General features: G+C 36.0%; 9 protein-coding genes across 16 annotated transcripts; 4 read left to right on the forward strand and 5 right to left on the reverse strand.

Moving 5' to 3' along the window:
- Positions 1-1,128: 1,128 nt before the first annotated feature.
- LOC120631977 (neutral and basic amino acid transport protein rBAT) lies at positions 1,129-23,288 on the reverse strand. 2 transcript variants are annotated; one of them, XM_039901697.1, is made up of 12 exons: positions 23,025-23,288; positions 13,984-14,174; positions 13,155-13,330; positions 12,441-12,647; positions 11,741-11,900; positions 10,781-10,950; positions 9,041-9,237; positions 8,261-8,430; positions 6,950-7,063; positions 5,637-5,755; positions 4,460-4,591; positions 1,129-1,338 (listed from the first exon to the last, which is right to left on the reverse strand). In XM_039901697.1, exons 1-12 carry the CDS (start codon positions 23,122-23,124, stop codon positions 1,239-1,241), a joined length of 1,836 nt encoding a protein of 611 aa, XP_039757631.1. In that variant the 5' UTR covers positions 23,125-23,288; the 3' UTR covers positions 1,129-1,238. The 2 variants fall into 2 exon arrangements, with proteins under 2 accessions (XP_039757631.1, XP_039757633.1); XM_039901699.1 differs by lacking the exon at positions 23,025-23,288 and adding an exon at positions 16,929-16,970.
- Positions 23,289-25,051: 1,763 nt separating this feature from the next.
- On the forward strand, positions 25,052-27,841 carry LOC120632004 (UPF0692 protein CG33108). Its single transcript, XM_039901741.1, has 2 exons — positions 25,052-25,696; positions 26,434-27,841. The coding sequence occupies exons 1-2, from the start codon at positions 25,200-25,202 to the stop codon at positions 26,753-26,755; spliced, it is 819 nt and encodes a 272-aa protein (XP_039757675.1). The 5' UTR covers positions 25,052-25,199; the 3' UTR covers positions 26,756-27,841.
- Positions 27,842-29,777: 1,936 nt separating this feature from the next.
- Positions 29,778-184,921, reverse strand: LOC120632002 (phosphofurin acidic cluster sorting protein 1). 6 transcript variants are annotated; one of them, XM_039901736.1, is made up of 19 exons: positions 184,562-184,921; positions 74,094-74,321; positions 70,549-70,642; positions 66,399-66,558; positions 64,700-64,839; positions 63,372-63,512; positions 54,231-54,356; positions 52,517-52,670; positions 48,772-48,843; positions 46,353-46,480; positions 45,520-45,672; positions 44,054-44,250; positions 42,918-43,054; positions 41,049-41,193; positions 40,313-40,427; positions 38,921-39,100; positions 38,347-38,494; positions 37,534-37,656; positions 29,778-36,291 (listed from the first exon to the last, which is right to left on the reverse strand). In XM_039901736.1, exons 1-19 carry the CDS (start codon positions 184,669-184,671, stop codon positions 36,167-36,169), a joined length of 2,676 nt encoding a protein of 891 aa, XP_039757670.1. In that variant the 5' UTR covers positions 184,672-184,921; the 3' UTR covers positions 29,778-36,166. The 6 variants fall into 6 exon arrangements, with proteins under 6 accessions (XP_039757670.1, XP_039757669.1, XP_039757674.1 ...); XM_039901735.1 differs by having other exon boundaries at positions 46,341-46,480; XM_039901740.1 differs by lacking the exon at positions 63,372-63,512.
- LOC120632005 (NADH-quinone oxidoreductase subunit B 2-like) lies at positions 79,719-90,195 on the forward strand. Its single transcript, XM_039901742.1, has 5 exons — positions 79,719-79,869; positions 80,097-80,328; positions 88,418-88,545; positions 89,205-89,430; positions 90,033-90,195. Exons 1-5 carry the CDS (start codon positions 79,826-79,828, stop codon positions 90,147-90,149), a joined length of 747 nt encoding a protein of 248 aa, XP_039757676.1. The 5' UTR covers positions 79,719-79,825; the 3' UTR covers positions 90,150-90,195.
- Positions 184,922-187,008: 2,087 nt separating the features above from the next.
- Positions 187,009-192,863, reverse strand: LOC120632056 (probable maleylacetoacetate isomerase 2). The gene is made up of 5 exons (XM_039901822.1): positions 192,617-192,863; positions 191,525-191,702; positions 190,860-190,978; positions 189,948-190,159; positions 187,009-188,000 (listed from the first exon to the last, which is right to left on the reverse strand). The coding sequence occupies exons 1-5, from the start codon at positions 192,623-192,625 to the stop codon at positions 187,874-187,876; spliced, it is 645 nt and encodes a 214-aa protein (XP_039757756.1). The 5' UTR covers positions 192,626-192,863; the 3' UTR covers positions 187,009-187,873.
- A 196-nt stretch (positions 192,864-193,059) lies between these two features.
- LOC120632057 lies at positions 193,060-194,370 on the forward strand. The gene is made up of 2 exons (XM_039901823.1): positions 193,060-193,341; positions 193,428-194,370. Exons 1-2 carry the CDS (start codon positions 193,234-193,236, stop codon positions 193,602-193,604), a joined length of 285 nt encoding a protein of 94 aa, XP_039757757.1. The 5' UTR covers positions 193,060-193,233; the 3' UTR covers positions 193,605-194,370.
- Positions 194,371-194,695: 325 nt separating this feature from the next.
- LOC120632055 (uncharacterized protein CG45076-like) lies at positions 194,696-212,093 on the reverse strand. 2 transcript variants are annotated; one of them, XM_039901820.1, is made up of 11 exons: positions 211,932-212,089; positions 207,358-207,441; positions 201,863-202,057; positions 200,169-200,281; positions 198,631-198,767; positions 198,244-198,414; positions 196,617-196,818; positions 196,090-196,135; positions 195,543-196,004; positions 195,348-195,460; positions 194,696-195,033 (listed from the first exon to the last, which is right to left on the reverse strand). In XM_039901820.1, exons 1-11 carry the CDS (start codon positions 211,995-211,997, stop codon positions 194,895-194,897), a joined length of 1,728 nt encoding a protein of 575 aa, XP_039757754.1. In that variant the 5' UTR covers positions 211,998-212,089; the 3' UTR covers positions 194,696-194,894. The 2 variants fall into 2 exon arrangements, with proteins under 2 accessions (XP_039757754.1, XP_039757755.1); XM_039901821.1 differs by lacking the exon at positions 207,358-207,441 and having other exon boundaries at positions 211,932-212,093.
- A 5,438-nt stretch (positions 212,094-217,531) lies between these two features.
- Positions 217,532-230,849, reverse strand: LOC120631900 (nucleolysin TIAR). Its single transcript, XM_039901576.1, has 4 exons — positions 229,793-230,849; positions 228,222-228,320; positions 222,730-222,817; positions 217,532-219,261 (listed from the first exon to the last, which is right to left on the reverse strand). Exons 1-4 carry the CDS (start codon positions 230,654-230,656, stop codon positions 219,143-219,145), a joined length of 1,170 nt encoding a protein of 389 aa, XP_039757510.1. The 5' UTR covers positions 230,657-230,849; the 3' UTR covers positions 217,532-219,142.
- Positions 230,850-233,231: 2,382 nt separating this feature from the next.
- LOC120631925 (zinc transporter 7) lies at positions 233,232-237,500 on the forward strand. The gene is made up of 3 exons (XM_039901625.1): positions 233,232-233,738; positions 235,086-235,303; positions 236,451-237,500. Exons 1-3 carry the CDS (start codon positions 233,549-233,551, stop codon positions 237,087-237,089), a joined length of 1,047 nt encoding a protein of 348 aa, XP_039757559.1. The 5' UTR covers positions 233,232-233,548; the 3' UTR covers positions 237,090-237,500.
- Positions 237,501-241,235: the final 3,735 nt, after the last annotated feature.

The following is a 241,235-nucleotide window of genomic DNA, read 5'->3' on the forward strand; positions in this document are numbered from 1 at the left end:
ACCAGCGGTCACCACGTACAACTGACGGTTTATACCAACTAACTACGGAGATAGGTTCAGGAACAAAAGAAGAAAGTTGTTTGGATGGAGGTCACTTATAAAATAATACACCTAGTATAAAAATATTGAAAACTCTTTGTTTGGCCTTCAATATAACAGCGAGTATTGCGTTAACGAAACCGAATTATACTATACAAATTATGTAATACTCGTATACATCGTAATTATTTAAATGGGATTCGTACCCAACCTCTTCATTATCTTTGTTTAACCCATTGCCGGCCCACTACAGGGCATTGTTCCTTCTCTTAGAATTTAAGCCTTAGGTCACCATGCCGGCCAAGTGCGAATTCACGGGCTTCACACGCCTTCGAAAACATTATGTAGAACTCTCAGGCGTGGAGGTTTTATAACGGTGTTTTTTTTTATTTAGTTTTCTCACATAATGTTTTTTATATGATCATCATTATTGATTCCGATAGATACAATTTTTTTTGTGAAGCAAGAACAGCCCTGCTTCTGCGATTTGATACATCGACCGGGCTGTTCTTCCTATACACATAGATAAACTAAAACTATTAAATTTACACAGTTAATAATCTACATTTAAATCGCTTGAGGCAACTCAGGATGGAGCCTGCCATGTCGATGTAAGATTGCAAGGTAGTTTTTCGCATCAAGGTGTTAGCAGAGGAACTCATGGTCCATCCGAAGCGGGAACAGTCCCGGAATAGTTCCAAAAGGGTCTGGCTGGTGGAGTCGTCGCACGGTGTCACTTGTCACTTGTGACACTTGTCGGTGCTGACGTGGAAGCGGTATAGGTAGTGTTGGTTGTATGTTTGTCCAGTGAGAGTCTGCGTGAGCGTGAGGAGATATCCGTGACCTTGAATAGCTCGCGGATGTCCATGATAGCAGGCAGCTGTCGCTTTTGTGCTGTTTCAACCTTAAAGCTAGTGATATTCAATTTCATAAAATAAAAATAAAACGCACATAGCTCTGTTACATGCGTGCCGGGGTTCGAACACGGTTCCCACGAGGGAGCCCCAAGCCATAGCCACTATTTAGCGAGTTGGCTATTACCATTCCGACAAACCTCTTTTATAATAAGGAAACAAAGAAAACCAAAAGTATCCTGCGATGCTATATATTCGATTACTCATTGAAATTTTATAAAATTAAATGCAAAAGAAACATTAAATTACCGCGTTATGGCGGTCAATGCACACACTAGTTCCGCACTACTGCTCTGCCTCGGTTTTGGGCACGTAGGATAGCAGCACCGAAGCCTTCGGCGGCACTATCACGTCGTTGGTGTCTACAGGCGAGTTGATTGTATAACTAGAACAAGTGTCAAGTAGAAAAATATTTAACAAAAGAAATAAATGTGTTATTACCACACGAAAGAAGTGAAAATTCTGAAAAGTATCAGATGCATTACATTAATGTTAGGTATATTATTTTCAAGCTTAAAAATTATTTAAGACTAGCTGTTGCCCGCGACTACGTCCGCGTTTGTTTTTGTTTTTTAAATCATCCCGTAGGAACAGTTCATTTGAGAGATATCTGGCTGTAGCAGCGTCATAAAATTGTAGGATGTTCCGGGTAAGCTATTATAACTGGGGTCAGTAAACAGATAGTACACACTTTGAAGCAGGGCTTGGAAACCTCAAACCGGTTTCTTTAACCGGTTAAACAGAGAAAAAGGTTCTTATTTAATTTCACTCAATTGATTGAAATTCTCGTTTTACGAACTATAATTTAATTTCTGTTTGTGGTTTGCTGCACGCGCAGCTATAAGTACGAGTAATCTCAAATGACAGGATGTTTAAATGGTCATAAGTAATTCCATGCACAACATTTTTTTAATTAAATGGTCGTCGTGTCATAAGTGTCGTCATATTATGGGTACCTAAATAATTTTTATTGTCTTTTGCTTTTCTATTAAAAAAATCTTGATTTACAAGAATCGACACAAATCTATTTAAAAAGATGTATAATTAAAAAAAAAACATGCAGAACGCTCATTCTCAGAACGCACACTCAGTCCAAAAACCGTGAAAAGCTCCGCGCACGTCTGACTTAACACTCTCGGAATGTGGCTAGCTTAAACTTTGTCTCATTTTCACATTTTATGGTATACGTTTAGAACATTATAGGTAAAATTATTACTGTCACGTGCTTTTCAATGGAATGAAGTATTTAACCGCAAATTCTTAAATATTTTCAAATGACAATGTGAGATGGTGATAACAAAAGAACACCCTAAGTTTGTTGTGCACCCGCTAAGTTTGTTGTGGGCTTCTTCTTAGACCAGGGCGCGTTTGGAACCCTCGTAGCTTTAGTTTTAAGTTTGCGAATGTAGTTATCGCCATCACGACTCACTGCTACGTACACATTTTTTATATAATTAACGTGACATCGAAAGTGCTATCTATGTGCCTTTTTGAATAAAGAAATATTTGACTTAGACTTTGACTTTGTATGTTCTAAAACGGTTTTTTTTAATATATAAGGTTTTTGCTGCTTTATAACTACCCTTTATTATAAAACTTTTAATTGGAATAAAAAATAATATTGCGATACAAATGTAAATCCACGAGGATTTATTTCCTCTACCAATAGATCTTCACGAAATGATGGCAAAATTAAACTAAGAATATAGCCTTTCCTGTGAAAATCGGTTAAGGTATGTAGGGGTTACGAATTAAAATCCTAATAAACCTATCATTTTTCGAGATCAAAAGTATTTTTTATTTTAATCCTAAGTATCAGCTATAAATATACCAAATTGCATTCAAATCCGTTCGGTAGTATCTGCGTGATGCGCGCACGAACAAACAGATAAACAGACAAACCGACAAAAATTGTAAAAATTGAATTTTGAAGTTCTATTGCTTATTTCTAACGTCTCCCAGTTACTTATTTGCTAAAATCTTCGTATATATAGACACGGCTAGTCTACGATTATATTATATGTAATTAATTAATTATATTAATTCTAATTTAAAACCATGGAAACTAAAATATTCTATCTCATTCTATCCTATAAATCTATGTATTTATTTCTTTATAGTTACGCATTCGTTTCATTATACGGACTAAAAATAGTTAAAGTTTTGTATAATACAAGCTTGAATACTATGTGTTACAAAAATATGCAACTACTTCTAACTTTGACAGACAATGTAAATAAATGTACATGATATACTGAATACATCTGCGTAACTCTATCGAGTGTACATGCGTGATTTTATGTTGTTTGATTGCATAAACAATGCATCTTTATGCGTACACTGAGGGTTCGGTTCTTGGAATGTATAAATAGTTTTTTTATCCACTACAAGTTAGCCCTCAACTGGTATCGCATCCCGATAGGTGACGATGCAGTCTACTGTGGTAGCGGGTGTTGTTTTTTGTACGATTTGTATATAATCCAAACAACGCCAGCTATTGACAGAATGATTTTGTTGGACGACAGGACACTCGCTATTTCTATTCTTTGTATCTTAAACTAAATGTGATGGGAACTACCTATGCATTGAAATACGACACTCTCAACACGCTAAGTAACAATGCTGTTTCGTTTTAGAGGATATTTTTTTAGAGAGTCAGGACACTAACTATTTCCATTCTTTGTAACTTAAACTAAATGTGATGGAAACTGACTATGCATTGAAAGATGACACTCTGAACACGCTCAGTGACACTACAGTTTCATTTTAGGGAATAATTTTGTTGGACAGTCAGGACACTAAACTATTTACATTCTTTGTAACTTAAACTAAATGTGAACTGACTATGCATTGAAAGACGACACTGTGAACACGCTCAGTGACACTACAGTTTCATTTTAGGGAATAATTTTGTTGGACAGTCAGGACACTAAACTATTTCCATTCTTTGTAACTTAAACTAAATGTTAACTGACTATGCCTTGAAAGACGACACTCTGAACACGCTCAGTGACACTACAGTTTCATTTTAGGGAATAATTTTGTTGGACAGTCAGGACACTAAACTATTTACATTCTTTGTAACTTAAACTAAATGTGATGGGAACTAACTATTCATTGAAAGACGACACTCTGTACACGCTCAGTGACACTACAGTTTCATTTTAGGGGATAATTTTGTTGGACAGTCAGTACACTAACTATTTCCATTCTTTGTAACTTCAACTAAATGTGATGGGAACTGACTATGCATTGAAAGACGACACTCTGAACACGCTCAGTGACACTACAGTTTCATTTTATGGGATAATTTTGTTGGACAGTCAGGACACTAACTATTTCCATTCTTTGTAACTTAAACTAAATGTGATAGGAACTAACTATGCATTGAAAGACGACACTCTGAACACGCTCAGCGACACTACAGTTTCATTTTAGGGGATAATTTTGTTGGACAGTCAGGGCACTATTTCCATTCTTTGTAACTAAATGTGATGGGAACTAACTATGCATTGAAAGACGACACTCTGAACACGCTGAGTTCCGCAGGCAGCGATGTGAGCCCCGAAAGTTCCGCGTGCACCTCTTCTGTGCCGGGGTTGTACACCGCCACGTAACCGGATTGACCCGCCTTCCACCTGTAATACGAACGAATGGTAAATAGTTGTATTATTACATTATCAACAATAGCATTTTATTTCACTTTGATCTCATCTCAGGAAGCGGTGATAGCCGGGCCGAGTTTAATTAATTCAAATATCACTAGCTTGAAATGTGAAGGAAAACGTCGTGAGGAAACCTGCATGCCTGAGAGTTCTGCACAATGTTCTCGAAGGTGTGAACTCCACCAAACCGCACTGGGCCAGCGTGGTGGGCTAAGGCCTTAACCCCTTCTCATTGTGGGAGGAGACCCGTGCGCTGTAGTGTGCCGGTAATGAGATGATATGATGAATCTCATCTGGGTCTTAAGTGATGATTCAGTGAAGACTCTCTAAGATAGTAACGGGCTAATCTGTAAATGGGGTATGTATGGCAGTTATATAAAATAATACCCCTAATTGGTTTCTACGCGACATCATCCCGGAACGCTAAATCGTTTGCAACAAGTCTTCGTTGATAGGGTGGTAACTAGTCATGGCCGAACTATTTTTAACTACAAGCTAGCCCTTGACTGCAATCTCACCTGGTGGTAAGTGATGATGCAGTCTAAGATGGTAGCGGGCTAACCTGTTAGGGAGCCTTCCATCAAACTAGATCAGAGAAAATTCAGAAATTAGAAATTCCCCGAACCTGGGATCTCCTCCTTAAATTTACAGCGCTCACTGTTGAGCCAGGGAGGTCGTCGAAAAGCCTCCCAGAGCCCAAAGAAAATTCAGAAATTATAAATTCTAAAATTGCCCACTAACATCCACTTACAAATACACAATTGGACTCCTCTCCCAAGAACGCTAATTCTCTCGGAATTAGCGTTCTTGAAATAAATGAATCTGAATTTGGATGTTGAAAAAGAGCAAGTTTCAGTGAGTTTCTTGCCGTCTCTTCACCGTAGAATTCGCCTTTCGAGCGTTGGTGGAGTCACTACAAACAGACTGACTTAACGTTGACAAAGTGCTTATAAACTAGGCCTTCTTGAAATAAATACATTTTTAACTTTTTATTTTTTTGAACTTTGATTGTACTCACCTAGCGCAGGCGATCACTGTTTCCGTAGAGTTTCGTACACGAACTGCTTTTATCGCGTGCCGCCCGTGCTGTACGCTGGAGTCTTCACGCAGTGACACCACTTCAGTCAGTAGCTCGCTCTAGAACAAAAGATATTTTAAAATAAACAATATCGACATTTAGTACATATATCATCTAAATCACATCTTAAGCAAATTCAAAATTTCTTTATTCAATCAATCAATCAATCAAATCTTTATTCAATTTAGGCTATAGTTAAGACAGCAATTATGAACGTCATACATTTTTTGTTTTATAAATATTAATGTAAAAAAAAAACATACATGTATGTTTACATAATTGTAAGATGGTGATAATTTCGTTCGCCAAATTAAACCTAAAGCTACGAGGGTTCCAAACGCGCCCTGGTCTAAGAAGAGCCCACAACAAACTTAGCCGGGTAAATTTTTTTTTGTTATCACCATCTCACAGTGAATTTATATTACGTTATAAAGTTAGAGCAATTCACACATAAGCTTTTTTATCGTTGAAGTAATCCTTAACGTTATAATAGGATTTTTCTGTAAGCTTTTTTGTTATCACCATCTCAAAGCGTCAGTAGCTCTCGCACTTTATTCTATTAGTTAATTTAATCGCACCGATAATAGTACATTATGCAATTTTTTTTTCAAATACGTTCTCGCAAAGTATCTGACCATTTTTGCTCTTAATTCACCGTTCATTAGATTTTTGTGACAAAAGGCTATTCACTCGCGACTCAGTTATTATTTTCGGCGAAGGCTAATCTCTACTCTGCTTTCCAGGCTGAAAATTCCAGCTTAAACTGGACATTTTATATATATTAAAAATACAATAAAGGAAATATTTAATTTGTATGGATTGTCAATTTTGTAGTGGATTTCTCAGAATATATCAGTTTGTGTATAAATTATTATAAAAATAAACTGTAGTTTTCCGAAACACTAATTAATATTCTTAATTATGACAAATGAACTTTTAGTTAAAAAAAACATTTACAATTCATAACTAGTTATATTTTAAATAAGAAAATATTTCCTTTATTGTAAAGTCAATATCTCCTGAGGATGCTCCAGTTACGGAGCCAAACGTGCGTAACGTAACCTGCATTGTCGAAGATCTGTTTGGTGTGAAGGTTATCATTTCTTCAATCCTTATGATTGAAGAAATGATAAATTACACCATACAGATTCTCCTGCTTTTCGCGGAGTATAGCAAATTAAGCTTAATTTTCGTAATATATCAGTGTATATTAATACAAGTTTAATTTATAAATATATAATTTTAGGACTTACGACTTTGGTTTGGTTGCCTTTACTCTTAATTTGCTGAGGCTGCAACAACGGAGTCGCCGGCAAAAGCATGGCAAACGCGGCCAGCTCTTCGTCTGTACCATTTTCAACGGTCAGCTGCAATAGTCATGATAACAGTTTAGGAGATGTGTTGATATGGTTTTTGACTTTTTATGTGCGCCATGACAGGTAAAACGCCGAATTCAAAATTATGACGTCACTTCTATATAAAAATAATTTTGTACCTTTGAACTCTGTGTATATCAAGCATTTTGTCATTTCAAACTATCAGCTGCTATGTTTTCTGTTATCAATAATCTTTGGTTATGGAACAAGGACTTACTAAAGGTCTAATTTGCCTATGACGTCACGAGCACGGTCATGACACCCGGTGAACGTTTTAACGGGGTATATTTTTTTTCATATAATTTGCAATGTATATTAATAATATCTTTACTATCTGCAAAAATAAGATATTATTTGGATACTTCCGAATTACATAGGGCAGTTTTTCTAAATTAGTGATCATGCCTATTCATATGAGTTTAAGCAGTGGAAACTATAATGATGACTCAAGTTGGTTTGCTATTTTTTTTTTCTCTGCTTGGGCAGAACTTTGAAGGACATGTTCCTTGCATGCCCTGTGAAGTGTTACTCTGTTAGAGGCGATGATTTTCCTTTTATCAAGTGGGCCATGTGCTTGTTCCATCAATAACGATTACTATAAAAAAATACAATGTATGAATGAAAACCGATATAAATCTTAAGTATTATTTTACCCTGACCCTTTTTCTTAACTTCATGTTCTTAGGGTAGGTTGCCTATTAGAGATCGCTTTTAAGCGATAAGGCCGCCTATTGTACCTTTTCTTTCATTATTTCAATTGTGTTTTTTTTTAAGTGTACAATAAAGTGTATTTGATTTGAATTGAATCTTCACAGACTTTAGAGGTACATTAAGTAATGTGTCTGAGATTTATCTGTAAAAACTGAAACGCTTATAGTTTTTGATTAAACTACTGCCATAGTTTTTACTGAGAGATATCAGATACAGCCCTAACATGACATGCAAAATTAAAATCAAGTGACTCCTGTCACTTCATTAGGTTCGCGTCGCTTAGTGTTGGTACTATGCACGTGCCGGTCTTTTATCTTCAATAGGGTTGTCATAAGTAAACACTTTAAATGTTTTGAATTAGTTTGTATGAAAAAATTATTATGATTTGATTTAATATTTTTACCGGGTGATTCCTTATGAAATATGTACCCACCCTGTTAAAGGGTATTTCGTAATTCGGTTACACGTTGTATATACCTGAATCGCGGGCCAGCGTTTATCCACTCGTTTGTCTATGGCCGCAGCAGAGTACGTGAGGTTCTGCAGTACAACCTCCGCAGCGGACGGAGGTCGCAACGAAGTGGTATTGCGATCCAGAACGAATAACTCTGGGCGACGCTCCTCCGCTATCGTGAACACTGTTCCTTCTGCGAACAAAATTATATCCTTTTTTAAATTTTTATTTGTGTTTTTACCTACACTTTGAGAATTATCATTTTTTTTAATTAAAAATGCATATAAAATTTTCGGAACCGATAGTATTTGACTCTCTGGCAATCGCGGTCTGAGCGCTTTAACTAAAGCTAGTTCGAGCTAGTTCGAGCGAGTGAAGTTTATTATTTACACCCATGTACACCCAACAATAGAATATCAACATAGTAAATAAAAGCTGTATTTGACAGTTTGACAGTTCAAAAATAGGAGTGCTCCGATCGTAACCAAACTTTACAGGATTACTCGCCAGGTCAATCCAGAGATTCCCTGAAAGTTTCATTGAAATCGGTCCAGCCGTTTCGGAGCCTATACGGAACATACCCACACACTTTCTCTTTTATATATATAGAAATACATAAATACTTATAATATACATATAAACACCCAAACAACAGATAAATATAAGATGATAAAATTGTATCATTTCCCCGGGGATATAATTGTCACCGGCCCATGATGTTGAATCACAGCTTAAAGGAAGCAAGCAACTGTAACTAGGGGACTATTATACTTTAATTTGGAATCTTAATGGGATCGACTCACCGGTGCCAGTAGCGTGCGTGGCCACAAGAGCAGTCCACCTCGCCAGTAGTCCATCAAGCGCGGCCTGGTCGCGAGTGCCACGGTGTAGCCAGTGCTCGTACTGGAAGTGTCCTGCATCGGGAACGCTGCCTTTGCCCGAGCGCGGAATGTCCTCCGGGAACGAACTGTTCACTAACAACTCGCGGGCGTGATGTAGCCTAAGTGAAAAGTTTTTTCAAAATTCAAAAAAGTCTAAATTCATAAAATTTTAAATTCTAAAATTCAAAATTCTAAAATTTAAAATTCTAAAATTCTAAATTTCAAAATTCATTTATTTCAAGTAGGCCTAATATAAGCACTTTTGAAACGTCAAGTATGTCTGTTTGTAGTGACTCTACCACCGGTCCGGAAGGCAGATTCTACCGAGAAGAAGCCGGCAAGAAACTCAGCAGTTGCTCTTTTCATTCATCAATAGTCAGTAAAGACGACTATTATTATTTATTTATCTACTCAAACTCATATTTAAGTATTTATGGTATGTTAAAATATGTATTAGTACATTTGTTTTTTATATTTATCAATAGTATTTGTGTGGTCTGGTTTATCTATTAGTATGTAGACATTCGTATGTATGTACTAAATAGTGTACCCCACCTATTCGTTTTTTTTTTAGTTTTCCTCATCCTAAGGTTGCCTGGCAGGGATCGCTATTTAGCGGTAAGGCCGCCTTTTGTATCCTGCTTCATTGCTGTTTCATTTTTCATGTGTTTGTTCTTTTTTTTGTCGTTTTTCTGAGTTGTGTACAAATCTAGAGAGTATAAATAAATAGGATAGAAGCAGGCGTTACTAGAAAGCAGGAGAATCTGTATGGTGTAATTTATAATTTCTTTAATCCTTATACTCCATACCAAACAGATCTTCGGCAATGTACCCTCTACGCAGGTTTCGCTTCGAAACCGGAGCATCCTCAGGAGAGGTTGACTTTACTATGACTAATTGACTTAACTTTTGACTTGCTATTCGCGGACAATAGCAAATTAAGCTTAATTTTAATAATTCATCAATATGCCTATACGTGTTATTGAAAACCGAAATAAATCTTTGCAGGCTTTAGAGGTACATTATTTACTGTGTCTGAGTTTTATCTGTGAAACCGAAACGCTAATTAATTGTTTGTGTAAAATACTGCCATAGTTTTTAGAGAGAGAAATCATATACAGCCCTAACATATGCAAAATTAAAATCAAGTGACTCCTGCCACTTAATTAGGTACGCGTCGCGTAGTGTTGGTACTATGCACGTGTCGATCTTTTATCTTCAATAGGGTTGAGATAAGTAAACACTTTGAATGTTTCGAATTGCTGCTTTTGATTTAATATTTTTACAAGAGTTTTGATTCACAGAACACAACAATATGTATGTATTACTTCCCCGGACTTGCTCTGTCACAAAAAGCTCTACTAAGTACTACTGTATCAACTGATGACCCGGGATAGTTCACTGCTCCCTTCTTCTCTTTTATTCATTTTTTATTATTTTTATTTGAGGATAATTATTTATTTTATATATATTGTTTCATTAAATATGAAACAATATTTGTCTTAAGCTTAAGTGAAATCGCCTGGAAGAAATCGCTAAGGCCGCCAAATTGTATACGTTGTTTTGTTATACTTTTCTTTTTGTGCTACGTACTTTTGGTGGTATGTTTTAAAAGTATATTCATTCATTCATTCATTCATTCGAAGTAAATAAATCCATTACCTAATCCCTGCTGCGCCGGCTTCCATCCACTTCTTTATAACTGCATCGAACTGCATCACCACTTGAGGGTTGTTGAAGTTCAGATCGGGCTGGTCTTCTTCGAACTGATGCAGGTAGAACTCTTGGCGTTTCTCACTCCACGTCCACGCGGGAGCATTCTTAGTTGACACCTGTGGAGATTAAACAGCTTGTGAAATGTTTCTTCACTAACTCATAGGCGAAATTAAAACTCCACAGCCTCGTACCATGATACCTATAATTACAACAACGCGTGTATATAAAAAAATACAGTAGAAGACTTAATAATAACATAAGTAAAAGGTGACCTTGACAATAAGAGTAAAATTACACTAAAGAACACACAAAATTCGCTGAGAAATGGGAAATTTTATTTTGTGTATTTATTAATTTTGTTTTAACTACCTATATTTGTTCGTGGCATTAAAATCCTAATATACCGGTATATATAGGTGGTTCAAATATTTTAAGCAAAAATAAAGGTAAAGTAAAATACCATACCAGAAAATATTTTATTGTTAATATACACAATCATTACCGTAAATGTTATTACCTAATTAGTCTTTGAGATGCTAGGTATTGCTAGGTACAAAAATGGGGTTTAAACAAATGATATAAAGAAAGAAATATAAACCTATTACTGGCCCACTACAGGTCAAGTGTTTAGGTCGTAGTCCACTACGCTGGACCATTGCGGTTTAGTGGACTTCACACGCCTTTGAGAACGTTGTGGAGAACTCTCAGGCAAGCCGGTTTTCTTAAGAAGTTTTCCTGTAATATTCTAATTGCTAAACAAAAAACGCACGTAGCTTAGAAAAGTACTTCGCACTTCTAGTGCGTGCTGGGATTCAAACTCGGCCCGCCAAAAGTGACCCCGACCTCCTAACCACTGGGCTATCACCGCTCACCTTAAGATTAGGAAAACTAAAAAAAAACTCTTACCCAGTTATTAGGTAGCTTGCGCTGGCCAGGCTCATCCGGGTTGAACTCATTACTGGATGCCCAGATGAAGTAGTCGCTAAAGTTACTGGTCTTGTTTTCGCTTTGCTGGAACCACGTGTGAGTCTTCGAAACGAAGTTAGCTGTCAGATCAACGATTACTCTGAAATAATGAATGAATGAATGAATACACTTATATTGCACATCACATAACAATACAGACATAATTTTTTTTTTAATAAAAATAATCAGTTTAAAATAAATTAGGGGGAAATATTTATTCTTATGAGGTGTACAATAAAAGGGTATTTTTTTTTCATTATTTTAAGATTCCTCTAAAATAATGAATGGATACCCTTTTATTGTACACCACATAAGAATACAGAAAAATTTAAATAATAAAAATTATTGAGGAAATAATATTATCGCTATGTTACTTGTAGTGGAATTAAGTAACGATAATCAACTGGGATTCCAACCTTTACGGGCCCTACCCCTTGTTTATAAAATGTGCATTTACAGTAATTTTGTAAAGTGTGCAAATAATTAATCCTTTGTTAACTATAACTTGTTATGTGCCAGATGTTTTGTTGAATTCACAAAATCAGAGGAGTTACTTATTATTCAACGATATAGTTGTCCAAGAGATATACTTAAATATGTCTGTGGAAAATTAATGCTTTAATAAGTTACAAATACTCACTGAACTCCGAAAGACTTCGCTTTGAGTGCAAACTCCTTGAATTGCTTCAAGCATGCAGGCGGGGATTCATTTAAGACCTCGTATGTGTCTTTGCAGGCGGAGGCGAAGATACCAGAAACCTTCGCCTTCTCCATCAATGGTAGATCATTCTCCACTTCTTGGTAATCTTCTACGTAGGAAAAGTCCACCAACGGGCCTTTTTCGTACCTGATTGAAAAAAAAAACATTTCAAAAGTGGAATCCCTGTCGACTGCTGATTATAACAATTTGTTTTCTCTTGAATATACGCTTTTAAAACATTTAATTATTTGATTTTGTAAGAATGTCTTAAGTGTTAAATAAAGTTCACATAATCGCACCTACATTTAAATAAGATCTTATTTTACATAAGATGTTATATTTGACATTTGAACGAGCTGAGCTGAAACCGAAACAAACGCGGGCGCGTTTGTTTCGGTTTTTTGAAATTCCGACGGGACAGTTTGTTGTCCGGAATAATAATAAAAATAATAATCTTTATTTCCAAACATAACGACCATTTATAAAACAAAATATAAAATTAAAATAACAGGTTAGCCCGCCACCATCTTAGACTGCATTATCAAATACCACAAGGTGAGATTACAGTCAAGGGAGTAGAGGAATAAAAAAAAAATCGCCTAAGCCATCCATCTTTTCAACACAATAATACCAGGTATGTATAATATAGCATACCAGGTGCGCGGTGTAGGCGGAGAGCACTTGGGCGCGCGTACAATGATGATGATGGCGCCTCCCAGCATGCAAAGCCACATCGCCCAAAACAGTGCGAACATCACCCAGCGCAGCCGCACCCAGAACGGATCTTCCGCGTACTTCAGGAGCTCCTCCTTCGATAGCCCGGAGAATTGCTGTTGAAGAGAATTCCTTTACTGCCTTAATGACGTCCGATTTGCGCAGTGGGCAGTAGCTTTCTGTCAAGGCTGTTGTTTCAAGGCCGTTCCCATCTTAGACTGCATCTTCACTTACGACCAGGTAAGATAACTTTTAGTGGAAAAAAACTGCATAAGTAACCATCATGCGAGATCGCGATCACAGTCAAGTGCTAACGCGTGATCTATCATTATTTCTAACCGATGATCGGAGATTGGTAGAACTGGATCATTGGTACGTTCTTGAGGCTCGTTTAATGCCTTATGTCCACATTTTGTCTTTACCAACGTTTGCGCATTTGTTGTGAGTTTTTCCCCCTTTTGGTACCCCTATGTCTATCGGTCCTCCTAAGCTATTGCCTCCCCCATTGCCGTCAGTTTGGCGACTCGCTCAGGTATGATATCAGTAACCGTAGTTATTTGATGGATCTCCTCATGTCACGTAGAGATAAAAATATTACTTGTAATCTAATTAAATAAATCATCATCAACGTCCCACTGCAGGGCACAGGTCGTGTTGCACGTTCCACAGTTATAGAGCAAAGACCTACGAGGCTTCGACGTTGATCTAATGCGGGTTGGTGGTCTAATAAAAACTAAAAAAATTGGATTTGGATGAAATCAGAACTTACCCTTTTATTAGCATCAAGCTCGATCTTAGCGTCTCCATTCCTGTGGTCGCCGACAGCGTACTTGGCGTCCACCATATCGACACGGGTGACGATCCTGGCCTCTTCTTCCTTGTCGAGGAGTTTCTCCTCCGCGCCGTCAAACGATAGCTTGTCCTTCGACTTGTGCAGGCTTATCTTGGACGTCCGGAAATCTAAACGAAATATGTAGAGGAAATTTTAATTTTTCTTTTATTGTTCGAATAAATATAAAATTAATGGACAACTGCCATGTTTTTTTAGTGCTGACAGATCAGAATACAGTTGCACCGGCCCTTCTCTTTTCACGGATTTTTTACGAGGACAATCCGACTAAGGATGTATAACGGAGAACGGTCAGCAGCGTCCTTTACGCTCCTGCTACGGTACTACTACAATCACCAACCCGACTGCACAGAGTCGTGATTTTAGGCCAACTCTCCAATTGGGAGAAGCCTTTATTCCAGCAAAGGACTATTATAGACTATTGATGATGCAGGCGATATCATGTTTGGTACTTATTGACATACTCAGTACCCCAGGTACAAGGAACTTGGCAGTGTCCAATGTCCACCCCTGTGCGTCAGAGAGTACGTTAAGCATTTAGTCTCGATTATTATTGTCTAACGTGTGACAAAAATACCATAATAATCATAAATCTCGCCCGACCACATTTATATAGAAGCGCGGGGGCTAAGCTTCTTATTTCTTGCCTTTTTAAACCTTAATATATCGCACAGTTCCGGAATAACATTATAATGTATCATCATCATCATCAATTCAACCAATTGACGTCCACTGCTGGACATAGGTCTTTTGTAGGGAGTTCCACAATCTACGGTCCTGGACCGCTTGCCTCCAGCGGCTTCCAGCGACTCGCTTGATAAATATTGTAAATATAGTTCTCGCAAAACGATAAATCCAATCTGAAGATGCAACATGGCGATTTGTCCAATTGCATAAATCGCCCACGGCCCTTCTCAGATCAGTTATTGTACACTGCGCAGCCATATGCCCCATGTTCAGATCGCACTACTTATTTTGCGTACAGTTTACGGAACCCAAAAAAAAACTCATTTCAATTACTCAGCTTTAAGATAAGCAATTTGCTTAACATTAACATAAATACCATTCGATTAATCATACATAAACGTTTTATAAAGCATAAGTAAACTTATTGTGTTACAAACATTACAAATAACAGAATAAAAACGATATCAACCCAAACACATTTAAACTATAATTAGCTAGGATCTCTATTAACTAATGGCTACGACTTCCTCCACTCATTAGCTAACTAGCCTGAGTTTGAGAGGGTTCACTGTAAACTCTCCGTTTTAAATGTGACCAGGGATCTAGGGTTTTATAAAAAATATAGGAATTAAGTGGGGCAAAAAACTATAAATGGATATATTGTTTATAAATACACTAAAAAATCAAAAGTTAACCGAAAAGGATCCTGGATCTAATCAACTTTAAGACATACCTATTATTAATAAACGTAACATAACGTCAAAATAGTAACCACAGATTAATAATACGTTACTTAAGTGTTCCTCTCACTTACACTGGAAGCACCTTCCAAATGTCAGAACGTGACAAAACACTGCGCGAGTATTCAAACTAGACTCCAACCGACGCTACACCAATTTTTAATAAGGCGGTGAAATTGCAAGTAAAATTAAAAGATACCGAACGCACGCGTTGGGCTAAACGTCGAAAATACTTTTTCTGTGTGTATTGTCACACTTCAACTTATAGCACTTTTCAAAAGTCGGAATGTGACAAAACATTGCGCGAGTTCCAACCAACGCTACACCACGTTTATTAAAAAAAGGGTTGCCGGTGCAAACAAAATTAACCCTAAACTCTATACCGAACGCATGCGTACGTTTAGTGTCTGGTGAGGCGCTCCAGGCAACATTTCGCGAACTATTAGAACGGGTGTTTCTTAGTCAGAAGGGAATAAAGGGTCCAACATAAATCGAGGTCAAGACATTTAGGGACACAAAATTGAGCTTAACGTCGAAATAGTGTTTTGTCACACTTCTACTGATAGCACGTTTTTTTTCTACTACAATCTAGCCCTTGACTGCAATGTCACCTGGTGGAAAGTAATGATTTAGACATTTAGTCTAATATGGGTATTCCAGTTATATTTGAACCATGCGCCTAATCGGTTTCTACGCTACATGGTCGACTTAATCGATTAGCGGCACGTCTTTGACGGTAGGGTGACTCTTTGACTATCTACGACCGGAACCTCCCACCAGACGTCGTCTTAAAACTTATTTTCGTCCAATTTACCAATTTCGTAGTCAAATCGTAAAAATCCATTGAAAAGCAAAAGTAAGGTGTATCAAAACGCACCAATCTTAAACTTCTAGACGCGCGCATCACTACAAGTAATAGACACTCGACTAAATTAGCACAGACGTCGTCGTTGATACCTACTTGTGTACAACGGAAGGGGGACAGTTCAGGCTGAATTATAGATAGAATTCCCCGCGAATAAGTTGGATGTTTTAAATATACCGTGGAAGCTTTTTCTGTTTTGGGCTTTCGTCAAAATCTTTCATCAGAACAATTTCGTCAGATCGATTTGGCTGGCACGTCGTACCCTTTGTTAATGTTCCCTTTTAAATCTCAGGATAAAAAATCCTATTGTTTTATGAAACTCTAAGCCAAATTTCATTAAGACTGACGTAGAGGTTATGCTAAAAAAATAGAAACGCTTTCACATTTATAATATTAGTATGGATATAATAAATATGGCTAAGAAGGAATACGTGGCGCTAAATGGCAACACTTTTCTAGGAGAGGCTAAAAGGTGCTATAAATTGTGTCAAGGCCGTCCCTATATAGACTATGTACACAGAACCCTTACACAAACTAAGAACTTTTACATATAGCTTAATTAAATTACTCACGGAGGCTGGGGTAAAACGTCTACACACGGCAAGCTTCCTGAGAACACTGAGTTATTGGCCGGTTAAGTTCACTTGAACAAAAAGATGCATTATTGCATTCAGTAAAATGTGTTCCGACGAAGATAATTTAGGTTCCGTGGTTTTATTTTTTTACTTTTACGTTTACTTAAATAAAATAATCGAGTGAAGTAGGTAATTATTGCCAGCAAAACCAGCATTGGAACATCGTTGTGGGTCAATGCTCTAATTCTCTCTCTGCAATGGGACACCAATAATAGACTTATAAAATGTACCTACTATTTATATATTTCGTATCAAAAACTATTAGTTGTGGTCCTCTTATTCTTCTCATTGCCCTTATCCTAAGGAGGCCGTAACGTGCCCTTATCCGGGAGTTGTCTGTCTTCTAATACCACTCACTTCTATTCATCATCATCATCATCATCATCATCAACAGCATATTACAGTCCACTGCTGGACTAGTAGCCTCTCCCAACTGGAGGATTTGCCCATAATCACCACAGTAGATGTAGATGGTAGTAGTACCACAGAGGACGCTGCTTCCCGCTCTCCGTTATACTCCCTTAGTCGCCTCGTACGACACCCGCGGGAAGGAGAGGGATGGTGATCTGCCGTCACCACACGGCAATGCCGTTTTCACTTCTATTAGCCGTCATCAATCCATCAATTCATTTTACTCTCATTTCCCGAATAAACTGGACAGTTCAATAAATATTGATATGTTCGACAACTGAACCCTAAAAGCGAGCTCTCTAACGGACACAAAAACACATTTCCAGGAAGCTCGGCCAAATGCTGTATTAGTATATTAGTATTTATGCTTGGGTAGTCATGACTACTATAAATGTTATTATAACTATAAATGTTATTGGAATGCAGTCCATGGACTGCATTCCAATAACATTTTTTTTCCAATAGCATTTTTTTTAATTATAATATTGACGGAGCAAGCCGGTGTCCCACCTGGTGGAAAACCATCACCTTCAAACAGAGCATGAGCATGAGTTCGCAAGGCATGCACGTTCACATTTCAGACACATTCTAAAAATGGCTGCCGTCAAGTTGTTACGTGTTTGACTGCATTTACACCGGCATTATTTTCGCGAACTGAACCCTAAAAACAGGCCCTGCTGACGGATACAAAAAATTATTTCCAGGAAGCTCGGCAAAATGCTGCATTGACTCTTGTGTGTGTGACTGCATTCCAATAACCTTTTACAGAGGGTTCTACTGTGTAAATAGTGTCTAACTTACAGAATATCTTGAGGCTATTTTCGCAAACCGAACCCTAAAAACAAGCTCTTAACGGGCACAAAAATGCATCATTTCCACATCGTGTAATCAGGGACTGCATTGCAATTACTTTTTATATAAGGTCTTTGTAAATAAGAACTAACTTACATAATATAGGATCGTTTGTCTCAGTAAAACGAATGATTCCTTCTGGACTTTAAGTAACCAGTCAATTAGTTTGTATTTACTAAAAAGAGATTTTTGTACGTTTCTTAGGATCTACTAGTGCGATTTGAAAATGAATACTGGAGGCCACAGCTATTCATAGATACGACCCATAAACATTCACGTAAACTATAAACCTTGCTTATTTAAGATGTTAATGTTAAAGTATAATAAGTGTGACATCGGGCCAAATAAAGCGTCATTACTCCCAAGAGCAGTAAGTAGCCTTAATACTTGATTTGCTCGCTAGAAATTTATTGTTTTCGCATAATCAAACTCTGTATTGTCAAAGTAAAATGGAATGTGTAATGTAAACCGTTTAGAGCCGGAAATCCTGTAATTCTGATTTTTGTTTTACAAATATTCTGTCAAAAGCCCGAGCTAAAGAATTGTAGGCTTTAATTTAATGGACATAAGATTCATTTTACTCCGATGTTCAAGTATTTCCATACTCGAATACGACTCTTCGATGGCGAGTTAGCAAATCTTTTGCTAAGGCTACTAAGCACCGCAGGCGTGGCGAACAGGGATTTAACTTTGTATGAAACGTATAAATCTCGTACGCAAACACGCAACGTCATCAGTTAGTATTAAACGCAGTTGATGCGTCTTTGGTATTGTTTTAGCGTTGGTGCTAATTTAGTCAACTGTTAATTATTTAGAGAAGCACGTGTCTCGAAGTTTTATATTCATTTGTTTGAGTATTCCTTTCTCAGTTTTTGTTTTCTCTTCGACTTCCGAGTAACGGCCAATTCGGCTCGTTGAATAGTGCTATACTGTAATTTTATCAATACTAATAAGAAAGCTTAAGAGTTCGTTTGATAGCCCAATTTCGGAAGATTATGATAGCCTATGTAACTTCTTAAGATTCTTCTTTAGATTTTTACCCCTAGGTATTTAACGCAATAAGGGAATTAAAGGTTATATATAAAAAAATGTTAATTCCGCTATTTTTTACACTAGTAATTTCGATGAAAATATGGTTTGTAGATTGACAAATTAGATACCTAATAATAGTCACGTGCTTAAGGATTCACAATAAATTCTAACCCCAAAAATAATAAATAAGTAGCAGATGATAGATAAAACACTGCCTAAACTCAAGAAAAATCAGCCTTATGTTAATGATAGTTTTTCCATTTTAGTCGAGTCAATGCGGTAGGTCAGTGTTTTTATGTAGAATAGCGGAAGACAGTTTATATGGGAAACGTACCAGAAGTCGTATAATTCGCGGGGGACTAGTGTAACAAATATACCTATTTATAAAAGTCTCATTTCATATGTTCCGACTTAACAGCCATTCGGTATAGTACCGCTAGTAGTAGGTATATAGCTTGCACTTTCATAGAATAGAAATAAAATATAATAGAAAAGCACACAGAAAAATTAAACGTTAACAGAGATATGTAATAGAAACTTATTGCTAGTTTACAAAGGCGGCCTCATCAGTAAAAGTACACATGCGAAGCTGATCTCAAGTAATCATACCTAGTTAGGTAATTTATGTATCTATGACATGACGCAGTACGGCTGCGAATAAACTTAAACTTATCGCCGCGCTGATAGAGTAGGGAGGTAGGTATCTTATTACCAGGGTTGACAGAAAAAATCTTATAAATACTATTAAGTACTATACAGTGGCATCGATTTAATTACCGCTAACGTTAAGAAATATGGGATACATGATTTTTAACGCTACTTGTTACTGTATTATATATACACATATACATAGGTAACTTTTAGCTACAGTTGGTTTAGCTGTGGCCGGCATGGCAGTGTTGCTATACGTTACGTTACGCACAATTCGTGCATGAAATTTATTAGAAACGCTATAACATAAAGCACCTTTTTTAAAACTAAGACCTACGCTTGTTTGACTTTGGCAATTATAAGTCCAATATCAATTGAAGTTAGTTTAAAGCCAATCTGTTCATATTTCTGCTGAAGTTGCTGATCAAAAGACTTTCTGTTACTTAGAAGATAATGGAAAAATGCCATTAATGTACACAAACTGAGGAAGAAAGATCTATGAAAAGAATTTCTTAACATTTAGGTATATCCATTTTACAGAAAACCATGTGTAAAACAAATACAAGTGTTCGTTTAATAATGGTTTACTTTAATAATAAAATTAATAAAACACTAAACTTTGAAACAGATCCTAGTTACTTTAGCATTCCTCTAAAAAGCGTAAAAACATTCTTGCTAGTAAATACCTACAGGACAAAGGATTGTGTTGAAAGTAGAAATAGACTGAAATTGTAGTCTATTTTAATAAAAATAGAATACCTAACCTAATTTATCGTTATTGTAACCAACTTTTGAGACAAAGTACCTAATAATAAGTGGGGAAAAGAAAAAGAGAGATAAGATTTCGCAAGGTACATTTCGACCTCTCCATATGATTGATTTTCATGGTGTTATAATATTAAATTACTAGAAAAATATCCATAGTCATTTAATTTGTTCTCAAGATATTGGTTAACTTAGGTTTGGTGCCTGTTAGTAGCTAAGTTTTCCTATTGAGGTTATAAGAAAAATAAATGGCTCATCATCAATAAATTTTATTCATTTACTTATTTGTACATACAAAAATAGGTACTTTACGTCAATATCAAACATAATTGTACACAATTTAAAACTGATATGCTCATTGTGCAAGTTAGGAACTATATAGGACACTTACATTTTTTTATATAAATGTTATAAAAATAAAACCATACCAGTAAGATGACATATTTTGATTCTATACATAATACATAATACAATTTTTTATTAATATAAAAGTTAGGAAAATATAACTACCAGTTTGATTACATAACATGAGAAGTTCAATAAATTTCTGTTTGTTGTTATGAAAAACTAACAGAACAGATTTTGCAAACACAAAAAATATTTTCTTTCATTTATTTTAAATACAAACTTAGACTATAAATTATATTATTTATGGTAATTATAAATAATAGTACAGTACATGGTACAGTTATGAAACAGATATTTTCCTAGAAAGTTGTTAAAATGCACACAAGTACCCCTTAAAAGTAATTATCGGCAAATGAATTTAAGTATTAAAGCTATTCCCAAGCCTTAAGACTAATAACAGAATCAACCACTCAATGGTTTGGTCTTAAATTGTCAAGAAACTGTTGAAACAATCTATTCCTTTCTCTTTGGATGTTATTTGATTCCTCCACTGTATTTATCAGTCTATCTAATTTCTCCTCTACCACTCTCTGACGATCCCTCATTTCTAAAGTAACCTTCCTAAATTCTGCATTCCTTTTTCTTAGCAATCTTCTTCTCACTTCATCTGTCTGTCCATTTGACGTACCTCCATTTTCTTGACTGTCTTCTAATTTGCTTGTACTCATATCTATGTATGCTTTAATTCTGTCACTAGTTTCTTCCCTAATTTTCTGCTGAATTTCAGCTTGATACTTGCCATCAACACTGTAAATTTCCTCAAATATATCAAAGAACGGCCACTTGAATGTTGTCACCCCACTCTTGTTCTTTTTCCTTAACAATCTGATATAGGTTTGCTTAAGATTTCGGAACTTCTTGTCACAGCTATCAGGCCCTTTGCCAACCGCATTGCCTATGTCTACCCATACATTCTTTTTCCTAATTTTTGGATTTCTAAACTTATCTATATGTTCTAAATATAAAGAGAGCATGTTAGCTGTACTCTCATGATCCCAATGATCATCTGAATCATCGGGTGGCTCCATTATTTCTGTTTGATTCATCTGCATATACTCCAAATTGGCATCAATATATTCTATTTCATGAGCTGTAAACAAAACCTCCAGTCATGATTATCTCTTAGTTTCTCCTTATTGGTTGCAATCCTAATTTGAAATCTCGATTGAAAAATAACAATAACCATGTTCTGATCACAATTGCCAACTTCCTGTGCACTCACTTGTGCTTCATTCATAAGATCACAAACACTGTTAAAAAAAACTGGCCAACAATACTTCAAACTGATTGACCTTACATATATTTAACTTCTTCACAAATTGCTAACAATAAACCTAATTAGGCAAAACAAAATGCAAACAACTCTCATATTGCATCAGTCAGCAATCTAAGAACAAAATGGCGCTGTAATGCTAAACGATTTATCCAATGAAAGCGCTTTATAGCCCGACCATTTAAAATTGTCACTCCAAGAGAATATTTTTCCGTTATAAAATTATTAAAATTTTATCTAACGTCTAATAAAATTAAATTTCATGAGACCCCATATTCGTGTTTTAAGACGATAGTGACTATACGATAAATTGCTACCTAAGTCTAATAAAAAACCGACTATAGCAACTCATCCTAAATTGTTCGGATAATACGTGTAGAATTACGTTACGTTTCAAGCTCCTTTTACTACCAAATGTCAAGGATCAGCTGATAATGAAGATTATAAATTAAAACAAAGAATTAGGTCACAATTTTAAAATAACAAGCGATTTTTCAAAAGTTACTTACTCAAAGGGAACTTAGAATTGAGTATATCGCTATGATTTGGTTAAATAATTCGTATATTTTAATAGGAATTAGAGATCATAATTAGTTAATAAGTTTTAATATAATCCAAATAATGTACCATCAATTAATTACCTGTATCTGCTTCTGGTATGGGTTTATAGGAGGCGACGTGCTCGTCTTCCTTAACTTGCCCTCCATCTATGGTGAGATGGTTTTTCCGCGTCTCCGACATGATGAATTACTTTTCCCAAACCGGTTTTACAAGTAGAAAGGTCTCTCACAGCTTTATATCAGTGTACCACATAAATCACTTCTACTTTCACTATATAACGTACAACACCATTGAGAATATAATCACTACGTGTACGACACGCTGAAAAATGAATTGTGAAGTGAATGAATGAAATATAGAATGAAATAGTTGTCAAAAAAAGTTAGAATGAATAATTTTAAACCACGCCCAGGAAATCAATGAAACTAAGGCTGCGTTCATTATAAGAATAATTGAATGAAATTACTTCTTCATCAATTGTATAAACAACTTCGAAGACTAGACTATAAGAAGATATTTTAATTTGGAGGATTAGGAAAAATTATTAAATAATTTACTTTTATTCATACTAAAGACATGGCAAAACTATTATGGAATTGGCCTTACGATGAGATCGAACGCAAAAATAAACACTAAAGAATTTATGCCTTTTAATAAATTATACAATCCATACTAATATTATAAATTAAAAAGTAACTCTGTCTTTCTAAACCTTTTCACTAAACTAAACGGCTGCACGGATCATAATGAAACCTGGCAAGGTAATTTATTATCCTGGAGATGGACATAAGCTATCTTTTGTCACAAAACACATTCTTGTAGGGGGTGAAATAGGGGATGAACGTTTGTATGAAAGTTCTATGTTTTTGAAGTTAGATACGTCGAAATCAGCATTTAGGTTATCAGCATCGCATATCTGTATATTAAACAACAACATCTATAAAATTTGGTTAAGGTTGGTAAAATAGGAAATGAAAGTTTAAGCTGTTTTTTTTATTAAAAAGTCTACAAACCTGAAATTTAGAAAATAGTTTTATTTTTAAAGTATAATCATCAGATAAGAAGATATTTCATTAAAATGGATAAAACTGGGGTTAGAAGTTAGAGACATAAAAATTTGCATTTACAATATATTGAAATATCTAGAAACGCTAGTGTGTATTTCTGTCTGTTTGTAGCCGTATAAACTCTTGAACTGATCTTAGGGAAATTTCAAGCGGCGGTAGTCTTTGTGAAAATAGCATATGCACAACATGGAATCTTCTCAAGCCCACAGGAAATAAGGAATTCTACGCCGACGAAGTCGCAGACATCCACTTTAATCACCCTGACCTCAAGGACCTGCACATCAGATGTAAAATTGTAAACTTGAAACTCCAGTCTGATTTTCAGGTATTGCTACATGGTCCCGGTATTTTTATTATTTTAAGGACAAATGGCATGCGAAGTCGCAGGCAATAGCTATTACGAATATAAACAACTGAAGACATGGCTGTACGGTGATATACCTTTGAATTTTTTCCTACGGAAAAAAATAAAGAAAAAAAAGCAACGAGAATATTAAGTCGGACAGCTGCTAAAAATATTTTTAATATTTTTACAGACTGAGACATTTTTATTTATCAAGTGACAGATTGCTCCGGGTAGATATTGTTGTTTAAATTAATCAAAACCAAATGGTCAAATTTTTATAAAATTCTTACCAGTATTATAAATGTGAAAGTTGGTTTGCCCTCCTGCAAGCCCTATTTAAGCAACCATTTGACTTTATTTTGGAGAGTAACGTAGATTGCTTTTAGTCCTGGAAAATCATAAAATTCCCAAGGTGGTTTTCAGGAACATTCGTAATTTACTTTAAATATAGCTCTTTTTTAGGTAACCTGGAAGAGACCACTTTGAGTGATAAGCACGCCTTTTGCCTATAATATTTTTGAGTATTCCTAGTTTTGCGTGTACCACGCAATAGAGATGTTTAAATAAAATGAAGCCAAATAAAGCCACCAAATAACTTATTCACCGCGAGTAACACAGTGGGGTGCTGCTAGTGTATAACCATGGTCTGTCATATAAAATCAATAAACAGCTGTCACTGTCAACTGTCACCCTGCACAGCTGATCTGCTGATTGCTAGGTGCCGCGACAGGAGTCTGTGACGGGAAGAGTGAATGATTTGTTTTCAATTTTTCAAGTCCAAAAGAAAACAGAAATAATGGGAGTTAAAAATAGACGTGTTAAATAAGTTTTCACTAGCTAAGATGTGTACCATTCCACCATCACCGCCGCCACCTCCACCGCCACCACCACCATCTAATCTGCCCAACAAACATTCACCAACCAAATCTTGTGATAGTTCACCAACTTTCAGTTATTCAGACGTATGCGATTGGGCTTCCAACGTGCCGAACTTATGGGAAGCATGTGCAGAAAATCGTTTATGTCTACACGAAGCCCCGTTTCAGTATAAATACAAACACTTTGAATCGATTATGCAAATAGGACCAACCTGTGGATTGGTTGCTCTATCAATGCTCCTCAATGGCAAAGTCAGCCCAGATGAACTGCTCAATATCACTAAAGTAGTGGGTTACAGTAACAACGGGGAGATGTTCAGCTGTAAGAATATGGGTCTGTTGGCTGAAAAGGCGATAAGTTTGGCTGAACTAGAAAACATAAATTTCTGTGTGAAGACTGGTGGTTTGTTCAGTGAAGAAATTATTCTAGAGCTTTTAAATGGTGCTGTTCTACTAGTTCCGTATCCTTTTTTTTTATATTATCAATACCCATGGAAAGAGGAGTTGATGTATGAAATTACATCTATCTTCTATTAATTCATTTATTTATTTCACCAAGTGGAACTTGAGTATGTTTGCACTTATTGACTGTCCATCCTTTTTGTACACTTCTGAAGATGAACATCTTCTACTGAGCTGCATTAGCTAGCATGAGCAGTAGACATTTGTGTCCACAGGGAAAGAACAAAATGTTCATCTTCTCCCAAAGATTTTCTCATATTCTGAGCACGGGTAGAAATAATGTATGTGTAATGTTAAAAGGTTATCCTTTTCCCTTTTGCCTCGTCACGCAAATTTTATCATTTGTCATTGGATGTAATTTTTTTATCTCCTGCTCATGATTGCTGGGCTAGAGTGTTAACAAGTGCACAATCAAAGGGAAGGTACTATTTAGGATTTGTCTATTCAGTTGAATTTGACATTTGTGTTGTGTTTTTTATAATATTAATTTATAAACAGAGCATTACTTTGCAGAGACTGCCAGGAACATGTACTGTCTGTGTCCATCAACCTGAGGCATTGGTGTTAAGCCCCAAGTGCCTATAATTACACATAGCATTGCAATTGCCTCGGTCAAACTCTGCCACAAACACTACAAAAATTAAAAGACAGACTTGTATGGAACACTATGGGTATCATTATATTAAAAAATAACATAAAATCCTAAATAATTGTAATTTTCTTAACATAAGTACAGCTATGATGCAGATTTCAATCATTCACCATGCCTGAAACACGGACACACTGCACACTGGGCACTCGTTTGCGGCATAGTAGTAGTTACAGACCCAGGAGATAATTACATGTCCGATCCAAACAATGTCTTTGTGCTGTCTAGACATGGAAAATCGAGATTCGTAGCGGCATGGACTCTAGCTGAATTAGATAAGAGTAATAAAAATTTATGGGAGTTTTCCCCAAAGAAACAGGAAGATGGATTAATGTATGTGCTTCCAGAAGGGGGGATGGGTGGTAAAAATGGTTTGAAAGATCAATTTTTGATATTTAATGGTCTGTGAATTATACAATACAGTTCTAATATGTTAAAGTAACTTTAAAATAATAAGTAAAATTGTTTGAGAGATCAATTCTTGTTATTTAATGGTTTAATGTAGTGTTACAGTTTGTATATAAGAGTAACTTATTGAATTATAATATAGTTTTTGATATAAAGTGTTAACAATTTTATTAGAAAAAGAAATCTAGCCTAGTGTTTAGCACTTAGGCCTCACTTACGTGGGGGACAGAATTTAAACGCCGAAGTAAAAAATCGTGCAAGCCTGACCATGGGCGTACCCAGCTTCTGGTCTAGGGGGCAATGGGCAAGGACAATCAGCACTTGGCCAGCCAAACCCTTCTCATTTTGAGGGGAGCCCCATGGCTTTTAGTGGGCCAGTCACCATAGTCAACCCATTACAATGTATGTTGCCACTTAAACATGTGTGGAGACTCAGATAATAATTTAAGTTTACGAGGTCTTTACATATTATTAAATAAAACCAATTGATTTAATGCAAAATTTTATTTGTACAATAAATACAAATCATATTTGCAAATTGTGATAAAATAATAAATCTCATGACTTAACTTAAAGATATAGAAGTGAAATAATTGTAGTTACATTAAGTCAATTCACTGTAAAAAAATGATACATTAACACATTTCATTTATTGCACCTTCACTACTTCTTTGAAATGATGAACAAAATTTTACAAAATAAAGTAAGATGTTTATAGTAACGTAAATATATATTTTGTACTAAATAATTCAACTTAAAAGAACTTTCTAACACTAAAGGATATCTACGCGCCGTTTTGCGGCTAAAAATTATTTGTGATGAATAATTATTTTTATAGAATAAATGATTACAAGTTGCATTAAATACCTTCTTATAAACCATATCAATTCATCCAGCCAAATAATTAGAAAATTTAAATTGTCAAGTCAGTCAGGAGTTATGAGATCAAATTACACTAAACAACATAATAATATATGATAGTATATTAAAAACATACTCTATGAAACTGAAGATAACATAACACTGTTGTTATATCATGCATGTTTGGCTACGCCTCTAAAATTAATATTAAAAACGGAAAGTTAAATTCTTTTTTGTTTTACTACCTATTTCTTGTAACATCTATTAAATACAGTTTATTTATAATGAAATAGAAATGATGGGTTTTATTTATTTGTGCGTCTATTTTATTGCCGAAATATTCATACTGAAAAGAAAATGAAAAATGTGTCTGTTACTGTTAATACCCGTAAACAGCGTAATACGCGTATTGAAAGGTTTAATCACGAAATATTTTGTTTTGTAAAAATTAGCCAGATAGACTGTCCGCACATAAGCCAAATCTTCAGAACTACGGTTTCGCTCTTGTAAAAATCATCGCGATTAAAGATACGTAGAACTTTACGACAGTAGTCAAGTATAGAGCCAGCGACGATTTATGGAAGTAAAAGTATTTCTGTAAAATCATCTTGCAATAAAATACCGTATGTTTGCATGAATTTAGCCTATTGTTACTACGAAATCTAATATCCCCATCTCCGATGAATTGTATGTCCATATTGTAACAAGCAATTAGAAGATTGATCCTAAATAAAAGACAAATAAGGTTTCCGATACTGATATAAAGAAGTGTCATCCTTATGTCTCCAATTTCATAACAATATTGCATAGATGGTTGAAACAGTACGATATTAGATACAAAGACCAGAAATAACCAGTTAAAGTGCGAATAGCGCTGTTTACCTGTATTAAACGTACACAAAACGCATGTAAAACAAAAAAGGACCTAAGTTTTCCCAACAATATATTTTGCACGCGATGAACGAGACTAGACCAACTTTATTAATGTTTAACAATAATAATTAAAAACTCATGCTGATGGGGAAATGCTACGAGTATAAAACGTCTTAACGTAAGTTTTCAAGTTAAGTAAAAATGTGTCGTTAGAGTTTGCGTAATGTCGTCATTTCGAAACTGTCCCATTGTTTAGCATGTTCAAATACAGATTACGAGGTGTCCGGTACGATGCCTTGGGTCCGAGTGCCTAGTATAACATTTTACGCCACTCACTTTTATTAACTTTTACGCCACTCACTTTTTATTAACTACGCCATATTGTGGCGATATATATATAGACAATAATGGTTCCCAGAAAAGGCATGATGACAGGAACAAAGAATCGGCTAAAATATTGTAATTATCTAAGTTACCTATATGTATGAGTAAAAACCGTATTTTTATTTATATTCCAAGCGAGATTGGTATTTATTTTCAATGTATAAAACTGCAAAATCTAACGATCGCCCATGACAGGTGGAACGCCGAATTCGAAATTATGACGTCAATTCTATATGAACATAATTTTGCACCGCTTGAACTTCGAAAATCTCTCCAAATATGAAGTATTTTGTGATTTCAAACTAGCAGTTGCTAAGTTTTTTGTTAAACATATCATAATCTTTAGCAATGGAACAAGGAATAAAGCTCAAATTGGCCTATGACACGTCCAGTACGGCCATGACACCCGGTTAGCGTTTTCGCGAGAAATAATTTTCTTAAATTATAATTTGCAATTTAATAAGCAAAATCTTTCATTTCTGAAAAAATAAGACATGTTTTGGATATAGTAGATAGTTAATTTAAAACATACTTTCACACGAGCGAATAGATAGAAATAATAACACAAGTCACTCTAGCCATAAAATTGTTAGGTAATGGGTATTTTTGTAAATAAATTCAGCCCAACCATCCCAGCCCAACCAACCAAATATGAATTGAGAAAGTGGCGCTGTTGGTTGTTGCGAAAGCAAATTATTATCATGTTGCATCCAATTCCAAACAGTGGGGGCTTGTGTTATCATTTTCCACAAAGAACACAATGTTGGGTATGCCCTTACTTTTAGATTTGTGAATTCAGTCTAGAGATTTCTGTACAGCATAATTTGCACCATTGTTCATCAATTTAAAATGTTTCCATGGTCAATGGTATATAAAATGTTCACTAGATTCAAAGTTTCTTGACCCTACCAAAAAAATGTCTTGTTATGATATGAGTGGTGTCTTTTAAGATTCGTAACTTGAAAACTTACAATAAAGGCTTGGAATTTATACGCATACAGTTCACGATATAAGCACATAGAACATAATATATTTCGTAAAGTTAATATAGTAATCTAAAGCGTCCAAATAATTATTGTGCAATACTTTTTATATGGCACTAAGCACATTTGAATAGCGCCCAAAAAGCGTTCTTTATCGTTCTTGTTTCTTATTTAGGTCTAGGACCTAACCCGAATAAAAGAAAACTCTGGTCACATGTGTAATAAGTATATATATTGTGAGTCAAGTCAGCAATTGGCAGTGCAAAGGGACCTCCCTCTGCTCGCACGTCCAATTCGACTTTGCTTGCGCACCGGTATTTTCAATGAGTATACAAAGAAGTTGACTCACAATATAAACGTACATTACGCAATTACTCTGGTGCCAATACAGGCAGAAAATTGTCATAGAAGGTCATGTGATCATCGCAATGCTTTCTTATTGACTAGAGCTGTTCCACTATTGGTCAATTTGAGTTATTAAGCCAGTAACAAATGCTGTAATAGCAATGTGATAATCACCGTTTCGGAGTTGATCTGCAGTTGTTGTTAAATAATGCCACCTATCATCAGCTTATTAATGTCCCATTGCATAAGCCTCTCCTATGAGTGAGGCATCTAATCTAATATTGGCCCACAATACTGCTCCAATTCTTAAAACACTGTCGATGGGCCATGAAACTTCTACTAGTAGTAGGAAGAAAATTTGATATCTTATAATTTATTCGCTTGACCCGGGCATACCCAGGATTATGTGCCCGATTTTACCAAGCACTATGCAATTTCTTTCGGCATAAAATGCCAACAACTGCGTATCAATGGACCTTTATTTTTAATTCAGATTTATGTAAAATCGTGCAACGCTCATTCCAACGGAATGGCACTTTATCTGGGGCTGACAATTTGATTGAGTTTTGCGTACTATATGCACCAATAAAGTTATAAAGTTCTGGAAACTTCGATGATATACATTATAGCGCCAAACCGCAAGAATCAAAACATCTAAATCTAATGCCTGTTTTACTTTGAGCAATACAACGAAGCAGAAGTTAATCGCAAAACAAAGTTAAACAGGTATTAGAAATTTAAAACTTGGCTCAACGGAATATTACTGGATCTTATAATAGAATAATCGCTTTTAAAGACCACGAAATATGATCATTTTGTTATTATTGTTGATACAAAGAATATGTTTATGATATTACTTAATGAGTGAATTTCATTGCTTTTGATGTTTTAATTAGTAACGTCTAAAAGCAGCCTTGGTTTAAATGACGTTACCAATAAAATAGCTACCGTTATAAAAGTTGAAGCATAGGCGTGATTTGAATTTTAGAGGGACGAAGCTATGCTTTTAATTTATCTTGGAGCAGACTTTTTGAATATTGAAAATAATCCGTTAAAAAAGACAATTTGCATCCAATCAGAATCCTTGATACAATCAGCGCATCTTGATTGGTCGTAAATTAGCAAACCACCGCAAGGTTTAGCCTCAGATTTATAAACCTTTATATAACGTGTTGTGTTAAACAACAGCAACAACACAAATAATATTTCGAGGTCTTTGAAATTGTATACAATTTAACACATATGTATGAAACAATATAATAACACCCCTCGATGTAAGTCGGGGGTTAACAGGCCATGAATAGATGTAAATGTATTGCAGAATAAGCTTACAACGTCCAATGTGTACTTAATATATATTTTGTACGCACCTAAACATGACCCTTTCGTACACAGATAACTATTTGATACACATCTTAATCTAACATTGACTTTAATATCGTACACATCTAAGATACACCGACTATTGTCCAAGTAGTTTGTGTTATTGTATTTTACTTTTTATCTATAGGTAGAATTTTACAAGGTAGTGGTGCCCAATTCTGTTGTCCAAATATCTAAACTATACGAATTCAACAGGTCTAAAACTAATGCTGTCCATTTCACACTGGGCCATCACCTGGGAATGCCCGAATTCTTTTAGACGTGTTAATTTAAGTCGCTTTGGAGCTTTTAATTTAACAGAATTGGCACCTTTATAGAGTAGTGGCGGGAAAAGATTTTATAAGTAAATAAAGGTAGATTTTATTTAATAATAACCTAATTATACTCTAATAATAATGCCTACTGTGGCTTTTGATTTGTCAATTTTTAATAGCCAAGTGAACAATGGATCAACATGGGTTTCCCGCATAGAAAAGAGTGGATTATTGACTTTGGATTATTTTATTCGTCGGGGGGGAGTGGGAAGGCGTTCCTGCGGCGTTGGAACACCATGGGGTTTCACATAATAGCCGTGCCTTCCCATAGCGCGGTGTTATCCATGAGGATTTCCCCAAGAAAAGGGTAATTTTATTCCGGAGAAAAAAAACCCAGCAGTCGAAGTCGCGGGCAAAATAATACATGTCTCACACGTCACACAATTGGTTATTTGTATAGCGCGTGAAAAGTTACATATTAATTTATCTCTTTCTGTCATCAATAATTTGATTATCGAATGTAGAAGACAAATGTCTAACTAAGACAAAATTAAATTGTAATGACAAGTTAATTTTGAATACCCTACAAAGCCAAGGAGTCGGCTCCCGACTTACGACTGAGCACAGGTTTTATGTACCACTTTTAAGACGCATATAACTTATCTACCTCTTTTTACTTATATCATCATTGAGTAGCAGGAATATAAAAGGGCAGCGTCTTCTAAGCATTATATTAACACAAGTTCACAAGACGAGAAAAAACCATTTATATTTCAAATCTTTTCCGAACAAGAAGACTTGACTGGAAGATTTATTTTGTTTGAATCATCATGTTCTAAATCTTTATTTACGGTATAAGCCGCCTCACGTTCGGAAATACCATGGAAAGTCCAAACTGAGTAAGTTTGGCACGAATTTTTATAGTATGTGTAAAGTTTGCTATCCCGTTAGGGTGTTCTGTGTTCAATGTTCAGATTTACGATGTTTGAGTGAACATGTTTATTAATATGGCAAATCAACTTCCCAAAAATTTGGCACACACAAAACTTGCAGCAAAAGCTATTCGCACATTACAAGACGACCTGGGTAAACAGCATTCGTTGGAAATGGAAAATCACGATTCGAATGCAGCTAAAAGTCAGCTAAGTATAGCTCTGCTTGTAGCTTACGGTCAGTCTGAATAATCTGAATGGGAAAGGAGTACTGGGTCTAATTTTGTGTGGTATGAATATCGTCGGTCGCGTAAAAATGCGAACGGATAGAAAACCAAATAGACACAAAGTTCGTGTTTAATGTTTGAAAGGGTACTTGCAAGGTGATCAACACAAAGAGAGATCTGGTGAGAGGATTTCATAAAGATCGAGGGAAATCCTCAAATTTTATTAACATATACAGTGTGTTTATTGAACTTTGAAGAGTTATTTTGTGATTGTAAGCAACGTCCGTAAATGAGGTCGCCATTGCACATTATTTTTCGATTTCCATTTCCGTTTGCGATTTGTTGCAAGGTATGCGTAAACGTATTAAGCGGTACTGAGAAAGTGGCGAGCTATGTGTTATATATTATTTGGTATAGTTCACTTAAACATTTTAAAGTCACCACTATATTTTCAAATACACCGTTTCATTTTTACATTTGGCAATAAATTAGCTCATTAGCAATCGTGTATTAAGTAATTTTAATAAAAATTACGGTTCGCCAATTCTACTACGAGTCAAACTCCGTTCGGAACAAAACCCCTAAAATTTTTCGTTGACGTATATTATAACACTAAAATCCACCGATTATAAACACTTATTACATCCTAAACATTTATTAATATGATTAAATTTGAGAATATTAATAATAATCAATATATTAATATGAAAACGTGAAACAGTCGTAGGCTTTTTAACGACATTTATTTAAACGCTTACCAAAAATGCTGTAAATACAATCCAAGGCATGCCAAAAAGGATAAATGTTCACCAGATTATGTTAATAAAGTATCTTAAAATGTTATATAAATAATTCAATTTTTTTATTGTTATTTTCTTTAATTAATATAAATGTTTTTTCTGTTTCGTAAAATAGCTTTATTCCGCTACCTTAATTTAGCTGCAAATGAAGTAGAAAAGTTATTGAGTGAGCATTTATTCATTCACATATTATTTTTGGCATTGCCCTTTCATATTTTAAACTTGATTTAGTCTCAGTTCGGGTTAGCGTTTAAATCATTGCCTCAATTAATCCATGGCCTAACTACAGTAGTACCGCAGCAATAGAAAATTTGCTTCTTAAGCTGGCTCAAGGACGTACAAAATTGTAAACGATTAGTGTAGTTTCAAAACGTTGCTAAAATAATACTGCTCGCTCTTTATTTGCGACTTATTGGCAAATAATGCGGTACTAGGTATCTTCGTAAATTGCGTACATACTAATTATATAAGGAAGATTATATCTTATAGAATCTAATATATATCCAAAAAACACTACATGACTGTACCAAAGCTATTGCTTGCTACACGTACGGATCGCCGTTTGCACTTATAAAAAATACAAAATAATTAGTCACCGATGGACTATCACTTAAAAAAACAACTGCATTCCCAAAATCACAGATAAAATTAAAATCGCGCCGAACCGCCCAGCACGTAACTATCTGATATGTGCCGAAAATACGCTCACGAAATTCGGTTTCATTCATATTTCGTTACACCTAATCTAAGTTATATGGAAATGTCACGAACCATAAATTCCTCGATATACATAAATTGAGTACATTGAATATCTATAACGTTAAATACTTTACTAACAACTATGAAATGACTATAATGCATAGTTAACGTGGTTATTGAGCCTTCATTATGCAACTCGAACGTATAAACACAAAACTGAATACGAACTAATCTACGACGGAATATGGACTCTAAGTTGAACCAAATAGGATTCAAAGATACATAACAAAAGCCTACGCTAAAACCATGGCAGCTTAATATATTAAGTAACTTATTTAGCGTTACTTATTAAAAATACATTCCATTAATGGGATAATGTTGAGAAATACGATTTAAGACTTTATGGAGTTACAATTAAAGCCTCATTTTGTAGCTTTGTCGGCGTAATTCTTATTTCGACACTCAGTATTAACGTATAAGGGTGTCCACTTGATAAAATCCCAAACATTTAGAGAAAAGAGTCACAAAACCAAAAATGATTTAGTTTTTATTAATGTAAAGAAAACTTAGTAATACCAAAAACTTATAATAGTGAATTATCCGCGCAAACAAAATAACCTAGGTATAAAATGTCACGCGACATTTTATCCGAGATTACACATGAAACACGTGTTTCGTTATCGTATCAGTTTCGTCCAGTTAACCGACTTTCGAGAAAGCGGACACCCTGCTATATATAATACTACATGTATTTTAGATTGTTAAAGCCGACACGAAGAGCTGCGTACCGAACCGACCAAGAAAATTAGACATCCAGATAAAAACGTCAAATTCTATATCTAACTTGGCTGGAGGCTGCTATGAAATTATCCTATCGATTGGACGCAATTTACGGTATTTTTCTGGGAATCCTTTATAAGCATCATCTCATCAGTATTCTCTCATTTATAATAAATTACAAGAAATTAATTGCAAAAAAATCCAATGTTTCAAAACGTTGTCTATCTTTAATTTCGTTTCGATCAATAAAATACAAAATCTAACAAGAGAAAGAGTCCGGTCGTCGTTTCTACTTATGCTATAAATACGCTATGTTTAAAAACACTGAATCTAATATTTTAATATAAACATACGTTAAGCACACCTTTTACAGCAGCAAACTGTTAGCAGATGGAGACCCTTCGAGATTGGAAACTTATTTTCACTGTCTAATTCATTCATATGTAGAATATTATTTATAAAAGATATCCCGCGATCAATCGATTTGCAAATAATACAACAACATTTGAAACTTTAACGGGAAAAACAATGAATGTCACTTCTTTTGCGACACTTTCTTCTAAACCGTTATCCAATGTTTTTTAGTACATTATTGTATTTATTTATATTAAACCCAGAGGCAGATTTTAAATAGACAAAAAGTTAATACGTTATTCTTTTTTTAATTTGAAACATACATTCAAAACTTACAAAAAAAATTTACATTTATTGTTTTTCCCAAATAGTCTCCATTTATAACACTGACACTAAGCCTCAACATTCTCAGCCTTATATCTAATTATTCTGAGTTTGGAGAAATGTATGTCTATTTTTCCTGGAGCGGTTGTGGGTCCAGAGGCTTTTACGAAGCCAAAGCAATGGATACCACAATTCGAAGGGTCTTGTGGTGTTCTAAGTCTCGGGGGGAGCTAGTGGAGCTCCGCATGTGGCGACAGGGAAAGTCTTTATGTGCGTCTGCCATTGCGTGGACAGCTGGAAGAACTTCACTCCATTCCATTCGGTGCCGTCGATGTACACTGAAATAAATGAGTCCACTGTTAGTGTGTAAATGCGCTGGATAATCCAATACATATTATTTTTTACTCCGTGAAATGCTACTATTTAATATTATTTTGTATAGTTTTATTTTCTCCTTTCCCTTCCTTTCACTTTAATTTATATAGGTGCTAATGCTGTTACACAAAATCAATGTCTATGTCTGAATTTTTATAGTATTCATTGACGGATCCATCAGATGGCCGCAATGACATTGACAGAGCAGGAGTTCGTAAGGCATGCCAGAAACATGTCCTGCAACATGCCGTCAGTATCCATCAACCTGAGGTGAAGGAAGGGTATGCCTCATGCGCCTGTTTTGAATTTTTTTGAATTTTGAATTTCCCGGACAAGCTGTCATAAAAAGCTCTGCTACCACTGAAATCGTCTTCAAAAAAGTATTTTATCACAAGTAAAATTGTGATTAAAACATAATTAGTACTACTATAAGAAAAGTCAAGGTCAAGGTCAGATCGGGTTTACTCAGTTCCCGTCCGCTTTGGCATATCTGCGAACTCGTTTAGTATTTATTTTTTCGTAATGAACAGTTTTGTTAAGATTGGCTTAATTAAGCGGTGTGATACCGATGTACGTATAAGCCGTTAAGGGGTTTATGGGTTTATGAATACGCCATAACCCCGTATTTATCTTCCAGGTGACAACAAACCATTTATTGACAACTAAATGTGCCGTTGAGAAAGCAGTCCAGCAATGCCTTATCCTGCTAATATTATAAACGTAAAAGTTTGTATGTTAGCTTCTTAATCACGCAAAAACGGCTGAACGGATTTGGATGAAATTTGGCATACATGTAGCCTTTAACATGGAAAAAACATAGGATACCTTTTCTTTCGATTCCTCAAGTAGTTCCCGAGGGAAAATTAAACATACCAGCTAAGCCGTGGGCAGACAGCTTTGAAAATTGGTATGCATGTCACCTATGCCATGTAAAAGGCCATGTACTTTCTATAGCGATCTTTGAAATAGTTCCCGTGGTAAGATTAAAAATAACAGTTAATAGAGCGCGCGGGATCGCGGGATTAAAAACCTTAATCCACGCGAACGATCTCGCGGGTTCAGCTAGTGCAATTATAAAATATTCTCTCCTATGACAAAAGGATTCTGCCCTTCATTCGAAAATAAATATGCTGTCAAATAAATATGTATGTTTAAATAAAGAATCCAAAAAACGGATATTGAGAGAAAAATATTGAACCACTAACCTTTGAGCGGCGCATTGTGCGATCCTTTGACCGAGCATATGAGACGAGCAACTCCCTCGACGGTTTGCGCGCGACCTGATTCAGTCTCACCGCTCTTTTCTTTCTTCTTACCCAACCTCATTACTAGAGATAAAGAAACATGCTTTTTACACGCATTTTATTAGCTTCACCTATATGTTTGTTTGTATCTTTGTAATCAACTCCTTTGGACTTGATTTTGACCCTCTCCAAACGGTCTGATTTCGTTCAAACTTTGTAGATATATCGAGGACCGATTAAAGTACACTAATTTGATAGTATTATTCCATTTTTCAATTTGAAAAATATGATTTATGGTAATTCATATAATTTTAATCTATAGTCGATAAAGCAGGATTTTAATTTCTAACCATTATCTTTAGCCACTTTCTCTAGTATTAATAAATTTGACGGCGAATGGGCTACCGATTAATTTTGCTGTAATAAAAATAATAGTTCAAGAAGAACTAAAAAACACGCTTTTAGAAATAAACTAAACTGGAAATTAGTTAAGTTTTTTTTGAAGTTTTCATTTATTATTTGTATCATGCCAAGTAACAGCCTGATAGCATAACATGTTAATATCATATTTAGGACGTTGTTTATAAATTAGAATGGTAAAGCCTCGAAAGAGTTTTGTATATGTAACTGTCAATAAGAGCGTTCGTAGGGGATCTCAGATCCAAGACAACTGACATAGAACCCGTTTGACTGTCCATTGGCCAGGAATATCTCTCGTTTCGTGATTTATAATGAAGGAAACATAAGACGCTGGAGACGACGATGATTACGTACTTTTCTGCTTCTTCTCCTTAGTGAGGTAGGTGATGCAAAGATGATGATTGTGTCGAGTGACCAGCAAGGCTCGGAAGGAACCTTTCAGCGTCACCTTACCGCCACCTTCCGCCCCGCCACCACCACCGTCCGCACATCGAGCTCCAACCTAAGGAGACATACGTTTTTAATTACCATATTTTGTGTCTTTTTTATTTGGCAGTATCACAGTATTAAAGAAGAGATTCTGTCGTCCGATACCTTTGACCTCGTCGTATATACCGACATCCTCCAAACAGCGGCGCGAAATCGAATCGCGATAAGGAAAGGACCCTTACTGGCATCGATAGTACGGGCCGTTTCCTCTCTCCGCACCATTACTGTATGTCCAACTGTTCACATGGGTTACAATAACATCAAGAGTAGAAATCCCTAAAAAAGACAATATACAACCTATAGGATTTCCACTCATTAAGGTCGTTCGTAGATGTCTACTCGCTACAAGTGGACTTCCAGTTGTTGAAATGATGAAAATCCCATCTGCGTTTTGATCTAGCACCTGATTGGGTTATAAAATACCTATGGACTAACTCACCAGCCAATAATCAAGCTGAAGTTCCAGCGGTTCAGTCCGTGACAACGCAAGTGGCGGCGCAAGGTCCGGCGTGGGCACGGGGGCCGGGGTTGCAGGGGGCGAAGGCCTCGCTGGAGGGGACCCGCCATCCTCCAACTCTAGTGAGGAGGGCCCACCCTCTCCACAACCGACTCGAACCTCCTGTATAAATGCACTGATATGACCACGTTTCCACGTTATACCAGGCGTTAACATGAATGAACGAACTTTGACACCAAAGAAAAAATATAATAAAGTATTACTAATATAATGCTCAATGGGACGCGTGACGCGTGGACAGCATTGTTACGTGAATTTTTGAGATACTCTGAGAACATTCAATGACCTTTACTTTATTATTTCGTGTATTGTTGTAGTATAATTATTTATTTATTTAAATATTCTCAGAGTATCACTACAGTAAACTATATTAATATCATGTATTTTGTAACGTTTAATGTCATCTTTCATTCATTTGTCTTATAGTTATCCATAAGTTATGTAGTTCTATATAGTTAGTGTAAGTGGCTCTGCCGTACTAACAAGATGTAAAATAAATAAATACTAATCATCAGTTTAAATAACGTCACAGCCTAGTGGTTCGGAATTCGGTTTCCCTTAAAGAAACAGGTATACTTATAGCAGCTTCGCAATCTATTTATTATTTGTAATATTAAAATCTTTGTAAAACAAAACATTAGTCTTAACAAAAAGTAAATATGTTTATATTTACTTTTCGACTTACGAAACGAACATAAATTGGTCTTAGAAAAGTGCAGAAATCCTTGGTGAGGCTGAGTATATACCTTCATAAAATGATACCAAATGTAATATTAGATTTACCTTCTCATAAGTTTAAAGAATATATCAAAACACAGTCAATACTATTACTATTAGGTTAACTATTCTACTGATGAATTTCTTAATGTCAAGGTTGCTTGGAAGCAGTCCCGATTTCATCTATCACAAGATAGAACATAATTATTGGATGGAAGCAGGCATTCCTTTTCGGAAATCCATGATATGCCATGAAAATAAAGCTTAATTTGCGGAGCTAAACGTGCGTAGAGGGTACATTGCCGATTGTAAAATTATGTTGGAAAAGAGCAACTGCTGAGTTTCTTGCCGGCTTCTTCTAGTTAGAATCTGTCTTCCGAACCGGAGGCAAATATATATACTTGATGTTTTAGATGTGCTTATATTAGGCCTACTTAGCAAATTAACTTTGAGTTTTTTTTCTTCGTTTTGTGAATGTACAATAACATGAAAAAACGTGAACTTTTAAAACAAAACTTTTTCTACCAGGCTGACCTTTGGTAAAGTGGGTTTGGATAGACAGGGTCTTTTGTAATAAAAAAATATTATTTCACTCACAGCAATAAATGGTACGAAAGTCTGACTGGAATCTTCGTCTCCCGATTTCTCTCGGTAAGCAACCATCGCCTCGCCAATCGGTATGTTGTTTACTGGGCCAATACTGTTCAGGTATCTGGATACAAAACATTCATTTTGTTACAAATCCACATACGCCATAGGGGTTTTTTTTACTCTACTGTCCCTGGACTGCAATCTCAACTAAGTGATGAGGCAGCCTAGGATGGTAGCGGGCTAACCTGTTAGTACATAAAGTATCTTCTCCTTCTCTTAAAATAGTTATGTATTATTTTAGGGCAGGCAGTGCTTTTGTTCATGTGTGAAAGGCACGCCATCGATTGATTACAACTAAACCTACACTCTTCTGCAGAACAGCGCTGCGTATGCGATATCTGAAGTGCCTAAAAATTGGGATACCAAATTTCTTTAATTTTTATTCCTTTACAAGTTAGGCTTGAATGCAATCTCATCGGGTGCTAAGTGATTATACAGTCTAAGAATCATTATTAACCCATACCTCCCCTAATCAGTTTCTACGCGAAATCGTGCTGGAACGCTAAATCGCTTAGCGGCGAGTCTTTGTCAGCAGGGAGGTAACTAGCCAAGATTAAGACCCTACCAGACGAGAACAGAGAAAAATCAGAAAATATAAATTCCCAAATTGGCGGGAATTAAACCCCGTAACTTCAAAAAAAGAGAGGAGGTGTTATGGCATGGAAGACGCAAACATTCATACCTGGCCACCCTCGAGGACATTTCCGCGATGTCTGGCATGCCGGGGTCGGCCGCTCGCTCGCATAACGACGCCCACGTCTCTCCACAGAACAGCGCTGCGTACGCGTTGTCTGACGCACCCAACCATCGAGAAACCGTGTTTGGTCCTAAAATTTAATATTCATCTTTATTTGCAATTCATAACATTATGTTAGTAACTTAGTACAAAATTTTCTCGCACGCAATCGAGAAGTCATTTTCACATATCAAACTTAGTTCAACGTGTCGCAAAGCTGAAGTGGCAATAGCCGGAGCAGAGAGTTCGGAGAATCGATGGAGGATTCAGAAAATGTAATTAAGTAAAATGGCCATAATAAAACTTGATTTAGAGTCGCAAATCTTACAGTACATCCTAACTAATACTATAAATGCAAAAGTGTGTTATAGTCGTAAAAATGTAATAGGCCCGTTTTGACATTTGTGCAAGACCATAGAATGTAACTTGGAACGAAACTGAAAGAAACAAAAAAATAAAAATCAATTACATACAGTGTTTTAAAAAATACGTAAATTTTTTTGGGACGTTAAATAATACGAAAGAATATATCGCGAGTATTCTTTTTGCGCTTACTTCATAGTAGCATGCAATTTATAATTGTTGCGAAACGTTCCGAAAACAGTTACGTTCTCAGTCTTTTTTTTTTATACTAGAGCTGTAACCATTTTTTTTCTGAATATCGAAATTATATATTGTGTAGTTATTTTTACTGCAACGAATGAGCTTGGTTCTCAAAATGGGTTCTAAATAATGAGTCTGAGTTGATGTATCTGACCAAGCGGCACATGACTGAAGCGTCCCCGCGCGCACTGCGCAGTTTTTCGTTCCTCATCTTGTAAAGTTGACTGTGCGCTCGTTTAAGTTTGATATATATTGTTTACTTTTACGTTAACTATGGCTCTTCTATTTTGGACATTAATTTAAACATAGTGATTTGACTCGATTTTTGTGTTTGTTTTTATATAGTACTAACTCTGTTTCAACATGTTGAAAAGTGGACGTATAATCAACAGCCAGTTACGCGTATTGGTTGTGAAGTTAAAGGAATACTTTGAACGAACGAACACTTTACAATACATAATAATATCAATCCAGTACTGATACAAACTTGAATTGATTTATCGTGAGTATCGAGTACAGAGTCTTATGGTTCCATAACTAGTTACGTCGCGATGACAAATGTCAAAACGGGCCTATTATATTTTTACGACTATAGTCCGTTTGTTAGTGTGACTGCTTTGTCTTCCTTTACGCCCTAACTTAGCAACCAATCAACTTTATTTCTGGCAGAGTTATTTGAAAGAATGGCGAGTAACATAGGCTAATTTTCATTTATTTTTAGAAAAACCGCAATGTACGCGAGCAACAGTACTATATACCTATACTAGCTGTTACCCGCGACTACGTCTGCGTTTGATTTTGTTTTTATCGTATTTAGTATCGCTAAGCCTTAAATGAGTACATGTGACTGTCAATTAATTATAGACAAATAATTTGCAATAAAATAAAATTGCGACTATAATGAAATATCTAAGCTATCCTATCTCTTAAGTTGGACCAGACTGCTCACGGTGTGCCAATTTAATTTAAAATCGGTTAAGTAGTTTAGGAGTCCATCGCGGACAAACATCGTGACAGGAGATTTATATATATTAAGATATATACATATTAATAATGACTCATGGTTCCGAAAGAGGAGATTCGTCGAAGAATTAGTTTCTGACATAGTTCAACTAGTCGCGAAGCTGAACTGGTAATAGCCGGGGCAGTTAGTTCGCAGAACCGATGGACGATTCAGAAAATTTAGAGGAATATTTTAAATACTGTGTTTACCGATGGGTACGATGTAGAATCGTAAAGAAGGCGCGTCGTGCCGCCTCGCAGACAATTCCGCGTGCGCGCGCAATGCCGCCGCGGCTGCGGCCTCTCCACCGCAAACGCACACCCGGACGAACGAACGACGAAGACCCCTAGGAAGCAAACATTTTTTTTATAGTCATAATTGTCAGACCAAGTAGATGGCCCACTTTATGGAATGGAAACCAATCGCCTCCAAACAGAGCAATTCTTAAAATGCCGCGCTATGTCAATTTTTCCGAGGCGAAGGTGTTAAGCCTGAATGTGCTACAGGACTCAGCCAGGCTCTTCAGACCGAAACAAAGCTATGCTGCTTCGCGACAGCAATGCTACTTTGCGGCAGAAATAAGTATGGCGGTAGTACTTCCCCGGTCGAGGTTTGTCATAAAAAGCTCTAATTATGGTAGTAAGTAATAGCAAAGAGGACGCTGCTGCCCGTTCTTCGTTATATTCCCTTACGCTTCTCCACTCATCTCCAACATCTCCTGAGGATGCTCCAGTTTCGAAACGAAACGTGCATTGCCGAAGATTTGTTTGGTGTGGAGTACAAGGATTGAAGAAATTATAAATAACACCATACAGGTTCTCCTTCTTTTCGCGGAGTATAGCGAATTAATTTTCATAATATATAATGGATTTGCGCAAGGTAACGCCTGCTTCTATCCGATATGTTCCCTTAGTCACCTCGTACGAAACCTGCAGGAAGAGGACGGGTAGTGACAACTGTGTTATGTGAAGCGGCCTAGTGGATAAGGCTTCGGCATCCCTTTTAGGGAAACTGAGTTCGATCCCCGGTACGCGTTTCTAGCTCTTCGGAGTTACGTGCGCTTTTAATTGAAGCAATTAAATATTACTTGCTTAAACTGGGAAGGACAAACATTGTGGGAAAACCTGCATGCCTGAGAATTCTCCGGAAAGGTCTCAAGGGCGTGTGAAGTCTTCTAATCCGTACTTGGCCAGCATGGTGGACTAAGGCCTAAAACCCCTCTCATACTGAGAGGAGATTTGGCCCCTGTAGTTACCCGTTGCTGGCTTAATGATGATGGTGACTAGTCAAACACCCCAGCGTCAGACTGGGCAGGGGAGGTCATCAAAAAACTCAAGACACTCACTGCTTAGCGGCCCGAGCCAACAGCGCGTGCAAGAACGGGCGAACGTCGGGCATAACACCCGGCGGTGCCAAAACTGCGGGCACTGCGAGCGCTTGGAACACCCGCGCCATACTGCTAGGCGCCACCGCTACGCATTCAGGTACCGGACCCTCCTCGCCCAGGAAGCGGGTGACTTGCTCTATCATTGTGCGACGAGGCTGTTAAGAAAAGCTTGTAGTAATGCCAAAAAAAAAATGGTTAGGTGGAAATACTGCAGTGCCGTTCGAAAGTGTCCAAAAAATATCTTATTTTTGCAGAAATCAAAGGTTTTTTTAATATAAATTGCAAATTATATTTGATAATATTTCCCGCGAAAACGCTCGCCCTGTCATGGCCGCACTCGTGACGAGTTCTATTTCTAAAGATTACTGATTTTTTTTAATCACAAAATACTTGATATACACAGCGATTTTCACAATTCAAGCGGTTTAAAATTATGTTTATAAAGGCGTGACATCATTCGGCGTTTAACTTGTCATATCAGATCGTGAGATTTTGCAGTTTTATTTCTTGAAAATATACATCAATCATATATCACTACATTAATATAATATCTTAGCGATTCTTTGTTACTATCATCATTTCTGTTCTGTTGTATGCAATTCTCTAAGATAAACTAAATAGCAGTGAAGCGATGATGTGTGGGTAAGAGCTTCGGCTTTCAATGTTATGTGCGTTTTAAACAATTAAATATCACTTGCTTTAACGGTGAAGGAAAACATCGTGAGGAAACCTGCATGCCTGAAAGTTCGCAATAATGTTCTCGAAGGCTTGTGAAGTCCACCAATATGCAATTGGCCAGCGCGGTGGACTACGGCCTACACCCTTCTCATTGCGCACCCGTGGCCTGTAGTGGGCCGGTAATGGGTTAATTGGAATACGACGATGTATTTGTGGCGACACGACGTTGAGAAAACCATAGATATAAGATTTTTAAAAAAATTAGTATAAAGCTGGACCTGGTTGAAGCTAAAACTGGCTGTCCTTATAGAAATATAATTTAAGAAAAGTTTTTATAAAGCATCATTTGACGGCCGATTGGCGCAGTGGGCAGCGACCCTGCTTTCTGAGCCCAGGGCCGTGTGTTCGATTCCCACAACTTGAAAATGTTTGTGTGATGAGCATGAATGTTTGTCAGTGTATGGGTGTTTATATGTATATTCTAAGTACTTATATATATTATAAATAAAAATATTCATCAGTCGTCTTAATATCCATAACACAAGCTACGCTTACTTTGAGGCTAGATGGCGGTGTGTGTATAGTCGTAGAATATTCATTTATATGTGACGACGCGACGTTGAGAAAACCATAACATAAACACGATGGCATGTTGATCCAATGACCTCTCTGAACACAAAACTGGCTGTCCTTATAGAAATATGATAAATAAAAAAGTTAGTATAAAGCATCATCTGTTACGTTACCTCAAGAGTAGTAGGACTCTGCGCTGGTAAATCGTGAGCAGAAAGCGGTCTTTCAGTGCCAATGACAAGCGAATTCTTCTTCCGGGCCGCAGCCGCTGGAGTTAGGTTACCACCACTAGTGGCACTGCGGAACAGCCTTGACCTCTTATCCTCCTAAAAGCAAACAACTCGCGTAATTATTTACCGCAATATTAGTTTAATAAGAAAGGATTCAATTCGACCCAGACCCCATTTAAAAAAGGTGCCTATCTCCATTTATCCCACAGCAACAGAACAACGGATTGATGTGATTTTTTGCGTATATATAGTTCATGGAAAGGAGAGTGACTTTTGGTCCTTGAATACCATTTAATTCCCATAAGTAGTGTTCCCGTAAATAGTGGTTTAAAGGAACATTAAAAAAAATATGTAAAATCGTCCTTCATTCACATCCTACAAAGTAACCAAACGACTTTATTTTTGGCATAGAAATAGTTGAAAGGACGCAGAATAAAGTAGACACAAGCGTCCTGAAATAAAGCACTGTTCTGTATTTATGATCCGTGTCCTATTCCTCCTGGCAAGGATCTTAAAATTACCACGCGAGCGAAGCCGCGGGTTAAAACTAGTTGGGTATAATAAACCAACACAATGTAAAGTGTATCAGAATTATGTAATTTTATTATTCAATAACAGTAGCTAACCAATAAAATAATATGGTTGTATTTTTGTTCATTTCTTTAAATAAAATGTCTCAGAACTCATTTCCGTTTAACTACGACCACTTAATAGTATCAACACTTAAGTCATTTAACAATAATAATTTAATGTGGGTATAATACCTTAGAGTATACCTTAGTTTCATTTGGAGGTGAACTAGATACAGAGGCTCCGGAGACGGCAGCGTCGAGGGTGGCATCCCCGTCGCTATTACCTTCGCTACCGCGCTCGTCGCCTGCCGAGCTGCGTATGACTTCTGATTCTGATAATTCATATTATAACGTTTAATAAATTATTCTAAATTCAGAAAAAAATCTGTAATGTTATTATTTTTATGTATTCGATTAAGTGGGAGTTCAGATACAACTCAAAGGGTTATTTCTTTTAAAATAGGTAGTTCTATCTGAAGTTTTCACATGACAGTTCACACCTCACGTTCAGATTGGACTTCTTGTTTCGTGATCTGCTCGATGGCGCGCGCAAAATATCGAATGCATTTTACTAATAAAGCTAGTATATTCGAATGTGTGTTTATTGGTGTGTCCTTCGATAGCGAAACGATGTATCCAGATAATGATGTGATCCAGAGATAATTAAAGAGCCGGAGAGTGAAAAAAGCTTATTTTTTTTCCCAAGAAAAATCAATCTGACCTAATGGTGCAATGTTTCGAGTTCCGATTTTGAATTGTTGCGTCCCCCGCGAGTTGTACGTGAAGTTTCACTTATTCGACAGTGAATTGTCTTAAGAAACTTAAATTTGTATCATTTAAAGTACGCTTTTGCTTTGGTCTGAAATTTATTCCTGGTATATGATGAACATAACTCGCTTAAGTTATACTTTGCATAAATGCGGTTTCTTAACACGGATTGCTTTCTGTTTCTCTTAGAAACAATGTTTTCCTAGACAATTATAAGAAGTAGAACAATAAAATATAGAAGTAAGAAGTAGGTAAAGAATATTTAGTTATAGTCAAATTAAAATAGTTCATAGTTTTTGCGAAGCTGAAAAAACCAAAAGCTAAGAGAAAATAAATGAAAAAATAAAAATGAAAACAGACATAAGCTCTCTATGTTTATGCGGTTAGTTACAGAAGGACTTAGGACAAACGTAGTCACGCTTTTAAACGACTCGGGATATCAACACCGGAAATCATGATATTTCAGTGTTTAGCCACGGCTATAATCCAAGTGTACGCTTGCACATAACAACATTTGATATGGACAATCAATTCATGATTTAAGAATTCTATATCAAATTTGTATATACCGAGTCGCTACAACTTACCATCGCAAACTGCATTTGGACGACATCTAAAGGGGAACGAGTCAGACCAGCTGGATCCGTTTCAAAGGAATTTTTAATAAAGAACAATTTATTTCTTCGAAACAATTAGTACGATTATGGATTTATTCCTTAAATGCATATTTTCTCTACGAAATAGTTTCGTTTTGTTTAACATCGGCCTAGCGACCTTCAAAACCTATTATTTCATAAAAAAAAACTGAAGTTATGTAGTGTTCAACCGTGTTTCCACTTGTTTACACGTTTATAGACGAATGAAACTATTAGTGTATGACGATTTGTCGATGAACCTTGTGCCAGGTATTAGCTTGTTATCTATGGATTGACCATAATGGCCGCCTACGTCTGCGTATGAATTTAAAGATAAAAAAATAATTTGTTACTACTACCGTCTGAATATGTCCCTTGTCAATTGCAAAGTGTCCACGTTTGTCCTGCGCCTTATTACATAAATCAATTTTAATATACGATGTTTTGCATACTCTTCTTATTTTTATTCATCATATCATTTCATCCAAATGCATCTGTAATTAAGTATGAAAATACCAAAGCCATTGAATCCATCAAGCTCAAAACAGTTATTAGATTATCTATTTTGTACTTGATTGCTGGTTCTGATATGTTTTACTTATGTGCTAAATTATTATTGATTATAGTTTCAAACTGTTAGTTAAATGAAATGCGATTTCTGTTCATAATTAATTTTACAAGTGCATAAGAATCGTAGATCGAGAAATTGTCGACTGACTTTTTGCGACCAAAAATTTAGTAAATGAGACTATTTATCTGTTTTGATTTATAGAAAAAATAGATCAGAACTACTTTCAAAGCATGATTAGATCTGAATTATAATCGACATCGAAAAATCCTATAATCTCTCTCATCAATAATAGGAAGCTGTAACTTGAGATAACGGAAGAAATATAAATATTCTTCACCTGTTAAACCCGACCGAATTTAGTAGGTAATAGGTTTTCTTAAATTCTATATTCAAGTATCAAAACACGACAAAGTTTTAGTTAAATGGATCTAATTCTACATGTTTTAGGGCCGCAAATTCTACCGCCGAAAAGTTATTTAAATCTGTACGGACAGTCTTAAATAAGCCTTAAAACAAGATGGATAAGTTTCATATCCCACTGATGTTACGTTGTTTTCATACTCGAAAAAACCTGGATATCTAATGAAGCATTTGAATAAAGTCAGCCGACAACATTTGGGCAGGTATTATCAATGAACGCATGTAATACCTGTGAGCGACGCAGCCGGACGGTCGCGTGGGCGCAGCTCTGCGGTCGACGCGAGGCTGGCGTGCCGAGTCACTGCGCATGCGGGGCCGTTACTGAGCGGGCCGGGGGGAGGGGAGAGGGCGTATATGGCGTCACGCAACAAACTACACCGTGTCAATTCCAATGACTATTCGTAAAGCGATAGAATATATTTCTTTTAAAAACTTTTCGCGGCGAGGCGTGCGTTTAAATGTGCGTTAAATTTTACTACACCTTTATATATATATATATATATATATATATATATATGCTATATATTATATGTTTATCTAGACAAAAATCTTAGAATTAAGGAAATTTTTTTGGTGTAGTTTATTAAGCGACGGTGACGTTTTATGTGGATTACATTTTATGGATGTACGGTTTGTTATGTTCGTGATTGTGTATGAACGTTAAATGTATTCAAACTTTTTCTGGCATAGTATTTTTATGATGCGTGCTATATGCTCATACGATATGCATGAAAAATGTGCAATCGACATTCAGGTAAAGTACAAAAGTTACTTAAGATTATGACAAATAATTAATATTGGAGGAATTGGTAATTATTTTCTGCTAGTGAAAAAGCCAATATGTGTGTGCGTAACGTCTAAAATAAGATAAAAGTGACGGAATATCGTATTTTTAATAATTAAGTACTTACATATTACAAGTTTATATTCAATATTTTTAAACGCGTAAATTCTGTTATATTTTATATTTTGTATATCTAGTAGTTACATATATTAATTTAATTTGTTATAACTTATAAGTGTGTGTGTCTGTCTTCAAATGTGTGTCTTCATTCTGCAGTAAAACTCCGCCCGGCCCGAACATGCACTAAACTATTCACACAGGCAGCGGTACAAACAAAACATAAACACACAATTAAGTTGTTGCAACAATATTTTAAGCTAGAACCCCAAAAGAGATTTTTTGGCACGTGACAATAGTTTGTTTACATAAAATGAAATGAAAAAGACATATTGTCTCCAATGCAAAATAGAAACATTCATTTTGCAGTACAATCAACCAATTTCTACTGCTTTTTTGTCACCATGACCCATTTCGCAGGTGAGTTTCTAGGCTAAAGTTACGTTGAGAACCGGATTGCCCATCTCGCGGTTATGGATGTTTTTCGTGTATCGAGGAACTATCGTCAGTTTTCTTAATTTAATCTATCTGTCGATCGGTTGCTTAGCGACGTTGTTATACAAGTAATACAATAAAAACGTCGCTAAGTAATAAATTATGATATAGAATAAATATAGAAAATTGGGCTAAAAAATCAGAGCAAAATGGACCTTAGAGTTTGTACATTTTGAAGACGTACATTCTAGTCAGATTATTATTTCACAAAATACCCGCTAGGAGCGCAGTTCTTCTGCATACATACGGTATGAAAAGAACTCGAACTTTGAAAAACAAAGGAATTAGGTCAATTTTACATTGATGTTATGTTTCGATACTCTGAAACAACCGAGCTTAGAAGATGCGCAATCTCGTACTGTGATAACGGTTGACTCAAAACTTTACATGTGTGTGAGTAGTTGGAATAATAAGGACTTTTTGTAATGACGTTAAGAACCAGTGTATATATATTAATTATATTTTATTCTGCGGTCTACACTCACACAGATGCAAAAATCATGACATAATGTTTAAACTCTATAAAATATTATGTACTAGGCAAATGAAAACAAGCCACACAATTGTTTGTCTGTGCATCGACGATCGATAAATTATTCACCTTAAAAAAAAAGTTTTGATTCCGCCAAATTTTTAATCGAACATAATGAGTAGTGTGAAAAAATTGTTAAATTATTTTTGCACTTTCTCATGGTTAAAAAATACATAATTAGCTATGAAGTTATAGCAATTTATTTATGTTCATCCGATCTCTTAGAATTTCTCTAAACCCGGACGGATTGGTATCAAGTCGGCAGAATTCTAGCAAGTCAAATGTTAAGACCATCTTAAATATTAAATGGGTATATATTTTTTTCTAGGTGAATTACCAAGAACACGTGAATTAATAAGCATGGTCCACGTTTCTTTTGATAAGCATTTACTAATATATATATTTTTTATCTAGTAACTACCCGGTACTCGTAGTGATACGGTAGTTAAAACTTTATAACTCAATTAATAATAAAAATAATTACTAATTATTATCAGCCTAAATAGCGTCCCACTTCTGGACATAGGCCTCCACGGTCATAGGAGATAGTGGTTATTTAATTATCCATATAAATTTTCTCTTCAATTAAAAGCAAGAAATGAAAAGTTACATTGTATTTAAATATACATTAATTACAGGCGTTTAAAAATTACTCTAATTGTTATATTTAAATCAGATATAAACGCATTGTTTTACATTCCTATTAGAATAGTAATTCTAGATTATGTTACATACGATCAATGAATTAATTTAAAATTCAAAGCGACGTGAATATAATTAATAATTTTAATTTCAAATAGCAAACAAAAACGGTTGTTTCGATCATTGGATTCTTACTTTTATAGTATTTTTTTACTTGTTGTTGTTGCTTTTGTTTATTTGTTGCCAATACACAGTGTAACCGCTGTACCAATTTTGATGAAATTTAGCAGGGAGAGTCTTATCCTGTAACTCAAAGTATTATACCACATTTAAATCTCAATACATAGTTTAATTTTAACTAATTATTGCCTATTTAAAACGACAGAGAACTTTCAAAATAACGTTTTGATTAAAAAATATCTAAGTATATAGACAACAGAAAAAACCGCTGGCAAAACTAGTATAAAATCTAACTAGCATGACATCGACATAAATGTTTAAAACTTTGTTTACACGAGTATGTTTAATTTGCTTTTAAAATACTTGAACTTGGATGAGGCATTGGTACTCGGCCCTGAACTGTTCCTTAACCAATACTTAACCCTTTGTACGTGTTCGCTGATTAACAACAATCATAGTTCGCGAGTGTCTGAAATCTTTAACTTAAAGAGTTAAATCAACCTATTACATCTTGTTACAAAGACATATGTTGAGTACTACCCTATTCTTTACACAAGTAACACATCATTGAAAGGAACACTGAAATACAGGGTCAATTTATGAATAACAAAGATCTTATCGCCCAGATTACTCTTTGTAGTTTCCATACTCAAAATGCCATTGATTCTTGCAAGGTAATACTCTCAACCATAACTTTCTCATACAGTTACGTGCGTAGAGGGTATGCACAGTGTATGCAGATGATATACAATGAGGAAATCTCCAGTACGAGTTATAAATACAAAAAGGTAGGCTTTTTATGACTCTTACAATGCCTATCCTTAAGTTTTTTATAACTCGTACTGGAGATTTTCTTCATTTTATATCATTATTCATGTTTTAAGTAATATCAAACTTTACACCTCAATTTTATTGTGCGTCATTACGCTTTAAATGTCATAAAAAACAAACTCAGTCAACTTAAGTTTTAGGAACCGTTTAAAATTGTAAACCTGTCATTAAGGATGAGTAGGAAAGCGATTACACAGTTCAAAATGAATAGTATCCCCAAGTGTCTCCAAAGAGGATACAAACAGTTTCATTTGTCAACTTGATAACTTCAATAAAATAATTAGGCAAAGTTTGTACCCTATTTGAATACGTGTGTACGATTATTTAATGGTCTTTGAGATTAAGTTATATTTTCCCATTAAATTTTCCATGTTCATATAGAGTTTAACACACCGTTGGAATGTCGATGGTGTTCCTGGTTGGCCAGGCTTCGTGAGCTGCTGAAGAAGGGTCGCAGCGAGGGTTTTGGCGTGGAGCCTATGCTGATCGTATCCATCTGATCCGGCCCAGAGTCCTCGCCTTCACCGCATGACAGCGATTCTAATTCCTAAATTAAAAATAATAAAGATAAGCTTCTTTTCATATAGAAACCAGTATCATATAATATATATTACTAGCTGTTGCCCGCGACTTCGTCTGTGTTTGATTTTGTTTTTTGATGTGGCATTAAATTTAATTGTTGATTTAAAAAAAATTAAAGTATTCAGTATCGCTAAGCCTTAAATAAGGGGTTTGCTGCTGTCCACTGAGGAGTTCTGTCGTCTATCTCCAACCACAGTTTGGGCAATATTAAACACATATTATAACCTCTATAGTACAAACATAATTATTTAAATCAGTTATAATTTGTCGGAGTTATGTATGTCGGAGTTAACACTCATCCCCTCTCCCAAAGGAACCGAGCTTAATGTCGGGATTAAAAGTATCCTATATTACTTCTAACACTTCCAAGAATATGTGTACAAAGTTTCATGAAGGTCGGTTAAGTAGTTTTTGCGTGAAAGCGTAACAAACAAACTTACTTTGACATTTATAATATTAGTAGGGAAGTAGGGAAGTAGGGATAGGGATAGGGATAGGGAAGGGATAATAACCAGCCTAAAACGGGGCGCGGTTGCCTAGCAGAAACCTAATACCTAATACCTAAAAGATAATTAAAGGCCGTGTGGTTACGGCAGATCAGAATACTGTTGTCACCACCCCTCCACTACCGGGGGGTGTCGTGCGGGGCGCTACCTTACTTACCTTATACTAAAGGTAATGTAGTATATCTGACTTGTTTGTCTGGGTAACTGGTACTGGGTATCAGTGGCGTGCATAGACGGTATGCACAGGGTATGCTGATGATATAAAATGAAGAAAATCTCCAGTACGAGTTATAAAAAACTTAAGGATAGGCATTGTACAGGTTAAAAAACCCCTACTTTTAAGTATTTATAGCTCGTACTAGAGATTTTCCTTATTTTCTCGCCACTGCTGAGTATGATCACGAGATGAAAGGTTCGATTTCCGAATTTAGTATTTTTAGGAGTTAGGAAATTGGCATTGTTGATTCCCGTGCTTTAGAGATCACGTTGAGACCACCTGTCTGGAATACCATCACACATCAATCAGTCAAGATTGTTGGTCTCGTGGCCAGCACGTTAGTGAAGATGCAGCCCAAAGTGAAGTCCGCTTGATTAGTATAAACTCATAAGCATTGTGCATCATCATCAGCTTATTAACGCCCCATAGCTCTCATAGGAAAGATGGTTTAGAGCAAAGAGCCACCCACCCTGCTACTCGAATGAAGATTGGTGGGTGATTGCCTTTAACGATCATAACGATCATCATCACAAGTAAGGGGGTGTTCATAAAATACGTGAGATGTTTAAGGGGGGAGGGGCAATCTTTTTTTTGTTTTTACAATAACAATCCAACGCGTTTTCGAAAGAAACCCACATTTTGAAAAATCTCACGTGAGATTGGGGGATGGGGGAGGGGGTTGAATAAAATCTTAAGACATCTCACCAGGCGGGAGAAACAGAGAATTTAAAAAAAACCTCACGTAATTTATGGACGTAATTTAAGTTGGAATAACCAAACATAAAAAAGTATGTATATGTACATGAAATAGCTCGTCAATGTCCCTTTGAGCATGGTGGGTGTCCCTTGCGGCGTCACGCTCCCCCATCTCCTCGGGAACGCGGAACCGCCTCAGCAGCGCCGCGAACTTTTGCTTCAGGTTGCGTTGCTGTAAACACAAACACACACTCATTAGGATCAACGCAAACTGCGTTATAGATTATCATAAATTTGTTGCACTATAATAAAGTGCTTGAGTATGATGTATTTGCCATTAGGCTCAGCGCAGACTGATTGAATAGGCGCAAATAAAGAAAAATACTCGTTTTTTTCTAGTCTGGTAAGTGAAGTCTAATATCTTAGATGTAGGATAGCGTAGCGTAACTGAGAACGGGTTAACCACAGTTTACGGAAAAGTTTATCACACTTATATAACATATTTAACCCAAAAGAATAACTAATTATTTGATTAGTTAAATTATTGGAAATTGTAGGAATATTATTATTATTGATATCGGTAAAATATAATGTATTATTACTGCACCCAATTTTGTCAGTTCAGATCAAACAGTTTAAAGGGACTAAGTAAGATAGTTTCAAGTAAGACGTTAAAAACACCACCGCATATACAGTCGTGTTAACATACAGTCAGACGTCAGTCTGCGCTGAACCTTACAAATACAAAGGGGAAACAAAACCAGAATTTTTTTTTATATACAAAGACTTATAAATATGAACCCTTCCCTTTTCGCTATATTGCAGGTATTCATATTAGGAAAAGATACAAAAAATATACTGCGTTAGTTAGTCTGCGGTGACCCTTACAAAATAATCCGTAATAACCGCCCGGAAAATAGTTTAATATTGTTGTAAAACAAAGATGAAGCCACTTCCCTTTTCGCTCTCTGCGTCTGTCTGTTTATCCGCTAACTCCTTCTAAATAGATTGTGATGCGGTTTCCATCATCGTTTAGATAATATTTCACAGATGGTTAATATATTTCATAATTACCGTCCCACTTCAGGGCAGGTCTCAGAATGAGATGGGTTAAGGTCGTAGTCTACCACTTATATATTTAGTAAACACTATTAAAAAAAATCTGTATGTAACTATAAAAAAAATTTTTTACAGAAAGATTAATTTTATTAAACACAAAGTTATTATAAATGTAAATAAAAAGGAATTCTGTCCTTTACTTATAAATATGTATTATATATATAATTAGTTATTCATAAGTATATATTATATTTACGGTTACATAAGCAACACATAATAAAATATACGACACTTACAGTTTACATATTACATGTATGTTACTTGTATGATTGATATGCTATTTCTTATTGTTTTATCTGCTTCAAAACAAATAGTACGTAATTATATTTGCTGAAGTATGAATCGACTTCTATCACTTTAAGAGGTTTCTCTCACAAATCATTCAATATTAGTATAAAGAAACAAATAAAACCATTAATAATTATTATTCAATAACTTACACAATCCATGCGTACACAATACTAACTTGGTCTAATCACAATAATTAAGAGATAGAGGCGACCGATAAAACAATATGAAGGAATTTAGTACGAAATATCGCATTTACCTCCATCTGAACACAGCACTGATGTAATCACGTTACGTTCAATGTATGCAAGGGTAATCTAATCTTAACCGTGAAACCAATTTGGGAAGAATGATAGCGTTTTGTATCGCAATGTTCTACCAATATTTGACTCTTAATACAAGGGTATACAGAAGAAATTATCTCGTACTCTTGTATGTTATGACACAAAATACGTATCTACAGAAGGTCGACTTCAGTTTAACTTGGTTATAGTAACCTAAGCACGACCATAGTGCTAGGTCTGTCCCATATAAAACAATTAGCTTTCCACTACTCGTATAAAATCTACAATTCAATCTTATGATTAGTAACATTTAAATAATTACTTATTTACATTTGCCCTACTCGAACCCACAGACGATATGGCTCAGTCTGATATAAATTCCCTATGAACCGTGAGAGCTTAGAAATAAAGTATCTAATCTACACTTATTTCGATAAAACCAATTAATCGAAATTTTCAAAACAATTAATCGACAACTTTACGAGCGTAACTTAAATTTTTATAAAATTATACTACAACAATTCAATGCACAGTAAATGTAATATAATAGCTTATTCGTTGTATACGTCATTTGCGTACTCAACGCAGTCACAACAAATTCCAAAAATTACGTAAAGCGTACAACGCGGCACTCTCTATTATCTGTGTTTTAGATTGCTATATGAATGCCTTTACATGTGCTCAAACTTCTGTACTTATATATTTTGTGGTCAGTATTTCTCTAAATTTCCATTCCATTTTGCAGTTTGTTATTATTGTATTAGTTGGTAGAACACTAAAATCGTATTTCTTCATCATACTTTATGCTCTGTATTTAATAAAGGACATTAACACCACAATTAATCATCATCACCATGCGATGCATGCAAATTGTTTGGTTTTCTCTATTTTTTATTAAAGTTATCCGAAGTTAAATTTTTAACCCTAAGTCACGTTGCAACGTCGTGATGTGTAAATGCAATGCAGAAAATAGTAAAACGACGTAGTATCGTGATATGATGCACAGCAAGACTTTTTCAATACGATGTTGTTTATTGCATCATATAAGGCTTCTTCTGTTATACCATATGTTATGCTCCTCCAGTAATTAAATAAATAAATAAATAAATAAATAAATATACTAAGACAATACACACATCGCCACCTAGCCCCAAAGTAAGCGTAGCTTGTGTTATGGGTACTAAGATGACTGATGAATATTTTTAGGAATTATATATAAATAAATACTTAGAAAATACATATAAACACCCAGACACTGAAAAACACTTATGCTCATCACACAAACATTTTCCAGTTGTGGGAATCGAACCCACGGCCTTGGACTCAGAAAGCAGGGTCGCTGCCCACTGCGCCAGTCGGCCGTCATTATATGAATAGTACATCTATCCTTTAGATAAAATTAAACATACACAACAAATAAAGCACTGGCGCAGGATTGCACATCAGTTTTAACGACAAGACGTCGTGCGATGCATCGTACCTATATTTGAAATAGTATCGTGATTGTTTACCATGCACGATGTAGATTCCCTAAACATTACATCGCATAGCGTAATAATATACGATACGACATCGTATCGTTTGTAATGTTTTGGCCTTTAGCTACTTTTATACGGTTAATAAAGATCGCATATTAAAATTAGTAACTTTGCGTTCTCCAAATACTCTAGTATCCCTTACCACTAAGATTGCAACTTGCATCTCACTCCCACAAAAGCAAATACAATGGCGCTTCGTTTTAACCATAGCAAAGTTACTTTAAAGTACAAATACCCCGACCAACAATCTGTAGGTAATCTAACTACTGAACAACAAATCACACCAAACTTACAATTGCACAAAACAAACAACTAAAGAAGATTAAACTACAACAAGCTAACATTGAAAGGCAAAGTACCAGAAGTCTTTGAGAATAGAGACGTGTAATGCTAAATTCGGGACATTGAGAGATGGCAAACTACGATTGTTTGTATATTGCACTTGTTGAAACTCCATGATCTAGAGCTCGTTCTTTGCATGATGTATGTATATCATCAAGAAAAAGAAAACAGACAGACGGACTGACACACCCCAAACCCAAACCACGCAGACTGACGAGCAGACGATGGAACCCGGTAGGAACACGCACGCGGAAGTCCATCACCAGACTAGAGGCTTGTACGGACAAAGTGGGGAAGGGAGACAGCCACATCAAGGCCGTCAACCACCCGCGGCGACTGTCGTCTCTGGACAGGGCACGGACGCATCTGCGGGCGTGTCCCGACCGGAATCCAATCGTGACTTGCCCCAAAAACCAACATCGACCAACACTCCTGCTCAACGCCGGACACACCCTGTCGCCCACCGGTCGAATGCGTACTGGAGAGGGCGGAGCAGTGGTGAGACCGGTGACATGAGTGGGAACCCCGGAACGTCAACAAGCCAGTCCCTGAAAAGGGATAGGCTTGACGACACCATCTCGCCCCGGGGAGAATACAAAAGACCACGGACAGACAGACAAACGCGCACAAGGGACTCTTACGCGAGAGTGACCCAACCACACCTAAGTGTGGCCGTCACCCTAGTGCCCAGAAGCGACATGACCCAACCAGAGGCAAATAGCGTCCAGGGTCAAATCCAAAAAGAGATCCTCGCTATCTGCCTCAGAAAACCAGCGCCAGGAACGACACCATATGCCCCATCCTTTGTAGGGAAAGCTTTTCTCAACGAAGGAGTGCTGAAACTGTGGTGTTACGACGACAAAGCCCTCTCCTGGCTCCAAGAAATCGTACCTCGATTGAAGTCGCCAAGGGAGGGCACGGGGCTCACGCTCATAAGGCAGGCCGACATACCAGTGCGGATTAGGTCAGCACTATACGTGCCTGACTTCACGGAGGAGATAGCAATACTCCAACAAATGCTGTCCCTCCAAAACCCCTGGTACAAGGTCTCGTCGTGGACCCTGTACACATATAAAAGAACAAACAGCAACCCTCCGGGAGTGTTTCTAGTCCTAGGAATACCCACGGAGCAGGTCGAAGACATCCTGGCCAAGGGAAGGAGAGTCTCTTACTCCACCGGATCTATCTATATCCGGTTCTTCGACGGCGAAGGACTCAGCGACGTACCGCCTAAGAAGACCCCGGAGCCAGAAACGAAAAATGACACAGCGACAACAAACCTCAAAGCCACTGCGCCCGGACCCTCCGTTGAAAACGCCTCCGAGGATATCGACGCGATAGAAATGGAGACCGGGACAAACCACCCATCAAACATGACACCATGGGAGGGGGTGGCCGAGACTGAGACTGACGATGACGAGAACGCAAACGAGGCGAGGATACAAGAGTTGCTAAAAGGATGGGCCCCTGAGGCCGACCTTTAAACAACAACTCCAATCCATTATAATACACCACGTACGACAACATAAAGATAATACAAACCAACCTCCAGCACAAACAACTAGCAACGGCCACACTACGAGGACAGCTGGAGGTTGAGACCGATACCATCGCCCTAATCCAAGAGCCGTGGGTAAGGGCCCAAAACATATGCGGTTTCGGCAGCTGTAATGGTAAGTTGTACTACAACAGCCCGCAGGAACAACCTAGAACATGTATATACATACCTCGCTGTTTAACAGCGACACTACTAACACATTACTGTTACAGAGATCTAACGGCAGTAAGAATACAGAACGGAACAAAACAAGGGACAGTTGCAGCGGCCAGACCACTTGTCCTGGCTTCGCTGTACCTACCCATAGAAGGCGAAATACCTACAAAAGAGGTGATGGACCTTATAAAACAATGTGAAGAAGACGACACCGATCTGATTATCTCGGTCGACAGCAACGCACACCACATCCTATGGGGAAGTAAAACAAACAACAAAAGAGGTGAGCAACTAGTTTCATACTTGCTAACCACTAACCTAAACATTCTTAACAAAGGTTCAGAACCGACTTTTGTTTCAAGTAGATACCAGACGATTATTGATCTTACTCTAGCGTCAAACAACATATCAGACCAAATAAAAAACTGGCACGTGTGCGAAGAGCTCACACTCTCCGACCATAGGCGAATAAGTTTTGAACTGGATCTGATTAAACCGCAAGAAACTCCTGGAAGAAATCCCAGAAAAACAAACAGAGAGAAATACAAAACTCTTATAAAGGGAGACACAATGTACAACAACAAACCCAAAATAAAGGGAACGATGCAAATAGACCAAAATGTAGAACAAATAACAAAACACATAACAACATGCTACGAAAAAGCATGCCCACTAAGAATACAAAAAACAAAACATGCACCAAAACACAGTTGGTGGGGCCCCGACCTGGAGAGAAAAAGACAAAGGTTAAGGCACCTTTTCAACAGAGCAAAGAACACCAGGAAAGACGCAGATTGGGACAAGTTCAAAGAGGCTCAATCTCAATACAAAAAACTTGTGCAACAGAAAACTGTCAAATCCTGGCAACATTTCTGCACGAGCATAGAAAACTACGATAATGCAAACCGCATAAGGAAAATCCTGTCAAGGGACAATATCCGCACCATCGGATCTTTAAAGAAACAAGACGGGAACTACACTAAAAACGACAAAGAAGTGAGTGAGACACTTATCGAAACCCACTTCCCAGGCTGTAAGATTGTCGACAAACCAGTGTGGGAAGAAAACAACACGACACCAACAAAAGCAGACTGGGAAATAGCAAACAACATTGTGACATATGAAAGGGTCCGTTGGGCTATCGAATCCTTTCACCCTTTCAAATCTGCAGGTACAGATCACATTTTCCCCGCCCTCCTACAATGGGGCAAAGAACAACTCATACCATGGCTAGCAGAAATCTTTAGAGCATGCTTAGCACATAGATACATACCGCTAACATGGAGGGAGGTAAAAGTAGTATTCTTACCCAAACCAGGTAAAAGCGACTACACACAACCCAAATCATTCAGACCTATTAGCCTAACATCTTTTCTACTAAAAACCCTAGAAAGACTCGGAGATAGATACCTCCGGGACGGAACCCTGAAGCACATACCTATAAACCAAAATCAACACGCTTACTGCACGGGTAAATCAACAGAAACAGCTCTGCACTCTGTTGTAAGCAAAATAGAACACGACCTGGAAAACAAACTCTCGACTCTCGGGGCTTTTATAGACATAGAAGGAGCTTTCGACAAAACAACATTCAAGAGCATAGACTTAGCTCTTGCGAGACATAAAGTACCGGACACACTAAGAGCTTGGATTAGAGCCCTACTAGAATTTAGGGTCATCCAACTGGACTTTAATGGAACAACCAAGGGTATTGTAGCTAAAGGGTGCCCACAAGGAGGGGTCCTTTCCCCCATCCTATGGAACCTGGTAGTTGACGACCTAATAACAAAAATGAACAAAAACGGTTTCCTCACCATAGGATATGCCGATGACATCACCATCCTCATAAGTGGAAAGCAAGAAAACACCCTGAATTCAATAATGCAAAACGCACTGAAACTGCTAGAACAGTGGTGCAGGGAAAATGAACTTACGGTTAACCCGAAAAAGACAGAACTCGTATTATTTACCAACAAAAGGAAACCACAATTTCCAAAAACACCAACACTGTTTAAAACAAGCCTAAAACTATCAACCGAGGTAAAGTACCTCGGAGTAACGATGGACTCCAAACTAAGCTGGAAGACACATATAGATACAAAAATCCAAAAATCAACGATCATCCTCAGCCAATGCAAACGCATGGCAGGAAAAACCTGGGGGCTTAAACCATACATCATGAAATGGTTGTACTTAGCAGTCGTCAGGAGCTCACTAAACTACGCCTCACTGATATGGTGGCCGAGAACACTCCTTGCGACAACCCAACTAGAACTACAAAAATTCCAACGTCAAGCGTGCCTAGCTATCACAGGCTGCATGAGCACAACACCAACCACTGCGCTGGAAGCTATATTATGCATACCACCACTACACCTACACATCAAAGAGGAAGCCACACTTGCAGCCCTTAGACTGAGGGCTTACGGGCTGTGGAAGGATACAAACATAGGACATACAAGGATACTATCAAAAGAAATTAATAAATGCCCACAACTAGACTGGATATGTGACAAGACGCGGAAACACTATGTGCTAGACAGGCACTATAAAGTAGCCGCTGAAGGAGGAAAAACAGACAAAGCTGACACCGTCGTAATAGAGGTCTACACCGACGGATCAAAGACAAACTCAGGCACTGGAGCGGGGATATACTGCCCGGAGCTTAACATAAACATTGCCCAGCCGCTTGGTAAGAACAACTCCGTCTTCCAAGCGGAGTGCGTGGGCATAACAACAGCAGTCATAGCCATGCTAAACAGAAAGGTAAAAGGCTTCAGCATCAACATAAACAGTGACAGTCAAGCTGTACTAAAAGCCTTAACCAAACACACAACAACATCAAAACTCATACTTGACTGTCACAAGAACCTACAAGCCCTATCAAAATCCAACAGAGTAACCCTAAAATGGATACGAGGTCACAACGGAAACAGAGGAAACGACGCAGCCGACGAATTAGCGCGTCAGGCAGCATCACTAAGGGTAGCTGGACCGGAACCCATCATACCCATACCCTTCACTGAATACAAAACATGGCTCCACAACCAGACGCAAGCATCACACTCGGTACTATGGTCTAAAACAAAAGAGTGCAAACACACGAAGGAGGCCGTACCAGTTCTCAACCCACGACTAACAACAAAATTACTGCAACTGAATCGACCTAAACTAAGGACAGTTGTAGGTATGATAACAGGGCACTGCCCACTAAACAAACACCTTTCCATTTTAGGTATAACTGACAGCCCTCTCTGCAGAGCATGCATGGAGGCGGAGGAAACACCGATACACGTAATACTCCAATGCAACGGAGTAGCAGAACAACGCGCAGCACACATTGGCTCCTCAGCAACACTCCATGAAGCACTCGGCGACCTGGGCGGCCTGCTAAGCTTTTGGAGCGAGCTCGGCTGGCTGGAGTGATCCAGCGGGGAGCCGCATCAGTGGCCATACGTACAACGGACGGTCCCAGACCAACCAAGTGCGGAAAAGGCCCAGGAACAGAAGAAGAAGAAGAAGATGTATATCATCTGATTTAGATATTCAGTATTAATTAATTTAGCTAGATAACTTATTAGTTTTAAGTGAGTGTGAGGCGGCGATAACGAAGAAAAACCCAGTTAAGTTTGTTTGTGGCCAGACCAGGCCCTATTTAGAGACCTTATAGCTTCAGTTTTAATTTAACGAATGCAACACTGGTAAAATTTGTACACATTCATCAAAAGTGCCTTTTATAGATTTATTACAATAAAGACATTATAGATTACGAGTAATTTTTTACTGCAATACCACATGGTGGTTTCTCACTATGGTTCTTGTATAACTAACCTCTATTTTATAGTTAAGATTTGCATTGAGTACCAATCATCTTCTCATATTATCAGAAGGATATAGAATTATAATTTAGTTCAAACAAAACTAATCTCTTTTCTCATAGACTGAAAGCCGTGCCGGCTCACCGCCAGCTTGCCGCGGCTGCCCTTGCGCTTTGCTGTGTGCTCCAGTTCGCTATCGCTGTCCCTGTCGTGCGCCTTGGACCGTATATAGCTCTGTATCTTTCTCTCTCGCTCCATGAAGCTTAGCTCTCGCGAGCGTGACAGCTGTATGCAAGCAATGGTTTAAGCAAAGCACCTTAGCTCTATGGATAACGTTTCTTTGTTCATTCACTCTTTCAGTCATCGTGCTATTTAAATATCATTTAGGAGTTAGTTATTATTATAAAAATTACTCAGCTGTATCATCAAAACAAAAAACTTTATATTGATAGACTGAATGAGCTCAGAACTAGCTTTTCATATTATATGAAATAAATAAACATTATAAACAATGTAAATTAATAAATAATCTATAGTGGCAATTTTAGTCGATCTTATGTGTGCGTTTTAATTTTTAAAACTTTAAATTGAAGCTCTGTATAGCATTTATCTTAAATTTACATCAAGCATCTATTGCGAAATCTTAAATTGCCACCTGTTTTACTAGCATATTAATAAATATAAATAATAAATTTAAATAATATATTGCGAGATCTATTTTATAAAACTACTTAAAAAAAGACATCAATTTTTAATTTATGTATTATTATTTCTCACAATGTATTAAAATATATTATATTTATATATAATTTGATGCTAAAATGCTATTTTATAATAGCAAGTTTCAAAAAATTCAAACTAAAAATAAAGGATAGCATCAACAAGCGATTTAATCAAGTAACCAACTATGATTTCCTCTTTTTATCCTTTCGATATCCTTATACCTACTTTCTAAATAATTAAAATCTAGCATCGAAAAATGTTCAAAACTACAGTACCTTTTGAATTGTTATAACTCTATGGTTAAAGGTGATCTGATAATTAATCCAAAAAACTATCTACTAAATAAAGATCAACGAAAACTGTTATTTGTGTGCGAGGGAAAAAGTAGATATTAATGCCCGTTTTGGCTAAACCTATCTCGAATGTCCAATGATTCAGGCGATGTCTATAGAAAACGTTTTACCGAATCTTAGGTGGTAAAACGTTTACCACCTAAGAGTTTGTAAAACGTTGGTAAAACGTAAACTGTTGGTTAACGGTCGATGTATGCCTAGGAATCTTCTTAGATTAGGCTTTAGGGAAAACGGGCATTAGTGTCGCTTTGACGCAAATAACGTCAAAGTTTGGCAAACATTTATCATCTATTTTCCTTAGCTACATATTGAGAAAACCTGACTGGTGAAATCTGTATTTAACACTTCAAATCAGTTACAAGTAAAATAATACATAGAGATATGTAAAGTTCTTACCTTAGTATAGGATAAGTCTCCTTTGTTGAAGGCAAGTTGCCGATGTGCCCGCCGCCTCGCTGCAGCCCCATAAGTCATCTCATCTGCTTCTTCCACGGAGCTGAATTCCCCTTCTTCTTCCTCGTCTGAGTAACCACGCTCTGGAACAATTTGTGCATTTATCAGTTTATTGTTATACTAGCTGATGTCCGCGTTCTTCGGCGTTTATTACGGTTTTTTATGAATCCGTTGGAACCGTGTGTTTTCTTGTGATAAAATTCCTATGTATATTTACTCTCTGTATGTCTTTACAACTAACTCTGTGCCAAGAATCAAGTGGATTAGTTGCTTAGTTAGGGCGCAAAGGATGGACAAACAAACACACTTTGTTATAGTAAGGATTAACATTAATAACATTATCCAGCCTATTATAATCCACTGCTGAACCAAAGGCCTCTCCCAATCGGAGGGTTAGCCCATAATCTCCACGCTGGGTAGAGGGGTTTCTGATCCCAGTAAATGGTAGAACTAGCAAAGAGGACACTGCTGCCAGTTCTCAGTTATATTCCCTTGGTCGCCTCGCACGACACCCTGCCACAGGGCAAATTAAATAAATAACTTTTCTATTCGTAGGCAGTTTAATAGATCTCTCGCGTCATGATTGAGCAAAAGCCTATCTATATAGGTGTATCTCTTCGGGTCATTTAATTGCAAATATAGACCTGCATTTTTTTACCTTATAAGGTTTATTGTAGTCGCAGGTAACCCTATAGACAAAAGTGAACACCTGGAAAACATTGTAGATTGTGAAAACGCTTACAAGATCCTTGTAGTTTTCGATTATATTGACTTAAACGAACGTGACATCAACGAACATAATATATGTATTACATGACACTTGTTGCAACATTCTCTTAGTGATAAATAAATAAATATACTACGAATATTATATACTACACGGCCTTAGACTCAGAAAGCGGGGTCGATGCCCACTGCGCCAAGCGGCCGTCAGTATTATTATACAACGTGTAAATGAAAGCCGTAATAATACGTCACAGGCGTTAGAATTACATTATGTACTATCTCTGAGAGTTAGCTGTGAAATCGAAAACCTATTAGTTTTTGAGTAAACCACTGCCATAATTTTTCCTGAAAGAAATCTGATACAGCCTATAATCGTAGCGTAAGTACTATGCGCGTGTCGGTATTTCATCTTTAATAGGATTGTCATAAGTAAACACTTAGAATGTCTTGAATTCGTTTGTATGGAAAAATGAATATGATTTTTTCGATTTAATATTTTTACATGGTGATTCCTTATTAAATATACATATGCATCCTTCAATATTATTTCATAATTCTGTTACACGTTGTGTATAATGATATTTGGTTCCAGAACCAAATATTACTGTATCAGTATAGCTCGGCGCACGTGAAGAAGCGCACGTTAATGACCCGCGCAAATCGCGTAAAAAGGGTCCTGTATTATCGATACTGAAGTACTTTTTTTTATTTATTACTGTACGTCTGTCCGTCTCTCCCCTGCCCCACGTACGGGTACACCCATGAATCAATCATTACCTTATCTCCTTAATCATCGTTTATTTTATCAACTAGTTTTGTTTTGTGTTGTTTTCTTCTTGAAATCCTTTCTCCGTTTTACTTGAACTCTGGAACTCATTTATCAGTCAGAAAAATCGAGTTAGGTCAAATAGGTTACCAGTGATAAGCAAGGTATTGTTGTTTTTCGTGTCGTGGTCTACAGGCGTGGAGGCGAGACCGGTGATGGTGAGCCTGGCTACCGGTTGTCCCGCACCGGCGCCCACCTTCCCTCCCACACTGGTGAGCTCCAACTCCATATCCATCGAGCGCTGGAGCACCTAAGGTAAAAGCAAACGCTTACGTTATTAATACCTATAATTAATTACCTTTGTTAGAGTTATGGCTCCCCGATGACAAGAAAATATGTCTCAAATAATTTCAACACCAAAACCGCGTTTGTTTCAGGTTTTTAACAATTACGCGTCGTACCGAATGTATCGAGATAAGTTCAGCTGACGAGCCTATTTTCTTAAATTCTGCAGAACAGTAATTAATGGGTGTTTCTTAAGAACAATTATATACAGACAGGGTTCTAGCTTCATAAAATTTGGCACACTCCTAATAAACCTTCTTAACTACTCATTCACGCTTCAATTCTACTGTAAAGTAACATACCATCAAGTGAGACAGTAGCAGTCACAGTGAGCAGTAAGCCGCTTCCTCATATCAACCCATTACCGAACCGCTACAGGTCTCGGGTCTTCTGAGAAGGGTCTCATTGTGGGAGAAGACTTGTTAGGGCGTATGGGATTGGTGTACTCCACACACGTTTTGAGCACATTAAGAAGAACTCTCAGTAATGCAGGTTTCCTCACGATGATTTCCTTCACTATTAAAGCAAGTAATATTTTAATCGCTTAAAACGCACAACGTACTTAGAGAAGTTAGAAGTGCTGGGATTCGAACTAGGCCCCCGAAAGTAAAGGCGAAGTCCTTGCCACTAGGCTACCACCGCTTTACCAAAGATCTCGTTACCTCAAAATAAACATGACCCAAATGTGGAATTCATATTAAAAGTTTTAATTTGTCAAATATATAAGCCGCGGGGATCCGCAAAAACATTTCACCGCGATGCCACTCCAATTAGAGGAAACATAAATTACGCCCTAACGACGCTCCTTCAATTGCGTGATTCACAGCAGCACACATTAATTACTTCAAACTTTGATGTTTACATGAGAATAATTACGCCAACATCGGGAAGATTAAACGTTCAGTTCGTTAAATATATAATGCCGAACAATTTTGATGGCTCATTCAAAATATAATGTGAATACCACCTTCGGGCGACGTTAACCGGGTGGGTTTGAAGCGTATAATTGGCTCAGTATAGATTATGTTGAACGCGCTTTTTGATCATAGAGAATAATTAAAGTTAACGCCCCGCAATGATAAAACAATTAAGCTTAATAGTTGCCTGTGATATGCCTATTTGAATATTTTTTTGACGTGACAACGTCTTATAAATTGGTTTGCCGGGTGACACTTCAAGAAACTGCGTTACGCTCCGCTCACGTTATGCGCTCACAATGAGAGCGAGTGAGAGGCACGCGTCCCTTCCACTCGGGCATGGTTAGCCCGCCTAAGAGCGAGAGAGACAGACATAAAAAGTGAAAGGCACGCGTCCCTTTGTAGTAAACGCTGTTTCATTGTACGCAAATGTATTGCAAGTTATTGTATGTATATTTGTATATAAATACGTATGTATGTGTAAAGGTAAAAATAAAATTTTGTTAATATGAAATTCAGTGCGAGATTCTTTGTATAAATTAATGTTTTAAATATAATTCTTTGTATAAATAAATGTTTTAAATTGTTACTATTATTTCATCCTTCTTCCTACTATACGAATGAATATTCACATTAAAATTATTTTACCACTCAAAGTCGTTGTCACGTAAAACTTTCGCCCGTATACCGACTTTACAGGCGATTTTCGTTTAAAAATTCATCACAGTTTTATTTCTTATGGCGGCTGTACACACTCGTCGAGAGCCTCTCGTCGAGAGTTTCGGCCGGTGATAGTCTCGGCGAGAGCGTACTTGTACACACTCGCGTTTTCATTTGTACGGAAGATTTCTGTGACAATGGACGTGGAAATTGCAGCTGCTGTTTGCCTTTGTGCTGTAATATTGGTTCCATTTGATAGTACTCCAGAAATTGTAATTCACGTTCATTAGACCACATGGCGAAGCCCGTCTTAACGCGAACACAGACGGCGATAAACTAACTGAACAAGTGTGTACATGCTCGCTCTCGTTTTCCTCGCGAGACTCAACGAGACCCTTTGACTCGGGCGCAAAAAACCGACCAGTGACCGAGAACAACCGAGGCGAGACACGAGAGAGCGAGACAAGACGAATGCACCGTGTACATACTCGTTCTCGGCCTGTCTTGGTGTGTCTCGGCGAGTGTGTACAGCCGGCATTACACAAAGAACTCAGTTATTACCCCACAATGACATAACAATTATTTACAAACGCTTTATACTTAGTTGCCTGTGATATAGCTATTTGATTGTATTTTTTATATTTCATTCCATTTTGATTTGAGGTTCACAATTTTAATTGTTACACAAATTGTGGGAAAATAAAATATCTGGTTTCGAATATTGGAAATTAGGCGTTACTTAGCGAAATTCAATGATATAAATTATAAAAAATATCTTGGTATGGTGAAAGAATTATTTATATCGGATCAATAAGTTCAGAGTTTATTAATTACAAGTAAACAAAGGAACAAATATTTCCTTTTATATTAGTATACTTAGTTAACGGAAATACCAGGCATTATAATGGTGAGGATGATATTCATTTCTGCCATACTTTTATTGCGCACCACAAAAAGTACATAAAAAAAAGGGTAACTAAACAACGTATACAACGATCTCGACGAACGAACTGAAAATAAAAATATAAAGAGTAAAACTAGAGAGAAACGTTTTTATCCAGCTAATGTATACCAACTTGCATTGCCAAATTAATATAATAATTGCGCCATTTAATTGCTGAAGCCATTCATCTTTGTTATCAGCTCTCATTTAATTGTGTTAAAATAATTCAGTATTCTGGTTCAACTATTTGATACATTAATTGCGACTCAGATAATTAATGATTTATCCTGTCGTTTTATTCTTTACTAGTTGGAACTAAATTTGACTAGCTGTTTCCCTCGACTTTGCCTGCGTTTGTTTCGGTATTTTAAATTATATGCGGGCCCGGTGTTTTCCCGGGCTAAAAAGTATTCATTGACCAAGGTGCAATTTATTATATTAAATACGCCAAATCGCTTTCTGCGTTACATCGTAACGCTTAATCGCTTAGGGGTAAGTCTTTGTCGGTAGGGTGGTAACTAGCTACGGCCGAAGCTTTCCACCATACCAGAAAGAAAATTCAGAAAACTCTTTTGTAACATAAGTTTTTTATTATGAATCCAAAAATAAAGGAAAGTAATAAAAGATTTCAAACATTTAACAAAAAATCCTTCCTTAATGGTTTATGCTTTAGCGGCTTAAAACTCGGCACCAGCTGCTATGAAACACGAAATTACCCATCAACTTGCTAGGCGTGTGGGATGTTAAAAGTATTTTATTGGGGTCATTTTCCACTTGAGCACAAGTTAGAATTTATATTACTTTATTGAGTCTGAAAGATTGATGTGATGCTATTAACTTCAGTTGTTCACGCTCTTGAGTTTTTCATCTCAGAATGAGAAGGGTTTAGGCCTTAGTCCGAGGTGCGTGCCGGGTATCGAACTCAGTCCTCCCCGATAGACACGCCGAAGCCCTAACGACTAGGCTATCACCCTTGTGGTTTGGGTTTGACAGCTTCTGATTTACAATAAAACAAACAGAAGGATGTTTTTTATGTTATGGCAACTTTACAGTGAAACCCCATTTAAGTAAAGTTTCTCGTGAAGTGACAGTGAGAGTTTTTTAATTTCACCTTTAACATCCTTATGATAAAAGGGTTAAGGAAACTTTATTTACAGTCTTCATAGTGTACAAATGAAGTTAGATACAAAAGGATCCAATATTATGGTTATGGTAGAAAAATATTAAGAAAAAGATTGAACGCGATAGACCATTTTGTTTTCAATAAAACCTTCGTTTGACTAGAATGGCGAATTACAGAGCACTTTTTGCAGTTCTTTATCGATCGACGTCGCAAAGATGGGAGAGAGAGGGAGAGTCCAGAACGAGACACAATGTACCAGAGATTATAGTGAATACCAAAGAGGAGGTCAAATATCTGTTAATGAGTGCATACCTGATCCATTCTGATGACGCCTTCAGCTAGCGTCTTGTACCCGAGTATCGTGCGATTTTTGTATTTCTTGCGTCTTTGCAACATGATCTGCAACCTGCAACCATTAACATTTGATCAAACTACCATAGAAAGGAAGAAAACTCTTTAATTGTGAAAGTTTTTAAAAATCTCGCAGGAAACGTATTTTCCTGGGACTGGATGTAACTATTTAGTTTTAGTCTCCAGGATACAAAGTTCCATGCAAAATTTTACAAAGATAAGCGGTCAAGCCATCCATACTGTAAAAATGATATTTTGTAAATCGGACGGGTAGCTTTTACAAACAGCTATGTCCAGTACGCAACGCTACATATGTTCCAACTTTCATCAGGATCGTTTCAACGGTTAAGCTGAACATAGGTAACAAACAAGCAAAAAAGTATGGATTATGTTTATACCCTTTTGTTATATTGGTGCCAAATATGTTGGACACAAATCTCTAAAGTAAACTAAATCGACAAGTATAAAAATATGGCTGTCCTTTTCACAATGCTCCCCGTATAACCTGTTTTAAATAGTCAATTTGCTTTGATTAGTTGTGTATACACCATATGTAAACTAGTATAGATAAAACATTACGCGAATAATAAAACCTGGAAAGATCTTACATAATAACAATGTTATCTTGCTATTTCTAGATCTCTAACTATTTTATTGTGCAGCTATTACATTGTTAGAATTTTTCAATTTATGCAATTGTAGTACTTTCATGGAGAAGAATCGTTGCATCATACATCCTTATTAATAATCCGTACTTCCATACTATTCTTAATTCGGAAGAACCTCTTGTTATTAAACGCGTTAACCTCAGAACAGATTAAGATTAAATATGTCAAGGAATTGATTACACCCTTATATATAGGATACTTTTTAATAGGTATAGTTTCCGGTGGTTTTAAAAAAAAACCGACCAGGAAGCCGCTGCATAGCAGCTATTTTCCCAAATGTAAGTAGAAAACTGCAAATAATTTTCCAATTTCGCCAGTGCAGCCATCTTTGGAAAAATCACAAGGCATCTCAATGTCGATAACAATAGCCTATTATTTTTCTCCATCTAGACCCCGAAATAACAAAAGCCTTATGTTAGCTTCTCTCTTTGATAAATAATGTCAGCATATTACTTTTTATTAACTATCCATTAAGACGTCGTCTACGATACGGATTAGAAAATCCAATTCCGTGACTGGGCTGGAACCTGATAGAACTTGGCATATTGGTATTCTAAGCCGCTGGCATCTAAACTTCTGGGTTTTTGTGAAAGTTAACCATATAGAGATAACCTCTTACTTTTCTTCTCATTCAGCAGCGCTAGCATGGACATTTTTCTCCCCGGTGAAAGGACAAAATTTCACCGTCTCCCACAGCTTTATTAACACTCCGAGAATATGAAAATGCACGTGTGCAAATCATATCAAAATAATATACTTACTTGTAAGTGTTATACTAAACTTCGTAAATTTTATCCCTTGGTATATTAGAGGGGATATAAATTTTATCACTATAGTTTACATGAAAGACCATGAAAGACGACTTGTAATAGTATTTACTGTTATTTATGTGTTGTAATATTTTTCATATTATGTGTTATTTTATTTGTGTAATCTAGTTAAAGTATTTTGGTATTTATTTTTTTTAAACTATTCACTACCTGCAGTCTGTTATCCTCATGTTTTCTTTATCCTAAGGTTTTGTCTGGCAGAGATCGCTATTAATCGATGAAGCCGCCTTATGTACACGGCTTCTCTCTTTGTTGTTTTTATTCTTTTTTTAACTTGTGGTGTGCAAATAAACAGTATAAATAAATATGATAGCAGTGCAGAGTCGCTTAATTCTTTCTAAGCTTCTCTCTTCGTTAAAAGATAACTGTATAATATTAGGTACGTTTTAAAGCTCTAAAAGGCTTAAATGTCCATTCCCGTCCAAAAATATGGAAAAATATAATTTTGGATGCAGCCTGCTAAATCCTGTCATATTGGAATTGTAAGCCGCCTGGGAATTAACCGTATACCCCGGGTTTTATACATCAAAATGGGACACTAAATCATAAAAATACTTTTTCAATGTTCCCAACCTCATGGAACCCCTTCAGGATTACATAGTTTATCTATCTCTCAGTTTGTCACTTCAAATCAGTTTATTTCTTTAAATAAATACTTTTGAGTTTTGTTATAAATTCGGTTGCGATCGTTAAAATATCCATCAGCCTTTTATCTTTTGTAAAAATTTGAAGCAGACGTGCGTGACGTGAATTTCATAACATGCTTTATTTTTTTTTAACAACAGTGCAAATATTTATCATAATAGCGTTTCTTGAGTCACAATATTGACAAGGCTCTGCTGTTATATAACACTGGAACTCACAAGTTTTTTATCACGTGTATAACCTTGTATTTTGTTATACTGCCGTGCGTCAGTTATTGCTATTTATCTTTGTTTTATATGTTTGTTTGTGTATTCAATCAATTTTAACAAGTAAGCGCTAAATCAAGTGGTTCTATTGGTATATAGTCTAGTGGTTACAGCTTCGGTCTCGCACCTCTAAACGGGGGTGAACTTCTCCTTTTATCCTATGCCGTGCTTTGGCAGTTGACATTTTGTCCCTTGTATGATCGGGATATACATTTTTTGTCTCCCTCTTTATCTTTTTGTCTCTGACAATGATAGCCGCCGGCTAGCGGCGGCTATCATTGTCAGCTACAGTCCCTCGGAAGCAACAACACAAACGCAAATGTAGCAGCTTTCCACCATCAAAGCCGAGGAATAACCTATTCACCAAAGAAGTGCTATAAAATTTTACAATCGTCCGCACTTTTATGGCCTAAAACTCCATTAGTTACGACCTCGACCTTAAAAATATCATTGCGCCGTTAACATTTGAACCAGACCGTTATATCCGTTTGCTCGTAAAACTGAGCAAATTGACGCAATGAATAAATGAACGGTCAAGTTAATGTCGGAACATACGTAGGTTAGGGTTCTGTAGTGATATCCGCATATCTATGCCTTTGTTCAATACAAATAAAGACATTGAAGATGGCCGATTGGTGCAGTGGGCAGCTAGTCTAAGGCCGTGGATTCGATTCCCACAACTGGAAAATGGTTGTGTGATGAATATGAATGTTTTTCAGTGTCTGGGTGTTTATCTGTATATTATAAGTATTCATGTATATTATTCATACAAATATTCATCAGTCAACCCATAACACAAGCTACGCTTACTTTGGGACTAGATGGCGATGTGTGTATTGTCGTAGTTTATTTATCATACCTTCGCTGCAGAGTTTTAACTATAGTACCTACCTAGGCTTAAAACAGGATGATGGCAGGAAAATGCCTACACGAGTTATAAAAACATTTTAGGGTAGCCAGTGCTGTTGTGCATAAAGTGCACGCCACTGTCTAGTGGGGTAAGTGACGGCATTGTCTAATAAGTTGCATTCGACTACGCATAACGAGATCCAGGGTTAAGATTCCCGAAATTGGCTTAGCCTTAAAGTTGGACTCACCTATTGCCATCGCGTTTGACGAAGTGCGGGTACTGCAGCGAGAAGCAAAGATCCAGCTCAACATCCATGGGCGGCACGGTGATGTCGTTGGAGCGTAATGTCCGCTTACTGCTGTGCATCCGGGCTGCGAGGGTGACCGCCCCGGCACCCGCGCCCCCCGCTGCACCCCCGCCAGCCTCGCCCAGAGCGCCGCATACCCGGAGCCTTGTGACGCGTAGGGTGCAAAGCCTGCAACAGAAAAGTTAAGATAGATAAAAAAAAAAACTTTATTGCAACAAAGCTTTTGCCATAGATGATGTACTACGAAGATTCCAACGATGCCTCATATCTGTATAGGTTTCCATTAGAAATAATGGAAGGATAACACATCATACGTAATATAAAATACACAAACCCTGAAAACATTAAACACCTTTTTTGGACGGCCGAGTAAAGCAATTTATTTCTATTTGTCACGAAATTCAACTTCCAACGAAGCGATGTTATTACATATTACGCTGCGAGTTCGATAAAAATTTAACGAATTCACAAACCGCAAATCAGAATTCACCAATAATACCTAATGCACTTATTTTTTTATAAATTTGATCATAAATTGGCTTTTTTGTCAACATTGTGAGAATTGAAAAATAGTCAATTATATCGGTATTGTAGTTTTATGTGCTAACTATAAAATATGTATTTTTAGTATCCACAGCGTATTAGCGTCCCACTCCTTTAGCAGGCGTTCAACGAAATAATATAGACAATTGGTAAACATCATTTTCTCGTGGTGCGCTTGCTAGACCGATCACAGGTCTCGTCTCTAACAGATACTGTTTTAGAGCATATACCCAACACGCTGCTCCAAAATTTTTTACACAGGTTGCTCTTCGAGGCAAGGGGGTTGACACCGCCAATTTCCTAACCACTAAGACCAAAGAAGCAGATAGACATAATAGGTAAATTTAATGTGGTTCAAACGTTGCATATAAAATACGAAATCTCTTAAACGAGTACGATCAAAGCATTCAAATAACAGAGGTGTCAGACGTAGTAATACATACAAATGGTAACCCTATTTCGGTGCGGGAGACGTTACGAGAATCCCATCTCATCTTGTATTCACACTCGTATACGGTAAATAAAACGTACAAAGGGAACTGGATTAAACAGTTCTGACATTAATTTCATCAGAGCAAGAAAGAAATGCGATGGCAGGTGGGCTTTATAAAGATTTATCTTATTTTTACTTAGCGCCGCTGGCTTCCCTATTTTCGTGTTTCCGAAATGTTACGACGAACTTCCAGAGTTCAGGGCAGCAATTTATTACATTGAAAGTATAATATATTTCTTTGATAAAATATATTGGTTTAGTAAACATTTTATGCCAATATTGACCGATCACAGAAAATGATGAACTGTTTCTTTTCTCTTTCTTTGTAACAGCTTTTGGCCATAATCCCATTATACTGAAAATATAAATGGTTTTTATGAACGAGAAAGTTCCTAGGACTGTCAAACTTTTGGGAATCATTGGGCAGATTATGTTTGTTACAGGATCGATGGCCATTGGGGCATGGACATGTTATAACTGCTGTATTATTTTAATTTTCTCTTGACTGCTGCATACCGGTCAAACAAATGCTGCGTACGAAAGCTACAATTTATTTTTCTTGTAGATAGTTTTGTATCTACAATATTGAAATATGAAAAATGAAAAATGAATAAAAGTGTTTTTTTTTGTCGTATGCACGCAGAGTAAAATTGAAACGGGAAAATCCAATATTCCCGTTTCAAATATTGAGTCGAGCTCGTGTAATAACGACTAGCGATAGGATTTTGAACTGACGGTCATTAAACTTTTGCGACTCATACTTTATTCGTGACAGCAAGCGACGTTGGACCGAAGTTTTCGAAATAAGTTCAAGAAACTAATAAACCGCAGCGTGTGCCAACTTAAATAAACTTGGGGGAACTTCTGATCTATGCAAAACGCTACTCTTTTATGATGACTTAATGAGTAAACTCGAGCAACGGTCTGTATAGCCGTAGGATACCACAAGATGTATCAAATTGCTACAACTTTACCTCATTTTCAGGCAACATAATTGTAGCAGGTCAGCTTTAAAGACTACCGCGCATCAGATCGAGCCGCGCCGCACGATAGATAAACACACAGTTGCCTTGACCGATTTCGGCTACATTATAGCACAACTACGCGGGAGATATTATAGCACAAGTGTGTGCGGAAACATAGATGCACGCTCTTTTCTCTCATTATCATAGTCCGATGCGATGGCAGATCCGAAATAGATCAGACCGACAGCAGTCTTTAAGATGCACGGGTGTAATCACCACCAATTTCCGAATTTCGAGCAGGTACTTTGAATTTCTTGATAGAAAAACCACCTCGAATTCGGTGTTCCATTTAAGGTGCAAAAATGGAGAATATCTCTGAAGAGCATTGCGTCGACTGAAGACTAAAGGAAGATTTAACCATTTTCAGGTCATTAATCTGTAGATTTTGTGCCGCCGGACCGCTCTACTGTGCGCGAACCCTAATGGACACTTCAGTTTTAATGAGTTTGGCATCAAAGGAAAAGTTGGTTACGGTCTAGTAGGGGCTCGAGTGACGAAATGCATTTTGCACTCTTTACACGGAACTTTAGAAACCAGGAAAAAGTGCCAAAACAAATATTTTGACATATTTTTGGCTTGCTCAATTAGACTCATTGGTCTGGTCTCTAGCATTTTTGCTTTTTGTTTGTCACATAAAATAATAAAAGATTTAATCATCATTTACGTTTAGATGATAGACTTTTATTCACACATGTCACAATCGTTAAATGATAAATCCCGCAAGCCTGATTTGAAGTAGTGCTATCCATAAAGTAACTTCTTAAGACGAATAAGCCTCCTACGATTTATGCCTGAACGGTAACAGTATGTGTGTGAAAAGGTATTGCTGCACAGACTTTTAAAAGAACTTCGTGAGAGATCAATTATCCCAGATCACAAATTTGGCTTTCGACAATATCATAACACGGGCGAACCGGTTCATAGAGTATGCAAAGCCATTAGGGAGCCACTGGAACAAAAAGAATATTGCTCTTCTGCTTTTCTTCTGCATGCATTTGATTTTGTGTGGCATAAAGACTTAATGTTTAAAATTAAATTGCTTATACCCGCATACTCTCTTTCGACAAATACTCAAAACAGCTACGTTGAAAGCCTCTAAAACAGTCAATTATCTTCTCTCCAAATAGTTGGACTTCGATCTAAATCCTTCTGATCAATGGGAAATATGGTATATATAGGCAATGTTTGGAATTTTTTTGGCGTCGCTAATTATCTTCATCTTGTGACGCGGACTACCAGACATAATAATGTTAATTCAGTAAAATGTATATACACACACTGTTCTGAGAATTTCAGAGCCAATCATACAAATTTTAATCGAAAGAAGTGTGTCATACACACTTCTTTCGATTAAAATTTGTACGTAAAAATTTGTTTTTAAGTTAAGTAATCTAAAGTTAAGAATGCGAATTTTTTGGTTTATTTGTCGCAGCAGTTTCTTTTAGGCAGCAACGGATTCGCATGACTTTTTGCAGAGGGACAGTTTAAAAATCAAAGAGTGATTATATTTTGCTACTTTTTATCTCAGCAAAACGTTCACTTATTTTAACATTTATTCACATTTTTTTTTAATTTCATCTCTTACCGATCTAATTAGTCATAGTTAAAGATTATAAACTTACACTAACTAATTAGATCTGGGTAGCTTTAAAGCCTCATAGATACATACCATTATTATAATATGCTTTCAGACTACGAAGATGATGCGATTATTTTGCGATAACCACCAACTCGATTGGAAGCCTCCGGGGAAAATGAGCTTTTAACCTGAGAAAAGCTCACGACCAACTTCATTATAACTTATAATGAGAATAATTTTATATGTGTATCGATTTTAATCAATGTGTTAAGTTTGAGTTATTACTGAACGCTTCTATACTAACTTTACTTTTTGTTGCTGCCATAATAATCCGTGTCACCATTTGACATTCAAGTTGATATTATGGTTGTCACTGCGTACTCTTTACGTAAATATACAGTTTTTTTCTGGAATAATACTATATATCTCAGGAGAACTGTAACCTACCCATACCAAGCTTAATGCCATTAAAGCATCTAGCCTTGTAAATAGGTCTAATGTAATATAATATATAGTCTAAGAAATTCTTAGTACCCGGCTGGAGTTTTGTAATTGGCGGTGATTGCCCGTGCCCCGGAGTGCTCTCCTTGCGTTTAGCAGTCGGTGCTGTGCTTGATCTGTTTCTGGTCTTGTCGGAACTGCCGTCCCATAGGACTATGATAGTGAGGAAATAGACATTGCACTTGTGTTTTCGCATTCACTTGTGCACTATAATCATAAACTCCCGCGTAGTTAGAAAATCTTTCTCGAGATTTATCACCGTGGCCGAAATCGATGGAAACTGTGAGTATAGATCTAATAGAAATAAACTCTAGTAACATTGTTATAGCAGCTATACACAAAAGGAATTTTATCATAAAAAGTTTCGTTGATAAAAACTGTGAACTTAGCGCCTGTAGCGCAGAATAATAAGCGTTTCTCGACGTGAGCTGAGTTAGAATACTGTTTACAACTTTCCAGGGGTTATCGAAGTCATCTCCGTCTACTGAATCTTTAAATAGGAAGACAGTTGCTACCCAAATCTTTTAAGGCTTTTTTAGTACAGTGGGTATTATTTAAAGAATCATGACTATAACTATGAGTACGATCCCATGATTTCGAACTAACTGGGCGAATGAAAGAAAAAATATGTCAATGGATCGAAACCGACGTTAATTTGTGGAATTCCATAATATTAAATTTACCCTAAAGCTTAAATTAACAGGACAAAACTGGGTTTAATATTTATTGGTGAAGTTTACTAGTAGGTACGCCCATGTATGCGGTAAACGCCATACCGCCAGTGAATTTATTCGCCGATAAATACTACACCGAAGTCAGCCTAGTCGAGCCAGAATTTTCCGAATTTATGTTTCATATGCTGCATTCATAACAGTATTTTAAGAAGTAGACTATTTTTAACACTTTTCCTATTAATCCGGCGAAGTATTATGCACTTCATCATTTCACTGCAAGGCAAGGGTTTCCTTTCAGAACGTAAAGGTTTCGGGGCTGTTGTCCACCACGCTGACCAAGAGTGGATGAATAAGGATATTATGGAGAACTCTTACACATGCAGCTTTCCTCACAATGTCCCCCTTCACCGTTAGAACATGTCCTATTTAATTGCCTTAAATGCACGTAATTCAGGACAAGTTAGAGCTGTGTGTTGGGGATCGAACTCAGTCCCCAGATTGGAGGCCCAAAACCTAACCACTACGCTTTTAGTGCATAACGCGTTGCAAATAGTCATACAATTTACGGAGCTAGTGTTCCTAGGCAGACCATTATCTTATATATATTGGGAGCGCGGCAGATTCTTAAAACATTTTAATATAGTTTAAATTCAAACAATTAAAAACTCCTTGATTTTAAATTAAATATTTTCCTAACGTCAACTTCAATCTAAAATTTGTCAGCAAGCCAATGTCTGTGCCAATGTTTTACAACATCACAGTGTTTATTGGTTTATCTTCTATTTGTTTTAAGAAAATAAATTGATTATTTTGTGTTGTCTCCTTCGCCACAAATTACAAATATAAACCGATTAAACATGATACGCATGACAGTCAATTGTACGCATAACATTAAACACAGGTAATATCAGCGATATATGCTTTTATCTAATAGGATTTTATTTATCTATTTACTTGCATCTATCGCTTGCATCGCTCGCATTTTAAATTACTTGTTGCCTCTTTATATATATTACAATGGTCTGAATCTTTAGACGTAATATTATAACGTCTCGCAGATAATTTAAGACGAAAGACACGATAAGTCGTTGGCCTTAGGAACTAAATACTTATGTTTTTTTTTTGCAGTAACCAGTTGCAGTCATGTAGGATAATAGGTGATGCTAAAAGATTTACTAATAAATGTGATACAACGAAGAGCGCAGGTGTTCCTGGAGAAACTAACAAGGGGGCTAAAAAATTCGGTGTCTTTCCACCGAAAAGGCCGATGCCTAAACATCCCCCAGTCGACCTGCATGGATGGAAGACGTATAAAGTTGGCGAAACTCGGCGATATTCGCCATTTCATTTTCGTGGCCAGGTAAACAGAATACGTCATATCTTAGCTTGTTAACAACTCTCAAGCATGATCTGAAGCTTTTATCCAACCCTTGATGTCATGTGTTCGAAAATGTGCACCAACGATATTTCATATTATTAAATAGAAAATAGTATATATAGAAGGAGATATTTCAAAAATATTTATCGAAACATAGATTGAAGCCTAAAAGCACGAATCTAATATTTATTTTCGGCTAAACTTAAGGAAACGCGCTCTGATCAATAAAACAATAAAATCATAAATCATTTCAAACAATACACTTGAGAAAAAGCGAATATTGCAAAAGGAACTGTGGCGATTCTATAAGATTTGTGCGAACATTTTATTCCGACCATCTGAATAATCTCTGCAGCGAATGGCTGAGTTAGTCTATAAGTTTAAAAGGGAAATGGAATCGCGAGCGAGTTGTAGTGCTCCTTGCCTAGACGACCGTTAGGGTTGGCATTTTATTATTTTATTTTCGTAGAGTAAAGGGTAAATAATTGAACTTTTGATGCCTACTAGCTGGGTAGGTACTTTGCTTAAATACAAGTGCATTAGCGATCATCATCATTATTATCAACTTATTAGCCCACTACGGAGCACGGGCCTCCTCTCAAAATGAAAAGTGTAGGCCGTAGTCCACTACGCTGACAAAATGCGGATTAGTAGACTTCACACACATGCCTAAGAATTCCCGATAACGTTAACAAATTAACGTTATCGGGAATTCTTAGGCATGCAGGTTACCCCAGTTAAGCCAGTGACTTTTTGAATTCTGTAAATTAAAACGCACATAACTTTTCTTAACCCTACTCTGTCTACCTAACAAAATATAATAATGTTTCAAGTTTTAGGTAAAAATTCGAACATAAACTTTCTAGCTTTTTCACCGAAAAAATTTGTAATTGTAAAATTAATAAATTCCCAATTTCATTCAGCAGTTCACTATCTAATTAATTTACCACAAAGTGAGTGTTTGTTAAGCGATTGTTCCACAAGAGAATACATTCTTCAAAACCTACTTCTTCTCAATAACCTTAGCTATGAGTTTGATCATGGAAAAGTTTTATAGAATTCGAAATATATTTTTCGAAATAGTGTTATTAAATATTTTATATGGATTAAGTTTAACTATTTGTATAATCCCTGCTCCGAATGGCTGAGTTTGTTTGGAGGATAAAAAGCTAAATGGAGCCTTAAGTGTACTTGAGTCCCGGCTCCTAAGCTAGTACCTACTTACTAGGGGTGCTACACCAGTGATTTTAGTTACGTTATTTACTTAGACTTATATAGTAACTGTCTTACCTATTATGGAAATCCCGTGCCCAGAAGTGTATAATCTAACAATTACGATGTTCGTATAATCGTATCGTATGGCAGCCCGCGACTGTGTCCGCGTGTGTTCTGATTTTTTTTAAATACCTGCAGGATTATAACAATATTGTATATAATGCAGTCTCCAGGGTGCTAACTTTATGAGTTCCCAATACAGGGCACGGGTCACGGGTTTAGGTCGTAGTCCACCATGTTGGCCAAATGCGGTTTGGTGGAGTTAACACGCCTTTGAGAAAATTATGGAGATTGCTCAAGCATGCAGGTTCCTCACGACCATTTCCTTCACCGTTAAAGCAAGTAATTTTTTAATTCCTAATATGCACATGACTTACAAAAGTTAGAGGTGTGTGCCGGGGTTCGAATTCAGCTACCCCGAAAGTAAAGCCGATGTAACTTTTGCTTCTTCGTTACTTATTCGCACCGCAAATATCTGGAATGCACTTCCACAATTTAATTTCATGTATATCAAGTAGGCCTAGCTTTTAAGCAGTTTTGAAACGTCAAGTCAGTCTGTCTGTAGTGACTGGTACGAAAGGCAGATTCTTCCGAGAAAAGCCGGAAAGAAACTCAGAAGATTGCCCTTTTTCAACATCATTTTACAGTTTACAATCTTTAGAATTTTCTATCTTGTGAGAGAGCAGAGTGGATTTAAGAAATTCATCAATAGTACAGTAACCACAAATTAAATGTGTTTAAACACGTTTTTGTTTAAACTACCAAAATTACTTTAGGAATATAATAAAAGCATATACTAAATCTCACAAATGACTTTTGTACTTTTCGCATACCATATGCACCTTCAATATGAGCTCCTTTACTCCTTTAAATCAGGAGTGAATGAGCGGGCATCTTCTAAGCAAGCGCGCTCTATCTAAGGCGCATGCATCATTTCATTTCAACATTGATAGTAGTAGAGCTTTTGGTAACAGCTCGTCCGGAGAAGTAGGTATTCTGCAGCATAGGGGGCGTCCATAAATTACGTGAGGTGTTTTTTTTTAATTTTCTGGCCCTCCCTTACCCCCTGGTGAGATGTCGTGAGATTTTATTCAACCCTCTCTCCCATCCCCCAATCTCACGTGAGATTTTTCAAAATGTGGGTTTCTTACGTAAACGCGTTGTATTGTTATTGTAAAAAGAAAAAAACATGGATCAGTAGATGTGTAACGTCGAAGTATGAATGAAATTATTTTCTCATGAACAAATTAGTGAATGATCTTAATCGTATTAGGATTGCATTTAAAATTAACTCTTAAGCACGTACAATCTAGATTAAATGGACCAAAATAGTATAATTTTTTATTTGTTTAAATCAGAAAATAATTGCGTGATATTTGCCGAGACCCCCCCTCTCTCCAACGTAAGATTAGATGAGATTTGACTCGACCACCTCCCCCCCTTAAAAATCTCACGTATTTTATGAACACCCCCATATATATGCTGTGCTCCGGTCTGAAACGTATGGCCTCAGGTTGATGAACACAAGGCGACATTTTGTAATACTCGTACGTGTTCCTTGCATGCGACGTGGTTTTCCGCTTACTTTTATGGTGGGCCATCTGCTTGATCTGTGAATTTTGTTACCTTAATTATATAATTACTTGTAATTAGATGTTATTGCAGTAAAGCTCTAGTCTATAAAAATAGGGTATTTTTCAAACATCTCAAGAGCCACCCATTCACATCAAAGCGCCCCAGGCATCTCGTCGTGTTTGTTTGCTTTAGAATATTCGAATTAAAAATAAAATAGCCTGCAAATAGTAAGAAATGTACAAAGCTTATTTTGTTCTTTCCGATAAAAGGTTTTACCTTGATCTTTTTTTTCTTTTATATTGAAACTTCAAAATACATACTTCATAGTATGAAAGCGAAAGTGTGATCAATTTGATTTTTCGCATTGAGTTAGATAAATAGACGGAGAGTAGCATTGGCTACTTTTTATCCCAGGAAATTAATCGGTACCCACGATAATTCGGGACGAAGAACGCAGGCAAAAGCTAGTTCACAAATAAATGTGCCGATTATGACTTGGCCGGCTAGTCGACTAGTCGGTTTTAAAGCAGCAAACTATTCGACCAGCCCGATCTGGATTTCAGGCAGTTTTTAATTTATAATCAGACATACCGGGCAGTATGTATTTCAGAACATCAGTCCTCAACTTTGCTTGAGTAAGTACAGCTAGTTCTAGCACTATTCAACTAATGTTCCATTATATATTCAAATATTATTATAAAACAATAGCTTGGCAACAAAAAAGTGATTGTACTCGGTGTACTTATATAAAAACCAGTACAATAGTAATGTTACGTAGGAAACAATGCTACGATTCATAAGAGCAACTAGCAAGTAACTATTCATGTCCTAGGAGCCGTATGATCACGAGCGACGGGAAGCAATTCCCACTGCGAAAGACGGATACTCGACTAATAGCTTTATGTAATACCTACTGGTAAATGGATAGACTGTTGTCGACCTTCTTGGCGCAATGGTGAGCGTGGTGGTCTTATAAATAGGAGGCACCGGGCTCGATCTCCGGCAGGGGCAATTTGGAAACTATTTCTGAACTTTCTCTGTGCTGGTAGGAGGTTTTGGCTTGTTACAACCCTACCGACTACGGTATGGATTAGATTTAGATAACGTGAAGGAAATACTTTTTCCTAGAAGTACATCTAGGAGGAAGATACCTGGAACATTTGAACTGATTTTAACGGAACCTAGTATCTGGGACATCTGCAGGCTGATTCAGTGTCTCAGTTGACCATAAAACTAAGCTACCCGATAAGTTGGCCACCAAATTACCTGATAAATCCATATGTTACATTCTGAAACAAAAGTTTCCAACTCGGTTGGCACTTACAAATGTATAATAATGGTTCGGGCGTTGTGTGATGGCGACTTTTGACAGTGGCTAATGGTGTCAATTGAGATACAGAATAGCCCTGCTGGTTTAAGCGAAACTTTGAAAGACAAGTCGGTTGTTATAAAGAAAGTAATACAGAGTATTTTATTCTGCAAATATTTCTCAATTTAGGTGAAAAGGTTTGGGAGATGGCATAAAAGTCCTATATACCTATCGCCTTACTGATAGAGGCATTCAAAATAAACAAGGTCTCAAATGCCGCGCAACTGCGAGACGACCAAGGCCCTCACTTCATGAATTTGTATGAATACACAACAACCCCACGCTAACGTCGAAATGTGTCGCCTTTCTATAGGGTTGCTTATACCTATGTAATTTGTTTCTAGGTGAGCCTCAACCGATGCTCCTATCTTGACTCAATTTAGAACAGATATATCTGGACCTCCTTTTAAAAAATAATCCTATACCTGTCAGCAAATAGGATACTTTTGAATTCGGGAAGCAATGTCACGGCGCGGAGCCGGAATGTTTAAAAGACCACTGGCGTACTATTTATGGAATACAGAAAAAGCATAAATTAAAGAAATACCTAATTAAGTAATGTTTTTCCACAGCTAATGATTATTTTCGATAATCCCAAATAAAATCGGTTTCGAAATGACATATTCATATTTACACCTAAACTGGTCTACATTCATATGCTTGTCCATACAAAATAACAATACTTACAATTTTCAAACAATATTAACATTGTTTAATAAATAAAAGTTAAGGGAATGATTTTAAAACAAAAACATTCCATAGAAAATAGTTAGATAAGAGATTCAAAAATAACTGTAAAGTACTATTTTTCAAAAGAGAGCTTTGATAGGGAATGTAGCAGTAAGCATAAAGAGAAAAAAAATGAATGAATAGAAACAGACAGTAATAAAAGGCCAACAACAAATAACAGGAATCATTCGCGTTCGTCGAGCTTTATAGTAGCAGACAGCGGAAAACAATTCAGACTGCGATGAATGGAACAGAGACAATTAAGGCACTCGCACTCTACGCGACATTACGACGTGTTAAGTATTATTTTTTTATCCCACTACAACTTAACACTAGACTTCAATCTCATCTAATGTTAAGGATATGCAGTCTAAGATGGTAGCGTAGGTAAGTGCTGTATTTAATGCTACAGGATATACTTGAGATTTATTAAAAGTTGAAAACGTCTTCTCGAATGAAAGCCATGGAGAAAAAAGAGCCCTCAAGGACAGCCACAAATGCGCTGGAAGGACGACGTGAGAAAGTAGCCGATACGAATTGGAGCGGGTAGGATTTGGCTCATTGTCGCGAGAAGTGGAAGATGTTGAAGGAGGCCTACACCGATATGGTCGTAAATGGCTGAAGAAAAAGAAAAATATTATTTATTCACGAGACACGCCAGAAATTCCATATAACAATTTATTCCTGAAAAATTAAACAGTGTAAGAATTACAAATTATGTCTAGTGCAATGACAACAAGCAATTATGATTAGCGTAGGCAGTATGTCGCCGTCAAATTGATAAATATGATTAATTCGACATACGATAGGTTAGCTTGTATATTGATTGGTGTGTGCAAGTGCATTATAAGGTACCCGTCGGCAGTTCCAAAACTTGTGTGAAGTACATCAAGAGATCTGTGTACAGTGATCAGTTCTAGATCAGTTCATTTAATCCAACGAACCCCATTTGCAAAATCGATTGCGACATGGCGTACCGTTGAGAGTATTTATTGTCTACACAGAGGACATGTTGGTTCAGTTTAAATGAACAGCAAAAAACAAGAAGAATATTATTAAAGCCTTTGAAGTCTTTTATACGTAGATCATATTATATGGTAATTTAGGATCTTTAAGACTTCACACGATTTTCGGCTTCAAAAGATCTTCGGATTCAAACGATTTAAAAGATCTGTTCGAATCAACGATATCATTTCACTTGACATATTTTATTGACTCTCCTTTTTTCTTTGTCCCAGTGTGACACAAAGTATGCTAGGTCTTTGAGTTTATCTCCGAGTCAATAATAATTACTGTGTGCGGGGATCCTAAAGATGTAATGCTTAGTAACTTTTAATTTCAATTTCATTAAGATAAAGACAAGATGCAATAACCTAATACAAGCCAATTTAATAGCCATTTTTTTTTAATTTTCTCTGGTCTGGTCTGGAGCAGTGGCGTTGCATATAGGGTATGTACAGGGTATGCAGATGATATAAATTGAAGAAAATCTACAATTTATCAAAACTTTAGGGTACGCTTTTAATAACACACCCAGTGGCGTACAAACAGCGCATACCCTGTTTGTACGCCACTGGGTGTGAGCCGTAGCCGACAAAGAAGTGCCAAGGGCTAATTTTAAGTGGAATAACAAAAAAGATACGCGATATGTACTGTTTTCAATATCGTTTTATATAGATACAATTTATCACAATGCTAAATAGTTATTTTTACTGCACGTTTCTGAGTATAATACCTCATGACTCACAGCAAAGTTGTCTAAAACTGCTACAAATCGTTTAACACTCCCAAACTTATGTCACCTTGAACCGTCCTCCACCCGGTTTCAATTCAATTAGCACGTAAGAAATTGGATTCTACCCGGCAATATAGCTAATGGAAGTCGAGACAAAACTAGGATAGAGAATAGCTTTCAGTGTAAATCAACTATTAAATCAATTATTAAAGTCTATGAGAAAAACAGCAAAAGAAGAACAATCAATTAATTGCTTACAAAAAACAAAGAATACAATAACACATGAGGACTGATAGGCATGTAAAGGGGGCTTTATGGCTTAACTTATTAACATGGCTTAGATACAAATAAGAACAAATTCTAAGACATACTATTTAGATTATAAAATTTACAAGTTCAGTTCGGAGAATAAACAATTACTATTTCATCTATTTGGTCACTTGATGCGACTAAACGTCGCTTGTTATTGTGAAGGGTAAATTCCTAGTTTTCGCCACTTGTAATTAAATATTTTTCAATTTTTTTTTTGGTAAGGAATACGACAATAAGTGCAAATACGACACATGTGCTGTAAGTTATCGAAGAGTTGGGTAGTAGAACGTTACTTATTATTGAATTGTCATAAGAATCGAATGTATTTTGATTAGACAAGTGAAAATTTAAAATAAGCAGAATAATTGAACAGGTGTATCAAACACCTTTAAAAAGTCAATATCTTCATATGATATGATTGATCGTAAAACTCAAACATTTCCTGCCGTTAATTACTTTGATAGTAAATAAGACACAGATCGTTACGTAAAGGAATATAGAAACCAACTTTAGTGGTTGGCCTTACCGCAATTTCTCTTAACTAATTGCTATATCTCTTTCCGTACAAAAAGCAAGAGACATTTTATTCGCAACTGCTTGTATAATGACGTATATTTTTATATATATTTTTTAATTTCCTTGCAGTCTTTTAATTATTGTACCATTCCCTGTCTCACTACCTAGACGTCTCATGATTATTATGACCGTCTGTCTGTTTATGACTTCAGCTTTCTTTTGGGGGAGCGTGTTTTACAATTTCAACTGATCACTTACTTTAACGGCGAAGGAAAACAACGTGAGAGAACCTGCATGCCTGCGAATTCTTCATATTGTTCTCAAAGGCGTTCGAAGTCTATGTGGTCCAGAACGGCCTAGACCCTTATCATGCTTAGAGGAGCAGGTCTAGACCTGTGCCTTGTTGTAGTTGATAATGATGAAAAAATATGACCGGAAAAATGATGAAAAAAATTAATGACCGGCAACGATTCGTCCAATTAATTTGAGCACTTTTATCACTTCTGCTTACCGTCAAGCGTACTGAGTAAGAGAATGCTAAGATGTGACATTCTTTTCAGTCTACTGTGGAGTGGGTGGTAGCCAGAGCTGACGATATCCTTAATTGGGGAAGAAAATGCTCTCTCTGGCCTCTGACCTTCGGTCTCGCTTGCTGTGCTTTGGAAATGATGCACTTTGCCGGATCAAGGTTACTATTCTGAAAATACGCTTTTATGACATTCATGTGTGAATACCGCCATAAAATTAAATGGTTTCGATGTGATAAATTGTAGGAATCGTATGGCAATCTAGGGCACTACATTTATTAATTAATATAAGTTCGCATTTGACCAAATTGTAGCCTCAGAGGAGACGCTTTCGCCTGCAATTCACTCCTGTTTTAAAAGGTTGTTATAATCTGGAACAACAAAGCTTGGCAGAGCGTTTCCTACGCTAGGGAAATAGACCCAAATTGTAAATATAGTCCGGATACTTCATGTGAGGTGTTGATATTGTAGCATATTAAAACGCTTATTCGGAACGAGCTAAAAAGCGATAATAATATTAGATGGTCTATACTGCATTCTAATTAACATTTGAATAGAGTCTCAGTCTTGAGCTGGGGTCAAGTATTTCCGCTACATTAGCCTTAGCATGACCTAGATGTTCTCACAATTCGATTAGGTTAATTTTAAATATTTTATTTCAAGATAAATATCTATATTTTAAGATAGGTATCTTTATAAAAACGGCAGAGATGTACCTGGAGATAGGAGATCTTCATGCTTCTACTGTGTTTCCCACCGTTTGGTCTGTTTTATTGGAGACGGCTTAAATTTTGGAAAAGGAACTTTTTTATTTCCTTAGATACGACATGGATCGTTACGGTATGGTGTTTCGAGGAACTCCGCGCCAAACTGACGTGATCATCGTCGCGGGCACGGTGACCAACAAGATGGCGCCCATACTGCGTAAGACCTACGACTTGATGCCAGACCCTAAATGGGTGGTCTCGATGGGAAGCTGCGCCAACGGTGGCGGCTACTACCATTACACCTATTCAACGGTGCGAGGTGCAGACCGGATTATACCGGTAAAAACTTGTATTTATTTGCGTGTGAGACTTTAATCAGCTCTTTCGTAAAGAATCCAGAATGTTATCCGAGGTCTCTAGGTATCACACTTAATCAAGTCTTTTATACCCCTTATTTAAAGTAAAAATCTTATTATTTACATACTTATTATGTAAATATTGAAGTTCCAAAATATTTTTCATTGCTTTCATAAGTAATTTACTAGGTGACTGTTTCGAATATGCATTTTTTGAACAATTCTGTTTAAGAACATGCACAATCCGTGTACACGAATAATACTGAAGCTCCAAAACCACTACACTTTAGTAGTGTTTCTCGTACAGGATTTTAGTCACTTCATTCAAATTTAAATTCAAAATAACAACTGTCAACTGTTAAAGTTGACAGTTGTTATTTTACCGCTTAAGTTCTAAACGTTGAACGTGAGGAAATGAGGAAAATGGGAAAATTTTGTCATCTAGCAACATTCCGCCGTTATGAAGAGAGTTCGTTCCCCGGATGTCTTCACTGTTTTTGGTCACAATGCACTGCATGCAATAATGGCTTAGTGAGAATTCTTTATATTGCGGAAATAGAAGATTGATTGATGGGTTTCCTCTAGGTTGACATCTACGTGCCCGGGTGTCCGCCTACAGCCGAGGCTCTGTTGTATGCAATGCTGCAGCTTCAGAAGAAGGTCAAGCGTATGCGGACGTGTCAAACTTGGTACCGCCACTGATTAGAACAATAATAAATAAATAAATAAATTATCGTACTATCTAGTAGCCTAGGTACATTATTGTAATATTCCTTTTATACAGTAACAAGGTGTGACCCCTTTATCTAATCCGTCGTTTGATTACCTCTGTTCTGGTCATCATTAGGTGTTCTAGCAGCTTCCTTCAACTCGCTAAATATTTAGGAAGATATTTCATAACGAAAAAAAGAATACCTTGAAATAATAAACATAATTTGTATTAACTTATGCTGAAATATAAAGCTTACGATGAAATAAGAACGCAATTGGCAATAGAAGAAGTGATGGGCGTTGGGGTCCCCAAGGAGCTGAATTGGTGAAGCGGCACTGGTTTGTGAACCACACCAGGTCATAGGTAAATAGACGTCAAGTAAAGCGTCAGAGTTGGTGGACACAAGATTTACAAAACCATGGAGTGTGAATTCTTAAAAAAGAACTATGTCCAACGGTGACCGTCCATTCCGTTGAAATGATGATGATAAATAATTTTTAAAATAGCGCTTTAGGTTGTTTTTAGAAACATTGACGCTCGTTTTTCTTCCGGGCCAATTTCTTGGTAGGGATTTTCCATTTCCTCCCAGTTAATTACAGCGTCGAGATTTGTAGAGCGACGCAGTACGATATTGCGATAAAAAAATATTGCGAGAGCCTTCTTGGGACTTATGCTTTTATGTAAATTAATCTTTTATTATGAGAACATTGGTAATAGATGATAATAGGCTGCGGTTTATTGGATTATAATATAATCTGTACCAATATTCGTAAATTTGGATGGTTGTTTGAAACTCGATCACACGAAAACAGCGTTACAGGAGGAAATTAAGCACAGAGATGTACAATAGTCTGCAATAGCACACAGGCTAAAATTATACGGTTCCCGTGGGATAATTCGTTTTTGTTTATCACAGAGCAAGAGATCAACATGTTTTTTTGCATAGTGGTAGTTCAGGGGTCAGAGAATAACATAGGAATAAATTATCCGGGCGAACTAACTACTAACCTAGTTAAGGTTAGCCCGTAAGCATCTTAGACTGGAACATAACTTACAATCAGGTGGAATTGCAGTCAAAGGCTAAATGGCACAGGAATAAACGAAAAAACAAATATATTTTGTATGCGCATTGTTCAAGATTCTTTATACAATGTGCTAGTAGACTTTGTAGGCGGGTTTCATTACGCAGCGGCACGTACGAGCTGTGCTTTTAAATTGATCTACTTTCTATCTACGGAGAGAAGATTAAACCTTAGATTTATTCCTAGATTGCATTTCAACGTCTAACATACTGTTTTTTTTTTTTTTATACAAGTTAGCCCTTGACTGCAATCTCACCAGCTGGTGGGTGATGATGCAGTCTATAATGGAAAAGAGCTAACCTGTTAGGGGTAAGATAGTTATATAAAACCCATTACCCATAATCGGTGGCTAGACGACATCATAGCGTTAAATTAAAACGCTGGGCGTCACGTCTTTGCGGTAGGGTAGGGTTACTAGCTGAAGCCTCCTACCAGATGGTCTTCATCATCAGTTTGAGGTGACTAAATGGTACTTCTTGAAAGAAAATTCTCAAGTATAATTACATCTATACTAAAATCGCTATAGGTGTTCCTATAATATTTGAAGATTTCCCTCGATTTCCAGGAGATTCCAATCGATCTTCAACAAATTAAAATGGGACCATATCTGAGGTATGACATAGTCGTACCAAAAAAAAAAGAATCATCAAAATCGGTGAATAGTTGGCGGAGTAATCGCGTGACAAAGATAGAAAAAAAACATACAGTCGAATTGAGAACCTCGGTCGTTTGAAAAAATTAAGAGTATCCGCGGGCAACAGCTAGTGAATTTATTAAGGCGTCGTTGTACGGATTACCTTCAGGCTGCACGTATTTAATTACGCGACGGCACGTATGGATTAAAGTTGTTATACTTTCAAAGACAGGAGACCACAGCGTAGTAGTTTACTTTACAAAACCTTCACATTTTATCTCCGCTGTATTCTTTGCACTAATGGCTTTCAGGTGTACTTTATCTAAATGTGTAAACAAAAGCTATAACGATACGCTTTTACGTAGCCTTTATAAATACGTATATTCCTATCGCAGAATGAAACATGAGCCGCAAGTAGTGTTGCCCAAATTCAGTCTTGGTCTTGCAGTCTTGGTCTTGTTCTTGCGTTTTTGCAAGACCAAGACCAAGAACAAGACCGCGTATTTTTAGCAAGACCAAGACCAAGACTGACCGTGCAAGACTTGAGCAAGAACAAGACATAGCCTGCAAGACTCTTGCGTCTTGCAGCTAGGACTTAGCGCTATTTCACGGAGTAGTTAGGTGTAACAGTTCGGTGTATAGGTAGGTAGGTACGCTTAGGAATTCTATGAGACGCAAAAAACTATATCAAAGAATATGAAAAACTGGACCTATGCGCATTACGACTAATACCATAAACATAGCGAATAAAAAAATATCTATTAAAATCAAACTGAGTGCATGCATAGTTATGTTTTAACCATCGGCACTTTGATAATGCGGCATCAAAGGTTTTGTACTTACTTCTCAAAGAAATTTGCCGCTTTTCGGAAGTACATGGTTATGATACACGCGCCGGCGGCTTCTTTTGAAATCTAAAACAATCGTTGCCGCCGCGCCGAAATCATAACATTTGACACTATTCATGCAAAATAATTTCGAATTTTAAGAGTACCTACAGGTGTTCCAAAGAAGAAATAAGTTTCAGAGTGCTTAGAATGAAAATGAATACATTATACTGATCACGCAAGTAGTATTATGATTAGGATAAAATGGTGAGGATAGGTAGTAGATGTCATAATAATTCATTCTAGTAAGTAATTATAATATTGATTACTTATATGGTTTTAAACTAATTACTTAGGTACTATTATTGTACATTTAGTCATTATATTTCTTAAGTTTTTACAAGTTGTTTTAGCAAATGTAAGCTTATAAATCATAAATGTTTATTAAGAAACAGTTACTTCCATGGAAAACGACATATAGGTCAGTTGATTTTTCGAATTTCTTATCAAATCTTCAGTTATTTATTAATCTGCTTGATCTTTACTATGGCTATGTTAATTCAAGCTCACAATGTTCCAATTCTAATACGTTTTTCTAAGATTTAAAGTAAACTTTAATAAATAGTAATAGACTAATAGGTAATTGCAAGACTTGCAAGACTCTTGCTGCAAGACCAAGACCAAGACCAAGACTGGGAGCGCAAGACCAAGACCAAGACCAAGACCAGGTGTATTGGCGCAAGACCAAGACCAAGACTGGCTAAGTCTCGTCTTGTTCTTGCATTTGGGCAACACTAGCCGCAAGCAACGCGTTAGCACTAAGTATTGGAAATACCTGCTGATGACGTATCCGCATTTTATTGTATCAAATTCTGTGTAGAAAAATTGTCGCTTGCTATGTTACGCTGGAGATACAATATTTGGATAGAAGAAGGCGTTCATCGTGATAAACCCACTGCCGGCCCACTTCAGGGCACGGGTCTTCTCTCATCCCAGAAGGGTTTAGGACGGTGCGGATTGGTGGACTTCACACGCTTTTAAGAACATTGACGAATTCCTGCACCGTTAGAGCGCTGTGATATTTAACTGAGAAAGAACCGGCGTTCGAACTCTGCCTCCGCAAAAGTAGACAGGAAGTTCTAACCACAAGCCAAAATTATGACATTTATAGAGGTTTAGTGCTAATAATTATATTATTAAAATAATGCATGTTTAATAGAAGTTGAAGTTTGAACGTTGAAATGGGTACGTTGACACTGAATAAATATAGAGTACTGTATGTTATTAACTGTCACGGAAGGATAATTATTCAAATAGCTATTGAAAGTTTAAGCCAAACATGAATATACATAGTCGTTTTCGTGCCTAAGTCTGAGTTACACAATTTAAACTAATATATGAGATTCTAAATTGTCTTTGAACCTCGAAGGATTTATGGGCGTATTTATAACTTAATTCATTATCAAAGCGGGGCGCTTTGATGAATTAAGTTACAAACATATTCGGAGTTGCCCAATATAATATGCAAGGGTACTCTCAATTATCTAAATAAGAATAAATTTAACAATATATTAATTTAATAATATTTATAACTTACTATCTAAATAAGAATAAATTTAACAATATATTAATTTAATAATATTTATAACTTACTAAGACTTAACTGCAGTTAAGAGGTGTTGAAAGGTGTTCACGGATAATCATCCGATTTCCGTCAGAGGGATTTTTATTGCCGGGATGAAAAGTATCCTTCCTCCTTCAGGATGCAAGCTGAATCGTATTTAATTTCATCAAGATCGATGCAGCAGTTGCATCCAACACAAGGTAGCAGTACAACAAGCGTTTTCGCATTCATAATTTTTCTTATGCATAAGCACGCAATCTTTGATCAGTTTAAACAAACAAACTGTATACCTACATTTCATTAAAGATTCTCTTAGTTCATACACTCCGTAAAGTTTAGAAGTTTCGCCCTAGTTTAGGAACTGGGACAAAAGGAATGGATATTAAAGCCGCTCATTCTAGAACCACGACTTGCGATTGTGCTGTATCATTCATAACTCCCCCGCTCCCTCGTTCGCAGCGGCTAGGCCTTGTAATATGTCGAGACAAGTTTTGTTTTCATTTTAATCTTCAACCGTGAATATATCTTAACTCAATAATATATATGCCTCACTTTGAGGCTTAGCTTTACGATTACGGGAACAAAAATTAATGAAGACAATAGATACGTCTGCGTTTTTTTATAAAGAGAAAATTTGTGACGTGACCAACGCAGTGTTGAAATTAGCGGGTTGGTTGATAGAAGTATTAATTACACAAAATAAATATAAGAGGTAAACTAAAAGAAACACATAAACTAGTAGTAAATTAGTAACCGAGTGATTAGGTGGGGCTCGGGGGCAACCACTTTAAACTCTTTAACATTTATAAAGCACTTGCGTTTACACCGCGCTTTTGTCGGGTCTAACCCACCGTTCTTGAATGGCCGGTCCCATCGTTTTCGGTTGAATCTTTTAGAACACACGCGCATGAACTTAAGTTTATATGTTAATTAAGAGTGTAAGCTATATACATTGCAAATTTTAACCAAATCAGTTCAGTCATTATGGCGTAATAAACAAACAAAAAGTCTTAAATGAAACCATTTGAGAGAGACGGTTCGAAGAAGTAAAAAATACGTAAAAGTCTTAAATCAAATAAACTTAAGTCTTTAAAAGCTACTCTTGAAAAGAGTGACAGTTTTGCACATAGAGGAAGGCGATATGTAGAACAGCTATTACAATCAGTGGCGCGCACTGGGTTTCTTACCACGGTATGCATACAGTATGAAAATTGCACAAAATGGAAAAAATCCTCCTCCTATACGAGCTATATTTCAATTTTAGGGTATGCAGTGCTTTTGTGCATGTATGAAGTGCACGCCATTATTTACAATGATTGCAGACTAAAGCTCTGTAAACTGCTTCCGGCATATATAACTGACGCTGATTATGCTATTACAACTTATATTATATCAAGGTTTGTAAGTGTAAAAAATCTGAAATGTTTCCGGCGTTACAAAATGCAGCTTTTAGAAACATTTTCAACGTAATCTGTTTATACCGAGTATAATTTACTATTAAATAGCTTTTTCAAGACTTTTTAAAAAACTTATTAGACGCAGTGGGCAGCGACCCTGCTTTCTGGGTCAGAGGCTATGGGTTCGATTCCCACAAATGGAAAATGTTTGTGTGATGAACAGGAATATTTTTCAGTGTCTGGGTGTTTATATGAATTTTATAAGTATTATAATATATTATTATATTCGCAACCATAACACAAGTTAAGCTTACTTTGGGGCTAGATGGCGGTGTTTGTATTGTCGTAGTATATTTATTTATTTAGTTTATTTATATTTCGAACAGCGTTATGAAGTTGTATTTATTTTCGAACCCGATAATCAAAATGTTAGGGTAAAAGTAGCTTAGATTAACTAAAACATAAAAGCTATAAAAACCTATATATAACCTATATATAACCGCAATTAAAGAAATTTGATTTAAATTGTACACAAGTATGTAGTTAAAGACGAATTGGAATTTAAATAGTGTATTAATGTCGTTTAATATCAAATGACGGACAAGAGGGCAATTAAATACAAAACAATTTGGATAATAACATAGTTGCTCGTAATAGATTAATCTTGGTTGGATTATTTTAATGGTAATAATTTTGTAATTAGCGCTTATCACGAACGTTAGATAGGACAGAACGGAACGGAATGCACTGCGTTTGCTTACCGGGGATAAAAAGTAGCCGGCCTGTCTAGAAGTGGTGATAGCCCAGTGGTTAGAACTTCGGCTTCACTTTCCGGGGGCCGAGTTCGAAAACCAGCACGCACATATGACTTTTCTAAGTTATGTGCGTTTTAAGCAACTAAAATATCACTTATAACTTCAACGGTGAAGGAAAACATCGCGAGGTAACCTGCATGCATGAGTGTGGTCCACAATGTTCTCAAAGGCGTGTGGAGTCCACCAATCTGCATTGACCCAACGTGGTGGACTCAGGCCTAATCCCTTCTCATTGTTGGAAGAGCCCCGTGCCCCGTAGTGGGCCGGTAATGGGGTTTTATGATTATATTGATGCCCCTAACATGATATCCCGCTACCATCTTTGCTTTCCACAAAATGTGGTTAAAGTGAAGGCCTAACTTGTAGTAGAATAAAATAACCCTTGGGAACCCGTCCATCATTACTTAGCCCTTATTATGTGCCCGTACCTCGTCCATTGACACTAATTAACAAGAGGTAAAATATGGTAATATACCGTGCATAAAATATATAAATAGATTGTTGTTTTGTGTCTATACTCTAGAGTTATGACCTACTTTAAATCACTGATTGAGCACAAAATCTCATGAGAATAAAATAAAATGTACGGTGAAAATGCCCAGTTCCGCAAATATATATTTCTAAACGAGTTTTGTCTGTTATAATATCCATTATTACATACACTGGTATATTAATACGACGCCTCCTTATGATTAAAACGACATAATATTTTATTTGGTTATAAACATGATGACAAAAATTCATTTATTCCGAACGAAGTTTCGTCCACGAAGGCAAGTTTCTTCATTGAAAATGGTAGATAGGGTAAACTGTCTGTTGGTTTATATTTGGTTGAATTTTTGTAATGCACAAGGCATAACAAAAATTTGAAATTTTATTCACGAGGCGGTGTATTTTCTGTATCAGTATTGCGGTCATGAATACATGTACGTCTTTAGTGAGAAAATTTCACTATATCTTACACAGTCCTATGTGTATCGAAGCAATATAACTTGCCGAGGGCGGTACATTTTATCACAGCGCCCTGCCAGTAATCCAAACAGGGATTTTTAAAAAGTTACGAGCTCATTGTTCCTTACATGGCATTTCAACCTGTCTTGGTTAGGGATTTAGCAGTAAAATTTAATAGTAATTCTAATCTGATTTCGTTCAAGTACAGGCTAAACCTATAAGCGCTTTTGAAACGTGATGTCCCCTTCCCCGGGTGCCTATCCAAGATAACAAGGTTCCCCATTTCCGTCTCCTTCATGCCATCTCTATGCCTAATTTCTTCACGATCGGTGCAGTGTTTAAGCCGAACATTTATACTTAGTATACTTTGCATGGATTGTTTTTATATTACGCGCCTATTTTTATATTTTAGAAATATTTACACTGTTATGTTGGTCAAAGAATATATTTGTCACTCTATCACTATCTTAACGATTATAAATGTATCTGAACCGTAAAGTAGGTACTTTCGTGAAGCATATATATACGTGTTACTGTTTAATTAACATTCTACGTCGTTATAAACCTTAACGTACGTTTTACGAGTATGTAGGTACGTTGTTTTTATTAATTGGTGAAACAGCGTACTGATAAAGTTTACTCTAACTATATAATCTATATGTATACCTAATAATAACATGTGTTTAACTCGATGATTAGATATTTCAGTTTTAAAGTAATTTTAATTATAAATAATTATTTAACTACAAAATATATCTAATAGGAACATTAATTACTACGTTTTATTTACAAAAACAGATTAGCAATTATCCTAGATCAGGATTTTAACACAATGTATCTACTGGTCATCATGGCCAAGTAGTGTTTGTATTGTTTATAATTATTACAAAATATAAATAATCGTTACGAAAGTCAGCCAGTCAGCATTTAACTTCATGGTGGGTCTAAGCTCTACATCGCTCTCTAAGATAGGTGGCATGTGCCTAGCAGATGCATTAATTATATTATGACGATGTGTTTTATTGTACCTCGCATTTCCGCAATGGTTAAGCGAGAAGAGTTCAATTCCCTTACTTCTATGAGGGTGAGGATGACAATGTATAAGATATAACCAATTGACAGTTATGCACAGGGTATACAGATGATTTAAAATGAAGAAAATCTCCAGTACGAGTTGTAAATACTTAAGGGTAGGCTTTTTATAACTCTTACAGTGCCTAGCCATAATTTTTATAACTCGTACCAGAGATTTTCTTAATTTTATATCATCTGCATACCCTGTCAATACCCTCTATGCACGCCACCGCTACTCAGACAGTGGCGTGCATATAGAGTATGCACAGGGTATGCAGATGATATAATATGGAGGAAATCAGCAGCACAGATTTATTAAAAACTTAAGAGAAGGTATTGCACTAGATATAAATGGCCTACCCTTATGTTTTTATAACTCGTCCTGTGGACTTTCTCCACTTAATATCATCTGCATACCCTGTGCATACCCTGTATGCACGCCACTGCCTACCCATCATCACATCTTTAGGTACCATGTAACAGGTATTAAAAACGAGTAAAACCCAATTATTAAGAGCCTTACAAATTTCCTAGAACGGCTTTGACATGGTTTTAATTTAAAACACGCGAGCTCTCACTAATCGTATATGGCAACGAGTAAATAATAACGTTTAGTATAAAAATATGAAAAAAATCTTTATTTCATAGACTAGCAGCAACAGAGATCAGGTTCGTTCGTTCGATATTTTGGATAAGAGTCATGTAATTACAATGCTCATTCCCAAATATTAGGAGTTAAATATAATCTAAATATCATATAACTACAAAAGAGAAAGTCTGTCTTTCTGTCTGTTTGTAGCTATCTACCGTATAAAGTTTTGAACTGATCTTTATGACATTTCAAATTTCAGGAATTCCACGACGACAAAGTCATCAGGTTCGTTCGTTCGATATTTTGGATAAGAGTCATGTAATTACAATGCTCATTCCCAAATATTAGGAGTTAAATATAATCTAAATATCATATAACTACAAAAGAGAAAGTGTGTCTTTCTGTCTGTTTGTAGCTATCTACCGTATAAAGTTTTGAACTGATCTTTATGACATTTCAAATTTCGGGAATTCCACGACGACAAAGTCGCGGGCATTCGCCTAAATCACCCTGTGATGATACATCAGATGTAATATTATAAAGAAAAGAATATGTATTCCTGTCTGACTGTGTCTGATAACGTTTATACATAATGGAACAGATTTTTAGATACTGCTGGTGATATGCGGTCACAGGATATTTTTTCCGGGAAATTTTATAGCGGACGAAGTCGCGGACAACACTATTATTAAAATGACATAAATTTGCTTCTTTCTGAAAAATATATATTTCACTATTTTCTATACAGGCATTGAAATCCAACTCACATAAAAAGTTGTTTGGGAAGTGTAGGACGTACCTGAAAAGAATAAACAAATATGAAATACATAGTATATTAGGAAAAAACACATAACAAAACACTAGCAGTGGTTTAGAACTATGAATCTATAGAGCACAGCAAATCATATTTCCTTATACTATGTCCCCCATTTCTAATAAATGTGGCATAACGTCGAAAGTTATGCAGTGTATTATCACAATTCTATTGGCGAAATGACTATTCCGACGTTATGACACGTTTATTAACGGCTAGCAGCGACATTATCTCCACGGGGAAAAGACGGAATGTTCTTCCACAGTTTAATCCACTCTCAAAGCATGCGCACAAATAATATCCCAATAAATGTATTGTATTGCATTTATTTCAGACTACAAAGGTGAATGAGTTAGTAATTCACAATAACCTTAATATCTATGTTAGTTAATATAAGTGTTATAAAAACGGGTTGAACTCCTCATTTTCCCTGTTTCTGTACTTTGGTAGGTCGACTAGTATGATCGGGCGGGGGACAAAATGTTGTCTCCTGCCTATGCTGGCCCTGCTGTAGTTATGGATGAGTAATATAATATGAGTAATTGCTCAACAAGGGGTTAAAGCAAAATCTTACGTTACGGGCTCCGGGATAAATCCAAAATATTTATAAGTGAGCGAGCGTAGCGAGGGTGTTGCGTCTAGAATCCTCATTGTAGTGAGGGTTTAGGGGCGCCCAAAATCAAGGCAGATTTAACCCTGAATTGAATACTCTACTTTTCACACCTCGCGAGCTAATCAAATCAAGTTTTGGAGTCAAGACTCCCTCCAAAAAGACGCAATCATACGTTTGAGCGAGATTTTATTTAGATACAACGTGTGCAGTGGCGTGCATAGAGGGCATGCACAGAGTATGCAGATGATAAAAAATTAAGAAAATCTCGAGTACGAGTTATAAATACTTAAGGGTTTTAATAACTCTTACAATGCTAATCCTTAAGTTTTTTATAAATGGGACTGGAGATTTTCTTCATTTTATATCATCTACATACCCTGTGCATACCCTCTATGCACGCCACTGACCGTGTGCGAAGTTCCTTATTCAAATCATAAAGCCCCTAGGAACTCCAGTACAACATTACTTACCAGCTAAACCTATAGGATGTATCGACGTACTTGATCTTTCAATACTAGGCTAATAAGGCTTTGTCGAGCGAGTGGTGTGAAACTTAGTAACTCTATCACGCTTAAACGGTTGGCTAAAAATAGAACATTCCCTCTTATGAAGAAATAAGATACGTTGATCTAGAATTTAAAAAAAAAAACAGTCGCGAGCGGAAGCTTACGTTACATGTTTACAGTATAGACTGTTATATCTATTGTAGCTTATACATCATGTTCACACCTTCCATTAGTTACTGTGAACGAAAAAAAAAACAGAACAACGAGGTAGGGATGTAATAATTAAGTTTTCGCAATCTAATAATTTAGCAAACGCATTAATATTAGCTTGCGAAAACTTATTTAGCATTTAACAAATGAAATAAAGTTGTAATTTATGCTATTATTAATATTCCCTTCGTATTTTAACGCATTCTGCGTCATGTCAAAGCGTACTTACGCGCGATATTTAAACTACTTCATTAGATTTGGTAAACTGTGTTAAAAATGGAAGGATTATAAATAAATACACGTACGTAGACGTTAATAATTATCCATTCTAACTCAACGTCAATGGAACCCGCTGACACCCGCTCTGTGCTCTCATTAGCCACGAAAAGTTTCGAGGTCCACCCAAAAATTTCATGACAAGGAAGTTATGTTACTGCTTTTAACAAAATACCATAGACAAAAAAAATAGCATGCTAATGAAATTAAGGAAAACTCGTTCGCATGCTATTTTTCTCTCTTGGTATATTAATTACGATCTGACTCAATGTAATCACCGATTGTTAAGGTGGCTATGAAGTCTACAGCTACTTATTATGTAACTGTTTCATGATATAACTAGGTACATAATTACAGTATCTATTGTCTGCAATAATGTGCTTTGAAAGCCGGAATCATTCTAATTATATTCTATGGAAAGAGTTTAATGGCACGCCATTAGTGTTTCGATACTCCAAAACGGCTGAAAGCGGTTAAATCGTATAGTATGGTTGCTATATCAATTTCATTTGGCCTTTCGAGGTATAGGTTGCGTGTTGATAATTTATCTCTGGTTAGACGATTTTAGATTTGATTTGACTAAACATGGTGTCACGTGTGATAGTGTGGAGTCTTTCAAATGTTGAAGCTCATAATTTTATTTTTATCAAATTATTTAGACTAGAGCTGGCGCTTATTTAGCCCAACGGCTAAATCTAGCAATTCATAGGGGTAATAAATAGCGCCTGCATTTTGGGTACCATACCCATAAGTGAACAGTTAGACGGCTTATATTTGTTGTAAATATTAATTTTAGTTTGTAAATATTATTTCTTACAACTTAAAGTCTGATCTGTGACTAAATTTTTTATTAATTAAATAATGCTCGTATTTAGACTATCTATGGAACTAAATCGCGTGCATATAAATCGAAACCAAACATACTAACGAACCTGTTGGAATAAGGCTCGGTCTGTAGGTAAACCGATTATCCACAAATCCCAAACAGCAAAATGTTTAATCCGCTTTGATCGGGGAGTATTTCCCGCAACGGAAATATTCCTAACTAGCAAAGCAAACTTCCCAACTTTAATAAACACGTGCGAGTTCGACCTCTTAGTTGATACTCTAGAGAGGTTGAAAGCCACGCAAGTAAATAATGATCGAGCAAACCGGAACCTTATGAACAGACATTATTGTGTAGGTACAATGTAATATGCACTAATAATTGAAACAAAATTTAAACAAAAACAGATGTAATTAAATCCTATTTATTGCATTATTTAATTTTAGTAAATTGTGAAAAATTATGTGTCAAAAATTTCATGCCCGTCTTCTTTGAAATGTTTGTCGTCTACCGACAAATACGTGCCGCTTACCGATTTTGTATTCCGGTACGATGTCGCGTTACCATCTTAGACTGCACCATCACATAGCAGCAGGTGAGATTGCAGTTAACGGTTAAGTTGTGATGGAGAAAGAAAAAGAGAGAGAAAAAAAGAAACTTTAAAAATCGTAACCCACGCCGATGATGTGCAACAGATAGCACTGAAATAAATAATTGGTTATTGACGCAATCTCATTTATCAGTGGAGGCCAATACGTCATGGTCTGAGACAGACGGCCTGTTAGACGGTCCGGCGGCACGCGGTGACTCATACCGATCGTCACCTAATAAACACTTTATGTTGGATATTTAATTAAACTAAGATTATTATCTCAACATAAGTATATTGATATATAAGATCATTTTACAATTGTTGTAAGATGTAAAATAAACTATAAAAGAAGACGCGAGAATTCATAAAGACGTTACGTCGCATACGTTACGTACGTCTATTGGTTGTTACTTGTCACTGCCCTAATAACAATGAAACCACTCTTAAACATAGGACACTGTGTTGCAGGGCCCGCAGGGTGATAACGTTACTCGCGACAGGTATAACTAATAACGTGATCGCGAGAGTTACGCCTATCGCAAGCCTGTTGTAGGGCACGTAATCACCCTGCCGAACTCTGATATTATAGCTCTGTCTTAGTGCTCGATCAATGTTATTTTAGGACAACTGATTAAAAAAATATAAAATGATAAAGGTTTATTAACATTAAACTAGGCATCCTGTATTGTGGGTGTATATTAAAGATGTTTACTTCTCATCATTATCAGTAGTATTATCACCCCTTTAACGTTCACTACAGGTCACGGATCTCCTCTCATCCCAGAATGAGAAGGGCTTAGGTCGTAGCGTAGTCCACCAGGCACCACGCTGGCTCAGTATGAAATGAATTGTGACCAAGCACAATTAATTAATTAAAAATGAATTATATAGGAAAACAGCATGCACTGTAAAGTCTTAAGGCAGTTTTATTACATCTTTACTACCCTGGCGAAACCTGGACCTACAACTTATAAGACCACAGCGATTACTGCGCTAGGTAGGTCGACAAAAGCGGTATATTACTTTAACAAAGGTCAGGCTAAAAATACACGGCTTTTATAATCATGATACTGAATAAGCTTTTTCGTGCGATATAATTCATCGGCAAAGGTCAAGATTAGGTGAGATGAAAGACAACTTTCCAGTTTTCCATTAAAGAGCAACCTTCAGTGAAAAACTGGAAAGTCGTAGAAATAACTGATTTTTCATACTTCAGCCAGCCCGGAAATTTTAATTTGACGGTGCTTCACCCACGTGCCTCGGAGCACGTTAAGCGTTCCTGCACGTGATCTCTTGCCGGTCGTATCGGTTCTGCCATCCTATCGGACTATGAGAGTGAAGGGATAGAGGGAGAGGGCACCTGTGTTTTTACACACACACTTATGCACTTTAATACTATCTCACGCGTAGTTGGAAAAGCGCGCTGAGCCGGAACTTCTCATGTCTAGCTAGCTCGGTAGAGTGGCTCGGTGGCAGCTCAGACCGATTCTAGTTATAAAAAATTCGAGATCTACGCCTCGAATTCACCTGTTTTTTACCGAATACTAAGCTTGATTTGGATCAAAATTTATACTTATTAGAACTATAGCTAAGCATGTTCTGAAAATAAAAGCACTAAATAAAATAAGAAATTAAGATTGCGAATAAGTTTTTAGAGAGATTCAGTAGAACCTTATTATAAGTTGTTACTTGAACAAGATTGGTACGAAGTAAGTTGAAACGAGAAAATTAATAAAACGCTTCTTCTTTATAATAAATTTTCTTACACAGTTATTTCGCAGACGTATTGAGCTTTTAATATTTTGTTTTTTCTAATCTTGATTTTTTTTTTAATTGAATATTTTATGTTTGGGAACACATAAGTAACTCAAACATCATCGTTATATTAGCCAATCGCGGAATTTGGAAATCCCTACATTTCCAAATTCCGCGATTCTGTGCCGCTTGTGTCCAGCGATTTCCTGTCGTATGTCCACTTCTTTGAAAGTCTGTGTTGATCGGGGACGCCATGCCAGCACCTTCGGACCATTAGCAATTAGCGTTCATACAGGATATCTCATTCTCGGGTAAATATCCGTAGTGCATACAATGTATGCACGCCACTGCCCAACGTCTATCGGTTCTCTGACCATATCCCATACAGCCCATTGCAACTTCAGCTTCGCGACTCGTTATGCAGCTCGTAACTCTGATTCGTCTACAGATCTCTTCATTTATATTTTATTATGTATAGGTCTCCAATGCGCTCGTAATAAGTCAAATAAAATTGTAGTATTTTTTATGCCTGTCCGGAAAACTAGCTCCTAACCTTTTTCTTTTTTTCTCGCTGGGAAATTCTTCTACGCATCCCTCTCGTAAATGGAGCTGGCAGCGTATCCCAGCCTTTTTTCCGAGCGGGTATTCGGGACTCATTGGCCATGTGGCCAGAATACCCACCTAAACCCAGCGTACCCTCTACGTTGAATAAGAAGCGCCAAACGGATCACAAATTGCAGTTGACATTTACACTTCAACGTCTCATTTAAGGATTGTACGGAGGTAAGAGGCCAGCAAACCTCCGCCTTCTACAACCCGTTCTTCTCCTGTAAAGTGGCAGAGCGTCCGCTGCCAACTCCCGTTCACGCTCTGCTGCTTCCTTCAGCCTCTCACTCCTAACCTAACCTAACAGGAGATTGCAGTCAAAGCTAGTAGAGTAATAAACCTACTTTGCCAATCAAGCCCAGTTCATTTAGCCCTCTTTTGCGGTTTCAATATGTATTTTTTCAGCTATTGATATTCTGTCTATTTGCTGTGATAATTTACTACGAAGTTTTATAAACATATTCATGAACTGTTGAAAAATAGCGCACTTACCATTAATACTAAGGCGGATACATAGAAACGCTGTTTACATGTTCTATTCTCGTTTAGCTGTTATGGTTTGTTGGCGCAACTACCGAGTCCAGCCATATAAACAAATGGCCTATAACATCTAACATAGTACTATGTTATATGTTATATGTTATATGTCTATAAAGCGTATCTTTCTGGGGTTCAAGGTTTATTTAGAAGTTTAAAGCGTTACAGACTTTCTAAATATATTTTAAAAAGTTCTGAGCTTCTCTGTCTCTTGTGCCATAGTTATTTTATCCGTCCTTGCCAAATTTATGACAATATGTATGTAGTTCAGTCCTTTTCAATGTTTTCGATCGTGGTAGCGATTTATAATATTATAAGGATTGATACCACCGGACTAGACACCCTTTCGGATAAATTTCGGCTTTAAAGGTGTAACCTCGACCCTGTCAGGCTTAAATAGAAAGATCCAGGTAGCAAGGTGCTAATTGTTAGGAAATGATCGGAGGCCAAGTCCCCGTGTGACCTAGCTCACTTGAAAAGACCTTTCGTCGTCTCGTCGATCCAGTACCGAGCATATAATTTTTGACCAGGTTAGGCATAAAGCGAGAATATTGCATAAAATTAAAAAATTCTCCTCCTATACAAGTTTTATCAACAAATTTGGCAGTGCTCTACACATCGGTTTTCGCATACGTTGCATTATGGACTCTGTAAAGAGCATTTTATAATTTTATATGAAGAAATGTGGTCATCTTATCTCGGACGCACTTCGCCCCAAAAAAATAAATCAGATACGGCGGAAGTCGATTGTTTGTAAACGTTCTATTCTCGTAAGTAATACTGGTATGGTTTAATAGTGTGCGATGTACAAAGAATGTTTGGCCGTCTATAAACTAACATCCAACCAGCAAAGCGGTTTCATCATATTAACAGATACCGGGCTCTAGCAATCCAAACAAAACATCATACAGTTTTAAAAATAACGAGTGCTTTTATTTAACCGATATAAAAGAATGAAAAATTCTCAATTCTATTCCCATTTCTCAAAATTATTATACTCTATTTTTTATGTAAATCTCTTTTTAAATAAATTTATTTGCCAAAAAAGTTGAAAAAAATGCATCAATAAACACTTAGAATTCGAAACGTGTTTTCCCAAATCCCCATGAGATACGAAATTAATCATGGTTCTCCTTTACTCATTTACACACCGTTTCTTGTAGAAACTTTAAAGAAGTAGGATACAAAAGGCTGCCTTATCCCTTAGTAGCGATCTCTATCAGGCTACCTTAGGAAATCGAAAAGAACACCGCAAGGTGGACATATTATTTTTAAAAACTTCATACGAATAACAATACACTGATTAATTCATAAACCAGATCACTTGAGTCTAAACAGCATTTTAAAATATATCTAACTACTTTGTCGTAAGTTAGTTAGGAGTGCATTCTCGGTTCACCTCAAAGTGTCCAGTGTGTTATTCTTTATCTAAACGTATATATATAATATGGTGTCGACGAAAGAGCGCCATCTATTGTTATTACTGGGAAACAGTAATGCCGCTAAATAGCGCTATTTCGATACCATATAAATCGTAGTTAACTTTCACGCGATCGAATAAGTAAACGAAGGTAAAAAATCTCACATTTGGCACCCTGTTTATATAAAATAAAGTTTTACGTAAAATATCAAAAACAGTTTCTGGCGACACCCAAAAAATTAACCTGTAAACTATTCAGAGTTTAATCATGAAATCCGGTCCCCAATTTTTTGCACGTTCAAATCCATCCGGCTCCCGGGAAGCCGTCCATGTAACACCAGTCAAAATAGACATTTTAATTCAATAAAAATTCAAATCGTATAAAAGCGGGAGCATTCGTAGGTCTTCGCTGATACAGTATTATCCCACGCTTTTATACACTGGGATTTAGTTAAAGTTGATACTTGCTTAACGGGCCAATATACATAATACTTGACCTTGGTTTTAATAAAATTACGGCAACGAAGAAATGAAGTCTTAAGAGCGTGACATGACCGGATTCTATTTTAGAACGATTCAAACCAACACGCCACGCAATGCTACTCGTACATGGTCGCTTTAGGCACTTTTACACTCGCATTTTTTTTGCAACTTTTAGTTGCTTCATCATCCTCAGTATTTCAGCCTGCAGATGTAAACTACTGAACACAGACCTTTCCCACTTTTAATAAATACACAAAAAGCACTACCACATCCGGCCCTTACCCTTCCGTATCGTACCCACTCCACGTCACTATCTTCATGTCGTCGGTCTACAGTGCTGGGCGTTCTGGCTACACTACGCTTGCTTGTTCGCAGCTCCCCTTAAGGTATTTCGTGGTCCTACGACCATCACACCTACGCCAGCATACAGCATTTCCATTTCATCTGGGTTATGGTTTGTTACAGTGACTTTGGTTCTCCGGTGGATGTCTTCGTTTCTATCATAATCAGTAATCACTACATACATAGTATTTTGTTTTATATAAATAATAAATTTGTATATTTAAAAAAATATGGTCAAGAATAACATATCTATGTTTCGCTGTGAAGACCTTTATTGATTTAAACATGTTGTTTGAACCTTATTTTGGTAACAATACGGCTGTGAAAATTTCTTCAAAACGCGCTAAAAATTATGATACAAATAATTTTTATAATTTTGATTTATGTAAATTATTTAGCATCAAAGAGAGAAAAACGAGATAAAGAGAACTTTTTGACGTTGTCACAGACGTCAAACTTAATTTGATTTCAATGTATTTATAATGTAGAATATTATTGTATTTTTTTTTAAGTATAAAAAGTCGGGGACCAAATTTGAAGAACAAGAGACCTTAAAAACCGGATTAGCCTTGTTTGCTAACATTTTACTTTTCTAAAACTGTTTGATGAAACGAGCAAAACGATGAAAATAATTAATAAACCATATTATCATAGAAAATCTCGGTATGCGCGCTTGTCTTTATAAAATATTCTCTGTATTTCTAACCTCTGCTTTGACGCTATTAATAAAAACCCTCTCTCGGAATTCATATACCCCTGAGGTTCGGGTGCCCGTCTAATCAATTTATCAAGTAAATTAATGCTTCTTACTTGTGGATATATTAAAAAATAACTAAATTCGCAAGCAATTTTAATCCCTCACTTAAATCTAAAGCCTACGGGCGACCAGTGCTGGACAAAGACCGATGCCGAGAAATACACTACTACTAGTGGGTACTATACATTCAATCCACTGCCTGCCCCATTCAAACACTTGCCGATACTTTGTTAAGGTCAAAAGGTCATCATAGGTCGTCCTAGGCTGACCTCACGCGAGATTCACTGTACTACGAGCTTATCTGCTACTAGTTCCACTACGGGTTCTACCAAACTTATGCCACTAAGACCTGCGGCGCGTTTAATATATTTTTACGTTTCGAAGTAAACATATAGGTAACCTTTATATCAGGAACCCGTTTCAATTAACAACTAGTAAACATTAACTAGAAAACACATAAATAAGTACTCCATAAATAAAACTGGGTTAGTAATAAATTAAATCGAATCTTATAAATATAATAAATTTATTTAAGTTATGTTATTATTTTCCGGCCTATCTTTAAAATTTTGGTCTAGATACTGTCACACACTGTGTTACATACATACTTCTGCGGATTCTTATCACGCCATTGCTACACAGTAATAATTAATGATCATACTTGCAAAGTTAAATAATATATGGCAACCGCAACAGTACGAAGTACGAGTAAGTAACTCCATTCGTCGCAAAACAATGTTCCCAACGCGAAATTTAATTACGCTCACCGACTGCCGGATATTATTCCTTTTATGTCTGGAACGTATGTACGGGCGAAATAGCCTAGCACGCAATTCCTGTGAGTTAGTGTAATTTCTCCTTTGAAAACACGGAACCGTGAACGCAAGGTGGAACAGTGGCCTTAGTACAAGATTTCCTCCTAGCATATGAGGAATCGTTTTCGAGTAACAAATCATTTGAAAAGCGGAGTGAAATAAATGTTATTTGCAATGCATTATAGCCCGAAATTGCCTAAATTTTTTTAATACGGGCTTTTGACAGAACGTTTGTAAAACAAAGATCAGAAGTACAGACTTTGCGACTCTAAGTGTTTAAACACACTATACCGAAAATACGCGACCGAAGCTCAGCGTGACTACGCCTGCAATGTATTTTATTAACTGATGACACACCAAACCGAAATCACGTCGCGTTATAACGTACAGTCGAACTTCGGTCGGGCGTAAGTTTGGCACCGATTCGGCGGCAATGTTTTGTATAACAACACATTATACGCGACCAAAGTTCGGTACGATTGTCGACAAAGATCTGGGCTCATAGAATTCAATGGGTGCACCATTCTTCATTTCTTTTCTGTATTTATCCTCTTGTAAGGCCTCAGCAATTGCTATTACTGTAAAATAGTCAATTTTTCGGGTTTCGCACCTCAAAAGGAAAAACGGAACCTTAACAAGATCACTTTGTTTTACATGCTATGTAGATAACACGCTCTAGACCCTGTTTTCCCATTCACCTAGTTACACAACTGAATTTCTGCCGCGTAAATTCGGCTCTTATCGTGTGTCATATCAGCCGAATGCGTCGGAACGTAAAATCAGCCACGGAACTTCGAACGCGTATTTTCGGCATGGTGTGTTTAAACACTAATTATTTTACTTTGACGATACAAAGTTTAATACTCTAAATAGAAACCCCCATTGCGAGCGAGCACATCTTGTACTAAGGCTTTAGTAATTGCTCGCGATCCTGTGATGCGTAAGCGAATGCGAAACGCTCGTGTATGTTTTCAACATCGGCATCGGCATCGGCATCGGCATTAGATGGCAGCACTAAAGCATTGTTTTTGATACGGTTATCCGTTTTTACCGTTTCAATTCTAGTTGGTTAAAAAGCTGCAATAAACTTTGTTTAAAAATTGTGCTAGTTCATAACAGTTAAGTTCAAAAAAAAAACAAAAAACTGGGCTCCATAAAGCAGGTAACTATAAAAAGTTTTAAACTCTTATTTATTAGCTTATATCTTTTATTTCACAAAAAGGCGTAGTCGGTGGCCACTGTAGTGGCTTTTCAATTTGTAACCGTGTATACCCACGAACCTAGTTTTGTTTAGTTGAATGTGTGGTGTTATTATGGGTAACATAATACAAAGACTATACCTAGATAATTTATTATATTAGTTATTAGTAGTATGTACTTAAGAGTGTAAATTTATGTATTGTTTATTGTAATTGCGATTTCCCGTCTCTCATGTATTATTGTGTACTACCGTTAAGGTTACCTGGCAGAGATTACTTTTAGTGATAAGGTCGCCTTTTGCTTTTCATTTATTTTTAAAGTATATTTGTAATTTCTCCTTTACTACGCAAATAAACACGTTTAAATAAATAAAAAGACACATTCATAATTCATTTGGTATAGTACTCAAAAGTAAATTTAATAAAGCTTGAATAATTAACGGACCAAATTTTTCAGTAGTAGTACAGCTTTTGTGATAGAGCTCGTCCGGGGAAGTACAACCATCGTGCTTACTTCTGCCACCAAGCAAAGCAAGCACCAAGCATTGCTGTGTTCCGGTCTAAAGGACGCGGTTGCCGGTGTAATTACGGGCACATGAAGCTTAACACCTACGCCTCAAATTGATGGATACAGGGCTGCAGTTTGCAGGACGTGTCCCTTGCATACCCTGCGGAGTGTTACTAAATTTAAAGGCGATGGGTGTCCACTTACCAACAGGTGGGCCATCAATTATTACTAGAAAAAACACACACCTAAGTTACTACACCTACTTTAATGGAAGTACTTATGTTTTTTATACTACTTTCTATACGCATAAATAACACAGGCAAGGAAGAGTATTGGAAACTAAGGTGCATGAAGCCGCGGTCGGATCCAATATTCTTCTTCTTTCTCTGGGCTTGTCTCCGTACTAGGTCCGCCGGAACCTTCCGTTGTACGTAGTGCCACTGGTACGGATCCAATATTATTCAATCCAAAGTTTAATGGTAAAAGATATTGAAGTATGTGCTTGATAAAAAAATACGCCCACAGTGTACTCCGGCTATCACTATTAATCATCCGATACCGAAGTGTTTTTCGATTTCCATCAATCAAACTGTAGCTTTAGGTACTTTTGGCAACATTTTCCTAAATCCTCGAAGAAAACAATTCATTGTATTGAATAAATAATAGATTACGCTGTCTACTAAATCTTTTTGGGTTTTCTTTTACGATCCTTTTTATTTGTTTAAGAAAATGCACGATTTGTTTTCCGAATTTCTTGTATTAGTTCGATACATCAATGTTTAGTTGCAAATTTTACAGCTCAGTGTATTTGAATGGTAAAGAAAATTAAGAATTGTGTGCGCGTTTTTTAATACAACAGATGACGCTGTTTTTAAAATATTATATAACTGTAAAACTCAGCCTACCTGTCTTATTTTAGAGGTAACTTTCGTAGATTTAAGATTTAGCAGACGATTTTTTTTTTTTTTCCAAAGTCATGTAGATTTATGCAAAGTACCAACGTTACAACGTTAGTTACTACCAACTGTCAAAGTTCTTTTGTAACCTGCTCATGGTAAATAGTAGCATGTACCTAACTAACTTGCAAAGTGATATATCCGACGGCAGCAAACATAAATTATAAGTGCTTGTGCGTTGATCTGACTTTTTGGGACTTTTACGGTAACTCCAATTACCAGCTGCAAGTATTTAGTTTAAGTTCATATTAATCTCACAGGCCGGTCGAATCACTTTGTGAGTTTTGATGCTAAGTTCCAAGCAACACAGAATTAAGTAATAGTAAGAGTCGTCACAGTAAATTAAGCTCAATGTTTCTCGGAAATCATCGACTTCCACAAAGTAACGCATGTAACAAATAATGAATATCTGCTTATGAGTATCAACCAGACACAGGGACAACTTAAAAAATATAAAAGCAAAAAATAACAAAGCAAGCAATCAATACTCCGAATAGCTGGTAATAAACATAATGTGCCCGGCCATAAACAGAAATTTCGATCAGTATTACAATCACGATTGTAAACACGCGATTAGCATCGGTATTCGGTGAAAAAATGGCGACAACAAGCGATCTTTGGACCAGGTCCAGCCGACTATTGCTATGCACGCTTCGACAAAATTTGGCAACGCTCAAACCCATCTAACATTAGGGTGTCTTTCCATTAGGGTTGTGCACTGAAACTTAACGTTGTGTTATATACGTTACGATCGTGACATGACCGAAGTCGATTTCAATTTCCAACTTTGCAATTTGCAAACATGTTTTCTGGTTTCTTTCCATCAAAACCTGATGACTCTGTCTTCAGGATTGATTGCATTATTTTAATCTGTTCTCATCGGATTAAAACCTCATTGAAAAATCTAAACAAACGGACGAAGTATTTGATTAGCATCACTTTCTGATTTGAATAAATAATAGTAATACCCAACCATTATTTATCAAATGATTTGTGACACAACTTTAATCTCCGGTTCCAGCCACGGGTTCCCAACAAAGCCAACAAGAGGTACATGCCGTGGTGGTTTTTAGTTTTGGTATACCCCTTTAGAGGGTCCCCCCTCCAACATAACCTCCGTCCTGTCCAAGGGTCGCATTAAAGCTTTCCACCACGCCAAAAAAAACAAAGGTATACCAGAGATTAATTTAGTTTAATTAGATTTAATAAAACAAGTTTGTAATACAACACTTGCAAGTTACTTTCTTAGTATCAAATAAATTCTTTTTCTTTCATTCTGAGTAGCCACTTAGCCTCACCTTATTGATGGATAGAGCAAGTGATGAAACTCTACCAAGAGACGATGGGGTTAAAGAAATCAAGGAGCACGTTATCCTAAGTAAGTATAACGTCTATAAAACCGTAAGCCGTAATCCGTAATCCGATATATTGATTAAGGGTGACGTTAGGTTTAATTGGATGTTTGGACTGCAATCCGTACCGATGATAGGAAACACGTCCGGGTGAAATACGAAATCAAAAATCTATACAAAATAACGCAACAGTGAAATAGACCTTATGCCATGTTGTTTTATAATTACTTTTTCGCTATCGCAGACATTACTCTTCAGGTTCAAATTAGAGTAGGTAGTAATTAGTGCCAAGATTTCCGGGCTCGTTGCAGCTGTTTTTTATGTTAGCTAAGTACTATATCGCGTAGGTACTACGTTTTGATTATAATGTTTATTTACATACGAAGTATTGCCAAAATGTTTAATCATTACGCTTACTATTATTAGATATGAAAGCGCACACTTTCGCGTAATGTGGAATTACTATTTAATTTATTTCGAGTGATGTGCTACGCTGTGGAGCTAAGGATGCGTATGACATCTACCAATTTGAACTAATACATATTTCTTATGCTTTAGCATAGCAGCAACATAGCTACAACAGTCCGGTGATGCTTGAATCCAGCGACTCCCTGTGACTCGTTAGTGTTGCGGAGTCATCATTTGAGCACCCTGGGCCCCAACGTCTGTCGGTTTTGCTAGCTATGTGCACCGCCCATTGCCATTTTAACTACCTACGCGACTCGGCTCGTAGTGGAAACGCGTTCAAGGAAACTTAATGTTTCTGTATAAAGAGATACGTCCTTAGGATGGGAGCTGAGGTCGCGGTAGGTATCACAACTTTGCACAACTCTGGCAGAAAGGCACCCCCCTGCTAATTTGTAAAATGTATCGTTTTCATGCAAATAACATTTGAATAAAGAGCAGAAACCATTCATTTAAAATAACTAAATAGAAATAGTGTTAAAACTATATAATCTCTGGAATGCAAGGTATAGATACCTTTATTTTTCTGTACATATATGTAGATTCTCATGCAGCTAAATCTTGAACAACAGTAAGATACGAATTGGCTAACCCCTTTCAAGTGAAACAAAAATCATAAAAAGTTCAATTTTACTACTTTGTTTGGAAGTCCGTTAAAAGCAGCAGCAGCAGCACGTATTGAAATATATTTAAAAATAATAGACAACTTGACAAATTTTGAATTTTTTATGCAAATTGTGACAGGAGTCGCAAAGTTAGAAAAGCAATAAACAACTTTTAGGGAAACCTGGCAATTGTGTAAATTCAATACAAACGAACTAAACGTCCTGAAATACCTCGTTATTCCTGAAATAAACAGAAAGTCGCGCAATAAAGATTATTCGTTTAAACAATCTCTACATAATGAGTGTTATCGCCGCCGGTGCGGGCATAATAACAAACATCGAGGTGCAAATAGGTAATTGTATAATTTGTTATAACAGTGAGTCAGATGCGGAGCAGAATCTGCAATGACGTCAGTACTCTCGATTCGATATAACAGATGCTAAATACGATCACTAGGCATAATAAATACTATGAAATGTGGTATGGTAATTTAATGATTCCCACTGCTTGTATCAATGTGAGTTCAATACAGTAACGGTTTAAAAGATACTAACGCGTCAAGTTACAAATCCTCAGCGTCCTCAGATATCCGCGACTTTATATCCCATATTTGGGCAAAGGCCATAGGAAAGAGGAAACAATTTCCACACTGCTTCAACGAGGGGAGACGCAAATGGTTGGAGTAAAAAAAGGGCTAGTGATATAGCAGGGCCCAGTTTTTTAACTCTTAGCGAAAATCTTCTATAAGTAATGCTAAGCAACGTTGCAAGAGCAAATACAGAAAAAAAACGAAAGCAGACATACGTACCGTTTGTGACCAGGTGTTAGCCTATAACTTTTATCGGTAATCAGATTATCTAGCGCAAAAATAACCACCACAACCACATAACTACTCAGAGATTAAGTTTAATATGTGTTAAACGAGCAAACACCAATTAATGGACGAAAATATTGACTGCCACGGAATAGGAAAAGAAAGTCTGGGCAAATGTTTGAAAAATAACTATTCTATGGCACCCAAGAAACTGCACTAGACGGAAATCCGCCAGGCTCTGTATCGACTATCGATATATACAAATTCTACATGCGTGCCGCACGCCAATAAATCATATACTTATTGAATGGAATCAATTCGATGTACATATCTAATCTACCGGTACATGCGCGAACCAGCACAATACTATTGCACATTGGTGAAAGTGAATTGAACGGTGCGTCACGAAATAACACAACACGTCTTCGCTTTCGTAAGTTCAACAGTTCATAGTCGCTGAAGTCTCTACGACTACCCTGACCAGATGATTATGGTTTTATAAGTGGGCGGTTCCAGGAATCGATCCCGATGCAGGGGCAATATGTGTGGTCTGATCTGGTTTCAGCCCCCTACCGATAAGGGCGTATCAGCGAATGATTTAGATTTCCAGCAAGATACGGTTACGGCTAAGAGTTGAATCGTTTCGAAACCTAGATAATATAGTTTTAACAATCACTTCACAAAACATCATATTTTATGAACGGTCTGAAAGTGGATTTAAATTAGATCTTATTCATAGAAGTTAAGAATGGGCTTAGTACAAGGCTATTTCGAATAACAAGCGGACTGGCATTTTTTGCGCAGTGCATCAGCAGTCACAGAATCAGTGCCAGAATTCTGGGTATCCATTCCACGCTGACATAACTTAAAAAGATAGTAAGATTTTTTTTTCTTTGCAGCGTTAAAACTTTTTATGCGTCACATGCACAAATCACTTTTTAAAACACTGGATCGCAAGCACTTTAATGTTTAGGACGTTTCAATATTATGTGTTCAATGTTCAAATATTGTTCTTTTTACAATTATACTATCCTTACGCAATCGGTACAATGTTAGGTAACCAAAATTTTTTGCAAAATTTTTTTTGTTGATATTGAGTTGAGCTCCTTAATTTCATTTTCAGTCGATGATAGATGAAAAAGAAAATTATTTATTTGTGATCTCAATTTCATTACAAACAATAGGCTAAGACCTCCATTTAAGTTTGGAAAAAACCTGTATTTGGAGGTCTCGCTATTTCCGATACAAAGTATACACATATACTGATAACGTGACTTAACCAATTTATTACATTTATAATTTTATACTTTTTTTTTGTTTAACGTTTAGAATTTTCAAAATCAATCATGCTTGCATGATTGATTTTGAAAATTCTATAATAATAAGTGAAATATAATAAATAATAAGAAGTAATCTATGAAAATAAGTGTTTGTGTGTGTTTGCATTTGCGAGTGTGTGTTGTTGTGTTTATGTGTGTGCTTTTATTTTATAATCAGGAAGAGAGATTCTGTCTCGTCGTACGTTAATGATTTTAACCAATTTGTTACTGTTTTTTTACAGTCATGCAGTTTCATTGGATAAATATTCAATACTCTATTTATTCTATTATACAGCAGACAAGATTGTTTCTTTAGTTGCCTAGAGGCAAAGGCTGTTTTTGTGTTAACTGTAGAGACAATGCGACTATTTGTTCTTTTATTTAAAGTTTTTTGATCAAAGCGTAGTGTTTTATGAATTTTTAAGATTAGTAGGAGTAGGTGGATAATTGTGTTAGGACATTGCGAGATATTAACAGGTTCTTTGACAACGTTATGCTTGCTTTACAACATCTGTACAAAATCTGTACCTCCCAAAAGTTTAGGTAAAGATGTACTGGAAATTATCAGACCACTGAGCTCTATTTCCATCAAATGCCACTTGCTAACTGTTGTTGACTTAACATGCAATCACCACTGCGAATGAAAAATGCTGGGATGGATATGCCATATCTAAAAACTTAAGAAAAAGCTGTTCAGTAAGAAAAGTAAAACGGGGCGACTTGACAGTTCAACACACTCAATATCTGCGACAAATGTATTTGTGACTGCAAATCATGAATTTTTGAATGATGTGTCACGGTCATATCTCGGTTGACGACTATTAAAAAAGATGCAAAATACAGTTATAAATCTATTTCGCTAATAGATTTTGTAAACCATTAAGAATGAACCACATTGTTCCAGACACCAGAGAACGCTGTACAACGATTACGTAGAGTAACATTCTGAAAGCATATGAGGTCGCTATGTTGAAAAACAAAACTATTGTACGTTGGAAAGAATAGATTAATTTTCCGCCGCCATTGTTTGCGCTGTTTCGGCGGAAAAACAAACAATAACACATGCATATACGCATCGGGCTGGAACACGATGGAAACGTGTGTCATTAAACTGTATGGTGAAAGTAAATCATTTTCGTATATTAATATCTAACTGTTTACTGTGCGATGTTTACATCTTCGCTTGTTTTTTTTTCGTTACCTGACTTATCAAATTCAAAATGCATTTATTTCAAGTAGGCCTAATATAAGCACTTTTGAAACGTCAAGTCTGTCTGTGTGTAGTGACTCTACCGACGGTTCGGAAGGCAGATTCTACCGAGAAGAAGCCGGCAAGAAACTCAGCAGTTGCTCTTTTTCAATATCAACAATTTACATTTTAAAATTCATTTCCTGATGAGATACCTAAATTCCTGAGGGCAAAGTTCCGGGGTTACGTGGGATTCTTAACCCCTAAAACCCCTTTGTGCATTCAGCTCTTGTTGGAAAGCTTCGGGATGTTTTAAGAATACTATGGTGCCTGCCTTGTACGACGCCCAGTAAGCTTGTTCCGGGAAAAGCGGTTCCCCGGCGGCGTCTGTCTGGTAGGCACGGCAACATGTTCCACAACAATATCCCGGGGTCGATGAAGAACTTCGCTTTCTTGGTACACTACAACATGGTTAATACACCTTTTACAATAATTAATGGTTGAACATATTTTGATCGCATGAGTTTTTTTATTTGGGAGAAAAAGAACTCTATTTCCGGGATAAAAGCTGTAAGTTTCAGCGATTTTTAAATTGTCCTTTTTCGTGGTGATTTCTCTATTCCGTTAACTTTTGCGGTTCGGATTTCTTTTCTTTACATTCCATTTTACGTCTAGTTCGTAGCAATAAATCTTTATTAAAATTAATATCAACGGCAATTGCAAGTCGATAGTAATCTGTTCAATCGTTAATTAAACAGTCAACATTAATCTTTAGTTACAATAGTGTAGTTTTGTTGACGCTTCATTCTATATTTTTTAAATTTATTATATTGAACCTAATAAAAAATACGACTCATGAAATATTGATACGTGATAATGTGTCACCTAAAACAGTTTTGCTATTGTGCGGTTGAAAATGCCAACTGCCAAATTATAAATAGCTAAAGTCCTGCAGTAGCACGAAATTTAATGCGATCTGCGGACACCCAGAAGTTTACATACAAATAGCGTTTGCCCTTCGCCTGCGTAAAATTCCAAAATTCATGAAGTTACAGTTAGGTTCCTACCTAGCATAATATGTCTCTCCCACGGCAAGCAGGCAAACGTAAAATTTCCTTAAGATCGGTTCAGTGACTTATTCTTTAGAGAGCCGAAAGCACAAGGAAGATTTGTTAAAACGTAAAGAATTTTGTTAAAAAAATGAAATAAATAAAGAAAGTTATTCCATACAAAATTAAACACGTCTTTCTCTCTTATCGGGGTGGATTTCTGGGATAAATGTCCTAATTTTAGTCTCAAAGACAATTTAAGCCAAGGTATCATACTAGCCCCTAGCTTCTTCTAATCTGGTTTACAATACCCGACAAAACAGTTACTAATAAAACCAGGTTAACTAAGTGGCTTTTGTCGTTCGATTAAGTGTCTAGGCTTTGATTTGAAGATGAAGAGTTCATAGCTGATAGATACCAGTTGCTGATAGACAGTAAAGGTCAATACAGAGTTGAAATGTTAACATAGTCATCTAAGGGCTGTGTCTATCCACATAATAAACATACTTTGGCACTGTGTCAACACAATTTTGATTATTTTGCTTACAATCTGCGAAAACTGAACAAATCTGTGTGTACAACACACACTATACCACATAGATCTTTCTCATATTATCACATTCTCTACGCACGTTTCGTTCAGATATTAGTGCAATTACAGGGATGTTAAAACAACACAATTTGAAAGCATTATTTATTATGCCAACACTCACAACACATCATTCTACTTTTGTAAAACAATTAAAAAACTCGCTAGACTACTAGACCTCAACAAGATAATGAAAAAGTTACCTAGAAACTTTAGCACCGCCGGGTATACCTATTTATACTTTTTATAATGTTATAATTAGTACTTTTATATAATATATGATATGGTTGAAGTAATACCCATATTTGTTTTTTTGGAGATATACATGGGTACATAGGTACCCAAGCGTTCTTACCTACATATCATTGCAATAAAAATAAAAATACCACAACAGCTGTCAGTTATCGGAGCTGAAAATTAATACTTATTCATTCAACTGGTACATATTGATTTTCAACTTCTAAGATTACAGCGGAGCGTGCGTGCGGAGATATCCTTGATCAAATACATACGGTCAGGATACCTTATACAGCCTTGATTGTTCCGTGGTTGAGCAGAGTGGGCGATTCTTTTGTCTAATCAAAACAATTTATTCATCAAAGAGTTTAAATTGGAAGCATCTAAAATAATCTTCTGTTTGTGTGGTTACCGACACAGCTTAACTACGTGAGGCCTGATAGACGCTGGATGTCGCGAGGAGTTCGAATGGCGATTTCGCGTACATAAAACGAGTAGTAGGGAGTCAGTAGACCCCCCAGTGGATTGATACGCGTCGTCCGGAATAGAATAGAAAAGAAAAACTTTATTGCAACACAACAAAAAAAAAAGGAAAATACAAGGAAAACAGTAATAGTACTTAGTGCTAGGGTGCAAAGGCGGCCTTAAAGGCGGAGTAAGTAGACCTCCAATACGCATCAAGCGTCACGTTGACACGCGTCCTCAAAGGAATCTCAGGAAGCTTCTGAACTATCTACCAGTGAAAAGCCCTACAACAGACCAGATGTCACATCGAACAAGCTTTAATAAGGCCTTATTTATAAGAATGGTAAAAAACCTACTAAGCCGTCGTTTAATTGAAATAGCTACTTGTGACTTTCTTCAACGCAATATTTAAATCTACGATTCGAAGAGAAAGCCTAAAGTAATCCCCCAATTATAACCGCTATCAACAACGATGAACGTGCTCCGTGAGTAGTTATTCGGAACAGTCGATCGTAAAAGCCGAAGCAATCTTATAAAAAGCCTGGACGCAAACGTTAATAAACAAAATTGATTGTTTTTCAACGCGCAATATTTTCATTTAAATTAGGGTATGGATATTTTTGGGTAATTCCCTATAGGCACGAAATCAATTTACTTGAAGTATACACAACTTCTTGCTTTGAAGAATTTCACATTACATGCGACCAAAATGCGAATGCTAAGGGGGATGTATGGTGTGACAAGAATTTATAATATAAGGATGAAAGATGAGAATTGGAAAAAAAAAATTATCGGGCATCAATTCCCATATTGTATTGAATAATATAGGAACAAAATAATATTATTGGAACATTCTTCCAGACAAATATTTGGCGTAGACGAAATCCAAGAGTTGTATATATTGGGTTAAAGGGGATGCGTCTAAAAGAATTTGAAAGTGAGTTCATAGCTGATAGAAGTAGGTATGAAAAGAAGACTTCATGTTCTGCCGATCCCACAGAGCGCGAGATAGGGAGAAAAAATTATACCTAAAATGTCGTTATTTCTCATCTATTCAGAAATTCATAAAAATTAATATCCCAAAAAATAGAAGAGAATCAACGTATGGGACGATTTTCTCGAATTTTCAGAATAAAATGTTTTCGTACAATTTCAACTCTTTGTTCTGTATTATATATGTAGTGTCCATCATTCTCAAAACAAATTAAGTTTTCATAAGAAAAGGTCGCTTCGTCCATGAAAAACCACGATTACGTTACTGTTACATGATCGACCAAATGACGATTCTCAATATTTATTACATCGGTCAAGAGCGAGTTGGAATACTGCCAAAACGACAGCCGTCCGGAAAACGTTTGCAGTTTACTGATAACTTGGCATTGATGGACACTGATCTTGATTGTTTATTAGAAAATCTTTCTTTTAATCTAAAGATGTTAGAAATAAATTCTACTCGGATTTGCTCTTTACATAAAATTTAATGAGAAATTTGTGAGACGCCGCTTGGATACTGCGCATAAACCAAAATGTACATAAAATAACAAAATACAAAAAGGGTTATAAGTAATAACTATGACAAGTAGAATAAAATGTAGATAGGTCTAACTCACAAAACTTAAGTAGATTCTAACGTATAGCCGAATCTCGAATGATGATCATTCTTTAATCGCCAATGTGAGTAGATTGTCAAAAAAAACCATTATCAACTTACCTTAATGTTCTATCGTAAATTGAACTATGTTGAAATAAAATGTACATATAAGCCTGCTCACGTAAACAGTTAACGTTCATAACGACCTAAATATAAAAACTTGTCAATCATTAAACGCAATTAGATAAAAAGCTAGTAACAAAAATTCAATAAATACCGCTTCCGGCAACTCTTTCACATATTCGTCGTCACGTTGCCGATTGTAGATGTAACCTGTCAGATTTTAATTACTCTAATAATTACCATACGTTGATGGAAAATAATTAAAATGTCGTCGCCTCTTGAGAGGTACATAATATGAATTATAAAATAAATTAATGTACCGTTAAGTACGTGAGACCGATGGACAACATACACAGTCCTTAGACAAGTAATACAATTCCAAATCTCGTTGATTGGCCGAACTGATTTTGAAACTTTCCAAGCTGTCCCTGGTGGCTGATCTTAGAAAATATCTGAGAAACGGTTCAGTATGATCCTTTTGTTATCCTACTAATATTATAAATACGAAAGTTTGTAAGGATGGATGGGTGGATGTTTGTTACTCTATCACGCAAAAACTACTAAACCAATTTGACTGAATATAAGAATAGAGATAGATTATACCCTGAATTAAAATATAGGCTGCTTTTATCCCGGGAAAATGTACGATTCCCGCAGAATTCATGAAAAACCGCGGGAAACTGCTGGTGTAAAATACAAACATAATCGTCAATAATTTTACTGGTCAAAGAACACATATAAGTAACATTGCAGACTGTTTTAAGCATGTTGCCATGAAACTTAATATTTTTAAAACGTTGGGTACAGTCCGATTCAAACTTTTTGCAGTCGCGGAAGAAAGCAGCGAGTGTAGCTTTACACAGGCAGTCTGTACTGTACTGTCCCGCTGACCGGCTGATACCCAATATAATAAATTCTACGAATCGAAACGCAAGAAGTTCGAGGACTCATGTTTAAAGCGGACTGTACGTACATGTAATGCAATCTACATATTACAAATAGGTATACTCTTTAATCGTTTGTTGTTTAAGTTGTTAGTGTGAGCTGGGATGACTGGAGTGTTTACAACATAATGCGTCACAGCCTTCACGCGCAATGGATGGACGATTGATTTAGTTTACAAGAAAGAAACTACTATCAAGTCCCAAAGAAAGAAGTAAATATGTATATTAGCCAGCTACATAGTTGAAAGGCATTGACTCTTTGCACATGTTTATTGATTTAATGAATGAACGTACTGTAACTAGTTCAAACGTAATGGTTCGTTATATCGGTAACGGCGCGGATCGATAACCTGGTTGAGAAATTTAGCAACCTGATAAGAGGTCAACTTAAACACAACTGAGGGGTGTGACTATAAATTACGATACAAAAGCTTTATAATCTCCCATTGCCAGTATGAACTCTGAACCATACAATACAAGTAAGTGCTTCAATAAATTTTGTTCCTTCGTTGAAGACGTATAAAAGGTGTAGTTAAAGCCCGAGAGCATTGCTGGGTTCACATTCCGAATGGACTGTTCCAGTTATCGTCAATGCTTAAATAGCAGAGCGTTGTTACCGATGAATGAGCACATTATTTAAAGGAGTCATTCATCTTCGAGATAGCGAGCGAAAACTAAACGGTTCAATTTTATTCGATGACGTGTTAAGAATTCGTCCAATATTTGATTCTTAAAAAGAAAAAAAAATGGTTGTCTGTAAAGTCGGCTTACTGACGATAGTTGAACGTGACAACGTCGTAAGAAAATACTGATGGAATGGTTGCATTTTTCAAAAGAAAATTTTAATTTTATTTGTTTGATAGATATTATCGTTGCTATAAACAATTGACACCACATTCACTTTTCACTGCACTTCATCCTTGCCGAAAACATGTAAATGTATTATTGTATAGAAGCTGTCCACGCGGACGCATCGCTCACTCAAGTAGGAGCTCTCGCTTGCACTTAAAGCCTTGAATGGAACGCCTCAGAGCGAGATAACGCCGCATACGTCATACGTTTTTTCGTGCGTGCAGCCGGCTCCATCGAATTATAAGACGTTGTCACGTCAAAAACATGTTTGATTGAAAGCGACCTGTTGAACAATGTGCCGCTCAAAACCACTTATGTGTGTTATAAATCTAAATATAAATAACACAACTACCGTAATCGCTCAAATACAAGCTTTAGTTAAAACTAACTTTCTAAACTCTTGTATAATTCTCACGTGTAGCTGAATCTCATATAGGTGAGAAAACTTTAACCGCTGGCAATTTGACTTTAAGATCCATCGTGTCATTTGCAAAACAAAGGTACAGACTTTTATTAAAAACAGTAATGTCTGAAAGATATGCAATCTATGAAAAAATCACAAGACCATGTAAGATATTCCGATGTCGATACACACTACACGTAATATTTTCAACCAATATAGGCATAAATAAATAAAATAGGCTGATAATATTATAAAATAGTTGGAAGATCCAAAAGTGCACGCCTCATAATCTCATTCATTACAATAAAATTGACATTATTTGTAAGTAATAATCTATTCCTCAAATTACTGAATAAAAAAAACCTATAAACCTATAAAAAAAACCAACTCGATAAGTGAAGTATTTCGCTCGTAATCTTGACCACAAGATACGGGATCCGCACATACAGACACACGGACGTCCAAGACAGAACTTAATTAAACAATTTTTTAATTAGTTTAAATAATAAAAAGAAATTTTAAAAATAGTCAACATTTGTCTATTTATATTCACTTCTAAAAGCAATAAAGAATAAAAAAGTGATATTTTAAGTTGGAGAATCACTCGGTGTGCGTAAACTGACAGTAATACCCACCTCAACGCTTCGCTTATGAGGCGTGCAATAGAAAAAAAATTCCAATAAGACTTAGTATACAGCTTAAGGCAATTTCTACCCTGCTACTGCTGATAAACTATAATTATTTATTGAACCAAATTTTAGTTAATTTAAAACGAAAATTATTGACTGAGGGACCAAGCACATGGATGGCCATGCTGATGGTAAGCAAAAACCCATTGTATATTAACAGAGCAACACTTCGTAGGGTATCAGAAGGGTGCCGTCCTGTGTCCATCAATCTGAGATGGGTATTAAGCTTCATGTGCGAGTAATTACATCTGAAGCGTATATGACAGTTCTAGTTGTTGCCCGCAACTTCGTCTGCGATTGATTTTGTTTTTTGATGTGGCATTAAATTTATTTGTAGTTCTAAAAAAATTAAAGTATTCAGTATAGCTAAGCCGTAAATGAGGGGTTTGCTGCTGTCCGCTGAGGAGTTCTGTCCTTTGGCTCCAACTACAATTTGGGCAAAATGAAACACATATTATAACCTCCATAGTACGAAAATAATTATTTAAATCGGTTTTAATTTGCGGAGTTATGGTGTAAATTCGACAAACACTTTATCCCCTCTTCCAAAGGAACCGAGCTTAATGTCGGGATAAAAAGTATCCTATATTACTTCTAACACTTCCATGAATATGTGTACAAATTTTCATGAATCCTCAGTAATTAACGACAAACTTACATTGACTTTATAATATTAGTAAGGAAGTAGGGATAGGGATAGGGATAGGGATGTTTTGAGTAACAATACCGACATGCGATTCAAGTTCACGATAACAATTATCATGAACGAACGCTTAGGATGTTATTTTAATGCTAGCAAAATAAAATGGAATTCAATCATTTGTTGTCCGTAAACAAAGGCAAGCTGTATTTTTTAAAAGGGCGAGCGTGTTATTGGTATGTAATATGCATGAGATACCCTTTCGAAGGTCTCAACCGTGCGTGACTAAATTCAGAAGTATCTTTGGATGTAATATATCAAATGATGCTCCGATATTATATTTTGATGTATTCTCTTTGTTCGACCGGCGAAAAGTTGGTTTCACACGATAAATGTTCCAGGGTCGTATTTCTATATCGTACATTACGTACGTTTTATATTTGTATGATGAATATCTAGCAGAATCTTGTGAGAATGAGTTTATAAAGATAATCAAGGACCTAAGGACAATAAGTTTAACTAAAGGCAAGTAGGATATTTTCCATTTTAAAACTGGTTTTTAAAAATAGTAAATCGCAATTTGATTTGCATTCTTTTTGCCACCGATTCCACTGTGGTTTTTTTTTTATATTTTGTAGGAGATTCCTGCAAATAGTTCCAGTTAAATTGTCTTTCTCATCAAAATCATGTTTTGTTAGTTCCGGCAAAAGCGAGTTCTTAATGGCACAATAATAAGCAGAAATAATACTAAAATAATTCCAAATACTTATAGGTTTCTGGCAGATTATAAAAAACAAATACATTTTATTTTTCTTGTACAAATTTTTACTCTCCAAATTTTTTAAGCCAACTGGACCGGTAGTTTTTTTTTTGTTTCTCACGCAGTACCATTAGATTTCTTTTTAAAATAAATAACTATTTTTCCTTTAAAACTAGGAGCAATAACAACAAACTTAACATTTTGGAAGCACGATTAAACTATGGCAAAATGATGCGTACTAAAATCTCACAGACGTTCTTTTAGGATTAGTCGGCAATTTAATATATGCAATAGCCTATCCACTGCGGGACTTCCGGCCTGTAGTCCGGCTCTAGACGGATTGGTGGTCACAGTAGATGGTAGTAGAGGCACAAAGGACGCTGCTGCCCGCCCTTGTTTGTTTGTTTGAAATCTTTATTGCACACACAAATTTTATACAGAGTAAACACATATACAGAAGAAACTCACTAAGGCGATCTCTTCCAGACAACCTTTGACGTTAGGAAAAAACGAAGGAACCCTTCATTATGTTCCCTTAAAGGACCGGAAGAGGACGAGATGACAAATATATTCTGACCTGCCATCATCACACGGCATATTTTTTGATTTAATATACGACGAGCTAATAATGTTTCTAAGCACTTAATATATAGTTAAGCCAAACAAATCCTAGTGCTGAAATTTAATATCACGTTTACTCTAAGCGCTAAATTAGATCAGTTGCGACCATTTTGACACCTAGCCTACCTAAATGACGCGCCTTCTGACCTTCAACTGTTGGCTTGGTTCGGTCTAAAATTACGGAGAAAATTAGTTTTCCGTCATTGGCACCTTTATGAAATTTGTTCACATGTCGTAAACAAGCGCGTTGCAACTAGTGTTGCCCAAATTCAGTCTTGGTCTTGCAGTCTTGGTCTTGTTCTTGCGTTTTTGCAAGACCAAGACCAAGAACAAGACCGCGTATTTTTAGCAAGACCAAGACCAAGACTGACCGTGCAAGACTTGAGCAAGAACAAGACATAGCCTGCAAGACTCTTGCGTCTTGCAGCTAGGACTTAGCGCTATTTCACGGAGTAGTTAGGTGTAACAGTTCGGTGTATAGGTAGGTAGGTACGCTTAGGAATTCTATGAGACGCAAAAAACTATATCAAAGAATATGAAAAACTGGACCTATGCGCATTACGACTAATACCATAAACATAGCGAATAAAAAAATATCTATTAAAATCAAACTGAGTGCATGCATAGTTATGTTTTAACCATCGGCACTTTGATAATGCGGCATCAAAGGTTTTGTACTTACTTCTCAAAGAAATTTGCCGCTTTTCGGAAGTACATGGTTATGATACACGCGCCGGCGGCTTCTTTTGAAATCTAAAACAATCGTTGCCGCCGCGCCGAAATCATAACATTTGACACTATTCATGCAAAATAATTTCGAATTTTAAGAGTACCTACAGGTGTTCCAAAGAATAAATAAGTTTCAGAGTGCTTAGAATGAAAATGAATACATTATACTGATCACGCAAGTAGTATTATGATTAGGATAAAATGGTGAGGATAGGTAGTAGATGTCATAATAATTCATTCTAGTAAGTAATTATAATATTGATTACTTATATGGTTTTAAACTAATTACTTAGGTACTATTATTGTACATTTAGTCATTATATTTCTTAAGTTTTTACAAGAAAAAATAGCAAAAAAGTGTTCGAATATCTCTGAGAGAGATGATGAGAGTAAGTATTTACTAGCTGTGCCCGCGACTTCGTCCACGAGGAATAGTAACTTTGGAGGTATAGTGACGTTCAGGATTTATTTATTTATTTTAAAACTTCTGTCATCAAACATACAAACGAACTCTTCAGCTTTATTCAAATAAATGATAAATCGTAAAACTCTTTTATTAAATTTCTTATAAGTTGAGGGTTCAATCTCTTTCTAGACAGATAAGTATTGTTCTTTAAAATACAGTCAAGTTATTGTAATTAATTTGTTTTTTTACATGTTTTAGCAAATGTAAGCTTATAAATCATAAATGTTTATTAAGAAACAGTTACTTCCATGGAAAACGACATATAGGTCAGTTGATTTTTCGAATTTCTTATCAAATCTTCAGTTATTTATTAATCTGCTTGATCTTTACTATGGCTATGTTAATTCAAGCTCACAATGTTCCAATTCTAATACGTTTTTCTAAGATTTAAAGTAAACTTTAATAAATAGTAATAGACTAATAGGTAATTGCAAGACTTGCAAGACTCTTGCTGCAAGACCAAGACCAAGACCAAGACTGGGAGCGCAAGACCAAGACCAAGACCAAGACCAGGTGTATTGGCGCAAGACCAAGACCAAGACTGGCTAAGTCTCGTCTTGTTCTTGCATTTGGGCAACACTAGTTGCAACTTAACGTCATCTTAGTCCTTCTTCAAACTTAGACGTTAAAAAAAAGAAGTTGGCTATACCTACTTTAAAAATTAAATTTCAGACTCTATTGCTCATATTTCTCTATTGATTTCTGACTTTCAACTGTTGCCTTGGTTCGGTCTAAAATTACGGCGAAAATTAGTTTTCCGTCATTGGCACCTTTATGAAATTTGTACACATGTCGTAGACAAGCGCATTGCAACTTAACGTCATCTTAGTCCTTCTTAAAACTAAGACGTTGGAAAAAAAAAAGTTGACTATAGGTTCCTACTTTAAAAATTAAATTTCAGACTCCATTGTTCTGATTTCTCTATTGATTTCAGACAACTGCCAATTACATAAAAAGAAACAATTCATTCGAAATCAAGTTTACAAATCCCCACGTAGTACTTCGGACATGCACAAGAGCACTGCCTACCCAAAAAAAAATATACCAAAATTATACTAACATAATGAAATATCGCATATATATCGAGCCATTACCGTAAAGTCACCGAAAGAATTAAATTTATTTAGGAAATCATTAACAGGGTTTTGTCGCCACGATTTTGATCACTATCAATACACTATACTGTGTAAATAACTACAATGTTAGTTACACAGTATAGAACTATCAACGGCGAAAAGCCAAAGTAGCTTGAAACATAAAAAGGGCCAGACTCATTTATTCTTGAACTTGGAAGGGTAGTCCCAAGTGTAATGTTCGGAGGACACGCCAGACTGCAGTGGGATGTAAAATATACCGCAAAATGTAGGAAAACACTACGGGGCAGGACACGGCACTACGGGGCTTTATGTTGTGTTAGTTGCAAACTATTGCCGCTTGTTTTATCATGACGTTTTAGTTAACCCTTATGTTACGCTACAACGCTTTTAAATGATAATTAAAACTCGAATTTAATCAAGACCTGAGTGTATGAAGGCCTCAGGAATCGAAAGATTTCCAACTAGTATTGTAACTAGATGGCGCTCTTTTAATTCCATACAAATCGTAGTTAACTTACACGCGAGCGAATAACTAGACGTAGGTAGAAAATCTCACAATGGGCACCCTGCTATTTGTGTACATGAGCGATAATGTCTTGCTAAGCTACCCTATGTGATGAGAGTATGATAGGTACACTCATATATGTATATTATTTATTTAGCATCAAAATAAGTGACATAACCAAAACAAAAAGATATAAACAGAAAAGATGTGAACAAGGAAATGACGTATTTTTATGGCATCACTACTGGTGACTCTAGGCTTTGGTAGTGTTGGAGAAGAGTAATAAGTGAGACTTATGCTAATACTAATAATAAGAATATAGATATAGGACATTTACATATTGCATATATTACTGATTGATATTTGACTAGTTTAGAGCCGTCGAATAGTTAAGGTGCCAAGACGACTAATTCGCGAAAACTATATACCATCCAGCATATTGGTTAAAGTATGAATGAATGAATTTTATTATACACAAAAGTAAAAAATACAGAGGATATTAACGATACAACATATAATAAAAAACCTGTAGAACAATCATTCAGCCATTATTGCACGAGGTGCATTTTGACCAAAAACCGTTGAACTACCCGCGCATGTTTGACTTCAAACTCGCGGAATGTTGCCAGCTCACAAACTTTTCTCTTTTTCCCCATTTTATGGTTAACATTTAGAACATTAGAGGTAAAATAATTACAGTCAACTACTAAATGGAACTTCCATTTAGCAGTTGACTGTATTGTGTGACTAACCATCTGTTCGAGAAACACTACTAAAGTGGAGTGGTTTTTGATGCTTCAATATTAGCCGTGTCCATGGTTTCTCTAGGGTCTTAATTCTGTAAAATATAAGTAATATACTTATCTATAAGTGCAAACTATAATAAAATCCATAGCTATTTCCTAAGAATGTTAACTGACACATGGAAAGCTTTATTGACTTTTTTTCATAGAATACTTTGCAGAGTGCCCGTATCGGTTATATTTACGTTCACGTACTGGAGCATAAGATACTTATAATAACAATAAAAATGATTAATAAAAACAGGCGTTGGATACTTCGCTGAATTTATTGCTTCTACATACAATTATTATTTGTACCTACATCGCGCTATATTACTCAGGTGACCTACATAAGAGGAATTCATGACTGTAATTTTTAAGTTTGACGTAACAGAGGATACTATTCATATATAGAACTTTTTAAACATTAGCTAATATAGAGGATATAGAGGATAAACAATATTATTTGCTTTATTATAAACTGCAGTTGGACCTATGTGTCAACTATATACTGGGTATTATTGATAAAAAAACAGGTGGGTCACATTTTATCGAATGCGCGCTGGTTGAATCTAAGCTCTCGTACGATTTATACTACTTCATCATTAAATTGTTTGTAAATTTTTTGCCCTCAGCATATAATATGTTTTAAGTTATATTAAATTTGATATGTTTTTTTTCATGATATCGATCAATATGAACAAAGTGCACCTGTGTTTGCGCACTATAATTTCTACCGCGTTGTTGGAAAATCTCTCTGGAGATTGACCACTGTGGCCGAAATCTAGTGAAGGAATCTTTGTTTGTTTGTAAGTTGAGTCAGTGATCAGTCTATATAGTATGCGAAGGTAAACACTAACAGCGATTATTTCCGTTCAAAATATTCGTATTCATAATACTCACTTCTATTATCGCTTCAATGGTCGTGTTAAGTACGAAACGCCACACTAATGATCGTCTGCTGTTGATAAGATTATATTAAAGAGTTTTCCGTCCATTCTTCGTCTGCCAATCGAGTACATATGAGTAGATTTATGTTTTAGTCAAACTTACATTCATAGCAAGGAACATCGAGCATGCTTATAAGCTGATGACATAAGCTAATTAATGGTAATGGATTTTTAAAATAAAAATCATATTATCAGACACAATAATATACTACGCGAATACACACTTCGCCATCTAGTCCCAAAGTAAGCGTAGCTTGTGTTATTGGTACTAAGATAACTTAAGAAAATTTTTATGAATAATATACCTACATAAATGCTTATAACATATAGATAAACACCCAGACGCTGAAAAACATTCATGTTCATCACACAAACATCGTCCAGTTGTGGGAATCGGACCCGAATTGGTCTCAGAAAGCAGGGTCGATGCCCACTGCGCTAATCGGCCGTCAATGCTCTCATAGGAGAGTTTAAGAGACCAGACCCATCACAATGATCAAAGGCTGGTTGCTCGGTAGTAATAACTGACTGGACTACGCTTATTTTCTTAAACTACGTACTGGAACTGAGAATTTTAACAAAGGGTATTGAGCAGATCTTTCATAGTGACCTGCCGACATTTTGATTATTTTTCGAAATCGCGGCGCACTGTGGAACAGCTGAGGGCACAAAGACGAACATTGTAAATTAGGATTGTTTGCTGGGTATATTTAATAAAAATTAAATCTACATTTGGAGAGCCAGAAAACTGGCGAAAAAAATAAAAAATACAAGTAGAGAATGTGTAACGCTAAAAGTACACTATAAAATTTTACTTTGACTCAATAGTGTTTCGATACCTAAAAATAACTCTACGGTTGCTACGGTAGAAATCTCATACGATTATTTATATTACCTACTTCTGCAGGGCTAGCACAGGCAGGAGAAATTATATCCCCCGATTATAGACAATATAATAAGCGTTTCCAACTGGTATATACGGCAATATGGAATAGGAGAAATTTACTATAACATAAATATTATTTGGATATTATTTTCAATTGTTCACTGCTCTGAGAGTTGTTACAACTGTGGGAGAAGATACATTTTTATCATCCTTTCCCCGGGGACAAAATTGTCTCCTGCCGATGCTTGCCGTGCTGAGGGCAAACTACCATCGCTTAAATCAATATAATTTTGAGCAAAAAACAAAACAAAGATTTTATATAAAAAGCTTCAATAATACGGTAGCAAGGAAGCTGGTCTGCTTTGTTTGTTAAAACCGCAAAAGAAAGTTAAAAGTGATGTTGGCAAATATATCGATGCTCAACAATTATAAAACAAACAACACCGGTTGAAGAGAGCCCATGTTCGGTTCCGCGCAGTTAACATGCTAACAAGCGTGAGAAAACTCTAACTTGACCCAGTGAGCTGCATTTCCTGCCACATTATTCATGCTAGAAATTGCACCGTGCGGAACAGTATTTCTCTATTTTTGTAAAAGTTCCCTCAAGTCGATTAAGAATCCGAATCTTCATAGCTTGCGCGGGCACAACTTAGCACATTATAGTTTCTTTGGAGAGTGAATTAGAGGTAAATAAATGTCCGAGGCCGATTATATTGGTCCTAACATAAAGTTATAATGCAAATATAAAAACTGTAAAACACATAGACACTTCAGAAATTAATTGTAAAAATGAATATTTTTCTTTCCCATGCTTTTGTATGACTTATACTACAATTAAACCATCAAACAATAACACACAAGAGGGAACACAAAATTTATTGGCAAAGATGTCAGGATTATATTATTATCTCTAATCATCTTGACTTTTGTGTTACAAAATAATCCAAAATTAATGACCTTGACGGAAATATAAGAGCAGATATTAGTCCAGAATTAAATAGTAAATTAAAACTTTTCTTACATGGAGTAATATGAAATACATAAAATACAATAATTGTTGACAAAAGGGGTAAAAAAAGGAACAAAAGGAAAAACCTGTTGTAAGAATAAAGACCAAAACGTATATAGCAGAATTGTATTTTACATAAAAAAGCTCTTATTTTCCGGACATCTTGTTAAGCCAGGGTCGAGTTTCATTTTACGTTAGATGCTTTACTTCATGGCCTTCGATGTAAGCCATGTACGTGCCCCGGCCATATTAACCCTGCTACAAACTGCACTCTGCGGTACAATTGTCCTTGTTAGTAAAACTATTCACATAATAATGCACAGTAAAATTAACGAGGTAATCTACGGTAAAAAAACTAACCTTACACTCTTGTTATAGTCACATACAACAATACCAAATGAAATATAATACGACAATTTTAAAAAGTCTAATGTATATAAATTTCCTCTTCCTACAATTGATTTTTACACGCAAGAGCACAAAGCAAAAATAGATTAAATGAATCTATTGTTGCTTTGCGCTCTTTAAAGTTCGATTATCCAAGTGTAAAACCAAGAGGACGTAACTTCGCCGGTTTTGATACTGCAATAATATATAATCCAAAGTCTTTCAATGTCCTACTATCTCTTTTACTCGTATATCTAAGCTATAAAACGCAACCCCACGCTAGTACATGAAAGAAAAAATTCTTCATGATAAGAAGGGAGTCTATTGTTATATAAAGTGTAGCCGTGTAACGGAACGGCAACGAAATAACTTTACAATCCATTGTGTTTTTCTCATTTTGCGCTCACAATTGTTTGTAAGAATTTTATCACGAAATAAGAAAAGTTTAAGTTACTTTATGTTGAAAAAAAAAGTTGTGATAGCACCATGAAACTAGTACTATGCAGACACCTACGTTATAAATATTCTGTACACCATCGACGTTCATCAATCAAAAGAAATATACAAAAACAAAAGCCGTAAAATAAATAACGGTAAGCAGAGATTTATTATTCCGCTGCTCATTCGCGTGAGATTAAAACAAAAATCATTATCGCTGAAATATAAGCCTTCGGAGCTTCCCAGGGATAAATTCAACGAGGAATGTTATACGAGACGTAAAATATTTAAAGCTTTTGTTACTCTATGCAAAAGCGTTAATATTGTACGTTCGGAAGTTTGGAGTCCAGAATAGGTTCTGGTTCCACTAAGCGGCATTGTTTTTAACTTTCACCTATAATAGTAGTACATACAATTGGTCGGGGTTTAGCAGCGTATGTCAATGTGGGATAAAAAACAACGCATGTACCTTCAAGAGTAAACGCAATTACAGTACTATTAAGGATAACTATTTATACCATGAAAATCAAGCTTAATTTGCTATACTCCGCGAAAAGCAGGAGAATCTGTATGGTGTAATGTATAATTTCTTCAATCCTTATACTCCACACCAAAAAGATGTTCGGCAATGTACCCTCTACGCACGTTTCGCTCCGAAACCGTAATTGTTACTTAACAATTATTCGGTTTCGGAGCATACAGATTCTCCTGCTTTTCGCGGAGAATAGCAAATTAAGCTTGATTTTCATAGTATATCGTGGATTTCCGTAAAGTAACGCCTGCTTCCAAACTATGGATAACTATTTCTAATGGGTGCCATTGGTTTTGAACGTAATTTGTTAAAACAAATGAAGAAAATTTAAAGAAATTGACATTATTTCCTTTAAACTGCTTCCAGGAATCCACTCGGCCTAATATAATCATAACATAATACATAATGTATGTATAATTTAACGTCGTGTGTCCGAGAAATATAATATTCTATCGTTAGGATAAATTTCCAGATGGATAAGAATGTATGAATTATTTAAAACAGATTTCAGCTATATTTTTTCCAATCCGCTAGCCACTGTTATATAATCGACGTAGATCGCAACGTCCGTCTTCATAGAAGTCTCTTGACTCCCCAACTTCCTATGTTTATGCTATTAAATCCAATAATAGATCCAAGAGTACCATAAATCCTTTAGAAAATCCCTAAATATCTACTTGGATTTGCTAACATTAAAATTATTTATGGTTTGAAGAATATAATAAGATACAGTATCAAGATATTTTAATGATTCTTGGTGCAGCAACTAAAAATTTACTTATAGCGCTCGATTTTAAGTTATAATATTATCGTAAGAAACTTGATGATAAAATCTATACCGAGTAGGTACTGACACTGCTTCTCACGACGAAGATAAAATATCAAGTGCGTTTAGATATGATCTAATGAAAAAAGTAGAACAACCACGTGTGGAATGGCAGATTTTGTTGACTTGAATTTGATTCAGGTCATTTCACAAATTTAAATTTTATAGATATACATTTTAACAACAAATAAATCTAAGGATCGGTGATTGTAGATATTTTTCGTAGTTTATTTCAGAACATGTATTTAAGTTTGACTTTAATAACAATAAAATAGTTGGCGATAGACGCTGCAGAAAAATTTAATTTCAATATCCAGTTAAATAATACAAGTGAACAATTTGAATATACAGTGAATAAAAAAGAATCGAATACTATCTGTATATTAAAATAGTATTCATCATCATATCAATTGTCAGGCCCACTACAAGACATGGATCTCTTCCCGCAATGAAAAGGGTTTAGGCTAGTCCACCACGCTGGCTCAGTGCGGATTGGTGGATAGAATAGTATTCGTTTAAAAATAAATGAACAGTGAATTGAAGCATGAATGCGACGGTCTTACGCATGAAATACCTCTGGAATGATTTACGACGTCAAGTCAGTCACAACTGCAATTGAGCTATTTTGATCAACGCACATGTTTGGACATTATTCATAGTACTTTTGTGGCTATGTAACTTATAAAGTATTGAACCGATCATAAAAAAATGCCATAACAGCCAAGTTTCTTAAAATAGGCGGAATTCGTCGCGGAAAAACTTCTTTATCTCACGGGAATTCCGAAAATACTATGACTACGACAAAGTCGTGGGCATCCACTTGTTCATTTTAAATCTTTAAAATTGTTGTTTGTTTAAAAAAAATGTTCAGTGCCGTGAATTCTTTAAGCCAACTTCCTTGCTTCTATCGAGGGTGTAATTTTCTGACAAACGCACGAAAGTTTGTGTAGGGTGGAATAAAGTCGATCCATAAATTAGTCACGTCTAACTTAATAGGGGGATTAGGTTAACTTAAGAGGACGGTAGGGGAGTAAGATTACTGACAATATCGGGCGAAAGTCATTATGTCGTTAATTTGAAAGAAATTGTATCATCGTGTAAAGTACCTATTTATTAGTAAATTCCCAATTTAAGTATTTACCTGTCGTGCATGAACCCGAATACCTCGAGGGGTGATATTATAAAAATCCTCTACGACACGATTAGGAAGCGCCTGGGTACAGCTGCAGAAGACAGAAGCTAGACATGCAGAAGACAGAAGCTAGACATGCAAGACCCTGGACAAGTTAAAGTCCCGTCGTGTTTACAGTCCGGCCCGTTGCAAGCGTGTTCTTCAGCGCACGCTTATGGCCTGACAGAATAATGAACAGTGGCTAAAGCACGGCTAGCATGGACAGCAAGACATTTCCTTCACAGGGAAAGGACAAAATGTATATCCCCTCCCAGTTTTATCCACTCTCCGAGAATGGAAATAATTATCAAATAATATACGCGTAATATTGAAGAAGTAGTACAAGTCTCTTCTCGCTGTTGCTGTGCTTTGGCCAGTAAACATAATGTCGGGGCATAAAACTGTTGTCTTCTGCCTATTACTAGCAGTACAGGGAAGAGAGGTAAAAATTATATTTTTAGTTAAAAACAAAATTTCATTTATTTTATCTTATTTATTTTTATATAGGCCCACGTGCTTAAAATAAAATAAAAATAAAAATTATTTTAAAGAAAAAATATCGTTATATTTACAAAACGCGGGCGTGAGATGAACAAATAGGATAATTATGAATCAGAATGAGTCGAGGCGTCCATTAATTTAATATCTCGACCAATTGAGGGTACAGGTGATAGGTGAATCATATCATTACATTCAAATCAATCTCTATATTTGTTGATGGTATTAGATCTAGAATATTAAATCGTTCGTGACCAGAAGAACTTTAAATTAAGACGTAATTTCTTTCACGTAGATTCTTTCAAAAAAGGTTAGGTCGATATTCTGATCGCAATAAATAAATCTAAAATATTACCTCTAACTATTTTGAAAGTAAGAAGAAAAGAAAAGTCGATTAAAATATCAAATTAATTTTAATGTTTGTATTAAAACCAAAAAAAAAGAAAAAAAGAGGCTTGTATAAAATTTGTCACGCCTTACAAAACATTCACAGTATTTTAAATAAAAGTATTTCATTTATTATTATTTTTAACTAGATGGCGTTGACATAGTTTTAAAAATTGCAATAGGTTCTATATTATCGAAGGAGAAAACATATTCAATACAATGTGGTGTAAAGTGGTAATAATAATTAAAGACATGACATAGAATCTTGCGAAACATCTAGTAAAAAAATTAGACATCCAACCTATAAGTATACTTATATATGGGTATTAATTATAAAATAAACCCTTAGAGCATATAAACATTTCTTTTCTAACCTAACTTAACTTAGGATTTTCCTTAAACAGTTAAGCAAAGGTTATATTACTTGGTTGCCAATCATCCGCTCCTATCGAAACGTTCGAGGTTTTTTGCAAATAGGAACTCAATTTGTCCAATTATCCAACGAAATATAAAATACATTTTGTCATTGGGTCCTAACGAATTTAGGTTAGCAGTAGTAGAGCTTTTTGTGACAAAGCAGCATTGCCCGTCTGAAGGGCAATGCTGCCGGTGTAATTACAGGCCTATGGGACTAACGCGTTCGTATCAGATTGATGGGCACGGGGCTTTATAGGACGTGTTCGTTACATGCGCTGCTAAGTGTTGATCTGTTTATAGGGGACGATTTTCCACATGTCATCCGGTAGGTCAACTGCTTGCCCGTCAATAACTAATATAAAAAAATAAATGAGGTGATTTTTGTAATAGCAACACCAATGCTGATTGTATAACAATAAAATAAGCAAATAGTTTAAAGACTCATCATCGATGATTTATGATTCTAGCGTGTCGTAGCATTTCATTGTTTAATCGAGCGATTGACGATGAAAATAATTGTTTTCAGTGTTTATAAAGATTAAAGACCACTATTAAAAAATAAATATATTATATTATTAACTGACCGCACACTCGAATATTATAATAATGCCACTAGAAATCTTGAGGATATACGTTATAGCTAATCAGCTGAGTGGTATTATAAACCTCAATATCATCTAAACAACCCTATCATATCTAAACCCACATAATATCTTTAAGCGGGCAAAAACTCACAAACACAAACTTTACATGTAAACTAAAAGTGTGGAGCCAAGTATAACACAAGAATCTAGACAAGTGGTCCAAACTCACATGAAGAAACGCAAGAAGAAGGCACAGGTATTATGGAGACATAAAGAAATAAAAAGGACCTAAATAAATTTAAATAAAGATCTCACGCTTCTGCAAATATTTTATATAAAAACAGATGACAGCACTCATCAAAAAAGAGATCGTGTCCAAGTTTAATTATGATTGTTGCATACATTACTGCGGCTTGACACAATTTGCGATCGTAAATCAAATTAATCTAATATACCATCTGCTAACTGCTGTTCCATACATCAATCAATGGCACGACAATACGACGGCACAATCAAATTTAACGCCGTACACAACGGCGTAGTTTGGAATGGATATACACAATAATTCTGATTTATGATGAACTTTGTTTTATATGTATTAGTTTTCTTTTTTGGGAATAGGTTCATCATCAGGTATATCAACCGATAGAAGTCCACTGCTGGACCTTTATAGGTTTGCTAGGTCTTTTATAGAAAATTGCAAATTCCAGGGTTTTGTACCGCTTGGAAACAGCGTCTACCAGCGACGCTCTTTATATCGTATGTCCACCCCGTTGGGGGTCGACCAACGCTGCGATTACCAGTGCGGGTCTACCATTCGAGCACCTTGGGACCCCAACCTCCATCCTTTCTCCAAACTATGTGCCCTGCCACTTCAGCTTCGCGACTCGTTGAGCTATGTCGGTAACTCTGGTTCTTCTACGGATTTCCACATTTCTGATTTCCACGGAACTCCACATTTCTGATTTGATTCTGATAGAGATTCTCCGAGCACAGCTCTCTCCATCGCCCGCTTAATGGCCCACTTATAAGGCTTATATGTCACTAGAATTAGTTCGTAATAAACGATAGAATGATGAATCATAGTTGTCAATTATTGATAAAAACAACCAACATCGTTATCGTCTACGCAGGCCACCAATTAATAAGGAGCTGCGAGCATTAATAGTAGCTATGTGTTTTAATCGGCGATATATTTTAATTGCTTGGTTGCACGCAACGCTCACCGTACTGTTCAATAACACGGATTATATAAGATACAAAAACAATAATACTTATGTATGTTACTAATGTATATTATACAAATAAATACACTATGACTAGATATATATCGGGGAATAGCGCAATACCATACTGGTACCGGGAAATCTCATTAAGTCACTAGAGACCAACAGAACGAATAATAGCAGTCAAGGGTTAAATGCAGAAAAGTGTTAAAAAAACACAAGTTGAGGATTTTTTTTTAAGTCTCGCTTGTTTATTTAGTAAAGCATAATTGCCAATTTATGTTTAATTCGGTGTATTTAATACAAGAGTTTTCAACAGTGACTATTCTCGCTTATAGCAGTATTAATTTATTGTTAAAGTTTTGTTTCACAATAATACATTCAGCACATCAAATTATGTCATGTAAACTAATTTAAGTGATGTTAATAAACTTATGTGTATATATAATATGAATGTGGGCAAGCGCGCGCCTATGAAAATAAATAAAACAATGAATTTCGAATTATATAGTCGGTTTAAATTATTTAGTCAATAATTAAAATAATATGGTTATATAAATGTATTGATGCCCTAATAATTTTCCATCAACGTTACAAAGCTTTTTTTATGTGAGCCCATACATTTAACCTAGGCAGGATCAGGCACGCTCTAGTGAATCGAGTAACAACATCGACACAGCAAGGACACCCCGCAAAGGTGTTGTTAGCATATAAATTATTATCTAGACTCATCGCAATAGTTTACCTAAACTATGTATGTAGTTGATGTATATAACAATAATCTTTATATGTATAACGTTTTGTATTAGATAACTCGCTAATGACAAGGTTCTTAAGTAAAGGACCTTTGATTGAGCCTTGTAGTACACCCATTATAATTATTTATTATTATACCTATTTAAATAACTTTACACTTTGTAGAACGTTTTAATTACTGTCTTTAACTCAAAGAATGTCGTGCCCAGACAACTAAATAACACATTGAAAACAGTTATGGCTTTTTCAGTTTCAACCGTGTTATGATAATGCCCAGTTAGCGGCTAATTAAGCTGGTTAATATAAATTTATCATAGTAATTTATGGCGCAACGCTGTCGGTATATTTAGCCAAATGTCCGACACGTTCATGCACTCACCTTAAATTGAAGTTCATGGATCAAACGATGACGACCACTTGTAAATCAACGACCTGAAACTGTTACAAACGGTAAACGACCGAGGTTAACGGTACGGCGTTAATAATATTAGTCATTTATCTCTTACCTGGCATATTCATAGAGTCAATAAAATAATATAGTCCTAACATGGTATTCCTAACGCTGTTTCTAACTAAAGCTTTAGTCGCTTTCACTTGCAAGCTGCATTGGCAATAGTATAACAAAACAATATTAGACAATAAATATTTGAACTTCACCTTTAGTATCCTTACTAATATTATAAATGCGAATATGTATTTGTGTGTTCGTCGATCCTTAACGCCCTAACTAAAAAATCAATCTATTTGAAAGGGCGGAGAGTGAATAGGAAAACATACGGTTTCAAAGAGATATGAAAAAAAAACCGTAGTAAACGCGGACGAAGAAAGCAGGCAACAGCTAGTTTGCTTTTATCCGCGAAAGGCAGAAAAATCTGTATATTTATAACTTAGCTAAGTACAGACAAGGTTTTTCATAAAAAGAATATTAGATATAATTATAATAATTTCAAAATACTTTGAAAACGTTGGGATATTTGAATAAAAAATACTAAAATAAGTTTTGAAAATAAAATGTATAATAACAACAACAATACTAACTGTAACAATATTGTACCTACGAGAAATAACAAAAGCATAAATAAAGTCAATCCAATTAGACATTAAGTTATAAAAAGAGCCAGGTCAACCACAAATAAGCGCTACCTTTTTCAGACGGTGATAAAATCGGATTCAATCAACGTAGACCGAAATATAACGACTAAATGACATTTCACGCGAACGCACGTTAGTTTTCGCCGACCTTTGTTACCTTTGACCTTCGCAGTGGTCAAACTATATTTAAGTATTTTCTTTCAATATACCTACAACAAAGCACTCCTAATAATAGGCAGGTGCTAATATGACACCTGACTAGATTGATAGCAAAATCTTTCTCTGATCCTATCCAAACACATAATAGTAAAACATAATGGCTTTATTTTATTAAGTTTCACAATATAATCGCCATAAATCTAAAACGAGTAGCAAACTTGATTAATTGCTGTGCGTAATTTATTTTATCCGTATAATACATTACGCATTGCATAAAAACACTAAGCATTCAGAAGAATCACGTAAAGATGAAAATAACCTAGACTTTTATTTGCTACCAGCTATACCTGAACCCAAGTTGCTTTAACTCAGTCTAACAAAATGGATTATCCGTACCCTATCCCACTTTCGCGTAATATTAAGTTAGCGCCGGTTGATGCTTTTACTTCCAACAGAAAGCGCTGTTTCTTAACAAAGTACTTGTATAAAAAAATGAAAAATGGTTTTTTCGTGTATACAATGGGGAATGACCTCTGTCAATCATGTTCGCCTAGATTTTTGTAACAAACTAACTGTCAAACTTATTACAATTTGTACTTTGAGTTACTTTATTCGATTTATAACACAGTGGATGTCGGGTAAATCATAAATATTTAAATCAAACATTCGTATATATCATGAAATTTTGGTTTTGATACATACTGAGAATCAAACACAGGCCCATAACCCTCTAGTAACACAGCAAGCAACAACAAGTAATAGTATTCATAGTACTCCAAAAATCGATGTTGGTTTTCCTAATCCCAAAAACATGAATGGAAAATCTTTAAGCCATATACACCTTTGGTGAATATAAAAGAGACTCATGATAATGTTATGAAGTGTTTGGTTTAAACAAGTAGCTTGCTTATGTTGTAAAAATAGCGTAACAATACTTCACTCACATAAAGGATAGGTAGGGTACCACCCACGATAGACAATGACCAAAACGGCAGCTGAACGCCTCGTCCGGCCATTAACGCTAAAAGCTTTATTGATTTCGTATACGCACGGAGGGGGACCGAGTGGTCATCACGAGGGGAAGGACAAAAGAGTTACCGACGTTGATATACTCACTCAACATAATCTTAGGCACACATTTGAAGATTCTTAACTTAAAATAAAACCTATTTTCCACTTAGGAAAGCAACGAGCAGGAACATCCTAATATCCGTTAAGATTTTAGTAATAATAAGTGGAATCTTGTCTGTTTATGAGTTCCTCTCTAAAGATGTTTATTAGGTACACATACATTTTTGGAATCAAAGAAAACCTTAAACCTTTAACCTCAAACCTTATCAAATGATTTTTCAACGATAGACAATGCAGGATTCCCAAAGTTTGTAACATCTTTGGAATGCAAACTGTATATTAGTGAACTACAATACAAGACACTCGGATAAAAATGAATTTCTTAGATTTAATTCATTACGTTTTTTCTCTTCTAACATCAAACAACGTGGAAAGCGTGTGCACAAAACGTTAGTTTTTCATGGGCAAATCCTACTGCCGCAAATAATAATAAAATCTGTAATACCTTTTCGCCATCTATAATGTGTAAACCTTCAAATCAAGAGCGAATAGCTACCTAAACACGCGCATGCAAGCTTCCAACAAAAAATAAAAACCACCATAATGGGTTTTTATATAAAGGACGTATGACAAATCCGATAAATTGAAAACTTCCTCCTTTTGGAAGTCAATCGGAAATTTATTTAAACTGTATAATAACACATGGCAGTCGAAGTAAAATGTACATAGCAATCAAATGACTACGCTGTATAAAATATTGAGTCCAGAGGGATCTGCGGAAGGGATCCTGCGGGGGGAAATACCACTTTAGGGTCACGTTCGTTGTACAATGCATGGAACATAAAAGATTCTTGAGTCATCGCGTAATGGGGTTCCCGGTTAAAGTATTTTTCAATTGTTAAAACGGCATTGCTTCTGCTATTCTCAGTTTAGATTGTGAGAAAAAACCAAAGCAAAATACATTCTTCGAAGATCGGATCCATTTATGTAGATAATGTTTTAAATTAAGCTTGCGAGGAAAACTTACACTACCTAAAAATTTAGATTAAATGTTAGGGAATATCGTTTTTAAGAAAATATGGTTATCATATCGTAAGAAAGTTCGAAGTAGGTACATGTTAGAGGGATCTCGCAGAATAATGAACCGGCAGGTTTAAAAGTTTGTTAAGTAATTTGAATAACATGGGCACTCTTAGTTTATTTACCTTTATTTAATATTTTTCTTAATTTTAGGAATTGAATATATTTATCTTTTAGCAACTGGTTCTTGTATATACATCGGAATACCTCGAGATACCACATAGGTACGGTGGCTTTTTACACCAGTAACGTGAGGAGTGTAGGTCGCACTGCTATAAAAATGGCACGATGCAGAATATGATGTGTCTAGAAAGTTGGTCTTTATTCGAATGGTTATAGAAGTTATACATTTTTTTTTATTATTTAGTTTCCTTTTATACCAACGATATCGAACAGTATTTAAGTGGCCTTTAACGTTGATAAAATGTTAATTTTTATGCAAGTGAAATCGCAGGTTTTAGGTTGTAGAAACCGAAAAAAATACAGCTGCCCAATAAGGCCGATACCTACTTTATCAAACCTTGTCGTTGTCGTCGTATCTCCCAACGCGATTAAACAAATTAGCCAGTCTTCTAATCAGTTTGTGGATTAGAACCAAATTTACACATTAAGACCTTGATATACCGCTTTAGCAGTTGTTAGCAGTCCATTAAGTTTTGTTTGGGTAACCGGTAGAATAAACGGGCGGACATTGACTCTAAACATAAAAGTAAACTAAGTCACCTGTTGCTATAAAATGATCATTAACCATTTTATAGGCAGCCGTCAATGATTAGAATTCAATCGTTGAACTGCGACCTAAAAAATTAAGCAACGATGGAGAACAACTTCGGTACATGTGAATATTGTGTAGGTACTTTCCAAGTCATTGTTCCAATTTTAATTAATATCCCAAACTATAAACACTGTATGACAGGTGAACAGACTTTCATCAAAGGAAAGCTAGGAACAGATTAGTAACCGATTGCAGCGGAGGAGACAAGAGCCGTTACAATAATTAATCATCTAACTTTATTTATTATCATGGCCATAGAATACCTCTAGGATATAAAGAACTTTCAATCTAACTAAGCATAAAAATGTAACGAATAGGTTCGTTGACAAAATAAAAGATCTTTTTATAGAGGGTCTCACTAAGGAATTTCATTAACAAAAATTGGGATTTGCTAAGTTATTCCCTTCTCGTTAGTGAGTTTTACAGCTCGCGTATTCTGAAACGTTTAATAGGTACCGAAAACCCATATTTTATTCCGAGGACTAGCAAACTAATGCTACTTTCGTAGAACCTTCAGAGTTTATCCCGCGCTAATTAAAACTTTCCTATAAGGTAAAAGGCATTCATCAATTTGAAAAGACCCGAACATCAGTTTTTTATTTAATTTGAAAACTTGTAAATAATAATTTGAATTTAGCTGTAAAAATGAAATTCATCGCTTTTAACAACGTTAATACACGAATATACGGTGTTAACATTTTAAATTAAACAACTTATTAAATTAGCATACCACCAACCCGAACACATAATCGGCTTGCATAATGCTATATGGAGATGTCATCGCCAACTCGACGTGGTGAATTGTAATCAGCGTCGGCTGCCAACTGATATTTACGTACCTGAAAAAAATAAAAATCCGTGAAGTACTTGTTTTTTGTCATTTAGTTAGTTGGACGGTGGAAATTTAAGCTCACTGTTGGAAATTAATAAATTAATAGTTAGTGATGGAACGAGTACTCGTTTATTACTTAGTACTCGGCATACTCTGCAATTTTTAGTTACTCGTAATCGGCTGTTTAACTAAGTTATTTGGCTAAGCACAGGTCCTTCTAATTTACCAATTTCCCTTTTTAATTAACATTAAAATTTTTTTTTTATTATTTATTTTTTATAGAAATTCATTCTCAGCTGCCATAATAGGATTTGTTTTAAAGGTAACTTACAAACAAAATAGTTCTTCCCTTTACGAGACGTACTAAACTTGCATAAAAGACACTTCCTTCCTGTATATGAGACGTACTATACTTCCATAAAAGACACTTGCAACCTGTATAAGAGACGTACTATACTTGCACAAACGACATTTGCGACCTGTACACGAGACGTACTAAACTTGCATAAAAGACAATTGCTTCCCGTATTCGAGACATACTAAACTTGCATAAACGACACTTACTTTCTACATACGAGACTTACTTTACTCGCATTAACGACACTTGCGACCTGTATACCAAATGTACTAAATTGGCATAAACGACACTTACTTCCTGTGTACGAGACGAATTTAACTTGCATAGACGACACTTTCTTCCTGTATATAAGACGTACTATACTTGTATATACGACACTTGCAACCTGTATACGAGACGAACTAAACTTACATAAACGACACTTCCTGCCTGTATATGAGACGTACTATACTTGCATAAATGACACTTGTAACCTGTTTACAAGACGTACTAAACTTGAATAAATGATACTTGCTTCCTGTATACGACACTTACTGAACTTCTATAAAGACACTTACTGCCTGTATACGAGACGTATTATACTTGCATAAAAGACACTAGCGACTTGCATATGAGACGTACTAAACTCATATAATTCACACTTGCTCCCTGTATACGAAGCGTACTAAACTTGCATAAAATACACTTGAATCGGGATGAAGTGACCGTTCGCTCGCAGCCCGGCAGGGTGATTACTGATTACGTATTTCGCGACAGGTTTGCGACAGGCGTAATTCTTGCAATCACTGCTGTCAAACGTCACTTTTTCGACCCTGCGGGTCGCCGTTCCTATATTTTTTCTCTTCTCCAATTTCCTGAAACGAGTACCTCGGCCGAGAACTCGGTTTGGTGACAATGAAACCGAGTAAAACTCGGTACTCGGTTGCTTAGTGAAATATGTAGGTACTCGACACATCTATAGTTATAGTAATAACAACAGAAGTTGCACTCCTGACCTCATCAACAGGCCTCTTTTTTAATATATAACCAGCTTGCACTTAAACAGAATTTTAGCTTAACCCTGCGTTTTTACGTTTTTTTAGCTTTACCTGTATGTTTGTAACCGACTCCTTTTGACTTGATTTTGACTCTCTTCAAACGGTCTGATTTCGATCAAACTTTGTAGATACATATATCCAAGACCGATGACGATACACTAATTTGATAAGATTATTCCATTTTTCAATTTGCAAAATATACTTATATTTTATACTAAGTATAGTAAATATGGCAGGCATGATGTAAATTTTAATTTCGAACCATATCTTTAGCCGATTTCTCTAATAGGTATTAACAAATTTGATGGCGTATGGGTTATCGATTAATTTAGCTCTAATGAAATATTAATTTAACGAAAACTAAAAAAGATGCTTTTATAAATAAACTTAACTAAAAGGTAGAAACTAGTTTGGTTTTTTTTATACCCAACGGGTTTTTTAGTTTTTCTTACTATTAATTTATTTATCTATCATACGAACTTTGCTTAGAATCGGCTCAAAAACTACGAAGACCAAACATGGTTATTGTGATAAGCCTTTGAGAACGCGGTCTACTAATATTGATAACAAATAATCAACGGTTTAATTTATATATATCAACAGCCCTATCTAAAAATGAATAAAGAATAATAATGACTGGCCCAATTAAACAAAAATTCGCGAGATGTGGGCGCTTATTATCAAAACAAAAGCTTCCCACCCACTCACAAACGTTCGGTATACATGTGTGTGACATAGATTTCACATCGCACTAATCCAGACACGTGTAATTTGAAATTAAATGTATCGGAAGTTGAAACCCAGTTTAAAATAAATGATATGCGAATATTATCAAAATTAAGCTTAATTTGCTATACTCCGCGAAAAGCAGGAGGATCCTTGTGGTGTAATTTATAATTTCTTCAATCCTTATACCCCACACCAAACAGATCTTCGGCAATATACCCTCTACGCACGTTTCGCTCCGAAACCGGAGCATCATCAGGAGATGTTGACTTTACAATGAATAATTGTTAAGTCACTTAACAATTATTCAAATTATAAATTTCACCACACAGATTCTCCTGCTTTTCGCGGAGTATAGCAAATTAAGCTTAATTTTGATAATATATCATGGATTTCCGCAAAGTAACGCCTGCTTCTATCCAATACGATATGCGAATAATCACATGCTCAAGTAAAAAGCGTTTTTTTTTTAAACACATCAATTAATAAGAACACAATTTCTATTTAAATTATATAGGAGTGTTCTTTTAACGTCCCACAATATGGCTCGTCTCTCATAGGAGACAGAATTCTGGAACATGAACACACCACGCTGCTCCATATTTACAATACATGACTATCTATTGTAAAATCGGAGTATCTGATGATTCGCATAGCGTCTCTTTTAAGCGGGGTCTCAATTTTACAATAGATAACTATCTATTGTAAAATTGGAGCAGCGTGGTGTGTTCTAGAACACTATCTCCTATGAGAGACGAGATCTTTTCCCAGCAGTGGGGCCTTAATAGGCCGTCTAAAATATGAAACCTCCCAACCGCAAGATAACATCATAACATAGCCAAACAAGTGTTTTAACAAGCATAGTAACAAGTATTTTAGCCAACAGAAATTACAGAATAGAGGCCGTTTTTTAAAGTAACTTTTGATTCTTATTGATTAATTTGTAGTTTAATAGTGAGACCTTGTAATCTTAGATGAAGAAGACAAACCACATATTAATATATAAAATATTAATATATTTAAGAGGTCACGCGAAATGCAAAGTTACATAGGTATAGATAGGACAGCGTTAATAATATATTTATAACATAATAAAATTAGCGTTTACGAGCACAACCTCCATTTAGAATATTCTATTTTGATATTATTTTATGAATCGTAATTATAAATTAAAGAAATTATAAATAACACGGTCCTGTTATTTGTGGATTTTAACAAATTAAGCTTAATGTTCATTTTATATCGAGGAATTCGCAAAGTAAGGGCCTGCGCACATACGTTTTAAAACGCGCGCTTTTATCCAGCAGTTTGTTGTCGTTTATATCGATTCAAACGAGCGTCACTAGCGACCGACAAACGCCACCTTGCTACTGTTGACGAAGTTATGCTTAAAAACGCAATGTACCGTCGAGTTTGTATCGATTCAAACGCGTGTTGAATTTACACAGGTGTGCATAGGTCTACAGGCTGCGTCTGACACGCGTATTGTGACTGTTTCGCCACAAACGAGAGTCAACAGCGCGTTTAAAAAACGTGGTGTGTACAAGCCCTACCATCTGCTTCCAATCCAATATGCATTTAAATTGTTTATGTCTTTGAAATTATAAACAAAAAATAGCATTGCACTCTACTGAACGAGGATTGAAAGCTGCTTTAAGATATACCTGCATATTATTTTTAAAGATAATAAGTGTGAAGACCGATATGAAAGGTAGGTATTTGAAGAAGTATTTAACGCAAGCCCGCAACGTTTTTGTAATGCGGTTAAGAAGTAACGATAGGTATTTTTATAGCAGCATTCCTCACGCCGCAGTAATTACGAGAGCTCCGCTGATATGAGGGTCGCAGGGAATCAAGGGCACTGAGATCCTCTTAAGATATTATTGTATCTAAAAACACATTTTATACAATACTAGCGGATGCCGGCAACTTTGTCTGCGTGGAATAAAAAAAAATATTTTCGCTTCGGATCGTCGTTAGAAAGCACAGGTAAAGCTAAAAGCAAATAAACTAAAAGCACTTAAACAATTTTTTTTAATACCAAACCAATTAAAATAACTTTAATCACCCTTCGCAGTTTCTTCTTTATTCATTAACCAAATATCCTATATATGACTTGAAAAATTGCATACTTTCATACAAACTTCCTTCTCCAGTTACCATACGTGCCGAATTAAAAAAGTACCTGTAGTAGAATATAGTTGAAAGCGGTCTAGGGGAACTGAAAGCCGATGAGTCTAAAAGCATGAATTTTTGCTCAGATTAGACATGTTTTACGCACATTAATTACTGAGGGTTCGAAACGGGGGGAGATGGTTGCTCTCCATAAAGGCATAAAGGTTTTCTACAGGCAATCAAAGAATAATTAAAATAAATACAACGCTATCCAATAAAACACAAACGGCACAAGATGGAAGCAGAATGGAAGGAAATCCCTCCAAATGTACCTACTTTGTGAAGTTTTAGGTATTGGACATCGACGGACGGACGAGCTCGGGGAGCTATTAAAAGCAAAATTAAATAAAGCATAGACATATTCGCGAGAAAAGTAGGGCTTACGCAGTCGCAATCCTACGAAGAGTAACGCCACTCTAAAAAGTTGCGTCGACGGCATTTCTAGAATTATCTTTAGTTGAGAGACAGGAAAGTCCAATTAAATCACACTGGATGTCTAAAGTTGCCTGGGAAATTGGAAAATACGGGAAAAACTTTAAATGCTTTTTTCTATGGCATAATATTTTTATCTGGACTGACAGGATAACGTCTGTCGGTTTCACTATTTATTAAATACTAGCGGACCCGCGCGACTTCGTCCGCGAAAGAGCCGACTTAAGAAAATATTCGTATGTTGTCGCGGTCTGTTTTACAGAACTTTAAAGAAACAACAATTTCGATATACATACGCATCGCACAGATCAGAATCTCTCAAAAAGGATATTTTTTGCAGTTTTTGCCCGTGATTCCAATATAAACGAATGCTATCTAGATCGATTTATCGCCCCCGAAACTACCTGTATACTAAATTTCATGAAAATCGTTGGAGCCGATTCCGAGATTCCAATTATATATATGTATATACAAGAATTGCTCGTTTATAGATATAAGAAAGATAAAAAATACGTTGAAGATTATTCTTATAATACAACCTCCATGATTTGAATGTATGATATACCGTCATTTAATGTCACATCAGTCAAATTAATTTTCTAAAGTGGGCTGCCATATGGCACGACTTCATTAGTGACCCACTTTCATATTACCTAAGACACATATAGAAATGTCTGTTTTGCCCAACTGAACAGCGATCTGTATGTTTTATGGTCATTGTCATAGATGCAAGCTGTTCAAACGGAAATTGTAATCTTGTGGCAAGTATAAGTGTTTACGAGTATAAAATGTTGAAAAATTAACATCGCATTAATAAGCCTTAACTCGTTTTTAACGATGTTTATCAGACTGAATATGGCTATGAGTTAGACTATATAATAGGTATATAACATCAACGGTAAGAACATGAAAAGAACTTTAAAAAGGTTCAAACTCACCCGTTTGTATAACTAGTTGACGGTACTAAATACTTTTAACTATTAAACACATGGTACACAACAAATCTCATAAGAACGGTTAGTTTTTTCTTAAACCCCTAATTCTTAATTGAAGCTTTGCCGGTTTTATTCGTTTGGTGAAAAAAAAACTATAGACCATACAACCAATGTTCATGACATTGAGTTGCTTTTTACTTTTTACTTTTTCGGAAGGACACTTGCCGATAACCACCTGAGGGGTTGCTACGGCGTCACCGGGGGAGTGGGGCGAACGCGAAAGCTCGCCATGAGAAGAGCCCCAGGGCTCGACGACATCGGGGGGGAGACATTGAGTTGGTGGATATTTCGATATAAATACGACTGCATTATTTGTATATTCCAGCCCTACATGGACTCGAACGATGCAAAGATATGTCCCGGTGTCTTAGTCGTTTACCACTTTAATTTATTTTATATAATAACTTTAATTAATTTCTCGGAAACTTTTTTTTTCATGACATATATGGCATGAATCAAATTATAGTTATCCAAAGTTTAAGTATTTACCCACTTCATAAAAATACTGTAACCATTCATATAAACAAACAGACAACGAATACCATACGACTGCTAACATCATTATTCATTACACTACGTAAATTCGTAACCTAAGTTCAGGAGATAATTTGTTGTGCGAATTGTTACATATCATTAAAGTACCTCATTTATATATACGTATGTATAAAAAATGACACGTAAATACGTATACAATATAACCTGCACTCAGACGTTCTAGAAATAAATTTATCATCCTGTTTACATACAAACTATAGAACACTTTAAGGATGTTATCAGCCATGGCGCTTCGACCCCTGTTATCAGTACAAACATTACATCTGCTTGTGTCACCAACATCTCCGTAAGGATATCCTGTAACAGTAAAACGAGGAATATTTGTGTAAAAACTCAGATTTTTAACACCACCGAACTTAACAATCGTGACACCATTACGTTAATTTTTCTGTAGTAGTTTAGTATTATGATGACACGCATAACAATACTAAATTAATGCCGTTTTCACAAACGATAAACAAGACATTGCCTTAATAAGCAATGCCTAATCTAAGGAGGTTCCTAGGCATACATCTACTTTTTAATAATAGTTATCGCCTAAGAGTTGTTGAGACATCGCCTATATTATTCCGCATTGAATTAAGGCATGAATATCTAGCTGCGGGACACTGAACATTTTGGAGAGGGTTTTTAAGTTTGGTACTTTAAAGACAAGTTCGAACCACGTACCTATATTTTGTAGTTGTCAAGTTATTTTCGTGTTGTGAAGGGAGCCTTTGGCCGTGGCTAGTTACAACCCTACCGACAAAGACATGTACGTACGCGTACGATGCCGCGTAGAAACCGATGAGGAGGTTATTGGTTCAATACCAATACCATACCAACTGACATACCCCTAACAGGCCAACCCGTTGACATCTTAGACATGCACCATAACTTACCACCAGGTCAGATTGCAGACATGGGTTGACTTGTAGAGGTAAAAATAATAAACCTCTGGTAAGTCCACACAAAATGACAACTTTACGTTAATCCAATGTTAATTGAATTGAAACGTTAAAATATCAAAGAAACTTAAAGCTGTAGTTAGGTTAACCTGCCAACGATTTTGCAGTTGTCAAAACACGACATTAAGCCGTCCATATAAAGCGTCAGATGTATGCCAACGCCGATGTTAAGGTTTCTATTTGAACTTTCCCGAACTCTATATTTTTTTAATTAACTATATTTGTTATGTTATTATCGTAAATTACGAAATGATATCCCAGGAAGTTAACTCCTTCCGGCCGCTCTAGCTTCGTTTCCATACTTATTCTAGCTCTTGGTTTAGTTAATGGCTTTTGGTTGCGCTGGCTTAGCAAAACTTACTTCCGCCTATTAATTTTTATCACAATTTCCTTTGTTCTACGTTTTCAAAATATATTTTGAGGGTTGGGAATAATTTTGCGCTTTGATTTATTTCTAACGCAAGGGACTAAAACAAACGGAATTTTCATATGTGCGAATTCGGCGCCAACTTATTCGTATCAATAGTCTGAGCCCAGATTTCGCTCAAATTCAGTGCGGTTGTACGAATTTATTAGGTACTCTAAATGTTAAGAACAGATATTATAAAAGATTAGGATGCAACTCCTTTCAACATATTTAAACTAACGACATAGGTGTGGGCTTTAATCATACCTATCTGTTCTTGCTCTTGACAGTGCACAATTCGACCCGTTACAGAGTTATTATAAGTATTCGGATTCCCTTAGATATTCCAATTAGATTCGCGTGACTGTTCCAATGCATCATATATTTTTGTTTATTCTTCATCGAATATTTGTGTTTAAACAAAACTTCACAAACTTCACTTTTATATGACGACCGATTGGCAGTGGGCAGCGACCCTGCTTTCTGAGTCCAAGGGTTCGATTCCCACAACTGGAAAATGTTGTGTTATGAACATGAATGTTTTTCAGTGTCTGGGTGTGAATCTGTAGGTATTTTAAAGCATAATTTATATTATATGTATTATGTATATCATTCATTTAAATATTCATCAGTCATTTTAGTACCCATAACACAAGCTTCGCTTACTTTGGGACTAGATGGCGATGTGTGTGTGTGTGTGTGATGTGTATTGTCGCAGGTTTATTTTTTCTTTATTGTGTTCGGTCGACTAGAGAAACTTCGTGTTAACATGGCAATTCCGTGAACGCACGGAATACCGAGAATTTTATCCGTGCAGATATGGCACATAGGTACCTAAAATTATAATATGAAACGACGCGAGGGATTCTAACAAGTGTTTTCTACTTTGATTTGTCCCTAGCTTTACACCGCCAAAATTGTCCGTCTTACCAGATATACATCCTTAGTAATCAACAATCAGAGAAATAAATAAGATAAGTTTCAGAAATTACAATTATAGACGCCGTGTCGTGAAGGCAGATTGCATTTGTTACCACCTCTCCTTTTACCACGGGTGTCATACAAAGCGACCAATGGAATATAACCGAAAACGGGCAGCAGCGTTCTCTGTGCTAATACTACCATTTACTGCGATCTTTAACCAAAAAAACCCTCCCGTTTGAATAGGCCTTTAGTCCAGCAGTAGATTCTTATAGGCTTTTGATGATGACGGTTGTAGACTGCATTACTTATATACAAAGTAACACATTGTATTTCATTCGGATACATTCGTAGCGTGACGGTCAGACTACGTTGAACCATTCAACATAATTAAACCGTCATACTATTTGCGTACCTATGTACGATCGTGTAAAAGACTTAATGGGGTCCGACCGCAGATTACTCTAGCATGATAGGCGGCAAACGATTACAGTTCATTCATAGTCACAAGCGAGTAATTGATAGGGTGGACTCTGCCCCGAGTCAACTAAGAGCTGTTATATAATATATTGTATGTTATTGTTTTGACGACCTCCCTGGCACAACGGTGAGCGCTGTGAATTTAAGTAGGAGATCGGTTCGATTCCTGGCAGGGGCAATTTGGAAAATTATAATTTTCTCTGGTCTGGTCTGGTGGGAGGCTTTAGCCGTGGCTAGTTACCACCCTTCCGACAAAGACGTGCCGCTAAGCGATTTAGTGTTCCGGTGCGATGTCGCGTAAAAACTGTATTATTAGTATGACCAACATATTCCCTAACAGGTTAGCTCGCTACCATCTTAGACTGCATCTTCACTAACAACAAGGTGAGCTTGCAGTGAAATGCTAACTATAGTGAAATAAAAAAAAAAGTATCCTCAATCACTTTTTGCAAGCTTTTATTTGACTAGCAAATGGCTGTGCTCTTAGCTTCTTTGTGAGGCAAAGAAACTTACTCAAGATTTACTCAGCGCGCTATTAATAAGAGAGCTCTATTAATAAAGAGAGAGAAAGAGAGACAAAGAGAAAGAGAGAGAGAGAGAGAGAAATAGCACGTTACATAGAGAGCCGATGGACGTTGGGGTCTTAGGTTGCTCGAGGCATTTCCTGCTGGAACCATGCGGCACCAGCAGTAGACATCTATTGGTTGAAATGATGGTGATGCTGGTGATATGTTTGTTGTCTAGTTAAATTATATTGTCTTTCAGCCATTCAAAAGTTTCCAGACAAATGAATACTATGATAATGGGCATCTACCCAATACAATAATACCCCGCTTCACGCGACCCCGTTATGCGCGGTTTCACTATAACGCGAATTTCAAATTTCGCGCTAAAATGCCTCGCATTACGCGAAAGAGAACGTATAAACATAATGTAGTCATCAACTTCTCTATGGTGTCTTGATCGTGTTAAAAATTAAAAACCGTGTAGGGTGTTATGAACGTATTTTACAAGAATGTAAAAAAAACGCTACCCAAAAGACAATACATGTATTTTTCTGTAAAAAATAATTTATAGAATGTATTATATACATAAAGTGTTCTTAGAATTAAAGTGATTGATAAAAAGATTCGTATTTTTATAAATTAAATGTTTAATCATAAACCTCGATATACGCAAATTCCAGTTAGCGCGAATTTTTCCGGAACGTATCCCCCGCGTAAAGCGGGGTATTACTGTATTATTGTTTTCATTGATCAATGTTGGAGGAACTCCCAACAAGCATAATATGGTGGGATATTTAAGTTTGTTATTATATACATATATGGAAACAAGTAACAAACACTTTTAAACCCGCGACCCAAAACACCGGGTATTGCAAGTTTAACATTTTTTTGTATTTTTATTTTTATGTGGTCGGGTGTCATTGATATTTTATATCCATGTTATCATTACGGAGAACGAGTGAGAAAGAGACAGATGGAGGTTGGAGATAGTAAATATGTGATAAACGACTAAGACACCGTGAGTCCTTGTAGGACTGAAGTGCAGCGATAATGCAGTCGTATTTATATCGAAATACCCATCAACTTAATGTCATGAACATTGGTTGTTAATCAAACATAATTTTAACTGTTTCTTGAAAACTATCTATTTACTAATTAATAATTATTAGGGTATTTGTAAAATCCTTATCAAATTTATAGTTATCAAAAGGTTGGATATTTACCAACTTTATAAAATTACTATTACACATGTGAGCTTTAGAGAGAAACAAAGAATACAGTCTTGTTGGTTAAAATATAAATACAACTCTGATATCAAGACCACGCAAGTGCCCGACATCATTCTTAATTCTAAAATATTAGAGAGGAGAAATTAAAATCATTTATATACATTGCATCGTCGCATTGTCGTTAATTCAATATGCTATTCGTCACTTCGAGTCGAACAAACATTGTCGGCGAAATACAACGCGAGTAATTAAAGAAACCTATCCGGTGTGCTCCAAAGAAGACATAACGAGAGGTGCATATTGCGTATATACTGTTCACATTACCGAGAACCAGTTCTGTAGAACTCGCCTTTCCCACGCGATAAGCTAAATGCAAAATAATAGCCGGGATTTAGCGACATATGAGACTGCTCAATGCTCATATTATATCGATAACAAACTTTCTGGGCAGCTTTTATGGAAATTTCAGTATTTGTTCCACGCAGGGCGTGCAGGTTATTTAATCAATATTCCGTAAGTTTTAGTTTGTTACAGAGAGTAACATATTAAATCAATGGTTTGTTATGTATAGTAGTAATACTAGCTTTTGCCCGCGGCTTCGCTCACGTTAAGTTAAAGTTTGATTTGTTAAATTTTAACTACAAAGGTTTAATAAATCTTACTGCTAACAGGAAATTATGAACGTAAATTACTTAAAAAATCAAAAACTTCCATATAAGTTCTCATCCCCTATTTGATGCCTTTGGAGTTGGGATTTTTAAAATTTGTGAAACAAGTTTTTCTTTATTTCTAATCGAAAACCTAAAATCAAAGTTTCATGGATGTATGATGACTTGAAAAATAAATTGATAAATGAAGGATTTTATATAGACTTTCATCCCCCATTGTAATAACTATCTGTGTGCTAAATTTCAGCCCGATCCTTCAAGTGGTTAGAGCTGAGCGTTGATAGATCAGTTAGTCAGTCAGTCACCTTTTCCTTTTATATACATAGATAAATTCGATACGACGACAAATGGTTTGAGTGGGTAATCTCCACCCAATTGGCAGTCCCTTTAGTCTAACTATTATCGTTATATGTTATCTAAATAAATTTGACTTGTAGTACCGAAACTTGAAGTTTCATAGCTATTTAAGCAAGCTATTTATTAGTTTTAAAAGTAGGCCACAAGTGAAATGGAGCTTGACTAAAGTTTAAAGCGAACTAACGGTTGGACATTTGACTAGTGACAGTCACACACGGTGACAGCTCTACAATGGACCACCAACTTCTAATGCTAGTCAATATTTAGCAAATTTACCTCTAAGGAAAACCAATTTATATTATAAGTATTGAAATAAACTTTTATCAATCCTAATATACCCTATATTGGGTACAGTCATTGGTACAGTCATATAAAAGATAACCCGCTACCTGGTAAGACAGACAGAAATGCCGCAACTGAAAAGATTAGGTATTGCCTAAACCCAAATGGAATACGGTCTATCAGCAAGAAGAAAAAACTAAATTTGGCTAAATTATGAGTGACTATTGCTAGTTTAGAAAATATACGCGGTAGATTCCCAAGCTACGTTTGGGGTTTTTAAAAATCGGAGTGTCTTTTCTTTTAAGTCGCTGACATGGTTCCTGAGACTCGTTTTCGTCTAATTCACCCCTTCACGATCAGTTAATGAACTAAATATTACTAAAGAAACTTTGAAAATGGAAACCAATTACGTCAAAGAATAACAAACTGATTAATGTACTAACTTATTTAAGTGTCAAACTCTCCGTCCAAACATTGAAATCGCGGTAAGCATGTAAGTAAAACATTTCAGCGAAAATGCCGAGCACACGTAGTTACTTACTGTATTCATGGTTAGCAAATGCAAAGGAAAGTGTGCATAGCAAATCATGTATAGCAAATCGTAAATAGTGAAATTACCCAATCATGTTTGATCGCCGCCGATGATTACTGTTCGCTCTATTTCGCTCTGTTTGATGTTCATATAATTGAACATCTTTCCCCAGTTAAGTCAGGACTTCAGTGCTCTTCAAGAAAAATAGCATTATTTTTTGTCCGTTATTTAATGCTTAAAAATATGAAAAAAATTACTTCCCCAATCGTTTTGCATGGGTAAGATGCAATTTTATGTCACCTTTTAAAAAGTCCTCACTGGTTATTCCCATCACTTTTTTGTCTTCCTTCACTGGATGCAGTGAAGACAAAAAAGTGAATTACTTCTACAATACTCAACCAATTATTGTGTGTTACATATGATAACTACACCTGATTAACTTTACACAATCGCACTGGATTTTTTAATATGGTTAGTTATGTTTAACGAATATTGGTGCGACATATTTGTAACTATTCACATTTTCCCCATAACTAACTACATCGCTCTCAATCATATAAATAATGGACCATAGATAGACAATACGTACATTTTTGTTTAGCTATTATGCCGGAGTTTTCTTTCAAAAGTGCCGTCCGACGAGGAATCTACGTATTATCGCTGAGGTAACAATACCGCGCAAGTCAAATTAGCACAATACTTAGAAGATACAAACACTTCCCCGGTATACATTTTAAATATTTATAGGTATATTACCTATTCAATAAAACATTGTTTTTTGTGTCTTGAAAACAATATTTAAATTACAACCTTTATTTTAAACATTTAAGACTCAACATAAAGACTTGACAAATAGTTTTTCAGTTCAACAAATGCAGTACTTCAAAGGTAAATAATACTTTAACGTAATAGCGATAGTGTTACCAAATGTCCAGACACAAGTTTTTCAGTTCAAAGCGAGCATTCAATCGTAAATTGGCAAAGTATCCGCTCGATTGAACACCAATCGCCATGGAGAAAGTGCCGTATGCTTCGACGGAGAAACGCAGGATGCAGTTCAAAGGCTGTGACGAATTCAAAGCGCCTTCGTGTTAAGGAAGCAATACTAAATTTACGTCACGCCCGTAAAAATGGATGTAAAATACTAAAGAGTTAAATGTTCTTCAGCTATATTGGTAATGTAACCAAGCAATAAATTTTAACGATATAAGCCGAAAATCAACTGTTTCGTTGATCTAGTAGTTAGCTTGTTCGACTGCGGATCGCGAAGACCTGGGTCTCCAAGACAGCTTTTAAAATGTTTATGCATGTAGAAATTCTTGGCAGTCCGGAGGAAGGAAATTCGCGTGAATTCTAGTTAGGCCGTCTTTCCTGTTTATTAAAACTTAAATGGTTCCGGTTACCCTGGCGCCTGTATCCTAGAGTGGGACATTATTAGGCTGAAGTTGGATATGATGATGACTGATGAGCCGTTAACACTTTAAAGTTAGGTACTAACATTATAGTAAGCCAAAACCCTACTTTCTTATTCACGACTTTTTAACTTACATTTGCGCTTGCAAACCACAGAGGCCGTGTTGGAAAGCGGCCAGGAACTCAACGGACCACCTATACCGTGACAAAAGCCAAATACTTGGGTGTAACTTTTGTCAGTAGCTTCAACTTCAAAGATCACATTGGAAGTCGCCGTCGCGCTTCGCCCGTCCATATAAGTCTCTATAATCTTCCGCATATAAGTCTCTCCAAAACCGCTTCATTCGCAACGCTACCGGGTGTCCCTTAGTTTGTACGCAACGTCCATCTCCACTGAGATCTCAAACTCCTGACTATCGCTCAATATTCAAAAAACTTTCGAATTTCTTTTAATTCTTCGAGAAGCCTATCCGACATCCCAACACTCGCAACCAAGGCCGCCTTACCTAAACTTGAGCGGACCGTTTCATATTAAAAACCGGGTCCCCTTTTGCGGTTTTCTTGTATGACCATGTTACATAAAACATCTATATTCTAAAATGTAGTCTGTTAACAACAGCCCACGATCCGCCTCTAATGGTTACTTTACCAAATCGGACGCAAGTTATTTTGTTGGTGAAAGTGTAGCTTACAGGATGCTGATTACATTATAATAGCATGCCGCGAATGTTAATCGATGGAATATGATAAAAATCAGTACACCATAAAAGTCGCCAACGTTATTTTAATTTTTCGATATTTATATGTGAACACAGATTCAATATATATATTACAGATGATACCGTCTATGGACGCTACTGACGCTAGTAATAGAGAAATAAAGAAAATATCAATAATAAAAAAACTTAGGGTAGGCTTTTTATAACTCTCACAATGCCTATCCTTAAGTTTTTTTCTTTAATTTTCTATTATTTGCCCGCTTAGTGCATACCCTGTGCATACCCTGAGCATACCCTGTATGCACGCCGCTGACTAGCGTCTGAATATACAAATTGATTTCCGTGTGGTGGTTGTTACATCCCCTCCTCTCCCCTAGGGTATCGAACGGGACTACTAAGAGAACATTACGAAGAATTCACAGCAGCATACTCTGTGATACTAGTGCCACCTACTGCGATCACCAACCCTTCTGGGCAAACCCTCCCGTTAGCAGATGCTTTTTTTTTAAATTAATAATTGGACCTAGCATATTGATGGTAAGTAGAAAACCATTGCCTGTAAACAGAGCAACAGTGTTGTCTCATGTGCCTGTAATTACACCGGCAACCACGCCCTTCAGACCGGAACACAGCATTGCGATAATGCAGGCAGGAATAAGCATAACGGAGCATAGCTCAAACAGTCCTCATCAACATTTCGATCTTAAATTCTAAAAATCTATTTGAGATATCTACCTTAATATACTGGAAGCTTTCGGTAACCTACCTTTTTTTTAGTGATTGAGGAAAGAATCCCGAAAACAAGCTACCAGACTGCTAAGGGATGAAGAAGTTACCGCTTGACTGCAATCTCACCTGATATCGTGCTAACCTGTGTGGGGAATTACAGTTATAGTAAACTCATAGCCTTAATCGTTTTCTACACGACATCATACCGAACTAACACAAATCGTTAAGCGACACGTCTTTGTCGGTAGGGTGGTAACTAGCCGCGGCCGAACCTCCAGACAAATGCCTCCTTTGTTAGTTAAAAATTGCGTGGAGAGCATTAAGCTCAGCCATCCCATTGTTGGGGTAGTTTTACTTTTCTTAATTACTTTCTTTTATTTAAATTTATTATTATGGTTTTATCAGTTTCTTAATGAGATATTTTTTTATTATTTGCGCCTATTTGTCTGACTAACAAGTACCTATCTATTTTAACAAGGTTAGCTAGGTTCTAGCTATGACGGAGGGGCAAGGCGCCTTGACTAATTTCTTAACGTGTAAGTGCGCCGCTAGCCTAATAAGGTTGGCAACCCCTCACTTCTATATATATATAATGAAAATGGTCTTCGTTTGAGGCTCAATCACGCCTAAACCACTGATCGTATCGACATGAAACTACCACCATTCGATGCGAAATTTTTCCTAGATGGTTTATGGCTATCTATTTTTTGAATTCCAACATTCCTTCATTTTTTTATTGCTGTTTTACTTTTATGAACATTTATCCCGCTCATAAAAAACAAAAGATAAGCATTTTCTCTTGATTCTTTTGTTTTCATGGATTTCAACAGAGTGTATTAAACGGATTATGGTTTTTTACATTCAGCTAAGAATCTACTCAGGGTAGTGGAGAACGGCTGGACCAATTGGGCTTTTTTTTTATCTTCAGAATTGTCAGGAGAAAGTTTTGTATGTAAGAAAATTTTAAAAAAGCCCGATAAAAAGTTAAAAATTTCGATGATAATCGAAGAATTCCCATCTATATAGTCACTCACCACGAAATCTCGGGAACCATAAGACTTAGAAACGTGAAACTTGGTAGGAATATTACTTTTGCTATGTAGAGGTCAGCTATGAATAGATTTTAAGAAATTCATTCCCCAAAGGGGATTGCGGGGGCGTTAACAATGAACAATTCCCGTTTTTAAACTATAGCTCCTATAGACTTCAAATTTGGTAGGAATCTTCTGTAAGAGGTGTAGAAATAGGCTATGAACGAATCTTACGATAGCTCACCCCACAGGGGGTTGATATTTTTAATTTTCCAGCTAAAGCTCCTACAAGCTCCAAATTTTGTAGGAATTTTCTATAAGTGATGTAAAAATGATTTATGAACAAATTTTACGATATCCCACCCCAAAGAAGATTGCGGGGGCGTTAACAATGAAAATTTTCAATTTCCAAGCGATAGCTCCTATAGACTCCAAATTTAGTGAGAGTGTTCTATATGTAATATAAAAATGATCTTCGAGCGGATTTTACAATGAATCACCTCCAATAAGGTTCGCGGGGGTGGGTGTTAACAATAAAAAATTTCAATTTCGAAATATAGCTTCTAAAAATTCTAAATATGGTAGGAATCTTTTATTATTCACATAAAGAACATCCCAAAATGGATTTCAATAAAGTCTACTTCCGACAGGAATTGCGGGGGTGGGTGTTAATATCTAAAATTTTTATTTCTAACCTGTAACTTCGACAGACTCCAAATTTGGTGGGGATCTTCGTGTATGTAGGGATATTCGTGTATTTCCTTACAACAATCGTCTTTTTGGCAGCGGAGAAAAAGTCATTGAGAGGTTTCAAAAACTTAACTTTACATGTAGCTATCCAATCAACGGACTAAGAATTTTACATTCATTTTACTTTTGCAGACTACATAACCGACGAATTCTTTTATTGCGGGATCGCGGAAATGTAACAGATTAAAATGAATGCATTTTCCAAGCACATGAGATGTTGAAAAGAAATTTAGTTACTTATTCCAATAGAATTCATAAAAAACATGCACAATAAATTTTCTATAAAAAATTTATGTCACGGAGAAAATTTTAGTTAACAGAAAATTCGTCGCACTTGAACCTGGACAGATTTCAACTTCACATATGAGACTTGCAATGACTTTAACTTAAACTTTCAATGCTCATTTCAAATTTTTTTCTTCATGTCAATTATTATTAATTTTTGGAAGAAAGGCACGGAAATGTTATAATGATTGCACATTGAAAGTTACAATGAATATTAGTGAGAAAAATCACCTGGATGAAAGATACAGGCTAAATCTATGGAATTTGGAATTTGAGTAAGTCTAAACAATATCGATGCTTACAGTTCTATCCGCGGGGCCTATTTATGTTCATACAAAAATAAAAAAAGGAGAATAATAAAAATATGAAAAAATAAAATAAAAATGAAACATAAAATGTAATTTATTTCCTTTTTCAATTCGCCCAGCGAAGCGGGCGGGAAACGGCTAGTACTAATATAATGCGAAAGAGTGTTTGCTTGTTTGTCCTTTCTTAACGCCCTAACTAATAAACTTGATTTTAGGCATAGAGTTCGTTGAAAGGACGCAAAGTAATATAGGGAACTTTTTATCCCAGGAAAGCAAACGGTTCCCACGGGATTTGTAAGAAACTGTAATAAACGAGAACAAAGAACACGGGCGACTGTTAGTAGTCTATAGTTTATGCTACAATTGATTTTTGTAAGCCGTAAGATAGCGCGTTAATTGTCCATTAGCATAGCTATGTATGTTTACTGTGGTTGATTACTTAATCACTGACCCGAGGCACGGACGTCGGGCTTATTGCATACAAGTTTGCCTTAGATAATATGTTTGGGGCAAACATGGCAAGCTGTACTGTGTATATCATGACAACGTTTATTTTGTAGGTATCATAATGTCCAATTATAATTGTTTTGTCTTTACGTCATTGTTACGAACCTGGTGTGGTGTAAGATATAGTGAGTTCATTATTTTTAAACCCCAAGCAAAAACGACGGGGTGTTATAAGTTTGACGTGTGTGTGAGTGTGCGTGGTGTGTGAGTGTGTGTATGTGCGCGTGTGTGTATGTGTTTGCGCGTGTGTGTGTGTGCGTTAGTGCGTGTGTGCGTTTCTGTCTGCCTGTGTGTCCAAACGGGAGACACACACACACATGCTGTGTGGCCTCGTCGCTTCCGAGCGGATAAACTGATTTTGATTTTGTACTTTTTATTTGAAAGATTACGAGGTTTTTCACGAGTTCTCTACTCGTGTAAGTTACGAGTGTTCTTGGCTATGTTTGGTTGAAGATGGCGAAACGCATTTTTTTCACAACTTCCTCAATATGGGTATCAAGGGCTTGACTAGTAGTATTCTACTAGTCAAGCCCTTGATACCGTTCACTATATTTAAAGCCAGGACTTTTTATATTTTATAATATTATGTCATATTATATTATTTTACAAGGACAACTTATAGGCAATATAACGAAGGAAATTGTGTTCGTCGCTATGAATTCAGTATGAAACCACTTCGAGCCAAACCTCCCTCAGAAGCAAGTTAGCCGCATAGTAACGCGGAAATATGCGAACATACGAAATCTCAAATGATGATAAGTATTTATGGAATAAATTTATGGAAGATTCAAGACCACATGAAAAGTTTTTTTAAGCCTTTAGTCTTTATAGATCAGTGGCTAAATATGTTTAATTTGGGTCCCAACTGTAAATCAGCAGTATTCCTTGAAAAGAATCATCTTTGCGGAATTCTACGATATATTATGAAAATTAAGTGAAAATTAAGCTTAATTTTCATAATATATATAATGAAATCAGTCAATCATTTCAGTATTCCTTGGTAGCATAGACATGGACGCAATGTAATTTTTAATTTTATTTTTTATCTGTCTTTTATAATTATTTTTGCTTCAGGAATTTCTTTCATTATTTATATTAAAAGAAACAATTGTGTTATGGTAGGTGTGAAAAGTATGCATATGAAATTTAGGTTTTATTTAAGTTATTATAATAATGACCAAAAATCAGTTGTCGCTCTCCAATAACTCCATTATGCAAAGTTTTTATTATTTTATATCAATAATATTTTTAACAGAAACAAAAAGCCCAACACTGGCGGAATTTTTATTATATAACTTTCAAGTGGTAATTACCATAAAAATGCCCTAAAATTTGACTATAAAAATGAAATGTCGCCAAAAACTGGTTATTCTGCATCATTGGATAATAACTAAACTTTTAAAACAGTAGGTATACTGTAACATTTGCGCGGTGAAAGTTTTAAAGTCTGCCAAGTAACCATTGACAGAATGTTTAATTTCTCCGTTACATAATCTAACTTCTAAAGAAAAAGTAAAATCTGACTCTTGTTAAGATATTCTTTGACAGTTCATATCTTGATTATTTGCCCCATTACTCTTAATAAAAAAATTCATCCTATATTTCAACCCCTTTTTCAATAGCTGTTAAATACCTACATGTTTCTATATTTTTGAAAGTCCAGAAATTAAGTTTTTGGATATATATATATATATATATATATATATATATCCAAAAACTTAATTTCTGGACTATATATATATATATAGTATATATATAAGTTGGACAGTTTTCAAGTTGGACCTATATATATATATATATATATATATATATATATATATATAGGTCCAACTTGAAAACTTACTGACTATCATACATACAATTTCCAACCCCAATTTAACCCTTTTGTTAATAGAATATTGTAAAAATCTTTTCTTATACCCTTGCGTAAAGAATATCCCTAAGAAAAATCTAATTTCCACGTTAATATGTTTGGGCCGTAGGTTGTTTGACGGTAAGTCAGGACAAAGTCTTTTATAGTTTTCTCTCGTGGGAGGCTTCGACGGTGGCTAGTTACCACCCAACCGACAAAGATGTGCCGCTAAGCGATGTAGCGTCCTCGTACCAACTTACGATGTCGCGTAATAACCAATTCGGGTATGGGTTTAATATCACCGCCAAACCCTTTACAGGTTAGCCCTTTACCATCTTAGATTGCATCATGGCAAGATTAGGCTAGATTGCAGTCACGGGTTAACTTGTAGAGAAATAAAAAAAAAGTTATTGATAATTTTGAGTGTTCATGTAACAAATTTACAACATCTGTTTGCTGTCGCTCATGGTGTACTTTTTTTCTTTTTTTTTTTTTATTAACGATAGGCCAGCGTTTGTGAGGTCTAGGTTGGAGCACGCTTGCCTAGAAAAAGCCTATTCACTCTAGCCTTGAAGGTACTTAAATTATACGTGGCAGGAAACACAGTTACCGGGAGGGCGTTCCACATCTTAGCGGCACGTATCAGAAACGTGGATAAAAAACGTTTCGTGCGTGTTGATGGGATATCAACCACATAAGGATGCCACTGCTCTCGGTGTCTCGCTGTTCTGTGGTAAAACGGGGAAGGGGGAACAAGATTGTGAAGTTCCTGAGCACACTCACCGAAGTATATCCGGTAAAAAACCGATAAACAGGCAACATTGCGTCGGTGCTGGAGACTATGTAGTTTCGCCTGCGTTAACGAATTGTCGCCTATAATTCTCCTGGCGTGACGATCCACCGAATCCAAAGCTTCAAGTTGGTACTTGGCAGAGCCACCCCACAGGTGACTACAGTACTCCATGCTGGTTCGCACTTGAGCCTGGTACAGTGCGAGACGTTGACCTGGCGTGAAGTACCGCCTAGCCTTATTGAGGATACCAAGTTTTAAAATCCTAATTAGGTTTTAGTTCCTAATTAGGATTAGGTTGTCTGGCAAATATAAATTATCGCTAAAAAATAATTCAGGCTGCCTTTTGGATTCTGATTTTATGTGTATTTTCGTTCTTCTTTAATTACAATAAATTTGCGGCGAAAAAAAAAAAATACGATTTCCAAATATTAATTAATATAGCTCACATATATTAATTAATATTTGCACATATAGCTTTCATAGCTTACGTCTTCGAGCTAACAATGTCACTGAATTACGTCTGGCATAGAATGCTGATCGTCGAAAACAATGTACCGAATCACTTCGTAAGCGAACCCGCACTCAAGTACCTATTGGCAAATAAATGACAAACCGACTAGCGGGAAGAGTTAATGAAACAAATAAACTTAAACTTAACTATAGTGGTACATATTATGAGCTATCATCTTTTGCCTAAACATTACACTGCTGGACTAAAGGCCTCTCTAAAAAAGCAGGGTTGGCCCATAATCCCCACGCCAGGCAGACGGGTTGGTTATCGCAGTATCTGGTAGTAGTAGCACAGAGGTTCTCCGTTATATTCCCTTAGTCGCCTCGTAAGTTGTAACCCCCGGGAAGAGAAGAGGTGGAGACAAATTATCGTATTCCGATCTGCCGTCACCGGACTACATAAGAGCTATAAAATAGCGTATTTTTTATAAAGAACCCTTTACCACTACATAAAATCAATCCCAGCGTTGACTCTCACTTGTAAGAGTGATGGAATCAGTACAAATCATTGGAAAACATAAACAAAAACAAAACATAAAGAATGTAGGAAAACTAATGCAAGAATTCAGGTTATGTAAATAATAAACGCCTTTATTTAAAGATCTTTTAAGTCAGGAAAAAAAACACGAACGCTATCATAAATTTCTTTGAAAGTCTACCAAATTAAAGCTAAGTAGGTCTATAGATCAATGTCAAAAAAAAAACGTAAAATGGACCATTCTGTATTAGTCACGTTCGGAAGTCGTAACGTTGTAGTGGATCGCTTCCCGGATAATTTCTCATTTAGTGATCGGAATATTAATAGTCCCGGAAGATTATTCGATCGATATCCCACGCATACAGATACGGAAAATGTTATTACCGTATTCGTATGCAAATAGGAACAAATGCTCAGTGACATTTAAGGTTCATAAAATTTGACAAAGACAAATTTAAAGCGGACTCTATTATTATCACAAGACGAAGTTAAATCTTATTCTCTTGCGCAATAAGAAGACTGGTTTTTTTTCATCTATTTATTAATATAGCTTATCATAATATTATATATTAGTTTATTATATTTATTTCTATATATTTTTATTTGTGTAATTTTTGTTTATGTATTCGTTTGTAGTTATTTTAATGTACGGTTTGAATAATTTGACACCACCCATTTTTTCTCGCTCTTGTGGTCCTTATCCTAAGGTTGCCTGGTAGAGATCGCTTCTGAGTGATTAGACCGCCTTTTGTATCCTACTCAAGTCTTTCAGTTTACTCGTCCTTTATTTTCCTAACTAGGTATAATAAAGAGTTTAAATTAAATTTAATAATCAACCCAGACATTAATTGAAACCAGGGACAGGCCTTCTCCCTCATAGGTGAGAGGAATATGCAGTATACGTATACGGAGAATATCCTTCATACCTACTTATGATTTCGGAATGATCGTAGCTGATTACTACCAAGAAACAACAACAACCAGGGTCGCAACAGTTACCAGAGGATGGGGGCGAGTGTGAAAGCTTGCTCGGAGTAGTGCCCAAGCCCGAACTTAAGGTGCCTCACGTGAAGCAGTGTGGCTTTTACGACTGGAATACAGTCCGATCGCCCTCGTGGTCGCCCTTACGATATAATTGCAATCTCATTTGAAGTAAGGCGACCCATTGGAACACTTTAAAGTCCTACAAAACCTCGCCTCCCCGTACCAAGGTATATGCTCCCCGTACAAGGGAAAGAACGATTACTTAGTGCACCAAAATTCAAGTCGGATTAGACAAGTGTATGTGATATAATTATATATTTTTGTATAATTAAAATAACCTGCTGTTTTGAATATATAGCATAACCTATATTGTGTGACCCTAGTCATATATTGATCAATCGTAGCTAAAATCCATACATTCAAATCTTCGCCGACGTCAAGATATTGATATATAATGTTCACTTTGTCGTACACAACATATACTGAAAAAAAAGGAACTTCAGTTGCAAGAATACAAGTCATTTCCGAATCTATTAAAAAACCAAGAGCCGTCGAGTTGTCGTGTCATACGCTTTTAAAATACGCAATTCAGTCTCACAGGAGTAGTGTTTCTGTTTATTTTACGATTTATAGGACATCTGACAAGAATCGTATCACTGAAAGTCAAAGCACAGCTTAGACATGTGGATCTAGTAACACAAATTTGTGTAAAGAAGTCTCTAAATATAAATAAAGTAAGTATAGAGCTAAAGGAGTAAAGCGAGGTTTGAAAACTGGTCATTTTTTTTTAGCTCATATTTTAAAAGGTGCTTCTAGATGGAGAGTAAAAAACACTGCTACTGCACTAAGTTTTCTGACAATGTACTAAGTTCAGGTTTGGTCTTCTGTTATCTTTTTATTATCTGTCATAATTAGTCATATATGTTAAAAAAAAACAATCGACTATGATGATTTTCAGATTTTAATCTCTCTCTCTCTATGGTCGTTCCTTCATGACTGAAGATCGTGGTCCTGGTGAGATCTCAACTTCGCGTTGGTAAACTGTCTCCATCGACTTCTGTTGGAGCAGATTTTAATACCTGATCATTAATAGATTTCATTTGTTTTGATTGGGTTCAATCAATCAAATTCTGTAATAATAACATAAGAATTTGAGGGTTTTCGTTAATTTCCACGTAGTGGTTTCATCAGATCCTAACTTGGTTTTAATGAGCTTACCTCGAGGGTATAACCTTTTTAAAAATAAAAGATATAATCGAAATAGAATGTCCTAAAATTTATTGAGATCGCCTTAAATTCGCAAACCGGGGCGACTTCCGGTTAATGTTTAAAATCATATTTATTAAAAGGAAACACCGGCTTTATCTAGTATTTTATACTATAAAGTTTGGTTGCCCTAGTTTATAGGCGAGGAAGTCACGCTGATTCAGAGTCGATTTCCGCGAGATGAACGTGAGGCTGACACGTTTCATGCCTGACTCATGCTCTGGCAATGCCTTGATGTATCATATTATATGTTCACGGGAAGAACCCACGTTTTCTATACTAATGTGTTTATAAAGTATTTTTGAGTACCAACGCCCACGAATTTAGGAGACTTCCTTAATTAAACTGATATGTTTATTATTATAAGATATTCAGTCAATTCTTTTGTCGTAGTATCATTTATTTTTGAGTTATAACTTCGACCTAACCGAATATAAATGCAGTGGTAGGTATTTGTTTTGGATACGTACATATTTACTATAACATACTTTTTAACTTTACAAGAGATAAATCTTAATATTCCTATTTGGTGTATGTCTATTCACATTTCGTTATTTATTCTAGGTTAAGCCGCTGCAATAATTCTGTTGAAGCTTAGTACATAGATAAATATCATCCTAGAAACTGAAAATAAGAGAATCAAGGTCACCAAGGCATCTTTAATCAACCTTTATCTATGCGCATAAAGTTGCGCTCATTAGCTAGTTTATTCACTAATGCAATTTGAACGCGAGCATCTTTCCTAAATTCATTAAGCAACCTCAGCGAATAAATCATGCATAAAAACATAATATAATAAAAAAAAACAAAGTTTTATTCTTTAACGTTTAGTAAGAAAACACGTAATTGGTACGCTTATATCATAATCGCGTCGACCCCAAGGTGAAGAAACTAGTTTAGAATAAGTATGAAGCGTTAATTATCCACTACTGTAAGTAATTGAGGCCGATCGGTTGTTGCCTGCACTACGTACAGTGAACCCAGTGTAAATTTCAACAAACGTACCACGCAAAACTAACCCTTTAGCCTATCGCATTAAGAACGGCACAATGCGGTGTATTGTATAAAGTAGATCAGTGAAATTATCCGTTCAGTTTCGCGGCCTCTTATCTCAATACCGTTAGCAATAAACGAAGAGACGGATCGAATCACTTTTTGTTCTCTGGTCAACGACCTGCTACATTTTACAAAGATTATATTGTCATTAGACACTTTTTACTTGCAGTATGTCCTACATCCGTAGAAGTGTGATCACAGCAATTCACATAGCTGATCGAGTTGTGCAGCTAAAGTGGTAACCATCGGAGCACATAGCAAAGACTGGTGGGGTTTACAAGGGTGTGACCCTTCATTGAAAAGCGCCATGTTTGGAGACCCCGACTAGGTGGACACGGACATACAAGCTAGACGCTAGCCACAAGCGGCTCAAGACTTTGGAATGAGAAAATTATTACAAAACCCTACACAAATCTCTTCATGATATTTTGCTTGCGGAATTTTATTTAGAAAATTTTCGAATTTGACAGTAATGTCGAAATGGGCGCCATCTTTGTTCAACACCATCATGATTTTTTGTTTGATTCATGTAGGGACTATTTATTTATTTGCGCAAATTTGGGATTAATTTTGCAATTTATATTCTTGTTGATTATTTCGTCTGCGTTGACATCGTGTCATCAGGCAGCAAATTGAAAAACATGTTAATGTGCCGTCTTAAATTAAAACAAGTGTTAATTTTAGACGGCCGATTGGCGCAGTGAGCAGCGACCCTGCTTTCTGAGTCCAAGGCCGTGGGTTCGATTCCCACAACTGGAAAATGTTTCTGTGATGAACATGAATGTTTCTCAATGTCTGGGTGTTTATCTGTATATTCTAAGTATTTATGTATATTATTCATAAAATTATTCATCAATCATCTTAGTACCCATAACACAAGCTACGCTTACTTTGGGCCAAGATGGCGGTGTGTGTATTGTCGTAGTATATTTATATTTAATGCTCAGCACAGGCCTCCGTTCTCATAGAAGATGGGTTTCAGCGCTTAGATCCCATTTACAGGCAGACATTACCTCTTTCATAACACTGGACGTTAGTAACCTCAATTGATTATCCAGAAGTGCTTTATGAAAATTGCCTATGGCATTCACAAACAGTTTATTGTGTAAGTTTGCCGATAGAGTCGGCATTTACCAAACAATGGCCTGCTATGAACACTGTACATTCATTGCTCGCAAACATCCGGATGTTTTGCCCATCTCGGTGCATCGGAATGCCCATTGTGGAATATGATATGTTCATTATTGCTCACGACGCTATGTTATACCTATGCTATATGTTGGTCCAACAACGCCATTATATTTTATAAACGCGTCATTTTACTTGACTTTTTAGGAAGTCTTATCTAAGTTACGCTTTGATTTTAAATACATGCATCGCTTTATTCAGTTGGCTGATCAAAAAGTACTCACAAGGTCGTAGATTCATTAGATTTTTAAACGGGTAAGAAAAAGCGGCTTACGAACCTTATAAATAACTCAGTATGGTTCGTAATATTATTATAATTAATATAATATAATAGTTGAACCCTATCAAAAATATGGAAGTAGTAAAAGTTTTTAAAACCGCTGTTTATTCTGTTGAATAGAATAATATTATAAAAAGTATTACACAAACATTTCTAAAAAATAAAATTTCATACACATTACTTTCATACTTCTTCAAGAAATATGCTAGTAATTCCCAAGCAACTTTTTACCGTCGACACGGGCCAAATCCGATAAAACATCAAATACGTGACTAAAGAAGGCCACAGAGATAAATTTGAAAGAACTCAATACCTAGTAGTTTTTTTGCGAAAAATAAAATAATTCATGCAAAGGGCTTCTCGAAACCCGACCTAGTTCTTACTAACGCCATTGTTCAACAGCGCATGCCTACTATTGAAATACAGTACCAGATATTTTTTACTAGGTATAATATTTGAGAATAATCTTCAAATGAAACGGTTAAGGGTGGTGTATACTTCTAAATACGCCTATAAACTAAATAATGATGATGATGATTTGAAACACTTTATTGCACGTAATCACACAGGAAAATAAACATTAAGGAGTATAAAGTAAACAATGTAGACATGCAAAGGCGGCCTTATTGCTGCAGCAAGATAACGGGATAGTTTTAATACATACATAAATATAAAATCAACATAATGTATATAAATATATACATACATACTATATAAAAGTATTATTACATAAATAAATAAATAATGTATTTTCTTTAACCACATTCTGCTGGCATTTTTTAAACTGAGATTCCGAGTTATAAGACCTATATCAGTCGTTTGTTATCATTTGACCGTTTAATATAGAACCTTTTATTTTTACGAGATTCCGAGATAAAGGCCCCCTATCCACTGAAGTAATAAGAAATTTATTTTTACGTCAGGTCCTTTATTGTCCTATAGGGTTCTCCCCAGGACCGTGCGCACGAGGCGACTAAGGGAATATAACGGAAAACAAGCAGCAGCTTAATCTGTGCTACTACTAACATCTACTGCAATAAACTCCAACTCTCAACCTCGTCTGCCCAGCGTGGTGATTATGGAAAACCCCTCCGCAGGGGGAAGCCTTAGTTAGACTGTTATGGACTATTTTTGTTTCTTCAAGATGCAAGCTATCACTGATCGTTGCAGATTCGAATTTCGAATTCGTCAGTTCGTTAGAACAAAGAATCAACACTTAAGTAATCAATACTTCTAACGTTGATCTGATGCATATAATGTAGCCTGCCTCTCTGTTAACTAATTAGTGCGTTCATTCATTCAACTGTATCATTATTTACGGATTAAAATCAACCTATACAACTAAAAAACAACCCATAATACGTGAGACTTATCTTTACAGAGTGCTGCACAGCTCAATGTTAATAGCTGATAATAACTGTTATCGTACAGTTGTTGACAATTATAATGTAGCGGTTTTAATGGATGAGTGCCTTCGTGAGTATTTTGTCCGTGCCTCGGAGAACTCGTTAGGCCCATCGGTCCGGGATAGTAATCGTTAGGACGATCAGATGGTTAACTTTTTGTTCATTTCTGCATTTCATTCAACATTTATCTCTTAAAGTGAAACGTCAGAATTCAAAATAAATCTTAAATGAAGAACGCATCCATTATTCCAGCATTCCAGCGATGTTGGATTCGAATATTCGGTTCAGTCCCGTTGGAATACACGAAAAATGAAATGATTAAAGTACTTTACTCGCGTTTATCGTTTGGTCTTGTAGCAGACGGACGGGCGCCTATCAAAACTATAAAGCCTAAGTCAAATATTTCTTCGTTCAAATAGAATAGAATAGAATAGAATAGAATTTGTTTATTTATCAAAACAACACAAACAGACTTACATACGGAGTAACTTAAACATTTAGGTAGTACTTATTTAATAATAGCTTAAGTCTAAGATTTGTGTCGTGCCAATAAAAAGGTTCTGACTCAGCTTAATGTTCCGGATACTAATGTACCCACAACGCTGGTATTCTGTCAATGTAAATAGGCACATAGATGGCTCTTTTGTTGCGTTCATTATATTTTTATTATTATATACGTGTAAATTACCTTAATTAACAATTTATCTAAAGCTCCGAAGATGTGTGGAACAACATATAAATGCTGTCGTTGATGAGTTGATTTGAGAAAAAAATCGTTTGAACGTTAATTTGTGTCATTTTGTCTATGTAGTGTGAACGTCGAATGAACAACCATTCTAATAAGTCAAAGATAATAGGTAAAACTTTCACGGGCATAAAGCACAGCCTAGAGATTTAGGCCCGGCGGAAAGGACCTGAAATAAAAAAAAAACTACTGAATACGGGAACTGTTTCTATTGGTGGTAAACCTATACGTTCTAGAATCTACATTCCTTAGTTATATTCTATCTTTTATAGTATTGCTACAACTAAATTACATTGTATTTTTTTTGGCAGTCCGGCAACTCAATTGTAAACCAGCGTTCGCATCTTTGTTCTAGCGGTTGGCATGTTGAGCAAAATCATGACAAAAAAAAACCTGTGCGATTCACACACGGCAGAAGTTTAACTTCTGAAAAGTAGCCCACGAGCGATTGAGGTGGATGTAAAGAAACAGAACTATTAGAAAAAATGTAAGGTTTATTATTTAGTTTCCATGGAAACTGGAATAGGTAAAAAAATGTAAAATGTTTTCTATCTCACTGTATCCTAAACATTTATGTGTTTGTGTCTCTATGGCCTTATTTTCTCCTTTATCGAATTTGAAATCACAACTATTCTAAAGTTTCATTTCAAAAAATCTCTGGCAAGAGTTTTTCAGTTTAAAAATTCCAAATAACAGTTCAGTGTTTATATTTGTTACACTGATTTGTGATAATAATCGTTAAGCCCATCAAACACAAATACGTATTGCAGTGTGGTATATCTGTGGTCTAAAACGGACGGTTAGTCTACTCTCCCATAAGGGAGTGGAGAATAGACAACCGCATTCGGACAACAACAGATTGAGTAGGAGGATGATGAGGATGAAGGGCTCACGTATCGTATACAATGGTACGTTTTTATTTGCTAAAAAGGCAATGCACTGCTATCAAAACACGATCGGCCTTGCACATCGAGCAATATTTTAAACGTTAAACTGAACAGTCAACCATGACCTCGTTGCGCGCTGCAGAACACCTAAGCCGGGTGCTTAATAACGCTGCGATGCAATAAGTTACATTGCATAAAAAACAAAATTTACAACAAATTAAACAGTTTATTATTTTGTTTATACTTAACTCACGCACAGTTGAATTTAAATTCAAGAGTTTTAAATGTAGTTAAATTTTTTTTTGCCAATTGGCTAAAATAACATTTGGTTATAAAACCAAATATTTGGTATTTTAACTTTTATTTGTTTTAGCTTTGCCGCTAGTTTGTTCTGGCGTCAGGCATGAAGTATGAAAATCGCAGGAAAACTTGCTAATATCAGGAACAACAGAAATTATCCGCAGACGAAGTTGCTGGCTTAATATTGGATGCCAGCAACTTCGTCTAACTATATTAGGATAATAACATTGCTCGAGCGATTTCAGCTCTCCCTGAATAACATTGTGTCAATTAATTTATCCAACAGTCACAGCGGGCAGAGCCGGATCACATGCGGGCGTATTACTACGGTTCACTGGCTTACAATAAAGGGGTACATCGATCGGTTTTCCGAGTTCACCCTTATTTCAGTTCGATGTTTTTGTTCCAGCGGTTTTGCCTGAGCATACACAGTTGTACAATTAATAGGTTTTTAATAAGGCTTTATTAAAAATAAATTGGTATTAGTTACACGTGACTTGGTACGCGTAAAATTCTCGTCCTCTACAATGTTATAATATTTAAAAATAAAAAACATACTATAAATTTCATTGAGGGACACAATTTTCACATCCCCATAGCGCTCTCAACTCCATGTAGGTACCTTCTAAATTTTAATGTCCGTAACTTGGATAAACAGGACTTTCATAAAACCTTCCAACCCTTATTTCACTCAGCAACGGGTTTCAAGAATAGAAATTAGACGGAACTTTCAGACAGTGATGTCATAATTGGTTTCGTCCTTACAAAAATTTGGCACAGACAAATAGAAAGCAAAAAACCAAAACATTTTAAAAACCTGGTTTTGAGATTGGTACTAATTCAAAATTCCAGAAAAATACTTAAATTGTATTTATTTGCATAGATGATACATGATACCCAGAGCCGCAATTTCATGATGTATTTTTGTATGATGAAGGTGGTATTATGGTACTGATATGACTACAAACTATAAAGATGGGCCAAAATAAGATCAAACAAAGACAAAAGAAGAGAAGTAGTACGAAATAAGCATAAAAATAAAGCACATGATAATAAGACGCTGTGAGTCAAAAACCAGTCATGTGTTATACAATCAAACAAAGCCGACCTTGAAGGTTCTCTTGCCGCGAGCGCATCGCAGATTATTTATTATCCATTTAAGTGTAATGAACGTTTTAAGGCACGCCATAAATTGATTAAGAGTCAATAAATTGGTCAAGGACGGTTCTAAACCACTATATCAACATAGCTCGGTGGATTGCGAAGTTGAAGTGAAAATGAGCAGTGCCCATTTTTAGAACCGATAGAAGCTGCAGTTCCATGATGCTGGTGACCCGAGGAATTTGGAAATCCTTATGAAAGACCAGCAGTAAACTTTCGCCTAGTATTGGCAATAAAAAACAATAAAACTATGATAACGATTTTAATAAATTAAATGTGTTTTTGGGGTCTTCAATCCTACTTAGTTAAACTAGAACCTCACTACAACATAATGGTGACAATGTAGGTCGTAGATGGAAGATACATTCATAATCTATTGTTTAAAACTCAATCAACAAACTCTTTTCAGTATATTTCTTAATGCAGATAATTAAAGTATTCTTTGTGTACAAAGAAGAGTGCTTGCTGACATCAATATCTGATGATATAAATGATAGTTTTATATCCATATCTGTCAGATATACCAAAAGTAATGAAAGTAATATCCTTTACAAGATAGACCTGTTAACAACAATCAGCAAGTGCCGTAAATTATGAGCATTAATCAAAGCCATACAGCTGTTGTGTGACATACAGCTGGATCAGGGACACAGGTGGCACCACATGAGACTATTGTTTTAAGTTAGCAACTTTAACTTATTTTTATATTATACAAGGTAGACTCTTTTTCATCGCATGTTAATTAAGGCTATACTGAATTTCAAATTGTGAAAAAACGTTTAGCGGACCTTGTGGTATGGTTTACTTCTTCATTATTAAAAACAAAGCTGCCCGAAATTATTAACTAAACTACAGTGAGTATAAAATATGATGCGGTACAGAAACCTACTACGCCTTTTTCATCACTTCTTCTTTTTATTCTCTTCTGAGCCTGTCTCCGTAGGTACCTAGTTAGTTGGCCGGAAGGCTCCAGAAACTTAGCAGGCCGAGTGATCAATTATACCAAATCGCGTAGTTTGCGTTAGTTCTGCCACTTTTTTCTTCTGATTCTGTTATCCGGAAACAGTAGTAACATATATAATCAATGTCCGGAAATGTATAAGACACAAACAATAAAATTAGTTTGAGATACGCAATTATTCAACATTGTTCTATCAAGTTTCTTACAATATCTAGGTACCTGCAAACCTAACTAAACCGATTGTCCACAAAATGCATCTTCGAATCGGTAGATATTCGCGGTATCACTGGATTTGCATAACCGGTGTAGGCACCGTGTATTCATAAATGGATGAGTCAGAAACGCGTATGCATCGTCGCCTGCTTTCTTTGCGTTTCTAGAGTTCAATTTCACGTAGACTTTTTAGAAACAAATGAAGCAAATGTATCGTAGCACTACTGGCTTAATGGATGACACGCAGCAACGACGTCTTAAACGTAGGACATAGAGCTCTTTTTTTCGACTTAAAACGCGTTGTTGGGGCTTATTTTAAATAAGCGATAGGTGCAATGGTTTCGCGGACTTTTTAAAAATCAACGAAAGAATAAAACATACTTTTTTAACAAAATGTTGGTACAACAAAATTTTTCTGTATGACTGGTCATTTAAACAGAGCACGCGGAGTAAACTGATCTCGAAAGTCTTCTTCTACAAATTTACAAATACCATAATTCAAGGCTGAATTCCTATTATTACTGAAATTTAATAAAGGCTATGTTGCTAAAAGTGCTTAAATAGACAACTAGAAAAGCGTTGATAGCCTAGTGTTTAGAACTTCGACCTCCCTTTGGGGGACCGATTTCGATCTCCAGAACGCGCCTCTTACTTTTCGTGTGGGTTTATTATGGTGAGTTATGTGGGTTTTTAATTAAGGAAATTAAAAGATCACTTAGGTGTGTAAAGTCTACCTTTCTGACTAGGGCCTAAACCCTTCTGATTCTGAAAGAGATTCCGTGCTTAGTAATGGGCCAGTGAGGGATTGGTATTGATGAAGCAATATTAATTCAGCACAACAGAATCATTAAACTCTTCACCAGATATGGCTCTCTCTCTATTAAAGGAAAATGTGCCTGAGTGTAACCATTCTTTTAAATTCACGTATGTTAGTGGCTCTGACGTTATTAAAGCCTTTAAATTATTAATTAATAAAAAAACAAATGATCTGTGGGGCATTTCCGTAAACGTTGTCAAATCATTAATTGATATTGTTGCACCCGACTTAGCCTTAATATTTAATAATTGTATAGATTGTGGTGTGTTTCCTGACTTAATGAAACTTAGTAAAATAGTTCCATTGTTTAAATCGGGTAGTACTTCTGACCCCACTAACTTTAGACCAGTATCCGTACTACCCACTTTCAGTAAAATCTTTGAAAAACTCATTTTAAATCAATTACTTTACCATTTTCATAAGTATAATTTACTTCATATTAAGCAATTTGGTTTCACACGGGGTCGCTCAACAATCGACGCAGGTGTTGAGCTAATACAAAACAGATTTGAAGCCTGGGAGGAGTCACGTGATGCACTTGGTGTGTTCTGTGACTTATCTAAGGCGTTTGATTGTGTTCAACACGAAACGTTAGTTAGGAAACTACACCACTATGGAATTCAGGGTGTAGCTCTAGACTTAATGAGTAACTATCTACGCGATAGAATTCAGAAAGTCGACGTGAATGGAAAACGGTCTAATGGATCAGTTATGAAAATAGGTGTCCCACAGGGGTCTATATTAGGACCATTTCTGTTCCTTATTTACATTAATGACCTTCCTTACCTTGCCAAGGATAAACACGGGATAGTTCTGTTTGCCGATGATACATCACTGACTTTTAAAATAAATCGACGTGAACTAGCTTTTGACGACGTAAACAACTCTCTCGCTAAAGTGGTACAGTGGTTTGAAGCTAATAATTTGGTTCTTAACGGAAAAAAAACCAAGTGTATAAAATTCACTTTACCTAATGTTAAACACGTGAAAACCACTGTACTACTTAATAATGAGGAACTGAAACTGGAGGATACGACAGTTTTTCTAGGAATAACGTTAGATTCTAAACTTCAATGGGGCCCTCATGTAAATAATTTATCGAACAGGCTTAGTTCTGCTGCCTATGCGGTAAAGAAGATACGCCATATGACCGACGTAGAAACTGCTAGACTGGTATATTTTAGTTACTTTCACAGCATTATGTCATATGGAATTTTACTTTGGGGTAATGCTGCTGATATTAGCACTATTTTCGTGCTGCAGAAGAGGGCTGTTCGTTCTATCTACAAAATGGGTCCGAGAGAGTCATTGAGAGATAAATTTAAAGATTTTAAAATAATGACAGTGTATAGTCAGTACATATTTGAAAATTTAATGTACGTCCATAAAAACATTTCTAAATTTAAGAAAAAATGTGACTGCAATAATTTAAACATTAGAAGTAAGAATAAACTTACAGTGCAATATACTAGGTTACATAAAATTCATAATTCGTTTAAAGGAAATTGCATACAATTTTACAATAAACTACCAATTGACATCTTGGAGATGTCTCTTAAAAAGTTCAAAGTTTGTATTAAACGTAAGCTTATAGAAAAGTCCTATTATAGTATAAAGGACTACGTCAACGATAAAAAAGCTTGGGTGTAAATTATTGCTCTAACCAGGTTGCTCTTCTAATAATTTAAAATGACATTGTGAGATGGCGATAAAAAAAAAAAAAAAAAAAACACCCGGCTAAGTTTGTTGTGGGCTTCTTCTTAGACCGGGACGCGTTTGGAACCCTCGTAGCTTTAGTTTTAAGTTTACGAATGTGGTTATCGCCATCATCTCACTACCGTGTAATTCTTATGTACGCATCAAAAGTGCCACCTGTGGGCCTACTTGAATAAAGATATTTTTGACTTTGACTTTGACTTTAATTTAAGCAAACAAAAATTTTTTTTTAAAACATAATTTTAAATAGTACATAGTGTCAATTAGACATTTTATTTACTATATTTTGTTACCATAGTAGGCGATCAATGGCATACCTAGTTAAACTCAAAAAATATTCCACATGCAAAAATATGTTAACTGTATTGTACCATTTGTGTCAGAGGAAGTTACTGATTTACACCCTCTTCACACAACAAATCACATTGTGACAGGCTAAAACAATGTGACAATGGAATAATTTGTCCTGTTATAGTATGTTCATGCCCAAGTTATGCATAAATTGAAGTTGCCTTCAAATTTTTTGTTCTGCAAGGTATCAACCTTACTATGTACACTACTATGAACTTGTCTCCACTTTGTTCCATATATTTTTAAGAACTTTATAGACATAGTGTATCTTCCAAATGGTCTCAAAATTTCTATCGCAATATGCAAACTACAACTTTAAGTATTAATCTATATATTTTTGGTCCAGGGATACGCCATGCTTATTTCTGCAGCAAGGAATCATTGTTAGAACGCTGTGTTCCTGTCTGACGGGTATGCCATTGTAATTACAGGAACACAAGTGTGGCATGTTGCAGGAAGCAGTGTGCCCTGGGAATAGTTGCCTTGTTTTTGGCGGTGGCTATTAATACTATGACAGAACTGCTTTGGAATCAAAAATCAATACAATAAAGAGGAAGTTCATCCTTGGACACCACCCTACCTTAAACAACGCTTTCATTTCCTTTGCCCGTGTCCGTCTCAAGGATCTCAGCGTTCTGCTAGGGAGAATATTCTCCGAATGATGAAATGTAAGTCTCAAAGTTACTAGGAATCCTTCACAATAAAAGCTGCAACGCTGTGGAATGCACTCCCTGACAATATTCGTCGCTCTAAATCCCTAGCTATTTTCAAAAGCCGTGTTAGACATCACTATTTGTCATTATAATTTTGTTGTTCGTATATGTGTACTTATGTATCTATAGTAAATATATATAAATATTTGTTAATATATATATATATATATATATTTATTTATATCTTATTTTATTTATCTCTTTTAATCATTTATTATATTAGTTATTAGTAGTTTGTACTTAAGTGTGTCAATTTATGTATTGTTTATTTTAATTGCGATTTCCCGTCTCTCATGTTTTGTTGTATACTATCGGTAAGGTTACCTGGCAGAGATCACTTTTAGTGATAAGGTCGCCTTTTGCTTTTAATTTTTTGTTTAACTATATTTGTAATTTCTCCTTTATTACGCAATAAAGATGTTTAAATAAAATAAAAGAGGATGAATTTGTGTGGTTCTTGGCATGATACATATATACATACAACTTAACCTGTTATAACAATTAATAAAATGCTATATTATCAAGATGTAAGATATTTACTTGAGTGGAGGCAATAATCCTTGGTACCTATAGGTAATAATATGGTCATAATAAGAATTTGTAATGGCAATAAAAACACATATTAATTAATCAGAAAATATACAAATCACCAAACAAATAAATAATCCCAATATAAATTATTACTCACAACCGTTTATTAAATACTGTTTGTCTTTTTTGTGATATTTATTAACTACTGTTTGTCTTTCTTGTGATTAGAAAGAACAACGCAAAGACTGCTTAATGATAGTGTTAAGTTTACGAAAGGAGGGGTACTGAGATAAAAATAAGTAAAATGACTCATACATAAAAAAATACAGTTTTTCTGACCACAGTTTATAAGTAAGCATCATGCAAAATAATAGTACATTATCTTCTATCTTTTAGATATGTTTAAATTATATTGAAACAAATTTTGTGTCTGCATGTTACTGTTCCCCAAAACTCGAAAAGTAGTTGATGGATTGATTTGAAATTTTACGCAACTTTGCATTTCTGTTTCTGAAAGAGGAACCCATACCCTAAATGGGTACCAAACTAGAAAGATCTATGATATAATGGAACTGTAATAATATCACTACTTAGTTTGCCATTAGTGTGTTAAAGCACAACAACAATGGCAAAGACCATGGCTGCATCTATGCAAAATTATGCCAAGAACAGTTTAGGAATTGGTAAATGGTAAAAGCTAATTTTTTAAATACCATATCCTACTACTGTTCTTCCAGTATTACAAGTATCCTATGCCCATGTTTCAGGTTGCAAGTAAATTTGACGAATTTAACTCATATATAATATATGCCAAATTACTTAGTACTCAGCTTGAGCTGAACATAGAACAAACAAACAGACACTCTTTTGCATTTATGTATGGATTGAATTTACAAAAAAATTTTTTGGGTAACATTTCATCCATAAATAAATAAGGAAGGAATAATAAAGAAAGCATCAAACACACACTTAAAATAACAGTTAAACAATAACTTCTGCACAGCTCTATAAACCTTGATTATATTTGTCTCTTCATCTCCCACACTAGCTATATTCTTATCTTTATGACACTTTACTTTACTAGTTACTATTAATGTTTTACCTACAGTTTAGTAGTAAAGCACTTTATCACTGAGAATTTTAATGTTTAATTAAATTCCTAAGCTATCCTTTTTGCGATAATACCTACTATGAAATGCTTATTGCTTTCTGTATAATAAAAATGTAAATCAAAACTTAAACCTCTGTAGGCATATCTGTTGCTGAATTTGCTTAGCATTCAGGCCATATATGGCCTGTTCCATAAGCTAATTAAGCGATTGCAAAGGGCATCTCAAGGGGACCATAGACAGTGCAACTAAATATTTATAAAAATGTTATAGCCAGATAGACCAATGACTAATATAATTTCTGGCTATAATATTAGCCAGAGAGATGTAGGTTTCAATCTCAATAGTACAGTAGCTTAGGCAATCCCACATTAACAAAAACCTTATAATATGTCAGTTGCTTTATATTGTAGGCAACTTGTATACACAGTATATAATGTTATTTTATTATGCTGTACTTTTTGTTGTGTACAAAAAAAATGTATTCATTAATAGGTATAAGGTTTGATCACAAAAAGGCTCACATAGGAGAAGCGTGGTCAGTGATCTGAATATATGCTTATGTGAGCATAGGTATGTTTACTGACAAGTGATATTGCTTTTTATTTCACAGAGATTCAATATTTAAAAAAAACATAATTTTTTTTTGTAAATTATTTAGACTACATAAGTAAATTTAACCATTTTAGTAGTGGTTTTAAGCACTAAAACACTCTCTCCTATAAGAATAGAGCCCTGTGCAAGCATAGGGAAAAAATTGACTTATTAATTAAATTACGAAAAGAAATAAGAATTCAAACTAAAATACTTACTAAAATAAAATTAAAAATAAAGCAAATATTATTATTGTCTCTAGTAAATTTTTAAGTTGTTTTTTTTGGCAAAATATTCTCATTTTCACTGGTAATATTGTGATTTATAGCGGTAAAACGCGAATGAATGATTTAAGTTCACCTAAAGTTGATTGGAATTCTTTATCTCCGTTTTATTGCAATAATTAAATATTTTGAAACAGATTGCACACAATCTTGCACGTAATTGATAATTTGATACAGCAAGCGTAGCTTCGACACACAGGAACAACGCAGTACATTCTGTACCAATTCATAACTTAAACGTATCATCACAGTGTCTCACTAGTATTATTTAAACGTTTGTCTTACCTTGGAATACAGTTGGAGGGAGTCCTATCAACTTCCCAGGCGGCAAACAGTTTCATGGGAACAGGTTTCGATGAATTAGTCATCTTCTCCGATTTATTTTTCTCGGTCATTTTAAAAATCAGCACCAATACACAAGGTACAACTTTCACAGCACTGCACTGAGCGTTAGTTACAACTTACATTGTTATTTTAATCACTAAACATAACACTGTAATCATTTTTTATTTTACCACAATACGTATATGGTACCCACCTCGACACCAACAATAATACACAGTACAATTTTATAAAACGCTGTTATTATCGCCGATCGGCTTGTCGACTACGATACCGATGCCGAATACGAAACGACAGCGGGCGGCGGCGTTCGATACGTTTGACAAGTGTCAGAACTCAGAAGCAGTCACTGTGTTGCAAAGTAAAAGCTTTTTTTTTACCACCTCTGTGTCAACTTATTAGTCTACAGTCCGTTCAGTAAATTTACCTGTGTCAAAAGACATCATAACATTAACAACCTACCGTAATAGTTTTTGTAAAACTTAAATCAGAATATTTTAAATAATTTTATTTTTTATTCAATCATAAGTTTTAAGAGATTTCTATTAACTATTATATTTTATTTATTACCTGCATTTTCTGTAGGAATAATACAATGTTTTGTTTTAAAATGTCATTAAAAATACATTTTATTCGTCTAGACTGCCTCGTATTGTTTATATGTTTGATTCTTATTAGCATATACAAAGCACAAATTGTGCTTGAATTGTTTGGCATTGCGGTTTTCTGTCAGGTATTCTCAGTATTAGGCTCTCCGGAGATATGAAATCGTTTATCGAATTCAGATTTGTTTTTCATCCCTAACATTATTATTATAATAATCGTTGAAGCCCGTCAAATTAAAAGATAGGCTAGACTATGTAATATATTAAAATTATGGTGGTAATTGGGCTTTTATTTGTGGCAACATTTGTAACAATTGGTGTCTTTATCGTGCGTGCGATAAATTACAAAATTATTTTTTCATAATTTTAACTGCTATATTTTTCATAATCTAAAGTAACATAATAATTGAGTGATCCGCATCATATTTGTATTTTTTTTGCATCAAAAAAAAAAAATACAAATATGACGTTGGACAGCAAATAATGCAAGATTTACGCCATCGCAAACAAGTCGTGAAAATGAGTCATATTTGAAAATCGATCCTTAAAATAAAAAAATAATAAAGCCTTATACCTACTTTTATTAATTGAACAGTCTGATTTCTTTATTCTTTAGAGTCTTAAGTTAAGACCTTTTTCTAGACCCAGGGTTGCCAGATCAATTCTTCCTGTTATCGGGATCAACAACAGATTTTTCGGGATTTTACATAATATATTAAGTAAACAAACAGATTTTGCATTGCATTGTAGGTATAAAAAAAAACAGGTATATGTGGCACATAAGATAAGAACCGAATGATCATGTTTATTGTTTTTGTACTTGCCATAAGTATTTGTCATTTTTTTTGTTGTTTTCAAGTTTCGTTTGACGAAAATGTAAACTTAAAATTATCGAACTTGTTTTTCGGGAGATTATTTGCTTTGTCGGGTGTTCGGGAGAATCCCGGCAATTCCCGACCGTCTGGCAACCCTATCTAGGCTTCAGCTAATGTAAACGATTAGCTTCAGCTTTAGTATTCTTCAGTTGACAGTTGAGGTTGCTGTTGTTCAACCATTGTCAACCCATGAAACATAATTAAGTTCCCTTTTAATTAATGTTGTTGTAACAAAAAATTATAGCGGCAGGGCAGATGTGGATTGGGAGGCATGTCATCATAAATAAGTTGCTGCGGGGGCGGGGACTTTGTTGGGCGGGACTTTGGGCTTGTACAATAGTGTAGCCCATTTGTAGCCGGTAACCAATAAGGTTTCAGATTGCTTAAATATTGAAATCAAAAGACTGCATGTGTAGATATTATTGTCGGCTGATCCGGTAGTCTATCTTTAATCTGCGGTCTAACCTCCAATAAATAATGAACCTTAATTTTATACAAACCTTTGATTACCTGTTCTTATCACTGACAAAAACAAAATATCTAATCACTTAATCAATGCACAAGTTTAGTAACATTAAAAATAAAAAATAATCTGGCACGTTAATTTTTGCCTGATAATAACATTTTCTAAGGTGAAATATTACGTTTTTATTTTAACCAACAAGTGACAAAAATGTTTTCTTTGTAATAATTTAAGTGCTGATCTGGCCAATTACAATAATCATATTAGTCGGGTCCAAGATGCCTCCGCGTGCAAATAATCCTACCCGAATTTAGTTTGCAAACACTTGTAGAAAAGGCAAACACAAAGAATTATAAACTTGTTTAAAATGAATATTTTATTTCTGAATAAAAACAGAATAAAAACGTTTAAAAACAATAAAATAATTCTTAAACTACAACTCTTTTGATTATATATTAATTATTATAAATAAAGGCTAAAATTCTACTTCACATACATAAACATCTATATTGGAATGGCACATATTGATTAAAATATTGAAAAAACTATTTGCAGAACATACAACTATTAAACTAACATTATAATGTTATAACTGCAATGTGCTTGGTTGTATTTCTTTAGACAATAAGGAATGTTGTGTACCACTTAAAGTTATACTTTTATTAAATAAATATAAATACAAAATTCTATTACAAAGAAATATAAACAACAGATTTCTTAAAATTGGAACTAGAATATACATCCCAATCATCTATAACTTTTTGTGCTGAATCGTTATTTCTAGATATTGATTGGATAAAGACAATCGTAGTGCTATCTTTTTGGCTTTTATTCCAATATTGGCTAAAATAAACTAGTTGCTTATGAGTGTTGCTATTGGTCGCAAGTAGGATGTAAACTTAAACGACGTTCAAGACTCAAGTTTGACACCGCGCTTATGTCATTATTTTATATTTTATCTAATAAACTACAAATTCATATTAATTCATACTTGCACTTTCCCAAAACCTTGTATAACCCTTTTAAATAACTACTAATTTAAGACTAGATAGAAGATTAGAAGATCGGGTAATGGTTATAAAATTTTAAGCCATTCATTTTCAGAATGACAAGTTACACATTGATTATATAAATAACATTATTTCTTTAATTACTCCTAAATTGATTGGATTTTTTTTGGAATTCACCCAAGATACAAAAACAAAATGTTTTTTTTTTTCATGGTATATTTAAGAGTAACTTGGTCAACTTCATCCTACTGTTATAAGTAATGGATGGGATGGGTCGCCCAATAGTGGGCGTGGGCGTCGGTTCATTTGGCCACCTCGGGCGGGCAGTCCGGCTGTGCGGAAGGGTGAGCTGCCCGGAATGCTGGCAGGTTCTCGAGTTCACGATCTATGCGTAGGATAATTGGGAACGGACGCAGATCAACGTGAAATCTGAAAAGATTTTTTTAACTTTATCATTGGTAACAATTAGTCAGCTTCACATAAATTTACACAATAAACGAAATTACAACTACTAGTTAATAACGGTTCATATTCATAGTATTTAAATCTATACTATCAGTGGCGTGCACTCCATACATGCACAAAAGCACTGCCTACCCTAAAATTTCTATGTAACATGTTCAGGAGGAGGATTTTAGCGATTTATACAATTTTACGGTAAGATACCCAGTGCACGCCACTGTTTACTATAAAGAGTTACAAGTTTGTGAGGTTGTGGGGGGTTACCAGGGTTTACGAATGCTGCCTTAACGATGAGAAATATATGATTCGAGTTCTAGAGAAAAGTGGTAAAGATTGATAATACCTACAAAAAGACAGCACCAGCATACAACTTTTATATTTAAGTAACAACAATAGTTTTTTTTTATATTAAAAAAAAATAATTTAAATCATATTTATTGGTCATATTAACAAAAATTATGATTTCTTATCAAAATGAGAAATCTTATCATGTCTAGTATTTAATACAAAAGATTTTTCCCCTGACTGCATTTGGACGAATGGTTAAAGAATAGGTATATACGATATAGGTATGAAGCCGCAATCATGTCGTAATCTTTTGATTGATATTAATTCTATTAGTTTTTTTATATGTTCAATATGTCAATCTATTTAGAAATAATCTTTGTTGGCTTATATCGGGTGGGAACTCTTGAAGGACAATATAATATTTTGGTTACAAATAATAACATTACATCCAATATAGTATACTTATAGAGAAGATTTGAACAGTTAAAATATGAAAACCGGTAATATAGCCAAATTGGCATGCAAATACATACAGTAAAAAAACAACCCTCCCAAAACCCAAGTAAACACGTTTGCCAACCAATGTGGGCACAGTAAAGCTTTTGAGTTTGTTTGGTTGAACGCGACATTCTCAGGAACTGCTCATTCGAATTGGAAAAATATTTTTGTGTACTCTATTTATCGTCTTAAGACTATATAACATCTTATGCTACTACCAGTAGCGGATTATCAATGAAAAATGATGAAAAAACTGGAAAAAATATCCGTTTGGAGAGATTCAGATGCATGCGATGCGGTAAATGGTAAACGATGCGCCAAAACGGAACTATGTAGTAAGTATGATTTTTTATATTAGTAAGTATGATTTGGAATGGTTCCTATTAAAAAGCTCTAAAAAACAGTCTGCGACTGAGAATGGTTGACTGTAATCACACCAGACTGTAACTGACAATGCGGCCTAGAGGCTAGCTTCATACAATATGTCCAGGAGACATAGACGACCCTTTTTACTCTTTTTCACTTTGCACCACGTTTAGGTACATTTTATCTATAGTATTAGTTGACAGAAGCAGATGGCCCACCTGATGATAAGTGGAGAAGCATTGCCTAGACACAGAGCGATACTTCACAGCGCACGTAAGGAAAATATTTTACATGGGGGGCACTATGTCCATTAACCTGTAGGCGTTAAGCTACATGTTCTCGTAATTACACCGGTAATCACACCCTTCAGATCGCAGTACTGCTGCTTGGCGGCAGAAATAAGATAGTCACATATTAAAATTATTATCTAAACCATTTAGATCTCAATTTAGTCAGTAAAGTCGATATAAGAATATATTATTCTTAATATTGAACTTTGCTTTGATTTCCACATTTATATTTTTGATGAGTTGAGATACGTTAAATTAAATAACCTTTAGTTCAATAGTTCTTCTGTAATGTACATTATGCTACTCGCTCAATTCTTATTACACTTATTATTTATGCACCTTAACTTTGTCAATGTTCAATCAAATTCCATTTTGCCCTTCAATGAGTCTCTAGAGATAGGTGTTCATAACTTCTACGTGATGTATCATACCTAATGTTAAGGAATTTGAATAAAAAAAAAATAACAATTACCTTCTAGCATTAAAAACTTGTGGCACGAGGCAACAATCTGCAAGAGTGATTTCATCTCCCACACAATACTTGCCAGCACAGGAAGACAAGAGTTTCTCAACAGCCCTGAAACCTCGCATTATCCAGTGCTGTGCCCATTCCTTCTTTTTCTCCTCCCCTACATAGATAAGAACGATTAGGTTCTGGAGCGGCTGGATTGCTGATGATATAATCTGAAAAATAACAATTTAAATAAATTAAAAAACCTTTCTGTCTTCTGTCTATATTTTGTATGTCTTGCAAAATATACATAAATAATTATTATATTCATATAAACACTCAGACACTGAAAAACATTAAAGTTCATCACACAAACCTTTTCCACTTGTGGGAATCAAACCCACAGCCTTAGACTTAGAAAGCAGGATCGCACCCAAGTACACCAAACGGCCGTGAAATTATTTGCTTTATATACTTATAGTCATATATTGGATTACTTTCAATAGATGGTGTTCTTTAAGTGGTATGTGGATTACCTGTGCATCTCAATACTTTTTATCTTGAGATGATAATTTCGTTTTGTGATAACTGTAGATATCAATAAGTGGATAATTTGCTTACAATATCTTATCTATCAATGCCTTGTGTAAAGATACAGATAGCAATAGAAAATTTAAACTCTTTGTGTATACAAAGACTCATCAAAAGTTCTATAATACCTCTTTTAGATAATTGAGAGGTTACACTTGATAGCTAGACTTGTTATTTTAAAATTTAGGCTTTCAGGGCCCAAGACTCTAAAGGAGTGTAGTAGTAGTGGTACTTATTAGTCAACTTGTGACTATTGTAATTGTTGATATTGGCCAAATGTCAACAAAAAGCATGGCCATTATCATATAGTGACAATACATAGAAGAAAATCAAAATAGTTACCTCACAAATTTCACGAACTTTAGCTCTTTTATAGCAATCTTGTGGCATTAGTGGCCTTTGGGGTCTTGTCTCCTCTAAATAATTCATTATACTCAATGATTCTATTAATGTATGCCCATCTGTAAAAATAATACTATAATATAAAAAACTTAAATTAACAACACCTTATGATTAAATAGCTCCATATTATTAAGAAATCAGACAGATATGTTGCACTTTTCACCAATCTCATGTACTTATAGTGGAGCAATATAGGGTGAGAATAATTCTGAACATCTTTGTTTAGAAAAGGACCAACATATAATCAAGACACTTAATATAATATGAAATAGGTAACCAGTAGGGCTAACAAATCTTTTTAATTATCATGGAAATAGGATGATAAAATAGTAGACATTTTAATCATGCATATGTAAGCCCTACTGATCACCAAAAGTGAAAGGGTATGCAGATGATATAAGATGAAGAAAATCTCCAGTATGAGTTATAAATACTTGAGGGAGGCTTTTTATAACTCTTACAATGCCTATCCTTAAGTTTTTTATAACTCTTACAGGAGATTTTCTTCATTTTATATCATCTGCATACCCTGTGCATACCCTCTATGCACCCCACTGCTTCCAAGCTGAGGAACTGTGAGATTTGTATTTAATTTATTTCAATACCTATAACCAATGATGGGACTTGCTCCATTGGGTTAACCTCTCTATATTCATTGCAGTGCTGTTCTCCTCCACCCTTTATGAGGCTTACAGCTTTTATATCATATGGTATCTCCTTGAGATTGAGTGCTATCCGCACCCTCCAAGAACATGAGCTTCGCCAGTAGGAATATAACACAGGCTAGAAATAAAATATAAAATATTATACTTGCCCGCAGCTAGCTGCTTGAGCAGCATAATTGACAGCAAATTTTGTGTGGAGCTATATACTTTAACCTTGAAGGAAAACAATGTGAGGAAACATGAGAACTACATAATGGTCTCAAAGCTATGGAGAAGTCTACCAATATGCATGTGGCAACCATATTGGACTACAACCAAAATCCTCATCAGTCTAAGAGGACACCTATGCCCGGGCCAGAAATGGCTTGATAATGATACTGCTGTATAGATTAAGTTTTCATTCACTCAGGTACTTGTCAAGTGCTTCTAAGCATGAACAATCAAAAATAAGTATTTGAATTTTTTAAATCAATAGGGAAAGGCTTGTATAAAGGCTTAATTTATTTAACTGGTTATTTAAGAATGAATATTTTAGATAGGTACCACAGTAAAGGGAATAACTTGTATGTTACATACATCACAATATAGTCTAGCTACTTAGGTGAATGAGAAATTCTTATAAGAGACTAGGTAGTTCAACCCTGCAGGTGTATTGAATTTACAGGACAAAAGAAAAGTGTGTACTAAAAGGCTTACGAATAAACTAATGTTAAATTATATTTATAATAATATTTTTTCGAAAAGATAGATCTGCATTATTGAATAATTGAATACTTCTTCAAGAATATAAGGATCTTACCATTTCTTCAATAGTGTCACTCATTTTGTACTTAACGATCAAAACTAGGTATAAATTTAACGTAGTGGTCTTAAAATCATCAACTTATAAAGTACAGAACCGGTCGCAGGAGGCGACGACTGCCTTTAAATATTTTAATAGTAACTCGATTATCCAGTATGCAAATAAAGTTATCTACAATTTATGCAATTAATAATATTGTGGTTGAGCTGAATTTAAACTTGTTGACTTACCTTAGCCATAGTGGAGATATTCCCGTTGTATTTCGAGTAGTAATTAATTTTGGCGGCGTTTATGTCACGGGATACTAAAAAATTTATTCCTAACGCAACAAGTCTTATCTAGTATTTGTAGGATAACAGAAATTGTAATCTGATGTTAATATAAATTGTTGTAATATAAAAGGTTACTTCAATGGAAAAAAATTATATCAAATTGTAAAAAGTAAAAATTGCAATTTTCTGCAGTCCCTGCCCAAAATTAAATTTAGTATTTACAGACTATAAAAACAAAATACCAGTAACCACAATGCACAGAGTATATAAAATTTGGAGAATGACAGTCGACCATGGAATACCTCTAAGAACAACGAATAAATAATTTTTATTCTACATTTTTGTTATATTCGCCTCAAAGAAGCAAGAAGCCAAAGCTCTTAATAAATTTTATGTCAAATAATAAATTTTTCAACGCAAAAATTGAAATTGTGATTTTAGGTTATGCAGAAAAAATTACGCTTTAACAAATACAAATAACCTTACTTAATTTAGTCAGACTTTTATTAAGGATTTCATGTCTATTGTCTGTTATTTAATTAATTCACACCTTAGCGCAAGAGGCACCAGAAGAAATGGCAAAAGACAAGAAGAAAGGTGCAAAGGCGAATGTTTTTAAAGTTGCAGGTGCGAAAAGCTTAAAAAAGACTAAAGCAAAGGCAGTTAACTTAGGTTTGAAAAATGTAAGACATTGTTATATTATGCTACTGAAACTATTTTGTATTTCTATTTGAGTATGTCAATTATTTTAATTCGTATTCCTTTGCAGATAAAACAGAAAGTGGCAGATATAGACAAGCAATTTATTGAAGTGAAAAATAAACCTAAGTCAATTACAGAACCAAAACAACTAGATGTTAAAAGAACTCCAAAAAAAACCTTAAATCAAGTGACTAAAGAAGAGGTGGCCTCAGCAGCAGATCAAATTATTAAAATGGATTTGTAAGAAATACTCAAGGTGCTGATTAACAACTAACTGCTATTTTTTTATTATTTGAATTAATCAATGAAAGGCCAAAACAGTAGTGTTCCAGCAATAGTGTGCGACAACAAATACAAAAGACATGGCAAGTTTTGATAACAGGGGTAAATATATGCTCATTTGCACCCACTGGGCTATATGAGTTGGTTCAGTGGAGTATTCTGGGATGAACTCCTACAGGGCGAATTCTGGTCTGTTCTGGTCTGGCTTTGGCTGTGACTTGTTACAACTTTACCAACACCTGGCCATCAAGTGCTTAAGCGTTTTAGCATGATGTGATTAGCAATAAGGGTATATTATAACTGCCTTACTCCTAACGGGTTAGCCTCTGATCATCTTAGACTGCATAATCACCACTAGGTGAGATTGCAGTTGAGCTCTAACTCAACATCAATGTAACATTGTTGCCAAATTGGCATAAAACATCATTATTATCCTGTCTATTATCATCCCACCACTGGGCACACATAGGAGAAGAAATGTTGGCATTGATCCACCAAACTGGTCCAATGCTGGTTTATATACATTTCATCAAATAATTTCAATGTTGCTAATAATTTACTCTTTTATAATTCATAGACTTGCTAGCTAGACCATATAGTTCTATATATGCTTACTGAGTGCCTTGAATCTAAAAGCTCCACCTGGTAATACTGTGAAACGGAAAAACATTATAATATAATTCAGTTATTATAGATATAAGGACAATAAAAATATACATTTTGTTAATTTGTCTTTTATTGTTAAATTTAACAAGAAATAACATTATGAAACACTTAGCATAAACTTTAAAAATGTAACAATGTTAGTAGTGGTAGGTAATTATTCACAATAAAACCGAATAATAATAAACCAATTCTCTCATTATTGCATAATCATATTACGCATATGAAAGTTATAGATAGTGAAAGTTAAAAAAAATATTTTAGTATTTACCACTATTTTGCCATTGCATCAGTCATGTATATATTTTTAAATGTTGCACCATGAATGATGAATAGTTAAATATTATATAAATAATGTATATTATTATCTATTAAAAATGCATTACTAGAAATGGTCCAGTAGGTATATTAATTATATTTGTCTTTGTATGAGCTGGTATTACAATTACTATGGTAAATACAGTTTTTGTACCAACTATACAAACTTAACTGGTGAAAATTTACCTTTATGAAATGAAACTTGAAAGTAATTATTTGGTTATTATAGTCAATTGTTAGATTACAAAATCAAGATCACGCTTAGATTGGTTTATTCTTCATCTGTTACATCAGGTTCCGCCATTTCGTCTTCGCTGACTTCTTCAGCATCTTGTGATTCTACTGGTGGTTCTGAAACTGCTACTGGACTGTCAGGTTCTTCTACAATAGGTTCCTCATCTTGTTGGTCACTGCAATTTTAACATAATATTCATGATACTCGATTATAAATATTAGTTTTATCTTAATTTTTTTTTTAATTAATTACTAGAATTCTACTTAATAAAATTAAAATTATTATAATATTAGTTCCAGAGACAATTTTATGGTCAAATGTGGCGCTTCGATTGAGTAAAAATAATTTACCTGCTATTTCTTTTAAGATGTCCAATCCAGGTTAAATAATACAGAGCTTTTCTATTTAATAAAATTTGTGGCCCATTATCAAGTGTATCACTTTACAAAGTTACTGTAACAGATCTAAAAATTCATTCCTTTAAAATACCTTGATTCGACTTCAGTGGTGTTGTCACCAGCAGAAACACTGTGTGAAAGCTCTTCCAAACGCGCAGCAGCAAGTTCAGATTCTTGTCTTGCGATTTCTGCTAATTCTGCTGCCTGTAAATAATAAATATATTACTTACCTACTTAATATATGTTAACGAAAGTGTCAGATGCCAGTACATAAATATAACTGTACCTGTCTTGCAAGTTCAGCTTCACGTTCTTCTTGCGCCTGACGTTCTAACTCTTCCAATTTGGCTAGCTCCTCTTGTCTCCTTTGTTCAGCCATCCTCTCTTCCTCTAATCTTGCCTCCTCTGCAAGTCTAGTTTCTTCGGCCTGTCTCGCTTCTTCAGCTAGCTTCGCTTCTTCTGCTAATCTGGCTTCTTCAGCGATTCGGGCTTCCTCAGCTAAACGTGCTTCCTCTGCAAGCCTTTCCTCCTCTGCTTTGCGAGCTTCTTCGGCTAGCTTGGCTTCTACTGCTAAACGTTCTTCTTCAGCTTTCCTTGCAGCTTCCTTTGCTGCTTTCTTTGCCTCCTCCTGTGCCTTCTGAGACTCTTCTTCAGCTATCCTTGCTTCTTCTTCAGCTTGACGTTTCAATTCTTCAGCTCTTCGTGCTTCTTCTTCTTGCCTCCTCCTTTCAGCAGCTTCTCGTTCTGCCTGCTCAAATAATTAGATTATTATAATCCTAATAGATTATTATTTTAAAAAAACATATCAATAATCTTAATGATTATGGTTATACCTGAGCTTTGCGTTCAGCTTCACGTTTAGCTTCTTCTTTCAAAGCCCTGCAAATACAACACAATATATTAATTTGCTTATTCATTTATATATTTGCTGCTTTAATTAATTATTTTCATGAATCATTTTATCACTTTTTCAGTAAAAATTATGGGTTTTTTTGTTTTTTTATTTGCGGTCCAAGCAGATTGCCCACCTTATGATAAGTACAAAGCCATCACCCTATAAACAGAGCAACACTTCAATGGACGTAAGGAAGAGGAACACGTCTACAAATTGCCTCCCTGTATCCATCAACCCGAGGCGTAGGTATAAAGCCGTATGTGCCCATAAATATATCGGCAAACGCGTCCTTCAGACCGGAATACAGAAATGCTGTTTGGGCAGTAGTACTTCCTCGGACGATCTTATGTCACCAATTTTGTCATGGTTGGCATGTTTACGAACACACGAAATGTGTCTTTTACATACTTCATTATTGCTATAATGTGATTTATGTCTTACGAACGAAGTAACTTCTCTACTCACTTCTCTTCAGCAAGTCGAGCTTCTTCTTGCCGTTTCTTTTTAATTCCAGCCAAATCCGCAGATGGTGTGAGAACTGGTTCAGCGGTGGTAGCACGGAATCTAGCTGCACGTTCTGCTTTTGCAGCTTTCAACTCTAGCTCAGGGTCGTCCATCATCGTAGGTGTCTGGAACTTGCGGCTCGGTCTCCAGGGTAGGAGTTTCACTGCATCGCAGTAAACGTTCACGTGGCCATTGTAACCAATGAGTTGCTTTAGCAGTTTACTGCAGAAGCTTGTCATTTGATATCAATGGTCACAAATGGGAAGGTGAGTGCAGCAGCACAGCTCGTAACGCTCTCATTGTGAATGCTAAAGTTATGTAGGTCCGGCTTAGAAGCTCGATGGGAAGCCGAACATGAAACCTGCTTAATGTTTTTTTTTTTACTTGCTTCATGCTGTGAACCGTGTCAAAGCGTGTTCGGGCTGTGTGCATATATTATATCAATCATCGTGATGTCTTGCATGAAATGTATGCTTGTGTATCTAAAATTTTAGAAGTGAATGATCTTATATACAATAATTAATTTAGTCATCTGACCATATTGGCCTTTCGTCTATGGCTTTTAAATTTTAATGGACCTTTACAAGAAGTGCATTTATAAAAATTACTTATTAGCTAAGGTAGCGAAGCGTTAAGCACAAGCCTGGATATGAAGCATGAATGTTAGATAACAAATAGCATGCAGACTAATTAAAACAACTAAGTCTGTAAAATTATTTATTGTTAAACAAAATCAGTTCTGTTAATTAGTGAATACGAGACGTCTCGATCACCGAATCACGGCTAGCCGGGCTGCCGCGATTATGACTAGAAGTGTACAATTTTTGAGTTTGTATATTATTAACAAAATAAGTTTTGTGTATAAATGGGTATAAAATATATGCAAATCAATTAGTCGGGTCGTGTTATACCGAGATCAAGGACACGAAGGGCGTACGCGACGCGGGCGCAGGCAGTTATACCATGCGCCCGCGCCGCGTCGCGTCGAGCGGCGGGAGTAAGGAGTGGGCGGAGCTACGCGCACTGCGCCGCTGTCGCCTGTTCCGGCGCATCCGCTGCAAGAGACACCACACCCAGTGTTAGACACTGTTTTTATTCTTGTTTTTAATTTAGCTTTTAAATTACGACTACACCGTCAAAGCTGGAAAGCGAAATTTAGAAACACGCGCTAATGAGGCCTCGTAGCCCGATACATAATTATACTTATTATTAAATAACTTACTGATTTTTTTATACACATTTCGATTACCAAAGAAAGCGTCAAGCGTTTTATGCCCTTTTTTCTTGGAAATGTAAAGTTACATGTTATAAATATAAATGGAAATTTCTAAATACTATACCTACTTCTGTCTACTTCTAATAAGATGGATTGTTTATTACTGTTAAGTAATTAGATATTAAAAATCAATGAGCACACAATTATTGTGTTTTGTGATTAATGAATTTTATATTATGTAGGTAGGTACAGATTTACATTATGTACACTTTTAAGAGCTACGAGGTTGCTCATCGCGTCTTTTTTAATATATTTTTTTAAAAATTATGCAGTGGATAAGCGAGCGCTAGCGGGGCGTCTGTCACGTAGTACCTGTGCCCTTCTCGACGGCCAAACCAGCGGCCGCGAGTCTATTCTTCGCGTAAAACGATAGAAGATTCACGTCGTCCCTGATGCTAAGTTCCTTGTAGAGTGGGTAGAGCGGCCTGCGGTTGGGGAACGCCTTTTTACCGGAATAGTGCACGCACGCAAGGTGGCCGCGTCCTGGCGAGCAACGCCCCAGGTTATCACAAATACATAGTATCTACTGGATCGGAAAAATTGTTAGACAGTTTAAAGTTACTGAATAAGGGTATGCAACAGTTAATAATATCGATAAGATAATATTATCCTTGTATATATATAATAAGAACACAGTAGGAAAAAATCGGTAACACCATTTGTCTTTAATTATTTTGATGGCCGTTCCAAATACGATACCTGTGAACTTTTTGGCTGGCTCTGAGTAGAAGGAAATGTTATGAATGCTGTCCGTAACACTACGCAGAGGCAGTAGAAGCTTTGCGACGTATGCGTCATTGCTGAAGCGGTAAGGAACTGGCTCTCCATAGGAGTATCTGAAATGGAAGAAAACGGACGGGAAATTACGCCACTATTTTTAGACATAATATCATGCCGCGGCCGTAATGGTTACGGATGGAAAAGAACAGAAAGCTGTAGTCACCACCCCTACTATTCCTGCGGGTGTGCTACCAGATGACAAAGATTTTCTCTAAGTCGCCTCCTAGAACAGTCTGTGTGGAGAGACTCTGCTACTATCACTACTGCGATCACCAATCCGTCTGCCCAGCGTGGTGATTATGCGCAAACCCTGCAACTGGGACCAGCAGTGGATTATTATAGGCTTATTTAAAATTATCTATATTATTAAATCCCTACTAATATTATAAATGTCAATGTAAGTTTGTTTGTTACGCTTTCACGCAAAAAGTACTTAACCGATCCTCATGAAACTTTGTACACATATTCTTGGAAGTGTTAGAAGTAATATAGGATGCTTTTTATCCCGACATTAAGCTCGGTACCTTTGGGAGAAGGGATGAAAGTGTTTGACGATTTTACACCATAACTCCGACAAATTATAACCGATTTAAGTAGTTATTTTTGTACTATAGAGGTATATAGAGATATGTATGTGTTTAATTTTGCTCAAATCAAAATAGATCTGATGAATGTGGTCGGAAATAGAGGACAGAACTCCTCAGCAGACAGCAAAATCCAACGCAGACGAAGTCGCCGGCAACAGCTAGTATTAAATATTTAAGTCAATAAGGTTTGATTAGAGATTTATGTAGTAAATGAATCGGCACCATTAAATTGAAACGAACTTAAAAGGCTTTCTCGCATAAACTGTTTAGAAAAGGTCCTAATCATCGTCTTGTTTATTGTATTTTTTTTTTGTATAATTCCAAGTATACAGCTGAACAGTAGACGGAAATCGCACACCGGATAAGAAAATAAATTATCAAAATATTTTTGAAGCTGTAAAGGCCAAACATTAGCTGGCATTTCAATGTGCTAAAATTAAACCATCGGTCGGTACGTACCAACCTACAAGTTATACGTCATACGCGTGGATACTTTTGGCTATGAAACAAACACCCACTCAGGAAACATCTACCAGATTTCACAGAGCTATTTACACGTAACAAATTCATGAGTCAATGGATCATTTTGCATCGTACCCACACCTTTAGTTTGCAACGAATGCATTGCCAAAGTGGTGTGTGATGCGGACACAATGTCAGTGTCAGTACGTCTGATAGACTCATCAATGGATTGGTAAACTATATTTGTACCATTACATCACTAATGCCAAAAAAACTACGTGCCACTGCGTCATATCTTCCGAAGAAACCCGTGGGCTGTTTCTGGCACTGATCTAACTGTAAACGAACGCCCTACAACATTTAATATGTCTGTACATGGCGAAGAAATATTGGCATGGGAACACATACGAGTAAATTGTGTCCAATGGTGCTACGGATTTTGCTCGTGGCACGACTGACCGAGCACGATGCAAAAGCGAGGCAGTGTCGGCACGGATGCGTCGAGTTTCATCCTCGAAAGCCTGCAAATAAATTAAAATAAATAAATAAATATACTACGACCATACACACATCGCCATCTAGCCCCAAAGTAAGCGTAGCTTGTGTTATGGGTACTAAGATGACTGATGAATATTTTTATGAATAATATACATAAATACTTAGAATATACATATAAACACCCAGACACTGAAAAACATTCATGCTCATCACACAAAAAAATTCCAGTAGTGGGAATCGAACCCACGACCTTGGACTCAGAAAGCAGTGTCGCTGCAAACTGCGCCAATCGGCCGTCAATATAATATTAGAGTTTCAATTATTATTAGAAGATAACCTGGATACCTGTGGTCCATTTTTTAATAGGAAATATTTGACGGACCAAGCAGGTGTGTCACGTGATGGTAAGTGGAAAACCATCGCCTATATCCAGAGCAACACTTCGCAGGGCATGTAAGGAACACGTCCTACAAATTGTCGCCCTGTGTCTATCAACCTAAGGAGTCCTAGAGGTTAAGTCTTTTGTGCCTGAACTTACACCGACAACCACGCCATTCCGACCGGAACACCGCATTGCAACAATGCTGGTTAGCGGCAGAAATAAGTATTACAAAAGGCTCTACTACATAGTGCATCTGACTAATACGACGCTTTTGTGATGTCATATACTACCTAGTGCACCTAACTAATACAACTTTTGTGATGTCATATCTTATATCTTTAAACGAGCAATTCTTGTATAGGTATACATCATTGGAATCTCAGAAACGGCTCCAACGATTTTCATGAAATTTAGTATACAAGGGGTTTCGGGGCCTATCGGCCGGGGGCTAATCGATCTAGCTAGTAATATTTATAACAGAGTAAACTTCTGAATTCTGAAAAAACGATAACAAGCTCGTCTAAAAATAAAACGCAAGAATGTAGAATAATATTTTACGATTTGGGCATTTTCCCAAATCCATTGTTTATTAGATTGTAATTACGTTGTTTTCGTTTAACGTTTGTTGGTAGGTCCTAACTTCTAACAATGTATTTGGGTAACAAAATTACTATAACTAAAATTTCAGGGCAGTCTGTTTGTCGGAAGGTAGACGACTACTTTAAAGTCTCAAATTTGACTGTTCTTGTCAAGTGGTATCAAATTTCATTTTTGTTTTCGATAACATTGTGAATGACATTGATCATACACGACTAACGTAACTACCAACCTGGCGATATGGTTAAGGAGCTGTGATAAAAAGGTTATCAACTTATATGATATATTTATATGGAAATCGCAGACTCTGGGACGCGCAAAGTCAAGATTATGCGAATAGGAGCTTAGCGATGAATCATAACGAAATCTAAGAAATAACAAAGAGCTATTAGGAGATTTGTTCACGTGTCCTCGTCTCTTAGGAAGTTATAGCTAAGCTTTGCAGCACGGTAGCCTCGACAATCCGCACTTCAAGGCCGAGCCACAAATACCTGTAACAATGTCGAGTCAACATAAGGACTCGCTCAGCAAGTCGTCTGGTGATAAACGTTAAGGAGCCTCGCTCAATCAATAACCTGCGTGACAATAAAGTGCGTTATCGAGTATGCAGAGTAGATTAAGTTACCTTTGTAGATTCGGATCTGTAGTAATCGTCCAAGGCGGTGACAGCGACGGCCGGACGGCGGCGGTACGCGATGCGGTCCAGTTCCCTCAGTATGACGGAGGGACGCACGCGGACGCGAACTACGTGGTGGGGTGGCTCAGGGTATGTGGCGAGTCGGGTGATCGTGCGAGATGTTGGACGGTAAATCAGTTCCGCCTAAAAAAAAGAACGCTACAGAAAAAGATTCTAACAATACCGCGGCACGGTTAGCAAAGGCAGAAGACAAATATTATATGCCCCGATTATTTTTTTGTTACTTATTTATACTCTTTATTTGTATACCACTACCAAGTAAGGGAAACAAAGGAAGAATAGAGAGAAACACAAAGATTGCAGTAGAATACAAAAGGTAACCTATCGCTTTGTAGCTATCCTTGCGAGATTAGGACAATATAAGCGGGAACAAAGAGGTGGTTTAACATTATTTTCGACCTTGTAATTCCGAAATGACGATGCAATACAGGGAATAGGAGAAGTTTACCCCATTGATTAACATACACCCCCATACCTCTATTATTTGGAAATAACTTCGGAGAGTTAATAAAATTGCGGGAGAAGATAAAATTTTGTCTCTTTTCTCCGGGGAGAATAATGTCTCCTGCCCTTGCTAACCTTCCCAGTAAACCAGGAGTCATTGTAGCTAAATGTACAGCCGGTCAATGAACACTTAAATCTTTAAATTTTATTTGAATAACCTACAAAACACTGGTTACGTTTTCTTTTCTACTGAGACAAACAAGTAAACATGGTATATCAGAAAATGGGAAACTTGCTTTCAAACGCAAACATTCCCATGATTCTTAGCAAAGAAGTTTTGATAACTATATTAATTAAGCGAAGAATATAGAAACAAAAAAAGCAAAAATTGTAATTATTCAGGTTTTAAAGTTATCCTATCAAATTTTTAAAAATAATGATGAATGTTAGTTTCAAAAAACTCTATCATGCTAAATTTCAGACTAGTGCACAATAATAATTCAGACTAGCACAAACATAGTGAAGATATGTTTACATGCATACATATAACAATTATACTTACTAAACTGGAGATATTTAAAGTGCAGGCTTAAAAGAAACATAGCGTAAGTGAAGTGATAGTGTGCAAATATTGTTAAATCGTATGAGTTCGTTGTGTAGATTTAGTTTTAGTCTCGCATAATACTTAATTGATCAGTATTCCTACTACCCTTGCTGTCTTATTCAGTTCGTTACTTATCTATTTTACTGTCATAATGCAAACAGTGTGCTGAGTGCGAGATTTTTTTATCTATTCGATCTATGGAGGGTAGAGGTAAGGAGAGTCATCTTATATGGGAGATAAGTTGAAAAAGTGTCCAGTGTATGCGCTAAATAACAGTTCAAAAATCCTCCACAATGGCGCTGGTGGATGCACAAGGTATGGTATGAATGTAGCAATCGTAAATGAATTGAAGTATGCCGAGTTAAAAAATTTAATGTCATTATCGACTAAAGTAGTTAATTATTGAGAATTTCAACAACTTACGTTGTACAAAATATTGTGGTAAATATAACCTTACTTGTATCTCCATACTTCCTTGTTTATTTTTCAAGCCTACTCTAACAATATTTATATTTGGCGCTTCTTTTAAGAGTTATCCTGATGCAAATGTGGCGCCATCCTAATTTAATACATTTTGACGACACTTTTTCATATACACAGATGACTCTCCTTACCTCTACCCTCCATAATTCGATCGCGTAAAAGTTAACTATGATTTGCATAGCGTCAAAGGAGCGCCATCTCTGGTCTCAAGATGGCGTCCTTTCGACGCCTTACAAATCATAGTTAACTTTTACGCGATCGAATATATGCTAAATCTTGCACTCAGCACACTGTACAAAACGAATGATTTGCCAGTGGCTTATGTCGGTAAACTCATCGTAAATTTTGTGACCACAGATTACAAAATTTACAGGTAGGTAAGGCTACTCTAGTCTTAAACTTTCCCATGGCAAATAATAGAGTGCCGATAATAGGACAGACTGGAATGCGACAAATCAATGAGGATTATTATGGAGCAGATAGTTGGAGAATAAGAGAGATTTTCGCATTCCTTTCATAAGTTTGTTACTTTTGTTTAGTTTGGACCATAAATCGACGACAAAAAAAGACGACTTTTGGATATTCTGCTTAAACAGAGTGTCAAATTTGTACTGCATATACAACAAGTACGTACGTTCCACATTATACCTACGTAGGTATCTAATACCTGTTTTTTCCGAAACCGGAAGCGAATGACAAAGAAAGTTAGCCTTACCCATTTGATTACTACTATAATGTAATTTTCTTAATGTTAATTATATATTACCTTCACCATTACCTTATAATCCTTCAATCTTCAATACCAATTTATTATCCGTTAGTTATTTAAGTGGTAAATCCGAGTTTGGTATTAAAATAAAAAATATGTAATTTATTCTCCGGTGTTGCATTTTTAAAATGTCTGTCTGTTTTAACCAGTTAGCTATGTTCTGTTGTCAGCTCAATCAAAATAATAGCGACTAGATGATGATATCAATATATCCTGAGTCACTACGACTATAAATACGCGATATATATAAGCCGTAGGTAACACGAAAATGAATCGTGTTTTAGCAACAAGCATTCGTATTCACGAACAGTATTTTGTAAGACTCATAATGTATCTAACGCCATATAGTACCTATCGATTTCACCAGCAATCCGTTTATGAGATGGTATGGTAAATGTTGAGTTATCGAGATTTATCTAGCAGTTCTTTCACAAAAGTTCGGCTGTAATATTTAGAATCCGGGGTGTGAACCCGGCATTCTTGGTGCCGATCTTGATATTCTAAGCACTAACCTATTTCGGTTCTCGCTTTCAATGACTACAACTTTAAACAAAAAAAATATTATTGTCTAGTTTTCGTAACGCGCAGATGTTTTCACTTGGCCTTTGGTATTTTGCCAAAGTCCCATTGCCTTGATCAATTTCCAGCATCGTCTTTGTTTTCGTCAGGGTTACAAACATCCGGTCATTAATTTGATTTTAATAGATCTTTTTATTATGATAGATCCTTCGAGGAACAAGTCTCGTATCGTATGTTCTAGTTTCAGTAGAGTACCTAGAGTTTTTAGTGACAGAGCTCGTCGGGAAGTACTACTGCCGTTTAGTTAACACCTTACAAAAAGCGTTGCACCTCTCGCTTTTCAGCTCACCCTACGTTTTGCCATAAAGAAAGTACCCACGTAAGTTTTTAAAGCACTTTAATTGAGAGGTAAATTTCTAGAATATCTAGTAGACATGGAAACTACTCTCTTTATTGGCTTCTAATCTAAATGCACAATTAACATATTTGCAGCTTAATATCCTCCTATTTTTGATGGTATGGTTTTTAGCTGATACAGAATCAGTGACGGGCTATTCATAAATAATGGAGTAGGTCTTTTCTATTTTATCAACTACCTACCTTTATAGGCCTATTCTAGGTCTATTCATCCTATGCTAAACTACGGGGATAGCACGGGCAGGAGACGGTTGGTTCCAGATGGAAAGAACAAAAGGTTAATCTTCTCCTACAGTTTTAAACACTAGCTGACAACAATAATATACGTGTATTATACACGAGGGTAAATTTCACTTTTCCCCTGTTGCCGTTTTGGCAGGTGTACAGTTAATTTTATCCCTTGTCAGTGGATATAATTGGGGGATAAAATTATTATCTTATGCCCGTGCTGTGTGGTATAATCAACGACTTTCTTCGATGCTTATAAAATTTAAAATTTCAACTTTTTTTATTTCAAGTAGGCCTAGTTTATAAGCTCTTCTTAAACGAAAAGACAATCTATTTGTAGAGACTCTACCACCGGTTCGTACAGTTCTCGACTCTACTATCCTCAATAATACAACGAGAATATAAATTGAATTTAATATCGCAAATTACACGGCAATTAACTCTCGCGAGGATGTGTATATTTGGAAACTTCGTTTCTGTATTTGGCGCCTTGCCACAATACTGACGTGCGCAGCAGCTTTATGCGCATGGAACTTGACTTCGATTGTAATGTATACCTTTAGCTACTTGTCAGGTGGAAACTTAATATACCTGAAGTAAGGTCAGGTGGAAATTCAATATGCCTGAAGGAATGTGAATTAAGAACTTAGATACTTTTAGGAGATAATGTTGGAAACAAGAAATGCATATACAATTATATACGATTTTATCGTAACTTCTATAGCATTGTAGTGAAATAGTTCGTAAAATAGTACTGTGTTTTCACAGAACGAAAATCTTTCGGTAGTTGTCTACAGTCTATGGTACAAACTTTTACTGGCTGGTTCTTATTTAATTACTTCTAAAACTTTAATATGAATTTCATAGCTATTCAAGTCGCAAGGGAAATATTATGATTCAGAATTTCGAAACAACCAACCTATGTGAATTCCCGCTGTCCCCCGAATTCTTGGCACATTTTCGATTGCAGAGCTGAGGCCAGTGAACGGAATTACTTTTCCTTCAGTATGGGGCCGTATAGGAAACTATTATCATTGAGATTGGGTCAATAGGAATTATAAAATTTAAATTCCTTGTTAAAAGTGTGTGTAATTTATTATTTTGATTAAATTTAGCAAGAAATTGAAACAGGAGTAAGTAAAAAAATTGACTATGGCAATACACACATCGCTATCTACTGTCGCTGCCCACTGCGCCAAACGGCCTTCAAATTTTGGAAAAATGTTGTTCTAGGTATTCCCCAGAAAACAATATACCCAGTAACGTAGCGAGAGGCCGAGAGCTTTTGCCACACGTTGCCAAGCTGATAAAAAAAAACCTACCTAAAAAAACCCTAAATGTACCTATTCGAGTTGCACGTGGAACTCAGACCCATAAACTAATCTAAACCGAAGGAAATTCCTGTAAGGATTTTTACTGCCAAAAGAAGCGGTGATAGCCTAGCGGTTAGAACTTCGCCTTCACTTTCGGGGGGCCGAGATCGAATCCCACCAGCAGAAAGTTATGAGCGTAATAGGTATCACCTTACATCAACGGCGAAGGAAAACATCGTGACGAAACCTGCACGCCTGAGTTCCCAAGGTATGTGGAGTCCACCAGCGTGGTGGAATATGGCCTAAATTTTTGGAGGAGGCCCGATATGATGGAGTTTTATATGGCCGCGGATGACCCCTAATACGCCTGGCGCGTACTTCTCATAGCGTCAGCGGAATTTTGTGTTCTGAAATACCTGTTCATGAGATCAGCAGTACCTACGGACCTCCGGTGCTTTACGCCAAAAATATAAAGTTCTTCAATAATGAATGAATCACAAATATGAATTAAGCTCATTTCTTAGGTTAGGTATTCGTGTTTGCAGTGCACTTTTGCCATGATTTAATGAAAGAAAAATGTGCTACTAAAAGCTTGCCGATGATATTTATAACGAATGCGCAACACCAGTGGCCAGTTTCAACTTACCTGAGACAGCCTGGGTATGTACGTGAAGTACGGGATATGGTAATACGGTACAAAGGATGAGAGGTAGTAGGCCGATGTCAGCGGCTGTCGGCGGCGGCGTCGGAAGAAAAACGAATTGGTTAAATCTTAGTTCACCTTAATAAATTAAGTAATTATAAAGAAACCCTTACTACAAAATCCCCTAGCAATAATTCAACACACATACACCTGTGAATGTGATTACAAGTAATCCTAAGTCGTTAGGCTAATCAATTTTGTAGCTTTCTTTTAAATGCAAATAAAATATACGGTAAATTAAATTACTAATTCTCGTTTTTCGGAAGGTAGGCTGGTACAAAATGCTTTAGCATTGAGTCCGCCTTTTGTCAACCGTGTTTTCGGTTGTGAAATAAAAGAGATTTTTTTTATTATTTAAATCGAGCATTGGTAATACTTATTATGACTTATGAGTGGTGGCTTTTTATCCGCTTTTAATAAAATTTTACATTAATTATAGCCTTGCATAACCATGTAGATACTTAGTGCAACTAAAATAAATAATTTTCAATCGATTCTGTATAATTTTTTAGAGTATACCTATCGAATCTTTAGTTCCTACATAGTATCTACCTGGCAGATTTAAAACTATTTAGCAAAAGAAAAATATCAGTGGTCAATTATTTTGAGTCCCAAGATTTTGTACGTAGCTTTTTTAAATTATTTGTATACCCAACACCTCATAGTTTCGGAAAATAGCGTCGTTTTTTACTTACATTACATATCATTTGTAAACAAACTAAAGACACGACGCGCGTTTGCGTCATGTTCTAAATGCAATCAAACAACACCGATGCAAAACTGTCTCTTAAAAAAAATCTAATATACTAGATACAATAATAAAACCCCTGGTGCCATGTTTGTACGGTAATAAAGGCACATTTGCCTTTTCTATACCGTAAACAATGAATAAAAAAAAATACAAATTTATGACATAATCTTTTCAGGCGAGATTAATAAAGGTTATATTGCATATATTTCTCCTAAAGTAACGTTTTTAAAAGAGTAACAGTGTAGCACAGAGGCAGGTGCTATATTTTGTTCTTAAATTCTGTTTGACATTGATAAATCTTAATACCCTGAAACTTCTTTTCGTAAATTATAACAATTAAGATCAGTATAATTTTATGTCACCTAACTTTGTTACTCGTGTTACCATAGTTAAAGTAAACCATAGATAAAATATTATAGATACAGATCGAATTCTCTATTCAAGTCTAACCCAAAAAACTCCCCACAATTTTTGACGTAAAAATTTACAGTCTGTTTCTGAAACACCTAAAGAATTTCGTGCGCATTCAAGATTTCTAATAAAGATAAAGGACCTCATGATAACATGATGTCTTCTCATTTTCTCGTCTAACATATAGAAATTTAGAAAAAGTTAGACATCTCTTTGTCTGTGTGTATGTAAGCAGGTAAGCTCTTTGATTATTATTGTTTGTAAATAATATATTACCTAACATGTAGGTAGGAAGGTATATCTTTAAATAGGTAAGTACAATACTATTTTTGCGATTTCGAAATGAGGCTCTATCAATTTGAATGAAATTTTGCATTCATGTTAACTTTTAAATTCTACATATATTTATAGAGCAAAGGAAGATGCTTAGTTTAGTTCTGTTACTTAATTAATTCTAAGTATAGTTTGAAAATATTAAGTTGTGTTCCGTAGATAATATATAATAGATATTATTTACCTAAATCACACATTATCATTTTCTATCTACTGTAAATAATAAATAAATATTTCGAGATTACGTCTGATTTTTGGTTTATCCTCAAATTTGCGCCTTTTAAGAACCTCATAACATCTAGATGGTAGGAAATTTTGTGAGCTATAAAGTTAGGAAGTCAAAAACATTTTGAAAATAATAATTAATTGATATCTAAGTAGGTATCTATATGTTTTCTATTGCGAAAATACCGGGACATTTTTTCGTGTATACTTTAAAGTTCATTAAAAAAATAAACAATAAGTAGGTACCTATCTACATCTTTCTTATTTGTATCGTAATAATTGCCGGACCAAGCAGATGGTCCACCTGATGGTAAATGGAAAACCAACGATACAAGGAGCACGTCTGCAACATAGACCAGGGTCGATAATTAAAAAAAAAAATTTTTTTTGCATAAGAAAATATAAAAATACAAAAACTAAGCTACTAATAAATAACTAATCCAAAAAATAATCATATTTTAATTTTTCACATAAATTTTGAGATTATGTGAACAAAGTGTAATTACAAAAGTTGTAGGTCTTTTTATTACCTACAACTTTTTCAATTCACTTTTTTCCATAGGACTAGTAGTTTTGCCGGAAATCTCATTTTCCGGCAAAACTATAAGTCCGTTTCTTACCCTTAAAAACACGCCCACTTCCCGACCACAGATCGCCCGTAAATTATTTATCCTTTCATTTTTGTTATATTCTCGTCCTCTTTTAATGGGTTTCATTCTACTATTATTTTTTTTGGTTTCAAAAATTATCGACCCGGTCTATCAATTTAAGACGTAGACGTTAAGCCTCATATGCTTGTAATTACACCTGCAACCACGCCCTTCAGACTGAAACACAGCATTGCAACAACGCCGTTTAGCGGCGGTTTTTTTGGAAATTATGTCTGTTTTTGTGGTTTTGCAATAAAAAACATTTTCAGTTTGTTTTCTTCAACGATAATTTCAGAATTTGTTAGTATGATTTTTTTTCTATGTATAAAATAATTATAAACTTCGAATATACTACGTAGATAGGTATATATGTCGCTGTAGGTATCTTGCAAAGAGGCGAAAGTAGAAGCTCTCACATAAAACCAAAATTTTGGAACAGCCTGTAGGTACCTACTTATAAATTTTTAAAATGCGTAAAACAATCTAGCATATCGTACATTTGATATCAAGTATTCTTAAAATGTTTTCGATCAACCTTGTAGAGACCAAAATTACTACGAATAAAAACGATTTTTTTTGTTATTTTAGTGATTCTCTAAGTTAGGAATTCCAAAAGGCGCAAAATCGACGTGAAACTGCAATAAATCAAATAAGAATAACCTTCAATAAAAAAACAGTTGTTAGTAAATAAAATACCGAGCCCATCATCGATATTATGTTGGTAGATAAAATGCAAGATAAAAGGAAACATATTCTTATTAAAAAGGCAAGCTTTATTAAAAAAAATCAGTCTAGGTCACATATTTATTAAAAAATTTATACTAAGACATAAAAAGCTTTTAATCAAGATCCAGGTCCTCTTGTAACAAAAAGTAAAGTAGTGCGATCACATTGCGTTAGCGAATACTGATTAGGTCGGGGAGAGGGTGAGGAATCAGGGATATAAGGGTCGGGGGGTCGGGAGCCGGGGCGCTACACGCGGTATGAGTAGTGGCGGTAGTTGGTGCCGTAGGGCAGGCGGCCGCTGGTCGTGGACGAGTAGGAGTAGCCGCCGGGCCCACCAAGGCTGCTCGAGCGCTCGCTGGAGTACGAGTAGCCGCCGGGCCCGCTGCCCGCGCGTCGCTCCACCGTGTTGCTGTACGAGCTGCGCTGCGGCAGCCCGCTGCCCGTGGAGCGCTCCGAGGTGCTCGAGTACGAGTACGAGTACTGCTCGTCCGCGCGTCGCGGCGCCGTCTCCCGGTCCACCACCACGTAGTGGCGCGGCGTCTGCAACACGCAACCGCGCTCTTAGTGCCGCTGCCGCTGCGACCCTCGCACCGACCCGACCGACCCGACTAGCGAAGCGACACACAAAACACCGACTCCGACCGACTCAATAAGACGCGTAGTTGCTGTAGAAGACGTGGCGATGCGGCCCTTTCTGCGGCCGACCGTGCGCGTGCGCCAGCACCAGGTCCATGTGGTCGCGCGGCGTGCCCAGCGGGTCGGCCTCGAAAGCACGCTCGCGCTGGCCCACCGCCGCGAGGGCGCGCTCCCGAGTCCGGTCCCGCGGCGACACGTACGGCGCGAGCGGCTTCAGTTTGGACTCGGGCAACGGCGGGATGTTCTGCTTGACGACCGGCTCGAGCACGGAGCCGCGCGCGCCGGGCCGAGTTCGGCGGCCAAACGCGGTGATGGGGTCGGGTACCAGGCTCGGGCGCGGCACGTACGGCACCAGGTCCCAGTCGCCCAGCCGCTGCAAGCGGACAAGTCGGCGTTAGACGAGCGGGCGCCGACTCCAGCCGCGGCTATATTTGGCGCGCCCGGTAGCTCCGCTTTCCGATACTTGTTTTTTGATTTGCTTTGACCCACTTGCGGAACGCTACCGCGACTTCCTATCGAATCCTACACTAATAAACGACGCTTGATGCGGCTGGACTTTCGTACTTAATAAGCAATTGTGTTTAAAAGCGATGTCGCCACAGATCTATCGATGATCAGGAAATAATGGATAAATTTGCCACTATATCTACGACCACTACACTACGACACTCGATTTTTGCGAGAGACATGAAAGTGACGAGGGTCGACTTGGTGCGAGGGCGTCCGGCTCCCGGGGTTAGATTGGAGCGAGGTGCACGCTCAAGGTTAGAATGCAGCGCACTCACCGACACACTGTAGCTGGAGGGCCGGTATGGGCGGCGCGTCGTGTAGAAGTCACTCTCGTAAACCATGGTTGCTATATTCGTGATCGTTCGTCCAAAACTCGCGACGGTCGGTCCTCGACTGCGGAGAGCGTTCCGCCGGCGGCTGCGCCACGCCGACCTTATTTTTAGATCACTGTCATTGCAATTTTAACGTGATTCCTCCCAAACTATACCTGCTTCGAAATTTTAAGCATCTAAGTAAACATGTTGTCGCAAATGGGTTAAGGATAATCATAATTTCTTTAGAATGCAACGGAATACCAAGGGTGGGATGGAAATAACATATCAGAATGTTTATTCTCGCTGAATCATCATTATAAACAAGACGCGCAAAGCGTTGGTTGGAAATAACTGTGCGAAAGAGTTGGCGTTTATTATTATTTTACAATCCTACATGATGACTAGTTGGCTCACCTGACCGGCTATTACAAGGACTTCGAACTCATAGATCAAATTAGAAGGACATTCTAAGTATACGTGTAGACATAAGTACCTATGTAATGGATACTCAGTTTGTTACAATATAACAAACCTAACAAATAAAAGATTCTATGAGGGAGTCGTCATTTGAATAATCTTTGATACGGCGATAGCAAAAGCTATAATCATTTTACTAAATCTGAAACTTAATCGTCTGACCGCTAAGGGACAGGACAGTAGGGATATATAATGAAACAGTCAATCCAACCACGCTTACCCATACATGCCAAGCGAGATTATTTAATTTAGGACTTTATTAATGCCGACTTCAATCGGTTCAAACGGTGAGGACCAGTCTGAAGATGTAGCTTATACCTAACTAATGTATTAAATTACCTATTAGTATTTATTACATTTTATTTATGTACGGCTACCTAAGATGCGATAAAATGCTTTATGTATCGGTACTATATTATATTACTTATACTACTATACTATATTACTTATAAGTTTTTGCTACATTTTATTTATGAACGGCTACCAACACTTAAAGCAATTAAGCTACCCAGCACTCAGCAGGATAGGCAGGAGATTAAAATATATACAGGGGATATAATTTAATACAAGGAATAAAATTTTGTGTTATGTATCCACGGCCAAAGCACGGCAACAGGGAATATGAAAATTATACCCCCGTATATAATTATACTTATATGAATTGTATATTTATTGTTTAGAACTCTTAACTTTTCATAGGGTGCGTTTTAAGCAATTAAATCACAGTTGGCATATAATATGCCAACTATTAACGTTCCATTGGCCTTCTGTGTGTACCGGTGCGGTCACCTATCCAGCATCTTGGGACCCTTTAAGAGAGAGTGCGTTGCATAAGAAGTGTATCCCATACTGTCGACTAATTGGTCCGTTGAGGGGCACTTGTGGGTGCTAGTCCCACATAACCACCCCGATTCCTCCAACGTAGTGGTATGCGTCAGACATTTTCTCTCTATAAAAAAGGGACCTTGAGAACCTCGAACTCGATGAGTAACTCTAGTTCCAATAGTTATACGGATCTCCTCATTTTATATTTAATCAGGTATATATGTGTACCTTGCTCCCGTCCTTACCCGTTTTTTGAATGCGAGCCTTGTACCCACGAAAGATTTCGAAAGTAGAAATTATTTAATGTGTAATTATTGTCCAGGTACAATGAAAATAAACAAAACTATAGCAAATCTGGTCCTGTGTACAGGTCTGGTCACTATGATATATCGGAGTCGCATTGACAAATCACAATATGCACTCCGTGACGTAGAAAATGTATGTACTTACGTATCTTAGCTTACTAGAAGCCAGAAGGTATATTTGGACGCCGAAACCGCGTCTTTCCACCGTCCCACGACTCCCAACATTTATAGCGTAGTCTCCCTCCACACTACTAAGTACAATGGTTTAGAACTTCAGCTGTTGAAGTTCCCATGGAGGCACGAGGGTGGCCAACGACAATTACAGACTCTGGGCATGCGGAGATTTCTAGGCCAGATTCGAGGAACGTAGGTAGGTCCTGCGTTCGATCCCCGAGTCTAGTCAATGAAAAGTATTGGGGTTAACGATTAAAAAACTGGTTAAACTGAGTAGTCCAAGTTTCAAACCAATTTGTCCAGCAGGAATAATCCACATGGTCAAATGGTCTCTGATGACGAAAATATAGTCGAGTCGAAAATTTCATAATACTAGACATCTTTAATTTATGCAATTCAACAAATTTTTGCTATAGCAATTTTTACACTGGCAAGAGAATTAATTACCCAAATCTTAATATATATAAATCTCCTGTCACGATGTTTGTCCGCGATGGAGTCCTAAACTACTTAACCGATTTTGAATTAAATGGGCACACCGTGAGCAGTCTGGTCCAACTTAAGAGATAGGATAGCTTAGATCTTTAATTATAGTCGCAATTTTATTTTATTGCAAATTATTTGTCTATAATTAATTGACAGTCACATGTTATATATATATACTACTATAATCATTTAAGGCTTAGCGATACTGAATACTTTAAAAACAAAATCAAACGCAGACGAAGTCGCGGGCAACAGCTAGTAATTTTATAAAAATCAGCTATTTTGTCGTTGCAGGATTTTTCTACAGCTCCACTCTGCCAGAATGTTGCTCACAGTGGCAGGGACTCGTAGTTCGTAGCTATTTAAAGTATGTACCTAGTACATAAGTAGTAAGCCCTGCTTTATATACTTCGACAGTAGGTACGTATGTTTTCATTTTTAGAAGTTAAATTTAACCAATCCATAATCACCTAGGTATTGTTTCTATAATTTCTTTATGAGAATTTCTAGGATTACATCGCTTCAGTCTTCATGCACATTATAATATTAGAACGTAGAAAACTTTGTATTGGAGAGGGAAAAATAGCTCTACATGGTGAGAGGTTGTGAGAAGTTTTTCTTTCTTTCATTCTTTATACCACACGCGCAAGCGATTTTTAGGTTCTTTAATTTTTTTTTCCTACGCCACCAGTACACGATGGTATGCAATGAACATTAAGCTATAATTTGCTCCCAATTTGGGAAAAACGAAAATTTGTAGTGCAATTTATAATATTGCTTCGATGATTTTCACACAATACAGATCTACATTACAAGACGTATTCTCTACGCAAGCTTCGCTCCGACACCGGACCTTATAGATTTTACTAGTTTCTGCGAACATATGAAATTAAGCATTATGAGCATTGTATACACACCATGAAGTTTGAATAGCTTATATCTCGGAAATTTGACTGCTTAGAAGATTTTGTCTTCTATTAATTTTATTAAACGTCACCCCATGAAGAGTTTGTACGTGGACGGTAAGCCGAGCACTAGAGTAAATTAATAAAAGCCAGTGACGATCATTAAAAATATTATCTTTAGCCATTATTTATTATCTTTACCACTGGATAGCGGATATCTCAAACGTTTAGAAGATTTTGTCTTTTATTAATTTTATTAAACGTCACCCCATGAAGAGTTTGTACGTGGACGGTAAGCCGAGCACTAGAGTAAATTAATAAAAGCCAGTGACGATCATTAAAAATATTATCTTTAGCCATTATTTATTATCTTTACCACTGGATAGCGGATATCTCAAACGTTTAGAAGATTTTGTCTTTTATTAATTTTATTAAACGTCACCCCATGAAGAGTTTGTACGTGGACGGTAAGCCGAGCACTAGAGTAAATTAATAAAAGCCAGTGACGATCATTAAAAATATTATCTTTACCACTGGATAGCGGATATCTCAAACGTTTAGAAGATTTTGTCTTTTATAACACTTATTTGTAGTGATATCACCTATTACTAGAAATCTCATATCTCGAAAACGTTACTGTTTAGATTTTGTTTTTTATTACACTTTTTTGTAATTACGTCAACTATTCAGTAGTTTAGTGCAGGGTTTATGCGTGGTGGAAAGTCAGGCTACTCACTCAAATATTCAAAGCATTTCGAGACTTTGTTTAAGTGTTAAGAAATGTTTACAGTTCGTGTTTATTTATCATCCAAGTTTTTGATACTATCAAATAAAGGGTTATAATCATAATTATCGGAATAATTAATAATACAACAATAATAATCCAAAGTATTAATAAACTTAAACTATTTATTCTTTCCTTTTACAAAATGACGTTAAGAATTTTTACAATAATTTTTCAATAACCGAGTTGTGTACACGTAGTATTCAATCACAGAAGAACTGCCGACCTCCAGTATTGGACCCAGAAATAAACACGATAAAGTATAATAATAATAATAATATAATATATGTATTTTGTAATTCGACGGCAAATCAAACACCCGGTGTCCCAATTTCCACTTTATTGACTCCAGTGTGTCCATACAATAAATCATAACAATTCAAGGTCAAACAAAACAATGTGCCGAACTTAATTATAAATATACGTCAACCGGCGCAATGCGAGGAGTGTTCGGGACAGCTCAGTCTGCTAGCGCGGGGCGCCAATAAATATCAACGTATGTACACGAGGCCATTCGCGACACTACTCCCACTATATCGTTATAACTTTTTTTTTAAAAATTTATAATTTATTTCGTTATGTCCTATCTATGTAGACTATCGACGGCGGCAGCGCGATCCAGTGTCTGTAATCCTTGTTCAATGCCTTGTCCTCGGGCCACGACCCCGCGAACAGCCAAGACACCCAACAAAGCTTTCGCTGAATTGTCACTCCCCGCCAGAATTAGTCCATATAAAGCAACTGCAGGTTTCGGCGGCTTAGCCAAGTCAATTATACGGGATATGTCACTGCGCTAGCCATGGGTACTGTACTGGACGTTTTCGGTTATAAAGTTCTTATCTCTTAATATTCACTATAAACAAACATATTATTCGCTGTATAAGTATAGATCTTGTACCATAATTGTCTAAAGGCAATACTTATAAGGCTGGCTGGTCGCCGCAACATTAACACACGCCCTTTGTGCTTTACAGTCAAACAACATTTTGTTATACCAAAGTATTTGAAACCTGAATGAGAAAAAACATTTGAGTTCAAACAACAAAAATTATACTGTATTGAAATATATCTGGCTCAGTAAGCTAAGTCTATTATTTTATACCGTTAACGTTATGGATAAATAGCGGTAAACAAGTTTTAAATTGCATAGTTTATGTTGTTCATTAAATAGAAAAGAAAACAGGGAATCCCGTCGGATTATATATATCTTTAACGTTAACAGATAACAGCACCATAAAATATACAAAATTCTCATGCATAAACCAAAAAAAAATTCGAACCAGATATTTCAATACAGTTATAATTAAACTTCATCTAAGCTTTCTGAATAGATAAATTATACAGTCGTACAGTATTACCACGTTACATCGCGAAAATATGTAGAGGTATTCCAGAACTCACTCTTCTGTAAAAATTTAAAATCAACATTTTGAATGAGACGTTTAAAATCCATTTCTCATTACCTGTCTTAAAATGTAAAGAATCATTTCATTACTTTTAAGCGAAATGTATATGTTTTAATAATATTTGGAAAAAAAAATACATGAAGAATAAAAATAAAACTTTTTTTTATTTTATTTATCTATATTTTTTTTAAACAATCGGTTTAGTTCCATTTTTAAAACATACTTTACAGTAAAAAAGTAAGAAAAAATATTTTACTTTATAAGACAGGTAAAAATGCAATCCACTACAGAATATCTCTACATTCCTATTCTTCGATTGTGTCTGTAACTATTCGACAACGCATATTGTTGTTGCATCATTACCTATCGGATTCGTTTCGCGGCAGGAAATTTTGCATTCCATTGTAACCACCTACCAAAGACAAGCGACTGTTGGTGAAATCCACCACCGATAAACGATGGTACCACCAATATTGTGGTGACTTTAATCCCTCGTGTATCTATGATGGAACGACACAGCCTAAGGGCGTTTTAGCACGAGCTTCCGCACGGAGTGATAAAATGCGGTGACGACTCCGTGCGTTATATATTTAAACCCCACTCGTGGAAAAACGCCACAAATGCTGTCGCGCACTGCGGTTTATTAATCGCGCGATATTTTTAACGCAATAATGTAACGTAACGGTTTATATGGAAGAGCGCGTATTTGCGGCAAAAAACAAAAGAGTATATTACGGCGCGATTAAAAATGGCAGTGCGCACTAGCACTGAGAACGCACGCACATTATACATTTCGTACTAACAACATAAGACGCGTTGCGAAAACTCTCGTAGGAATTTGCTAACTCAATTGGCGACACTGTTCATTTCGTGTAACATTTGAAGTTGACAAGACAACGGTGGAGTTTTGATAACCTGTCAAATTTGTGTTGTTAAGTCAAGGCCATACGAAAAGTGACAGATTTAAAGCAAACTGTAATTTAACGTTTTTTCACTTGTAAACTTCGACGAAAATCGTTGTGGTCAAAAAGTTTTCGTGAAAAAATACGTTCTCCCCCACGAACTGGTTTTCGTCAATTTGCTACAGCGAAAGCCAAAGTTAACATCTCTTACAATGTTGCGGTGCGGTTTGTTATTAAGAATACATAAGAAGAAATATACAGACAGATAATATATAATATATAACAGATATGAACTAAAGTCGGAAACTTTGTATGAGAATCTCTAGTATATTATTTAGCCATACGCATTTTTCAGTACGCACAGTCGCACGCTATGCATTGAACTGAAGAATGCACAGGGTTGCGAATGTTGCGGTAATGTGCGATTAACGTGACGCTCGGGGTTCTGTAAGTTTTCATGTAAACTAACGTCACATCCTTCAAACAACAAGCCTTCAAATCCTTTTAACAACTTCATATAAATTTGACAGATTTACGTTACTCCAAAGCTAAATTTGTTAACCTGAAAAGTTACACTAATGGTCTTCACACAGCATCCTAATGTCTCAACACCACATAATTAAAGCATTGGAATGTGAGCTCTATGTCATGTGACATAAAGGAAACTTTTCTATATTTTTGTGCCTTTAGTAAACGAGTGGACGCATTGGCCACGAATCGTACACTCCAAACAACACTTTATTTCACATGATATAAGGCTCACATTTCAATGCTATAATTTGAGTCGGCGTTGAGTGGATATTGCGCGAGGGCCATAAGGGTACTGTGACGGGCGTGGTCCAGTGGTGAGAGGTGTGGTCCAGTACGCCGGTGGTTCACGCGCGCTGGTCGGGCGGGGCACGCGCTCGCTACTGAGATGGGTACTGCGCGGAGGGCATGGCGGACGCGTACATCAGCGGCTGGGGCCCGCCACCCCACGACCCGCCCGCTCCGTTGCCGCCACCCGGCATACTCATGCGGTAGCCCGCTGGAAACATTACCCGCACATTATTACACATACATATTAAATACATTTACACAAAAATATATGAATCATTTAATTCATGCACACACTTTTATTGCGCACCAAACCAAGGTGCAGAAACATTCGATAAAAAAAAAACAACACAACACACATCTTATAAAATTTGGCGACCTTATCGCTACATAGCGAAAATGTACATAGCTCAGTTATAAATAAGTAATACATTATCCACCGCACATAATTTAGGATTTGTATCATAAGTCAAGTGGTTAGTATGTTCAAATACGTATCACGGGTTCCAGGATTTAATTGTCAGATTAAGGGTTTTCTGTTAAGATATTCTTAGCTTAGTGAATTGGGGTTGTTTAACCCCATCTCTTGGAAAGCACGTTAAGCTGACGGGTCTGATTATTGTCACTAAAGTTCGATAAACAATAATCGGGTCAGTAATCGTGCTGGACACAGGCCTCCTCTCTCATAGATAGGTATTGACAAATTCTTAACAGAATAATACAATACCAAGTTTTGTAATAAAATCCCAAGATGCGAGGTCGAAGCGGTGATAGCCCAGTGGGTAGGATTTCCGATTTCACTTTGGGGTTCGAATCCCAGCACGCACCTCTATCTTTTTTAAGTTATGTGCGTTTTTTTAAGCAATTAAAATTGCTGCACTTGCTTGAACAGTGAAGGAAAACATCGTAAAGAAATCCACCAATCCGCAATGGGCCAGCGTAGTGGTCTACTGTAGTGGGCCAGTAATGGGTTAATATGATGACGCGATGTCCAACATGGTATCCCACTAGACCAACGCGACAGTTAACTTCATTAAATATAAATTGTTAATAGTAGAGACCAGCTGGGTGATAACGTATCTCACAACAGGTTTGCGACAGGCGTAAATCTAGCGATCATTGCTGTCTGACGTAACTTTTGCATACAAAAAAAAAACGTTTGACAGCAAAGATTGCAAGATATACGCCTATTGCAAACTGGTCGTGAGATACCTACGTAGTACACAATAACGCTGTGGGATTGGTCAAAATAACCTAAAAATACAGCAGAAGTTCACCCATCCATTACGCGAGTCAAGACATTTTCAATAAAGTAATCGACTAATTAGAGACAGTCAGATGATTCTTTTAAACTGCAATAACTGATAAAGAAAATTACGAAGGCTGCCGTTTATGCATTCACGTTTTGATAAGAGCTTAGAAGGTGATAACAAAAGATAAGTTACTGATAAAAGAACTATTATATGGTCCGAAATTGGTGGCTTAGTTTATCTTTTATTTAGTCGACAAAAAAAAGATGAACATAGAAATTGAGGATGATCGTTTATGGCATCTATGATGCATAGATTCTTCTTGACTGAACTATTTTGTTTTATTTAAAATACATTTATTTATTCAAATTGACGGTCCTTTTGGTGCGTACATCTATCTTATAAAAGAGAAAGTGGGTATGTTCCGTATAGGCTCCGAAACGGCTGGACCGATTTCAATGAAACTTTCAGGGAATCTCCGGATTGACCTGGCGAGTAATCCTGTAAAGTTTAGTGACGATCGGAGCACTACTATTTTTGAACTGTCAAACTGTCAAATACAGCTTTTATTTGCTATGATTATATTCTATTGTTGGGTTAGATTAGGTTAGGTGTACATGGGTGTAGATAATGATCTTCACCCGCTCGAGAAGAGAATAGAAGAGAATGAATACGGAGAGAAATAAATGATTTAATATATTATGAGACTTAAATTAAAAATTTAATGATGTAACTTTATTGTTTAAATAAAATCTAGCCCGGCGAAGCGGGCTGGGTACGCTAGTTAAATATAAAAATGTATATAGTGTATATACTTAGCAAGGGTACGTGATGTTTCAGACATGACTATTCACTGATTAAAACAATCTTATCGTCAAACAATAACAATTACGATATGCCTGCTGATTGGCACAGTGGTCAGCGAACCTGCTTTTTGAGTCAAAGGCTGTGGGTTCAATCCCTACAACTGGAAAATATATGCTATGAACTTGAATATTTTTCAGTGTATGGTTGTGTTATTATAATATAGATACAAACACCTATATTCCAAGTATTTGTCTATTATTTATAAAGAAAATCATCAGTCATCTTAGTACCCATAACACAGGCTACGCTTACTTTGGGGCTAAACGGCGATGAGTGTATTGTCAGTGGTAAATTTATTTATTTATTAATGTTAGTATCTTTGTACTGGTAATTTGTGTGATTTGTCACTTTTTTTTGAATACGGGCATTAATAATAAACGATATATATAGCATATATATCCATTAATTTGGGCAGTATTACAACCAGACGTCAGCCTAGCCACGCTGCTTCAATGCGGGTTGGCAGTTTTTTTTTTTAATTTTGAAAGATTGAAGATTACATCATCATTACCAACTCATTACCGCCGCTGCAGGGCATGGGACCCCTCTCAGAGTGAGAGGGGTTTAGCCACATTCCACCGCGCTGGCTAAGTGCGGATTCAGACCAACCGGCCATGGGCGGTAGACTTCACACACCTTAGAGAACAATAACTATAAAAAACTCCCGGGCGTGAAGGCTATTTAACGTTGTTTTCTACATGTAAATATATAAATGATGTCAGTGGCGTGCACAGGGTATTCGGCCAGGGAATGCATAAAGCAGATATATAGCATAAAATAGAAATATTCCCCTCCAATTAGAGCTATTATATAAAATAATTTGGGTATGCAGTGCTTTTGTGCACGTATGAAGTGCACGCTACTGAATGAAGGTAAATGACGCTAAATAAAATACTAAATAATTTATATACTACGACAACGCACACATCGCCATCTAGCCCCAAAGTAAGCATAGCTTGTGTTATGGGTACGGAGATGACTGAAGAATATTTTTATGAATAATATACATCAATACTTATTATATACATTGATAATATCCCTACTGCCCTGTACAGCATATGTCCAGTGAATCTTTGCGACTCGATGTTGTGTGTCAACCTAGTAGGTAGTTTGCTTACACTGCGCTATCCGATATGGGATTACCACACCAATATAAATTCCCTCGGCCCTCCGTGCTTCGTGCCTCACTCATTGCCGATTTAGATGCGCATTCACCAGTGGCGTGCACTTCATACATGCACAAAAGCCATGCCTACCCTAATTTTTTCATAATATAAATCGTAGTTATATATAATCCATAAAATGCCATCTTCAGTAAAATTTACAACTACCCTCATCAAAAAATCTGAGATAACCAACGTTGGCAACTTTTACAGGCGTTCTAGATTCATCACGTAAAAATAATCAGAGCATAGCGTTTAGCATTAGCGTTGGCCTTTTCGACTCTAAGCCTTCTTATGGTTACCACAGTGAGCCTTTTTTGTGTAAAGGGGCAATTAGTGGGGGCAGATTCTACATAGCAGTTGTTGAGATATGAGGGCATTAGACACGGTGTTTCTTACCAGCTGCTGCGGCTTGCGGCGTGCTGTACGCGGCGGCGTACTGCTGGTAGTAGCCCGGGGCCATGTAACCTTGTAGCGCGGGGTAGCCCTGGAAATAACAAAAGCAAATATTAAGATAAAGCGAGGATAAAAAAGCGGCATCTAGTGACAGTGCGGTTTCCCAGTATTGTATCTAGATGGCGCTCTTGCGATATTATATAAACCGTAATTACTGCCGCTAAGCAGCATTGTCGAAATGCTTTGTTGCGGCCTGAAGGGCGTGGTTGCTGGTATAATTACAGGTCAATGAGGCTTCACATCTTCGCCTCAGGTTAATGGACACAGGGAAACACTTTGCAAGATGTGTTCCTTGCATGCCCTGCGAATTGTTACTATGTTATATGGCATAGTCGATAGTTTTCCATTAGGTGGGCTATCTTCAAATAGTAGTAGTAGTAGTAGTAGTAGTAGTAGTAGTAGTAGTAGTAGTAGTAGTAGTAGTAGTAGTAGTAGTAGTAGTAGTAGTAGTTAGTAGTTATCCCTACTAATATTATAAATGTCAATGGAAGTTTGTTTTACGCTTTCACGCAAAAACTACTTAACCGATCCTCATGAAACTTTGTACACATATTTTTGGAAGTGTTAGAAGTAATATAGGATACTTTTTATCCCGACATTAAGCTCGTTTCCTTTGGGAGAGGGGAGGAGTGTGTTACGAATTTACACCATAACTCCGACAAATTATAACCGATTTAAATAATTATTTTAGTACTATAGAGGTTATAATATATATTTAATTTTGCCCAAACTGTGGTTGGAGATAGAGGACAGAACTCCTAAGCGGACAGCAGCAAACCCCTCATTTAAGGCTTAGCGATACTGAATACTTTATTTTTTTTAATATCTTCAACTAAATTGAATGCCACACCAAAAAACAAAATCAAACGCAGACGAAGTCGCGGGCAACAGTTAGTTCATAATTGCTAAACCAAGAAGTTCATCAATACTAAAAAATATTAAAAAATCTTCAAATCGAATAAGTAAACGTAGGTGGAAAATCTCACACTTGGCACTCTGATGAGATTGAAGAAAAGGGCTTACTCTTTCCTGACTAGGAAATATTACTCCCACTAGATGGCGATCTTTACATACCATATAAATCGCAGTTAACTTTCGCGCGATCGAATAATCGTACGTAGATAACCAATCACTTGGTTGCCAAGATCTTCGAAATTTTAAAAGTATGATTTGATAGAACAGTTTCCAGGAACATTTATGTGAGGATGACCGGTTGGCAACTGTCAGGAAGGTTACCATAATGCGGGGGCAGATAAATGTGTGAATGATATTGCGAGTGAAGTGACCTCATTACAAAGTAGCAAAAGTTGTTAAACAATTCGCTTGTATTTAATTTTTTATGTTAGAGTTAGTCAAAAAACAATTAGAAAGTTAATTTTCTACTTTGGTTAGTGTACTTACATCGCGTATTAATTATAATGACTATATTATAAGGAATGTTGTTACAACAACAATAATAAGGTATCGTAATTATTGTAATCATTTATAATAGCTTCTTAATGTAAAATATATGTACCGATTTTGTAGCAGAATTATCAAGCTTGCAGTTATGATCAGCATTTTAATATAATAATTGACTAGACAAAGAAAGTCGCTGACTGTGGCGTTATAGACAATCGAGATAGAAGTGACGCCACAGTTTTAATTGTAATACAAGTTTCACTAGAGAATTCTTTAAAGAAAATTAAATGTACATTTAGAATTTAGCAACAAGGTAAACAAATTAAATGCCTAAAATTTATATTAGATATTTATCTTCTGCTGCATGAAACAACCGCAATTCCACCGCCGCACCGCGCCCCTGACACTCGATATAGGATGCTTCTTATGACCAAACCATTAATTTAATTTTTAACTACGACTTATATAAAATTTATTTAAAGGCCGTCAAATTGTATACCTTTTGTTAAATTTTTACTGTTAATTTGTTATGTTTATGTGGTGTACAATAAAAGTGTATTCATTCATTCATTCATTCATAAAATTTCTTACCAACTTATTAGCTTTATATTATATTTTATAATCTAACTATTCCAATCTGTGGTAATAATTATTAAAACTGAGGTTATAATAATATAATTTTTATGCATTACCGTAAATTCCAATAAAAGAAATCGCGGGTAACTTACTTATATAATAAAATCGGCATTGAATTTCTACACGCATAACGTTTTGCGTTCTATGTAAAGTGCATGTACATTTGTATTGAGTTGAAACTTTCTTTTTGCTTGCAAGTTATTTCGGAACACTATTCACAAAGAGAATTATGCAAAAATGTCCCCATGACAGGTTCTGACCTACATATAATTGAAGACATGGGTTACATAATTCATTTTGCTACTAAGCCGAATTTTATGTAACTTGATACTTTGATATTCTGTAACATCCGTTCGCAGTGCCGGTTAAATCAATTAGACAAAAATACTAGCCTTGCCCTGAGATTTCACCTTTATTTAAATTGTGGATCTTATATAAAAGTTAAAATATGTGAACACGTGTTTATCTCATTTGGCAAGATGGAGACCAAACACGGCTCGTATAGTTAGATTTAAAATTGTGTTTGGTGGGCTGCAGTTACCCAAATCCATATAAATGTTATGGATACGAAAGTGTTTTTATTCGATGGTTTACCTACCGCTATTTGGAGAGGAACCTAACCTACAGTCAAGCTGACAGGGGCTTATGTATCCTGGGAAAACAGTTTTCTTTTTTTAAACGGAAGATAACGCGATCGAAGCTTTGGCAACAGCTAGTTAGAAAATAATTAATGTATCGACATTGATAAACGATTCGAAATAGTTTAATTTTCTAAATAATTTTAAGTTTGCGTGTGTTTAAGGTAGTTAAGTCATTCTTCTTATTTTTAAATTCCATTACAATATCTCTTGACGCAATCGTACCTGGTGTAAAGTGATGATGCATTCTAAGATGGTAGCGGGCTAACCTGTTAGGGGTATGGCATTTACGTTTAACACCCCTGGTAGATTTCACTTGGTGGCATGTCTTTGTCTGTAGGTTGGAAACAAGCCAAGGCCGAGGCAGTTTTGAAAATTTTAAATTCAGAACTGCCTGGGATCGAAACCCCGACCCAACATGTCAGACTTGTGAAAATCGACAGATCAACAAAACCACGGAACTTCAGTTCGGTTAAGTTTAGTACGCCGAGTTGATACACCGTGATATCCGGCCGTGACCCCATTGTTGGCATCAGCGCTGAATGTGCAAACAATTGGCCTAGTGTTTACCAACACGCCGCTAACTAATTAATTATATTACAATTTTTGACGCTTTAAAGTCGCTAACTATAGGTCACAAAATGCTCAGTCACTAAGCGGGCGTTGGAGAGAGCTATTGCTCGGAGTATTTGAAGGAGAGAGCTATGCTCGGAGGATCTCTACGTGATCGAATCAGTAATGCTACCGCCAAAGCTCAATGCTTGACACATGCGGCACAAAACCTTGGAATTTGGAACCCTTTCGGTTGATAAATATAACCGCTAAATTGTAGTGGAATTAAAAAAATATATGGTCATGATGAAGTATCCATTGTAGATACGTGCCAAAGAAACTATTGTTATATAAAAGGTTAAGCGCATTAAAATTTGTCCACTGTTGTTTGGATGGACTAAAGGTGATACAACCTTAAGGTTTGTAAGTACGGAACTGGGGACAGCATGTTAGCTTGGACGTTCGCCAAGAATTGGCCCTAGGCCTCGAAGACCTGGATGAGTAGGTCGCTTTGCTTTTTGCCGGGGAACCCGTTGCATACTTCCCGGACGTCTACTAACCACCCCAGCCAGCCGGATTGCTGGGGCTCCCGCGCTAAGGATTGGATCGGGATAGTTTAACTTTGTGGATCAGGTCGACACACTCGTTATAAACTTTCGTCTTGAGGCATTGTGGTATCGCCGAATCGAAGACTTGACGCAGTTTACCAAAAGCTGTCGCATCTTGTCGTCTACCACTTTTTACATTCACATACATGGACAAAATCATCAGTTAATTAAATGGTACAATGTACTGGTGACGCATGTGACCCTGTTTAAATTACCTAATTAATAAGATAAACGATACAGATGTTCGCAAATCCTTTGCGAAGGTTTCAAAACTCATCATGGAAAACGGCACCTTAATATAAGACCTAATTTATTATTATTTTAACATTTATTATCTTTGTTTTTACCTGGTAGGTATTATTTTACTATCCTATAACTATTTTTCCTCCTATTAATAGCTTATTTTTTTATTATTATTATTATTTTTATATAACTATTTAATTCAATTATTTAATTTAATAATTAATAATTTTAATGTTGAAGCTGCAACCTAACAGGGTTCTCATTGTAATGAATCACATTACCAATGCTTTAATTTGTTCTTTGTTTTATTTACTACAAATTTGCCCTTGACTACCACAGCGAGCCAGTCTCTCCCTTTTGGTAAGAGATGATGTAGGCTAAGATTGTAGTAGCAAGCTAACAAGTCAGAGCCCCAAACCCCAAATTTGTTCTATCAGTATCTATGCTGTTTCATACTAGAACGATTAATTGTTTTTAAAATGGTGGCGCTTCTTCTTGGTTAGAAATAATGAGTGTACCAACGGTTTTAACATACACTTCAAGTTATATTCTAGTTAAGTATTGAAAAATAGTTTTATGTTGGTAAATAATCTTGCGTTATTAACAGATGTCACTTGCAGAATTAACAGATGTATGATTGCTCTGGTCTGGCAATGTTTGACCCAAGTTGGTAAGTACTCACTCTTCCAAGCAGGTTACATCAACCCAGTTGTCACAACTATAACTGCTGATAAAGTAATAAAAAAAGAGCAAATCAGAGTTCTCTCTGAACCCTCTCTCTTATCAAGCATATTTTGTCAAGCTGAATGATTTTCGTCTCTGAGACAGGTCTCAGGTTTTCTAAATAAACCAATACTTAGGTAAAGGTCTAATCAGAAAACTGGAGTTTTGAAACTAATCTTGCATATGTAAAGTGATTAGGTCAAAATAGGAGACCTCTTGGAATATGCAATAGCTTGTTCAGTGACAATAGGCAAGTAACATTCCAGTCTGTTTTCAGATTCTGAGTTGAGGAGTTACAACTGATATCAATTATTTTCTTCTTGTTTGTGGGTTTACAAAAAGTGACCTTGGAATATTCTTTACAATTACATTTTCGTGTTGTTTCACTTTTAATTAGCACTAAGCATAAACTTGTACCATACCACACAATGACCTCCATGGTGAGACTGCAAAGACAAAACTGAGAAATTCTCATCACAGTGTGGAAACTAAGCGAGACAACAAAACCATTTCTAAACTATAGACAAATCATGCAACACAGTCAATGTCATGACAGATATTATGCTCAAAAGGGAAGGTCTATTACATCAATTAGGCAGATGATTATGAAGTCAACTTATTTAGGAATATTTACCTGAGCATACCAATAGCCCATTCCTTGCTGGTACCCATAGGGGTACTGTGTTTGTCCTCCTCCCATCGAAGTTGGGGGTGCAGGTGGGTTATTCGAACTCTGCAAAAGGAAAAATATAAAATATGCTGTTTTTTCATTGAATTAAGGGTTTACCTTCATCTGTAAGGCACATATACAAAATTTCTAAACAAAACTAACAGGCATATAAAAATATATATATTCTATTAAATTTTGTATAACAGAATTGGCACCATTATAATTAAAATGTTTTTATCTAATTGATAATAACATTTTAAACATAATAAAATAGATATCAATTAAATATATTTTAAAGGATATAAATTAAATATATTTAAAAATTCCTCCAAATGCCTAGACTAATTTACTTTATTAATCTGCATGACTGTAATAGCCAAGTAGATAAAAAAATTTGATCAAATATAAAAGTTTCATATTTCAATAGACATTTAACATTTTACCTTTTAAATATAAAACATTTTATTATAAGAATATACAATATTAATCCGTAATAATATATGGCCGTACCTCATTATTAATAATAATGATGACATATTCTGCTTATGGTCTTAATAATTTCCAAACACAGACTATATTGTATTTATAATATTGTCTGTGTTTGTGATATATTGAAGAATTGAAGTATTGCTAAAAATATTGTCAATAATATTGCAGTGCAGCAGGCAGCCTATGACTATAGACCCATTTTATTACATTGTTCTATTAGAGATATCTTCATACTGTTCTTATTAATCACTAAAATGGTAATATTAACCTTATTAGACACTGTTGGACTAATATGTCATTCTCTTTAGGTAAAAAAAGTATGTAACACCCACCATAACAGGATTATTGTCTTGTATTTTCTGAGTAAAACTTTGATTACAGTTCTAAGAAGAACCTAAATATCTTTGTCAACTGAAAATTGTTTTAACAGGTTTGCATTAGATGTACTAAACATTGTAAGGGTGTTTACATTTAACTATTATTCATTCACTAAGTAGGTTATCTGCTATGTACATACTAGGAAAAATAAATTAAACAAATAAAAAATTATTATCAAGGGGAGTTTTGAATATGATTACTTTACTAACTCAAACATATTATACATTGCTATGATAAAACAGTGAGTTACTTTACTATATTTTACTAACTCTTTGTAAATCTAAATTATAACCTAAAGTTATGCCATCACCCATGGCAACTACTAGAATGGTCTGTTTAGTTTTAATAATATTACAATGAATTGTTTAATGATAATTACAGTTAGAAATTGCCTTTTATAATTAATTGTGATTAAATTTAGTTTTGGTTGAACATGACGCTGAATTTCACATCTGCATATGCTCATGTGTATGAACATATCCAGGGGTCATTATCCATGAACTAGTCAGTGTGACCCAATGCAATTCTAAATTATTGGGCATCCTCTAATAAAAGTTTTAGCAAGTCCACCATTTGTCTATTTTGCTGCACTGACTTTCGCTGTACCCTAAATTACAATGAGTATCTATACTAGATTTAATAAATGAATGTTTCTAATAAATACAAACCTGGTTCTCTGTACCCCCATTTTCTTTACCCCAGAAACATTTCACTGTGTGGCCACTTATTTCTGTATTGTGTGTCGCTTCTATAGCATGAGCAGCCGCCTCTTTCGTTGTGAACCTAATAAAAGCATATCCCTTGTCCCTGAACACTCTTACATCCTGTATTTGACCAAATTGTGAAAATGTGCTTTGCATTAACTCTTCAGTAATTATATTGCTAGTGAAACCACCACAGTAAACAGTTGTGTTAGTTGGTGAGCTCTGGTTGTAGACCTCGTCAAATGTCGGCTGTTTGACTCTCTTGCTGCTAGGGGCACCCTCATTGGGCCCTTTGGTAGGGGGCTTACGTGTAGACCAATTAGTACGTATAGATCGGGAACCCAGCCACTGACCGTTCATAGCTTGGATCGCCGCTTCAGCATCAGCTTTCTTAACAAACGAGACGAAAGCATATCCTTTAGATTTGAGCGTTTGTGGGTCACGTACTATTCGACAATTCGAAATCTCACCAAAGGGCGCAAAGGCTTCACGTAATATGTGAGTCTCGATCTCCGGTGACAGATCACCCACGAATATGTGATGGTGGTTACTCGTATCCGTCTTCGGCTGATTACCAGGACTCGTAGCCCAGTTAACCTTCATTTCCTTGTCGAGAAACACTCGCTTGTTCATGGCGGCCAGGGCCGTAGCCGCTGCCGTATGATTCGTAAACTCGAGGAACGCATACGGATCGTTGCCAGGCTCACGAATTATTTTACAGCCTTTAACTTCGCCTATTTGTCCGAACAACGCGCATAGAAATTCTTCTGTCACACTCGCGTCTAAATTACCGACGTAGAGAGTTTTCGGATGGCTTTCGTCGCCCATATTAGATTATATCGTAATCTAGTGCTTACTTTATTACGACTATGAACACTAATATTGAAAATACTCGCTAATTAACGTGTTATTTCATCACTTAAACATTTGATGACGGATAAAAGAAAGAAAAATGTCGCAAACAGCGCCTTTAACTTCTCGAAATACGTTGCTGTTGACTCGTGAAACGTTCACTTTTCGGAAACAAACGCATCTATAGACGAATTTCCGGTGGAATAATTTTAAAAATTTGGAGGGAGAAACTAGAATCAAAAGAAAAAAACTATAAAGGTGTCAATTATATATGTTTTTATTTTAAAACATTGAATGATGATTAAAATTGCAATAAATATTTGATTTAAATAAAATAAGGCTAAATAACGTAAAAATATTTAGCTACCATAAGCAATATAAATTACAAATAAACATAGACAAATCTTTTATCTTTTCCGGAAACGAGTGTCGTTTTGAAAGCTTATGAATCATCAAAAACACTGTTTCGTTTACAGATACCTCTAATTTTTCGATATTCTGATTGGTTCATTTATTTTGATTCCATATTTTAACCAATCATATTTTGATTAGTGTTTGAAATTATTGCCAAAATGTTGGTTGACAATATAATTAGTGTTAAGCTAGGGTTCTGTTTTATTTTTCTGTGGTTCTGATTTTCGAAGTATGCCATCAGACATGGTAAAATAAAAGAAGAATCTAAAGATCAAATCCGAAATTTTAAAGTATTTTAAAATATTTTTAAATCTAATCTAAAGTTACCGATTCAGTGGTGGCAAATGATAATGCCTGAGGAAGCACCTATTAGAAGTGTTGTAACGACGAAAAAGCATGTCTCCCTAACTATGAAGTGGTTACCAAAATAACGACTTACGCTAGTATAATTCTGCTCATATATGAAATATGAAATAAACAAGACACTTTAGCCAGTGATGATATTCAGAAAATGTGGACACTTTGAAAAATTGGTACGCTTCTTCAACTTCTTTTGATTTATGGCGAAGATAAACTATATGACTATGTTTATGGAATCATACAATCGTTATTTAATAGTCGATAATTTGGTGGAAAAAACATAGAAGTCGGCCTTTGTAACAATTTTTTATTTGAAATGGCAACATTGACATTAAACGAATTGGTGATTGCATTGCCGACAGTTAATCTGACAGCATTGTGACTGGCGAACTAAATGCATGTGGGGCACACTTCATAAACCACTCCCGACGAGGCTATGTTTTCGTTAAGGGCTCAAGCACCAGTTATGCTTCTATGTTTTATAGTTCGCTGGTAGTGCATAATGTCACAACTCGTAAAGATACACTTAACAGATTTAAACAATATAAATCAGTATTTAAAAAAAATAAATTAATATCATTATTAGCTATTTACACAAAAAGTTTACAACAGTTTTCACCACTATTGGAGTTTTTAGACAATGTTAATGATGTGGATATGCATCTTAGTAATACATCAAGACCTACTCGTCCAAAGGCAGAAATTTAAAATTATTAATCATTAATAATATAATTATTTATATTATAAATGATTAATATAAATAATTATATTAATAAATAATATAAATTGATATAAATAATTATATTATATAAAATTAAATTCTCAAACATGCAAACTTTCGCCTTTATAATATTCTAGCTTCTGCCCACAATTACCAGTTTTGCGTTCTAGCTATATTTAATATGGTAGAGTCACAAAGTTTAAAATTTTTTTTGACGCACATAAGTTAAATTAATTCGCGTGTAATTCTGTTATCTCGCTCTTAAAGTGCTTATTTAACTTATGTGCGTCAAACAAAAATATAAACTTTGTCGCGGTTACAGTACTACACACTATTTGAGAGATCGGTATAGAAAGAACATGTCTTTTTCCCTAGCATAGGTGACATGCATACCAAATTCCAAAGCTATCTGCCCGCAGCTTAGCTGGTAAACAACTTTCAATTTTCCCTTGGAAACTACTTAAGGAATCGGATAAAAAGTAGCCTATATTCTTTTCCATGTCAAAAGCTACATGCATCCAAAACTGTTCAGCCGTTTTTATGACACTGAGTAACAAACATCCAAACATCCACAGTCCACACTATCACATTCATAATATTAGTAGGATTATGCCAAATAGACTAAGTGAATAGAACTATAAATAAGAAAATATCGATAGTGCTGTATGAGTACATCCCGTACTCCCCTTCTCCTGCCTTTATGTAGGCATTAATACAGCGGGGATAGCATAGGCAGGGGAAATTTTTCTCCACTGGGAAAGGTTACGTGTTTATTCTTTCACAGTTTTATTCACTTTCCGTGCATGGGCCATGGTCATGGGGGGAAATAGTATCTAACCGTGAAGCACGGCTAGCATAGAAAGGAGACTGATATATATACATATACATAATATGTTATCTAATATATTATTTGATAATAAATAAAATACGGACGTAAAAGACTTGAATCCAGGCCGTTATAAAAAAAAGATTGTCAACACACTGACACTGACGTAGTGCCTATCAATTGTGTTGACTCTGTTCGTACTCTGTATGTACTCTGGTCTCTGTTACACTGACACTTGACAGATTGACGCAGGCAGATGTGCAAATAGGCAATGAATGGACTGAACTAGTTTAAAAGTGTTACATTTTCGAAAAATCATTACTAAAAGATGCTTATATTTTGTAAATAATGCACTTTTCTGTAAAAAATCTGCCTCGTATTTGATATCTTTCTAAGAATTTCTTAAAACTTAAAATCATTTAAGGTTATAAACCGCAAGTGTACTATCAGTATTTACACGTATGCAGTAGTGCTGAAGCAAAATTGTTTTCTGTGAATTTAAACCTGAAATGACGTGAAAGTAGTAATAAATATAAATCTATTAATAATGCTGCCCCTTATACAAAAGGATACGCGAGTGACGCGGGGTTCGATCGGAGGTTTTCCTGAAAAGTTCCAAAATTGGCTGAGATTGATATTTTCGGACAAAAATTCAAAAAATTTATTTCTATTCCTCATTTTGAATTTGTCCTTCGCATTTGTTGAGTTGTTTTACGGAGTATGGACGAATAGTTTAGGTGAGTAATTCCTTTTATGCTCTTAAACGTTTGTTTTAACATAGATAGTAAGAAACTCCACATAATGCCTTCTAAATTCGCTAACCAACTGCAGCAGTCTTATATTGAACACCTATGTAAACAAAACACTGCTTTAATTTTGAAAAACTACTACTACAAAACATTATTGTATTATGATAAACATTGCCACACTCAGCAGCTTTAAATAGTTACAGTAGTTCCATCATTATAGACAACTGTTTGTATACAAGTCTTATTTTTAGCCACCAACAAAACATTGTTTACAGAATTTTAAAATTAACACTACTATTAATAATAAATTAAGTTTCCAAACAAAAAACTGTTGCCTTAAGCAATTAAGTTACTAAAACAACACAAATTGTTTCATTAATAAATTATTCTAGGATCTAATTAAACACACTTCTTATACCATTGATGAAAAGTTAAAGGAAAATTCAGAAGTATTTTGAAGATTTTAAATATTTTATTGTGATTGTAATTATTTTAATTGTACTCAGGAAGTAATGAAAAATCACAGTCCAGTTTTCTCTTAAATTAAAAATTGCAAAAATAATCATTTGCATTCAAAATTGTCATGGTACAATTAAGATCAGCATATTTTTCCTAATTCTTAACTATTTCACCTGTACCAGCAAATTAATAAATATACTATGACAATACACACATGCCCATCTGGCCCCAAAGTAAGTTAATGAATAATATACATAAATACTTTTAATATACAGGTAAACACCCAGACACTAAAATCCTTCATGTTAATCACAAGAACATTTTGCAGCTTTGGGAATTGAACCCACAGCCTTGGAATTAAAAAACTACATTACTGCCCACTGCAACTATCAGCCATCGAAATAAAATTGAATTAAATTAAAAACAATCGTTTCACTGAATAGAGCATACACTAAAACTTGTGCAATGAAATTATAACCTGGTTTAAGCTGCTCCAAGAGTTTGGTTGAAAAAAGACAATTAATTTAAATTGGTCTGGAAATTCTCAATGGAAACCAATGTATGACTAAAACCACTGCACTTCTCAATTTGATTGGCCTTTTACAGTTAACAAAAAGGTTGCATGGAAGCACACTCCTCTGCTTTCATCTCTCGCAAGACAGAATAACCATTGAGATATAATGATGTTCAAAAAGAGCAACTGCTGAGTTTCTTGCTGTCAGAGTCTGGTGGCAGAGCCCCTACAAACAGATGACTTTATGCTGAAATATTGAAATAAATGAATTTGAATCATCTTAGACCTCAATATTTAATTCATTTAAATAACATTGTTATTCTATTGGTTTATATTTGTAATTCAAATATATTTGGTTTTAGGTCTTATATCTGATGCATTCCATATGTTCTTTGACTGCACGGGACTGGTGGCAGGCCTTGCTGCATCGCTAGTGTCCAAGTGGAGGGCAAATGAACGCTTCTCATATGGCTATGCTAGAGCAGAGGTGCTGGCAGGCTTTGTAAATGGACTCTTCTTGCTTTTCATAGCCTTCTTTATTATGAAAGAATCTGTAGAGCGGGCCATAGAACCTCCTGAGGTAAATAAGTAATATATTTATTAAAAAAAACATTTTATAGTGATCTGTGAACTGTGTGACTGTTTTTTTTTTTTCTGTCTGTTATTAAATATAATTTATAATTAGATGGTTTGTAATTTGTGGTATAAAAGAGCATATCTCTACGATAGTGGCTGCCCAGTTCAGCAAGATATTATACTTACAGATATGATATCAACACCCAAATATACTTAAACTTTTTCATATAATATTACTAATCCCCGACCAATACAGGATGACCCCAGAAACAGCAGCAGTTTCTTGGTTAAAAGTTGTCTGGCTTAGCTTCTCACTATGTATGTTCCTAGATAGATACAACTTTTTCTGTAGATGATGAAGAGATAGGAAGATATCTAACTTAGTTTAAGATTTAGAATATCTATTAATTATTAAATGATCTTTTGTATGAAAATTAGGCTAGGATGTTTAAGTATAATATCTTGCCAAACTGGGTAGCCAGTGTAATGGTAAGATTGCTCTCTTATCTTAGAAATAACTAAACTAATGCATCTTGATACAAATTGTCTATAATAAATAACAACAGTGAGTAAGGCTGCTCTGTATTAATTAATAAATAAATAAATAATTTTCTTTATCTTTGAGGCAGGAGTCAGATAAAACCAATTATAGGTGTTTTAACAGATACATATGTAAAGTTGTGTATAATTTTTTAATTATCATACCCAATTAAAATCCAATCTTACGATAAAATATCGTATCAGCAACTAAACTTTCTATTCTATAGATAATTTCAAAACTGTTTTCTCAATATCGCTGGTAATTGCTGGTCGAGCACGTATTTCCCGATTGTGTTGCACAGAATCGTATTTGGTCTTTCGACAGTGTTATGCAATTTAAGTGGTTTCTAAATTAAATACATATCTAAATTGCAGAAACCGCGTCTTTCTTGGTATCGCGGCCGGACTGATTTGAATTTTGACCATTTCAAATACGGCATTCCAGTGCTTAATCTATGCTGAAATTTAATTTTACTCGTAATTTAGCCTCCATCATCGTTTACTACCAGTTGATTTAGCAGTTAAGGGCTAGCGTGTACTGGAATGGAAAAAATCTCTCGCAGACCCATTTAAAAAAAATGTTTTAAAATTTGAATTGTTATCCTTTTCAGGTGAAACACGAACGTCTTTTAGTCGTTTCAATACTCGGTTTCCTAGTTAACCTAGTGGGTATATATGCATTCCACCACGGGCACGGACATGGTCACGGTGGTCATGGCCACTCGCACGGTGGTGGTCACGGCCACTCGCACGACCACAACTCGCATGGTCACTCACACAACGACATCGAAGCGCCCACCGGTGCCGGCTCCGCCATCATGCGCGGGGTGTTCCTCCACGTACTCGCAGACACCCTGGGCTCAGTAGGTGTGATAATATCTGCCATATTGATGCAGATGTTCGGCTGGATGCGAGCAGATCCGATATGCTCGATGGCGATAGCGCTGCTCATAGCAGGAAGTGTATTCCCTCTTGTGTTGGACTCTGGTGGTGTTCTCATGCAACGGACTCCAACGTCTCTAGAGCGTGCCCTCCCAAACTTATACACACGGGTTGTGGGCCTGGCCGGTGTGCACTCGGTGCAAGACCCCCACTTTTGGACACTTTGCAGTGATATCCATATTGGAGCTATCAAATTAGAGGTCGCCAGGGAAGTAGATCCGCGGTATATCACCGAACAAGCCGCGCGAATATTCCGAGAGGTGGGTGTCAAACACCTGACCGTCCAATTGGATTATTCACCACTTTGATTAGGAACGTAAATTTATCACAAATGTACATAAATACCACAGAGTGAATGTTTTATTGTATATAAGGCAAAGTAATTTAATTTTGTGAGCGCAAAGTAAATATCTACTGATTCAAATGTGTTTCTCTATACGATTTCGCAATAGATATCGATTTTAGACAAGTTTGAATGTGTAGGGTTTGTCCCAAAAATATAGGTAATAAATAGAAATGCATATGCAGGGTGCTTAGACTTGTTGACTGGTGTCATAAAAGCCAATTAGTAATAAATACCTACTTCTGTTGAGACATTTATACAAACAATGTAGTGCTTTTTTATAAAATTAAAAAGCATATAATTTTTTTTGGAACTGACAGCATGTGAGCCTGCAACTCTGGCAATCGCGGCATGAACACTTTAACCTATTAAGCTACGGCATTCCTACCGTCGATTCCGAAATTAGTATATGCCTTTTATAGCGACTGTAGCGCCATCTAGTAGGAAACATTGAAGTTTAGATCTATTTTTCAAAGGTCCATATTACAATGATACGCGTTTGAAACTAGAGATTGATGATTCCTCAAAATGTAGGTAAAACACTAATAAAAATTATGCCTTTGCACATGGAGGGTGCTTAGATGCAGTTGATGATATTGAGCCAGAACAAATATTGTGGCAAATATGACAACAATTAATTAAGCCTTTTATACAATCAGAAGCTAACTGGCGAATACAACGTGTAAATGAACACCAAAATAATACTTTACTTGCTTTAGAGAAAAATTAGGTACTGTCTCTAAGACTTATCTACGAAACTGAAAACCTAATAGTTTTTGAGTAAACCCTTGCCATAGTTTTTACAGAAAGAAATCAGATACAGTCCTAAAATCACATTTAAAATTAAAATCATGTTACGCCTGTCACTTTATCAGGCAGGCGTCGCGTAGCGTAGGTCCTATGCGCGTGTCGGTCTTATATCTTTAATAGGGTTGTCATAAGTAAACACTTGGAATGTTATGAATTCGTTTGTATGCATTCTTCTGATTTAATATTTGTACATGGTGATTCCTTTTCAAATATACTTATGCATCCTTCAACATTATTTCGTAATTCGGTTACACGTTGTACCACCTTTTTTTTTTTAATACCAGCATCGCAGGTAGAAACTAAAATTATGTGCCCTGATAATGATAAGGCATAAAATTAACGTGTCCGCCTCCCAAAGCACGGGAACAGGGGATGCAAGAAGTTTAACCCCGTATATTCATCATCATATCAACCGATAGACATCCACTGCTGGACATAGGTATTTTGTAGCGGTTCCGAATTCCACGGTTTTGTGTCGCCTGTATCCAGCGGCTTCCTGCGATGTGCTTGATGTCATTTGTCCGTCTCCGTTCCGTTCTCTTAGCTATGCGCTCCGCCCATTGCCACTTTAGCTGCGCGACGAGAAGAACGTAGAAGATCCCGAGTAAACGACAACGAGCTAGGTCGGTAACTCTGGTTCTTCTACGGATAGCTTTCACCATAGCCCGCTGAGTGACTCTGAGCATTCTTATGAGAATTTTCATAAGAAGGCTCAGTTTCATGTTTCGGAACCATAGGTCATCACTGGCAACACGCACTATTCAAAGTCTTTGTTCTTCAGACTGCGGGATTTTCGACGAAAACATGTCACACGTATTTTAGTATAACAAGTATTTTAATTTTATATTATTTCGCACTCGGCAAGCGTGGTGGACTACTGCATTAAACCCTCCTCACTGTGGGGGGGACCCGTGCCCTGTAGTGGGCCGGTAATGGGTTGATATGATGATGATTATTTCCACTTGTGCGCCAATCTTGGGAGAGTTGATAAATCTGTGGGAGAAGATAATTTTTTTACCTTCCCCTTTCCTCGAGAATAAGACGTGCAGAGATGCTACATAATTTGAATATTGATTCATATAAAATAAACAAACTGATCATTTAACAAAGCTGTACCTATTATTATAGTTCGTGTTTCTAAAGTTAACTTGGTTGTATGCGGTAATTTTTTATAAATTGTAATAAAAATGTGTGTTGTTTTTATTGTTATATATACATAAAATACGTCGTATGGTTCTGAAATGTTTACCATATTATATGAATTTATGATTTTATAATTTATTCTTTTAAGTTTTATCTATTTTCTGTGTGTTCGTTATATACCAATTTATGTATTTTTGTAAATTTTATAATTTCATAAATATTATATGTAAAGAAAAACATTCCGTTTATAGTGCAGTATTGATTGGTAATTTTAACTCAAAAAATCTATTTACTTATGCTAATATAATTTCATATTTAATAGGCTGTGTTATGCAAAGTCTAAATATATTAATATTTTAGATACATAAAAAGTGTATATGTATTTTGCATTCATGAGAATTGCATCCTGCTATTTTTCGGCAACTGTGTTTATATTTCGTTTGGATACAGAAATTTTCCGGCTGATTTGGTAACCCAAGTAAAAAAAGGCTAGAGCCTGTTTTTTACGACTTCTCTGGGGCAGCGGTGAACGCTATTTTTTTAAGAAGGAGGTTCGATTCTCGTGCAATTTGAGAATTTATAATTTCTGAATTTCGTCTGGTCTGGTTTGTTGGGAGAATTCGGCCGTAACTAGATACCCGTTAACCGACAGCGATTAATGATGCCGGTGTAGTTCCGAACGAGTATGGGTTAAATATCAGGTATCAAGTGAGGTGGCACTTTTGATGTACGCATCAAAAGTGCCACCTATGGGCCGGGCCTACTTGAATAAAGATATTTTTGACTTTGACTTATAATTTGCCATTATAGAGGATTAAAAAAATATATCTCTCGGGTATACTGGCAAAGTTTGGTTACCACTAAGTGATTTACAACGCGCTTCTTCATAACTAAAACTATCTGACGTAACTCGTCCGAGAAAAAAGAAGGCACTAACTACACCTTTTTTTTTTTCATATACTACGACAACACACACACCGCCATCCAGCCCAAAAGCAAGCGTAGCTTGTGCTATGGGTACTAAGTTTACTGATGAATATTTTTCAATGAATAATATCCTTAAACAATACACCCCACCAATCGGTTTCCCTTGGTTTTCCTAATCCTAAGGTAGCCTGGAAGAGATCGCTACTAAGCGATAAGGCCGCCCTTTGTATCCTAATTTTTAAGTTTATTTTTGTTTTTTCCTTTTTGTGGTGTATAAATAAATAAACACCTACAATACACATACAAACACCCGGACACCGAAAAACAGCCATGTTCATCACACGAACATTTTCCAGCTGTGCGAATCGAACCCACGGTCTTTGACTCAGAAAGCAGGGTCGCTGCCCACTACGCCAATCGGTCGTCAAATACAATAACTTGCCTTGCTTTACATAGACTTAATGACTCCTTCCTTTGCTATAGTATCTTGAACGTGTGTGTTGTCCTAAGCAAGTGCTGAGAGCGGTTAGACTAGACCTGACTAAGGCTGCCAGTCCACCGGAGCCGAGAAACGGAGAAATATTAATCAATAGGATTGCACAAAATCTCCGCTACTCTTAGTGAACCAGACACAGTACGCAACTGCGCTTCGCATTAGTCCGTTTCTCGGCTCCGCTCCGGTGGACTAGCAGCCTAAGGCTGATGTCTAACCACCACCCGAGGGATGACAGGCCGATGACTGTAATGTCACTAGTAGAAAAAAAAACAGGTTGCTCTCAGAGTTTTGTGCATGATTTACCATGCAGGTACCTATGTTCAATTAATTGTCGCAGCATTAAGTACTATTGAACTATTTAATTCCTAAAAAGTATGCGCCACAAGCGACGCGCGTGATTTACTGAGTGCATCCAACTAAGTTCGCACGTATCCAAGCAAATAAAAAGCTTCGTGTGTGTATGGTAACTTACATTTAATTAGTTGAGTGGAGAAACAAATAAGCATTTAATATATTTAAAATAGGCGAAATTCTAGATTCTTTATTAATTTAAAATTATAATAATTATTGCTTATCTGGTCTTTTGTATTTTTGATACTAAACTAATATGTGAAATGGTGAATATGGAATAAAACAACGGAATTTTAATAAATCATTTCTTTACATCCTTAGCGACAAGAAATCGATCATATTATACAGACAACAAACATAATTAAATAATAAATCTGTTAAGTA

The sequence above is a fragment of the Pararge aegeria genome, chromosome 19 (genome assembly GCF_905163445.1).
Source record: "Pararge aegeria chromosome 19, ilParAegt1.1, whole genome shotgun sequence".
Lineage (NCBI taxonomy): Eukaryota > Metazoa > Arthropoda > Insecta > Lepidoptera > Nymphalidae > Pararge > Pararge aegeria.

Excerpts from the sequence above, each read along its gene's own strand:
- LOC120631925 (XM_039901625.1), top strand. The coding sequence starts at position 233,549 with ATGCTGCCCCTTATACAAAAGGATACGCGAGTGACGCGGGGTTCGATC. Across the intron at positions 233,739-235,085 it reads AGTATGGACGAATAGTTTAG|GTCTTATATCTGATGCATTC; the intron begins GTGAGTAATTCC and ends ATTTGGTTTTAG. Across the intron at positions 235,304-236,450 it reads GGGCCATAGAACCTCCTGAG|GTGAAACACGAACGTCTTTT; the intron begins GTAAATAAGTAA and ends TATCCTTTTCAG.
- LOC120632056 (XM_039901822.1), bottom strand. Across the intron at positions 190,979-191,524 it reads AGTCCCATCATTGGTTATAG|ATGGGCATACATTAATAGAA; the intron begins GTATTGAAATAA and ends TTATTTTTACAG. Across the intron at positions 188,001-189,947 it reads CAAGTTTTTAATGCTAGAAG|ATTTCACGTTGATCTGCGTC; the intron begins GTAATTGTTATT and ends AAATCTTTTCAG.
- LOC120632005 (XM_039901742.1), top strand. The coding sequence starts at position 79,826 with ATGATACGCATGACAGTCAATTGTACGCATAACATTAAACACAG. Across the intron at positions 79,870-80,096 it reads ACGCATAACATTAAACACAG|TAACCAGTTGCAGTCATGTA; the intron begins GTAATATCAGCG and ends TTTTTTTTGCAG. Across the intron at positions 89,431-90,032 it reads GTGCAGACCGGATTATACCG|GTTGACATCTACGTGCCCGG; the intron begins GTAAAAACTTGT and ends GGTTTCCTCTAG.
- LOC120632055 (XM_039901820.1), bottom strand. The coding sequence starts at position 211,997 with ATGGTTTACGAGAGTGACTTCTACACGACGCGCCGCCCATACCGGCCC. Across the intron at positions 207,442-211,931 it reads CCTCCAGCTACAGTGTGTCG|CCGCTGACATCGGCCTACTA; the intron begins GTGAGTGCGCTG and ends CGCCGCCGACAG. Across the intron at positions 196,005-196,089 it reads AAGCTGAACGCAAAGCTCAG|GCAGAACGAGAAGCTGCTGA; the intron begins GTATAACCATAA and ends TTATTTGAGCAG.
- LOC120631900 (XM_039901576.1), bottom strand. The coding sequence starts at position 230,656 with ATGGGCGACGAAAGCCATCCGAAAACTCTCTACGTCGGTAATTTAGAC. Across the intron at positions 222,818-228,221 it reads TGGGCTATTGGTATGCTCAG|GGCTACCCCGCGCTACAAGG; the intron begins GTAAATATTCCT and ends TGTTATTTCCAG. Across the intron at positions 219,262-222,729 it reads GCCGCAAGCCGCAGCAGCTG|CGGGCTACCGCATGAGTATG; the intron begins GTAAGAAACACC and ends TAATGTTTCCAG.
- LOC120631977 (XM_039901697.1), bottom strand. The coding sequence starts at position 23,124 with ATGTCGGAGACGCGGAAAAACCATCTCACCATAGATGGAGGGCAAGTT. Across the intron at positions 9,238-10,780 it reads GCCGGCGCAGCAGGGATTAG|GCTACATCACGCCCGCGAGT; the intron begins GTAATGGATTTA and ends CTTTTCACTTAG. Across the intron at positions 4,592-5,636 it reads ACAGTGATCGCCTGCGCTAG|GTGGAAGGCGGGTCAATCCG; the intron begins GTGAGTACAATC and ends TTCGTATTACAG.
- LOC120632002 (XM_039901735.1), bottom strand. The coding sequence starts at position 184,671 with ATGACCGAGAAAAATAAATCGGAGAAGATGACTAATTCATCGAAACCT. Across the intron at positions 43,055-44,053 it reads TTGGCTCGGGCCGCTAAGCA|GGGTCTTCGTCGTTCGTTCG; the intron begins GTGAGTGTCTTG and ends TTTGCTTCCTAG. Across the intron at positions 36,292-37,533 it reads GCACAATGCGCCGCTCAAAG|TGTACATCGACGGCACCGAA; the intron begins GTTAGTGGTTCA and ends CATTTATTTCAG.
- LOC120632004 (XM_039901741.1), top strand. The coding sequence starts at position 25,200 with ATGTGTACCATTCCACCATCACCGCCGCCACCTCCACCGCCACCACCA. Across the intron at positions 25,697-26,433 it reads GGTGCTGTTCTACTAGTTCC|CTATGATGCAGATTTCAATC; the intron begins GTATCCTTTTTT and ends ACATAAGTACAG.
- LOC120632057 (XM_039901823.1), top strand. The coding sequence starts at position 193,234 with ATGGCAAAAGACAAGAAGAAAGGTGCAAAGGCGAATGTTTTTAAAGTT. Across the intron at positions 193,342-193,427 it reads TTAACTTAGGTTTGAAAAAT|ATAAAACAGAAAGTGGCAGA; the intron begins GTAAGACATTGT and ends ATTCCTTTGCAG.